The sequence below is a fragment of the Bos javanicus genome, chromosome 26 (genome assembly GCF_032452875.1).
Source record: "Bos javanicus breed banteng chromosome 26, ARS-OSU_banteng_1.0, whole genome shotgun sequence".
Taxonomy (NCBI): Eukaryota; Metazoa; Chordata; class Mammalia; order Artiodactyla; family Bovidae; genus Bos; species Bos javanicus.
In genome coordinates, this window is record NC_083893.1 from 39,186,094 (window position 1) to 39,474,451 (window position 288,358).

At 42.2% G+C, this 288,358-nt stretch overlaps 4 protein-coding genes and 1 pseudogene across 11 annotated transcripts; 4 read left to right on the forward strand and 1 right to left on the reverse strand.

The window, feature by feature from the left end:
- Positions 1-2,636: 2,636 nt before the first annotated feature.
- On the forward strand, positions 2,637-26,250 carry BAG3 (BAG cochaperone 3). The gene is made up of 4 exons (XM_061403650.1): positions 2,637-3,168; positions 19,102-19,425; positions 21,231-21,635; positions 24,854-26,250. Exons 1-4 carry the CDS (start codon positions 2,983-2,985, stop codon positions 25,691-25,693), a joined length of 1,755 nt encoding a protein of 584 aa, XP_061259634.1. The 5' UTR covers positions 2,637-2,982; the 3' UTR covers positions 25,694-26,250.
- A 53,064-nt stretch (positions 26,251-79,314) lies between these two features.
- On the forward strand, positions 79,315-173,461 carry INPP5F (inositol polyphosphate-5-phosphatase F). 3 transcript variants are annotated; one of them, XM_061403651.1, is made up of 20 exons: positions 79,357-79,742; positions 103,934-104,014; positions 127,059-127,195; positions 141,377-141,505; positions 141,730-141,894; positions 142,012-142,068; positions 143,674-143,872; positions 144,996-145,175; positions 146,063-146,130; positions 151,799-151,923; positions 152,943-153,020; positions 153,924-154,044; positions 155,035-155,163; positions 159,224-159,341; positions 161,141-161,339; positions 167,195-167,266; positions 168,257-168,330; positions 168,780-168,908; positions 169,476-169,563; positions 171,217-173,461. In XM_061403651.1, the coding sequence occupies exons 1-20, from the start codon at positions 79,646-79,648 to the stop codon at positions 172,370-172,372; spliced, it is 3,402 nt and encodes a 1,133-aa protein (XP_061259635.1). In that variant the 5' UTR covers positions 79,357-79,645; the 3' UTR covers positions 172,373-173,461. The 3 variants fall into 3 exon arrangements, with proteins under 3 accessions (XP_061259637.1, XP_061259635.1, XP_061259636.1); XM_061403652.1 differs by lacking the exon at positions 79,357-79,742 and adding an exon at positions 103,527-103,551; XM_061403653.1 differs by lacking the exons at positions 144,996-145,175; positions 146,063-146,130; positions 151,799-151,923; ... (8 more) ...; positions 169,476-169,563; positions 171,217-173,461 and having other exon boundaries at positions 79,315-79,742; positions 142,012-142,097; positions 143,674-143,760.
- LOC133239708 (U2 spliceosomal RNA) lies at positions 133,745-133,885 on the forward strand (annotated as a pseudogene).
- A 582-nt stretch (positions 173,462-174,043) lies between the features above and the next one.
- On the reverse strand, positions 174,044-213,457 carry MCMBP (minichromosome maintenance complex binding protein). 3 transcript variants are annotated; one of them, XM_061403659.1, is made up of 16 exons: positions 213,116-213,457; positions 197,452-197,537; positions 196,709-196,849; positions 196,548-196,589; positions 193,606-193,707; positions 193,018-193,162; positions 190,304-190,455; positions 188,796-188,896; positions 187,543-187,721; positions 187,079-187,202; positions 185,766-185,883; positions 181,553-181,718; positions 180,481-180,614; positions 179,443-179,607; positions 176,535-176,623; positions 174,044-175,907 (listed from the first exon to the last, which is right to left on the reverse strand). In XM_061403659.1, the coding sequence occupies exons 1-16, from the start codon at positions 213,171-213,173 to the stop codon at positions 175,781-175,783; spliced, it is 1,929 nt and encodes a 642-aa protein (XP_061259643.1). In that variant the 5' UTR covers positions 213,174-213,457; the 3' UTR covers positions 174,044-175,780. The 3 variants fall into 3 exon arrangements, with proteins under 3 accessions (XP_061259643.1, XP_061259644.1, XP_061259645.1); XM_061403660.1 differs by having other exon boundaries at positions 187,549-187,721; positions 213,116-213,317; XM_061403661.1 differs by having other exon boundaries at positions 174,044-175,892; positions 213,116-213,317.
- A 15,391-nt stretch (positions 213,458-228,848) lies between these two features.
- Positions 228,849-268,347, forward strand: SEC23IP (SEC23 interacting protein). Of its 4 annotated transcripts, none has more exons than XM_061403654.1 (19): positions 228,849-229,089; positions 233,920-234,452; positions 236,600-236,822; positions 237,818-238,011; positions 240,895-240,984; positions 244,158-244,278; positions 244,879-244,968; positions 245,814-245,955; positions 247,358-247,566; positions 247,947-248,065; positions 248,463-248,615; positions 250,339-250,434; positions 255,267-255,464; positions 259,365-259,520; positions 259,903-260,005; positions 261,165-261,350; positions 262,205-262,367; positions 262,853-262,954; positions 266,844-268,347. In XM_061403654.1, the coding sequence occupies exons 1-18, from the start codon at positions 228,927-228,929 to the stop codon at positions 262,932-262,934; spliced, it is 3,021 nt and encodes a 1,006-aa protein (XP_061259638.1). In that variant the 5' UTR covers positions 228,849-228,926; the 3' UTR covers positions 262,935-262,954; positions 266,844-268,347. The 4 variants fall into 4 exon arrangements, with proteins under 4 accessions (XP_061259638.1, XP_061259641.1, XP_061259639.1 ...); XM_061403657.1 differs by having other exon boundaries at positions 262,208-262,367; XM_061403655.1 differs by lacking the exon at positions 266,844-268,347 and adding an exon at positions 265,219-265,804.
- The last annotated feature ends 20,011 nt before the right edge of the window (positions 268,348-288,358 follow it).

Below are 288,358 nucleotides of genomic sequence, written 5' to 3' on the forward strand. Positions count from 1 at the left end.
AGACTAACTCACACCGGGGGGCTTATAAACAATAGAAATGTATTTCTCACAATTCTGGAGGCTGGAAATTCCAAGATCAAGGCACCAGCTGATTCAGTGTCTGGTAGGTGCCGGAGGACAGCCATCTCCTCACTGTGCCTTCACAAGGTGGAAGCAAGCAGGGAGAGAGCTCTCTGGTTTTTTTTTTATAAGGGCATTAAACTCATTCATAAGGGCTCCATCTTCATGACCTAAGCATCTCCGAAAGGACCCACCTCCAAATGGCCTCACACTGGGGAATATGTTTCAATATATGAACTTTGGGGGACACAAATATTCAGTCTATAGCCCCTGGGGAATGAGTGTCATAAGATCTAGAAAAAGAAAAAGCCATCAAGAGTAGACATGTGCCTCATTATTCAGCATGGCTTAAAGGAGCTTCTTCTAGACAGTTCTCCAAGATTTATGACTCCATTGTAGACAAACCCACTTGAAACCCCTGATGGGCTATAACTCTCAGAAGCGGGTATGTTAATCCCAGAGGAAACTGTTTCCTCCCTGCTTCTCTAGCAAATCTAACAAAAAAGCAAACAAACGTTAACACTAGCAAAAAATGTTCCGTCTTTTTTTTGTTTGTTTGTTCCGTCTTTAAATGTAGTTGTAGTGAAATTGAGCAAAGGAAGAAAATACAAATAAACATTCAGTTTGGAATCAACCTTCAATAAACATCCATACTTATTGAATACGGACTCTAGGCCCAACCTTCTGTCAAGGCTTCAAAAATAAGGAAAAATATGAGAGCCACTGGGATTTCCCTGGCAATCCAGTGGTTATGACTCTGTACTTCCAATACAGGGGACACAGGTTTAAGCTCTGGTCAGTGAATTAAGATCCCACATGCCACCCAGTGCAACCAAAAGTAAAAATAAAAAAGAGGCCCACTGACTAGTGCACTTGAGGGCCCAGCTCTTTCAATAATAATACTTCTTACAGTAAATCGGTGCACTAGCATTTGGGTTTATATCTGAGTCTCTTGTGTATTTGGTGGTGACTTGAGTCCATTGTTGTTGTTGTTTGGTCACTAAGGCATGTCTGATTCTTTTGTGACCCCATGGACTGCAGCCTGCCAGGCTCCTCTGTCCATGGGATTTTCCAGGCAAGAAGACTGGAGTGGGTTGCCATTTCCTTCTCCAGGGGGAACTTCCTGACCCAGGGATCAAACCCACATCTTCTTGTTGGGAGGTGGGTTCTTTACCTCTGTGCCACCTGGAAAGCCTGACCTAGTACAGGTGCTTAAACATCCCTGTGTTTTCACAAAGCTGAGTTTTTGTACTTTGAAGCTGATGAGTAGACCTATGTAAGTGAGACCCCCATTTCACTGAAAATGACTGGCAGGTCTCTTCAGCATTTCTTCCAAAAGGAGTAATTTGGGGGTGGGAAGAGACCCAAAAAAAAAGTGTTTCTGAGGGTTCCAGAATATCCTCTGCATTTGAGTTGGAATATTGGGCCCAATATTACTTTAGCCCAAGGCACCTTCTCAAAAATGTTTCTGGGGAAGGGAATGAGCCTGCAGGCCTAAAAATCTAAAATGAGACCTCCCAACATACCACCTCTGGGGGCATACTCTCTCTCTCTCCCAGAGGAATTGAGGTGCTCGGTGGAGGTTACAAGTGTAAACACCATTTCATTAACCACACAAAAATTTTTCATAATTTGAATTCTTTCCTGCTTTCCAAAGGGCTTCCCAGGTGGCTCAGTGGGTAAAGAATCCGCCTGCAATGCAAGAGACATGGGTTTGATCCCTAAGTCGGGAAGATACCCTGGAGAAGGAAATGGCAACCCACTCCTGTATTCTTCCCTGGACGGAGGAGCCTGGCGGGCTCCACAGGGTCGCTAAGAGTCGGAGGTGACTGAGCACGCATGACTTACACTACTTTCCAAATGAAGGTCAGATTAAGATAGCAAGAACCAACTTGCACCATCAACAAGCCCTAAACCCCAAAGAATGTTTTTTCTATAAAGTTCTTCACTGCAACGACAGAGTCTACATTTAAGACATGTGCTTCAGCAACATGCATGCGCTGATGCAATCTTTCTTTAGGATTCGAAAGAAAGGCAGGTGAATTTCTATTTGTACTTCCATTTTTCTCCCTGGCTTGCTTCTGGTGTCGGATCAACATTTCAGAGCCCCTTCCGGACGGCCCTTAAGCCCATGGGAAAAAAGTGATTAACTGAGGAGTATCAGTAATCTAGGGGTGCAAAGGCGAGGTGGGAGAGACTCTAGTTAATCCCCAACGATTTAAAAGGCTAACGATGAGTTTGTTTTTACACGAAGGAGCCAGTCCCGGGAACACCCACGCGGCTCGAAGAAGACCAAGCGAATCCGAAAACCGAAACCGGCCCAGGACACACAGATGACGTCCCCTGGGGTTTGCTCGACCTGCCGCTCGGCGGCACAGGGATCCCTCGGATGCAAGCCCCCCGCCCAGCTCAGGGACAACTCCGCCAGGGATCCCCTGCCCCCCGGGAACCGCGAATGTAGGGGAAGAGGTGGCGGGGTGGAGGAGGGGCGGCCGGCGGATGCTCCGCCCACGCCCCGCCCACGCCCCGCCCCGCCCCGATTATAGCCGATGACTCAGGGCGGAGCTCCGCATCCAACCCGAGCCGCCGCCAACTTCTCTGGATGGGACCAGAAGTTTCTAGCCGGCCAGTTGCTACCTCCCTTTATCTCCTCCTTCCCCTTTGGCAGCGAGGAGGCTATTTCCAGACACTTCCAGCCCTCTCCGGCCACGTCACCCCCTCCTTTAATTCATAAAGGTGCCCGGCGCCGGCTTCCCGGACACGTCGGCGGCGCTCCCGACTCTCCGCTCCGGCCGCGGCCAGCGAGCGACCCTACACCTGGAGGTCCGGCACCCCGCGACCCCGTGACCCAGCACCCCGCGACCGGGCACCCTGCACCCTAGCACCCCGGCGGCCGCCCCTCCGGGCCGACCCCGACCCAGCATGAGCGCAGCCACCCACTCTCCCATGGTGCAGATGGCGTCCGGCAACGGCGCCGGCGACCGCGACCCCCTGCCCCCTGGCTGGGAAATCAAGATCGACCCGCAGACCGGCTGGCCCTTCTTCGTGGACCACAACAACCGCACCACGACGTGGAACGACCCGCGCGTGCCCCCCGAGGGCCCCAAGGTGAGCAAGGCCCGCGCCGCGCCCTGGCCAGCGGCTCCCCCTCCACCTTCCCCCCAAACCCCCATCGACGGCCAGTCTGGGGACAGGGCCGGGCGGGGGCGGCTGGACTGGGCCTGCGGGGACGCGAGGCGCCAGGTGCCCGCCGGCCGCAGCCGGTGCCTCGGAGGTCAGTGAAGGCCGCCTGGAACGCACGGATCCCCTGGAGGACGCCAGCTCCCAGGGGGGTCGGCCTGCTGCGCCCCCCACGAGCCCCCTCTCCAGGCCCGCCCTTGGCCGGCGTCTGGGCCAGTTTGGGGAGGTTCCCAAGAGGACTGCCCTCCCTGGGCCGTGTTTGGTTTCCGGGGGTCAGGCGGGAAGTGGGACCTGCGCTGTGGCACCAGGTCCCGTCCACCGGCTCCATTCGAGGGGCCCTGGGCCAGGAGACGACGGGTGGCCGGCCTGCTCAGCACCAAGGCCCGGGTCAGGCCTGGCCACGGTCTCCACCCGGCTTCCAGGGCTCAGATCCTCGTTTTTCTCTGCTGACCGTGCTTTGGCAGACGCCAGGGGACCGTTGGCAAGTTAATGTGGGGGTCCTTTAGGGTCTCTTAGGAATTTTACCTCCTCAAGTTCCTGAACTTGGGTGAGGGTATCTTGACTTCACTCTCCCACCTCAGGCACAGAGTGACTCAGGAGACTGATGTAAATGCATTCCTTTTCTTGTTTTTTTTTCCCTTCTGTATTTGAAATTAAAACTGTATTATTGTTTGAAAGTTGTCTTCACTACGAATATATTCTAGTATGACTTGTTAAAAATAAGATGCAATCTTCCAGGCAATTTCTAAACTGAAGATGCCAGACTGTCGCCTAGTTGGCTATCGCCTTAGATACTGCCTCACCCTGGTCAGAAAGAGATTTTTTTTTCTTTTTTAATATCAATACATTCCCTTCCTTGTTATGCTACTAAAATATTTAGGATTTGTTTCTTATCCCCAATACACAAATAATTTAGTAGTAATACTTTTGTATTAGAAGTATGCCTTATTTACATATATGCAGGGGTGTATATACTACTTAATCCTTAGAACCATGACAATTTGAAAATATAAACTTGGAATGAGTCCGTTAATTTAAAAAATTATAACTAATTGTATTGCTCTTGTAATTCTCTATAACTTTGAGCTTTTTCAAAACGTAAAGCTTGGCAAAAAGAACTAGACTTGTAGTAGTGTTACATTGTCTGGGCAAAATAAAAGACATGAGCTGGTAAGTTATTTTGAAGATTTAAAAACTCACAGAATTAAAAATGTTTTATAAACCATTGTTTTAGAAGAAAAAAATCTGTGTTAACCACCTTCAGTTTTATGCAGCTTTTTCCTTTAAAATATTTATGAAACTCTGGTGCCCAACAGTGAGATATTGTACAATCAGCAGCTTATACTTATAAGAAATTAATTGTATATTTATTCCTGAAAATTATTTCAAGAGGCTGTAATTAGCTGGGATCGACATAACCATGTATTCCTTTTGTCTGTTCAGCCCATTATTGAGTGAAACTAAAGCTCATTTCAAACCAGCTCTGTTAATGCAGCCTGCAAGGATGTAGATCTTCACTGAGGCCAAAAAAAAAAAAAAAAAACCCTGTCATTTTGAGGCTTCCTTCCTATAGAGACAGGAAGAGTCAGAATCCACTGGCGTTGTTGGTGGTGAGTGTAGATCAAGTATGAACATATCCACTGTGAGTTCAGTGTACATGCCACATCTCTGGCACTTGGTTTTCAACATGAAACTCACCCAGCAGGTTGAGATCTTACGTACGATGGATGGGTTAGGCTGTGGTTTTACAAACTTTTTCAAGGGGGAAAAAAAACAGGTTAAGTTACTATTATTTTTCTCAACAAGTGGAACATAAGAGCTAGTAAATCAGAAGTTTGATGCTGTGAAAGTTGATTTGAAAATTTAACAGAATTTTAAAGTCAAAAGATGGTTAAAGATCTTTTAGCTCAGCCTCTATTTTTTTCTGAGAAAGAAACCCAGAGAGTTCACATGTGTTTCCAAAGGCCATTCAGCCAGTACCAATAGCAAAGAGAGACCTACACTGGAAAGTCCTAATTAAGAGGCAGTTTATTGTTCAGAAGAAGGTAGAAGAGTGTTAAATTTCTGTGAAATTTAAGGGTGAACTGTGCAGGCTGGAGTACTTGATTGTTTTTCTGCCCTTCTGGCTTTTGTGACTACTTGGATGGTGATGGCTGGATGTGATCAACTCAAGAAAAGAGCTGCTTACCAAATTAATTGAGATTTCTCAACGTGGCACTAGAACATAAGGAAAAAACTAACATTCACTTTGTTAGCTCTGTGGGCTTCATGGCTTTCAAGACTGTGCTTTGATGTACACAAAACAACTATGTGACTAATTCACTTTAACTTCTGTGAATGATGGAAAATCTTTCAGTCAGTTCAGTCGCTCGGTCATGTCCGACTCTCTGGGACCCCATGGACTGCAGCACGCCAGGCTTCCCTGTCCATCACCAACTTCTGGAGCTTACTCAAACTCATGTCCATCGAGTCGGTAATACCATCCAACCGTCTCATCCTCTGTCATCCCCTTTCCTCCCGCCTTCAGTCTTTCCCAGAATCAGGGTCTTTTCCAGTGAGTCAGTTCTTCTCATCAGGTGGCCGAAGTATTGGAGTTTCAGTTTCAGCATCAGTCCTTCCAATGAACATTCAAGACTGATTTCCTTTAGGATGGACTGGTTGGATCTCCTTGCAGTCCAAGGGACTCTCAAGAGTGTTCTCCAACACCACAGTTCAAGAGCATCAATTCTTCGGTGCTCAGCTTTCTTTATAGTCCAACTTTCAAATCCATACATGACTATTGGAAAAACCATAGTCTTGACTAGAAGGACATTTGTTGGCAAAGTAATGTCTGTGCTTTTTAATATGCTGTCTAAGTTGATCGTAACTTTTCTTGCAAGGAGCAAGTGTCTTTTAACTTCATGGCTGCAGTCACCATCTGCAGTGATTTGGGAGCCCCCCTAAAACTTTAATATGCTGTCTAAGTTGGTCGTAACTTTTCTTCCAAGGAGCAAGTGTCTTTTAACTTCATGGCTGCAGTCACCATCTGCAGTGATTTGGGAGCCCCCCTAAAACAAAGTCCCTCACTGTTTCCATTTTTCCCCCATCTATTTGCCATGAAGTGAATATCCTTCACTAGCACTTTATATCAGAGATTGGTTTCTTAATGTGGATTGAGAAAATAATTCTGGCAAAAAACAAAGGGTGATTTTAGAGGAACTGAGCTAAGAGGATCCTCTGAGCATCCTTACCTTCCAGGGAAGATGCTGTCAGTCAATCAAGGGCTATTCACTGAACATGAAGAACAGAGAAAGCCCTCTTCAGGGGAAGACAGTTTCTGGGGTGTTTGCAGTTTAGTCATATGGGTAAATGAATGACTTTCTTGGAAAGAAGAAGACTAGAACTTTGTGTATGGTTTAGTTTTATTTGCTGTTGTCTTAGAGTTGATCCTCTCCCATTTCCCTGAGGTGTTTAGAGTGACCTTTCATCCCATTTTTAAAGAGGGGGCAAGTGAAAGTATCTTGCCCTTCACTGCAGAGGCAGGGCAGCTAAAGGCAAAGGCTTTGGGCTTACTCCAGCTCCACTCTGAGAATCTGAACCTTCCCACCTGCAGTCTTCCTGGATATCGATTTTCTGCACACGTGTCTTGGCAAGTTCCTACCAGTCCAGGCCCCTTCTCTGGCAGAGGGCTTGGCATCCTCTTTGAGACGTACAGTTTCTATGCGGGCCGCTCCTCTGGCTCGCCTTGTGAAATAAACAGAGGCCAGATGCTTTGGAGTGTGGTGCTGTGCCGCTCCCTCACAAACCTCCTTGGGCAGAGGAGCAGGGCGGTTCTAGCTTTTCCGGTCCCGGAGGTGCCTGGGCACGGATTCCCGAGCCTGGCAGTCTCCAGGGAAGCCTGAGGAGAACACAGGTTGCCAGCTGTGCGTACTCCCTTGTTGGATCCCGGTAGCTCAGGGTAGGACCCAGAAATCTGTATGTCAGAAAAAGCTGCCCTGTTGGTTCTTGATTCTGGCACCTGGGCACTTGAGAGTCACCAAAGGACAATGATCCCACATCCTAGAGGGGGTGGCGTGGGGGAGCTATGACTTTGTGTGCACCTGTGTGAGCCTTGGCATCCTCAAAGCATCCTGCTTCACATCTAGACCTGCAGAGCCATCTCCCGAGCCTCCCTTCCTTCCTGGTTAAACTCAGCGGGTGCCTGAGTTTCTGGGGATGATGATGGGGATGGTAGGGGGAGGGATGGACCTGGCAGGGTGCCAGTGCCAGGTGTGGGGAGGTGATCCCCAGACCCTTGGGAACCCCAGGAGAAGCAGGCCAGAGGCTTGCCCTGCCAGCTGAATCTCACCGCAGTCGTTTGACAGATTATCCTCAGGCCCTATAGGAAACAGATAGGAGCATCCTTGCAGAGGAACTCAGAGCTGGTTTGAGTTTCAGTTGAAGCAGAGACCCATTTGTTCCCCTTCACGTTCAGGAGAGCTTCCTGAATATTCCGAGAGATGAGATCATCTTGTGGTTTGCAGATCGATCGCAAGCTCTTGTGCCTCTTAGAATCAGAACACAGGAAAGGAGCGGCCATTCTTTCCTTTATATTTCCAGCCAGTTGCAGTGACTCTGGAGCAAATGTCTGTATCACAGATGAATAGCAATTTGCTGAGGGTTTAATAAAAACATGGCCAAACAAATGCCTTTGGAGCCCAGCTCATCCAGGACCTTCGTTTTCCCCTCTGAAGAACAGTCCATGTTTGGCCTATGCAAGACCTGACCAATAACTTGTCGCCTGTGTCGTGGTGTATATTTGCCCTTTACAGGGGGTAGAGACAGCGCGCAGGAACTGTGGCGGCGGTTGACGTTAGCCAGGGCCGGGAAGGCTTAGCTGTTTGATGCTGTTGGGGCTGCCTGTGAGTCAGGAAGCCTCATACCACCCATGAGGCTTGATTAGGTTGTCCTCATTTCTGGAATGACACACAGCTGCCTTATATAAACCACTCTACACGTTGGTTCCTTCCCATTGACATTTAAAAACGACCTGGCATTTTTCGTAAAAATTAGGAAGCCATGCATCAATCCAAACCTACTCTTTCTGCTTCATAGTTCTGCTGTGTTAATGTTGCTCTTAACATGTTTAAGACGCCTTATATAGAGAAACTGGGAGCAGTAGCTGAAGGCTTTGCTTATTGGGAACCTCTGAGGATCCTCCAGTGCTGATGAACCGCAAGGAAACCTCTCTGATACCTGACAGAGTTCTCCAGGCCCTCCCGGCTCCCCATGGCTTGTGAATCAAGTCCGCGTGCCCATGATCCTTTTGTGCCTCAGCTCTCAGACAAAAAGCTGGACTTGTGAAGCGAGGCTCCAAGTCCCCTCCTTTTGCAGATGTGAAAGTTGATCTCCAGCCCTTGTTTGGCATCATGCGGCCTGGTGAGATAGTTGGTGTTCAGTCTTCACATATTTCTAGGACGATTTCTTTGGGGGCCTTGGCAGCTTTTCAGCCAGTCAGGCAGCTCGTAAAAGCTTGATCAGAGAGAATTTCTGTAGGAAGGGAGGAACTGATTTTTTCCGTCTGTCAACACCTTTGTAGACATGTGCCAGACACAGGTGGGTGCTTTTACAAACCTTATCTCTTTAAACCCTCAAAGGCGCTCACGAAGGTGGAAGCTGTCAGATTCACCTTATACACGAGGAGACAGACGTGCAAAGAGGGGAGGTCCCTGGCCTGAAGCCTGTCAGCTGTGACAGAACAGACTGTTGTGAGCAGAGCTTTGCCCCCACCCCAGGTGACAGACTCGATGCTAGCGGGCCTAGCCGCTTCTTTAAACTTAGACCTTTATACTCTGAGCTCGCCAGGCACAGCCCCGATTTTAAACAGCCTTGAGTCCATCTCCTACAGCTCGTCAGACACATTGGCTCCTTTCCTGAGCCTGGGTCTGAGCTGAGAAGACAAGCCCCAGTCTCCGCTCATTCATCTCTGCCGAAATTTTTTGAGTGCCTGCTCTCTGCGAGTCGTGGTGTTAAAATGTCACACAGAGGACAGTTCTGCCTCCTTCAGGGCCATTTTCCACAAAGCGTTTCCCCCATCTCTCCAGTTGGAAGCAGCCCATCCCGGCTCCAGATGCCACATTACTTCAATTTGAAACTTTCCTCTAAAAGGCAGCACGTTCCTGCTTTGCCTCAAGGTCACGTCCCTGTGGGCTGAGCGTCCCAGAGGCAGACTCTGCGTCTCTTTCATCTCTCTGCCTCTTCAGGGCCTGGCAGGGTCCACGGGCTCAATATGTACAATTCTGTGTGGAGAAGAGGAAAACATGGGCCTGGGCTCCGGGCTGTTGAAGACAAGCGTCCCTTCCTGACGTGTGTGTTGCAGGAAGCCTTCTGTCGGTTCCTAAGCGGCGTCAGCCTCGTCCCCAAACGTCTCCCAGTTGCCGGTTCCTTTTTATTGAATTTCTGAGTGGCCTTTTCTCCACAGGGGACTTGGGTATTGATTCCCTAAATTCATCCTTACGTGTTTGGAGGCGGTCTTTTTTTTGTCCCCGCCAGTGACACAGCATCTTAGAGCCGGCCTGCCAGGGAGGTTGGTTGCTGTCAGCAGCCAGATGCCACTAAGCCAGGGCTGTGCGAGGAGTCTGTCTCCAGTTTTTCCGTTTGTGAGGCTGGCAGTAAGGTCAGACACTGCAGAGCGGCAAAGCCTCTTACTCACTGTTGGTTCTGAAGACCAGGATTGCAGATTGTTCGCTGCCTCCATAATGTGTATAGCGTGTGTGTGTACTCAGTCATGCCCGATTTTTTGCAACCCTGTGGACTGTAGCCCACCAGGCTCTTCTGTCCGTGGGATTCTCCAGGCAAGAATACTGGAGTGGGTTGCCATTTCCCACTCCAGGGGATCATCCCGACCCAGGGGTCGAACCCACATCTCTCGTGCCTCCTGCACTGGCAGGCGGATTCTTTACCCCTGTGCCAGCTGCGAAGTCCTATGTACATTAAGTGCCTCCTGGGAGCTCCCCTACCCAGAGCTGCGTCCTGAGTGAGGGAGATGAGACTTAGCCCTGAAAATTCCCTAGCATCCTGTTGAAGAACAGGCATTTCCTATTTTGAAGTAACTTCCTTGGTTTCTTGAAAATTTAAAGTAGAATTGTTGTATTTTTTTCAATTACGTTAAATTCTTTCTTGGACAAAGAATGAATGAATGAATGGTTTAGAAGTGGAAACGGCAGGAAGATAGGAAAGAACATGTGTGTAGCAGGGAAGGCAGCCACATGGCTTTTTTGAATGTTCCAGATTATCCCACGGAGCCCGAGGGTCAGAGTAGGACCCGGCTCTGCTGCTGGGCTGGACCTGGGTTCACTCCCAGCAGAGGCCCTGGGCTGGGCCTGAGGAGTCTCCGGTCTGTGGTGACTCAGAACTGAGTGCCCCACTCTCGCTGCCCTGCCTCAGCCAGGCGGTGACTCAGCATTGAGCCTTGGCTCCCTGGCCCGGAGCACACTTGAACTGAATGTTCCAGGTCTGTGCCTCAGCTCAGCTCCACCGGGCGAAATGAAATGCTTTCCCTCCTGCTGCGATTTCACCCCCGGGAAGACAAAGGGTTTGCAGATGTTCGTTTGTCCTTAGCCATCAACAGTCATTAATCCCACAGTGTACAGGTGTGACAGGAATAGTGAAAGTGTTCACGTGTCCGGTGGTCTCAGGTAAAATCACTCACCTCCCCCCTGCCCAGCCTCAGTCTCCCCTTCTGAGAAATGGGCGTACACCAGTACTCGTCCAGCGGGATTGTGAGGAGCCAGGGCCTGACCTGAGGCGTGTGTGCAATCTGTGGGCCCCAGCCTCCACCAAGAAGTCGGAGGGGATTCTCGGAGAGGCACTTGGCTTCCCCACACAGTAGAGAGTGCTGGCTGGATGTGGGTCTGCGGATTCCCAGATGGGCATGAAGTCTTGTTTCCCGAGGCAAGGCCTCTTATGGCCTCTGAACCACCTCAGCTGACTGTCCTTCCACCAGTGTCTTGACGCCCTCAGCACCCTTCCTTGGGGGTTCCTATGCCCCTCATGGGGGATGCACAGGAGCTGGGCAGGAACTCAGTGCAGACGTCAGCCTTCTGGAGCCTCAGCCAGACCTGTAGCCCACAGCCCCAGCAGCTTGTAGCCTTGGCCCCAGATCCCCTGCCCGAGACAGGCCAGGGCAGTTGTGTGTTCTGTGTTCTTCAGGGAGTGCTGTGTTTACCCTCAACCCTATGATCGAGGGGAGGGTCTCTGCCTGGGCCTGAGGACAGTGCCAGCAGGAACCAGATGCCCAAGGGTGTTGGGGGGTCATCAGCCGTGTGCACAGGTGGTCTGGACGCTACCCTAAGGGGCAGAAGGAGAGGGAGGGGGTTTCTAATTTTCACCACCCTCTTGAGGGAGTGTGGTTGTTGGGAAAGGAGCGCTTTGAGAAGCTGCTTAGGGTGGGGAAGGAGTCCCCCCCCCCGCCCCAGAAATTCCTCCCAGGGCTGCCACCATCTGTCAGTCTCCCCTTGCTTGAGCTGTGGTTGATGAATTGGAGATTTGACTTTTTTTCCTGTTGGGGAATTGTGTTTTGTGCAAAATGCATGTCCAGTAAAGCCAGCACCCTGCTACCAACAGATGCTATGCATGGCTGGCCTCTGAGACAGAACCTTGAGAAACCAATGGGAATGTACCCATGGGGGTAAAGGGGTCTCTTTATCTAAATTCAGACAAGAGTTTGCTTCCAGATACGGAGATTTCAGGTACTTTTCCGTCTGTGGCTTGTGGCTTTAGATTGATTAAAGCAGATCCCTACCTTTTTTTATTTTTTTCCTGAGGAGGAAGTAGGTAGTTTTTTAAATACCCTGAAGCCACTGAGTTCAGGAGCTGAACTCCCAGGATCCAGGGTTTTCTTCTTGGTTTTGCAGCCACTTCCCCTGTGACCTTGGGAACCCTTGAAGGGGGCTCCAGGGAGTGAGGAACTCTGAGTCCCAAGCACTCTCTCCAGCAGGGGACATACTCCGCTGTGGCCCACGACTTACATGCCATGGAGGGACACCCTGGGGATGTTGAAGGGACATTAGCAGACTTTCTACTCCTAGGCGACTCCTTCTGTCCCAGCCTGGCTTGACTCTTCCCCTGGGCCTCAGGGGCACGTGTGCAGGCATTACAGTCACTGCAGACTGGGTGTTGATTGTCTGCAAGGCAGCCCCTCCAGGGTTGGGGGCCTCCTGAAGGCAGAGGAGAGTGTAGGGCTCAGAACTCTGGAGTTGTCTTTGGCTGTGTTTGCTTCCAGTATGAAACATTAGATAACATGTCTTAACAGAGAAAATGGCATCCCTGCTAATTAGTGCTCTTAGGACTCTCAGATAAAAGGGCTTCAAACTTTTATTAGGCTCATTACCAACTTGGGTGAGACCACTGAGGAATTAAACCTGAATTTACAACTTTCTGAACAGTAGGCCCAACCAGCAGTTGCTTGGGAGAAGCTGGGTCCATCAGTAACTATTTGTGGAATGGAAGAGCGCGGTTATACAGGGCACAGGACAGCTCAGAGTTCACGGAGACTTTCTTGTGCCTTATTTCACTTAAATTTGGCAACAGGTCCTGGGAGGCATGGGGATTTTTATAAGCTAGGGGACCTGAGTCTCAGTAGGAAGGAGTCCTGTCCGAGAGCACGCAGTTGGCAAGCAACGGGGCGGGATTGGAGTCCAGGATGGCAGCTTGGAGATGGGGGCTCACGCTGGTTCATTCCCACCTGTTGGGACACAGCTGCAAAGAGAAGCAATGTCATGTTTTTTAAAAAAAGTTTTCCTTAGTAAAAGCGCATAGGGACACCCATCTCAGTAATCCCAGGATCAGGGCCACATACTTCTTTAAAAAAAATTGCTGTTGGAATATAGTTGATTGACAATACTGTGTTAATTTCAGGTGTACAGCCAAATGGATGAGTTATACATTACCTATATCCACTCTTTTTTAGGTCTTTTCCCATGTAGGCCGTTACGGATGTATTGAGAAGAGTCCTTGTGCCATTCAGTAGGTCCTTATTAGTTATCTGCTTTATGTACCATAATGTATATATGTCAATCCCAATCTTTTCAGTTTATCCCCCCTTCCCTGCCGGTGACCATAAGTTTATTTTGTACATCTGTAGCTCTGTTTTGTAGAGAAGTGTACATACTCTAATAACGGGTGTATTAGATAAAACCTTCGATCACCTGGGACTAGATCGCTTAGAGTGTAGACTCTTGTCCCACCAGGAGCGCTGTAAGCAGACTGTGGTGGATGTGGACTTTGCTTATTATTCAGTTTGCCCAGTGTCTCTTATGTGCCCCCAAACAGGGTTGGGAGCAGTGGAAGAGACCCTTTACCACACTCTAGTGGGAGCTTCAAGTTTGGCTGTGGGAATGTAGGTATCTGTTTATATATCACATTGGCAATAATTCCTGCTTCTTTTCTGTGGCCTATAACACCAAACGGAAGGTTTTGTAGGACCTTGAAGCTCAGGTCTCTGTGTGCGCTTTAGAAGGAAGCTTTTCTTTTGTTTTGCTTCCTGCCTGAGAGAGGCAAGCCCAGGCCACTTTATTTTGATCCAGGTCCTCACTAAATGGGGAGTCCCAGGATTCTTATTTCCCTTCATCTTTTTTTCCCCCCTTGTTTTAGAAGTCTTGGAAGTATCATTAGTAAAAGTCACTAGCTGACAGGCATGAGGCTCTTTTGGCCTAAAAACCCAGTTAATAAGAGTGTGTCCTACTTAAGACTCCAGGGCTGTCAAGGCGGTGGTGCTCCGGGTTGCCTTTGTGGCTGTTCCCCTTCATTCAGAGCGTGGTTTGTAGCTGCTCAGCCCGCGTTTTAAAGAACACTGCACTGTGGAGCTGAGGTTGGGGCTCATGGGGGCACGGTTTTCGGGGCTTATGGTCCCAGCCTGCTTTTCATGTCCCGAGTCTACTGTATAGCACAGGGAACTCCTCCTCTTCCTGAAACTTCTGGGCACCTTGAGTTCCAGCGATTACTGATGTGATTTAACTGAGTACAGTTAAGAGTGATCACTTTTAGATTTCTGCAGCATCAATTTTTCCTTGTTTTTGAGCCTTATGTAGGTGTTTACAGCTAGGAGAGATCTTGGGATCAGAGGTCAGGGAGAAGGTCATCTGGAAGGACCCTCGTTTAGAGCTGTGCTCCCAGGGCCGTTGGGGCTAGGTTTCCCCACAGACCTTCTGAGTCAGACTTTGTTAGGACGGAACAGTGAATCTGCATTTTTTTTTTTTTTTTTAATTTCCTGGGTGTTCCAGATGCCCCTAGTCTGAGAACCACCGCTTTATAGCACATCATTTCACAGCTCAGGAAATTGGGGGTGGGAGGGTAGGAGTAAGCTGCTTCCGTAGTGCCTCCTTAGGGGCAGAGCTGACTCTGGGACCACATGCAGTCTCTTTGCAAGTCTGCTAGCTGTCCGTTAGTGCCCACGCTGTTAACTAAAAACCAGTGGTGAAGTGTAGTCATCCTCTCAGAGTCCCTTGGACTGCAGGAGATCCAACCAGTCAATCCTAAAGAAAATCAACCCTGAATATCCACTGGAAGGACTAATACTGAAGCCAAAACTCCAGTACTTTGGCAACCTGATGCAAAGAGCTGACTCACTGGAAAAGACCCTGATGCTGGGAAAGATTGAGGGCCAAAGGAGATAGGGACCGCAGAGGATGAGATGGTCGGATGGCATCACCAACTCAATGGATGTGAGTTTAAGCAGACTCTAGAAATAATGGAGGACGGAGGAGCCTGATGTGCTACAGTCCATGGAGTTGCAAAAGTTGGACACAACTTAGTGGCTGAACAACAACAATGAGTAAATAAGACCTGTTTGTAAGCCACACCCTCGTCCGAGCTCAGAACCTGACCCCAGGCTTATCTAGTAATAATACCTGATATTTGTGAGGGCAAGTTTTGGCTCATCTGAGGCGATTTTTCCCGCTTTTCATCCTGGCCTTCTCATGGAGTTGTTTGGCACCTGCAGAGGATTTTAACGTAATGCCCAAAGAAGAAGAATTGGCCGGTTCATTTTATAAATTAGTTCAGTGAGATAGGCAGTGGAGTCAGGCTCTGATTTCCTAATTGGATTTTGTATGAATGTATTCCTGATGGCTCTGCCCACAGATAAGGATAATGAGCTGAGCTGACTGGAGGGTAATTCTGTGATGCTGTCACCGCTCCTCAGGAAGCGAGGCAGGCGGTGATGGGGAGGCCGGGCCGGCCGTCGTCCGCTTGGTCATCTTGCTGGCACCCTGTCCCTGTCGCCCGGCCTCACAGGAGCGAAACCCCCAGGAGACGGAAGCCCCGTCCCCAGCGAAGTCAGGGCGGGGCAGGTAGTGCGTCTTCTATGAAAGATGCTGGCCAGCAGAACCAAGAGGCTTGGGCTTGAACTTGAGAACACTTCTTACGGGACTAAGGAGACATGTTCTAGATGTTTCCTAGGATAATTATAAACATTTATAATATATATTTATTATATATATTTGTATAGAAAGAAAGTGAAGTCACTCAGTCGTGTTCGACTGTTTGCGATCGCATGGACTGTAGCCCACCAGGCTCCTCCATCCATGGAATTTTCCAGGCAAGAGTGCTGGAGTGGGTTGCCATTTCCTTCTCCAGGGAATCTTCCTGACCCAGGGATTGAACCCAGGTCTCCCGCATTGCAGGCAGACGCTTTACCGTCTGAGCCACCAGGAAAGCCATTTGAATGTATACTTACTTTAAATACATAGTCATATAAATACTTTAATATAAATTAAACATTTTAAAGTCTTCCCCGCCCCCCACCCCGGAAAAAAAGTACATCTTTCCTTTCACTAGACTCTGATGAAACACCACAGAAGGTAAAAAGGGCAGTGTGGCTCTTTTGGGTCCTCAGTTTGGTTCGTAGACCTGAAGCATTTACTGCTGACAGGGCTCTAACGAGAGCAGAGTGGGAGCGGAGGCGGCATCAGCACCCCGTGCGGACCTTGTCGCGGGCGGGTGTTTCACTCGGGTTTAAATTTTTGTTCACATAGAAGTGTTAGTTTTCTAGTCCATAGACGTGAGATGGTTTTTTAAAACTTACCTCAGGCAGTGTTTTCTAAACAAAGCCCGCCACACACCCCCACCACCGCCCACCAGAGCATCAGGGCTGCCTGCCTTCTTTTAGACACGACAGTTGTGAAGAGATGCGTGGGGTTTTTATTAAACGGCATGAATGAGCCATTCGTTCACTCGGAACCGGGAGTACAGACCTCAGAACTATAGGAAAGCAGCCTCCGGGCCTCTCCCAGCCTCCCTTCTTTCCAGCTTGGGCCCCTGACGCCCCCGCCCCAGCCTACAGCGACCACTCGCTTCCCTTCACTGACCCCAGCGCCGCACTGCTCCCAAGACCCAGGCCGGGTATTGGCTGTGCTCTCACAGCCCCGGGGCAGGCAGAGCTGTTCCTCTGCCCTCCTCCCCTTTTTTCTTCCTTTTTCTTCCCTTTCCATTTTCAATTGAGGTACAAAATATATTCAGCAAGATGCATAAAATGTATTGGCAGGCCCGCCCTCAGACCTTCTGGATCCAGGGGCTTCCCCCAGGAGTGGCCAGGCCTTACTCGGCCAGGGCTCTCTAAGGTTTCCAGGCCCCGGAGGGTCTGAGGCGGAGGCACAGCTCACAGCAGGGTGGTGGGGGGTGGCCGCCCTCACGGGTTCAGCCTGGGTGGTGTGGGTGGACTGAGGCAGGAGATGAGCAGCGTGGGGGCTCCTGAGATGAGGAGACTGAGAGAGACTGCTCTTACATATGGGTGTACACATTTATCTCCACCACCCAGAGAGAGAGAGAGCTTTTGCATCTCCTCAGAGGGTCCCTTCCCAGACGATTACCATTTCCTCCAGGTGCGTCCACCTTCCTGACTCCGGTTACCACTGGTTAACTGAGTCCTTCAGATTTGATTCTTTGACCCTTGGGCGTCTTGAGTCGAAGCATCCTGTGCCTGTGTTAGAAGGGACTGCCTTTCAGCCCCCTGGGCAAACCCCTCTCCATGGGCTCTCGTAATAGCTTACTACAGACCTGTGAAGTGGGTGTTGCTAGCTCCACTTTCTAGCAAAGGGGATTAAGGCTCAGAGAGGTGAAGAGACTTACCCCCAATGAAAGAATGATTACTAACAGAGGTAAGAAAGAAGGCGAGCCTTCTTTAGGAAACCCCACCTTACTAGAAAAGCCCAGGTGGGCCCCTGTGCTCTCCAGGTGGTCATCCTGTTTGTTTCACGCAGCCCCCAGCCTGCAGGGATTGGGCCTTGCTGGTGTAAACCACGGTACCCAGTAGCTTGGGAGCAGGGTGTTCACCAGGGGCCAGCCAGCGGACGAGGGCGGCTAACTTGCCCATCTCTGCTCTAGTGTGTGGCCAGGAGGAGGCCAGCAGGGACACCGCCCCCCGCACTTGTCCAGGCTCCGCTCCAGGCTGGAGGGATGGTGCCCCAGGGCGAGGACGAGGTGCCCAGCCGGCCTGTGATGAGTCAGCACTCGGCAGCACAGGCCTCCTTCAGCGCTGCTGCCGCCTCCCTTCTGGTGCCCGTCTCGTGGCAGGAATGCGCTTCTGAATGTGACGCCTGGACCCACTCCCTGCTCTTGGGTGACCCTAAAGTTAAGCAGGCTAAAATAATGCCGCCACCCTGAGCACGTGGGTATTCTAATCTGAGAGTACCGCCTGTCTGCCGGTGTCCCCAAGGACATGGCAACACCCGGGCCTCTCCTGAGTGCTGGGAGGCCCGCTGGGGCGGCGGGCTCAGCAGGAGGGCAGAGAGAGGTTCACGGGTCTGAAAGATCTAAGGTCCAGGGCTTGCCCTCCTTGTGACCAGCTTCGCCTCAGCGGGAATAGACCCTCAAGCCTTCTGGTGTTTGCCGTTCAGGGGGATGCCTCGTAAGGAGGCATAATAGTTTGTCCACTTGGATGCGTGGAAGTAGCACGAATCCTCAGCCCCCTCCTCTGTGAAAGGACCCTCTAGATGGTCAGGACAGGAAGCCACAGGGGTCCCTGGCTTCAGTCACCCAGCCTCTGCTTGGTGAGGAGTGACATTGCCTGGTGAGTGACTGGCCAGCCTTGTTGTCTGAAACAGGATCTTTCTCTGTGGTACATCTGGAACTTGGCCTTCTCAAGGGTCCCAAAATAGCCAGGCCACTGAAGGGAGAACTTCATGAGAGGACATAGGAGGGACCCCAGCCGCTCCTCGCCAAGCAAGCTTTGTTGGCATCACAAGACCAGCACAACTAATCCCCGGGTTTTGTTCTCATCCTGTGCCTCTTCTGCGTTCCTTGGGTATCTCCCTTTCTTGCCTCTTGTTCTGAAAATATTCCTGAGGAAGCTGCCTGCCCGCCGCTGCCCCTTCTCTGCAGATTTCTGGGCTGTGGCCTGTGTCAGGGTCCCACGTGAATCTGCGTTGTCAGGAAATGTGAGGACCGTTTAGGAAGCCGAGATGCTGGCTGTAATCCCCTTAGCAAGTTGGCATTGGACCCTCCTAGCATCTTCTGATCTGGGTCTCTGAAGGTTTGGGAGGCTGTCGGGGACTCTCCTGTATGCAAGGCTGCCTTGTCATCCAGAACAAAAACCTGTCTTACCAGTTCGGGAAACTGGAACTTCTCCTGTGCTCCACAGATACCTTACTTGTCTCTTACTTTCTTTTGATGCTTCTGATTCTTAAACTCCTGGGCCAACAGCAGCTTCAGCAAGGGAGGAGAGGTCTGGAAGAAGTAGGGGATCAGGGGAGGTACCCACAGTTTCTGCGCTCAGCTGTCCTAGCTGGCACTGTGGGGCCCAGAGTCACTCTGGAAGATCGGAGCACATGGCATTATGCTTTCTCCTGCTCAGGGCTGTTTCCTTCCCAGTTTCTAACAGGTCTGTGTGTCTCCTCTCACTTTTAGGAAACCGCATCCTCTGCAAATGGGCCTTCGCGGGAGGGCGCCAGGCTGCTGCCCACTAGAGAAGGTCATGCCGTGTACCCCCAGCTCCGGCCAGGCTACATTCCCATCCCCGTCCTTCATGAAGGCGCCCCGAGCCGGCCGCACCCTGTCTTTGCATACTCCCAGCCCGGGACGCAGCGCTTCCAAACCGAGGCGGCTGCGGCGGCTCCCCCGAGATCCCAGTCGCCTCTTCGGGGTGTGGCGGAAGCCAGCCAGCCAGATAAACCGAGTGCACCGGCGGCAGCTGCTGCAGCGGCCCAGCCTCCAGCCTCCCATGGACCCGAGGTAAGGAGAGGCCTGGCTCACAGGCCTACATGACCGTGACCTGTGCAGGCAGGAGGAGGAGATGGCGGGGAGCTGGGTTTCGTGCTTCCTGGGCTGCCCCAGACCACAGATGACCCCAGACCCTCATGACAACCCCGTGAGATGTGGGGCATCCGGGCCTGGCCAGTGTCACCCAGCAAAGATCGCTTGCTGACAGCCCCATGTCCCCCCAGCATTTCACAGGCTGGTTTTTCAGGTGAGCAGAGATTGTAGTTTGTTTCTGAAGCTCCGGAATTGGGGCTCAAGAAGGGGTAACAGCTTGGTCCAAAAGCATAAAGTCGGAAGTGGCATTGCAGGGCCTGGAAGCCTTGCCTTCTGGCTCCTCCTATGACACCTCTCATTCCCACTGAGCTTTGTGTGTCAGAAACACAGAGAGGCTCTGTGTCATTTCACTCAGTTCAGTGTTCATGGGTGAGTGTTAACTGCTCGGAGCTACGCTGATGTGAAAATGAGACCGCGTGCCTGTCCTCACAGTGTCTGCTGTTTAAAACAAAGCATAAAATTATTTTTTCAGGTTTTAAGCCTGAGGTCAGCACTTCCTTGTACTAACAGTTAAAGCATAGTCCTTAACCTGGTTCTTAGCTGAGACTTGAAGGCCAGTGGACCCCAGCAGGAATCCTGAGCCATAGGCCCTCTGGGTTTTCCTGTTGGGACACCATCCCACTGTGTCCCCCGCGCTGCTCTTGAGCACAAATGCTTACTCCACGTGAAAAACATAGTTAATGGAGGCATCAGGTGGTGCGGTGGTAAAGAACCTGCCTGGCAGTCAGTGCAGGAGAGGCAAGAGACATGAGTCGGATCCCTGGTTTGGAAAGTTCCTCTGGAAAAGGAAATGGCAATCCACTCCAGTATTCTTGCCTGGAAAATTCCATCCACAGAGGAGCCTGATAGGCTACAATCCATGGGGTTGCAAAGAGTCGCACATGACTGAGCACACACTCACACAGGAGGCACTTACCCTTTCTTGGAGAGGCAGTACCTATATTTGTAATGTTTTTGTTGTAAAAATCAAAAGTGATGCGTCAGTCAGAGAAATCTTCACAAATTTAACCTAGCAGGGGCCTTAGAAGCCAGCTGGGGAAACACTCTTCTGCTGTTCCAAAATAGAAAGTAGGCTGTCAGGAAGGGAGAGGGGCCTGGCCTGCCTTGGTCCACATGGGGACGTGGTTCCCGCTGGCCCCTGGGTTCTCTGGGGATAAGCAGGAAAAGAGTTCAGGAAAGAGGAAAGGAAATGACAACAATAATTAAAACTTAGTGAGCACTTCCTGTGGGTGGTGCTGGTGCCAGACACACCCACTGATTCTTTTACAGAATCTTCAAGTTAGGTGAGGAGGGGTTACTCTTTTCTGTACTTTAAACGTAGCTCATTAACAGTAAAGAATCTGCCTGCAATGCAGGAGACTGAGGTTCAGTCCCTGGGTCCGGAACATCCCCTGGATGAGGGCATGGCAACCCACTCCAATATTCTTGCCTGGAAAATCCCATGGACAGAGAAGCCTGGTGGGCTTCAGCCCATGAGGTCACAAAGAGTCGGATGCGACTTTGCGACTGAAACAACAACAAAGCTGTCGGGCTGTTGAGAATTTGAGCCCAGGCCTCTTGACTCCTGAGTTCCCAGTCTTAACAGTACATGTGGACACTGGAAAGGCTTAACAGGTGGGAGGTTGTATTAAGCCTGCCACCCTGAGCAGGCACGTACTGCGGGCAGAGTCAGAGAGCCAGGCAAGGGTTCACAGGGCCATGTGTCTGCATTCTGTGTCTTGCAGCGGTCCCAGTCTCCAGCGGCCTCAGACTGCTCCTCGTCCTCCTCCTCAGCCAGCCTGCCCGCCTCCACTGGCAGGAGCAGCCTGGGTGGTCACCAGCTCCCCCGGGGCTACATTTCCATCCCTGTGATACACGAGCAGAATGTCACCCGGCCGGCAGCCCAGCCATCCTTCCACCAAGCCCAGAAGACACACTACCCAGCTCAGCAGGGCGAGTACCAGACGCACCAGCCCGTGTACCACAAGATCCAGGGGGATGACTGGGAGCCCCGGACCACGTGGACCGCATCCCCCTTCCGGCCTCCTGTCCGGAGTGCGTCCAGCCGGGAGGGCTCTCCAGCCAGAAGCAGCACACCAGTGCCACCCCCGCCATCTGTCCGTGTGCAGACCACGGTCGACAGGCCTCAGGTATGGGAGTCGGTGTCGCAGATGGGCTGGGGTGGCATCTCTCCAGGGCCGGAGGAGCTCTGTGCAGGTGTCCTGGGTCCCCTGCCCTCATCAGCCCTTCCTGGGGAGACCGAGATCCCGGAAAAATGCTGGTTACCAGCAGATGCGGGCGAGGGCTGTGAACCTCTGGTGCCTTCTATAGCTTTTGCTTGTTCTTTGTAGCAGCTGCCTCAGGGGCAGAGTTCCAGCCACTGTGATGGGGAAAGGTGGGCAGAGCATGGCGTCACACATTTGGGGCCCAGGTGTCCTCTGCCCATCATACCCTTTCAGGGCCCTGCCACACCCCACTCCACACTCCAGCTGCAGCCTCCATCTCCTGCCTCACGGATACCCCTTCTGCACCCTGCTGGCCCTTTCGTCTGTTGTCTCCTCTCTTGTTTCTTTGCTCACACTGAACCCACTTCCCGAGATGCCTCCACAATCTAAACTTTTCCCATCCTCCAAGGGACAAGCCAGTCTTGCCGCTTCCGTGCAGCCTGATCTTTTCTCAGGGTGCCTAGTCTCTTACAGTTCAGCATCTGATTGTTCTATGCATTTCAGAAGTGTTCATCTGCTCTCTTCAGCTCTGCTCTGACCTTGACCACAGGCAGCATGCCTTACCCTTTGCAGTAAAGGACTGTGTTGCCCAGCTGATGCCCGACCGGCTGGGTGGCTGGGACACCTTCCTGCCTGTCTGGTGAAAGTCACAGGCAGTGCCCGTTTAACCTTCAGTAGAGGCATGCACTAGCTTTCCAGGTGGCACTAGTGGTAAAGAACCCAGCTGCCAATGCAGGAGATACAAGATGCAGGTTCAATCCCTGGGTCAGGAAGAGTCCCTGGAGGAGGGCATGGCAACCCACTCCAGTATTCTTCCCAGAGAATCTCATGGACAGAGGAGCCTGGTGGGCACAGTACATAGAGTTACAAAGAGTCGGTCGTGACTGAAGCGACTTAGCACAGCACACAGCACAGAGATGTGCAGGCACTGATTCCTGGGGGAAGCAGTCTTCTAGTTTTAGAGCCGCAGAATACCCAGCAGCCAGGGCCCCTCAGCTGCTGAGTGAATTCTTGACCACTGTTCTTGAAAGGAAAGTCCCCTGTAAACAAATGGAGGGCATCTTCTTCCTACAAATGGGGACACTGTCCAGGGCCCTCTAACAGAGTGCTTTCCTGTTACTGGCTTTTGCTTTTGTTTTGTTTTTGGCTTTTCTATTTGGAAATGATTCCAACCTTACAGAATGGAAGTCCAGTATACGTGAAGGTCATGAAAGCAAAGATTCAGCCATATTCACTATTAATGTTTTACTCCACTTGCCTTGTCATTTTTCCTCTCTCCATATATTATCTATATTTTTGTTTGAGATTTAGTTATAAATAACATGCCCCTGTCCCCTAAACATGACAGCAGGTGTTTTCCTAAGAGAGCTACCTTCTCACTGATAACTACATTAGAGTGATCAGCTGTAGGACAGTTAACACCCTTACGACATTTCTGTCTCACACACAGTTCGCTTCCACGTCTCCTGTAGAGCAGTTTCCCCTTTGTTCTAGGATGCAGTCTAGGATCGTGAGCATTGCATGCAGGTGTCATTTGCCTTTAGTCTCCTTTAATCTGGATCAGTTTCTCGGTCTTTTTCTGCTATCATGACCTTGAAAAGTTTTTGAAAAGTACAAGCCAGCGGGCACACCCCCTCTTAAGTGTTTCTAAAGTCACTTATTCAGCTATTGCTTTAAAGCCCAAGGAGAGGCGTGTGGCTAGTTCATGAATGCCAAGGGCCAAAGTTGAGGACTGCTGGTTGGCAGAAGAGATTTGATGGAAAAGGAGGCTAGTGGTGTTCAAACAGCCACGCGTCCATCAGATCCTTAACTTAAACTCAGTAATCCTTTCAAATGGGAAAGAAGTGCTCATTTGCCAAGCTGGCAATGTTTCCTCTCATATCTTTCCTATATATTTTGTGTAATTGGTGAAACAATATTTAATCCTATTTCCACTTAATCTTACTTGTTTGTAGTGGCCTCCCTTTCACAGCTTATTCAGAGATCCCATGTTGGAGGCTTGCAAAGATTTGACCTAATTGAATATTATAGTGGGATATAATGTTTTTAATATGGAGTACTTTACAAGTATTATAGTCTAACTCCTATTTCCCAGTTGATGAAATCAGAGTGTGTGAGATTTTTTTTAGGTATTCACTTGAATGCTGGGTGAACCAAGTTACTTCTGTTGCAGGCATAGTTCATTTGTTAAAACACGCCTCTGGCTTATAGTCACATTAAAGAGCATCTCAGCCTCTGTAGCCATGCGGTCGGTGTGGAGGTGCTGTGCTATGCCAGTATCAGCTCTGGCACAAATGCGTCCAAGCAGAAGTCTTATAGGGTTACCCATTTGGGGCATCTTGCTTATTCTCAAAAAAATACATCAGTCTGGGCAGAAACCACAACGCTGTCATAGGTTTAAAAAAAAAAAAAAAGACGATTATAACTTTGCTGAAACAGGAGATGGGAAGGTCACACCTTGAGCAGAGACTTTCACGCAGAAGGGGGCAAGTGGCAATTATTACTCCACGGCTCCATCCCCTGAAAGTCTGAGTCACCCAGGACTTTGCTTTGAGCTGAAGTAACTCAGGAGTCAGCATGAGTTTGGGGTATTTTCCTTTTTGAAAAATTACGTTGGTTTTCTTTTCATTGCCGTAAGAATTCCATCTTCAGAAAAAGTAAGAGAGAACAGACTGAGAGACCAAGGTAACAAACGGAAGCGTAACCATGGTTTGGTTACATATAATGCATGCGTGCTCGTCCTGCTAAGTGTCTTCAGTCATGTCTGATTCCTGGGGACCCCGTGGACTGTAGCCCGCCAGGCTCCTCTGTCCATGGGATTCTCCAGGCAGGAATACTAAAGTGGGTTGCCGTGCCCTCCTCCAGGGGATCTTCCTGATCCAGGGATCGAACTCAACATCTTTATGTCTCCTGCATTGGCAGCTGGGTTCTTCACCACTAGCCCCACCTGGGAAGCCCCATTATGCATGACGAATACCATATTTTATTCTTGTAACTGGTATCAGTTGACTTTGAAAATCTCTTTTATACTGTTAAACTTTTTAAAAGTCGTTCCCATTTCCTTCTAGTCAGTACTAGCTACAAATGACCACCTGTGACTCTCAGCCATTAAAATTGTCTGTGTCCTTGCCTCTTTCCCACAGCCCATGACCCATCGAGAACCTTCACCTGTTCCCCAACCTGAAAACAAGCCAGAAAGCAGGCCAGGCCCAACTGGACCAGATCTCCCTCCCGGACACATCCCGATCCAAGTGATCCGAAAGGAGGTGGATGCTCAACCTGTTTCGCAGAAGCCCCCGCCTCCCTCTGAGAAGGTGGAAATAAAGGTTCCTTCCGCTCCGGTGCCTTGTCCTCCTAGCCCCGCCCCTCCTACCATCCCCTCTGCCGTTCCCTCTGCCGTCCCTTCTGCCGTCCCCTCTTCCCCCAAGAATGTGGCTGCAGAAGAGAGAGCAGCCCCTAGTCCTGCCCCTGCAGAAGCTGCACCCCCTAAACCAGGAGAAGCTGAAGTGCCCCCAAAGCATCCGGGTGTGCTGAAAGTAGAAGCCATCCTGGAGAAAGTGCAAGGGCTGGAACAGGCTGTGGACAACTTTGAAGGCAAGAAGACGGACAAAAAGTACCTGATGATAGAAGAGTATCTGACCAAAGAGCTACTGGCTCTGGATTCGGTAGACCCAGAAGGACGAGCTGATGTCCGCCAGGCCAGGAGAGATGGGGTCAGGAAGGTTCAGACCATCTTGGAAAAACTTGAACAGAAAGCAATAGATGTCCCGGGTCAAGTCCAGGTTTACGAACTCCAGCCCAGCTCGCTTGAGACCGATCAGCCGCTACAGGAGATCATGGAGATGGCTGCAGACAAGAGCAAGAAGAGTGCTGGAGACGGAGAAGACCCCAAAACCGAAACCCAGCCGCCGGAAGCCAAAGCAGCAGCAACTCCAAACCCCAGCAGCACAACAGACACAACTGCTAACCCGGCAGCACCGTAGTCTCCACGAAGTGAAGAGTCAGCCCCGGAGACTGGGAACTGATTGTGTGCTTTAGGAATTATAAGTTGCATGCATTTCAGGGACTTAAAATCAGTTGGTTTTTACTCTTCATAGCCGCTTGGTACGCAGTAACTTGGGTGGAGGCAAAACACACTAATAAAAGGGCTAAAAAGGAAAATGATGCTTTTCTTGTGTTCGTATTCCGTACAAATAAAGAAGTTGCTTGTTACAAGTTTAATAACCCCATAGCTTGTTTTGGAGCCGTCTCTGTATGGGCCCCATGTGTTAGCCATGGATGTGAACTGTCTTTCTAGCTCTGGATTGAAGGAGTTTTTTTTGGCAGGGGGAGTAGATGGGGAGTCAGTTTCTCATCACTAAATATGAAGCCTGTTTTTTAGAAATGTTGCCATTTTAATGGGATGATTTTTGTCATCTAATAGCTATGATACTTTAGATAGAATAAAATGTGTAAGGAGCCATAGAGATATCTGTATGTGGGATGGCTTTAATGCTATGTGTAAAAAAAAAGGAAAATAAAGTAATAATGTAACTCAAAATGTCTTCTGTGGTTTCTGAATTTTGAAGAGTGGCAGCATCAAGATAGACTTGCACTGGCTTCAGGAAAAATAAACAGCGGATGCATTTACAAGCCTGCTCTGGGATTTGTGACACCCCTACTGGTGTGGCCCATGAGAAAATGAGTCTTGGTCATTTTTCTGTCTCAGGTTGCAGCCGGAAGCTGGGAAGACCCAGGGCTATAAACCCAGGTAATGGGAATGTGCCCATCACACCTCTCTGACTGCCGCAGCTGAGGTGCATCTCTGCCCACCTGGCCCCAGGCCACCTGCAGGTCTCACCAAGCAGCTGCGTGGGTTCAAAAGTGCACAGAGAAACCAGTTTCCAGTATTGCCTGAGGTTGGCCCACGCCTTCCTGGAGTCCAGGTCACTGGGGCTTGGGCACATGTTCTGTGAGTGTCTTGGGGTCATCTTGATCTGACATTTCTCTGAGTCACCAAGCCAAGCTGGGACCAGGTATATCTTCCCAGATTGGGTTCCTCGAAGTCACTGGGGTTAGGGATCAGATGCACTGTGAAGCCACTGGAGGGGAAAGGATCTTTCTGGACTAATGTATTTTAAGAGCTTGGGAAGTATCCCAGCCCCAGAATGTGGAGATATGTTTTGTCACATAAGTGGAAATTGAGAAGAAAGAGAAAGATGGGCCTGAGATCTCAGCTGTGAGGAAGCCTGCTGAATCCCTGAGCTGAATTCCTCATAACTGTATTGAGTTTAATATTGGTGCCTGACAGTGCTGCACAAAAATACATGCTGGTGTGCTTGCCACTCAGCCTGATGAGAAAGGCTGAAGTCATTCGCATGGGAGTCCGCCAACATCTTTACGCGGTGAACTCATTTGAGGAGTATAAGCTGACCGCTAACAACAATGATTCTAGAAACACAAGTGTGTAAATAAAAAGAAGCAAAAAGCCTTCTGGACTGTTTTTCACTAGATGAATCAATGTAAAGAATGCGACCATCTTTTTGATGACTTGGGCATCTATGCTCAGTTCAGTCGCTCAGTTGTGTCTGATTCTATTTGACCCCATGGACTGCAGCACGCCAGGCTTCCCTGTCCATCGCCGACTCCCGGAGCTTACTCAAACTCATGTCCATCAAGTCGGTGATGCCATCCAACCATCTCACCCTCTGTCGTTCACTTCTCCCTCTCCTTCAATCTTTCCCAGCATCAGGGTCTTTTCCAATGAGTCAGTTCTTTGTATCAGATGGCCAAAGTACTGGAGTTTCAGGACTGATGCTGAAGCTGAAACTCCAATACTTTGGCCACCTGATGAGAAGAACTGACTCATTAGAAAAGACCCTGATCCTATGCTCAGTGGATCTCAACGTAAAGGGTTCTTATGTGGTCACTGAATGAGGTGGATATTTTATCACTGAAGATCATCAGCAGGTAGCCCTTTGGTGCAGTTACAATGTTTTCAGCCATCAAAATTAGATGGCACGTGGGTATTGGGCAGGAGTTATCCAGCCTGTGTTGGCGGTCCCTTGGCCTTGCATGGTGGTGACAGGCTGAGTGTAGGGCTGGCTGCAAGGCTCTTGTTAATGTGCCTATCTTGCCTCTGTGGGAGTCAGGGACATAAAGCAACTGTCTTGCTAGTGTCAGAGGGGTTCGGCTTATTTAATTATGCCAATGCTTTTTAAGAGAACGTTTTAGTTCAGAACAGTCTTGATTTAGAACTCCTGGGATCAAATCAAAGCCTCATGGAAAAGCTCTGGAACAGTGGGCAGTTACAGAGCCTTTTCTTTCCTGGTTTCCTCAGCTGTAAAATAGGGGGTGGTTTAGTCACTAAACCACTTGGGAATCTTCCCCACCCAGGGACTGAACCCAGGTCTCCTGCATTGCAGGCGGATAGCTTAGTCCGTAAAGAATCTGCCTGCAATGTAGGAGACCTGGGTTCGATTCCTGGGTTGGGAAGATCCCCTGGAGAAGGAAATGACAATCCACTCCAGTATTGCCTGGAAAATTCCATGGACAGAGGACCCTGGCAGGCTGCAGTCCATGGAGTCGCAAAGAGTTAGACATGACAGCGACTAAACCAGTAAGCCAACACCATCTTTACCAACTGAGCCACCAAGGAAGCCCATAAATGGGAGGTGGGGTGATTAAATCAGACAAGGGAAGCAGTGAAAGTAGTGCGTGGCACATGACAGACGTTAGCTGTAATTGACATCCTTGTGTGACGGGTGAGGGAAAAGGGAGTGACAGGTGCCCGCAGACCTAGGAGCAGGAGAAGGATTGAACCAGGCCCCAGGAGATGTGAAAGTGCACTCCGCTCTCCTCATCTTTAGCACCAAGACAGAAAGGACTCTGTGTAAGTACCACAAAAATTTGAGAATAATCCCTCACCTCTCCCTTGGTCAGAGAGTTGGTTCTTTTTTAAAATGTATTGTGTCAAAATCCTATGAAATTATTCCTGCTTCCCAGATAAAACAAGGGACTTGGAAATTTTATTTTTCCTTTTGGCTGTGCCAGGCATCTTGTCAGATCCTAATTCCCCCTCAGTGGTGAGAGCAAGGAGCCCTGACCACTGGGAATGCCCAACTTGAAACTATTCAGTAATGGTGTCTATGCTAGGGTCACTTGCTGCCCAGTGTTTCGTTTCCAAAGGTTCCTGGAGCTCCTCTCCCCCCTTCACCTTGCATCTGCTCCCCTCCAGGCATTCCCACCTGAGTCGACACCCAGCCTGGGGGCCCACCTCTCTGTGAGACCTTCTCTGCTGGGACAGAACCCTTCTTCTCAGACTTTATTTCCCAAAACTCCCACCAGCCTTCGGCTTGTTTGCCAGGGGTCAGTTGTCGTCCAGCTGTTTTAGCATCTAGTCATTTCCTAAGCAAGACTCTTAAGTCCCCTGAGGGCAGGTCCATTGTGACACCTTATACCCACCTTGTTGTCCAGACCTGGCACGTGGGCACCCTAGCTGACCACGAGGCCCTCAAACTTCCTTGACTTAGCATTCCAAGGCTAAAGGGATGATGACTTAGGAATAAACATCTGTATTAGCTACCAGGATACATTGTAAAACACAAGGAATATAGTCAGTTTTGTTTATAGTAACTGTAAGGGGAGTAAAACCTTTAAAAGTTGTGAATCATTATACTGTACACCTGTAGTAAAAGTGAAAATGTTAGTCGTGTCCAACTCTTTGCGACCCCATGGTGTGTGTAGTCTATCAGGCTGCTCTGTCCATGGGATTCTCCAGGCAAGAATACTGGAGTGGGTTGTTATTCCCTTCTCCAGGGGATCTTCCCAACCCAGGGATTGAACACAGGTCTCCTGCATTGGTGGGCAGATTTTTTACCATCTGAGCCACCAGGGAAGCCTGAACACCCCACTTGTATCATATTGTACAGCAGCTATACTTGAATTTTAAAACAGGAAAGAAAAATAAGTATTATTTGATGAGCAATTAGGGCCAGCTCTTCCAACAGCTTTCTCTTGTAATCCCCAAACTGTAAGTTTGGGTGTACCACTTCCCTCTCTGGGTCTTTTTCTCCCCATCTATGTAAGGTAAGCACTGACCCAGGCCCTGCTCTGTGGGCTGGATGATTCTGGCGAGTCAGCACTTCTCCGTGTTGTGGTCTCTGCGCTTCCTTTTTCTACAGCACGGAGCCTCATCCTGGGCTGTGCATTCCTGCAACACCCATGTGAGTGTGGCCGCTGCCCTGTAACATTATACCAAAGTAATCATATGCCAAGGGACAGGATCCAGGGTTGCAGTTATTTTGGGACGAGCAGAAGCCTGTGGGAAAATGCTGGAACATGTCTGAGTCACCCAGGCAAATACCTTTCTTTCCGTGTTCCAGCGTGTTTTGAACTTTGAAGCTGTGCAAAAAAAAAAGCCCCGGCGAGGGCACACGCCCTCTGTGTCTTTGAGCCCTTCCTGGGCTGCGCCTGTTTCTAGGCTGTGCCACCACATCCTCTGAGCTCTGAGCAGTGTGAGGCAGGGCTGGATCAAGCCCTCGGAGGCCCTAAATGCTGTGATGCCTCCCACAGTGAAATTTAAGATAAAAACTAAGCCACCAAAGAAGAGCAAGAATGATTCGAATCTGCCAGGTTATACGCTGTTACTTTTTAAAAAATCTCTCCATCTGTGTGTGTGTGTGTGTGTGTGTGTGTGTGTGTGAGGTTGGGGCGTCCCTAACTTTCCCGATACTCAAACTGCCTGCTGTCCGACACTGCCCACTGAGAACCAGTGGAGATCAGGGGAGAGTGCAGAGCCGCTCGGCAGTGCAAGGAAGGTCCAGGAGCTGAGGAGAGGGCAGTTGAGGCCAGCACGGTGCCGTCTGCTTGCTGTGAACGGGAGGAGGGGCAGCCACAGGTCATCTGCTGGGGTCCCCACACCTGGGAGCCCAGGACAGCGGTGTGGGGGGAGAGCAGAGTTCCCGAAGCATCTGGAAGGCAGCCTAAAGGAGGTACAAGGAAGTGGGGAGGGCACTGGAAAAAGAATTCCAGGCAGAAGGGACCTTTTTCTGGAACACGCCTGTCCTTCGCTGCCCTAGCCAGCACTTGGTCCTGACTGTCCTGGGCGGCCCATGTGGAGCTGTGCTTTCTTCTCAGCCCTGTTGCTGAGGGACAAGGTCTCCCCTCATTCACAAAGAAATCCCACCACTCTGTTCAATGTTATGTGGCAGTCTGGATGGGAGGGGAGTTCGGGGGAGAATGGATACATGGATACATGTGGCTGAGTCCCTTCGCTGTACATCTGAAACTATCATGGCGTTGTTAATCAGCTATACCCCGATATAAAATTAAAAGTTTAAAAAAAAATAAGACTAAGAGAAATCCGACTACCAGCCTCTCCGTTTCTACCTTTCCATTGCACCTCTCTTCCTCTCCCACCTGTCTCCTTCCTTCTCCTGAGCCTACAAAGTACAAATGAAAAAAACCACTTTCCCTCTGATCCTCAGTTTACCTTATTATTAAATATCTGGGAAGTGCGGATGAACTCACCGCCTGGTCTCCAGGCTCTGCCCCTCCCACAGTGATCCACTCCCCTGCCCGGTCCTTTCCAGGCTGCAGTCCCAGGGTGGCCCTCCCAGCAGAACTACCCAGACTCACCTCAGCCCCCGCCCACTCCTACTCTGAGGTCTCCCAAGCTCCTGTCCTCATCCCACTGCTCCCATCACGGCGTGACAGTTCTGTGTCAGCCAGGCTAGGTGATGGCACCTAGTTATTAAGCAGACGCTAGGCTAGGTGTTGCCGTACAGGTATTCCATACACGTGGAGGAATCACGACCGTCATTCATGTGCATGGACCTTATACAGTTGGTGGAAGGCCTTAACACCACTAACAGATTTCTTGGAAAAGAAGACATCCTACCTCAAGATTGCAGGATCAGCTCCCGCTGAGGAGGTGGTGTATATGATGAGGGAGGTGTCTTTCCCATCAAAATCGCTTCCCATTCCCCTCCTGCCTGCTCTGCTTTTGGTCACTTCCAGAAAGCAAAGCGAGATAAAAAAACCAAAGCACCCATTTATTTCATAACTGCCTACCTGATAAAATCTAAAGCATCGGTATCCTCTCTTTACTAAATAATAGAAATAAATTTAGAAAATATATACACATAAGCACACACACATTTTCTGGAGAAGCCCAACTAATGATACATCCTGTTTACGTTCTCACTGGATACTGACTTCTGCTTCCCAAACCCCATTTACCGCTGGGTGTGTGTTTCTGGTACCTACTTCCTCCTGAACACCAAACTGCTATGCGCAGTTGCCTCCAGGGCACCTGGGAAAGTGAGCATTCACTTCTGCCTTCCAGGAACCCAGAATCCCGATTGCATGGTGCCTTCAGCCCCGTCAGCGCTCTCACACCACAAGCCTTCCAGGGGGCACAATCCCAAATGTTCACAGAGGCCACTGGCTGGAGGGACAGCAGACCCAGGTCCCACAGTGGCGGGTAGGGACATCCCTGCTCAGTCCAGCCCTCGGCTGCCACGGGAGGACGTGGGGCCAGTGTTGTAAGGGCTTTCTAACTTCCAAGAAAGCCATAAATCTGTTTTGTGTGTGTGTGTGTGTGTGTGTGAAATCTCTCAATTTTAAAATATTTTTAAATGTTTAAAAGTACAGGGAAGCCTGGCGTGCTGCAGTCCAGGGGGTCACAAAGAATCGGACGCGACTGAGTGACTGAACAACAAATGTTTAAAAAAAAAAAATTGGATCCAACAAAACCCATCTGCAGGCCAGATTTGGCCTCCAACTGCCCATGTGCGAGGCTCAAATCCTACTGTACTGTGAATACTTAATTCTGTCTCGGCCCCCTTCCTTCCCTGTATGCCTGGGAGTTGAGAGAGCAAAGCCCTGTGGCCTGGATTCTTGGAGCCCTGTGCCTGGGGTGGAATGCGTGACTGGGAGAAATGGCAGCAGAGACAGAGCTCGGCTCCCTGCTCCCCTCTCTGCATCTTGCTGAAATCCTGTTTTATTCCCCACAACGTCCAAGCCTTTCATCCTACCCCTCAAGACCACCAACGGTGCCAGCAGTGTCTACTTCAGAGTTGGCCTGCCTTCAAGGTCCCCAGCCCCTGACCACGCTGTTCCAAAGAAGTCAGCAGGCTGCCTCCAGGTCCCCTTGTGCAAACACACTTTCGAGTCCGGCTCTTTTGCTGGCCCACGTGCTTCACACATGTTTTAGGGTCATCCACTGGGAGTCGGCTCTGGTGTCAGGTAGGCTGAGCCCCAGTCCCAGCTTCCTCACTCAGTAACTCTGCCTCCTTAAGACACGTTCTTGACCTTTATGAGACTGGTGTCTCCCTCAGTTAAAGTGAAAGTTGTCGTTGTTGGTCAGTTGCTCAGTCGAGTCCAACTCTCTGCGTTGGACTGCAAGATGCCAGGCTTCCCTGACCTTCACCGTCTCCCAGAGTTTGTTCAAGCTCATGTCCATTGAGTCAGTGATAAATACCTAATTCTATTTTGTAGTGATGTGGATGGACCTAGAGTCTGTCATACAAAGTGAAGTAAATCAGAAAGAGAAAACAAATATCATATTAACATATTAATGCATATTTATGGAATCTAGACTAATAGAGTTTTGCCAAGAAAAGGCACTGGTCATAGCAAATACCCTCTTCCAACAACACAAGAGAAGACTCTACACATGGACATCACCAGATAGTCAACACTGAAATCAGATTGATTATATTCTTTGCAGCCAAAGATGGAGAAGCTCTATACAGTCAATAAAAACAAGACCAGGAGCTGACTGTGGTTCAGATCATGAACTCCTTATTGCCAAATTCAGACTGAAATTGAAGAAAGTAGGGAAAACCACTAGACCATTCAGGTATGACCTAAATCAAATCCCTTATGATTATACAGTGGAAGTGAGAAATAGATTTAAGGGACTAGATCTGATAGATAGAGTGCCTGATGAACTATGGACTGAGGTTCGTGACATTGTACAGGGGACAGGGATCAAGACCATCCCCGTAGAAAAGAAATGCAAAAAAGCAAAATGGCTGTCTGGGGAGGCCTTACAAATAGCTGTGAAAAGAAGAGAAGTGAAAAGCAAAGGGGAAAAGGAAGGATATAAGCATCTGAATGCAGAGTTCCAAAGAATAGCAAGAAGAGATAAGAAAGCTTTCCTCAGTGATCAATGCAAAGAAATAGAGGAAAACAACAGAATGGGAAAGACTAGGGATCTCTTCAAGAAAATTAGAGATACCAAAGGAACATTTCATGCAAAGAGGGCTCGATAAAGGACAGAAATGGCATGGACCTAACAGAAGCAGAAGATATTAAGAAGAGGTGGCAAGAATACACAGAAGAACTGTACAAAAAAGATCATCATGACCCAGATAATAACGATGGTGTGATCACTCACCTAGAGCCAGACATCCTGGATTGTGAAGTCAAGTGGGCCTTAGAAAGCATCACTACAAACAAAGCTAGTGGAGGTGATGGAATTCCAGTTGAGCTATTTCAAATCCTGAAAGATGATGCTGTGAAAGTGCTGCACTCAATACGCCAGCACATTTGGAAAACTCAGCAGTGGCCACAGGACTGGAAAAGGTCAGTTTTCATTCCAGTACAAAGAAAGGCAATGCCAAAGAATGCTCAAACTACCGCACAATTGCACTCATCTCACACGCTAGTAAAGTAATGCTCAAAATTCTCCAAGCCAGGCTTCAGCAATACGTGAACCGTGAACTTCCAGTTGTTCAAGCTGGTTTTAGAAAAGGCAGAGGAACCAGAGATCAAATTGCCAACATCTGCTGGATCATCGAAAAAGCAAGAGAGTTCCAGAAAAACATCTATTTCTGCTTTATTGACTATGCCAAAGCCTTTGACTGTGTGGATCACAATAAACTGTGGAAAATTCTGAAAGAGATGGGAATACCAGACCACCTGACCTGCCTCTTGAGAAATCTGTATGCAGGTCAGGAAGCAACAGTTAGAACTGGACATGGAACAATAGACTGGTTCCAAATAGGAAAAGGAGTACGTCAAGGCTGTGTATTGTCACCCTGCTTATTTAACTTATATGCAGAGTACATCATGAGAAATTCTGGGCTGGAAGAAGCACAAGCTGGAATCAAGATTGTCAGGAGAGATATCAATAACCTCAGATATGCAGATAACACCATCCTTATGGCAGAAAGTGAAGAGGAACTAAAAAGCCTCTTGATGAAAGTGAAAGAGGAGAGTGACAAAGTTGGCTTAAAGCTCAACATTCAGAAAACGAAGATCATGGCATCTGGTCCCATCACTTCATGGCAAATAGATGGGGAAACAGTGCATATTCAAAAGCAGAGACATTACTTTGCCAAATAAGGTCCGTCTAGTCAGGGCTATGGTTTTTCCTGTGGTCATGTATGGATGTGAGAGTTGGACTGTGAAGAAGGCTGAGCGCCAAAGAATTGATGCTTTTGAACTGTGGTGTTGGAGAAGACTCTTGAGAGTCCCTTGGACTGCAAGGAGATCCAACCAGTCCATTCTGAAGGAGGTCAACCCTGGGTGTTCTTTGGAAGGAATTATGCTAAAGCTGAAACTCCAGTACTTTGGCCACCTCATGTGAAGAGTTGACTCATTGGAAAAGACTCTGATGCTGGGAGGGATTGGGGGCAGGAGGAGAAGGGGACGACAGAGGATGAGATGGCTGGATGGCATCACTGACTCGATGGACGTGAGTTTGAGTGAACTCTGGGAGTTGGTGATGGACAGGGAGGCCTGGCGTGCTGCGATTCATGGGGTCGCAAAGAGTTGGACACGACTGAGCAACTGAACTGAACTGAACTGATGGATCTAGAAAAATAGTACAGATGAACCTATTTGCAGGGCAGGAATAGAGATACATAGAGAACTGACATGTGGGCACAGCCAAGGAAGGGGCATGCATGCTAAGTTGCTTCAACTGTGTCCAACTCTTGGCGACCCTATAGACTGTAGCCCACCAGGTTCCTCTGTCCATGGGATTCTCCAGGCAAGAATACTGGAGTGGGCTGCCATGCCCTTCTCCAAAGGAAGGGGAGGGTGGGACAAACTGGGAGAGTAGCCCTGACATATATACACTACCAGATTAAGAGAGAGAGCTAGCAGGAAGCTGCTGTGCAGCGCAGAGGGCTCGTTTAGTGGTTTGTGATGGGGGTGGAGGGACAGGAGGGAAGCTCAAGAGGGAAGGGATATGTGTATATGTATGTATACTTAGAGCTGATTCACTTTGTTGTACAGTAGAAACCAATACAACATTGTAAAGTGATCATACTCCAATCAAAAATAAATTTTAAAAAATAGAGTACCTAAGTCTACACAAAGTAATACATTTAATCCTGGGGACAACCACTTGCCCAATTGGGAGCATTGTTTCTACCATCCTTCCCTACACATGCCCTGATGGCAAGGAGAAGAGGGCCAAGAACAGGTCCGCAGGTCCTTCTGCTCTGCAACCTCAAGATGGGATCTGGGCAGAGTCCAGGGGAGGAATAATTGCATACGCCTCGGTTTCCTCTCGCCCTGCCATCCCCATCCATCTCTGAAACCCCCTGCCCCCAACCACCACCACTCAGGCCTGGATGGCATCTTTTAAATTTATTTATTTATTATTATTTGGCTGTTTCAGGCCTTAGGTGTAGCACATAGGATCTCCTATCTTTGGTTGAAGTATCCGAACACTTAGTTGCAGCATGTGGGATCTAATTCCCTGACCAGGGATCGAACCCAGGCACCCCGCATTGGGAGTGTGGAGTCTTAACCACTGAACCACTAGGGAAGTCCCCAGATGATGTCTTTTTATAGTAAGTTCCAGGCAAAGATTCCACAGTTCCCAGAAACTAGGAACAGAGACCCCTTCCCCTCATAGGACCTCAAGCAATAGGGTTTACTGCAACGATCTCTGATCCCTGGAACCCGGGAAACACCCAGGTCAGGCCTTGAGGCAATCAGGAGCTGGAGCAAGGCCGGGATCTGGAGAGGCCCAGGGTCTGCCATTGGAGTAGGCTGCCAGCTCTTTCTTAAACTGCTCTGCTGTTCTCTCCCCAACAACGATTAGGACATAAGAATCAGGGCACATGATGCCATCAGGGAAGCACTCAGGCTGGCAACCACTGGCCATTCCAACCTCTGTGAGATGGAACCTTTGCAAAGAGTGACCTTGGCAAGGAGACCAGGAAACAGCATGGTTCCTGGGAGCTGGAATCTGCTGTTGGTAAACACAGGAATATACAAATGGGGGCTGGGCTGTACGAGCACACCCACCCTTAATGCCCCTGACAGTTGGTACCTAACCATGGCAGTCACCGTTCAGGGCCCCTCAACTTCGTGTGTATGGAAGGGGACAGTCCAATTCCAAAACTGAGACACAAAAAGATGCCCCTTTATACTTTTCTAAACAAAATGTAACCAGTCAATCCCAGGTGGTGGCGTGTTGAGCCAGACAGAGCATGCATGAGGGCCAGCTCGTGACCTGGAATCTTCAAGGCATCCGTGCCCAAAACCCACCTGCTTTCCTAGCAGCCTCCCATGGATACAGGAAGGATGTGACAGAGCAGACAAGTTTCCAGCAAAAAAGCCTCGGTCAGGAATCAGCCACCTGGAAATTCACAATGGACAAGCTCCAGGAATACCTATCATGAGACTTCTCGCGACCTATAGATTCTTGGAACTGCTTAGCTTCAAACGACCAAGCCAGTGTGGTAATAATGTGAACATCGGTGTGCATGCGTGCATGCATGCTCAGTCATGTCCAACTCTTTTGTGACTCTATGGACTGTAGCCTGCCAGGCTCCTCCGTCCATGGGACTTTCCCAGCAAGAATACTGGAGTGGGTTGCCATTTCCTCCTCCAAGGGATCTTCCTGGTCCAGGGATGGAACCTGAGTCTTGGAGGATTTTTTACCACTTGAGTTATCAGGGAAGACCATGGACATGAGCATTAACTCTCACATGAGAAGGCTATTCTGGAGGACAAGGATGTACCTCTGCTGGCTCGCAGCCAGGTGAGACAGAGCACTGGAAAGTTGTAGAGGAGTCTTTAGAGATGGTGGCAACCGCACTGGGAGCAGTGAAGACTTAATCACGCACCTCCTCCTTTCACTTCTCCCTAGAGATACAGCTTCTACACACTCACAGCTTCAGTTTACACAGGCTGCTCATGGCCAATTGGTCTTTCATTGTATGTGAGCCTTTTTGCTTCCTCTGCCACTGTTCACTGTTTCATTACCTACATAAGCTTTTTGGGTTTGTTTTATTCGGGAGCTCTGCTGGGTCTTCATTGCTGCGTGTGGGCTTTCTCTCATCCAAGAGAGCAGGGGGCTATTCTCCATTATGGTGAGGATGGTGCACGGGCTTCTCATTGCAGTGACTCCTCTTGTTGTAGAGCACAGGCTCTAGGCATACGGGCTTCAGTAGGTGCAGTGCATGGGCTTAGTTGCTCGTGTAGAGTCTTCCCGAACCAAGAATCGAACCTGTGTCCCCTGCACTGGCAGGTGGATTCTTATTCACTGTACCACCAGAGAAGGCCAAGTTTGTTTTTTTTTTTTTTTAATAGTTACTTTTTTATTTGACTGGGATGGGTCTTAGTTGTGGCATGTGGGATCTAGTTCCCCAGATCAGATCAGATCAGTCGCTCAGTCGTGTCCGACTCTTTTTGACCCCATGAATCCCAGCACGCCAGGCCTTCCTGTCCATCACCAACTCCTGGAGTTCACTCAGACTCACGTCCATCGAGTCAGTGATGCCATCCAGCCATCTCATCCTCTGTCGTCCCCTTCTCCTCCTGCCTCCAATCCCTCCCAGCATCAGAGTCTTTTCCAATGAGTCAACTCTTCGCATGAGGTGGCCAAAGTACTGGAGTTTCAGCTTTAACATCAGTCCTTCCAAAGAAATCCCAGGGCTGACCTCCTTCAGAATGGACTGGTTGGATCTCCTTGCAGTCCAAGGGACTCTCAAGAGTCTTCTCCAACACCACAGTTCAAAAGCATCAATTCTTCGGCACTCAGCCTTCTTCACAGTCCAACTCTCACATCCATACATGACCACAGGAAAAACCATAGCCTTGACTAGACGAACCTTTGTTGGCAAAGTAATGTCTCTGCTTTTGAATATGCTATCTAGGTTGGTCATAACTTTCCTTCCAAGGAGTAAGCATCTTTTAATTTCATGGCTGCAGTCACCATCTGCAGTGATTTTGGACCCCAGAAATAAAGTCTGACACTGTTTCCACTGTTTCCCCATCTATTTCCCATGAAGTGATGGGACCAGATGCCATGATCTTCGTTTTCTGAATGTTGAGCTTTAAGCCAACTTTTTCATTCTCCTTTTTCACTTTCATCAAGAGGCTTTTTAGTTCCTCTTCACTTTCTGCCATAAGGGTGGTGTCATCTGCATATCTGAGGTTATTGATATTTCTCCCAGCAATCTTGATTCCACCTTGTGCTTCTTCCAGCCCAGCATTTCTCATGATATACTCTGCATATAAGTTAAATAAGCAGGGTGGCAATATACAGCCTTGACGTACTCCTTTTCCTATTTGGAACCAGTCTGTTGTTCCATGTCCAGTTCTAACTGTTGCTTCCTGACATGCATATAGGTTTCTCAAGAGGCAGATCAGGTGGTCTGGTATTCCCATCTCTTTCAGAATTTTCCACAGTTTGTTGTGATCCACACAGTCAAAGGCTTTGGCATAGTCAATAAAGCAGAAATAGATGTTTTCCTGGAACTCTCTTGCTTTTTCGATGATCCAGCGGATGTTGGCAATTTGATCTCTGGTTTCTCTGCCTTTTCTAAAACTTTATTCATATATAATTCATGTACCATGTAATTATCTCATTTAAATGTACAATTTAGGTTTTTTAGTATATTCACAGAGTTGTGTGACCATAACCACAGTCAATATTAGAACATTTTCATCACCCCCTAAACGAAACTCCATACCCATTAGTATTACTCCCCATTTCCTCTTAACCCTCTCCCTACACCCAGCCCTTGGAAACCATTAATCTGCTTTCTGTCTCCGTAGATTCATCTCTTCTCAACATTTCATAGAAACGGAATCACTCAATATTTGATCTTTTGACTGGCTTCCTTCACAATGTAATGTTATCAAGATTCATCCATGTTGTAATATGAATCCAGACTTCCTTTTATTGCTGAAAAGCATCTATTGTGTGGATACACCACATTTTATTTATCCATTCCTCAGTTTGAGGACATTTAGGCTGTTTCCACTTTTGGGGCTATCATGAATAATGCTGCTATGAAGATTTGTGTGTAAATTTTTGTGCAGACATATGTTTTCATTTCACTTGAGTGAATATACTTGCTGGGTCACATGGTAATTCTTTAACTTCCTGAGGAACTGCCAGACTGTCTTCCAAAGTGGCTGCACCATTTTTACATTTCCACCAGCAGTGTAGAAAGGTTCCAGTTTCTCTGCATCTCATTCTCTATGTATCTTAGTTGCAATGTTTGAATATAGATTGGACTGACAGGGCATCTCTTACCACCAGGAGATACAGTTCACTGTCTAGTCCATGGAGTCTGCCTTAGGTTGGATACTCAGTGTTGGTCAAGTCACCTAGGGCCAGGGTGATGAAGCAGAGTAACATATTCAAAGTAAAGGTGCAGAGCGCCCATACCTTCAGCACAGCCCACAGGGAAGAAAAGAGGTTTGAACGATGTGATTCCCTAAAGACAGAGGCCTTGAGGATGAAACCAGCTTCATCTCAGGACCATTTGTGCACAGAGGGCAGCTGGCTACAGAAACAAAATGGTATTGCTTTTTCTTGAGACTCTCAACAAGGCAAATTAGGAGGCTTCATAATGAGTTTCATCTGCTTCAACCAATGCTGTGGAGTCTGCATACAGTCAGGTCTCTAATTTTTCCCTTAGTCGCTAAAGCATCTGCATGCCATTGTGGGCAAGAAGCCCAGTGTCTCCATCGCAAGGCCTCTCCTTTCCTCCCTGAGTTGTCCAAGAATCTCAGGGGGCTCTCACTCAGGTCAGGGGGGTCCATCCTGCTGCAGTTGCGGAAGGAGAGAGAGGACAAGGGGTTGGCTTTGTTTACCAGCTAGTGTCTCATAGGCACCTCAGCATCACCACTGAAAGCAGGCCTTCCTTACTGGGTGGACACTTGCTCCTTTTGCAGAGACCTGACCCAGAAGCCTAAGGCCACCACCTGCAGCTGTGTTCCAGGCTCCAAGTTCAAGGCTCTCTTGGATCACACTGATACAACTAGCGGTTGAGTCCAGAGCTTCCTTCTCAGCCATACCTGCTGTGGGAACCAGCATGCGGTCCCCATGAAGATTCATCCCAGGATGAGGCCCAGGGCTTACGGACACGGACCTTTCCAGCTCACTGGATCACAGACTCACACAACTATTAGCATAAGCAGATAAACAGCTTACTTGTTGTTGTTCAGTCACTAAGTCATGTCCAAGTCTTTGTGACCCCATGGACTGCAGCATGCCAGGCTCCTCTGTCTTCCACTGTCTCCCAGAATTTGCTCAGATTCACATTCATTGAGTTGGTAATGCTATCTAACCACCTCATCCTCTGTTTTCCCCTTCTCCTTCTGCTTTCAATCTTTCCCAGCATCAGGGTCCTTTCCAATGAGTCAGTTCTTCGCATCACGTGGCCAAAATATTGGAGCTTCAGCTTCAGCAACAGCTTTCCCAATGAATATTTAGGGTTGATTTCCTTTAGGATTGACAAATTTGATCTCCTTGAAGTCCGAGGGACTCTCAGGACTCTTCTCCAGCACCATAATTCAAAAGCATCAACTCTTCGGCACTCAGCCGTCTTTATGGTCCAGCTCTCACATCTGTGTACTTTGACATAAAGAATATGCCTGCTGAGAAGGGTACTAGGCAGATGTGCAGAACATGCTTCGCTCACAGACGAGAGTGGAAATTCATTACATTTGTCAAATGGCAAAACCAGGAGGGGCCCTGAGATCCCCTCCACTGGGCTGCACGTTGACTGTTTACCTTCCTTCCCAGGTGTGATGCAGAAGAGGTGTTTATCACCGTAAGAGGACTCTTCAAACAAACTCTGGGAGATGGTGAAGGACAGGAAAGCCTAGAGTACTGCAGTCCATGGTTTTGCAGAATCGTACATGACTTAGCGACTGAACACGACTCTTCTCAACACCTTCACCTGAACAAGCCTCTTAGCCAACTTCGACAGAACGCAGCTGAGAATAGTCAACCAGTTTTTTCCTGTGGACCCCCACCTCTGGACTTCCAGGTATGTCTTCCTGTGAATCCTCTCTAAGCTCCTTGCAGTCTTCCAACCATTTCCCCATCCTCACACTCACACCTCTGGTCTCCAGTTCAGAACTCTCTTACACAGTTTCCCTTGGGGCTTTTGGTATTCTTTTCTGTCAGCAACCTTTCATTTATCCCAACAGGTTTTCCTGTCTTTGAATCTCAGAGAGAAAAGGCTGAGATTTGGAGATTTTGCCCTGACAAATCTCCTTTACTGTTGAGTGTGTGCGTGCTCAGTCATGTCTAACTGTTTGCAACCCTGATAGCAGCCCACCAGGCTCCTCTGTCCATGGGATTCTCCAGGCAAGGATACAGGAGTGGGCTGCCATCTCCTACCCTGGGGGACCTTCCTGACCCAGGGATCGAATCTCCTGCATTGGCAGGTGAGCTCTTTACCACTAAGCCTCCTGGGAAGCCAGCCTCCTTTACTGTTGGGCAAGTTTATATTCTTTCTCCTCAGCTACTGGATTTGCTTACTAAGAGGTATTCAGGGAGAAATGGGCTTCATCAACCCTTTAAAAAAGCTTTATCACCTTCCACTAGGGCAATGAGCGCCTACTTGCTCAGAATTTTCATAACTGAAAGAATCTACATGAAGACTCTTGCCTGAAGATTCCATCCTGTGGCATAATCATAATTATGGCATAATTTATAAATTTCTCTCAATAGGTGCCCAGTTGTATTTTTCAAAATTTTTAGATAATTTTGACGAATTATTGTGTCGCAAAGTTCTTTCAGACAAAAAGAGACAAATGATCATTAATCTTCATATATTTTTTAACTCTCAGGATTTAAAAATACTAAAAAATATGGTAACTTCCATTTTGTTCATTATGTTTCACCCTAATGATCAAGACTTTTTTTTCTAATGATCAAGATTTTATAAAATAGTTTAAAAATAAAACATTTCATAATCATATGATGAATGGTTTTAAGGATTAAGTTTCTTAGAATGAAAAACAAGAGAGAGATAAAAAGAGGGGAAGGGAGGAGGTAGGGGGGAAGGAGGAGAAAAAAGGGAGGGGGAGGGAAGGGGTCCCAAGAATAACTTTACTAATTAGTACAAAACGTATGGCTGAGATGGTTTATTTTATTATACATGTGATTTTATTTGTGGTACATTGGAATGCAAACCTTGAAATAGTTCTTTAAAGTAAGGCTTTACTAAAAGCTATTTGAAAGTTACAAATCTCCAGGGGAGTTAATTTACAAGCACAGGCTAAAGCTGGCAGCTACTGGCCTGGGTGGATGGACTGTGACTATTACATTAGGCCCTAGAGTCCTGAGATCTTGGCTCTTCATGCCAGAATCCTCAGTAACTCACTGTGTGTATTAGGGACTCGCTTCCCTTGGGCTCTTGAAATTCTGCTTCAGTTCCATGACTGCTAATACAAGACTCAACGCCACAAATAATCAAAATCTGAGGTCAAGGATTTCACCCCACTGAGCGGTAGGGGGCGACTCATGACTATGCCTTTTGTTTTTACCCCAGCTGGAAGAAAACCTTTCCTGCTTTCACAGGAAGTCATTCCTGAGACTGTGGGCTCCATTTCAGAATGAATTCCTTCTTTCATTATTTTTTATTTCTTATAGCACAATCGATCCACTAACAAAGACCAAAGCCTTATTTGAAGACCAAGTTAAAAAAAAAATAAGTACAGGATGTGGTGCTGATCTAAGATTAGGACACAGCTCTAGGATGGGAGGGCTTCCCTTGTGGTTCAGCTGGTAAAGAATCCGCCCGCAATGCGGGAGACCTGGGTTCGATCCCTGGGTTGGGAAGATCCCCTGGAGAAGGGAACAGCTACCCACTCCAGTATTCCAACCTGGAGAATTCCATGGACTATATAGCCCATCGGGTCACAAAGAGTTGGACGTGACTGAGTGACAGTCATTCATGCTTTCATTCCATGAATCAATGAGACACCCCCATTTTCTAAAATTGGAAAGATTTATGAATCAGAAAAAGTATACAGTCTGATTATAATTCTACTCCAATAATGAGAAGTGACCACTCGCATTTGAGATGATATATGGTATGTTATGGCCCATTCACATCTTGGTTGATTTTCTAGCAATGTAAGCCTGATTTTGAGGGAAAGGCAAGTGGTCTTAGCACTTCTGTTTTTGTCTTTTAGCTGCTAAGTCGTGTCCAACTCTCTTTTTCGACCTCATAGACTATAGCCCTCCAGGCTCCATGGGATTTTCCAGGCCAGAATACTGGAGTGGGTTGCCATTTCCTTAGGCCAGGTTTGTTCTTTCACAAAGAGCAGGGTCAAAATAAAATGTCTTTGTATGAGATGGGGCTATTTTATCCTTGTATGGGAATGGAAAAATTAATGAGTCACATTTATTTCTTAGATAACTAGTAAGAAACCCCATCACCCCACGGCTCTCTCCATAGCTCTTGCTGGTGGCAGCAATTACGGGAAATTGTAGCATCCATCATCATTCTTCTACAGGGACTAGAGCTGTCCCTCTCCAGGCAAATGGACAAGGTTATGAGCAGAGAAGAATCTCAGCATCATGGCAAGGCCTAAAACCTGCATTTGAAAGACTGGAGAAAAATGAGAAGCAACTCCTTCCCCCTGGGGAAAGTGGTGAGTCCATAATGTCAGACGAGTTCTATTAAGAATAGTGAGGATTATTTGGCAAAACTAATACAATTATGTAAAGTTTAAAAAAAAAAAAAAAGAATAGTGAGGAAAGCTGAACAAAACATCGAAGACAAGGGTGTGAAGGTGAATTACCAAGGTGGTGAGGGTTTGAGGGCCAAGGTCCCAGAAAAAAGGGTTAGGGGAGAATTTACTTTTGAGATATTTGCCCATTCTTAAGAGGTAGAGACGTTTCCAGCCTCTTACGCTAAAGGGACAAAAATTGGAGTTCAGAGCCCCCAAGGAGGAGGAGCCCACGTGATCACCTGGGCATTCAGCTGGGGGTTCCAATGCGCTACACCAAGGACTGGGGTGAAAATAGAGAAACTCTCCCAAAGATTGAAACCCAGCTTCCAATCAGCTCAGTTTTTGATTGGGTTAAGGCAAGGTTTCTCAGCCTCAGTGTTATTATCATTTGGGTGCAGCTAATGGGCTTCCCCAATAGCTCAGTGGGTAAAGAATCTGCCTGCAATACAGGAGACGAGGGTTCCAACCCTGGTTGAGAAGATCCCCCGGAGAAGGGCATGGCCACCCACTCCAGTATTCTTGCCTGGAGAATCCCCATGGACAGAGGAGCCTGGCGGGCTGCAGTCCATAGGGTCACAAAGGGTGGGACACGGCTGAAGCGACTTAGCACGCACATACAAATGGGACCAGCCTGTGCCTTGTAGGATGTTGAGCAGCCTCCCCTGGCTTCTACCCACTAGAGGCTAGCGGCACCCTCTGCCAAGTTCTGACAACCAGAGACATCTCCAGGCATTGCCAGTGTCCCTTGGTGAACAGAATCCTTTATGATTTAAAACCAGAGTGTGAGGGTATCTCCCTAGACCTTACTGCCTGCCAGAAACAAAAGTAAATCCTTCCATCATCCAAAGCCTCAAAGTGTATCTGTAATTTTTTTATACATGATATCCAGTACCTAATAAAAATATCACTCTAAAACAGATGATAAAGTTGATAGACATGAAAGGAAATAGACAATCCACAATCATGGTGGGATATTTTAGAACACGTTTTTCAGGAATGGATGGAATAAATAGGAAAAAAAAAATCAACAAGGTTTGGGCAATGGGGTTAATAACCTGTGAAGAAGGGAGAGTTTCTGGAAGAAAAGAGGAAGGCAGTTCCACAAGGGTGAACGCGGGGGTGCTGGAGGAAAAGGAGGCATTAGGGAAGATGAACAGATGGCGAGCAAAGACACATCTTTGTGGCCCACTTATGCTGAAAGCCTAACGCTATAAGACCTCCTCACTGTGGGTGCTACAAGGGAACTGCCCAAGTGAAGAGTTTTTTTGTTCCTTCCTCTAAAGTCTATACTAGCTGCTCTGTGCGATCTCTGTTCATCTCAGTCCACAGCTGTGGCCTCCACTGTGTTCAGTGATGCTTGTGTTAGCAAAGACTGGTAAGGCAGGCAAAGCAGTGGTAAGCGCTTTCTGATCAACTGCAGAGTATGTCTCCAACACACCTGCAGCTGAATTCTCTTTTTCCCAGCCCCCTGCCATGGAGGCGCCACCAGGTATCACCAGACTTGGCATCCTATTGTCTCAGGGCTTTTTCCAAATTAGGGCACAGTAGGACTGACTATCTGATTCCTGTTTCAACCCTCCCCTCAAAGTGTTAGCAAAAAGCCCTCCAGGACACAGAAGAGGGGCCTGTCCCACCTGGGTTACACGGGTATTATTGATACGTGCTATATGGCAGACATTATTCTAATTGCTGCCGAGATGCAGAGAGTATAAGACCGGGACATAGAGATGGGTAAGACCAGCCCAGTGGGAGTGAAGGGGTGAGGGGAGCAAACCAAGTAAACCAATAGCTTGAACACAGTGTGTGGAGGCTGTGCATGGCGGAACATAAATTGCTCATAAAATGCAGGTATAATCGGGACAAGTAGTTCATGGAGACAGAGGACAGTAGATCAGGGGAATCTGGCTTAAGCGTCTTCTGGGGAGCAGGAGTAATATGAACAAAAGTCTGCAGATGGAAAAGTAACAAGTTCATTCAGAGAAAACTTTTTCTTAATATTTATTTTTATTTATGTGGCTACACCAGGTCTTAGTTGCACATGGAGAATCTAGTTCACTGATCAAGGATTGAACCCAGGTCTCCTGCATCAGGAGTGTAGAGTCTTAGCCACTGCGCCACCAGGGAAGTCACCATTCAGGAAAATTTTTACCCAATAGTCATTGAGCACCTACTCTCTACCAGGCATTGTGCTAGGAGGGAGATGGACTTCGGCGAGCAAGACTCAGTCCTCCTCTCCAGGTTGCTTAGGGCTGATCCAGTAATGAAGTTTGAAAAGGAAACAAGAGATTTCCAAGCCTTGATGGGGAGAAGTTCTACAGCGAGCTGTCTGGAGTAGCTAGAGCATGGAATGCAGGCAAAGAAGAGGTGGGAGATAGTGAATCCATCTGTCAGGCCTGGCCTTAGGCTTCCCAGGTGGCACAGTGGTTAAGAATCCGCCTGCAGGAGTTGCAGGTTCCATCCCTGGGTGCAAAAGATCCCCTGGAGGAGGGCATGGCAACTCACTCCAGCATTCTTGCCTGGTAAATCCCATGAACAGAGGAGGCTGGGAGGCTACAGTCCATGGGGTCCCAAAGAGTCCGATACGATTGAGCATGCATGCATATTATGCCTTAAAACTTAAGGTGAAGGAATTCCCTGGTGGTCCAGTGGCTAAGACTCTGTTCCCAATGCAGGGGGCCTGGGCTCAATCTCTGGTCAGCAAGCTAGATCCCACATGCCATAACTAAGAGTTCGCAATGCTGCAACTAAATATCCCACATGCTGCCACGAAGACCTGGTGCAGCCAAATAAATAAATATTTACAAAAAACCCCTTAACTTTGTGTGTGTGTGTGTGTGTCAAATGATTGGTAATAGGGAGCAACTGATGTCTGTTGGACAGAGAATTTGTGCATTACACATGTGAATTCTTTAGGCAAGATGTCATCTTGTCCTTGATTCCTGCCTCCACCAAAGCCAAGTCAGAGGTCAAGGTGGAATGGACAGCAGCATGTGTGTGATTGACAGGGTGGATCTTGAGGCCTGAGTTCAAGCTTGTAGGGCATGGAGATCCCCTGTTAATATCCATCCTATTCCCACTGCCTGAGAAGATAAGATACATGGCTTGACAGAGAGTCGATACTCAGTAGCTGACACTCTCAGTTTTTTTTCTGGAAAAACCTTTTTTTTTAAAGCATGATTGCTCTTTATTGTCCCAACTCATCTGCTAAAACCAGCATTTATAGTACGTATGTGAACTATGTATATAAACTGCCAGAACATAACCAACCCCATCTTTGAAGCTCTGTGTTAGAATCGGGTGCTACTGAAGTCCAACAGGAAGCATTCACATATAGCGGTCAAATGTTACTAGCCAGTGACTCAGCAAGCCTATGAGGCATTTCACATGATATATGATACCTTGAACCCAAGCTGCCAACAGCCTGCTAGAATGGCATGGTGGATTATGACAGAGCAGAGTCCTTGTGACTCCTCTCTTACTGGGAGGCATCGTTAGTGGGGCAGCTGAGAAGAGACTCACTCTGACCTGGGGAGCAGATGCTAGTCAGATGCATCCATGCCGATGACACTGGGCTCATGGGCTCTGTTCGTGGATGATCTCACCACCCACCTCTTCTGAGACCTTTCTTTATCCATTATCTCAACACTCTTGTGTGTCCAGCTTCTGTCTCTCACTTGATTTTCCCATCAGCATTAAAATATCCTCAAGTCATCCTCATCCCTCTATTCAGTTACTGCTCCATCTCTCTCTTCCCTTGCAAAACCAAGTTTCTGGAGGGAAACAGACACCTCTCTGTCTTCACCTCCTGTGTTGTTCAAGTTCCTTTAGAATAGAGACCCATCTGGCTGGCATGAGGGAGCTGCCTCTTGCAAGGGCACACGAGAAACCGTGTGCAAATCTAGAGTTAAGATAATGAAATAAAGCTAGTCCCATAGAAACTGGGAATAAGGATGGCACGTCCATCAGGATCAAATTCTCTTCACCTTTCCTCCCTTCCACTCCACTCCCTTCCCCTTCCCTCCTCTCCTCTCTCTCTCTATTTCTCTCTGACCATCTCTTCTATTCTCCCATCTCTCTACATCTTACCTAGTGCCCTCTCGTAAGGATGTCCTCAGCTCCAGCCAACCTCAGAATCTTTAGCCTGGCTCCTACTGTCAACAGACATATGCCCAAGAGAGATGCAATGTAATTAGCCTGGTAATTTCCTCAATAGAGGAGAGGAGTCAGGTCTCTGACCTCATATTACAGGATGTGACTATTTAGGGCCAAGGGATCGTGCACAGGGCAGCCTCCGACAGAAGGGTCTGTGGAGGAGGAGAGCAGACCATCAGAAGCATCTTTGTTTTGCTCCCATTCACTCTTCAACTCAAGGCAATTGGCTTATGTGCTCAGCAGCCCAGAAGCTGCCCTCACTGAGGTCATAAACAATGCCTTTGTGGTTGAATCCAATGGCTAGTATTCATTTATTTCTGTCCGTGAATGTTCCAGGGCTTTTATACTCTTGACCCTTTTCTACTTCCTTTTCCTACAACTTCTGTGACATTTACACTCCTTAATTCTCCCGTTACTATTCTGGCTGCTCTCCTCCAGCCTGTCTTGTGGGCAGCTCTTTCTCCAGCTCTCCTTTCAATGTCGGCCTCCCTCTGGGCCCAGATTTCCTTTCTTCTCCAGAGTCCTTCCTTCTCCAGGCCACCTGGTCCTCTGACACGGCCTCAATCACCAGCTCTATACTAAGAGCTTCCAGTTTTCTGTACCTGCCTGACCTCCTCCCAGAACTCTTCACCAACTGGACTGCTCTACCTGGATGCCCCCACAGGTACCTCAAAGTCCCTGTGTGTACGTCTGAACTCACCACCTTCTCCCTCAAACTTTTTCCTCCTTGGATGTTTTCAAGTTCACAAGATGGCACCACCCCCTTGCTCAAGCCAGAGACTGGGCCTCATACTTTATGCCTCTCTCTACCTCACTCTCCGCACCCAACCAAATACCAAGCAAAAAAAAAAATTGATAATAACTCCTTAATATAGCAAATACCCAGTATTCCACTTTCTAAGTGTCTCTCTGCTTTTTTTTTTTTTCATTTTCCCTCCTGCCATCACCGTTACTTCTAGGGTCATTCAAACAGCCTTGAACCCAGGCTTTCTACCTTCAGTTTTCCAACCTGTCCAATCTAGTCACCCCACTATGGCCAGGGTGTTCTTTTTCTTTTTCATCTTAAAAAAATATATAGTTTTAGTGCTTTTTAAATACTCAAAGACTCAAACCACTACAAAAATTGGAGGCAGGGGACTTCCCTTGTGGTCAAGTGGTTAAGACTAGGAGCTTCCACTTCAGGTGGCGTGGATTCCATTCCTGGTGCCTGGATGGGGAATGAAAATCCCACATGGTGTTTGCACAGCCAAAAAAAAAAATGGAGGCAGGCCGGCCTTAATATGAATATGTATATGTACTTTTATTACTTTTAAACTTTTTATTATGCAGAATTTTGAACATATATTAAAGAAGACAGAATACTATGATACTATATGTTCCTATCCCCCCACTCCCAACAGTCATCAGCCCAGGACAGGTCTGCTGAATTCCTGTCTCAATCTGCTCCCCACTCACATAATATTTTGAAGCAAACCCCATATAACCTATGATTTTATTCCTAAATGGTTAGTTCAGTTCAGTTCAGTCCCTCAGTCATGTCTGACTCTTTGTGACCCCACGAACTGCAGCACGCCAGGCCTCCCTGTCCATCACCAACTCCCGGAGTCCACCCAAACCCATGTCCATTGAGTCTGTGATGCCATCCAACCATCTCATCCTCTGTCGTCCCCTTCTCCTCCTGCCCTCAATCTTTCCCAGCATCAGGGTCTTTTGAAATGAGTTGGCACTTTGTATCAGGTGGCCAAAGTATTGGAATTTTAGCTTCAACATCAGTCCTTCCAATGAACACCCAGGACTGATCTCCTTTAGGATGGACTGGTTGGATCTCCCTGCAGTCCAAGGGACTCTCAAGAGTCTTCTCCAACACCACAGTTCAAAAGCATCAATTCTTCGGCACTCAGCTTTCTTCACAGTCCAACTCTCACATCTATACATGACCACTGGAAAAACCATAGCCTTGACTAGATGGACTTTTGTTGGCAAAGTAATGTCTCTGCTTTTTAATATGCTGTCTAGGTTGGTCATAACTTTCCTTCCAAGGAGTAAGCATCTTTTAATTTCATGGCTGCAATAACCATCTTCAGTGACTTTGGAGCCTAAAAAAATAAAGTCAGCCACTGTTTTCCCATCTATTTGCCATGAGGTGATGGGACCAGATGCCATAATCTTAGTTTTCTGAATGTTGAGCTATAAGCCAACTTTTTCACTCTCCTCTTTCACTATCATCAAGAAGCTCTTTAGCTCCTCTTCACTTTCTGCCATAAGGGTGATGTCATCTGCATATCTGAGGTTATTGATATCTCTCACGGCAATCTTGATTCCAGCTTGTGCTCCCTGGATTTCTAAAAGATAAAAGATTTTTAAAATACCATTATCAGACTTAAAATAACAATATAATTCTTTAGCATTAAATATCTAAAATATCTAGTGTTCAGATTTCCAATTGCCTCATAAATGTCACAAGTTTTTAAAAACCTAGGATCTAAATGAAGTTTATACATTGTAATTATTGCTGTGTCTTTATCTTTTTAATTTTTTTTGCTTAAAAAATCTTTATTTGCTTGGCTGTGCCTGATCTTAATTCTGGCACGTGGGGTCTTTGATCTTCATTGCAGCATGCAGGATCTTTTAGTTTTGGGATGTGACCTCTCAGTTGCGGCTTGTGGGATCTAGTTCCCTGATCAGGGATTGGACCTGGGCCCCCTGAGTTGGGAGCAAGAAGCCTTAGCCACTGGACTACCAGGGAAATTCTTGCTGTGTCTTTAAATGTCTTTAAATCTGTTTCTTCTTCTCTCTCTTTCTTTTCCTTGCAGTTTATTTACTGAAATTAAGAGAAAAGAGACATATTGTAGTGATTCCCACATTCTGGGTTTTGCACCCCATGGTATTTAACTAGATGCTCAGTCTTTTGTATTTCCTATACATTGGCTATTGGACTTAGAAAATCTTTTAGTCAGTTAGGGCTGTCATAACAAAATACTGTAGGCTGGTTGGCTTCAACAGTAGAAATCTATTCCTCACAGTTCTGGTAGCTGGCAAGTCCGGGATTAGGGTGCCAGCATTGCTGGGTTCTATGAGGACCCTATTCCTGGCTTCTTGCTGTGTCCTCACATGGTGGTGAGAGAGCTCTGATCTCTCCTCCTCTTCTTATTAGGATGCTAATTTCATCATGGGGGCCCCACCCACATGACCTCACTTAAAGGGCCCACCTCCAAATAACATCACACTGGGAGTTAGGGCTTCAGCAAATAAATTTGGTGGGGAGGAAGGAAGGGAGAGAGGAGTACAAACATTCAGTCCATAACAGAGAATATATTTTTTTATTAGCAGCATCATTGCATCAGACTCTTAATATTTAGGATCTTAAGGTTGATTGGCTTTCCTTAGTAGTTTGAATTTCTTGGACAAGTAGACGTGTCTAAATCTTATTACATCCTCCCCTATTTAAAATCCTTGGGCAATGCTCCCCTTTTCCTCAGGTTAAAGGCCACAGGAATGATCTTGTTATTGTTCTCTGGCCACTGCAATTGGTCAAGGAATGATTATGTGACCAAGCCATGCCAATCAGAGCCCTTTATCAGCTTTTTCTTCTGGAGCTGCTAAGACTCTCTTGTGCTGTTTACTGACCCTAGGTGAGGCACAGAGGAATTCTTGTGAAAGTTCTCTTGTTTCCATGAAGAGAATTCTGCACATGTTTCTTAATCCTGGCTGCACAACCAGAGAGATTTTAAAAAATACACTAGCCCATGAAAGAAGCCAGACACTAAAGACCGCATATTATGTGATTCCATTTTATGAAATGTCCAGCAAATCCATAGTGAAAGAAAGTAACTTAGTGCTTACCAGGGGTTAGAGATGAGGAGAAATGGATGGTGACTGTGAATGGATCTGAGGTTTTTTTGGGGGGGATGATGAAAATGTTCTGAAATTAGACAGCAATCATAAATGTATGACTTTGTGAATATATTGCTGCTGCTGCTGCTGCTAAGTCGCTTCAGTTGTGTCTGACTCTGTGCGACCCCAGAGACGGCAGCCCACCAGGCTCCCCCATCCCTGGGACTCTCCAGGCAAGAACACCGGAGTGGGTTGCCATTTCCTTCTGCAACGCATGAAAGTGAAAAGTGAAAAAAGTGAAAAGTGAAAGTGAAGTCACTCAGTATCACTTTTGTGGGGTTTTTGTTTGTTTGTTTGTTTTGTTTTTGGCTGCACCTTGCAGCTTGTGGCTTCTAGTTCTCTGACCAGGGATCGGGTTCAGGTGCTTGGTAAGTGAAAGTTCAGCATCCCAACCACTGGACCACCAGAGAATTCCCTGAGTTGTATACTTTCAAAAGCGCATCTTATAGTAAATGAACTATTTCTCAACAAAACAATTTATAAGCCTAGACTCCCCCCAGGCGTGGATACTTTTGGAAAGCTCCCCAGATCATTCTATTAGTAGCAAGGCTTGAGATCCACTGTTAGAGTAACACACCTACTCCCTCCCTTCCCCACTCTCTTGCCTCCAGGAGAAGTGGAGTAACTAGAGAGAGAGCTTTGAGTCTGTTTGCTTGACTCCCGTCTCTGTACTTTCCTCTCTCAGATCAGTTCTGCAGGAAAGATCTCAAGAAACCCAGTTATGGCTATAGATCTTAGTCTCTCTTATGGGCTGAATTGTATTTCTCCCCATTCACATGTATTCACTTGGTGTGAATGTCTTTGGGCATAGGGTCTTTAAGGGCTTCCCTGGTGGCTCAGTTGGTAAAGAATCCCCCTGCAATGCCGGAGACCTGGGTTCCATCCCTGGAAGATCCCCTGGAGAAGGGAAAGGCTACCCACTGCAGTATTATGGCCTGGAGAATTCCATGGACTGTATAGTCCATGGGGTTGCAAAGAGTCGAACACAACTGAGCAACTTTCACTTTCACTGGTGACTCAGCGGTAAGAAAAGAAATCCCCCTAAAGGAAGGTGGTTTTGATCCCTGGGTTGGAAAATCCCCTGAAGAAGGAAATGGCAATCCATTTTAGTATTCTTGCCCAGGAAATTTCATAGAGGAACCTGGTGAGCTATACAGTCCATGGGGTCCCAAAGAGTCAGACATGACTGAATATGCACACAGGGCCTTTAAAGTGGTAACCTTGGTAGCTCAGTTGGTAAAGAATCTGCCTGTAATGCAGGAGATCCTGTTTTGATTCCTGGGTTGGGAAGATCTCCTAGAGAAGGGATAGGTTACCCACTCCAGTATTCATGGGCTTCCCTGGTGGCTCAGGTGGTAAAGAATCTGCCCACAATGTGGGAGACCTGGGTTCCATCCCTGAGTTGGGAAGATCCCCTGGAGGAGGGCATGGCAGCCCACTCCAATGGAGATTCTTGTCTGGAGAATCCCCATGGACAGAGGTGGCTGTGGTCTACAGTCCATGGGGTCGCAAAGAGTTGGATGGAGTGACTGAGAACACAGCACAAGGTTAAATGAAGTCATCAGGGTGGGGCCTTGTCTTCATCTAAAGAGGAAGACACACAAGGGATAAGTTCAAACAGAGAAAAGACCATATGAAGAAAGAGAGAGGGTGCCATCTGTAAGCCAAGGGGAGAGTCTCAGGAAAAATCAAATGTGCCGACACCAGCCTACAGCAGTCTGTTACTGCAGCCTTAGCAGACTAATACAGTCTCTAATCCAGTTGTTTTGGTAATAGCGCAGGAGGTAGGCAGTCATATCTGTATATAATGATAATTTTGTCTTATCTTTTCTAATTGTTATACCTCCAACTTTAAAAAATTGTGTTATTGTGGTGTCTAAACTTCCAGGAAAAATGCTGAATAATATGAGGAATAACAGACTTCCTTGTCCCGTTCCTTGACTTAATGAGACTGCCTCTAGTGTTTTATGGATAAATATGACATTTGCTTTTCATTTCTAAGTCAGGTTGCTATAACAAAGTACCACAGACTGGGTAGCTTATAATCAACGAATATTTATTTCTCAGAATCCTGGAGGCTGAAAGTCAGGGTGCCAGCATGTTGGGATGATAGCTCTCTGCTGGGTCACAGAGTTCTTATTGTGGCTGAAGGTGTTAGAGATCTCTCTGGACCCTCTCTTAAAAGGGCACTAATCCCATTCATGAGGACTCCATCCTCATGACTTAACCACTTTCCAAAGACCTCACCTACTAATATCATCACTTTTGGAGGTTAAGATTTCAACATAAGAATTTGGGAAGGTCACAAACATTCAGACTGTAGCAGACACTTTTCTTCCAACTAACCCATCTTGACAAACCACCTTCTTCCTGCCGCCCTGTCTAGACACTTCTAAGGTTTCCTCTGCACACTCACCAGGCTATAAACAAAATGAACTATGAGCTATTTTTTGGACTTGCCATGCCCTTTCATGGCTTCATGCCTTTGTACATCCTCTTCTTCATTCCAGGAACACCCTTAACAATATTCAAACATCTGGCAGATGAAGAAGAACCAGATAAAATTTTATTTCCTCTTTAGACCTAGAACATAAGGAAGAGGGGCTTCCCAGGTGGCGCTAGTGGTAAAGAACCCACCCGTCAAGGCAGAAGACTCAAGAGATGTAGGTTCAATCCCTTGGGAAGATTCCCTGGAAATCCCAAGGCAATGGAAACCCACTCCAGCATTCTTTCCTGGAGAATCCCATGGACAGAGAAGCCTGGTGGGCTACAGTCCACAGGATCGAACACAGCTGGCACAACTGAAGCAACTTAGCACAAGAAAGCACATAGGGAGAAAGATTCTTGCTTCTCTTCCCATTTGGGATAATATCAGAGGAAACATTTTCATCACCCTTGCTCTCTCCCGGGGGAGAGGTGGACAGGCTGATGGCACCACTCTCATCAGTGAGTGGGGTGACTGGTCTTTAAGGCAGGGCCCAGGCTCCACCCTGCTTTCACTTCCTGAGTTCACATATGGTGCTGGCCACATGAGTATGGTTAGCACCTCCTGACAGGGCCACCCTCCTCAGGGAGCGGGAAGCAGGGATCTGTCTTTGTCTCTTTTCTAACATCTCCCTGAGACTGGATGGGTAGATCCAGTGACCCTGCTCTGTTCACTCAGCGGAGGGATAGGAGGACTATGTCTCCCTTGGGCCTAGGTTTAAGCATGTTCAAGTTCAGCTTTTACTGGAACTTTGCATGAAGTCTGGTTTTCTATTTCCTGTTTGGCTGGAGATCCTCAGACATACCCTATTCAGTTGGTGTTCAGCCTGGTGTGCGGGGAAGGTGAGAGACTCTCACCCAGTGATCTCATCAAATGCTTGCTGGGTGAATGAGGGAACTGACGGAGGTACCCCAGGCTCTCCCTGCTCTAGTCATAGCTACTATTTACTGAGTAACTTCCATGATCTCACTGCATCCCCTCAACAAGTCTATTGGCTTCCCAGGTGGCTCAGTGGTAAAGAATCTGCCTGACAGTATAGAAGACTCAGGAGGTGCAGGTTCAATCCCTGGCTGGGGAAGATCCCTTGGAGGAGGAAATGGCAACCCACTCCAGTGTTTGTGCTTGGGAAATCCCTGGCAGACTACAGTCCATGGGGTCACAAAGGGTTGGATGCAACTGAGCACGAGCATGCAACAACTCTATCAAATGTGTATTATTGTTTCTATTTTGTAAAAGAGGATATCCTCTATACCACTATCATATTAACTCTCCTAGAGAAATTCTTTTTTTTTTTTTTAGAAGCATCCTCCAATGTGGAGAGAAGGGAACCTTTCCATACTCTTGGTGGGAATGTAAATTGGTACAGCCACTATGGAGAACAGTATGAAGGTTCCCTAAAAAGTTAAAAATAGAGCTACTGTATGACCCTGCAATCCCACTTCTGGGCATATATCTAGAGAAAAACATGATCCAAAAGGATACATGCACCCCAGTGTTCATTGTAGTACTGTTTACAATAGCCAAGACATGAAAGCAACCTAAATGACCTAAATGTCCATTGACATAGGAATGGACAAAGAAGATGTATGTATATATATATGTATGTATATATATATCCACACATACACACACACACACACACAATGGAATATTACTCTGCCATTAAAAAGAATGAAATAATGCCATTTGCAGCAACATGGATGGGACCTAGAAATTTTCATATTGAACAAAGTAAGTCAGACAGAGGAGAAATATCAAATGACATCCATTATATGTGGAAACTAAAAAGAAATTACTCTAATGAACTTACTACAAAATAGAAAAGATACTCACAGACTTAGAGAACAAACTTACAATTGCCGGGAGAAGGGATAGTTTGGGAGTTTGGGATGGACAGGTACACACTGCTATATTAAAAATGCTAACCAACAAGGACCTACTGTATAGCACATGCAACTCTTCTCAATGTTGTGTGGCAGCTTGGATGGGAGGGGAGTTCGGGTGAGTGGGATGACTGGTGTGTACATATAGCTGAATTCTTTTGCTGACAACCTGAAACTATCACAACATTGTAAATTGGCTATATATACCTCAATACAAAAGAAAAGGAGTACGTCAAGGCTGTATATTGTCACTCTACTTATTTAACTTCTATGCAGAGTACAGCATGTGAAATGCCAGGCTGGATGAAGCACAAGCTAGAATCAAGATTGCTGGGAGAAATATCAATAACCTCAGATATGCAGATGACACCACCCTTATGGCAGAAAGTTAAGAAGAACTAAAGAGCCTCTTGATAAAAGTGAAAGAGGAGAGTGAAAAAGTTGGCTTAAAGCTCAACATTCAGAAAACGAAGATCATGGCATCCGGTCCCATCACTTCATGGCAAATAGATGGGGAAACAGTGGAAACAGTGGCTGACTTTATTTTCTGGGGTCCAAAATCACTGCAGATGGTGACTGCAGCCATGAAATTAAAAGATGCGTATTCCTGGGAAGGAAAGTTATGACCAATTTAGACAGCGTATTAAAAAGCAGAGACATTATTTTGCCAACAAAGGTCCATCTAGTCAATGCTTTGGTTTTTCCAGTGGTCATGTATGGATGTGAGAGTTGGACTATAAAGAAAGCTGAGCTCAGAAGAATTGATGCTTTTGAACTGGGGTGTTGGAGAAGACTCTTGCGTTTCCTTTGGACTGAGAGGAGATCCAACCAGTCCATCCTAAAGGAGATCAGTCCTGGGTGTTCATTGGAAGGACTGATGTTGAAGCTGAAACTCCAATACCTTTGGCCACCTGATGAGAAGAACTGACTCATTGGAAAAGGCCCTGATGCTGGGAAAGATTGAAGGTGGGAGAAGGGGACGACAGAGGATGAGATGGTTGGATGGCATCACCGATTCAGTGGACATGAGTTTGAGTGGACTCCGGGAGTTGGTGATGGACAGGGAGGCCTGGCGTGCTGTGGTTCATGGGGTTGCAAAGAGTCGGACATGACTGAGCAACTGAACTGAACTGAACAATACAAAATAAAAAGTTTTTTAAGAAGCAGACCCCATTCCTCACAAAACCCAGCCCTAGAGCCATCAATCTTCATTTTGCCTGCTTTTTGGCAGCTCAGCAACTGCCTCACCTCTATACTGCCCTAGGTGTTACTGATCTTGCTGAAACATGCACTTTTCTGCCTTAGTTCCTGCTTTCATGCATTCACAGATATTTATTGAGCACCTACTATGTGCTTGGTACTCAACCAGGTGCTGAGGACATGGTGGGTCATGAAGAAAAATACAGTCTCTGCCCTCATGGGGCTTTCCTGGACCAGGCCCTCAGATTTGAACAAGCCCAGTGAGTGTTCCAAAGGAGAACTGGGGGCTGAGTGGGTGTGAGACAGAGGGACATACCGTAATTTGGCAAGCCGAGGAAGGCTGTTGTGAAGAAATGATGAGTTTAAGCCTAGTTTTCCATGTGCTTGCTCAGGCCACCCTGAATATCTGGTGAATGGAAGAAGCTCAAAACTGGGGACTCTGCCAACAGCAAGGTCCTACTGTACAGGGAACTATATTCAATATCCTATGATAAACCATAGTAGAAAAGAATATATGAATCACTTTGGTGTACAGCAGAAATTAACACAGCACTGGAAATTAACTATCCTTCAATAAAGTTTTTAAAAATTAAAAAAATAGAAAAACTGGGACTCTACTGTCATTGTTTAATTGCTAAGTCATATTTGATTCTTGCAACCCCATGAACTGTAGCCCTCCAGGCTCCTCTGCCCATGGGATTTTCCAGGCAAGAAAAATAGATCGATTTGCCATTTTCTTCTCCATAGGAGCTTCCCAACCCAAGGATCAAACCTGGGTCTCCTACATTGGCAGGCAGATTCTTTATCCCTGCGCCACCAGAGAAGTCCAGACTATTACTAGCTGGTAATACTGCTTTGGCCAAAAAGTTCATTTGGGTCCCCGAACAATCTTTCTGGCCAACACAGTATTTTTGTGCTGCTTTTCAAAATCAGAATTACAGGTAATTGCTGTTAAAAGAACCCTGAGCCCAGAGTTAAGGTCATCTTCCAGTTTAACTTTCTGTAGGCACATATCCATTTGCCTAGCATTTATTCGATGAAGAGTGTTGAGCACTTATGATGCGTGAAGAACTCTGAGGACTGTGGTGACGCCAGACTGAATAAAATTTGACCCCATCCTACAGAGTGGAAAATATTGTCTTTTCTCTGTTGATTGTAATTACTTGTTTGCTCTATAACCCAAATGTTTTATTGTTAAATTGTGTTCATGAGGGAAATTTATGAGCATACCATGAGTATATTTTTGAGTTGGTATAATTTCACTTCCTTCTTTCTCAAAACGTTTACTATTGATAACACTGCACCAAAATTTCCCCTTTTTTTGAAAGCATGGCAGGGATATGGAAATTTCTTATATGAATGTGGAATTAGGTACAAAGAAGGAATCAGTGATTATGATCAAGACACCTGGATTCTAGTGCCAGATCCACCCACAAATTAGCTGCATCACTTTGAGCAAATTCCTTAAATTCTGTAGACTTTGGCCCTTTTCTGTAAAATAAAGCTGTTAAACTAACCAAAAGTCCCCTCCCCTCTTAAATTTCTATGCTTTCATGATTCTAGAGAGAATCATAAGGAACAGAGAGTGAAACAGCTGGGACAATTAGGAAACTGTTCAGAGGGAATAAAAAAAGAAAATGAGGGGAAAGGAAAATTCCGAGGACAAAGAGCCAATACAAAAAATTTAGAACAGCAGAAAGATAGAGAATCCACCTGCTAATTCAGAAGACTTGGGTTTGATCCCTGGGTCAGGATGATGTCCTGGAGAAAGAAATGGTAACCCACTTCAGTATTCTTGCCTGGAGAATTCCATAGACACAGGAGCCTGGCAGGCTACAGTCCATAGGGTCACAAAGAGTTGGACACACGCACATGCATGAAAAGTAAAACAAGGTAAAAAGGAGGAAATGGAAGCTAAAATGTCTTCAAAGACATTGCAAATATACATCATATGAAACTTCATTTTTAAGCCAAAGAGGAAGAAGAAGTCTGGTTATTTATATTTCTCTTACACTGAGATGAAATCTTTAGAAGTTCCTATGACTTGCCTCTCTAAGCAATTCTAAAGAAAAAAAAAAAAAAGCTGGTATTTTGTAGCTACTTTGAGCTCTCAGCTTGTTAATACTAGTACATAGCTGTTATTGAGTGAATAAATGGTTTTTAAGGAGAAGAGAGACAGAGAATGTTGTGGCTAAAATGAGACAAAGTGGGGTCACACGTGAATGAATCATTCAATTTTACTGGTTCTACTCCAGACTAAGAAAGAACGATTACATTTCCCGACTTCCTTCAGCCTTCCAACAAAGCACAGTACAGAGGAGGGGAGTACGGCTTAGCTCACAGCCACCTGACCCGCATGACAATGGGGCCTGTTGCAGGGTGTTGTGTGAGTGGCTTACTCTGATTCTGTTGGTCCATCAGAGGCAAGACTGCACAAACAGAAACGGCAGTCCCTGAGCAAACCATCACTTGGTACAGAAAGGAGGAAGGAAGCATCTCTTCTGGGCTTTTCCCATCCTCTCTGCTCCTCTCTCGGTCCCAATTATCTTGCTCTTGTGGTCAGAAATAGGGTGTAGCTGTCTGTCTCCTTCATCCTCTTAGGGGCTCAGAGACCTTGACAAGTTCCTTGAGTCCTCTCTCTCTCATTTTCCACATCCCTAAATAGGGGTGCTCGTGTGCATCATCTGAGGGTGCCTACCACAGAGTCTCATGCAGAATGAATGCTCCAAAAGGTTAATCATTCTTAGAATATGTTTTCACTCCATGGACATTCTTTTTCCTTTTCAAAGAATAAGATGAATTGTTTAGAACAGAATACCACATTTTGAAAGAAGATTTCTCTGAAAAGTGCTGATGCTAGCGTTGCTGCTGCTGCTGCTGCTAAGTCGCTTCAGTCATGTCCGACTCTGTGCGACCCCATAGACGGAAGCCCACCAGGCTCCCCGTCCCTGGGATTCTCCAGGCAAGAGCACTGGAGTTGGTTGCCATTTTCTTCTCCAATGCATGAAAGTGAAAAGTGAAAGTGAAGTCATTCAGTCGTTTCCTACCCTCAGCGACCCCATGGACTGCAGCCCACCAGGCTTCTCCGTCCATGGGATTTTCCAGGCAAGAGTACTGGAGTGGGGTGCCATTGCCTTTTCCGGTTATTAGCGTTAGGGACAGGAATATGTAATTTCTGTAATGGAAAAGTCATACAAGATATTACAGATAGATTCCATGGGACAATAAGTGTTAAGTCATAGAATCATGAATTTTGGATATGGGAAGAATAGAGAGCTTATTCAGAAAGGGATTCTAGGCCATTTCACCAGTAAATACATTGTTAATCTCCCTTTTGCTTTGGAGAATCATGGCTGTTGGTGGTTTTGAGTAAATTGACCCACAATAGATGTGATCAAGTTAAGATGGGGTCATACTGGAGCCCTAATCCAATGGCTGATGCCTTTATAAGAAAAGGGACAATTGCATACAGACATACAGATCCACTTGGAAGAACATCACGTGACAATAGAGGCAGAGTTTGGAGTGATGCATCTACAAGGCAAGGGACACCAAGGATTGCCAGCCAACACCAGGAGCTAAAAGGACAGGAAGGATTCTTTTCTAGAGCTTTCAGAGGGAGCATGTCCCTAACAGCACCTTGATTTTAGATTTAGTTTGCAAAACTGCAAGAGGATAAATTTCTGTTGCTTTAAGCCACTCGTTATGCGGTGCTTTGTTGCAACAGCCCCGAGAAACTAACACATTGACCAAATAATATTTGCTTGTCCCCTTTCTTGTCTATCAGTTCAGTTCAGTCGCTCAGTCATGCCCGACTCTTTGCGACCCCGTGGACTGCAGCACGCCAGGCCTCCCTGTCCATCACCAACTCCCGGAGTCCACTCAAACTCATGTCCACTGAATCGGTGATGCCATCCAACCATCTCATCCTCTGTCGTCCCCTTCTCCCACCTTCAATCTTTCCCAGCATCAGGGCCTTTTCCAATGAGTCAGTTCTTCTCATCAGGTGGCCAAAGTATTGAAGTTTCAGCTTCAACATCAGTCCTTCCAATGAATACCCAGGACTGATCTCCTTTAGGATGGACTGGTTGGATCTCCTTGCAGTCCAAGGGACTCTCAAGAGTCTTCTCCAACACCACAGTTCAAAAGCATCAATTCTTCTGAGCTCAGCTTTCTTTATAGTCCAACTCTCACATCCATACATGACTACTGGAAAAACCATAGTCTTGACTAGGTTGGCAAAGTAATGTCTCTGCTTTTTAATATGCTGTCTAGGTTGGTCAAAACTTTCCTTCCAAGGAGTGTCTTTTTGTTTCATGACTACAGTCATCATCTGCAGAGATTTTGGAGCCCCAAAAATAAAGTCTGCCACTATTTCCACTGTTTTTCCATTTATTTGCCATGAAGTGATGAGACCAGATGCCATGATCTTCGTTTTCTGAATGTTGAGCTTTAAGCCAATTTTTTCACTCTCCACTTTCACTTTCATCAAGAGGCTTTTTAGTTCCTCTTCACTTTCTACCATAAGGGTGGTGTCATCTGCATATCTGAGGTTATTGATATTTCTCCCGGCAATCTTGATTCTAGCTTGTGCTTCTTCCAGTCCAGCGTTTCTCATGATGTGCTCTGCATATAAGTTAAAGAAGCAGGGTGACAATATACAGCCTTGACGTACTCCTTTTCCTATTTGGAACCAGTCTGTTGTTCCATGACCAGTTCTAACTGTTGCTTCCTGACTTGCATACAGATTTCTCAAGAGGCAGGTCAGGTGGTCTGGTATTCCCATCTCTTTCAGAATTTTCCACAGTTTATTGTGATCCACACAGTCAAAGGCTTTGACATAGTCGATAAAGCAGAAATAGATATTTGTCTGGAACTCTCTTGCTTTTTCAATGATCCAGCAAATGTTGGCAATTTGATCTCTGGTTCCTCTGCCTTTTTTAAAACCAGCTTGAACATCTGGAAGTTCATGGTTCTCTTGTCTATAGAATAGGACTAATTCTTGTTCTCACTAGATGTGGGGTTTCTGATGGAGATAATTATCAATACTTAGTATTTTATATTAGGATATTATACATTTGGGTTGGGGAACCTTTCAGATGGCTGAGTTGGTAAAAGCCCAGGAGAAAGCGAGACGCTCTCTCTACAAGCCCTCTTTTGTGCCGCTCCATTGAGGGCAGGAAACCCTGCCGGAAGAAGCCAGGCACCACAAAATCATCTGTGAAGGCTGCTGATATTTTCACCCTGCTACCTCAAATAGGAGCTTCCCAGGTGTTGCAGTGCAAAAGAGTCTGCCCGCCAGTGCAGGAGAAGCAGGTTCGATACCTCAGTCAGGAAGATCCCCTGGAGAAGGAAGTGGCAACCCACTCCAGTATTCTTGCCTGGGAAATCCCATGGACATGGAAGAGCCTGGAGGGCTACAGTCCATGGGGTCGCAAAGAGTCCAGCACAACTTAGCAACTAAACAACAACCACCGCAAAATAAAAATACATGTTTATAAGTTGCTTGGAAAATCCCATGGACGGAGGAGCCTGGTAGGCTGCAATCCATGGGGTCGCTAAGAGTCGGACACGACTGAGTGACTTCACTTTCACTTTTCACTTTCATGCATTGGAGGAGGAAATGGCAACCCACTCCAGTGTTCTTGCCTGGAGAATCCCAGGGACGGGGGAGCCTGGTGGGCTGCCGTCTATGGGGTCGCACAGAGTCAGACACGACTGAAGTGACTTAGCATAGCATAACATAGAGACTGCTGTGGAAAATTAAAGGTAACAATATCTTCCTTTGCCTCCTTTTTTTTTTTTTTTAAACTGGATTTCCCCTCTTCGAGTTTGCTATTCATATCTTTCCCTCAAGACATCTTCTCCTTGGTACCTGGTGATAAATAATTCTTGTCCTGATGTCATTGGTGATTCCACAGCTGAGCAAAGGCATTATTTTTCCATTCTGTCAGGAACTCAGCTATTTATTTCCATTCATTCTAGACTTGTGGCTGAGAAGGATATTTTGATTGAATACATTCCCTAACTTGTTAGGTTGTAAAAATGAGTGTTAATGAAACACATCCCTAGTACTGTGGGCTTTTTTTAAAAAATGTGAAACCCTGTTTTACTATGTTAACCCCTGTTGACTTTATGCTTTTTTTTTTTTTTTAAACATCTCTCACCACTTACATTGAGTCATGTAGAACCTGGAACTGATACTAAGCCAATGATCCAAAAAGGATCTGTGGCTTAATTACATTAGTATTAGTGCTTTAACTCTCTGGTCTCACTTTCTAACTCCAAAAAAGGTTTTGTTTTGTCTGTTGAAGGAGGACTCCTCTCTCCTGGTGTTGAGAAAATTTTTCTGTGCTTACTTTCCAGCTTCAATGCTAATCCTCCCCTAGGACATTGCTAGTATTCTTTTTCTTTGAGCCCTAAAGAGAAATATGAATAGCTATTTGGTTTTCTTTTTTTCTCTCCACATGACCCTTTGGCTTTCATTCTTTATCTGAAATGTAGGCTCTTTTTTGGCCCATCATTAACCTTTTCTCATGGGCTTTAAGAAGATGCTTTCTCACATTAGGTGCTAGTTATGCTTGAGGATTTTATTATTTTAAAAAAGTGATATTCACACTCATCTTGTCATTCACACTCTGTGCTATTTTTTAGCAGACAGCAAGCTTTTTGTTTTAGATTTAATTAATAATGGAACTGAATTTCTCAACTCTATTTTTTTCCATTTTCTCAGTGAGATACTTGTAATAGGTCTCTAAAATCATCATTTTCAATAGATACTTTCATTTATCCAATAACCTTAGAGAACTTATCGCTTATGGGTGGAAGTGAAAGTTGCTCAGTTGTATCCGACTCTTTGTGACCCCAGCGACTAAACAGTCCATGGAATTTTCCAGGCCAGAATACTGGATTGGGTAGCCTTTCCCTTCTCCAGGGGATCTTCCAGACCCAGGAATTGAACCAGGGACTCCTGCATTGCAGGTGGATTCTTTACCAACTGAACTATGAGGGAAGCCCCATCACTTATGGGTAAATTGTTATAAGTATCTTGTTTATAAAAAGTGCCTATATTACTTTGTATGTTTCACATTATACTTAGAGAAAAGAGTCCACATCTTTTAGGGTGACTGGATGGACCCCAAGAATGGGAAGGGGGTGATGGGAAGAAGAGAGAAGAGTAGATAAGCTGATGATGAGCTCTTTGGCTGATATTAGTAGCTGAATTGTGTCCCCTGCAAATTCTTATGCTGAAGTCCTCAGATTGTGACTGTATTTAGATACAGGGCCTTTAAAGAAGTAGTCAAGGTAAAAATGAGGTTATGTGGGTGGGCCCTAATCCCAAATGAGTGGTGGCATCCTTATAACAAAAGAAGATTAAGACACATACAGGGACTTCCCTGGTGCTCCAGTGGTTAAGACTTCACCTTTCACTGCAGGGGGTGAGGGTCTGATGCCTTGTCAGGGAGCTAAGATCCTACATACTTCTTGGTCAGCAAACCAAAAACATGAAACAGAAGCAACACTGTAACAAAGTCAATAAAGACTTTTAAAATGGTCCACATCAACATATCTTAAAAAAAAAAAAAAAGACACATACAGCACACAACAGAGAGAGTTGTGTAAGGATACAGCAAGAAGGCAGCCAATTGCAAGCCAAGGAGAGAGACCTCAGAAGAAATGAACCCTGACGACACTTTGAGCTTGGACTTCCAATCTCCGCAGCTGAGGAAATAAATTTCTACTGTTTAAGCCACGCAGTCCGCAGTGCTTTGCTATGACAACCCGAACTGCTCCCGCAGCTGGACACTGACTGCAAGGCCTTCCCTCCAGTGGAGCTCAGCTTGAAGGGCAGTGGGAGGGGCTTGGAGGAAAAGAGCAGTGGGAGGGGCTTGGAGGAGAAGGGCAGTGGGAGGGGCTTGGAGGAGAAGGGCAGTGGGAGGGGCTGAGTTGTCAATTTGGAGATCCGCTTAGAACAACCCTGAAAGCTCAACAAAGAGTGTCATCATGCATAGGCCAGCTTGCAGAAATGGGGCCCTCCTTGAGGGTAGAGAAAGGGAAACAGCGCAGGTAAGAAGAACATATCCTAGTATACAAATACACACTCCTGGGTCTAGGGGAGAGGGGTGGCTGAGGGGTGGCAGCAAATAGCAACCCACTCCAGTATTCTTGCCTGGAAAATCCCACGGACTGAGGAGTCTGGTAGGCTAAAGTCCCTGGGGTCCGCAAAGAGTCGGACAACACTGAGCCACTTCACTTTCACTTTCACTTTCACTTTCCCTGGTGGTTCAGTGGTAAAGAATCTGTCTGACAATGCAGGAGACTCAGGTTCAATCTCCAGGTCGGGAAGATCCCCTGGAGAAGGAAATGGCAGCCCACAATCTCTCTGTCCATAGACAGAGGAGCCTGGCGGGCTGCAGTCCATGGGTTGGCAAAGAGTCGGACACGACTGAGTGACTAAACAACAATAAATTGGTTGCTGTCATACTCGAGTCCCTGATGACCGATGACTTTCCTAAGTAGTAAATAAATCTCGACTTTCTAAAAATAGAAGGAAACAATACAATTAATTTGTACAGGCTTCTGTTACTCTCTGTATAGCTTTCTTAGTGATATGAGGAATCAGTATATTAAAAGGGACAGTAAAAGAAAATCAAGCCGTCCCAAAGAGACCTGTAAACCTTCCTTGGGTAAGTGCATTTGGTTCAACAGCGTCCCTCTCTCCTCCAAATTCACATCCAGGAGGAACCTGTGAACGTGACCTTATTTGGAAACAGAGCTTTTGGCAGATATAACTAGTTGTTAAGATGATGTCATAGTGAGTTACAATGGGCCCTAAATCCCATATGACTGGAGTCCTTATAAGAAGAGAAGAACCGAGAGAGACACAAAGAAGTGGAGCGGGAAAGGCCATGTGACAGCAGGGGCAGAGACTTGGAGTCCTGTAGCTGCAAGCCAAGAAATGTCAAGGATTGCCGGAAGTCACCAGAAGCTTCGAAGGCCCAAGGAAGGATGCACTTCCAAGCCTCTGGACAGCATGTAGACCTGCCAACATCTGGATTTTGGACTCCTAACATCAGGAGAGATGGATTTCTATTGTTTAAAACCTCCTAATTTGTGGGACCTGATTACAGCAGCATCAGGAAACGGATACAGAAGGTGAGTAGGGCAGAGACAAGCATAGCGATTGACAAGTGCTTGATGGCTTGAAAGTATCCTACAGGTCCCAGTGAGAAACTTCACACCTGTAGTGCGTATTGTATATGTGGGAAAGTGTCTAGCACAGACCCTCAGAAATAGCTCTCCCCTTTCTTTCATCACGTAAATATGGTAAAATGAAAACTGCAGATTGATGTTCCGTGAGGACACCTTGAGGGTATCCATTGTTTCAAATAAGATAACACATGTAAAGAATTTTAGGGGCTTCCCCTGGTGACTCAGTGGTAAAGGATCCACCTGCCAATGCAGGGGACATATGTTTGATTCCTGATCCGGGAAGATCCTCCACAGGACAGGACTAAGCCCATGTCCTGACTATTGAGCCTCTGCTCTAGAGCCTGGGAACCACAACAGCTGGGTCCACGTGCCACAAATACTGAAGCCCGCATGTCCTTGAGCCTGTGCTCTGGAACAATAGAAGCCACTGTGGCGAGAAGCCTAAGCAATGAAGAGTAGCCCTCGCTCCCCGCAACTAGAGAGAGCCTGTGCAGCAACAAAGACCCAGCACAGCCAAAACACAAGTAAATTTTTTTTAAAGAATTTTAGAATCAGAATGCTTCACAAACTGGGAGGTGATTATTGCACTTCTAGCATAAAGAATCTTCTATATTCTCATACAGAATAGCTGCTTTGGGATGTAAAATCTGCTAACTTTTGAGAGAAATCTTTCCCTTTATGAGAAGAATTATCATTTAGCAAAAGGTACAGAAATGGAAGTATTTGGGACTGTACTGTTTTCTTACATCTTTCAGATGTAAATTTGAAATATGAAGCCCTGGTTTTAAAGTTTAGTGTACGATATGCTTGTCTTTTCTGCCAAAAGCAATTGTGTAAATATGAGTGAGGTGTATATTTGAAGTTGGTTGTGAATGAAATAGCATCGTCCCTAGGTAGGGAATTAGAGAGAGGCTAGGCGGTGTGGTGGGAATCATGCTGGATTAGAAAATCCAAGGTTGGTTTCTGTGAAGCCTGATGTTGAAATGTGCTGCCTGATCGTATGGCAAACTACTGCAGCTCGCTGAGGCTTCATTCAGTTCAGTTCAGTTCAGTCGCTCAGTTATGTCCAACTCTTTGTGACCCCATGGACTGCAGCACACCAGGCTTCCCTGTCCATCACCAACTCCCAGAGCTTGCTCAAACTCATGTCCATCAAGTTGGTGATGCCATCCAACCATTTCATCCTCTGTCATCCCCTTCTCTTCCTGCCTTCAATCTTTCCCAGCATCAGGGTCTTTTCCAGTGAGTCAGTTCTTTGCATCAGGTGGCCAAAATACTGGAGTTTCAGTTTCAGCATCAGTCCTTCCAATGAATATTGAGGATTGATTTCCTTTAGGATGGACTGGTTGGGTTTCCTTGCAGTCCAAGGGACTCTCAAGAATCTTCTCTAACACCACAGTTCAAAAACACCAACACTTCGGCGCTCAGCTTTCTTTATTAGGCTAGGTGATTGCTAGAGCTCTATGTCATTCCACCACTGAGTGGGGAGGGGTCTGGCCATTGTAATGGATTGAATGTGTGTGTGTGCTCAGTCACTAAGTTGTGTTCGACTCTTTTGCGACCCGTGGACTGTAGCCTGCCAGGCTCCTCTGTCTATGGAATTTCCCAGGCAAGAATACTGGAGTGGGTTGCCATTTCCTTCTCCAGGGGATCTTCCTGACCCAGGGATGGAATCCATGTCCTCTGCATTGTGAAAGTAAAAGCGAAAGTCGCTTAGTTGTCCAGACTCTTTGTGACCCTGTGGACTATACAGACCATGGAATTCTCCAGACCAGAATACTGGAGTGGGTAGCCTTTTCCTTCTCCAGGGGATCTTCCCAACCCAGGGATCAAACCCAAGTCTCCCACATTGCAGGTGGATTCTTTGCCAGCTGAGCCACCAGGGAAGCCCAAGAATACTGGAGTGGGTAGCCTATCCCTTCTCCAGGGGATCTTCCTGACCCAGGAATTGAACCAGGGTCTCCTGCATTACAGGCAGATTCTTTACCATCTGAGCTAGCAGGGAAGCCCATCCTCTGCGTTGGCAGGTGGAAGGCAGGCGACAGACCCTCAAAAATGGGAGCAATGGAAAGGAGGGAACAGGGGGAACAGGTAGTGTCCATTCAGAGTATTCCCTGAAGGCCTAAACTGAGAGGCCTTGCCCTACCCACCCCAACCTTGAGTGGCAGGAGGACTAGACTAAGTTAGATGAAGGCAAGGCTTCCTGCCTTACTGCTGGACTGCTTTAGGTTGCTTATCCGACATTTCTGTAAAAGCTCAGTCTAAACCCCTGTAGCCGGCTATACCACAACAAATGCAATCACATGCATGCTATCAAGAAGGAGGTTGAGGTAGATCTTAAAAGTTCTCATCATGGGACTTCCCTGTTGGGAAGGATACATGTGATTGCATTTGTTGTTATTCAGTCACTAAGTCATGCCCAACCCTTTGCAATCCCATGGACTGCAGTCTGAGAGGCTCCTCTGTCCTCCACTATCTCCCAGAGTTTGCTCAGATTCAGGTGAGTTGAGTCAGTGATGCTACCTAACCACCTAAATGTGACCAGTGTAGGAGCCTTAATTACATCTCAAGATATCCTATCATACTTTCAAAGACACTTTTCTGTATACAGTAACATTTGCAAGTTCCAGGGATTGGGCTCTGACATCTGATATCGGTATAGCTGGCTACAGGGGTTTAGACTGAGCTTTTACAGAAATGTCAGATGAGCAACCTAAAGCGGTCCAGCAGTAAGGCTGGAAGCCTTGCCTTCATCTAACTTAGTCTAGTCCTCCTGCCACTCAAGGTTGGGGTGGGTAGGGCAAGGCCTCTCAGTTTAGGCCTTCAGAGAATACTCTGAATGGACACTACCTGTTCCCTCCTTTCCATCTCTCCCATTTTGGAGAGTCTGTTGCCTGCCTTTCTTTCTTTACTTTTTATATTTATTTGTTTCTTCTGGCTGCACTGAGTCATTGTGGTGGCATGCAGGATCGTTAGTTGCAGGATTTGAACTCTTAGCTACAGCACGTGGGATCTACTTCCCTGAACAGGGATTGAACCAAGGCCCCTTGCGTTGGGAAAATGGAGTCTTAGCCACTGGACCACCAGGGAAGTCCCCTGTCTTCCTTTACTTCCCCTCCTGTCTGATGTCTCCCAGCTCCAGTTTTGAAAATTTCAACCCTTTCAACAGATTAGGACCTACACTACCTCCCCAAATACCCATCACTTCAGGTTTCATCCTGTTGTGACTTAGAATGTTCTTCTCTTGGCTCTGGGTTGTGTTTGGGGGGCTGGTGGGGAGTGAGCCTGGGTGCCTGTGAACCAGGGGAGGACCTGGTGCCTTGCTTGCTTCCAGAGATTTCCTTGACCAGGTGTTGTGTGACCAGGTTCCTTCTGAATTCCACAAAGTGAAGTACACCTGGCACATGGAGTGTTATGTTTCTTCCAAAGACAGTCTAGTCTATTATCACAAGATGAAAACAATTTCTTCCTATTAATAGTACTTCGGGATCCACTCCCGGAACATCTGCAACCCTAGCATTATTGAATGAAAGACTTCTTCCTAGCTCTATTTTCACGATAAGAGCTCCATATTTAACTGGGAATAGCTCTCTTTGAGTCATTTGGGATGAATGGTGCTATCCTTGAACATACTGTTTCTGATCTCTAAATTTATCTCTTGATAGAAGTGTGTGTGTTAACAGCTACACAACTGTTAGTGGATTAGAGAATTAAGGGTTGGACTTTGCTGGACTTGGGGAACTAAGATCCTGCATGCCACATGGCATAGCCAAAAAACAAGAAAAAAAAAAAAAGACAGAGAGAGAGATTTAGGGGTAAGAGAAAGTATATCCAAATTTAGAAAGAGGGGAGGGGCTACAGTGACGCAAGAGAATGACCAAAGAGGGAAAGGCAAATCAAGAGACAAAGAGCAGGCCCCAAATTCTCCTGGCATGTAGAGCATAGAACATTCTTTTATGCTAGTGTTGGGATCATGGTTTGTGGCACCGGAAGCTTTCCAACATATGGAGGTTCCTCTTTATAAAGAAGAATACAAAGTAATGAATACAGAATTATGCAGAGGGCTTTGGATGAAATCCAAAAGTCCTGAAAAGTGAAAATGAAGTCGCTCAGTCATGTCCGACTCTTTGAAACCCCACGGACTGTAGCCTACCAGGCTCCTCTGTCCATGGGATGTTCCAGCAAGGGTACTCGAGTGGGTTGCCATTTCCTTCTCCAGGGGATCTTTTCAACCCAGGGATTGAATCCCGGTTTCCCGAATTGCAGGCAGATGCTTTACCATCTGAGCCACCAGGAAAGCCCCCAAAGTCCTGAAGCTTAATGTAAAATAAGTAAGCTTCCAAGATATATATTATACGGTACAAGAAAACAGAGCCATTATTTTGGAATAACTTAAATGGAATACTAAAACAAACAAAAGTCCTGAAGCTTAAGTTTTATTAGCCCTAGGGCAGATCCTCTGTCTCTGGTGAGGAATTGTACAGTTAGGTCATGACAGATGGCTGTTCTCTTGCTTTCTGTACATGTCCCGCTTGACTAGGTCCTGCTTCTCTCATGTGATTATCCAATCCTCTTAATTTTAGGACTTAATTGGAACTGTCTACACGCTTGCCCCTGCTGCAGCCACTGGTTTGCCTGGTAACTGATAAACCAACCTGACATCAATGCTATATCTATATACTGAATCATACATACTAACATATTTCATCTTTAGTATATATTAATATACGGGCTTCACAGGTGGTGCAGTGGTAAAGAATCTGCCTGCCAAAGCAGGAGACACAGGAGACTCGGGTTCCATCTCTGGGTTGGGAAGATTCCCCTGGGGAAGGAAATGGGAACCCACTCCAGTATTCTTGCCTGTATATTCTCATGGACAGAGGAGCGTGGTAGTAGGGCTACGGTCTGTGGGGTAGCAGTCAGCCATGACTGAGCACAGACACATGTATGTTAATATATACATAGTAGGTATATCATATATGTGTTAAAATATATGTAATATGTTAGAAATCTCTCAGTTGAGGTCTAGAGGGAAAAACTTTACACATAAAGTACATTTTTTGAAAGTTATACAGTAAGAATTCTTTAACACTTTATAGCTTAGGACACTGTTTTAAAGACGAATTCCCTTAATCCTCACAATAAACTTGTGAAGAAAGTTATATATATATATTTTTTTATTAATTTATTTTTAATTTGAGGATAATTGCTTACAATATTCTGTTGGTTTCTGCCATACAGCAATAGGAATCAGCCATAGGTATATATATGTTCCCTCCCTCCTACCTCCTACCCCACCCCACCCCTCTATGTTGTCATAGAGCATCAGATTTGAGCTCCCTGCTTCATACAGCAAATTCCCACTGGCTATCTGTTTACATATGGTAATGTATATGCTTCCATGTTACTCTCAATTTGTCTTATGACAGTTTTATATTTTATCTCTAGTCTACATAAGGGAAATTGACTTGGAGAGCTGGGAGATTTGCCCAAGTACATTAGGCTTCCATTAATAGGGGTAGTGGGCAGGGACCTAGGGCTCTGCTAGCTATCTGTTGGGGCTAGGATGGGGGTGAGGGTAGAGAGAACGAGGCAAAAGAGTTCATCTAAACTGCCTGACTCCTGACACCGATCCTTCCTGTCTGTCTCTCTCCATCCCTTTGGACTTCTCAGTTCCAAGCTGGACAGACAGAACAGTAAGTAATTTGCTCCAAATAGGCCAGGTCAGCAGAAAACAAGGGGCTGGTGTTGCTTTAGGGAATGCCTTCAGATCCAGAGCTTGTCCATCTCTGCAGGCAGAGTTCCCCGAAGCTTGCTCTCCTCCTCTGAGACAGACTTCCAAACATGAAATCACAACAGAAAGAAAATCCAGATATTAGTCAGTGGCCTTTAAATGTAAAAGCCCCAGATAAAATTGCTTATGGGCCATGATTTTTTCCCATCCAAAATAAAAATAGTTTTACAGAATCCCAAGGGAGAAATAGGCCCATGCAGAAGTGATGGCATAGACTTTTTAGTGTCTGAGTGTCCCCAGCCTGTCCCCTTTTTCCCACAGCTGGAGAGCTAGCCAGTTTAGCCTTCTATTTTTCCCCCCTCTCCCACCCTCCAAGGAGGGCCAGACCTCTCTTTGGGAAATAAGCCTGAGTCACCGTGTGAGCATGCTCAGTTGCTCAGTCGTGTCCTACTCTTTGCAAGCCCACGGACTGTGTAGTCCGTCAGGCTCCTCTGCCCATGGAATTCTCCAGGCAAGAAGAGTGGGTTGCCATTCCCTTCTCCAGGGGATTGTCCTGACCCAGGGATCGAACCCAAGTTGCCTGCATTGCAGGAGGATTCTTTACCATCTGAGCATGCGCCTCATTAAAAACATTACCTTGGAGACTCTGCAAATCACATTGTATTATTTGCTGCCCCACTCTCCAACCCTATATACCCCTCACTCCCTACGCTCATCCAGTTGGGAGCAGCCCAAACACCCTTTCCCCCCACATACACCCTTCACTGTGTTTCTGCAGGCTCTTTGAAGAATTGATGTAAAATTCAGGGTAAAGAATGGAGCAGTATTAGGAAAATCCAAACCCTCAATTTCCTTGTCACTAGTGCTACTCTCATGAAAAGGTGCAACACTGTGAGCGGTTATTATTTAACCAGCAGAAGAAACAATGGGTTGAAAATGCACTGGGCAGCTTTTCCAAAGGCGTACCAAATTTCTACAGTCTACAGTCCATGGGGTCGCAAAGAGTCGGACACGACTAAGCACACACACACAATTCCACCTCTACCCCACCCCCAGCCCTGTCGCCATTGTTTTCCCGTGCAGCACAAAGCCTTCTCTGAAAAACCTTTAAAATGACTATCTAACAGAAGGCATTATTGACAGTCGTTACTGATTTACAATGGTAAAGGCCCCAACAGGCCATCAGCTTGAGAATTACAATTGGCAGAGGCTGGACAAGCCACAGCTATTGCTGTGGTTTAAGTAAAGGTGCTAAAGGAAAAACTCTCCCTTATATTCTATTTAAAAGTGGATACAGGGCAGAAAAATGGCTTATATACTTAACCACAGCTCACTTTGACAGCATTTAAGGTGTTAGGAAAACTCAAAAATATTAAGTAGCATGTGTAGAATAAAAAGAGCTATGCCCTGGATTCCTGACTTGTCAAGGCAAAAGGTTCTAAATCCTTAGGTAATAAGTTACCTAAAAATACGTTTTTGTGTGCGGTGGAAGAATATGTTTTAGACACACACATATTTAACTCTGTATTTTAGTTTGAGGCATTAAAAACACATTAAAAAAATCAAAAGAATATACAGAAATATAAAGTGAAAATTAAGTTTCTATTCTCCTTCATGCCATTTCTGAGTGTCCCCCCCCAAGCCCTATTCCCATTCCTCAAAGGTAATCACACTTCCTGTGTTTTGTTTCAGAAATGTTTTGGGCTTATAAAAACATAGTATCTCTCCCACTCTCCCCATTAAAAGCCCAAGTGGGATACATTCAAGTCTCTCTGCAACTTGGACCTTTTCTATTTAACAGTATCCTTTTTTTTTTTAATTAGCTTATTTAGAACTCTCTAATTTTTAAGCTATTTTTAAAATTGAAAAATAAATGCATAACAGAGAGGAAGTGAGAGACAGCTGTTTTTGGACAAATATGAAATTATCACTGTAAAAGGCTAATTTTCTTTCCTCTGGAAGGAGAAAGACGAGATACAGAAAACACATTCCATTCCCTCCCCCCACCCCACCCCACCAACTCCCCCTCCCCTCACACACACACACACACACACACACACACACACACACGCAAAAGCATCATCACTGGTTTAAACAATAATGTGGGTCCTTGACAAGTTTGTCAGACTGTGCAACTAAAAAGCCAGAACTTATTAACCCCCAAAGTATAACAATGGAGGAGAGATGATCTTCTCTTTTAAACAAAAGTATCATTTAGACCAATGTTAACTATTTCCAGAGGGACTTCAGGGACTTTCTTCCGGTGCTTCTCAAATGAACAATATTCAGTTCAGTTCACTTCATTTTAGTCACTCAGTCGTGTCCAACTCTTTGCAACCCCATGAATTGCAGCATGCCAGGCCTCCCTGTCCATCACCAACTCCTGGAGTTCACCCAAACTCATGTCCATAGAGTTAGCGATGCCATCCAGCCATCTCATCCTCTGTCGTCCCCTTTTCCTCCTGCCCCCAATCCCTCCCAGCATCAGTCTTTTCCAATGAGTCAACTCTTCACATGAGGTGGCCAGCGTATTGGAGTTTCAGCTTTAGCATCAGTCCTTCCAATGAATACCCAGGACTGATCTCCTTTAGAATGGACTGGTTGGATCTCCTTGCAGTCTAAGGGACTCTCAAGAGTCTTCTCCAACACCACAGTTCAAAAGCATCAATTCTTTGGCACTCAGCTTTCTTGACAGTCCAATTCTCGCATCCATACATGACCACTGGAAAAACCATAGCCTCGACTAGACGGACCTTTGTTGGCAAAGTAATGTCGCTGCTTTTGAATATGCTATCTAGGTTGGTTGTAACTTTCCTTCCAAGGAGTAAGCGTCTTTTATTATATATGTTAAAGTTCCAAAATGGTTGTTACAATTTCCAGTTGTCCTTCATAAAATTATGGGAGGAGATATGGCAGTCAAATCCAGGAAACATTGGTGATGATTGGTTAAATGTGAAAACTTGGCTTGTGAGTATCTTAGGCTCTTTATGGTCCCAACTGCTGACTGAAGAAATCAGCAGTCTCCTGACAGGCAGAATATACATTTAACAAATATATATCTTCTCTGGAATATTTCTCATGTACAAATAAGACTGAAGAATGTTCTTGTAGACAAATAGCATACAAGACTGTAGACAAGTAGACAGAAGATGATGTTAAAAGCCCAATTTCACCATAGGACACTAGAATCTAATAAGAACCCTCAAATCTCAGAAACAGTAAATGTGAGAATGAAAGACAAATCAATAATCACAGTTGAGTCATTTACCATTATTATTTGTGTAAGTTTAACTATGTGGACACATGTCCTCACATTCACTGATTTTAAGGCTAGAAGAACACTCAGTGATCATCTCTTTTAAAAAAGTAAGGAAACCAACGCTATAATACAGAACAGGCTAGAACCTAACTTCCTAGTGGACATACTTAAATTAGTATAAATGTATGATACATGTAAAGATACATAATACACATGATGGTTATTCATTTTTAAAAAACAGCATCACATGAACCTTCTACCATAAACTGAGTGGCATCCTTCAAGTGCAGGAAGGTCTTGAATTAGGAAGTTGGGGGAGAGTGATGAAGGATGGGGAGACCAGCCAGGTCTGGTAGAGTTGGGAGCACCTGGCAGGTAAGCAGTATCCGAAGTTCAGGAAGTCTCTAGTGGACAAGGCAAGGCATCTGTGACCGGAAACTGAGGGACAACATGAGAGACAGTGTTTACTCTTTCCACTCACTCTGCTTGGCCAGGCCCTGCTACCAGGTCCAGGCTCCAGCTACCCCAAAGTCAAGCATGCTTTCAGAGTGAGAAGAAGAGAGCCATGTGCATCTGCGTCAGATAGATTCCAGGAGCATCTTCAGCTTCTCTCTCGCTCTTAAGAGCTCTGCTTGTTAAACCTGGATTTACATACAGGTCATAAACCCCATTCCTGGGTATTAGTTGATAACTGACAGGTGTGTTCTACTAAGCTGCTGTCAGGCAGATTTTTTCCAATTAATTTCATTTAAAACAGTGGTGCTTAATCCTGGCTACACATCAGAATACTCTGGGGAGCTTAGAGAACGAAAATACTGCTGCCAGAGCCCATCTCAACTAAATTCTGCTTTAATTGTTCTGAGATCCATTGGTAAATTTGAAAAACTCCTTAGGTGATTCTAAAAAGTAGCCAGCGCTGGAATCACTGATTTAAAACATCAGAGAAAGTTTCAATCAACTAATCAGTTGACTCAAAATGGTTACAGTAGCATTATTTTCTTCACATCTGGCAATATGATTAAAAAAATAATGAAGTAATTTGCAGAACATCCTGTCTTCTTAAGACTTTCTCACTATCTATTCCTTGTTGCTAAGCAAAGTCCACACATGACTGAATTCAGTAATAAATCTGACACTGATGGTTCCACCGAATCTTCACCATCTTACTGCCATTATCTTCTTTGTCCAACTCATCTCATTTGCCATAGTAATCACTCCTTTTGACCTGCAGGCTGAACTGTTTGGGCAGTCCAAAAGCCATAGTACTTATCAGAGATTCCAGGAGAGTTTGTCATCCTGGGACTTTCTGTGCTATGAAAATTCAACAGAGAAATCAGTGTGGACTGGAATAATTAGTAATCTGGAACTCCTTCCTACTTTTGGGGCCTCTCACTTTTATCTGCTGCTGCTACTGCTAAGTCGCCTCAGTCGTGTCCAACTCTGTGCGACCCAATGGACAGCAGCTCACCAGGCTTCCCAGTCCCTGGGATTCTCCAGGCAAGAACACTGGAGTGAGTTGCCATTTCCTTCTCCAATGCATGAAAGTGAAAAGTGAAAGTAAAGTCGCTCAGTCGTGTCCGACCCTCAGCCCCCATGGACGGCAGCCTTCCAGGCTCCTCCATCCATGGGACCCTCCAGGCAAGAGCACTGGAGTGGGGTGCCATTGCCCTCTCACTTTTATCTAGCAGAAGGTTAAAAGAATTGCCTTTCTCTTCTACCTTTTGTTTGTTTTACTTGTTTTTTCCTTCTTCCTTTCTAAGGCATTAGAAAAGGCAGGAGATAGGCCTAGAAAGACTCACTGACTCATAAAACTGTCTTTTAGTTCAGCACCATCTGAGACCAAGACATCTTCCCAAGATCACACAGCTAGATCACCCCTAGAGTGGGACATGGAACTGGGGATCTGACTCCCAAGCCCCATTCTGTTCAATAGACCACCTGGCCTTTCAAGAGAGATCAGATATTTGGGAGGGTCTCCATCTTCCACAGGATGTTCTCCAGACATCTCATCCCTGTCAAAATAGACCCCTTTTATTTCCTTGACATTAAGTCTTCTCACATGCATCCTTCTTAATTCGGGACATGATAGCTTATGAACTTTGCTCTCTTCTGCCTCGTTATTAGAGCCCTGTTTAGTATTCTTGCCTGGAGAATCCCAGGGACAGAGGAGCCTGGTAGGCTGCTGTCTATGGGGTCGCACAGAGTCGGACACAACTGAAGCGACTTAGCAGCAGCAGCAGCTGCTAATACTTAATTTCTATTGTTACATGCTTCTTGTTGATTTGCATTTATTGAATGTTTGCTGTTGTCAAATGTCACAAGGTTCTAAGAGGAAATTCCAAAAGAGAAGACGTTCCCGCTCGGAGGAGGAGAGTCTGGTTCTGGATAGACCCCTGCAGCCAGCCCTATGGGTCGCATTTCCCAGCTCTCCTAAGTCTGGGTCTCTGCGGGCAGCTCAGGCCGGGGAACGAGGGGATTTCAGGCTGTATTTGGGGATTCGGCCTGGCTTTTCTCAGAGCTGGTGAAAGTAACAAATAACCTGACGCATAGGAAGGAGAGGAGGTCCCAGGAGGGGGCTTCTGCCCCAAAGGCCGCAGAGCAGCTGCGCTGCCAGACTCAACCAGGCCCGAGGTTCTGACCATATCAGCCAGGGGAGGGAAAGAGGGCCCGCCAGGGGCGGGGCTTGAGAGGAGCTGTAGGAGAAGGGGGCTGCCCGGAGGGGAGAGAAGAGGCAGGAGGAAGAGCCTCGAGGGAGGAACCAGGAGGAGAAAGCCAGAAGAAACCAGTGAAAAAGGCCGCGGGAAAGGGCAGCAAGAGGAACCGAAAGGTGAACTAGGCGAAAGGGGCGGGGAGGAAACGGGGAGGGGGCGGAGCCTGGGGGAAGTCGGGGGAGTGGCCGGGAAGGGGTGGGGCGAGGAGGAGCCAGGGGAGGTGCCGGGGGCGGGGCCGGGAAAGGGGCGGAGCCGGGGAGAGGCCTCCAAGGCCGCCGCCGCCGCCCGGGCGCGTTCTCCACCCGCGGGTCGGGCAGCCGGGGCGCTTCCTCAGCCGCCGCTCCCTGAAGCGCGCGGGCTCAGGCGGCCCCGGCCAACGAAGACTGCCCGTGCGAGCCGCCGCCGCCGAGCCGCGGGCGCACCGGAGCCGCCGCCGCCTCCCTCGGCGTCCGGGGCCGGCATGGAGCTCTTCCAAGCTAAGGACCACTACATCCTGCAGCAGGGCGAGCGCGCGCTGTGGTGCAGCCGCCGCGACGGCGGCCTCCAGCTTCGACCGGGTGAGGCAGGCGGCGGGGGGCGGGGGTCGCCCTGGGCGGGTTGGCGGGGGCCGGTGAGGGGGCGCGGCCGGGCCCCTCAGCCGGAGGCTGCGGATCGGGCGCCGCCGGCGGCCGTGGCGGGCGGGGCGGGCGCGAGCTAGGGCGCGAGATCTGTCATTATTTCCTGAGGGGAGGGAGCGCTCGCCGGGCCCCTGCCCCTCCGCGGGGGACAAAGGGCCGGCGACCCTCGCCCCTCCGAGCGCGCTTCCGCGTCGAGATCCGCTCCGCTGTCCGGAGAGAGGGGAACCTGGGATGAGGCGCCCGCAGTCAGGGTCGGGCCGGCGCCCACCAGAAAGTTCGGGTGAGGTGCGCCTGGCTTTAAAGGCCGCCTCCTCTCTGGAGTGCCCTCTGACCCTCCTTCCGGGCAAGTTCTGGGTTCGAATCCCCGTCGCGCCAGTTTCCGTAGAAAGTCCTGCCGGAGCTTCAGTCCCTGTTGACATCTCTGTGTTTCTGGTCCCTTATCATTATGGGCATGGCTTCATTCTGATTACCTCATAAGCACTCGATTTACAGCACCTTTAAAAATTTTTTAGTATTACAATTAACCTGTAATGTTCAACTTTTAATGTTTGTATGTGACTCAGTATTGTGCGACACAGTCTCGTGGGTCCGTGTTTCGGTGTCGTGTAAGCTGTCATGATATGCCTCACTCTACAACATTAGTTTGCGTTAGGAAAACTAGGTCACAGTGGTGAGTTAAGCAGGACAGTCCCTGCCCTCAGAGAGCTGACAGTCCAGGGGGCGGTCCTCTGGAGGGGCTCAGTAGCCCCTCCCCGTCGAGGGTGCCGGTCCTTTTTCCTAATCACCGCAGAGATCTTTCCTTTTAGGGGATGTGAGAGAATAGAGTTCTTTAAGGAAATCGCGAGAGCATTTCGAGTTTACCTGTAGTTCTTGTGTGTAATCTAGACAAAGAATTACGTGGTATGAATTGGAAAGTATGAAAGGTACAAATCAACCTTTTGTATATATCATAGCAGTTACCGTATATAGGAGGGTTTCCAAGGATTTGATCCCTTATTATTCCCAATCCTCACAACAACCTTACCAGGCAGGTGGTGGTATCCTCATTTTCAAGTGAGGAGACAGGTGTGAAAGGTTGAGTAACTTGCTGGAGGTCACAGAGAGGATAATTGGCCCCCAAGACACTTGCTGACCGGTTCTACTACTTGTCTTGGAAGCTCTGGTGGTTGATTTGCTAGAGCAGTGAAGGAGAACTTAGCTGTTTTCCGCCCCCCCCCCCCCGCCCCTAGTTTTGGGGTGTATTTTCTTGCTATTACATTTTATTTCCTCAATTCAGAATGGAAGAGAAACTACTGCACCCAGATAAGGCTCTTGATAATCTTGAGACAGACGGTGTTGTAGATAGGCTAATTTTGGCCAGTCTCCAGTCATTCTTTTCTGTTTTTCCTGATTTGATCATTTGCCTGGTCTTTCCCCCCATCCCTGCCCCCAATGTTTGGGGAAGGCTTCAAGTGCAAACTGAGGGAAGGTAGATTGCAAAATTCTCTAGGCTGCCAAAGAGCCAGCTCTTTGGATTCTAAGAGCTTAAAATTAACTATTTCAGCTGGATAGAACTTGACATCATCTTTAACTCACTTCTGCACTTCATTTCCTCAGCTATAAAATGAGGGTTTGACTTTTTTGGTCTTTGTACATAATGAAACGTTTTTCAAACAATGCCAGTTTAAGTGTTTGGTATACCTCTTTGAGGACGAGAATTGACGTGTTTCATGGAAAACACTCAGGAAATCTCTAGGTCACTTGTGTATCAGTATAGTGAATTGAGGCAGATATTAGTAGAGGTGGGCGTGGTTGTCTCCATTTCTAGGGCTACTCTCTCCTTTTCTCTCAGCCCCTAAGATTTATAGAGATGAACCAGACTGGTGGAATTACATGAAAGGAGATAAGTCCTCTAAATAGACGACTTTAAGTGGATTATTTGTCATTCTGTTTGGTTTGTGTTCATTTCTTGTACACAGAAACCTGTCCAGTCCTAATAGCTTTAGGGATAAGTTGCTTCCCTCAAGTGAAGTAAGTCAGCCCTCTTCCAGGGTTTCCTTGGTGGTTCAGATGGTAAAGAATCTGCCCCCAGTGTGGGAGACCTGGGTTTGATCCCTGGGTCGGAAAGATCCCACAGAGAAGGAAATGGCTACCCACTCCATTATTCTTGCCTGGAGAATCCTATGGACAGAGGAGCCTGGCGGGCTACAGTCCATGGGATTGCAAAGAGTCGGACATGATTGAGCAATAAATGCTGATACTGATTAGAGATAAGTTGCTCCCCTCAAGTGAAGTAAGTCTACTCTTATAGGGTGCTGGCTAGTAGCTTACCTTTCTAGTGGAAGAATACTTAAACCCATATTTCTGAGCTGAGGAAGCTCAAACGGGCTATAGGCTTAAGACTTTAAGGAAAGTTAAGGGAAACCTGGGCCTAGATTTTGAATTAAGCTATATAATTTGAGTTACCATTTATGTATCCAAAATCCCTATCAGAAGGCAAATTAACTTTTTTTCTGAGTAAATTGGTTGTAGTCTTGGCAATTAGGTTTATCTCACTTCTTAGGATATAGCCAACCACAGACTAAAGTAGACCAAAAATACAGAGGAAGGAAGAGGCCATTATCTTACAGAAAAGCCTGTTTTGATCTTCAGGTGTTCAAGTACATATAGCAAGCAAATAAAGAACCTCATGCTCTTGACTTTAAATAGTTTATCCTATCTAGTACTCAAGAGCCTTTCTAAAGAGTGACCGAAGAATAATGAGCCAGCTCATTGGAAAAGACCCTGATGCTGGGAAAGAGTGAAGGCAAAAGGAGATGGGGTCAGCAGAGGGTGAGATAGTTGGATGGAATCACTGACTCAGTGGAGACGAGTTTGAGCAAACTCTGGGAGATAGTGGAGGACAGAGGAGCCTAGTGTGTTGCAGTCCATGGGGTTGCAAAGAGTTGGACATGACTTAGCAACTGTACAACAACTACAAAATGGAATAATGACTTTTTAATTGTTATCAGATCTCTGTACACTAACTTAAAATTCTCCATTTTATTGGATCATTTCCCTCTGCTTTTACAGCCAGTTTTGCTGCTGTTTGTAATTAAAGCATTTATGATCTTTCATAGTTTCTTATTGATTATTCAACTGAATATATTACTAGCCAGCTCCCTTTTGTTTCTAAAGGGCAGTATCATAAAACCAAAAGAGCCTGTGAACATTGTGATTTTTATGTTTGTGGCTATTGAACAACCTGAAACAGTACTCTTTTCTAGTGGTATCAGACGGATCATTATTGATACTTAAGGTTAAAATGATCATTTTCTTAGCTTCGAATGTTTGTTACTGTTGGTCTCTTTTCCTTATTTTGTAAGATCCAGTTTGGGTGCCACCCCTTCTCTGTGCTCACCACACTCTGCATTCCTGGGGCAGAATTATTGGTCACCTTTTTGTGTTTCCAGGTGTTTTATACACTTGGTACACATTTTGTTTGTAGCTCTTAACTGCTTCATATGAAAATAGTTTTCTTCTTCCCCAGTGGACAGAGCATTCCTCAAGCAAGGACTTTATTCTGCTTATCTTGGTATCTCTGAGCTTGAGTGTTAGGACACAGAAGGCATTTTTGGTTGAGTTGAACTGAGTTAAATTAAGTCCAGGTTTTCTCTCAGTAATATCATTGTCATAAATATAGGATATTGTGTTATACTCAGTCATTTCAGGGACTATTTTGAATATCTTCTAACTGGGGTGGAAAATCTCTGTCCAGCTGAATAAGGACATAAATGTGAGGAAAGATGCATTTCCGCTTGTGATGTTTTTCTGATTTAATGTCACTTAGAAAAATTCTTTGTGATGGTATTCCTTATTTTCTTCTTTAATGTTGTTTACATTTTTTCTTCTAAAGAGTTGAATATTTTTTCTGGTGTTTCCATTCTTTTAAGGATAATGTGTAGTCTGGGATCATACTTAGAACTGCTTTTTGGGTTAGGGGCTTCCCTGGTGGCTCATGCGGAAACCTGAATTCTATTCCTGGGTCAGGAAGATCCCCTAAAGAAGGGAATGGCTACCCACTCCAGTATTCTTGCCTTGAGGATTTCTCGGACAGAGGAGCCTGGCGGCCGACAATCCATGGGGTCATAGAGAGTCGGACACGACTGAACGACTAACCCTTTCACTTTTTCACTATGTCTCTCTCAGGGTAATGGCCACCAGAGGAAAGTATTTAGTTTTATTTTTAACCAGGGAAAATGGTAAAGTACTGTGTAAACATTCAGTAATCTTCTGAGAGTGGAGTTTCACTATCTGAGAATAAGGGCTGTAATTTAAAGACTTAAAAAGCAATGTAATACAGTCCACCGTTGGGGAAGGGTGATATGGTCTTATCTCTTTAATCTTAAAATTGCTTCCACTTGTCCTTGTAGGTTGTTCTGATAGAGAGTGTTATATAATTTACTGCTGTGTATTGCTTCATTCTGAGATGAAGTGACCACAAAAAGATGGTAGAGCATGTCATACATGTAACATTCATAAGCATGTAAACTATTTAGAGATGAAACTCGGATAAATACTGGTGAACGGTTATTGGGGGGGATGCTAGTTATCTGTTAGAATGCACAGAAGCATAAAAATGTGTTCATGTTTTTCCTAGTTATTTTTTGATAATGAAATTATTTTTAATATGTCGTGAAAACTTTTTTGAATGAGAGATTAGCTACAGAACTGACATCTAAATAGAACTTTTATCTCCTTTGCAAAATTATATTTTATGAAACTGTTCAGTTAAGCATTTTGTGTTATTTAGTATTTACTTTGAAAAAAATTTTAACTTTACCTTTAAAAAAAATCATGTTTACTAAAAATTCACAAAGCACCATGACAAAATATAATAGGGCATTTTAATTTAACAATTAGTTGTTAAATATATTGTAAAAATCTTTTAAACCAATTTTGTTGCTGTTGAATAACCAGTTTTTTCTAGTGTCTGTAGTTTTCAGTTTCTTTTAAAGCTTACCAGGTTTATACCTTGAACACTTCTTACCCCATATTTTATATTTCTAACAGGCCAGCAGTTGGATTGAGATCTGTAAACTTATTTTATGAATATTTATTGTTACACATGCAAAGTAGAAAACACATCTTTCCAAAAACTTTCACCCTTTCTTTGGCTTTCAAAAAAAATAGTCTTTGTAAGGTGAATGATGACAGTTTTCAGAATCAAGTTTTACAGATAGAGGGAAGTTTTTGTCAGCTAAGATTAATAGTAGGTAATAACACTCTGTGACAACCTAGAAAGTTGGGAGGTGGGAGGGAGGTTCAAGAGTGAGGGGACGTATATATACCTATGGCTGATTTGTGTTGATGTATGGTAGAAACCATACATGACTTCCCTGGTGGCTTAGAGGTTAAAGCGTCTGCCTGCAATGTGGGAGACCTGGGTTCGATCCCTGGGTCGGGAAGATCCCCTGGAGGAGAAAATGGCAACCCACTCCAGTATTCCTGCCTGGAGAATCCCATGGACGGAGGAGCCTGGTGGGCTACAGTCCATGGGGTCGCAAAGAGTCGAACACAACTGAGCGACTTCACTCACTCACTCAACTCATGGCAGAAACCAACATAATATTGTAAAGCAATTATCCTCCAAGTAAAAATAAATGCATTAAAAATAGTAGCTAATAACAGCAGCTTTTATTTATTATTTTTCTGAACCAGACACTGTTCTAAGCCCTGTATGTGTACTGTTTCATGTCATCCTCACAATAAAATTTAGTTTTTTCTAATTCTTATTTTACAGGGACAGAGAAGTAATTTGCCCAAGTTTAAAGAATAAGAGGGAGAGCCAGACTTCCAACTCCATACTGACTCCAAAGCCAAGTTTTTCTCAATATTGACAAAAATGTTTTATAAACCTTTCTACCTTCTTGACTGCAAAGTTATAGGATTTATATATATATTTAATAATATTTATTTATGGCTGTGCTGGGTTTTCATTACCGCGTGGGCTTTTCTCTAGGTGCACAAGCCTCAGTGGTTGTGGCTCCTGGCCGCAGTCATTGTGTTACCAGGGGCTTAGTTGCTCCGTGGCATGTGGAATCTTCATAGATCAGGGATGGAACCTGTGTCTCCTTCGTTGGCAGGCGAATTCTTTACCACTGAGCCACCAGGGAAGCCCTGGGATTTATATTTTTATGGGGAATATCTGAAACATATCTGTAACAACCATACTCATTATCATGTAGTCTATGTAGAGAATAAAATAGCCTCTCAAATGTCAAAGTATGCTCATTGAGGAAGGATCTATGGATCGATAGAATAAAAGACTGATAATGGGACTACTGGCTCTTGGACATTTCACCTGTCCTGACTCTTTTCTTGTAAAACTAGTTTATATAGTTACAGGGAATATTGTTTTTGTAATAGATTGACTAGTTTTTCCAGTTATGGTCAGTTTATCAGGTTTCTCAAGTTTTTAGAACATTTGGGGGTTGGGGAGGGAATAGATAGAGGGAAGATCTTGAAGCAGAAACACTGATAAGTACTGGATGGGAACTATTTCAGCTGGTGATGAGCAACCTGAAGCCTTCCCAGTCTAGCTTTGCAAGAGTTCCAGATCCAGTTTCACAGACATCCTTTCAGAGCACATAAAGCAGAGAGGGAATGGAGGAGGAGAAGTCTTTAGGGCACCCGCCCCCGAAAAGGGGAGGAACTTTCCTAGCATCACTGACTCCGAGATGCTTATGTTCTGACCAGGCCATGACAGCAGAGACCAGGACTTGCCAAAGGCTGGCTTCAGAGGAGAGGCAATATGCAGGCCTTTAGGGCAGAGCATGAACGTGTCAGGAACCAGGGTGCCCAGAGAGCTTGGTCTTTCCAGAATGTGACTACATTGATGCTGTTCTAGGATGTCCAGCCATATGGCTTCCTTTGTCCCACCTGGCCAGCCTGACTCAGCCCACTCAGGGAGAGGGAGATGGAGATTCATTACTGTGTCCCTCCACGTGGCCCACTGCTGGTCTTCTGTAAAAATGGTAGGAATGAATTGAAGTAAGTCTAGTTTCTGGTTGACCCCACGTATCTTGAGCAGCAAAGAGGTTGTTGTGAGGATTAAATAGAGAACATAAGAACAGAGGACTAAAATGCTACTGTCTTAAGCAGCTTTTTAAAAGATGCCAATTTCTCATCATTTTATTCAGGAAAGGGAGGAATCTGAATTTTAGTTCTGTGGGATTCAACAGATCTTTTTTTGTTTTTAAATGAAAATAAATGAGACCCAAAGACATTTTTTATTTTTCTCTAGCTGGCCTATGTCCAAAAAATTGCTTGTTGCTGATTTTGGTTTTTATGATTTATGACAAAATTAGCTGATATATTTGCAAATAGATTCAAGGCTATTGGAAAATCAAACTAATTTGGGTATAGTATTGATTGAGTGTATTCTCAGAGCCATAGTCTAACCTTGGTGTGGTTTTCTGGGGATTTAAATGTATTAGGTCTTTATATTGGTGGGAATGCAAACTAGTACAGCCACTATGGAGAACAGTGTGGAGATTCCTTAAAAAACTGGAAATAGAACTGCCTTATGGTAGATGGGAGGCTCGGCCGGCGGGGGCAGGGGCTGCGCAGCCAGGGAGTTTCAGGAACTGGAGGAGCGGGGCGGCGGCTGGAGTCGCCCAGAAAAAAAAAAAAAGAACTGCCTTATGATCCAGCAGTCCCACTGCTGGGCATACACACTGAGGAAACCAGAAGGGAAAGAGACACGTGTACCCCAATGTTCATCGCAGCACTGTTTATAATAGCCAGGACATGGAAGCAACCTAGATGTCCATCAGCAGATGAATGGATAAGAAAGCTGTGGTACATATACACAATGGAGTATTACTCAGCCATTAAAAAGAATACATTTGAATCAGTTCTAATGAGGTGGATGAAACTGGAGCCTATTATACAGAGTGAAGTAAGCCAGAAGGAAAAACATAAATACAGTATACTAATGCATATATATGGAATTTAGAAAGATGGTAACAATAACCCGGTGTACAAGACAGCAAAAGAGACACTGATGTATAGAACAGTCTTATGGACTCTGTGGGAGAGGGAGAGGGTGGGAAGATTTGGGAGAATGACATTGAAACATGTAAAATATCATGTAAGAAACGAGATGCCAGTCCAGGTTCGATGCACGATACTGGATGCTTGGGGCTGGTGCAGTGGGACGACCCAGAGGGATGGTATGGGGAGGGAGGAGGGAGGAGGGTTCAGGATGGGGAACACATGTATACCTGTGGTGGATTCATTTTGATATTTGGCAAAACTAATACAATTATGTAAAGTTTAAAAATAAAATAAAATAAAGAAAATGTATTAGGTCTTTATAAGCTGTATTATTATCTCTTTGTGCACCTTTTTGTAAGCTGTATTATTCCTGTTCACATATTTTAAGATATGACCTTTTACAATCTAGCAAACACAAGTCTAAGAAGTAACAGTAGTGTTTTAGAAAGTGAAAATCACTCAGTCGTGTCTGACTCTTTGTGACCCCATGGACTGTAGCCCGCTCCTCTGTCCGTAGAATTCTCCAGGCAAGAACACTGGAGTGGGTTGCCATTTCCTTTTCCAACAATGTCTTAGAATCTCTAACAAATTACTCCTTAGCTGGGTTAAGTCATAATCATATGTGTCAGCTGACGGTAAGTGAGCTGAGAATGTTTGAATTAGATTATGTTTACCAAAAATAGAGAAATAATACATTACTTTATTACCAGTAGCTGTTGATAATACATTAAGTGATATTGAAGTAGTATTTAAAAGGTGAGGGCTAACACTGAACATTCAGCATCATAGTACATCACAACACATAGTGGTAGTATCTTAATTAAATCCCATGCTCTGTTAAGATGGCTCATTTTCTGGTTGCTGCGAGACCCTTAAAGCAACTGCTATCATTCACAAAAAAGCATCCTCTCCTGACAGCTTTCTTTGAGGCTGGTTGAAGGAAGTACAGGTTGATTTTAGGTCAGTATTCCATGTGTTTTCTCTTAAGTTACCTCATTTTAATTGCAGATTCTTTCAAATTTAACCTTGAATTTCTTTAACTTTATAGTGGGATATTTAAAAATACAAAGTGCATTATTTTATCTTTATGAACATTTATGAATCTTATTCTTTGAAACCACATTTTTACTTATACTGAACTTCAAATTCCAGTTTCTGCAATGGTCAACATACATAATTTGAAATAGTCCTAACATCTAACTGAAATGTTGGGGCATTTTAAATATGCTACAGTGCTCTTAATTTTAGCAGTTTGCATGTATAATATTAATGATTCTTCATGGTGTCATTCATACATTGTTTTTATGCCAGATATAAACATTCTTCTCCCCATTTCCAGCATAATGGTCCTCCCCTCCCCCAGGAAACAGTTGTGGTGGGCAGAACAAAGAATTTGGCAGAGTTTCTAATTTGCTACTCTCTCTCTGGGCACTTGTTTTTCTTGACTTCCAGGATTCATCTCTTGTAGCTGTATTTATCCCCCTTTGCCGGAGAAGGCAATGGCACCCCACTCCAGTACTCTTGCCTGGAAAATCCCATGGACGGAGGAGCCTGGTAGGCTGCAGTCCATGGGGTCGCTGAGGGTCGGACACGAATGAGCGACTTCGATTTCACTTTTCACTTTCGTGCATTGGAGAAGGAAATGGCAACCCACTCCAGTGTTCTTGCCTGGAGAATCCAATCCCAGGGACAGGGGAGCCTGGTGGGCTGCCGTCTATGGGGTCGCACAGAGTCGGACACGACTGAAGCGACTTAGCAGCAGCAGCAGCACCTTTCAAAAACTCCCCACCCCAGCAACTAATTTAGTATTCTATTTTGTTCTCCATCCAAATTATATTACGTCTGAAATTCTGTTAAGTCATTTACTTATTATTTCAACAAACCTTTATTGAAGATCTGACTTCTAGGCATTGTGCCTGTATAAAAAGTTGGATAAAATATTCTCTCTGCCCTAGCCCAGGTAGTGGTCCAACAAGAGAAAGCCATACATAGGATTCTAGAGTGACAAAATCCCTTGGACTGCAAGAAGATCAAACCAGTCAATCCTAAAGGAAATCAGTCTTGAATATTAATTGAGAGGACTGATGCTGAAGCTGAAACTCCAATACTTGGGCCACCTGATGCGAAGAACTGACTCTTTGGAAAAGACCCTGATGCTGGGAAAGATTGAAGGCAGGAGGAGAAGGGGACAACAGAGGATGGGATGGTTGGATGTCATCACCGACTTGATGGACATGAGTTTGAGCAAGCTCTGGGAGTTGGTGATGGACAGGGAAGCCTGGTGTGCTGCAGTCCATGGGATCGCTAAGAGTCAGACACCACTGAGCAACTGAATTGAACTGACTCAGAGTGACAGATACTGTGATAGAGCTGAGTTCAGTGGGAGATTTTAACTGGGTCTTGACATTCAAAGCCTCTGCTTTTTTCTAAGATAATGCAAATATATTTTTCTCCCTAATAAAGAAATGGGAAGAAGGGAGTTCTTTGATTCCATGAAGTTCCTTCCAGCTGTAAATAGTCTGTGATTATTTCTTATCTAAGAGTGGAAAGTCTTGAAAGAAACTGTCTATGTGACTAGTGAACTTTAATGGATTTTTTTTTTTTTTGTCTTGCCAGAAATAACTTTGTATGCACAGTGCCTTGGTTCTAACTAAGTACTCAAAAAAAAAAAAAAAAAAAAATTATGGGGATGAATAGTGCCTAACTGGCCAGACTGAAATAGTACAGGTTCTCCCCTGTACTCCCACCCCCACAGAACACTCTGCTGTGGCCCCTGCTTGATCTAGAAGCGGTTCTTGACTTGAGGCCAATTAAAATAGACCTGCTGGTGTGTTTGAAGGTAGAGCTTTTTGGTGGTAAGGACCTATGGTATCAGAATGACTATACAGACAATCCTAGATGGAAGAGAATAAGTTTTGAACAGTTTTTGGGAAAGCTAGGAAGTTATTTAAACACTGACAGAGACAAAGGTTACTTCTGTTTTATGTTCAGAGTGCTAATTTTATGCTATTTTAATCTGTTACCAGCTCTAAAATGAGCTAAGGAAAATACCAATTGTTAGCTCCCCTGTGCTCTTATGTAGCTCTCAAATCCTATTTCTGAAAGTCATATTGTTCTGAAGAACAGTTTTTGGGAGAGCAGAGGTCAGGAGTGCATCACAACACACTGCCGTGTTTCTTGGGTGATGCCTTATGAATTTGTTATCCAAAGGTTTAGCTAAGCCTTCTTTGGACTGGTTATATTTTCAGTTTCCTAAGGTAATGAGTTGGGAAAGTTGTCATTTAAGCTTGTACTTCCCTTCATTTATTTTCAAACTGTGTCTTTTCAATCTCTGTGCCCTATACTGGTATTCTGAATGTACTGTAAAGCCCACATCTTTTATAATCTTATATATATTCATCAGATCCTCTCAGGACCTAAGTCTTTTTCTTTAGTTGTCCTCTGTCCTTTTTTTGAGTTGCACCGGGTCTTTCTTGAGATGTGACAATTAGAACTTTATACTTCAAATAGAGAATCATAACAATTTTTAGTTTGGATAGTATAGAGTTAAAATTTTTTTTTAACTATTTTTACTTATTTATTTGACTGCCCCAGGTCTCAGTTGCAGCATATGGGATCTAGTTCCCTGACCAGGGATCAAACCCTGGGCCCCCTGCATTGGGAGCATGGAGTCTTAGCCACTGGACCACCAGGGAAGTCCCCCTAAAAAAAACAATTTTTATTGAAGTATAGTTGATTTACAATGTTATGTTAATTTCTACGGTGTAGCAAAGTGACTCAGTTATATATTCTTTTTTTATATTCTTTTCCATTATAGTTTATCACAGGATATTGAATATGATTCCTATGCTCTACAGTAGGACCTTGATGTTTATCCATCTTGTATATATCCTAGTTTGATGCAGGGTTGAGAAGATCCCCTGGAGGAGGGCATGGAAACTCTTTCCAGTATTCTTGGCTGGAGAATCCCATGGACAGAGGAGCCTGGCGGGCTACAGTCTATAGGGTCGCACAGAGCCAGACATGACTGAAGCAACTTAGCATGAACGCATGCATGCATATATTAGTTTACATTTGCTAATTCTAAACTCCCAGTGCTTCCTTTTTCCACCCCTCCTCTGACAGCCACAAGTCTTTTCCTCTGTGTTGGAGTCTATTTCTGTTCCGTAGATTTGTTCATTTGTGTTGTATTTTAGATTGCACATATAAGTGACATCAAATGGTATTTGTATTCTCTTTCTCTTTCTGACTTCCTTTGCTTAGTGTGATAATCTCTAGGTCCATCCATGTCGTAGTCCATGGTATTTATATATACACCACATCTTTTTATAACCATTCATCTGTTAACGGGCTTTCAGGTTGTCTCCGTGTCTTGGGTATTGTAAATAGTGCTGCTGTGAGCATAGGGGTGCCTGTGTCCCTTTGGGTTATAGTTTTGTCAGGATGTATGCCCAGGAGTGGCTTACTGGATCATATGGCAACTGTATTTTTAGTTTTTTGAGGAACCTCCATGTTCTTTTCTATAATAGTTGCAGCAATTTACATTCCAATCAGCAGTGTAAGAGGGTTCTCTTTTCTCCATACTCTCTCCAACATTTGTTATTTGTAGACTTTTTAATGATGGCCGTTCTGACCTGTGTGAGGTGGTACACCTTCTTGTAGTTCTCTAATAATTAGTGATGTTAAGGATCTATTCACATGCCTCTTGGTTACCTGTACGTCTTCTTTGGAGATGTGTCTATTTAGAACTTCTGCCCAAAAAAACACTTCCAAATATCCTTCATGATCAAAACTTTAGCCCTGTTGCTGCACTGTAATTATTAATAAATCCCTGTTTTAATGGAGAAGTCTAGAAATTCTTAGGATCCCTTTTCTTGGTATGTATCTCATCTTTTAACTATTCTGAGGTTTTTTTTTTGTTTTTCTATTTTTCCCTTAGGGTTACTTTTTTAAATGTATATTTTTTTTATATTAGCTTAACCAGCTTTTGCCAGTTCATTGTATTATGAGCTCTTTCTGCAGTTTATGGTACTTAATTATATGAAAATAGTTCAAAGCTGTATATGGACAGGCATCATCTTTGAATCAGACTGGTAGGATAAAACTAAGCTACTAATGCAGAGTCCAACTAGTAGCCTATAATCAGTTTGACCTGTAATTCTCAACCTAGCTTACCTTAGAATCATCTGGAAGAAATTTACAAAATACCTATGCCTGGGCCCCACCCTGACCAGCAGAGTCAGACTCTCCAGGTGTGGGGCCCAGGCATCAGTATTTATAAAGCTCCCAGATGACGACAATGATGGCCAGGGTCCAGGGCCACTGAGCTGGAGTTGACACTAGGAAAGCAGCAGCTGCTAGAACTTTTAAATTGGATTAGCTCTTTAGCTTGCTGAATGCTGGAAAATAATTACTGTTAGAGTTGAAAGAAATGTATATCAAATTTTGCATTTATAAGAAGGCAACTGAATCAGATTACTCCTTAACCTTTTCTTCTGGCCTAATTAAATTTTGAGAATTGAAGTATGGATGAGCTAACCACTGGACCTTCTAGTTCCTCATTGTAGAACCCTTTCCCTCATCTGTTTGACTTTGGCGTTGGTAATTGCCTTTTCAGAGCAATAATACCATTTGTCTTTAGCAGGAAATGAAACGAGTCAGATTATGTATGCATACCTTGGACCTTTTTTTTTTTTTTTTGACACGAGAGAAACTTCAGCAGCTGTGCAAAGCCCAGGGCTGTTCTTGGGCTCAGAGAGCAACATCAGTTATGGCTCTTGGAATGAGTGACTCATGCTGTCTGCAAGCACACAGTACTTAATCACTTGTTTTCTGTATACCAGGAGGAGGAGGGCACATGAAAATAGAAGCCATGGACTGCCAAATGGGATCTGAAATAAGAGTGGAAATGTTGACCTAATGGGTCAGACAGTTGAGCTTATGACAAAATACTTATGTTTTGTGTCTATGTTCCTTTAATGATTTCACTTATTAAAATTTGTCATTATTTCCCAAACCCTACGCTTTTGTAATTTGTAAGCAGCTCTACTCTTTGCTAGATAATTTTGATAATCCTAAAATTTAAAACCTATTTACAAACTTCAAATGTTTCTTTTTTGAAATTGTGTGCCACGTTGGAATATGCCTTTCAAAGGAAGGATTAGAAAGCAGTACATTTGTTGGAGCAGATAAATTACCTGGCTATTCTTTGTGGAAGGACAAGCCCACTGGCCATTTTCACTGCCATTCCCATGCCTTCTGCCTCCATGTAACCATTAATAATGGTGACAGGGTGTCCATTAACAAGCATATGCTAAGTTACTGCATGCAATCCATGGGGTCGAAAAGAGTTGGATGCAACTGAACTGAAGCTACTACATATGCTTAGACCAATATGGTTTATACTGATCTCTATGTGAACACCCTGCTAGTGCTTTTATTTTTATTTCCTTAGTAACAAAATAAAAACTACACACATATTTTGAAGTGTCTATTGTGTGTTAGACACTGTACCAGGCATAAAGTCATAGCAGCTCAAAAAGACACACTTAGCTTCCCTTCTTGTGCCAGTTACGTATCCTGCTTCAGACCTTCCTCCACTGGCTTGTCTCTTGTCTCGTTATTGGCTTGAGAAACTGTGAGCACTTCTTAGAGATTTTAAGATAATTTAAAGTTTCCCAAATTTTAGTTGTCTTTCATTGTTAGAAATCACATGAGAAATCATCATTTATTACATTTATTGAAAGAGAAACGCTTTTATTATTAAAAGTACCCACCTAGCAGAGACTTGTGTTTTGGGACTTTTCTTATTTTTTAATATTTATTTTTAATTGGAGGATAATTACTTTACAATGTTGTATTGATTTCTTTTGTACAGCAGTGTGAAGCAGGAGTTGACTCATTGGAAAAGACTCTGATGCTGGGAGGGATTGGGGGCAGGAGGAGAAGGGGACGACAGAGGATGAGATGGCTGGATGGCATCACCGACTCAATGCACATGAGTTTGGGTGAACTCTGGGAGTTGGTGATGGACAGGAAGGCCTGGCGTGCTGCAAGTCATGGGGTCGCAGAGTCAGACACGATTGAGCGACTGAACTGAATTGAACTGAGCCTCCCTCCCCGTCCCCCATCTCACCCTCTGTCGTTACAGAGCATCTTCCCACTGGCTGTCTGTTTTACACGTGGTAATGTATATATTTCAGTGGTACTCTCTTAATTTGTTCCATCTTTTCCTTCCCCTTCTGTGCCCAGAAGTCTGTTCTCTCTATCCACGTCCCTATTCCTGCCCTGCAAATAGGTTCACCAGTAACATTTTTCTAGATTCCGTATATATTTATTTTCTCTCTTTCTGACTTACTTTACTCTGTATAACAGGGGTCTAGGTTCATCCACCTCAGTTTAGCTGACTAAAATTTATTCCTTTTATGGCTGAGTAATACTCCTTTGTGCGATTCATGGGGTCGCAAAGAGTCGGACACGACTGAGGGACTGAACTGAACTGAATACTCCTTTGTATATATGTACCATAACTGCTTTATCCATTCATCTGTCGATGGACACATAGGTTGCTTCCATGTCCTGGCTATTGTAAATACTTATGCAATGAACATTGGGGTACACACATATTTTAGAATTGTGGGCTCTTTTCAGGGTATAGTCTCAGTAGTGGGATTGCTGGGTCGTATGGTAGTTTTATACTTAGTTTAAGGAATGTCCATACTGTTCTCCACAGTGACTGTATCAATTTGCATTCCCACCCACAGTGGTTCCCTTTTCTCCAAATCCTCTCCAGCATTTATTGTTTGTAGACTTTTTGATGATGGCCATTCTGACCAGTGTGAGATGATACTTCATTGTAGTTTTGATTTGCATTTCTCTAATCAAGAACAGTGTCAAGGGACTGTCTTTTAAAACAGCAAAAACTTAGGATGTTAGTCTTATTAAAAGTCAAAGACAATAAGCAATTGGTGGGAGAAGATTTCCAATTCACTTTTCCATGCTTGTTCCTATTTACTTGTTCATCTGGTAAGGTAACCATAAACGGTTCAGTAGCCGTTGAATGAGTCCCTGTTGTGTGTCAAACCCTGTGCTAGGCTGCAGGCATACATCCCATCCTTCCACGAACAACAGCCGTGTAATTGATCTGCTGCAACAAATGTATTGTTTCCTAATCTTCTTTTGAAAAGTATATTCTGTAAACAAAATAGGTCTAGAATTAAATTGATAGAAAAATTGAGATTTGATAGTCTTCTTTTTGAGTCTTTAGGAGTCTTTTAATTGGTAAGTTGAAATTTTACATTTATTATAATTAATAACAACAACACTGCTTCTTACTCATCTTTTCCATTTATTGTGCTTTTCTCAGTTTTTTTTTTTTTTTTTTTTTTTGGTTCTATCACCTTTTACTGTGTTCCACTGGGTAGTATGATTTTTATTTTATTTTGTTTTTGTTTTTTGGATGGTGTGAAATTTTTCAGATGCCTTTCTGTTGCTGATTAGAAGTTACCCATCCTGTTTTTCATTCTTGTGTTTCTCAGAAATTCAGACCAGTACTTATTTTCACATATACAACTGAAGTCTACTGATGTCTGTAGCATATTAAAAAGCAGAGACAGTACTTTGCCAACAAAGGTCTGTCTAGTCAAAGCTATGGTTTTTCCAGTAGTCATGTATGGATGTGAGAGTTGGACTATAAAGAAAGCTGAGCGCTGAAGAATTGATACTTTTGAACTGTGGTGTTGGAAAAGACTCTTGAGAGTCCCTTGGACTGCAAGGAGATCCAACCAGTCCATCCTAAAGGAGATCAGTCCTGAATATTCATTGGAAGGACCGATGCTGAAGCTGAAACTCCAATACTTTGGCTACCTGATGGGAAGAACTAACTCACTGGAAAAGACCCTGATGCTGGGAAAGATTGAAGACAGGAGGAGAAGGGGATGACAGAGGATGAGATGGTTGGATGGCATCACTGACTCAATGGACATGGGTTTGAGTAAACTCCAGGAGTTGGTGATGGACAGGGAGGCCTGGCGTGCTGCAGTCCATAGGGTCACAAAGAATCGAACACGACTGAGGGACTGAACTGAACTGATGTCTGTGTCTTTTCCCAAGCAATATTTCAACCTCCATTTGGACTTTATCTCTTCTAGATTTTTCCTCTCCAGTGTAAGGAACTTCGGGGAGGGGAGGAAGCTGGCAGTCACGCTTGATTTGCCATTTGGACCTGAATTGTGTTGCTAAGACTGAGACTGCATGCCTAATTTTGAGCTGCATCAGAGCCCTGTATCTGTTTCACATTCTGAAGAAACAGAATTTTGGGGGCATACATAAGCATTGAGATATTTCATAAAACCTTTATTACTCTCAGAAAGCCTTTAGGGATTATGGCCTTACCATAAATTTTAATGCAAAAAAACATTATTGAAGTTGTTTTTTTAAATATCCTTTTCTTTAAAAAAGCCATATGTAGACCCTTGATATAAAAATCTATAGAGAGATTTATTGAGTGGTAGGAACCTGGAATTTTAAATGCATATACATTTCCCAACTTGAGGTAAAAGTTATTGAACATTTATGTGCCAGACATTGTGCTGGGTACTTTCACATAATTCTTTCATTTAATCCTCATGAAAATCCTGTAAGTTAGATGGATTCCTGCTTACGAAAGAGGAACCTGAAGTTGAAAGAGGTTCCGAGACTACAGTAGAGCTAGTAGGACTTTCTCTCGGGACGTGGACCGCAGGTTGTGCCTGCATCGTGTAGAATCTCTTGGCTCTCTCCAGCCTTTCATTTCCAGCCGTGGCGCCAGGCCGCCCTTGTGCACACTCCTGTCATTGGATCTCTGGCTTTAGGCTTGCCTCTTTGGGTCCACTCTGTACATAGTGGCCCTAAAGTTCAATCTCACATGCAAATCTGCCCTCTCTGGAGGAGAATTTACTGTCTGTGGTCCTCCTGAGTTGGTCCCTGTTTGGTTTTTCAACCTTATTCTTACAACTTCCTGCCTTTTACCTTAGGGCCTTACTGTACCAAACCATTTAGTCTTCATTGCATTCAGTAAATATGTGAGTGCCTGTTATGTATTAAACAACCTGCTGGCTGTGAGGCTGCCCAGGGCTTTTCTCATGACCCAGGTAGGGGAGGTCCTAATTCCCAACAAGGACAGCAGCAGTGGGGATGGAGAGAAGTGAAACATTAGATATGAGGAGGTGGAGTCAACAGGACTTGGTGAGGAAGGAAAGCATTTTGAATGTCTCCCAGGTTCTGGCTTGTGCAGCTGGAATGATGGTGGTGAGCTGGAAGACTCCATATACTTTTAAAATGAGAGCATCATATCTGAGTAATTACACCTGGTAGGGAAGCTTATGGTGTTAGAGGTATGATAGAGCACTGGACCGAGAGTGAGAAATGGGGTTTCGGTTTTCACAATATGGGTAGTAAGTATCAGACACTTTAACCCCTGCCAGCCATGATTATGTTTGTTTGAAATACTGCAGATAACTTTCACTTTCCCACTTCAGATACTGAACGCTTCTAATGTGATTCAATGCAAATTATCTGACTCCAACCTATTTCTTCATTCTGAGTCATATGTTCAGTCAGTTGTCCATTCAGCATTTTGGAGCCTGCGGTGTATGTATCACGCACCTGAGACATAAAGCTGAATGAGACCAGGTCTCAATGAATTTTCTGTTCTCGATGGGCTTCCTGTTCAGTCAGAGAGACAGGCAAATCAATAATTAGGTGCATTAAACCAAAATGATAAGTCACAAAGGGTATATGAGCAGGGTCCAGGGGGCTCACAAAAGAGAGCCTGATCAGCTCTGCTGGGTGGGTGGAGAGGGGAATGTGTCAGGGAACACCAGTGACCCTTGTTCTGAGTCAGGAATGAAAAGCAGGCTGAAGTGGGTGGGGAGCAGCATTCCAGGCCCAGCCCTCGGACACTTCTGGAAGATGAAGGATGCTGGGGGTGGGGAGGCAGGAAGAGAGTAGACAGGAGCAACCCATGCACAGCCTTGCAAGCTTTTCCAAGGAATTTGGACTTTGTTTCTCAGGCTTGGGATGTAGGAGAAGTAATATGATTAGATTAACAGTGTTCTGTGTTGTATGTACTTATTTTTTTTAATGCCTGATATATTTCTTTTACAATATTAATCTTAGACAAACTAGACTTTAGGGCAAAAGAGCAGTATTTGAAATAAAGGCAGTTATTACATCCTGATGAGCAGAGCAGTTCACCAGGAAGATATGATAATTCTCAATCTGTGTGTGCCTGACAACATAGTTTCAAAAAATATAATGCAAAAATTACAAAGGAAAAATGGGAGGGGGGAATACATAAAGCATGAGATTTAAAAAACAAAGCAAAACAAAAAACCCTCTCAAACTGTCAATATTAGGCTAAGCAGTCAAATAATTAGCAAGTACATAGAGCAGTTGAAGAAAATAACAAAGTTGATAAAGAGCCCTTACCCCAGAGTTTAACAGTGTATTCTGTGTTTGAAGTAAGAAATACTTTAAAAATCCTGACCTGAACAGACACATATGTATGTATGTAGCGGAAACAAAAGTTTTGTGAAATGTTTTTCCTTATGTGGTGCAGTTTTTCTGTTTTCTGTTTCATTAGTGCTGATCTCATTGTACAAAACTGATAAAATGACTCGCTAATGGATTGAATTGATGCCCTTTTTCTTGAAAACACTAAGCAAATATACATGCTTTTCAAGTGCACACAGAACATTTACAAACGGACTTTCTGGATTCTCCTCACCACGCCTAGCATCTGCTGCTACTCTTGTTCTGCCTCTGTCCTTCCCCCTGCATAGAAAAGATGACTTGGACTCCTATTTGTACTGAGTCAAGGCCATTCGATACATGCATCTGCTTCTCAGCTCCATTTCTGTATTTAGCCTTTTCATCTTTTCTTCCAGACTTAGTAAAAAGTAATATCTTCTCCCACTCCCCGGGTTCACTTTTATACCTGTACTTTTGATTTCCTTTTCTTCTGTTTTCTTTTCCTCCTTTAATATCTCCTCTGGTTCTTATACCTAAACATTTCCCCTTGACCATCCCATCATGAACTCAGTCTTAATGAACTTACCTGGTTCTCTCTTTGAATCTCAAAGATTATCAGTGACTATTATTTTTAGTCAATTAGACCACAAAATATAGCTTTTTCTGTTTTTGTTTTTTTTTTTAAAGTGAAATTTAAATTTTCTTCAATGGCTGATATAGTCAAACAGTTCAAAATACCATAGGTGCAAAAGGGTATTATTTGAGTTAAGAGGTTTTCACCCGCCTTTTCTCCCAGCTCCTATATACCCTGCTTTTTGTACCTTGCTCCTTCTTACTCATCTCTGTCCTCAACTTATCCCTCTCTGGAGAGGATAGCTGTTTCACTGTCATTTGTAAGTTTACCCTCTTCCTGTCCTTTGTGTAGCTTCCTTTAAGGTGTTTCATGTTAATCTCCTTCTGTGCTTTCTTCACCTACTGCCCACCCTGCTCCCCAACTACCATATCCTTTCAAGCCAACACTCTTGTAATAAAAACCATCTAGCTCCTTTCCACCTCCTTTCAGTGCTGTCAGCTAATCCCTGGCTGCAGTCTTGTTTTACTTTTGTTATTATTTGCCTGCCAAGGCCTCCAGGAAGTAAGGTTCCTTAATGAGTCTTTTATTCAAGTCTCTCCTTATTGGCCTCAGTGTACTTTTTCTAGTCTTCCCAATGAAGATCTCCACCATACTCACCGTACTCCTTGGTCTTCTGATCTATATTGTTTGCTCCTTTATTTTCTTATCTTCTCAGTACCTGGTTCCTGAAATGTACTTGATAAGTATTTCCCCAGTGAAGGAATGGATTCCAAAACAAACCTTGTACTTTCTTTCTGCCACATCATTCTTCTTTCTGATTTCCTTATGCTTGAAGTTCCACTTCCTCTGTGCAGCTGTTCATGACTGCTTTAGCACTGACTTTTCATCCTCCATATTCCTCAAGCTCATTTGATACCCAAGGGATAGAAACCTGCAACTGTGCTTGTTCATTTGGGGTCAGGGTGAGATTATGAATAGCTGGAGCTCTTTCCTTAGCAGGGGCATCAGTGTTGGCAGAGGTTGAGATGTGGCCTGCCTGATGGGGATTCTGGTTATTTGAAAAGAAATCAGGATACTTCTAGTTTATATACCAACATGAATTCCAGGGTTAGGGTTAGATTTTTATAAATTAACAAAGGGGTAAAATTAATAAATGATTGATAACAGATAAGGAACAACTTAGTGATCTTCCCTGTAGCTCAGATGGTAAAGAATCTGCCTGCAATGCAGAAGACTTGGGTTCGATCCCTGGGTGGGGAAGATCCTCTGGAGAAGGAAATGGCAGCCCACTCCTGTATTCTTGCCTGGAGAATCCCATGGACAGAGGAGCCCGGCAGGCCACAGTCCATGGGGTTGCAAAGAGTCAGACCCGACTGAGCGACTAACACTACTACCCCTAAGGAACAACTTGATAAGATAATAAGGGAAATAATGATGGATAATGAAAGTGATTTGTATAAAAATTTAAAACTGAAAGTATTTACAAACATGTCAGAGTTGATGTCCTTAGTATAAAAACTCATAAATCCATAAGGAACATAAAAAATTCTTAGGAGATCTGAATAAGGAAATCATAGAAGAAGAACCATAAGCAGCCAGTTTTATAATTAAATGTTTAATCTTACAAGCAATGAAAAGAAAGTAAACATCATTTAGGCAATGGATGCCATCAAAATAGCAAAATTTGCAAAGAAATTCTAAATGATAGCAAGCGTAAGAAGCATTTTTATATGCTTCTAGCAGAAATCTAACTTGGTGTATAACCTTTGTTGATAGTATTGAAAGCTTTGTTTTTAAGTTTTCACCTACTGATTTCATCCCTAAGAGTTTGTCCTAAAGCTACTAATTAGCAAATAAAATACTTGCATAATATTCATCATTTATCACAGCATTTTTTATAATAGGGAAAAACTGGAAATGACTTAAATGCCCAAGAGTGAGACAGTGCTTCCTTAAGTGGAAAATTAGACAGCTGTGAAGTTATAATTTTGAAGAATATTTTAAAGATGTGAGAAAATACTCATGAAATATTATAAGAAGTTAGCATATAGTGATATTGCAATATTGCAGTTGGATATGCACACAAATATATGATGTGAAATGTAGCAAAATAATATTCTCTCTGGATGACAGGATGGAAGTGATAAAGTGTTTTTTCCAATCTTACAGTGTATTACTTTTATAAGAATGCATGTTACTTAAAATGTAAATATTGTCTTATTGATTAGTTCCATGTGTGTATAGATTCTGTGTTTGGACGGTTAAGAGCACAGGCCATGTGGTGTAGACATGGCTTTGAATTGCAGCTCTGGCCTTGGCCCATTGTGTGATATGGCCACTTTACTTTTCTAAGGCTGCATTTCCTCATCTGTGATTTGGAACCTGGTACCTAACTCAGAGAAGGCAATGGCAACCCACTCCAGTACTCTTGCCTGGAAAGTCCCATGGATGGAGGAGCCCAGGCTGCAGTCCATGGGGTTGGGAAGAGTCAGACACGACTGAGCGACTTCACTTTCACTTTTCACTTTCATGCGTTGGAGAAGGAAATGGCAACCTACTCCAGTGTTCTTGCCTGGAGAATCCCAGGGACGGGGAGCCTGGTGGGCCGCCGTCTTTGGGGTCGCACGGAGTCGGACACAACTGAAGCGACTTAGCAGCAGCAGTACCTAACTGCTAGAGAGTCATCAGGATTAGAAATGATAGTATGTATAATAGCCTTTAAAAAATTAATTCTCTATTTTACTTTAATTCTTGCAATAAAAACAGAAGTCAACTTTTTTTTTGCCTCCCACTGAATATATCATTAATAACAAAGATGTTCAAGATACAGTAGTCAAAACTCAAATGAATTTGGAGACTATTAAGTCTTTTGTAATTACCCACATGAGTTACAGATTGATTATACATTTCATTAAAATAAAATTTAAATGGTAGTAATTAAAATGTAATTTAAAATTTCTGCTAAGAGAAATAATGTTTTCATTCTTGCTAATCTTTTCCTGCTATTGAACCACCACTAATATTACCTTTATCTGCATGGGTATAACAGCCTTTTGTAGCCTGCGTTCCACAACAGAATTCAGCCCTAACGTCCTCAGGCATCTGTTGTGTGTAATGAATTAGCTTCTCTTCTGTGTGTCTAGAATGGTACAAATGATCTACCATCCTTGGGAGAATTGAGAATACAGTCATCCAAGTCATTGTCTTGTTCTGTGGTTCAGATGAGAAACCCTGACTGGGATGCCTGGCACATAGTAGGCACTCAGTATAGATAGAAGTGATTCCTGTTGTTGTTGCCATAGAAGTCACATGAAAGAGAACTGGCTTTCCGAATTTCTTTGTTTGGTGTTAGCTTCTTTGGGAAAGGATATTTTCCGGAGTGTGATTCAGTAAGTGGACATCTCTGGGGGGGTGGTTCTCAGTTCTTGTCTCTGGATCTGAGACTGGCTCTGGCAGTAGGACCTTGGATAACTCCTCTCTTTGCCCTCTTATATTGTACCAGCCTCCTTCCTCCACTGCAGGGCGCCAAAGTACTGCCTCCCATCCAAGTAGAGTTTTAGAATGTCAGTTATCTTCCCATAACTGTCCTTATGTTAGAGAACTTACTCAGGCCTCGGATTTAATGCCTCTCTACAATGGCTTTTAGTAATGTATTCAGTTCTGGGTGTTGATACCTGCTCTTTTGGGTTGCTGATCATTTTTTAATACATTGCTAAAGACACTTTGTATTTTAAATCATTTTGTGACTTCTCTGTGACATTTATTTAAAAAATTTTTTATTTTTGTACAGTGTTAAAGGTTACTTTCCATTTACAGTTATCAGGAAAGATTGGTTCTGTCCCGTGTGCTGTATTATATGATCCATCCTTGAGCCCTCTTACACCCCGTAGTTTGTGCCTCCCCTTCCCTCACCTTTATCTTGTCCCTTCTCTCCCCACTGGTAACCACTAGTTTGTTCTCTATAAAGATATTGTTTTAATGTTTTCCAATGAATACTTTCTCATGACTGCTTCTTATTTTATTTTAGCTACCGATCTGCTTCTTGCGTGGAATCCCATTTGTTTGGGGTTGGTAGAAGGTGTTATTGGAAAAATTCAGCTTCATTCAGGTATGTTTCTGTAAACTCTTTAAGCTTGTCAAATTTAATGTGGCATTCTGTGACGTTGTCTTCTTTGAGGATAAATGTAGATTCTGTAATGGCCTGGATTCCTTTACCTTAATTTTGGATCTACCCAAAGTGGGTATATTTCCGTGTTGCAGAAGCCAGTACTCGAGAAGCCAAGCACCACACTTGGAGAGTTGAAGAACTCAAGTTTATTATGCCAGCGGGCCCAGAGGAGTTAACACTCCAAGCTCTGAGCCCCGAACAAAAGGATTACAGAGCTTTTATAGACAGACTGTAGTGGGCAACACTAGCTGTTAATAGGCTGGTTTAAACTAAGGAGTTTCGTGAGCACAGGAACAGTGGTCAAGATGGGGAGGGGGATGCCTGACCTGGACAGGCATGATTAAGCAGGTTTGCAGAGGCTGGGAGATTGCAAAGAGCAGGACAAGGGTGAGTGAGATAAACTCCAGTTCCTAGTATTGCAAGTCCCCACTTTTTGAAACTACGTGACCTACGTGATCTAGACTTTGCAAGGGGCAAGCTGAGTTATAGAGGCAGAAGGAAAAGGAGGTTATGTAAAATTTTAACTTTTCCTCTTCATCCATATAAGGGAAACAAAAAAAACAGGCATCCCTCATTTTATTGTCCTTTGCAGATGTTGTGTTTTTTTACAGATTGAAGGTTTATGGCAATTCTGAGTCCAACAAATACATTGGCGCCATTTTTCCAGCAGCATTTGATCATTTCATGTCTCTGTGTTACATTTAGGTAATTCTTACAGTACTTCAAACTTTATATTTGTTATGGTGATCTGTGATCAGTGATCTTTGTTACTGTTATGATTCACTGAAGGCTCAGATGATGGTTAACATTTTTTAGTAAGAAAGTATTTTCTAATTGAAGGATAGTTGATATACAGTGTTAGTTTCTGGTATACGGCAAAGTGATTGTTATGCATATATATACACACACACACACACACTTCCATGTTCTTTTATATTATAGGTTAATATAAGATACTGAATATAGCTCCCTGTGTAATACAGTAGGATCTTGTTGTTTATCTATTTTATATTTATATATAGAAGTTTGTACCTGCTAATCCCAAACTCCTAGTTCATCCCTCCCCTATCCTTCTTCCCTCTGGTAATCGTAAGTTTGTTTTTTAAGTCTATGAGTCTTTCTCTATTTTGTAAATAAGTTCATTTGTGTTATATTTTAGATTCCATGGGTAAGTGATATCATATGGTGTTTGTCTTTCTCTTTCTGGCTTATTTACTTTATGATAATCTCTCGGTCTATCCATGTTGCTGCAAATGGCATTATTTCATTCTTTAGTAAGGCTGAATAGTTTTCTATTGCCTATATACCACATCTTCTTTATCCATTCATCTGTTGATGGACATTTAATTGCTTCCATGTCTTGGCTGTTATATGAATAGTGCTGCTATGAACTTTGGTACATTGCTATGTATCTTTTCAAATTATAGTTTTCTCTGGATATGTCCCCTGGGGTGCGATTACTGGATCATGTGGCAACTGTATTTTTAGTTTTTAAAGAAACCTCCATACTGTTTTCTTTGTGGCTGCACCAATTTACATTCCCACCAACAGTGTTGGAAGGTTTCCTTTTCTCCACACCCTCTCCAACATTTGTTATTTGTGGACTTTTTAATAATGGCCATTCTGACTGGTGTGAGGTGGTCCCTCATTGTTTTGATTTGCATTTCTCTAATAATTAGCATTGCTGAGCATCTCTTTCAACTGCCGATTGGCCATCTGTATGTCGTCTTTGGAGAAATGTTAACTTAAGGTAATTTTTTGCCCATTTTTGATTGAGTTGTTTTTTTGTTACTGAGTTGTATGAGCTGTTTGTGGTATTTTGGAAATTAAGCCCTTGTCAGTGACATGGTTTGCAAATATTTTCTCCTATTCTGTAGATTGTCTTTTCATTTTGTTTATGGCTTTCTTTGTTGTATAAAAGCTTATAAGTTTGGATTAAGTTCCATTTGTTTATTTTTGGTTTTATGTCTATAGCCTGGGGAGACTGACCTTAGAAAACAGTGGTATGATTTATGTCAGAGAATGTTTTGTCTCTGTTCTCTTCTAGGAGTTTTATGGTGTCATCTTATACTTAAACCATTTTGAGTTTATTTTTGTGTAGAGTGTGAGGGTGTGTTTTAACTTCATTGATTTACATGAGCTGTCCAGCTTTTCCAACACCACTTGCTGAAGAACCTGTCTTTTCTCCACTGTAGTCAATATGTTCATTGAAGAAGTACTTTTAATTAAAGTATGTACATTTTTAGACATAATTCATTGCACACTTAGTAGACTACAGTTTGGTGTAAACAACTTTTATAGCCACTGGGAAACCAAAAAAATTTGTGTGACTTGTTTTATTGATGTATTTGCTTCATTGCAGTAGTCTGGAACTGATCTCCAAGGGATGCCTATAAAGCTTTAGAGAAAGGAGGCATAATATTAAAATCCTTTCTTCCTCTTAAACCCAACAACTTATTAAATGCCTACTCTCAGGAATTGCGTTAGTTGGTGGAATACAATAGTGAGCAAAAACTGACCTGTTCCCACTCTCATGGAGCTTTCGGTTTAAGAGGGAAGGCTAGACATTAGTGATTAATCACTGAAATAAATGTATAATTATTTGTTAATTGTGATAGGTGCTCTGACAGATACACCAACTTCAGTGGTTTTGAGGGAGAGAATAGTGGAAATAAGGCTGGAGAGGTAGGCAGGTGGCAGACTAGGACTGATGGGCTTTGGTCAGCTGTCTATTCCTCATATAGTCAACTCTGGCCAGGGAAGAGAAAGAGTCTGTTAGTACACAGTGCGGTGCTCCTGGGAGTCCTGTCCAGGAAAAGCAAATTGACGGAAGGTCTGGTTCATTCACTAGACCCTCCCTTGGCAGGACAGGCACCTGTGCCCTGAGTTCAGAGGGAATTTTGTTAAAAGATAGGTGTAACATAGGCTTCCAAAAGTCATGAAAAGGACTAACTGAAATATTTTAAGCACAAAATTTAAATATATATTTTTTCACTGTTATTGATTTTAATGTGAGTTAAGAGCTATAGGAAGCTTTGCTATTACTGCTATGCAATCAGGAGTGTAGCCACCCTTGTATGTTTTAAAAAATTCTTTTAAGGTAAAATTATTGCACATTTGGAAGCCAGGTTGATTTCTGAATATAAAGCAAAAATTGCCATAGAGAGTCTTAATTTCTTTTTGCTAATTTTTTTTGTTTATTTAAAAAAATTGTTAAATATTTTATTGACACAAAGAGCTATTTGTCACCGATACACAGTATACTTGTTGTAAATTAAACACATTTATCTACCACGTTGATTAAGAAATGAAACCAATGTCTTTGGAACTCTTGCTGCCTTTCTCCAAGAGTCTTGTTCCCTTCAAGAGAACCTGTGATTTTGAATATTGTACTTATTAGCCCATTGATTTTCATTATTGCTTTTGTTACATATATACCCCTAAATAATATATTGCTAAGTTTTATATTTTGGAAATTTGGTATAAATGATGTTAAGCCACTTGTGTTCCTTCACTTGTTGCCCCTACCCACACAACTGGATACTTTTGAGATTTGTCCACTTTGATATATGAAACTTTAGTTCCTATCTTCACTATTGTATTACGATATCATAATTTGTCCTTTTCCCCATCATTGGGTAATTTTTATTTTTGGGGCTTTTTTTGGCCATTAGAAATGAGACCACTGTGAGTGTTCTTGTACATTCTGTCTTTGGTAGTTTTGAATTCTTTCAGTACAAAGGAGAAAAGCATTTAGACATTGTGTAACATGCTAATAAGTATTTTAGTCACACTCTCCTACCTGTCCACATTTACATACTTATATTTTTAATTCATTTATATGCTGACAGGATAATTTCACAGTTGAATGTTCTGAGCTAAAATTCATTTTCTATTGTTTAAGTGAAGCATATGAAACTTTTGAGTTATTTTTCTCCAATTTCAGTTACATCTTGAAACAATGAATAAATCACTGACATGAGTCAAGAGACCTAAATTCAAGCTTTATTTATTAGAGCTTTGAGATATGAGAGAAATTATATAACATCTGTTTCATCTGTTGCTGTGTAATAAACTGCCACAAAAGTTTTAAAGCCTTAAGTAACAGTTTAGAGTATCTCAAGTTCTGTGGGTTGACACATGGCTCTTCTGCCCTTTTTGCCTGTTGGCCAGGGTCATCTGAGTGGCAGCACTCAGCTAGGGGTTTGCCTGGGGCATCTTAGTTTTCCTTCATGTGGCATTTCTTCCATGTAGCTCATCTCACGAGGCCTCTTTTTGGGCCCTCTCTGTCTCCTGGATACCTGGACATCCTTTCAGGGTGCTGAGGTGACAAGTTCCAGTGTAGAAGGGCTTATCAAGCCTCTACTTGCATCACTGACTTGCTAATATCCCATTGGTCAGAGGAGGTCACACAGCCAAATCCAGAACCAACATGGGAAGGGGCTTCGCAGGGGTTTGCATCCCAGGAGGCTAGTTCATTGGGGCCCCCAATGCCCCAGAGCCTCTACTTCCTTGTAAACTATAAAACAAGAATGAAAATAACTGCTCACTTTTTTTTTCCTGAGGGTATTGTGGGTCTCACATGAGGTAGTATACTTAAAGGTGCTTAGTAAATTATCACTATTTTATCAATTCTTTTGGTTGCAAATACAAACCTATCAGTTTATGCAAACAAGTTTTTATTAGAATTCAAGGGAACAAAACCAAAAAGTTGATTTGTTCAGGATCTGAGATTACATTTTTTGGCAGACAGTCTCTGACCATCACTTGTGTCTGTACATCTCTTATACATTCTTGTCTTTTTTTGGGTTTCTCTGTGTTTGTGTATGTGGGATGAAATTTCTGTCCTTATGTGGTACTCAGACCGACCTTAGCCCTCAAGCCAACCAGCATCTGATGTTCCCTATAACTTCTGGAGATTGACGGGCTCTCTAGTTAAGACCCTAGGAAAGAGACCCTTTTTGGCTCAGTCTGAGTCAGGGGCCTCCCCTGGTCACAAAGTTCAAACATGCCCACTACACTAAGCAGGACAGTCGGTCAAAGCAGGAGGGTTTGAACTTGGCAAACAAACCCCAAGTCATTTCCTAAAGCAGTGTACAAATATACTACTGGTTGGTGAGTTTGATGCAGTGAAAGTATGGTCTTTAGGCAGGTGGGGGCATTTCTTATGGTCTTTTGTGGTCAGCCCCTGTTTACATACACCTTCCCTCCTTTTAGGACCTTTCTTTGGACCAAAAAGAAGTTGGTAGGCAGTGTAGATACCTGTCATGTAGGATATTTTGGAAGAGGGAAAAGTGAGGGAATAGAGTGAACTAGAGAAAATAATAAAATAATAAAAAGAAGTAAATGGGGCTGGGAAAGTTTTTCATGCTCCTAATCTCTGTACTTCCCCCCCGCCCCCGCCCTGTCCCCTCTTGCCGCATCACTTCTAAGGTTTGGCTGTTAAGAAAGGATACAGGGGAAAAAAACAAAGGAAAATCTCTTTTCTGGGCCCCCTGCTGCTCTTTCCCTCACCCGGAGAACTGCAGCCCCACCCTGGGTACCACTCCACCCCGGCTCCCATGCTCTGAGCATCCAGCTTGCTCTTCCCGCCTTCTCTTTCTTCATCCTCTGTCCTGGGCATGCCTCATTTCCTTCCCACCCTGTGTTCCACCTAAGCTCTTGCTTTGACCACACTATCAACTTGCCCGCTGGGAGTGTGGTCCTGATATGTGTTAGAACTGAAATAATCACTCCAAGTGCACTTTCCCATGGGAGCATCTTACCTTCTGGGGGTAGAAGATGAGGGGAAGAAAATGTCTGTACTTAAACTCTTTCTCACTCCTCTTTCCCTCCTACTTATTCTCTACATATTAATGCATGAATTTCTGTTCTTGCCTAGTGAGATGGGAACGAAGTTTACTTGAACAGTTGTCATTGACAGTCTAAAAGCGGCGTGGGTGAGCTGTGACTGTCATCAGGCAGTCGTGACTTTGGAACGGCATTAGTTTGCTAGGCTGCCGCAGCAAAGTTCCTCAAACTTGGGGGCTTAAACAAATTTATTTTCTTGTCGTTCTGGAGGCTTAAAGTCTAAGATCTAGTCATCAGGGTTGGTTTCTTCTGAGGCCTCTTTTGTTGGCTTGTAGATGGCTATCTTCTCCTTGTGTCTTCACATTATTTTCACTCTTGTGTGTGTCTCCAGATTTCTTCTTATAAGGACACCGGTCATTAGGGATTAGAGTGCACCCTAATGACCTCATTTAACTTAATTACAGCTTTAAAGATCCCATTCTTTAAAACAGGCTCACATTCTGAGGCTCTGGGGGTTAGGACTCCAACATAATGAATTTTAAGGGGACCTAATTCAATCCATAATAGGAACCTAACATCCTCTGGAATGCTCACTACAAAAGCATGTCCAGGAGAATTCTCACCTTTGCATCTGCCCTTTTCTCTTATAGTGGAATAGGCCATTCCCCAAATAGCACTGGGTAGGCACTGGCCCCAGCACTGGACTGACCTTGAGGTCACATGATTGCCTTGGATCAGGTTATTCATCCAAGCCTCGGTTGCTGGGTGATGATACCACCTAGATAGGGTTATGGTAAGTTTAATAAACTCTCATTAAGTGCTTAGCATGGCTTCTGATAATAGTAGGCATTCAGTAGATGCTGGCTATTATTATTATTTTTTCCTTAGTTTTAAAGGTAAAACATATCACTAGAGAACACTTAAGTTCTGAATGTATAATTTTGCATAAATGTTAAACTTAGACTGTTTTTTCCAGTAACACTAATTTTTACTGAAACTAATGATACTAACATGTCACTAAAAGACGACATGGTGGGGATTATAAAAGCAGTGTTTTTAGAAGTGAAATATTAGTAGCATTAATGAAGGTTATATTTTATAAGTTGTGTGCCCATTTAGAAAAATGTGTGGTAGAAAAGAGTTTAGAAGTATTATTTGGTTGTGGAATCCTTTGCTGATAATTGCCCTTCCTTTTATAGCAAGCTCTGCCCCTCAAATGGTTCTATTAACCCTGGTGCCTAGAAAGCAAACTATTTGGGATAGTTGGCCTTTCTTCAGTTTGGAAGGTCTCTTCCCCCAGACATTTGCAGGCAGGTAGACTTTCAGCCAGGGTCTAATGAGTCTATCTTTGACAGCCTGAAAGTGTCTGACTCTGCTTTGATCGGTTGGGCTTTATTAGGATGAGGAACAGAAAGTCGAAGGAACATGTAATGTGCTAAATAGATGAAGGAAAGGTAAAGCTCCATGAAAAATCATTGTCTTCTATTCCTTGTAGTGTCCAGGAGAAAGTCAGAATGATAGTCAGCTCTTACCACAGTTGTAACGACACATGAATTTTTTGTTTTCTTCTTTTCTGTTTGTCTTCTTCTTCCCTCTCTAGAGGATAAGCTCCAAAACAGGGGCTGTGTTTGTTGTGCTCACTGCTGTATCCCCCTGTCCAGTGGCTTTTCAAAAATATTCAGTACAGAATATTAATATTTAACAGATATTTACAGAGTGCCTGTTGTATGCTGGGGGCTACAGGGTGAACAAAATGCAAAGCTTCCAGGAGCATAGAGTCAAATCCAAGAGCTAGACATTAATTGCCTGATCAGAGTTTTATCATTAAACTTAAGCTTCTGAAGAAGACAAATGTGGGATATTGTGAAGCACGTAGCAGAGGGGCGTGACTGGTGGGGATGGGGTTCCTGGATGGAAGGCATCCCTGAGGAAGTGATGTCTCAGCTGAGGCCTGAAATATGTTTTCTCAGTTACAGGGATCTTTTTGCACACGGCTTACTCTGCCAACAACTGCTCTCCTCTCACTTTCCCCACCCTGACCCTGTCCAAATTACCCTACTGAAATAGTTCTGACTTCAACTCAGACATCACCTCTGTAGGAATGCCCTCCATCCAGGAGATAGTATATCATCACACAGATAACCTTGAAAAGATGGCGTACATGCTAAGTCGCTTCAGTCATGTCCGACTCTGTGTGACTCTATGGAGTGTAGCCTGCCAGACCCCTCTGTCCATGGGATTCTCCAGGCAAGAATACTGGAGTGGGTTTCTATGCCCTTCTCCAAGGGGTTTTCCAAACCCAGAAATCGAACCGGCCTCTCTTATGTATCCTACACAAGCGACACCTGGGAAACCCCCAAGATGGCTGAGGCTGGAGGTTTTAAATGTATTACAAAAGCTCTTTAAAATATACAGTAGTCCTCCCCCTGCCACACCCGAGCCTGTAGTTTCCCTTTCTGAAGTTTCAGTTACCTGTGGTCAGCCATGGTCCAAAAATATTAAATGGGAAATTCCAGAAATAAACAATTCACGAGTTGTAAATTGCATGGTGTTCTGAGTGGTGTGATATCTCTGTGCCCTCTGGCCTGGGATATGAGTCATCCTTTTGTCCAGCGTATCCACACAGTATGTTTCCAGCCCATTTAGTCACATAATTGGTTCAGTTATCAGATTGGCTGTTGGTATCATAGTGCTGTATTCAAGTAACACTTATTTTACTTAGTAATGACCCCAGTGTTCAAGAAAGAATGTGTATATAAGGTTTGGTTCTATCTGCAGTTTCAGGCATCTGCTGAGAATCCTGGAATGTATCCCCTGTGGGTATGTGTCCTGAAGACTGTGCATGCATGGGTGCTAATTTGCTTTAGTCGTGTCTGACTCTTTGTGACCCCATGGACTGGAACCCGCCAGGCTCCTCTGTTCATGGTATTCTCCAGACAAGAATACTGGAGTGGGTTGCCATTTCCTCCTTCAAGGTATCTTCCCGACCTAGGGATCAAACCTGTGTCTCTTAGGTCTCCTGCATTGGCAGGTGGGTTCTTTACCACTAGCTCCACGAGGATAAGCTTGTTAGGGTATGAAATATCTGACTATAAAATGCAAATATATCCACTGTGTATTCAGAACTAGTTTGAAGAGAGAATTGTCAGGAATCCTGATTTATTTAGCAATAGGGGCTCTTCATTTAGTAGTTAGGAGAATTACTACTCCTAGTATTGAATAGCAACAGACACAATTCACTCAAGTCTCTCCCATTCATTAAAATAGTAGCACCATCTGCTTCTCCACTTTTAAAGTGGTGAGGATATCGAGATCCTTAAAATGGCACAATGTATTATGTATATGATTTTAAAAGTGTGATTTTGGTCCCTTGCTGTCTGTGGGGACTTTGCTGGGACACTCAATGATATGAAATATTTTTATACCTACAGTGTGAATGAATGGAATTTCACTAGCATTGCTTTCATACTTTCCTAAAAAGCCATTAGAAAGGCCCACCCCTCAGGGGCACTAGAGAAAAGGGAAGAGAGGCCTGGCAGGGCCCCTGCTTGAGGCCTGCTTCTTGGGCACAGCCTTTAGATAGTACTGGTGTTTAAATATGAGTTTCATAGTCTGTGTACAATTGCATTGTGGGAGAAGATTGTTTTATTGTCTACTGATGACTCATAGAAACATGTAAGGATTGTGATAATGGTTGCACAACTATAAATTCATTAAAATCATTGGCTTGTTTATATTTAAAATGAGTGAATTTTATGGTATATAAATTATATCTCAATAAAGCCACTGAAAATATTTGTCAGAATACTTTTTTGTATCCTTTTGTCACTACTTCTGATTTTATCTTATTTTAATAATCTACCTTTTGATACCTTAAAGGTGACTTTTTTCAAAAGGTCAGTTTTCATTCCAGTCCCAAAGAAAGGCAATGCCAAAGAATGCTCAAACTACTGCACAATTGCACTCATCTCACATGCTAGTAAAGTAATGCTCAAAATTATCCAAGCCAGGCTTCAGGAATACATGAACCGTGAACTTCCAGATGTTCAAGCTGGTTTTAGAAAAGGCAGAGGAACCGGAGATCAAATTGCCAACATCTGCTGGATCATCAAAAAGGCAAGAGAGTTCCAGAAAAACATCTATTTCTGCTTTATTGACTATGCCAAAGCCTTTGACTGTGTGGATCACAATAAACTGTGGAAAATTCTGAAAGAGATGGGAATACCAGACCACCTGACCTGCCTCTTGAGAAATTTGTATGCAGGTCAGGAAGCAACAGTTAGAACTGGACATGGAACAATAGACTGGTTCCAAATAGGAATAGGAGTACGTCAAGTCTGCATATTGTCACCCTGCTTATTTAACTTATATGCAGAGTACATCATGAGAAACGTTGGGCTGGAAGAAGCACAAGGTGGAATCAAGATTGGCGGGAGAAATATCAATAACCTCAGATATGCAGATAACACCACCCTTATGGCAGAAAGTGAAGAGGAACTAAAGAGCCTTTTGATGAAAGTGAAAGAGGAGACTGAAAAAATTGGCTTAAAGCTCAGCATTCAGAAAACGAAGATCATGGCATCCGGTCCCATCACTTCATGGGAAATAGATGGGGAAACAGTGGAAACAGTGTCAGACTTTATTTTTCTGGGCTCCAAAATCACTGCAGATGGTGACTGCAGCCATGAAATTAAAAGATGCTTACTCCTTGGAAGGAAAGTTATGACCAACCTAGATAGCATATTCAAAAGCGGAAACGTTACTTTGCCAACAAAGGTCCGTCTAGTCAAGGCTATGGTTTTTCCAGTGGTCATGTATGGATGTGAGAGTTGGACTGTGAAAAAAGCTGAGTGCCGAAGAATTGATGCTTTTGAACTATGGTGCTGGAGAAGACTCTTGAGAGTCCCTTAGACTGCAAGGAGATCCAACCAGTCCATTCTAAAGGAGACCAGTCCTGGGTGTTCATTGAAAGGACTAGTGCTGAGGCTGAAACTCCAATATGTTGGCCACCTCATGCGAAGGGTTGACTCATTGGAAAAGACCCTGATGCTGGAGGGATTGAGGGCAGGAGGAGAAGGGGACGACAGAGGATGAGATGGCTGGATGGCATCACCGACTCAATGCACATGAGTTTGGGGGAACTCCGGGAGTTTGTGATGGACAGGGAGGCCTGGCGTGCTGCGATTCATGGGGTCGCAAAGAGTCGGGCAACTGAGTAACTGAACTGAACTGAGCAACTGAACTGAACTGAAAGTTGCTTTGAGGGAAGAATCTTAAAGATTAACAGTATTATTTGTCATATAACATTTCTACCAGATAATCTAAAGTGTAATTGAAAAAGTCATTTTATATTCAGTTTTTCATTCATGGCTTCCCTTGTGGCTCAGCTGGTAAAGAATCTGCCTGCAATATGGGAGACCTGGGTTTGATCCCTGGGTTGGAAAGATGCCCTGGAGAAGGGAAAGGCTACCCACTCTAGTATTCTGGCCTGGAGAATCCCATGGACTGTATAGTCCATGGGATCACAAACAGTTGGACACGACTGAGCAACTTTGATTCATGAGGGTCTCAGAACTCATGAATTTTGGAGGTAAGATTCATGTTGGTTACTAGGTTCCTGGTTAACCCTTAAAAGATTCTTTCACTGTAGTTTAGCTGATCTATTCAGTTAATAGCTTTGGGTCTTGGAAGCAGGTGGGCTAAGCGGCGAGGGGCTCCTTTCTTTGGCATCTTTTGGTTACTCTTTTTTGCTTCTGTCTTCCTTTTACTCTCTCCCCAGGTACCTAAGTGCTGAGTGACCCTTCCCTCCTCTCTTTGCTCCCCTCTGTCTGCTCCATTACTTTATGCTTCAGAATTTCCCATCACCTCCCTTGTCCCTGATCTGTGCTCCAGTCTCCTTGGTGTGGATGGTTCCACCTCCCTGGTAGGAGCAGTGCTTGAATGAGACACATGAAGGTGACCCACGGTTCTGAGCTTTCCCAAGGGCATCAGACAAGCATGCTGCTTAGTTCTGAGCATATCTCTAACTGACAGATTTTTATATCCTCAGGCAGAGAGATACGTTAGAGGTAGGCCAGCTTGCCTCTTCTGTTTGTCATTCTGCTGTCCAGTAATAAATGAATTTGTTCTTAAACTCCAGTTGTTTTCTCAGTGATTTCTATGGCAGTGATATTAAAAGTTCCTAACTCCATAAAGAGAAGAATCTTGTAAAGGTAAGAGTGACTGAGTGTATGTATGGGCCACCTATAAAGGTGTTTCCTGTATTTATATTATTTCCTCCTTTATATTCTTATTAAGGTTTTTATCTTACTGAACATTTTATCTTCCTGAACATTTTGAAATGATTACAATCAAATTATTATCAGGTCTAATTGTGTTTTAAAAAGGATATTTTTGATTAAAAAAAAAACCCTCACTTACTTATATCTGGCCAGTATCAGCCATCCAGGGCAGAAAATGAAGGTTATTCATCTAATTGACTTTGACTTGGCTGTCAGGTTTGTTACAGCCTGTGGGCTTGTGTTCCTTCAAGCAGAGAGGCCTGTAACCTCCAGCCTCACAGCATACTTGTGTCACTCCTCAAAACAGTGGTTTATCTTCATGATGATAAACCTTCACCATAAATAACCCCAATTATATTTAGTATGCTGGGGTTTAATAGGTAAGAAAGTATGTAATACATTAACGTTTTAAATATGTAAAGAAACATCTTACTTAGAACTTTAGCAAGAGAAAGACACAGTTATATGGAAAATGTACTCTTGTAATAGAAACTCATTTTGCCCATTGATACTTAGACTTTTGTAGTTTCCTAGGACTGTTATAGATAGAAAAGCTTTTATATATATTTTTTTTGTGTGTAATAAAGTTTTATTAAAGTATAAAGGAGATAGAGAAAGCTTTTGACATAGACATCAGAAGGGGGCAGAAAGAGTACCCCAGCCTTTATATTTTTATAGATTATAATAGATTAATTTTATGGCAGGTCATTATTAGGGATTTTGTTATTAGGCTGAGTTTGAATTCGTAGGTTAAGCTGAGTATGCTTCTGATTGCACCATTTGGTACCTTTGAAAGGGACCCTAATAAATGTACCTCATGTCCCAGACACTCTCCTTATGAGTCACTGTCGGTTTTCTGTATGTGCAGACTTAGGACACTTTAGTAGGCAATAGAGCAATCAATTAAGAAACACTGAGTAGCTACTATGTTTGGAAGATGAACAAATTAATGACTGACTCTGGTCACTGAGAATATTAGAAGCCCAATATGATGTACTTTTAACTACAGATATCTGACAGTGGAAAAAAACAGCATTGTTGTGTGGTAGTATTACTTGTATTTCTACTTACTTGATGTACGATGGTGTATGATGGTCCTTGAAATATAGTCAAAGGAATATACTACTTTATTTCTGTTCCTATTAGGAAAAGTATTTTTCTTGATGTAGTTTTTTAAAAATAGAAAGGGCCTTAAATAGAAAGCAAAAGATTAAACATACCGTGAATCCATATCTTTTAGTAGAAATTTAAATTCATGCGGTTTAGTTGCTCAGTCACGTCCGACTCTTTGTGACCCCATGGATTGTAGCCTGCCAGGCTCCTCTGTCCATAGAATTCTCCGGGCAAGAATAGAGTGGATAGCCATTCCCTTCTCTAAGGGACCTTCCTGGTGCACGGATCGAACCCAGGTCTCCTGCATTGCAGGCAGATTCTTTGCCATCTGAGCATAAACTTACATAAAATCTATAGACTTATGGTTATATTCATTTAAAAGTACTAAATGGCCAATTAATAGCTTATGCAATAGGTATCAATGAAACAGATTTTATGCACACAGTGGACTGAATTTAAATTCCTACCAAAGATTTATTTAAAAAAAAGAAAAGGCAGGATCCTTCAAATTGGAACATAATTTATCTTGAGATAAGCCATGGTGGCTCAGTAGTAAAGAATTGACTTGCCAATGCAGAAGATGCAGGTTCAACCCCTGGGTCAGGAATATCCCCTGCAGAAGAAGACGGCAACCCACTCCTGTTTTCTTGCCTGGGAAATCCCATAGACAGAAGAGCCTGGCAGGCTACAGTCCATGAGGTCACAAAAGAGTCGGAAATGACTTAGTGACTAAACAACAACAACAAAGCCATTAGGATATTACCCAATGATTAGATTCTCTTAGAATGCATAGTGTGTTACTGTGCTATATAACAGATCATTTAAAGATACTTGGTACATTTTAAAAAATGAGATCAAGAGAAACTAGTCAGAGATTGTTTCTTACAGTCACAATATCAAGAAATACTTTGAACTGCAAGAGGAAAAAATATGAAGAAAACCACACTTGAGCATCTCATAGCAAAACTGATAAAAGCTGAAGTCAAAACATCCTAAAGCAGCCAAAGAAAAGCTACACATTAAATTCAATGGTATTCAATAAAGCTTTGGTAGGAACAGTGGAAGCCAGAAGACAGTGGAATGATACCTTCAAAGTGCCTGTCTAGAATTTTATACCTTCAAAAATTAAGGAAAAAAAGACATTTTGAGCCAAACAAACTGAATTTGTCACCACCAGTACCTGCACTAAAATAAATACTAAGGAGTTCTTCAGGTAAAAGGGAAATGATTCCAGATAGGAGTGTGGAAATGTTGGAAGGAACAGAAAATAATGGAAAGAGTAAATGTTGGTAAATTTAAACAAAGTTAGCTTTATATGAGGCTTAAAATTAACACAGAATGAAAACACACAACAATAATAGGTCTTTTCCCTGTCCAGGAACTGGCAAAAGAACTTATTTACATTAGGTTTTTGTAAGTTAGGGCTCATGTTATCAGACCCTGCAATATAACCAGTAATAGAATAATAAAAGATTATAAAAAACTAATAAAGGGAAGAAATGGAATAATAATTTTAACACTCAGTCCAAAAGAAGACAAGGAAAGAAAGTATATAGAACAGGTGAAGAAATGGTAAGACAGTAGAATGATTCTTAAATATTTTAACAATTATATTATATATAAATGGACTCGTTTAGTCACTAAGTCAAGTCTGACTCTGTGATTCCATGGAGTGTTGCCCGCCAAGCTCCTCTGTCCATGAGATTTCCCAGGCAAGATTACACCTGCTTTGGCAGGCAGGTTCTTTACCTCTGAGCCACCAGGGAAGCCCATGAATGGATTTAGTAGTTTAAAAGCAAAGCTTTTCATAATAGAAAAATAAAATTCATCTATAAGCTACTTTTAAGACAAATACCTTAAGTATATGTATAGAGAAAGGCCAAAAGTAAAAGGATAGAAAAAAGAGAAACCAAGCAAATGCTAACCTACTGAAAACTGATGTGCTCATAATAATATCAAAACAGACTTTAAGGCAAGAAGTGTAAACAGATATACATTTCAAAAACAGCCAAAGTTCAAGTCACCAGAAAGATAAAGCAGTGTTAAATTTGTAAACACCTAAGCCTTAAAGTATAAAAGGAGCAGTGAGTCATTTGGCTTAAATTTATTAGTTCGGAGTGTCAACTTGAAATGGCAGAGAAACACATAAGTATTCTTATTGTCAGCTTGACACAGAAGAAGGGAAAAGTGAGCCAACTGTAATTGCCTTTCCTAATTCTCTTTTTCCTTCACAGCAGCACATTTCCATCCTCTGATTCGTCTGGTTCGAATGCAGACTCTAAGCTCTTCAGAGGCATAATCTGCAGAAGCTCTTCAAGAAGTTACATATTGGTTATTGAATATTATGTTAGGACTTTGGAGTATGTAGTAAATAAATGTTAGTAATTTGGCATGTGGATATAATTGTAAATTCTTTTGTGTATAAGCTGGCTTGAAACCCAACATTAAAAAATATTAAGGTCATGGCATCTGGTCCCATCACTTTATAGCAAACTGAAGGGGAAAAATTGGAAGCAGTGACAGATTTTATTTTCTTGGGCTTCACGGTGACTGCAGCCATGAAATTAAAAGGCTCTTGTTCCTTGGAAGGAAAGCTGGACAGCGTATTAAAAAGCAGATACATCACTTTGCCAACAAAGGTCCATATAGACAAAGCTATGGTTTTTTCCAGTAGTTGTGTGTGGCTATGAGCATTGGACCATAAAGAAGGCTGAGTACCGAAGAAATGTTATTTTTGAATTGTCTTAAAAATCCTGCTGAACCGGTCAAATCAGAAACAGTCTTGGAAAAAGGCGAGCCAGAAGGAAAAAAAAAAAAATCAGAAAAATAAAATTATTTTCACACAGATACTTTACTCACTTCAAGTGTCTGGCACAGAGAATATGTATTGTGTATGTATTTCTGTCAGTAGGAGCTCTTTTAATTGAACCTCACTTAAGATTAACCAGCATTCCTCACTGCCTCTGTGGAATATATTGGTAGATGTGTTGGATGCTCTGAAGGCTGGTGGAGACTGGGTAGGAAGCCCTGTCTTCTGGTAGATTATGGGTTGTGTTTATTTCCATACCTGTTCATACTTGTTTTACTTGATACTGTAATTACATAACTAAATAATCCCATCAACTGTAAATACAAAAGGAATGACTTCCTGTTTCTATGAAGACTAAATTGAATGCTTTGAAAAGATTAGATAAAGCTGTGTTGCATTAAAAAAAAAAATGCTAGGGGCTCATTCTCAAAGAACATAGGATTTTATTTCCTGGACTAGGGACTGAACTATGGCCCTTGTAATGGAAGCTCAGAGTTCTAACCACTAGACTGCTGGGAAATTCCCTAAATTATGCATGTTTAAAAAGTCATTGGTGGTACTTTCTCAGTGGTCCAGGGGTTGAGTCCATCTTCCAATGCAGGGGATGTGGGTTTGATCCTTGGTCAGGGAACTAATATCCCACATGCTGAGGAGTGACTGAGCCCTTGAGCTGAGACTACTGAGCCTGCACACTGCAACTAAGATCCAGTGCAACCATAAATAAGTAAATATTTTTTAAAAGTCGTTGTTAAGCTCAAGTAGGATTGGAAGGACTAATGCCAGCAGTGGTAACCAGTTGTTCTTTCTCTGCTAGTCTTCTTATATGAGAGAACTCATAAAATGGGGTTTGGATTAGATTTAAAGAATTTCCATGGAATGGGGAACAGTGGTGAAAGGGAATATTAATTTTATATGTAATGTTTACATTTTTAAACATGTGGAATGTATTCCTTTATTTTCTGTATGATTAACATTAATAAAAATAAAGGATTGCTAGACATGCATTGTTGGATCAAATGCTTTTCTATTGATGCATGTCAGTAGAATGGATAGCCATGTTGAGAAATATTAAATGCAGTACTTAGAGGTGAGGTGGTGAGTAGGGAGAAAAGATTTTCATACGGTGGTGGTTTAGTCACTAAGTTGTGTCTGACTCTTGCAACCCCATGGACTGTAGCCTGCCAGGCTCTTCTGTCCATGGTATTCTCCAGACAAGAATACTGGAGTGGGTTGCCATTTCCTTCTCCAGGGGATCTTCCTGACCCAGAAATCGAACCCAGGTCTCCTGCCTTGCAGGCAGTTGATTTATCGACTGAGCTATGAGGGAAGCCCCTAATTTTAATTTTAGAAAAAAAGGTTTTTTTGGATAAAAATCTTTCTCCTGCGATTGCTTACCCTAATTAACTGAGTCAGTTATTGTATATGGCAAGCAATTGAATCTTTTCCAGGACTATTGTTTTACTTGCCCTAACTGGTCATGCTTTTCAAGATAATCACTTCCTAGTTAGTTTTCTTATCTGGCTGGGAAAGTCACATTTTTTGTCTTTTTTTTTTTTTTTAAGGAGTCAGGGTTGCAAAATTGACCTTTATCCCCATTGTAATATATTTTAAAAGTTGAGGAAATATCTTTATACCAAAAGACCTTGCTAGAATAAATTACCTTTGACCCTTGTTTATACTACATAGCCAGATTTCAGTGTGATGGCTTTAATTAAGCCAAGTTTCTTTTTCTGGTGGGTGATATAAATTAATGCAGTAACCTGCTTTGGTGCCTTTAAAAGCTTCATTTCAAAATTGTGCTTGACTGGATATACAGTGCTAAACAATAGTAATGCTATACTTTTGCATTTTTCTTAGCTTAAAATTCAAACTAGAGAAAATATATTTGGACCATTTAACCCTGTAACTAACACTCACTTTTGCTGGATTTCCAGGCTTCTATGTGTTTACTGTTGTGTTTGTTTCACCTACGGCAAAATAGTTACAGGAATACTCCTTCTCCAGGGGAACTTCCCAACCCAGGGATCAAACCCGGGTCTCCCTCATTGCAGGCAGACGCTTTAACCTCTGAGCCACCAGGAAGCCCCTAACAGGAATACAGATTGCTGTTATTTCCCAAGAGGTTTTTTGTTTTGCTTTGTTTTCTAGAATCAACCTAGAAATATCTTAGTTTCCAATTCAAGTTTTACATTTTCTTTCCATTTTGATAATTTTACTTGTTTCTTTAAACACTATTTCAAGTACCTAAATCTCTGTGTTTGGTAGAAAATATACTTTTTAGTTTATTCACTGTTCTAGTAAGTAAGACTCCTAGCAAGTTTTTTTGTTCTTTAGAAGCTTTTTTTAAATTGAGATAAAATTCACACACCATAAAATTCACTCTTTTAACATTACAATTCACTGGGTTTTAGTATCATCGTAAGGTTGTATTATCCTACCATCACTGCTATGTAACTCCAGTGTATTTTCATCATTCCAAGTTACTTAGATTATAACTAGTATGTATCAGTTTTCTTGTCTATCTTTTAGTTTTTTTGTTTTGATCAGTGTGTGAGACTGAAAACAGTAAGGCAGGAAACTATAGTGAAAGACTTATGAGACATTAACCCAGTTCAATTTGTAGAGCTGGTTCCAAGTCAACTACAAAAAGGTGTTTTTATCCATCATCTCCATATTCCCAGCATCTAAATTATTTCAAAGCAGGTTCCAGGTAGATACATTTGTCTGCAGATACTTCAGTATGTATTTCAACACCAGTTATTGACATACCATACTTTCCCCCTCTTTATCATTGTTAACTTAGATGCCCATTTTCACATGGGCCTCTGTCTGTTTTCTTTTCTAGTACTCATTTGTCCATTCCTATACCAGTACCACATTGTTTTATTTACCATAGCTTTGTAGTATGTTTTGCTGCCTGGTAAACATTAACTCCTATGCAGAGTACATCATGAGAAATGCTGGGCTGGAAGAAGCACAAGCTGGAATCAAGATTGCAGGGAGAAATGTCAATAACCTCAGATATGCAGATGACACCACCCTTATGGCAGAAAGTGAAGAGGAACTAAAAAGCCTCTTGATGAAAATGAAAGAGGAGAGTGAAAAGGTTGGCTTAAAGCTCAACATTCAGAAAACGAAGATCATGGCATCTGGTCCCATCACTTCATGGGAAATAGATGGGGAAACAGTGGAAACAGTGTCAGACTTTATTTTGGGGGCTTCAAAACCACTACAGATGGTGACTGCAGCCATGAAATTAAAAGACACTTACTCCTTGAAAAGAAAGTTATGACCAACCTAGATAGCATATTGAAAAGCAGAGACATTACTTTGCCAACAAAGGTCCATCTAGTTAAGACTTTGGTTTTTCCAGTGATCATCTATGGATGTGAGAGTTGGACTGTGAAGAAGCCTGAGCGCCGAGGAATTGATGCTTTTGAACTCTGGTGTTGGAGAAGACTCTTGAGAGTCCCTTAGACTGCAAGGAGATCCAACCAGTCCATTCTAAAGGAGATCAGCCCTGGGATTTCTTTGGAAGGACTGATGCTAAAGCTGAAACTCCAGTACTTTGGCCACCTCATGCGAAGAGTTGACTCATTGGAAAAGACTCTGATGCTGGGAGGGCTTGGGGGCAGGAGGAGAAGGGGACGACAGAGGATGAGATGGCTGGATGGCATCGCTGACTTGATGGATGTGAGTCTGGGTGAACTCCGGGAGTTGGTGATGGACAGGGAGGCCTGGCGTGCTGCGATTCATGGGGTCGCAAAGAGTTGGACACGACTGAGCGACTGAACTGAACTGACATAGTGGAGCTAAAATTTGAGTCTGAGTTCTGACGTCTAAGTCAGAACACATTGAGGCTTTTCTGAAAAGGGAAACTATTGTTCACAAATTTTGTTCCTTGTTGTTTGAGATCATTTACATTGTATTTTCTCAGTTTTAATCTTCATTATAACCCCTCAGGTATTTTGAACTTAAGTCTGTAATGTTTTAAGTGATTTTAAGTTTGTAAGTTGAATTTCAGTATTGACAATACCAGCATTTTCGTGTAAAAAGCGTGCTTTTTGTTTTCCCAAGTGAGTCTATGTATGGGGTAAAACCTCTGTGTTTGAAATTTGGTATTTTTGGTACTATGCCATTAGATGGCATATGAGAAAGACATTTATCACATTTGATTATGCACATTGTGTTTTTGTCATTGCTGTAATTTTTTAAAATTGCAGTTCATAATGTTAATAAGAAGACAAGAAGGCATAAACTAGGAAGAGGGCTTCCTAATGTTGGCTTGTCTTATCCTCTGCCAACACTCTAAATTGTTCCATGTAAAATAAAAGTTATTCTTGTAAGGTTAAGAGATTTGTGGTAAGGGCTTCCTTTTACTCAGCTGACTGCATTAACATTCAAGTGTTCTGTGCATTATGTGCTTTATTATGTGTTAGGTTTACTGTGTGTTAAATGCTTGGTAACCTTAATCCGTGCCTGACGTACTTCCCAGCACATGGTGGGTCCTTGGTTAAAGTTTAATGATCGTGAATAATGAAATGACTTATAAAAGCCTTGAAACTTTGGAGTGAATTTCCACTCTACTTTATAAAGACTTATGAAACATTTCCAAACTCTTGTATTTATGAAATGTTTAATGCACATCTCCAAAGCACTATGCCTAAAATGAAAGTGGATTAGTATTTGGGAGAAAAATGGAAGAAATTAAAATACTGTATCTTTTTAAAAAATATTTTTTCATAAGCACAATATATATCCACCATGTTGTTTTTCTATAATAAATTTCTGAAACATTGTTTCAATAGTTTTGGGTGTTTTTTTTTTGGTAGTAATTAGGTAGTATTTTTAAAGGGTATAGTCTCAGAATGAAAAATTGCTTTTACATGCTGGCTTTCATAGACTGTTTCTTATTTAAATAAAAACCTTTTGTGAAAAGTAGAAATTCAGATTGAAAAGATAACTGTTGGGCCTCTAGGCATTTTCTTTCCTTTCTTTCTTATATTTATTAAGTATTTCTTTGTTTTATACCCCTCTCCCACTTACATCAATATGTTTACTTATTTGCTCAGTCCTAGTGTGCACATGAAGTAGTTCTGGAATTGCTAACCCATACTTTTCTGACAAATAACTTGCTTCAGTTCAGTTCAGTTCAGTCGATCAGTCGTGTCCGACTCTTTGCGACCCCATGAATCGCAGCACGCCAGGCCTCCCTGTCCATCACCAACTCCCAGAGTTCACTCAGACTCAGGTCCATCGAGTCTGGATTGATGCCATCCAGCCATCTCATCCTCTGTCGTCCCCTTCTCCTCCTGCCCCCAATCCCTCCCAGCATCAGAGTCTTTTCCAATGAGTCAACTCTTCTTATGAGGTGGCCAAAGTACTGGAGTTTCAGCTTTAGCATCATTCCTTCCAAAGAAATCCCAGGGCTGATCTCCTTCAGAATGGACTGGTTGGATCTCCTTGCAGTCCAAGGGATTCTCAAGAGTCTTCTCCAACACCACAGTTCAAAAGCATCAATAATTTGCTTACCAGAGTACAATATTATATACAGTTCTTTTTGTCTTTATCTCTACAAAATACTGTTTTCCAAAGTTACTTAATTTTTTTCTTCCTTGTCTCCTACATAGGTTACATTTTCCATTTGTAACAGAGTTGGGTTACATTTCATCTTGGGTTCATTTCATATTCTGATTAATTTGAACCATTTATTTTTGAGGAGATGTAAAACATTATCGTGGTTCAGAGTCAGAAGTATGTCAAAGGGTGTACTTGGAGAGCTGTCAGTTCCAGTCCCTTTTATCTCATTCCTGTTTTCTCTTCCTTCCATCTCATTTCCACCTACCCCTTGTTAGGTAACCAACCTTGTTAATTTCTAATTTATCTCTCCTCTCTTTTTCTATACAAATGAGCAAATATGTTTTTCTCTCTCTTTTTTTTTTCCCAGAAAGGGTAGTGTACTCTAGCTACTCCATTGTGCTTTGATTTAATACTATATCTTATTATATTAATAATAAAGATATTAATACATGAATAATATATCCAGTTTATCCCCTTATCAGTTTCTAGAATGCTTTGAATTCTTTTTAAGAGCTAATTCTTTATAGTACTCTGTTCCATAGATGTGCCATAGTTTGTTCAACCATTCTTTGTTGAAGAATGGGGCATTCTTTGTTGAAGAATTTGGGCATTCAAGTTGTTTCCAGTAGTTTGCAGTTAGACTGCTGCAGTGAATAGATTTGAGTGTATATATTTTTGTTTAGTTGAGATGTATTTTCAGGGTAAATTCACAAGCGTGGGATTGCTGGGTAAAACAGTAAGTGGGTATGTTTTAATGTTAGTTATAGTAAAATTAACATCTGAAAAAGTTGTATCTCTTTGTGTTCTCACAAGCGCTATGAGGGTGCCTGGTTCCTACAGCCTTGTCAGAATGTGCTGTCCTAACAATACTTTTTTATTTTCCCCAAGCTGATGGGTGAGAATGGTATTAAAACATTTTAATTTACATCTCCATTGAACATCTTTTCATAGGTTTTAGGGCCATTTTTCTGTCTTTGTTGTGCTCTTTACCAAAGGACTGTGGGCTTCCCTGGTGGCTCAGTTGGTAAAGAATCGGCCTGCAATGCAGGAGATCCCGGTTTGACTCCTGGGTTGTGAAGATCCACTGGAGAAGGGATAGGCTACTCACTCCAGTGTTCTTTGGCTTCCCTGGTGGTTCAGCTGGTAAAGAATCCACCTGCAATGCGGGAGACCTGGGTTTGATCCCTGGGTTGGGAAGATGCCCTGGAGAAGGGAAAGGCTACCCACTCCAGTATTGTGGCCTGGAGAATTCCTGCATCTGGAGGATCACAGATGGACACGACTGAGCCACTTGGACTTTCACTTTCACCAAAGGACTGTACTGTTTGCATACTGTGTTACTCAGCTTCAGCTTGCTAGGACAGCAGTACTTTATAGAAACCAGATACTCAATATGCCTTTTCTCTTTCAGATCTTCCGTGGTGGCTTATTTTAATTCGGCAGAAAGCCTTGGTGGGCAAACTTCCAGGAGACCATGAAGTCTGTAAAGTAACCAAAATTGCTGTACTATCACTTTCTGAAATGGAACCTCAGGATCTTGAGCTAGAGGTAAGGTGAAGTTTCAGGAAATTTCATGGCAACTTGATATGGGTGTAATGGCAACCATGAGGATTTGATTTAATAGACCAGAATCATAGAGTTCTAGCGCTGGGTATCTTTAGAGTAATTGAGTCCTGTGTTTTCAGACTTTGGTGTGGAACCTTTGTTTTAAAATCTATGAAAGCCAGTAAGTTAAGATGCATAGAAGCAGAGTTGCACTGGTTGAGGTGGTGATGGGGGAAGAGCTTCTCCTTGGGGCCCTTCCTACTTTGCCTTTGCTGGAAACCCACCTCTGCTTCTGGGGACTCCTGTGTGTGTTAGGCACGCAGTTGTGTCTGACTCTTTGCAACACCATGGACTGAAGCCCACTGGACTCCTCTGTCCATGGGATTCTCCAGTCAAGAATACTGGAGTGGGTTGCCATTTCCTTTTCCAGGGGATCTTCCCGACCCAGGGATCGAACTCAGGTCTCTCGCATTGCAGGCAGATTCTTGACTGTCTGAGTCACTATAGCACAATTTGAAAACTGATTTAGGGTGAGGAGAGTCAGGAGGTTAGATTTAACTTCTACTGTACCTTCTTTTGGAGAAGGCAATGGCACCCCACTCCAGTACTCTTGCTTGGAAAATCCCACGGACGGAGGAGCCTGTTAGGCTGCAGTCCATGGGGTCACTAAGAGTCAGACACGACTGAGTGACTTCACTTTCACTTTTCACTTTCATGCATTGGAGAAGGAAATGGCAGCCCACTCCAGTGTTCTTGCCTGGAGAATCCCAGGGACGGGGGAGCCTGGTGGGCTGCCATCTATGGGTTCGCACAGAGTCAGACACAACTGAAGTGACTTAGCATAGTATCTTCTTTTATCTATATGTCTTGAAATTTTTCTAAAGCTATATTTCTCTTGTAATTTTTTTTCTTAAAGCTGGGTTTTTTTTTTTTTTTTTAAGAAAAAAAAAACAAAAAAAAAACTCTGACCTATTAGACTTTCATTTTCTAAAAGGAAACCAGGCCCACAAGTTGCGTAAGTTAGGGCCAAGATAATGAGATTGCCCGGGGCCAGTGTTTGTCTCCACACTGGCAGAAATAACCCCTGAAAGCACTTGTATCATGCCTACTGTCAGTGTGGGGATGTGGCATCTAGGGGTGTCATCACACTGTCATAGCCCTGGCCTAATTTGATCACTGTGTGGTGTACCAGACAGGCCCTGAGGGTTAAATGGATAATCACATTTCATCCGTTGGGCCATCCTGTGAAGTAGGCATTGTTAGAATCCATGTTGCACAGGTGAAGAGAGAAGGCTTGGCAAGGATTAACCACACAGCTGGCTCGTGGTGCATCCAGACCTGGACTTAGGCCGTCTGTTCTTGGATCCCTCTGCTGGGCTTGCCTCCCTGTTACCTGAACCGCAGGTAACAGGTAGCATAGTGTCCCCTGCCCCACAACTCAGTATGTGTTTTCTAGGCTGAATGTTGGGGAAGGAAATTGAGGCACAGGGTTAAATTATTTAAAAAAATACATACAGGCATATCTTGGAGATACTATGAGTTTGGTTCCAGACCATTGCAATAAAGCAAATAATTATAATAACATGACTTTTTTGGTTTTTCAGTGCATATACGAGATATGTATATATTACACTATAGTCTGTTAAGTGTACAAGAGCATTATGCCTAAAAAAAAAAAATACCTTAATTTAAAAATACTACTGCTAAGATACTAAATGTGTGCTTAGTCACTCAGTCATGTCTGACTGTTTGTGATCCCATGAACTACAGCCTGCCAGGCTCCTCTGTCCATGGGGATTCTCCAGGCAAGAATACTGGAGTGGGTTGCCATGCCCTCCTTCAAGGAATCTTCCCAACCCAGGGATTGAACCCACGTCTCCCACATTGTACACGGATTCTTTACCATCTGAGCTACCAGAGAAGCCCTCACCACCATCTGAGTTTTCAGGGAGTTAGTCTTTTCACAGTAATATCAAAGATCACCATAACAAATATGATGATAATGAGAAAGTTTGAAATCTTGTGGGAAATTACCAAAATGGGAGACGCATGAAGTGACCAAATGCTGCTGGAAAAACAGTACCAGTAAACCTGTTCATTGTGATTGCCACAAACCTCTTTTTTTTTTCTCTTAAAAAGCATCTGTAAAGCACAATAAAACAGGGTATGCGGTAACAATATAGTAATTTTTGTGCTTCAGATCTTTCTGGAAGTTTGACAGTCTAACAGACCAGTATTAAAATGAATTTAGGAGGACACTGATACTCTGTTATAGGAATAAAAAAAAAAGATTCAAGTACTTATTTCCTTTGATTGGTACTAGAGATAGAATACTATTTAGTATTGCTGATCCTCAGACAAGTAACTTTGGTGGCAGTTGGGCCTGTTAAAAACAAGTGTTTTGCAGTTTTTGTTTTCATTTTATTTTAGCAAAGAGCAGACTAAAAAAATTTTATCCATTGATTAAGCCAGTAAACTTGTGTCTTTTGGATGACTGCAGACAAATTGAAAGATCAGCCTGGCTTCTGTCACCAGTCTTGGCCTTGAGTGTGAGCACTCCTTGAGTAGCGTGCTGGTTTGAGCAGTAAGCTGGGGGCCTGGACAGTTAGAGCAGAGACCAGCTCCTCAGCACCTTGGTCACCTGTTAGTCATCAGTTTGCACATCTGGCACCCCCAATTCTGGGGAAATGAACTATCCTCACCCAGAGGCCTGCATAGGATGCCTAGTGGACTTTTCAGGAAGATGCTCTTCGTGGCCATCAGTCTGTATCATTTGAGATTGTTGTTGTTCAGTCACTAAGTCATGTCCGACTCTTTGCAGTCCCATGGACTGCAGCTCACCAGACTTTGCTGTCCTTCACCATCTCCCAGGGTTTGTTCAAACTCATGTCTGTTGAATCAGTGATGCTACCTAACCATCTCATCCTCTGCCACCCCCCCTCTCCTTTTGCTTCCAGTCTTTCCCAGAATCAGGGTTTTTTCCAGTGAATTGGGTCTTCGCATCAGGTGGCCAAAGCATTGGAGCTTCAGCTGACTATTGTATAGATGGTGGGTGGTGGAGGGGGAGGAATCTTTTGGTAATAACATTTAGTGGAATTTTAAAACAACAAAAAAAATGTGACCGTGATGAGAGCTTTTAAAATGTCTTCATTCTGAAGACTTTTCCTTTTTTTTCTTGACACTCTCAAGTGAATGAGATCATCTTCACATGCAGATGAAAATGAGATAGTCCCACATAGCTGAGTGTTTTTACTGTACTGTTGGACAATCTGAGCGATGGCATTTGCCAGGGTACTAAAGGTACAGTCCATGTTAAGAGCTGGAAATATATAATGACCCTTGCTAATTAGGGATAAACGTGATTATAGATAAAGTATTTCCAGATCCCAATTTAGTGATAGTTTGGCATTGGTTTCTCTCAAGAGAATATAATTTCAGGAATTTGCATTTAAGCCTTTTTTCCCCTTCCTTTAATCCTGTTTTCTGTTAATGCAGCTTTATGACAGTGAACAATAGAAGGGCAAAGAACAGCTCTGTTGAAAATCACAAACTGTTTGCTTATTTTCTGACATGTTAATTTAAATTTTTGGTATTCTTATTCTAGTTTCCATATAATGCCAGTTAAAAAGAGCATTTAGAAGCATGATAAATTTTTGTGGGGCTTTTTATTTTTGATTATATAGTAATTGTAACTGAGGAGGAGGAAAAATATTCTCCCACATAGAAATGATCAATGTCAATATTCTGGTTTTTAAAAACAATTTAGTTTTAATTGAAGGATAATAGCTTTACAATATTGTATTGGTTTCTGTCATAGGGATACATATGTTCCCTGCTTTCCATTTGTCTCCAGCTCTTTGGAGGAGCAATATTTCAAATTTTCAGGGTAGTTTTTATATTTTGCATCTTTGTATATTTTTCCTACTTCTATTAGTTAAAAAATTCCTGTTATTTTTCATGACCATATGTATCTTATGCACAGAAGACTTTCTTAAATGAAGCTGACTCTTAGGTCTTCTTGAAAGTGAAAGTTGCTCAGTCATACTCAACCCTTTGGAACCCCATGGACTACACAGTCCATGGAGTTCTCCAGGCCAGAATACTGGAGTGTGTAGCCTTTCCCTTCTCCAGGGGATCTTCCCAATCCAGGGATCAAACCCAAGTCTCCTGCATTGCAGGCAGATTCTTTACCAGCTGAGCCACAGGGGAAGACCAAGAATACTGGAATGGGTAGCCTATCCCTTCTCCAGTGGCTTCCCAACCCAGGAATCAAACTGGGATCTCCTTCATTGCAGGCAGATTCTTTACCAATCCTGCATTACAGGTGGATTCTTTACCAACTGAGCTATCAGGGAAGTCTAGGGCTTCTTAGTATGTCTTTATAATTTGGACATCTGTGTCTGTGTTTGAATACCCACTGCTTTCTACCTTTCCCCTCAGGACCCCTGGGCTCTTTATTGTGGTCACTGTTCTCAGATTTTCAAGGACCTCATCTGTCTTCTGTCATTGGAGCAGAAGCATTTTGTAACAGAGTTGGGAATTACTAGTATTTCTAGTTTTCTACCCCAGTAGACTTTTTACTTTACTTGTATGGCTTATTATGTTTGCCAATTCTTAAAATAATTTTCATACTATACAGTTCATCCATTTAAAGCACATAATTCAGTGGTGTTTAGTATATTCACAGATTTGTAACCATCACTGCAGTTAATTTTAGAACATTTTCATGACTATAAAAATAACCCTGCACTCATTAGCAGTCACTCATTTTCCTCCAAACCCCAGGCAAATCCTAGGCAACCACTAATCTACTTTCTGTATCTATATAAATTTGCCTGTTCTGAACAGTTCTTCTACATGGCATAAAATATGTAGCCTTTTGTGCCCAGTTTCTTTTATTTAGCACCGTGTTTTCAAGGTTCATGCTTGTTGTAGCATGGGTCAGTACTTAATTTCTTCTTATCCCTTTGTATGGATATACCACATTTTATTTATCCTTTCATCAGTTGATGGACGTTGGGGTTGTTTTCACTTTGGAGCTGTTTGTGAATAATATTGCTGTATATTTATATACAAGTTTCTGTACATAACAAAACTTGTACATTTATGTATAAGTTTTGGGTGGACATTGTTTTCATTTCTCTAGTGAGAAAAAGAAATTCTATACCTAGGAATGGAATTGCTGTATTATATAGTAACTCTGGGTTTAACCTTTTGAGGATCTGCCAGACTGTTTTTCAAAGCAGTGTGCCATTTAAAAAAGAAAAAATCTATACAAGGATATGAAGAATCTTTGGAGTTCAAATAGATGAGAACATAGATATTCTTTCTTTTGGAAAAACATCCTTTAAAGTTTTATAGGCTTATGTTCCATGTCTGCATATCTTATTTGCTGTATCTCGTTGCTCTAATAGATAACTGCATCATTTTCCATATTTGGTTTCCCATTAGACATCTGTTTAAAATTTTAGCTCCTGATGGACATAAATAGATATCAACTTATAAAGTAAAATCATTTATTTTCCTTTCCCTATACAGCAGCAGCAGCAACATCAGCCCTTAATCTTGGTTGTGAACTCTAAGTGGTTAGAGCAGTAGAAATACTAGGGGAGCACAGTGGTGCTGTGGTTGTGGTTTTCTTTTTGAGATTGTGTGTATCGATGTTGTGATAAGGGCCTAAGCACATATTATGCAGAACTGGCTGGGCCTCTGGAAAAGGGAAGGTGATCTTACTGTACACGCTGTGTGTTGTAATCCCAAGAGTTCTGTCTAAACAAAGCATTTTAGGACTGGAAGGAATTCCAAGAAGTTATTTTCTATATTCTTATTTCTTGGTAGGACTGAACTTAACCTTTAAAAAAAGATAGTGAACCTGTTTGCAGTGCAGCAACGGAGAGCCAGCCAGAGCACAGATGTGTGGACATGGTGTGGGGGTCGGGGGAGGAGAGGGTGGGATGAAAGGAGAGAGTAGCAAAGAAACACATACGTTACCATACACAAAATAGATAGATGGGAATTTGCTGTATGATTCAGGGAACTCAAACCAGGCTTCTGGGGCAACCTAGAGGGTTAGGGTAGGGTGGGAGGTGGGAGGGAAGTTCAAGAGGGAGGGGACATATGTATACCTGTGGCTGAGTCATGTTGATATATGGCAGAAACAACACGATGTTATAAAGCAATTATCCTTCAATTAAAAATAAATGAATTTATAAAATGAGATAGTGGTCATGCTTTCTTTTCTAACTATATATATATGCTGACTGTCACAAGTGCTCAGTCATGTCCGACTCTTTGCAACCCCATAGACTGTAGCCCACCAGGCTCCTCTGTCCATGGGACTTTTTTCCAGGCAAGAATACTGGAGTGGGTTGGCATTTCCTTCTTCAGGGGATCTTCCTGAACTAGGGATTGAACCTGGGTCTCTTGCATCTCCTGCATTGGCAGGCAGGCAGATTCTTTACCACTATCTATATATACGGGTGATTCTAAAATATTAATTGAAAATTTTTATGTTTAAAGTAATTTTAAATTTCTCTTTAGAAAAATCAACTTATCGCTTCTTGGCCTTTTGGCTAAGATCAAGTGTAGTACAGTAAACTACATTTTTAACTTTTCAAAAAAAAAAAAAGAAAAATCAACTTTAAGAGAGATGGTGTGGTGACTTTATGCTCTGCTGTGCATATCACAATCCTTATCTGAAACCTTTGAGGCTAAATTTAGTTTAGAATTCAGGTTTTGAGGGCTTTCCAAAAGGTTATTCCATGTATTTTATTATATGGGCAGTTAGTCTGGGATGTTACCCTACAAAACTACACATTCATATTTCTTAAAGAATCAGATAAATGTTCATTCTGAGGAAGGTAAATGATGACTATAAATAGCCTCTCTTTTGGGGTTATTTTATCATTAGATGAGCTTGTAGCAAACTTTAAAAATACCCTTTTAAGTTTTAGCATTTTTTGAAGTTGTTGGTAAGGAAGTTAAGGGATATTGAGCCTCTGTCAGCTCTGTTCCAAGCCCAGGAGGAGAGTAGATTAAAAAAAGAGAAAAGAAAAACAAGGAAGACATTGCCAGGCCTAGAGGGAAACTGCATCTTATCTTCATGGACCAAAAATGGAATAGCAGCTTAAATAGAGGCCATAGGCCTCCTAGGTTCTGGGTCCATAAGTAGGCAGTGGTGGGTGGAGATTTGGTCTACACAGTGAAAAAAAGTGAAAGTGTTAGTCACTCAGTCTTGTGACTCTTTGCGACCCTATGGACTGTAGCCCACCAGGCTCCTCTGTCCATGGGATTCTCTACGCAAGAATACTGAAGTGGGTAACCATTCCCTTCTCCAGGTGATCTCTACACAATAAAGGGAACTAAATGGAAGCCTGGAACCCTTTTCAGTACTTGAAGCCTGGAGTGCTTCAAGTGGTGCTGGAATGGACTCCCCAGTTCATGAAAGGAGGCTGTTAGGTTTTGTGCTCTAAGTGGGATGATTGTGCATAAAAGAAGTCTGTTAAGCCAGTAGCACCTCCCTCGAGAAGCAATGGTTTAGGCAAAAGATACGGATCTGAATTAACACAATAGCAATCAACATGAAATAGTTGGGGTTGATAGAAGAAACTTTATCAGGGAGAGTTACGGAAGATGACTCGAAGGTTTCTTGCTTAAGTGGTACAGTTGGTGGTATTGCCTGAGATAGGGCAGAGAAGGAACAAGATTTGTGAAATAGATGTTGGTCAGTTTTGGAGATGCTGAACTTGAGAGACTAGTGTCAATAGTGGGGAAATGTATTTTGGGGTCATGAGCTCAGAGCAAAAGAGTAGAGTTAGAAATGTGGAGTTAAACATCAGTTCAGTTCAGTCACTCAGTTGTATCCGACTCTTTGTGACCCCATGAATTGCAACATGCCAGGCCTCCTTGTCCATCACCAACTCCCGGAGTTCACCCAAACTCATGTCCATCGAGTCGGTGATGCCATCCAGCCATCTCATCCTCTGTCGTCCCCTTCTCCTCCTGCCCCCAATCCCTCCCAGCATCAGAGTCTTTTCCAATGAGTCAACTCTTCTCATGAGGTGGCCAAAGTATTGGAGTTTCAGCTTTAGTGTCAGTCCTTCCAGTGAACACCCAGGACTGATTTCCTTTAGAATGGACTGGTTGGATCTCCTTGCAGTCCAAGGGACTCTCAAGAGTCTTCTCTAACACCACAGTTCAAAAGCATCAATTCTTCATCGCTCAGCTTTCTTGACAGTCCAACTCTCACATCCATACATGACCACTGGAAAAACCATAGACTTGACTAGACAGACCTTTATTGGCAAAGTAATGTCTCTGCTTTTCAATATGCTATCTAGGTTGGTCATAACTTTCCTTCCAAGGAGTGAGCGTCTTTTAATTTCGTGGCTGCAGTCACCATCTGCAGTGATTTTGGAGCCCCCAAAAATAAAGTCTGACACTGTTTCCACTGCTTCCCCATCTATTTGCCGTAAAGTGATGGGACCAGATGCCATGATCTTCATTTTCTGAATGTTGAGCTTTAAGCCAACGTTTTCACTCTCCTCTTTCACCTTTATCAAGAGGCTTTTTAGTTCCTCTTCACTTTCTGCCATAAGGATGGTGTCATCTGCATATCTGAGATTATTGATATTTCTCCCGGCAATCGTGATTCCAGCTTGTGCTTCTTCCAGCCCAGCGTTTCTCATGATGTACTCTGCATATAAGTTAAATAAGTAGGGTGACAATATACAGCCCTGATGTACTCCTTTTCCTATTTGGAACCAGTCTGTTGTTCCATGTCCAGTTCTAACTGTTGCTTCCTGACCTGCATATAGGTTTCTCAAGAGGCAGGTCAGGTGGTCTGGTATTCCCATCTCTTTCAGAATTTTCCACAGTTTATTGTGATCCACGCAGTCAAAGGCTTTGGCATAGTCAATAAAGCAGAAATAGATGTTTTTCTGGAACTCTCTTGCTTTTTGATGATCCAGCGGATGTTGGCAATTTGATCTCTGGTTCCTCTGCCTTTTCTAAAACCAGCTTGAACATCTGGAAGTTCATAGTTCACGTATTGCTGAAGCCTGGCTTGGAGAATTTTGAGCATGACTTTACTAGCGTGTGAGATAAGTGCAGTTGTGCAGTACTTTGAGCATTCTTCGGCATTGCCTTTCTTTGGGATTGGAATGAAAACTGACCTTTTCCAGTCCTGTGGCCACTGCTGAGTTTTCCAAATTTGCTGGCATACTGAGTACAGCACTTTCACAGCATCATCTTTCAGGATTTGAAATAACTCAACTGGAATTCCATCACCTCCACTAGCTTTGTTTGTAGTGATGCTTTCTAAGGCCCACTTGACTTCACATTCCAGGGTGTCTGGCTCTAGGTGAGTGATCACACCATCGTGATTATCTGGGTCGTGAAGCTCTTTTTTGTACAGTTCTTCTTTGTATTCTTACCACCTCTTCTTAATATCTTCTGCTTCTGTTAGGTCCATATCATTTCTGTCCTTTATCGAGCCCATCTTTGGATGAAATGTTCCCTGGGTATCTCTAATTTTCTTGAAGAGATCTCTAGTCTTTCCCATTCTGTTGTTTTCCTCTATTTCTTTTCATTGATCGCTGAGGAAGGCTTTCTTATCTCTCCTTGCTATTCTTTGGAACTCTGCATTCAGATGCTTATATCTTTCCTTTTCTCCTTTGCTTTTCACTTCTCTTCTTTTCACAGCTATTTGTAAGGCCTCCCCAGACAGCCATTTTGCTTTTTTGCATTTCTTTTCCATGGGGATGGTCTTGATCCCTGTCTCCTGTACAGTGTCATGAACCTCAGTCCATAGTTCATCAGGCACTCTTATCTATCAGATCTAGTCCCTTAACTCTATTTCTCACTTCCACTGTATAATCATAAGGGATTTGATTTAGGTCATACCTGAATGGTGTAGTGGTTTTCCCTACTTTCTTCAATTTAAGTCTGAATTTGGCAATAAGGAGTTAAATATAGTAGTAGTTAAAATGAAGATGTGTGTGTTAGTCGCTCAGTCATGTCTGACTCTTTGCGACCCTACGGACTATAGCTCACCAGGCTTCTCTGTCCATGGGATTCTCCATGCAAGAATACTGGAGTGGGTTGCCATTCCCTTCTCCAGAGGATAGAGGATGAAATTTTCTCAGCAGAGCATGAAGGATGGGCAGAGAGCTAAGGATGGAATGTCAGGAACCACCATCATGTTTAGAGGTAGAGATGCTAGACAGAGAAGGAACAGTCAGAGGTCTGGTAAGAGCCCAGAGAGATGGGTTTCATGGGGACCAGAGGAAGAGACAGTAGGAAGTGATCATTACTGCCACATTCTTTGATTTGTCCTTTTCAGTGTTGGGGGGCGCGGGGTCCTTGTTTCACTCTGCCTCAGGAATTTCACTGGGCCATCACTCCTTGATCTACCCCAATTAGACTAGCATCCTCACAGTTCCAAGGACTATGGCATAGAGATTTCAGGGTTGAGGAATGATTAAAAAAAAAAAAGATTCAGTAAACTTCAGTAGTGTTAAAAGGTGGTAGGAAAGGGGCCAGTGGAGGGAGTTTGCAATAGAGTAAAGGGGAATGGATGACGGGACAAGGCCCCAGTCCTTAAGGGGAGACAGTGGGAAGCCAGCCTTGCAGAGAAAAACAACTCCCGTCCTTCTGCAAATGAGGGGAGTGTGGGTGTAGGCTAGGTGTGCTGCTACAAGATTACTTTAGAATAGCTCGATATTTAGAATAATCATCTTTGATGTATTCCTGGGGGAAAATCTTGCTGGCTTGAATGCTCTTAAGGAATAACTGTATCTGACAGATGCATAACATTCTGTTGGAACATTAAAATTGTAATAACTTATACCTAGGTTTGAGGCATGTTTTCAGACTTTTTTAAAAAAGAAAGTGCAGCAGCAGCAGGGGACTAACAGAGCTTCTTGGCTGTCTCAGGAGCTCTGCGCTAACCAACGTCGAGGGGCGTGAGGTGTATTCATGGGAGAAGGGGAGTGATGGTTTCCCAAGACTACTCTTATGACCTGTGTGTGAATCTGGAGGTTACCACTTCACATTTGTAACATCAGAGCCCATTCATTCATTTAACAAAGGTTTTTTTGTGTGACCTCCTGTACCAGGTACTGCTAAGGTCCCTGGAGATGAGTCAATAAAGCAAAGGTGTCTGGGGAACATGGGGCAGGCAGTAAACATTAAGATGATTATGTTATGTCTTATGTTGAAAAGTAATCATTGCTATGGGAAATAAAAATTGAGTGCAGTAAGAGTGGTTGGTGGAGTGCCAGGGGCGGAGATTATGGTGAGATATCTCGGGAGATGTCTGGAGGGCATCACTGACTCAATGTACATGAGTTTGAGCAAACTCTGGGAGATGGTGAAGGACAGGAAACCTGGATTGCTGCCAGTCCACGGGGTCGCAAGGAGTCAGACAAAACTGAGCAACTGAACAACATTTGGGAAGAGGACGAACAGCTAGAACAAAGGCCCCGAGGTGGAAGTAGCCCTGACGTGTGGGGAACAGCAGGTAGCTGATGTGGGTGGATCGGAGTAAGCAAAGGGAAGAGAGCCACAGGAGATGAAGGCAGGGAGGGAAGATGAGGGTCTGGTTTTGGATGTGTTGAGTGTAAGGTGCCTGATGGAAATCCGAGTGGAAATGTTGGCGTTTGTGGTTCTAGAATTTGGGAGGAGAGCAGAGCTAGAAATATACTATTGAGAGAGAAGGATTGGTATGTCGATGGTATTTGAAGCCAGGAGACTGGATGAAATTGCTGAGAAAGTGAATGCAGATAGGACTGAACCTGGAGGTGCCAAGATGTTAGGAAGTGAAATGGTTGGGAAGGAACCAGTAAGAGAGGTAAAGAGTGCCAGTGGAAGTCAGGTGAGACAGTGTATCAGAGAGGACGAGGGACAGAGGAACTGTGTCAGATGCTACTGATCAGTTAAGATGAGGACCAGGAATCCACATTGCATTTAGCCAAGGAGACCACATGGGTCACACTGAAGATAGGTTAAGGTGGAGTGGTGAGGGCCAAAGCCAAGTTGCAGTGGGCTGGGGAGAGAACAGGAGGAGAGGAATTGGAGGCAGTGAGGGTTGTAAAGACATAGGATCCTAGCTGGCACACGAAGGTGTTAGAGGAGAGAAATATCTGTGTTTCTGTGCTGGTTGAGTGATCAGGCAGAAAGAAGGGAACAGGGAGAACTGCTGGAGCAACATCCATATGCTTTTTCTCTCTCCTTCCCCATCATGTCATGATCTGGTTAGTTTTGCTTGTGTGTGTGCTAAGTTGCTTCAGTTGTGTTTGACTCTTTGGAACCCCACAGACTATAGCCCACCAGGCTCCTCTGTCCATGGGATTCTCCAGGCAAGAATACTGGGGTGGGTTGCCATTCCCTCCTCCTCGGGATCTTCCTGACCCAGGGATCAAACCAGAATCTGGTGTGGCGCCTGCGCTGCAGGTGGATTCTTTACCTCTGAGCCACCAAGGAAAGCCTTGGAAGAAAATTTAAGTTAGTTCGAGTTTCAGCAGGATGACTGTAGATCTTTTTTACTTCCCCTTGGGTTCCCTTGTCTTCCCCTGGTAGGCCAGGAGGAATGTAAAGTTGTAGTCATGTTGTGAAACCCATGTAAATTGAGTGTTTGATAGCCAGAGCTTTAAAAAGACATAAACCCCATAAGATTGCATTACATGTAAATTCTTGGTTCAATTATCAGTCTCCATTTCCAATCTGATAAAACAGGAACAGCCTCCTTCCTTTTTTTAAAAAAATAACTTACTATCAGAACTTGAACTAGGACTTCTCTGGTGGTCCAGTGGTTAAGAATTCGCTTTGCAGTGCAGGGGACACAGGTTCAGTCCCTGGTCTGGGATGAGCCTGTGCTCTGCAACAAGAGAAGTGACCACGATGAGAAACCTGTGCACCACAACTAGACAGCAGGCCCAGCTCGCTGCAACTCGAGAAAGCACCCCTCCCCCGCCCCCCCGCCAATACAGCAGTGAAGATGCAGCACAGCCAAAAACAAATAATTAATAATTAAAGGGAAAAAACCCAACTTGGACTAGTTTTTGCTCTCCTTGTTTTTCTCATCCTATTATCTAGTAATAGTTATTTTGTAAGTAAGACACTACTAATAATAAGCATATAGTAAATGTTACCTCCTAACAGGGTTCTGGCACTTAGCACAGCAATAAAACCAGTGTATTGAAAAAATGGCATTAGTCTGCATATGGTTAATAGAATCCATGTGTCCCCTTTAGAATGTTTGGTTTGTGTGTTGAGTCACATGAAATTATATGTAAAATGCTCGACTCTAACCAGATAGTTGTCTCTAGAACCTTTGTGCCTTTCTCTTGTCTAAACCTTTCCATCCTCTTCCTCACCTTTGTGGGCTGCTCATTTCCTGCAGCTCCAACTTTTTGGTTCTTCAAATTTAATCTCTGGACCCAACGAGTGTGTTTTTATGCTGATTTTATCAGTGTGTATGTGAGGATAGAAGGGGAAAGAGTAGTTGAAATGTCCAGATTTTAAGATTCCTAATAGAGCAGACTCTTGGCATCTTCTCACCCAAAACACTCCACTAACTAGCATTAATATTTAGCACGTATTGCTGTAAAGAAATGTTCCTAGAGCATAGAAAATGTGTATATTGCAATAATTTTAATCTTGTGTGCCTGTACATACTCAATTCTCTTCAGTCGTGTTCAACTCTGCAACCCCATGGACTGTAGCCCACCAGCCTCCCCTGTCCATAGGATTTATCCATGGCAAGTATACTCAAGTGGGTTGCCATGCCTTCCTCTAGGGGATCTTCTCCACCCCGGAGCCTCCTGCCATTGGCAGGCAGATTCTTTGCCACTGAGCCACGTGGGAAATCTTAAATGCCAATTTGTAAAGCTTTAATGAACCCCAACCAGAGCATTTTATTCTTCAGTTATATTAGATAAGAGCTTACTATAACCCCCAAGTATGTCCTGCCCTGTATTTTTCGCCTGTGCTCTGCTGTAGCTTTCTAATCCTTGAAACCACAGCTGTGTTTTCTAATATCAGTGGACTGCTTGGTCATTTTACTTGCTCTTGAGGTTTTAACCACAATGCTTGAGCAGTAGCTACACTTGTGCACTCATGCTAGAACATTTAGCAAGCAGATATTAGTAATAATGAATTCTCTTTCTCTTCCTAATTATGTAGCTCTGTAAGAAGCATCATTTTGGAATTAACAAACCAGAGAAGATTATACCATCTCCTGATGACTCAAAGTTTCTACTGAAGACCTTTACGCATATTAAATCCAATGTGTCTGCTCCTAATAAAAAGAAAGTAAGAGTTTGACTGATATGGGCTTAGAATTCATCTTCGATTAGTTTTAAATGGAGGGGCGACTTTCCTGCTGGGAGACTTATTTTCAGACTACTCATCATCTTAAAGCACTGTCCCTGCATGTCCTTGGGATTATTTTTCACTTTTCTCCTAGGGAGTTGTGTGGTATCCACATAATGTCTTGCATTTAATTCCTGCAGTAATAGTGGATACATTTCTTATAGGTTAAGGAAAGTAAAGAAAAGGAGAAGCTGGAGAGAAGATTACTCGAGGAGTTGCTGAAGATGTTCATGGACTCGGAATCCTTTTACTATAGCTTGACCTACGACCTGACCAATTCAGTGCAAAGGCAAAGCGCTGGGGAGGACCCCCGTCCCCTCTGGCAAAAGGTACACCTCACAGCTCAGAGCAGGGTTTGCCCCCAGAGCAATTTATGGACCTGTGTGGCCTCTGTGGGAAAACTGAAGCAACGTGTTTCTGACCTATTTGTTTTCTACCTTTTCCAGGTTGATGACCGATTTTTTTGGAATAAATACATGATACAAGACCTTACTGAGATTGGTGTGAGTAGTTGTTTCTGAAATATTCTAAGGTAGTTATAATTGTTAAGCAAATATTTTTAAGTTGTACTAAAAGAAATTTGAAAACTCACATAATGTTTTACCCTGTAGAATGGGAATCATTTAGCTAGGGAAAACCAAGGTACTGTTTTAAGGCGATTCACAGTTCAGCTATATGGCCACAGACTTATCTTTTTAGCAGGTTCCCATAGGACATTCGTAATTTAAAGATATGGAACTAAATCCATAGAGTTCCTCTAAAAGATATTTTGTTTTTACCCACTGGAAATGTTGAAGCCCAGTTTTCCTTTAATGAGATAGTGAAGTGAAGTCGCTCAGTTATGTCTAACACTTTGTGACCTCATGGGCTGTAGCCTGCCAGGCTCCTCCATCTGTGGAATTTTCCAGGCAAAAATACTGGAGTGGGTTGCCATTTTCTTCTCCAGAGGATCTTCACAGCCCAGGGATCAAACCTAGATCTCCTGCATTGCAGGCAGACTCTTTTACTGTCTGAGCCACTAGGGAATCCCAGTTATTAAATGTTCCTGTTTCCTCATTTGCATTTATTGCTGGAACAAAATTATAAATAATGAGAATGGTAATGAAAATAATGAATGTGGATAGATTCTTCGCCTCACTGTTTTCAACTCTAATCACCTTCCTGAGATCCTGTCTACAGGCTCCATAAAACAGAACTGTGAGGGGACTTGGAAGATACGGTTGTAAAAAAAAAAAAAAAGGGGGTGGATTTGAAGTTGATGCTGAAATCTGTATCAAGGGTAGATACAGATATGGAGGCAGGGGAGAAAGAGGGACAAAGAACAACTTCTCTGGAGCACTTTTCATCCTTTACTGTCCCCGGATACAGTCAGTTGAGAAATTTTCTGAGTATTTTTAGTCTTAAAGACTAAGAGGAGATCTTTGCCTTTAATTAATACTTACCTAATTACATTGGATGACTTTTTAAATATTTATGGAAATGATTTTTTTTTTGGTTCATTGACTGCTTAGATTTTAGCTGGGCACAAAGCAAGACTTTGTCTAAACTAGAAAGTAGAATAGACCTTTGTGTTTCATAACTAAGTGATCAAAGTTGGTTTTACTAAAGGCTTAATACAATTGTGAGTTGAAAAGCAACCTTTAAGCTATATCTTCTTTTATACCAACAGGAATTAGCTACATTTGTTAAATCCTTACTTTAAGCAGGCAGGCATTTTAGATTTTACTCATTTAATCTTCACAGTAACCTTATGAGGTTGTTGTCTTATTTCACAAAGCAGAATGTCTGGAGGCCTGGAAAGGTTAAGTCATTCTCCTGAGTGAGGCAGTAAGTGGTGGAGCCTGCATTTGTACCTAGCCATCCAGCTCCTATGTTCTGGTCCCTCTCAGGCAGCTCTTCTTGAATGACCACCATAAAGGAAATGAAAGGCTCTGCCCCCTCCCTCCCTTCATTCCTCAGTGTTCTCCAGTAAGCAGAAAATATGATTAAAGAGTGGAAAGTTTCGCTTCTAATAAACTAGCAAGTGTGTGATGTCCACTGCTTGGATTTAAGGAAGTATAGCAGTGCTGTACAGAATAGAAATAACATGGTGTTCATATTATTTTCAGACACGAGATGTGGACTTTTGGATCATCCCCATCATCCAAGGTTTTGTGCAGATTGAAGAGCTTGTGGTTAATTATAATGAGTCATCTGACGATGAGAAAAGCAGCCCAGAGACCCCACCTCAGGAGTCCACCTGTGTAGATGACATTTACCCACGATTTCTAGTGGCTCTCATTTCACGCCGAAGTAGACACAGAGCAGGTAAGTGGAGGGCTGTAATAGTGTGCAAATCAGATCCAAGCGAGAATGGAACATTGCAGATGAATTGAAATGCTAATGGCAATAATGGATTTGGAAAAACAGTTTCAAAGTGCTCAGTGACTCTCAGTAGTGTGGTGTAATTGGGGACCAATTTTTTGGAGAGAAGTGAATGGGAGAGTGTTAACAAAAGGGGAAAGAAAAGGAGGTATATTGTGGAAAAGAGCAGTAAGTCACTTGGGATGTGCTTCTAAATACCGTTGTTCCCACTGACAGCTTGTATCACTGTAATAAATCCTTAGTGCTAGCACCTTTGGGAAAACCCTCCTCTTTTAGTTTATAGGCATTATCTCAGCTTCAACTTTTAAAAAACACTAGCGAATACAGGCATAATTTTGGGGTAAGTTGATACTGTGCTGCCAAGCAGTTGCATGTTAGATCCCCAAGGCTATCCTGAAAGACAAATGTTTTTTTTTTTTTTTATTTTATTTTTAAACTTTACATAATTGTATTAGTTTTGCCAAATATCAAAATGAATCCACCACAGGTATACATGTGTTCCCCATCCTGAACCCTCCTCCCTCTTCCCTCCCCATACCATCCCTCCGGGTCGTCCCAGTGCACTAGCCCCAAGCATCCAGTATCGTGCATCGAACCTGGACTGGCAACTCATTTCTTACATGATATTTTACATGTTTCAATGTCATTCTCCCAAATCTTCCCACCCTCTCCCTCTCCCACAGAGTCCATAAGACTGTTCTATACATCAGTGTCTCTTTTGCTGTCTCGTACACCGGGTTATTGTTACCATCTTTCTAAATTCCATATATATGCGTTAGTATACTGTATTGATGTTTTTCCTTCTGGCTTACTTCACTCTGTATAATAGGCTCCAGTTTCATCCACCTCATTAGAACTGATTCAAATGTATTCTTTTTAATGGCTGAGTAATACTCCATTAAATTTTTTAAAAAACTTTTGATTTGGTATCGGGCTGTAGCCAATTAACAGTATTGTGATAGTTTCAGGTGAACAGTGAAGGGGCTTGGTCATGCATGTACATGTATCCATTCTCCCCCAAACCAGACTAATTTTTAAAATTTTTGCTGTTTTAATTTTTTTTTAGGAATGCGTTATAAGCGAAGAGGAGTGGATAAAAATGGAAATGTTGCAAATTATGTGGAGACTGAGCAGTTAATTCATGTGCATAATCACACTCTGTCATTTATTCAGACACGAGGCTCTGTGCCTGTCTTCTGGAGCCAGGTTGGGTATAGATATAATCCAAGACCTCGGCTGGACAGAAGTAAGCCTGTCAGTTATTTGGTTTGCAAATGATGATTTCAGAGGAGATGTTTTTAAAATCCTAGATACTTCATAGGTTTGGATTTATTTTGCCAGATAGTTCATTTAAGATGGTAGCTGGTACACTGAGATTTAATAGTGATACAATAATCTTAAAAGCATTAATAATAGTGGTTGCTGACAATTTAAGTAATTAACAATAAAAAATTGCAAAGTAGAGCATCGCATAGCTTATTTCACAGATTTTAATTTGTTGTTTCTTTGAAGAATACTTTACTACAGTGCTTAATTTTGGAAAAGTGTAAATATAGCCAGTATGTGTAGAAGCAGGAAATACCTTAACGAGACAGTGTCTTCATGGAATAAGTAAAATCTCTTTTCAGATGTTTGCTGTGAAAGGTTTGTTGTTTGAAATATTAAGGATTTAATTTCTTCAAGTATTTTAACCGGAATAGCTAAATCATATTAATATAATTAGATTACTCAAAGGGGCTGATTTTAAAATTGTTTACAGAATATTGTTCACTCGAAACTTAATTCATATTTGTGAGACTTCAGTAAACTTTAATTTTTAATATCCTTGCTTTAAGGGGTTTTTATTAATTTATTATAAACCACATGAAACCTTTTCTGACAAGTTGGTTGAATATATAGATTAAATGCCACAGTTTCATAGTTGACATCTTCAGTATGTTTCAGTTTAGTCTAATTGGGGGAAAAAGAGAAATCAAATCTTTAGCTTAGCACTTCATTTAAAAATACTAGTTTTAGACAATCTTGGTTACATTTGGGCTGTCAGTGTTTAAAGTAAGAGTAAAGATGAAATAGACACTAAACTCTGTCTTAAACATGGGAAGGAAAAATAGATTTTGTATCACTTTTTCATAGGTGAAAAGGACACGGTTCCCTATTTCTGTGCCCATTTCGAAGAACAACTGAAAATTTACAAAAAACAGGTGGGATTTCATCTGTAGTAATGTGTTCCTTCATATTTTTAGAAATGGTTGTGCATCTGTTTAAATTTGAAGATAACGACATACGGCTCATAATTAAGTAAAATGGCATTTGTCATGACGTTAAGAAACACATAAGCTAAGAGTATTCTTTAACAATTATTAAGTCAGCTACTTTAAACTGTTTTAGATGAGATTAGTCTACTATCAGTTATCACAATCTGAGATATGTCTAGAGTAAGATATGAAAGGCATCTTTCAGGTCCACCTCTTTGAGGTAACAATTAGAAATAACCTTCAGTATCTTTTTTTCTTTGCACACCTTTCTTATGTATTCATACAGTCAATATGTAGATATGTGAACATATAAACCAAAATCATTTGAAAACTGTTGGGTGAAATACAATTTCAATAAGATGACCAGATTTCATATAGATTAATATAAAATAATCAGTGACTCTTCTTATCTATTAGCAGTGACCAGTCTGAAGGTATAACGCCATGGGATGCATTTTTATAACCATAGCACAAATAGGAAGAAATAGCGTAAAATCTATTGAACATACAAAAAAGATAGCATATATATGAGGGGAGGGGTTTGTTGGGAAGGAAAGTCTACTGGAGAACATAGAAGAAAACCTGAATAAACAGAGAGACAATACCATGTTCCTGGATGGAAAGACTCAATATTGAATAGACTTCAGTTCTTGCAAAATTAATATATAAATGTTTTGCAGTCCCAAAGATAGTCCCAGCAGGGAAATAAAAAGGAAATCCTCACATTGGAAAAAATTATATAAAGTGTGAAAAGAAGAAATAAAGGCAGGTAACTGGGGAGATGAGAACTGCCACACATTGCTGTGTGGAGATCAAACCAATCAATCCTAAAGGAAATCAGTCCTGAATATTCATTAGAAGGACTACTGGATGCTGAAGCTCCAGTACTTTGGCCAACTGATGTGAAGAGCTGACTCATTGCAAAAGTCCCTGATGCTGGGAAAGATCAAGGGCAAGAGGAGAAGGGGGCAAGAGAGGATGAGATGGTTGGATGACGTCACCATCTCAGTGGACGTGAATTTGAGCAAACTCTGAGAGCTAGAGAAGGACGGGGAAGCCTGGCATGCTGCAGTCCATGGGGTTGCAGAGTTGAATATGATTTAGCAACTGAACAGCAACAACACTTCGCTGGGAGGAGCATAAATTGCTGTGGCCATTTTTGAATGGTATTATCAATCAAAATAAAATACTCTTGTACTGTTAGTATAGTAATTTGGTTTTTGGCCCTTCATGCCATATACAGAAATCAGTTCCAGATAGATATGGATCTAAATATTAAAGGTTAAACAATAAGCCTTTTAAAGGAAAATATTGTTAGACTATCTTTTGACCTTAAATCTTTTAAACAAGGTTTTAAAAGAACTAACAGTAATAAAAAAGTAGACTTTAGTAAATTTTTGATTTTTATTAAAACTTTATTGAGTTATATATTTTCAATATTAAAGCACTACAAGTGGTATATTATTTATTAAAATGAAATAAGACTTTAAAAGTACCAACCATAATGAAAAATTGGTAATTTGACTTTACTAAAATAAAGAAATTCTTGATTATTAAAAAGCACCATTAAGAGAATGGAAAGGCAATTCAGAAAGTTGCAGAAGACATATATATGACAAAGGGCTTATATCTAGAGTACATTAAGAATGCCTTCAAATTCATAAAAGGTGTACAACCCAAAGAAAACTGGACAAAAGACTTGAGCAGATTCTTCCTGACAAAGGATAGTCCAAGTACAATAAACTGGACAAGGTACTCCACTTTCTTAATCATTGGGGAAATGCAAATTAAAACCACTGCTCACACACTAGGATGACTAAAATAAAAAAGATGGAAAATACAAGTTTTGTCAAGGATGTGGAGCAGTGATAACTCTAATACAAATTAAACAAAAAACTTAAATCTCCTTGAGAGAAACGTGTTCAATCAAGGAGGCATGTATAAACCTTCTTTATTGCAGCATTAAAAAAACCCTGATTGTTCATTAGGCGTTCAATGGATAAAGCACAGCATGTCTAAAGTGTTGAATACAAATAGTTAAAAATGCTGAGATGCATCTGTGTGTACTAATGTGAAAATATCTTAAAATAATATAGTAGAGTGAGAGGAAAACTATATAACAGCATATGGCATGTTACCACTTAAAAAATCCCACAAAACAAAACTGCCGTTTATACATATGCAGTTCTCTTCCATATATACGTGTGTTCTCACCTACATATGGCATACACATTTTTTTAGGGACGTGCCTAGGTGGCCTGAAAGGGTATACTTCAAACTTGTAGCAGGAGTTACCTTTAGGGAAAGGTAAGGAAGGATGTGACCTTTATCCACATTTGAATTTTTTACAATCTGAAAAAAATTTCATGTATTTGCAGTATGTGTAGTTAGAAGTAGTATTGTGGGCTTCCCAGGTGGCTCTCAGAGAAGGCAGTGGCACCCCACTCCAGTACTCTTGCCTGGAGAATCCCATGGACAGAGGAGCCTGGTAGGCTGCAGTCCATGGGGTCGCTAAGAGTAGGACACGACTGAGCGACTTCACTTTCACTTTTCACTTTCCTGCATTGGAGAAGGAAATGGCAACCCACTCCAGTGTTCTTGCCTGGAGAATCCTAGGGATGGAGGAGCCTGGTGGGCTGCCATCTATGGGGTCGCACAGAGTCGGACACGACTGAAGCGACTTAGCAGCAGCAGCAGCAGCAGCAGCAGCAGGCTCTAGTGGTAAAGAACCCCCTGCCAATGCAGGAGACACAAGAGATGTGGGTTTGATCTCTGAGTCAAGTTCCAAAAAAATCCCCTGGAGGAGGAAATGGCAACACACTCCAGTATTCTTGCCTGGAAAATTCCATGGACAGGGGAGCTTGGCAGACTACAGTCCATGGGGCTAAGAGTCAGACACGACTAAGCTCAACAGAGCCAATAAGTAGTATCACCTACTTACAGTGGTAACAGCTAATTGTTATAAAAATTGAAGTAATACTGAGGTATGTAAAGAAAGTAGAAGAAATAACCTCTTGACCACCCTTCCTGCTTCCTGCTGACTTTCACGACCTGTTTGTACACATCAAACTTACGGGCATAGGTATTAGCAGTCACCTGTTCCTTTCTAATGGTACCCCAAAGATATGCTTTTATCCAGCCTCATCTCTTGGGTAATTGTCCTGGGAGGTAGTCCTGTGGTTGGTCTGACTCAGTCATGGTGTCAGTACTGTTGCTCTTGCCTGTGGTTGGTATAGGTGTGGGCCAATGTATGTTTTTGGCACTTTGACCAATGAGGTCTGATGTGAAGAGAAGTCTGTTGGGAGGCTCCAGGCAAGATTTCCTGCTCTAATAAAAAGAGATGCAGGAACCCACAGTCCTTCTGTGGTGGTTGTGTCTGGATTTGACTGGTAACTGCTGCAACTTTAACCAGGCTAGTTCATTAGCTTGAGGATTGATCAATATGTGAAAGATGGTAGAACAAAAGAGCTGGTATTGGTAACTACTGAATAAAGCAGTTCCAGAACCATGCAACCTCCAGACTTCTGAGGTTCAAAACAGACTCTGTCCTGAGATTTGAGTCAGGGATTTGTTATTTGCAGCAAAGAAACATCTTGACATATGCATATATATGCATTCAAAATTTAAGTCAAAAGAAGGCTATAAGCTATACCATATACACTGTTCTGCAACTATTTTCACATAGTAGCTGATAGCTGTTATTCAACCACTTCTCCACTGGTGGACCTTTAGGATATAGTTTCTGCTTGCTATTCTAAAATTCCCCAGAGAACACCTTTTACACGTTTTAAAATATGTGTGTGCTGTATAGACTAAATTTCTAGAAGTGATATGGCTGGATCAAACATTCAGTTCAGTCGCTCAGTTGTGTCTGACTCTTTGCGACCCCATAGACTGCAGTATGCCAGGCGTCCCTGTCCATCACCAACTCCCGGAGCTTGCTCAAACTCATGTACATCAAGTTGGTAATGCCATCAAACCATCTCATCCTCTGTCGTCCCCTTCTCCTCCTGTCTTCAGTCTTTCCCAGCATCAGGGTATTTTCCTATGAGTCAGTTCTTTGTATCAGGCAGCCAGAGTATTGGAGCTTCAGCATCAGTCCTTCCAATGAATGTTCAGGACTGATTTCCTTTACGATTGACTGGTTTGATCTCCTTGCAGTCTAAGGGATCACACATTAGATTAACTTTAGGTTGATACCCACCACTCAGTTGCTTCCAAAAAGATCATTCCAGTTTATACTCTTAGCAGCGAGAGCCGGTACCCATTTCTCCACATATTCACCATGCTGTTCATATTTAGTATTCGGTTTTTGCCTATCTATAGATTAAAACTGATTTTCTGTTTTAAAATTTATGTATCATTATTAACAAAGTTGCAAATCTCATGTATATTGGCTATTTGTCTATTTTCTCTTCTGAATATCTTCTGAATCCTTTACCTGTATTTTCTTACTGTATTTATAGCACTCTGTATTTTAATGGTTTTGTGTTGCAGGTATAATTCCCCTAGGTAGTCGTCTGTTTTTCTTAATGTTTGCTTATACTGTCATTTGGTACACAAAGGTTTTAAATGTTCATGTTGTCGCATCTGTCCATCTTTTTCTTTATGCTCTCTGGTTTTTATTATGCTTAGAAAGTCCTGTGACATCCTACAATTAGGGAAAAATCATGCCAACATTCTTCTTGCTTTTTTATAACTTGAAGAAAAAATATTTAGATCATTAATGCATCTAGAATTTCTTTTATATATAATGAAGGGGCTAACTTAAGTCCCCCCATGTAAATAGACAGTTATCCCAATATCATTTATAGTATGCTACTATAGTATATTACAGTATAGTAATATACAGTATCTGCAGTACAGTCTGTGTATAGTATAGTCCATGTTCTCTGAGAATAATATCATTGTAGTTTAGATTCCTCAGTGTTCATAGGTCTATCTTGGCCATCTGTTTTGTTCTGTTGAGTTGTTCATTTTTCTGCACACATACCATAGTTTTAATCACTACATTTAACCTATGTTTTGCTCTTCAGTGGGACAAGTTCTTTATTGTTTTTCACAAATTTCCCCATATTATTCACTTTTCCAGAAAAACTTTAGAATTAACTTGCCAAGTCTGTACAAAGACCCTGTTTGAATTTTGACTGGAATTGTTGAGTGTGTAGATTAACCCGGGGAGCCCTGACATCTTTACAGTATTGAGTCTTGCCATCCAGCACCATGGTGTCTCTCTCCATTTACTCAGGTTTTCCTTTATGTGTTTCAGCAACGTTTCGTAGTGTCTAACATGTAGGTCTTGTATATTTCTTTAAAAATTATTCTAGAGATTTAAAATATCATAAAGGAACTTGTTTTCATTATGTATTCTAATAGGTTATTGCACATGTATAATGTGTAAAATTATTCTTGCCATTGATGTAAATTCTTATAAACCTAAAAAAGTGTAACAAATGAAAATCTAATTTTATAGGGGAAAAAACTGATGCTTGAGTGGATTAATTTCTAAGTCTGGGTACAAAATATTTCTAAAACATAACTCTAAATAGATTCAGTGAAAACATGAGTCTCAGATCTGATTAACTGAACTTTTTCTTTTCCCCCACTCTCACAGGTTATTATTAATTTGGTAGACCAGGCAGGAAGAGAGAAAATAATTGGTGATGCTTACCTGAAACAAGTGTTGCTCTTTAACAACTCACACCTCACCTATGTTTCATTTGATTTCCATGAGCACTGGTAAGATGGCTTCCTGAAAAATTGTATAAATCTTAATTATGTTAAATTGGTTCATAGTGCTTTTCAGGTCAACTGTATCCTTCTACTTTTCTGTCTATTCATTCTATTAATTTTTGAGAGTTTGACATTGAAACTCCAAATATAAATCTTAATTTCTCTACTTAAAAGAATTGTATAGTAGAACTATGTAACTTTGTTCTGTATTTTCCAAGTCTCCTGTAAATGTGTTATCATATTTTCATAATTTAAAAAAAAGAAAGAGAAAAAAAAAAGATGGCTTCCTGAGATGAGTTTTGATCAGGTCCAGTATTAGTAGTAGTTGCTGCCACAGAGACCTTAGTTTTTCTTCTCTTTTCTTATTGGGAAGAAAATCTTGTTCTCATTGTTAGAAAGAAGACTATCATTTCTTAGTTCCATTTCCATATTGGTTTTATTTTGCCTAAAAAAGTTAATTCTTCCTGAAATATTCAGTCTTTTTGTTCCAAAATGACTTCAAGATTTAGAGTTCCTTTTATCCTTCACTTAATTAATGGAGCTTTTTCTTTCTGCTTGAGTTTGAGCCTGGCAGGAGTAATAGCATTCCCTTACTTAAAACTTATCCTGCTGGCTCGTCTTCACACTCTGTTAGTAATAATGCTCTCCCTTGGGATAAGTTCACTAGTTATCTGGAAAACAACGATCATTTTGATGGTAATTTTAACTTGTGTGTATTCTGAAAGCACATTTCTTTTGTCATAAGCCTGGCTCTAGTGTTGGTTCATTTACCTAGGTATTGAAAACTTTGGTGGGGAAAGAAGCTTCCAGCCACTGTGATGTGTTTCAGTGTATTCTTAAGCATATTTTCTTTCATAATGCAGATTACTTGTAAATATTTATATAATTTCCCATATAATTTAAAGTAGTATTAATCTCATATTTACAGTAATAATTTTAATTTTTCCAAGCAATCTTAGATATCATATCTTAAGCTTAAAAAATATTCTTAAAGATGTTTTTCTTTCTTTTGGCATATATTTTAGCCGAGGAATGAAGTTTGAGAATGTCCAAACACTAACAGATGCCATTCATGACATTATTCTTGACATGAAGTGGTGTTGGTAGGTATTTCATAAGAAATCAGTTTGACAAACTCTTGGTCTGTCAGATCATATGTTTTTTGTCTAGTACCAGTAAGCGTTAAAATAATAGCAGGCTGGAAAAGACTTTTTGTTTTTCTTGTTTCAACCCCAGATTCCTATTCTCCTTTTCAAAAGTATTAGTCGTTAGGCATTGTTAGCTTTGAACAGGAAGAAGGTGTCAGATGATTAGCAAAATGGAGCAAAGTGCTCTATGACTGTTCTTTAATTCCTTCTAATACTCTGTCCTCTACATTTCTTCTTGGTCCCTAACATGGGAAGGAACGCTTAGAGGTATTTGGTCTCAGTTTTGAGACATTTAAAAATTGCTGGAGAAGAAAGATAATTCTCAGACTATAGGAGGGAGAAGTAGGAAGGAGAAATTGGCTTAAAGGACAGAAGAGAACATTTGATTAGATTTTAAGGCCACAGGTGGCCAGACGAATTAGATGAGTGAGGCAAGCGTCATGATTCCACCCCGGGTGGTAGAGTGAATTAGTCTGTACAAGCTCATTTAGATGCATTTCTGCTTGAAGTCAAAAAGCAGGGAACAGGATGTTGTTTTAAAATGCCTTCTGGTTTTGAATGTGTAGATAAGCATAGCTGGGGTTGTGTCAGCTCTGCCTAGTAATTGTGTGACTCAGGAAAGTCACTCTGCATCTCAATTGTTTTTTTTTCAAAATGAGGGTAATATTTTCCTTGTCAGGTTGTTGTATAAATTAATAATAATGTTTACAAAGGTCTCAGTAATGCCTGCCACATGATATTCCAAGCAAATAGATAACCAATGTTGCTGTTGTTATCATTATACTGTAAAGAATTGTGGGTTTTGAAAACTTTTTAAGTATTTCCTTTGTAAAGTAATTCTATACTGTTTTTGAAAAGGGTTGATCAAGCTGGAGTAATATGTAAACAAGAAGGGATTTTTCGAGTTAATTGCATGGACTGCCTGGATCGCACCAATGTGGTCCAAGCTGCCATTGCACGAGTGGTCATGGAACAACAGGTAATTTGGAGTCCACTGGATTGTAAATATTCATTTCTAAGAAGACTGTGAGGCTGAAGGAGGAAAAAGGGACAAGTTTGTTCACCTGTGTTATATTCCCATCATCAGTACCCTCTCTGGGGCTCTGGGTCCTTTGGCATCACAGAACCAGCCTCTTCCCTTTGTGCCCCAACCCTCCTGGTGGCACCTGTTTCCTGTAGTTATTACATCTCTTACCTCTGTGTCTCCTTTTAGAGCTTTCATCCTTCCAACACCTGGGTAATGAATTCCTAAGGTTGATATTCCTTGCATGGTGTTTTGTTTTGTTTTCCTGAATCGAGCCTTGTGACTGTCCTTAGAGGAAGTCTTCTACTGTTGCATTGAAGCAGCTAGGCTTTGGTGACAAAGCCCTGGCCCTACCACATACTAGGTGTTTTGACCCCATGCAAAAAACTGAGCCTCTCCAAACTTCTTTCTTTTCATCCATAAATGAGGATACTAAAATGGATAGTCTAGACAGGATAGTCTAGATAGTTTAGACAGGATACTAAAAAGGATACATCCAAAAATGAGCGTACTAAAGAGTATTGATTGCATAGACTTGTTATGAGGAATAAAAGATCATTTATTTTAGAAAGCTCTTAGCATATGGCACCAGACTTAACCTTTACTGAGCACTTACTGCTGTGCTACTATTTATGTTATTGTTGTTTCTATATGATTTTTTTGATAGCTTTACTTCGTAGCCAAATTTAAAAGAAAGATAAAATAGTATGAGTATATATATTAAAAATGACACCAGAACAGTATGAATGTTTTATTCTATTTATTCAGATGTAGCAGTTCATAAAGCTCTCTCTCAAGTGGTACTTAACTTTGAAAAAAGTCTGCAAACATTTCTTGAAGGGTCCTAAATTGTACGTGCATATGCTTCCTTTTCTCTGCAGTATATGTTTTATACTATGGTTTCCTGGCTTATCTGCAGTTAATCTACCAATGCATTCATTTTAGCTGAAAAAATTAGGTGTGATGCCCCCGGAGCAGCCATTACCAGTGAAATGCAATCGGATTTATCAGATAATGTGGGCCAACAATGGTGACTCCATTAGCAGACAGTATGCTGGGACAGCTGCTCTGAAGGTAAGTGTCTATAGCCAGCATCTGGGGGACGCAGGGTGTGGTTTAAAACCAACTTGGTTTTTGAGAAAAAAGCGTGTGGGTTTCAGATGGTAGGTCTACATAGTTGACTCTGGAATGTTTGGGTAAGGCAGGGGTCACACTTCCAAATTCCTGCAGGTACCAAGTCGTGTGACTTGAACTGGCCACTCATTAGCTTAAAGGGAGAGATGGGCGATGTGTACCTGAGAAAGAGCATACGATGACTCAGGAAGGTGCTGCTCTGCTACTTCCTAATGGGGCTAGAGGCCCAGTGTTGCTGGAGCTCCCAGTTTTCAAGGGAGTTTGGAAATCTACAATTTTATATGTAATAGCTTGTTTTTAAAACTTTATATAGACAAAATAAAACGTGTCGGTTGGTGCAATTTGGATCCCTAGTATAATTTGCCTCCTCTAATTTTGAATCCCAACCCTACCTCTTGCTAGCTCTGTGACTGTGGGCAAGTCACTTAAATTCTCTGTGCCTGTCTCTTCTTTTATAAAACAGGAATAATTCTAGGCCCACTTCAAAAAAAGTGGTGTGGGATTATACGAGCTAATACGTTAGAGCTTAGATTGTTCCCTGACACACAGTAAATGGTGAAGAAATATTTTATTATCTTTTTGTGATTGTTTTACATAAAGTCCTTTGAGGATCCTACCAAGCTGATCTTCACAGAATTTAATGTAAATGTAAAATACAGTCACTGGTTACTAGATACTCCGTCTCTTGGCAATAGGAAGTGGTTGAATTAGTTTAAATTAGGTTTATAGTTATTTTCCTTCAAGGTAAATAGTTCACCCCATAATATTTGTTATAACAAATTCTGAATAAAATCCTAAAGACTCCATTAGAAAACTGTTAGAACTAATAAGTTAATTCAGTGAAGTTGCAGGATACAAAATCAACCTATGAAAATCGGTTATTTCTATATACTAATAGAGATTATCTAAAAAAGAAATAAAACAATCCCATTTATAATAGCATCAAAAACAATAAAATACTAAGGAATAAATTTAAACAAGAAGGTAAAAGATCTGTACACTAAAAACTAAGACCTTGATAAAAGAAATTGAAAGCACAAATAAGTGGAAGATAGCCCAGGTCGATGGCTTAGAAAAATTAGTATTAAAATATTACCCAAAGCTGTCTTCAGATTCAGTGTAATCTATCAAAATTCCATTGGCATTTTCTACTAGAATAGAAAAAACAGTACTAAAATTCATTTGGCAACACATAAGACCCCTAACAGCCAAAGCAGTCTTGAGAAAGAACAAAACTGGATGCATCCTACTTCTGATTTCAAACTATATTGCCAAGTTGTAGTAATCAACACAGTATAGTACTGGCGTAAAAACAGGCACAGAGACCAATGGAATAGAACCGAGAGCCCAGAAATAAACCTGCATGTGTACAGTCAACTGGTAATTTGACAAGGGAGCCAAGAATAGTCAATAGGGAAATGATAGTCTCTTCACTAAATGCTGTTGGGAAACTGAAATATTCACATGCACAATAATTAAACTGGACACCATTCACAAAAATTGAATTGAAATAGGTTAAAGACTTAAATGTAAGACCTGAAACTTTACTCCTACAAGAAAACATAGGAAAACATTTCATGACATTGGTCTTAGCAATAATTTTTTTGACTGACACCAAAAGCACAAGAAGAAAAGTGAAAATAAACAAGTGGGACAACATCAAACGAAAAATGTTTTGCATAGCAAAATAAGTAATCAACAGAATGAAAAGACAGCTCATGGAATGGGGGAAAATATTTGCAAACCATATGTCTGAGAAAGGGTTAATATCCAAAATATGTAAAGAAGTAATGCCACTCAATAGCAAAAAAAAAAAAAAAAAACAACTGATTTTAAAATGGGCAAAGGATTTGAACATTTTTCCAAAGAAGATATACAAATGGCCAGCAGGTACATAAAAAGGTGCTCAATGTCAACAGTCCTCAGGGAAATGCAAATCAAAACCACAATGAGCTATCACCTGTTGGGATGGCTGTTATCTAAAAGACACGAGATAACAAGGTTGGCAGAAAAGCTCACCCTTGTGCATTGTTGGTGGGAATGTGAATTGGCAAAGCCATTATGGGAAATGGTAAGGAAGTTCCTCAAAACATTAAAAATGGAACTACCATATGATCCAGCAACCCTATTTTATAAATATGTATCCAGAGAAAATGACATCAATATCTGGAAGAAATACCTGTACTTTTGTGTTCATTGTAGCATTATTCATAGTAGTCAAGATCTGGGAAGAACCTAAGTGTCTGATGCCAAATGAATGGCTAAAGAATATGTTGACAAGGGAAGCAGCCATACAAAGTTTTATTTATATATATATATATAAAAAATGGAATATTCAGTCATAAAAGGAAGAAAGTCCTGGGATTTCTCTGGCGGTCCAGTGGTAGGGAGTCTGCTTGCCAGTGCAAAGCATACAAGTTTGATCCTGGTCCAAGAAGATCCCACCTGCCAAGGAGGAACCAAGCCCATTTGCCACAACTCCAGAACCCACTCGGTAGAGCCTGTGAATCGCATCTACTGAAGCCCAGGTGCCTAGAGCCCATGCTCCACAACAAGAGAACCACTGCAACGGGAAGCCTGCACACAGCAATGTAGACCTAGCGCAGCCAGAAATAAATAAGTAGTTTATTTATTTAAAAGAAGGAAATCCTGACATTTTTAGCAACATGGATGAACCTTGAGGGTATTATGTTAAGTGAAAAAGTGAAATGAGGCAAACAGAGAAAGACAAGTAAGTAATGCATGATCTCTGAACTTCCCTGGTGGTCCAGTGGTTAAGAATCTGCCTGCCAGTCAATGCAAGGGACATGGGTTCAATTCTTGGTCCAGGAAAATCCCATAGGCCATGAAGCATCTAAGCCCGTGTGCCTCAACTACTGACACTGGCCCCTGGAGCCCATGCTCTACAACAAGGGAAGTCTGCACAGAAACTCTAGAAAGCCTGCGTGCAGCAATGAAGACGCAGCATAGCCAAAATAAATAAAAATAATGCATGATCTCACTTGTATGTGGAATTTTAAAAAGTCAGACTCACAGAAACACTGAGACTGATGGTTACCAGAGGATGGGGTAAATGGGGAGAGACTGGTCAGAGTACAAACTTTCACTTCTAAGTTCTGGGGATCTAAAGTACAGCATGGTGACTATAATTAACAATACTATATACACACACAAAATATCATATTGTACACCTTAAACTTATGCAGGGGTACTTTTTAATTATACAAAGCTGGACAAAGAGGAATACTTTTTTCCATTGATATTAAACTTCTTTGGATGCAGCATTCATGTCTCTCTTTTCCATAATAGATTCCTGTTGCTAAATTAATATTTTCTGTGAATGACCTAATTGGCAACATGTTCTTCCTAAATTGTCAATTTTAGGATAGGGCCTATTTCTAAGATTGCCTTGGATGAAAATAGTGGGATTGGGATGGGGGAAAAAAGAGACTGTGCTTTCCCTACCTCTCTAGGGACTTGCTCTGACATCTTTGTTGTGAAAACCAAGAGAAACAAAACAATTAAATCTTCACTGGATCATTCTACAGGGATTGTAATGTGCAGCAAGGTATGGAAACCTCTGCTCTGTCTGTATATACACACAACCACATACACAGGTTAAATACGGTCGTAATAAGCTCTAGGGAACTGTCCACATTTTCCCACATCAGATATTTGTGTGTTTTGAATATCATACCAATTGGAGGCTTGAAAATCTTTTTGTTTTGTTATATATAAGTTTTGACCTATAAGTTCTAGATATTCTACAGACTGCCAAGAATGGCTTTACCTTAAAGCACCATCTAACTGTGAAGGTGGATAACACCAATAGCATGTTTAGTTATTTGACATGCTTGGATCTGGGTCAAATACTAGTAGATATTTTAATTACATTATTTGGAAATTGTAAAAGCCTGTAGAATTCCAGTCTTGAATCAAAAGCCTACTGACTTCAGGAACATTTTTGTGTTTGGTGTCAAAGTGACTTTTTTATTGACAGGGTGACTTTACAAGGACAGGAGAAAGGAAGTTAGCAGGAGTTATGAAAGATGGTGTTAACTCGGCAAATAGGTATTACCTGAATCGATTTAAGGATGCTTACAGGCAAGCTGTTATAGGTAAGGAACACAGATGTCTTTAAAATTTGTTATACTTTCTGTGACTAACATTTTACAGTAACCAACTTCATTAACATAATCCATATGTTTTATAATACACTTGTGTTTCTACATTGAACATCTTACCCGATAAATCAAATTTTTACAAGATTAGAATCTGACAAATTTTTTAGGCTTGGAGCAGCAAAAGAAACTGCTCACTTTCTTACATATTTGTCAGTTTATTATTTATGTAACAGAAGGCAAGGTTGAGGCTCCTGGATTATGGAATATGGTGCCCTAAAACCCCATCAAGTAAAAACTCAATATTCTGTTTTCCTATTACTCAAGCCTGAGAGATAAAACAAAATGATTTTCTTTCTTTGTCTGATGTTTATCATGTGTTCTTGCTGTGGACAAATACACTATCCTTCCTTATAAGCATGATTTAACAGGGTGTTAGGATATCAGACTATCCTAACCAATTCTTATCATTATTTAAGAGAAAAAATGGAGGGTGAATTGCCCAGTCGCATTCATTCCACAGCATATTTTTTTTAAATGTGACTTTAAATTTAATTTCCATGCAAGTATTACCTTTTAGGATTAACGTAAATGTAGAGTATTCTGGATTAGAACCAAACATAACATTGTCATATGGTCTCTAGGAATATTTTTAAAATCCTATTTTCTTAACCTGATTATTTATTATATATGAAATAGTAGGGCCCCCACATAGGCAATTTAGGAATTTGAGAAGTCTGATGTAATTAAGTTTGGTTCATTTGCCACAGATATGGTATGTACTGATAGGAAAATTGGATTTTAGCAGTTTTTTAAAGGAAAAATTGATACATTTTTTTCTGTTGGTTGATCTAGCAATTCAGTTAGGTCACTGAGGACCCAGATTCTGTTCCTTTCTCATTTTGACCATCAAAAATATCAGCTTCATCCTAACCCTGAAGCTAAATCTCTTCCAAGTTTGAGAGAGACGGGCTAGTAGCAGTCTGGGTTCACTGCTTCTCCATAAAAGGCCAGTGGCTGGCAATTCTCTCCCAGAAGTCTCACTGTCCCAAATGCGTGTAAGGAGTGGGATTACAAGGATTTTGTTAGTAAGCCTTGAGCTGCATCCTACACCAGGAAGAAGTTAACTTGTCTGTTCAGTTTCTTTGCTCAATTGAAAATTGGCTTATTTGTCTTTTTATTATTGAGTTGTAGGAATTCTTTTATTATTGATAATAATTAATAATAATTCTTTTATTATTGAGTTGTAGGGCTTTCCTAGTAGCTCAGTTGGTAAAGAATCTGCCTGCAATGTAAGAGACCTGGGTTCAATCCCTGGGTGGGGAAGATCCCCTGGAGAAGGAAATGGCAACCCACTCCAGTTATCTTGCCTGGAGAATCCCATGGACAGAGGAGCCTGATGGGCTACAGTCCCTGGGATCGAAGAGAGTCAGACATGACTGCAACTAACTTTCACTTTCAGGAATTCTTTATATATTCGTGGATACAGGTCCCTTATAGATGATTTTTAAATATTCACTTCTACTCTATGGGTTGCCTTTTAACTTTCATGGCATTTTCCTTTGAAACACAAAAGTTTCTGATTTTGATGGTGTCCAGTTTGTCTTTTTGTTGCTTGTGACTTTAGTTCCATATGGGAAAAAAAAAAAAAACATGCCTAGTCCAAGGTCACAAAGATTTATGCCTGTTTTTAAAAATGAGAGTCTTATTGTTTTAGGCCTTGTATTCTCTTTTGCTTTTAAAAAAATGTATTAGTAAACTAAGAAGATGATAGATATCAATACTTTCTACTCTAGATTTGATGCAAGGCATTCCAGTGACAGAAGATCTTTATTCCATATTTACCAAGGAAAAAGAGCATGAAGCTTTGCATAAGGAAAATCAGAGAAGCCACCAGGAACTAATTAGCCAACTCTTACAGAGTTACATGAAGTTACTACTGCCTGATAACGAAAAGTTCCATGGTGGCTGGGCCCTTATTGACTGCGACCCCAGGTAAGTTGGAGTGATGTCCTGGTGACTAATGTGCTTAAATTTCTGATGTTAAGCTGTCCTAATTATTGCTAGCAGTTGTCCATAAAGCTGTGGGGCATGGATGCAAAGTGCATGGCAGTTCTCAAATACATGGCTGGTACTAAGGCAAGCTGACAAGGCATTCAACTTCGGCTGTAAAATTAGAGGGGCACGAAAAACTCAGTAATGAGGTAAAATATGATAAAACCCAAATTGTGAAACTATAATTCAAAGCTTGTTTCATGGGTCCTCCCCTGCCCCCAGCCCCAACCCATGCCCCAGAAGCTAGGTTTATTGTATTAATGCACAGAACCACGTGCACCAGGAGGTTTAATGATGCTAGTTACCTTGATGGGTTGTTAAGTGGTCCTGGTCTTTCATAAAATAAATAGGCCAACTAATACTCAACATTCTTTTTTAAACAAAAACCATCCACTTTCAAGTGGTTCTTTAAAATATCAGCTGAATGGCAGGATCCAAATTTATCCACCAGATTGCTTGCTTTCAGGCTAAAATCTAAAATTATAATTTTCAATATTATGAATCAGAAACACTTCAGAAAATTCTAAACCAAGCTTTAAGAGTAAAAGGCTCTATTTAGATTTTATCTTCTTTTACATTTCATATGTTTTTTAATAAAAGGGGCATAAAACAAGCTTGCAAGAACAACAGAATGCAAGGGAGTATTTACATATATGATAATGAATAAAAAACGATACTGACCGTAGGTTCATAAGGAGTCCTTCCATGATTTCAAGTTCATGGATTATTTCACTTTGATAGTCAGTACTGTATGTATGGATGCAATTTTGGGATCCATAAGAGATGAGGTTTTCTGCCCATTTGGATTTCCAAAGTTAATTATATGCCTCCATCTTTTTTGTTGTTGTTGTCGGATATTTATCAGGCTGCCTTGGGCCTTAGTTGCCACACATGGGTTCTTCATTGTGTCACATGGGAGCTTTTGTTGTAGCACGTGGACTCTCTAGTTGTAGAGTGAGGGCTTATTTGCCTGACCAGGGATCGAACCTGTATTCTCCACAATGCAAAGCAGATTTGTAACCACTAGACTACCAGGGAAGTCCCTATATTGCCATTTTGATTAGTTCTTTAAGAACTGTCCTTCTTATGAGAGATGCTTTGTGGTTATCATCCTTTCTATTACTGCTAAAATTTCTTTAAATTTGCTACTGGTATTTATCATTTGCAAGGCTTAAAGATTTTCTGGATGGTGGATAGCTTTCCTTTGCTCTTGAAGGGAGATGTTTGGAAACCTGCCGTTGGGCTATCTGAGGTTGCTAGAGAGCCTTTGTACAGTCTGTCTACTGAGCCAGAGGTGTGGACCCAGAACAGGTACCCCCTGGTTGAGGACAGCAAGAGTAGCTCTGGGAGTGGCTTTGCAGGCTCAGATCCTGGACAGCGTGTGATGGCCTCAGTCCCTCAGGCTTGGGGGTGCGGCAGTTGGCACCTGTCTGCCTCCAGCTGCATGTATGGTTTTTAAAAACATGTGTATGTGTGTGAAGTTGCTTCAGTCATGTCTGACTCTGCGACCCCGTGGACTGTAGCCTGCCAGGCTCCTCTGTCCATGGGATTCTCCAGGCAAGAATACTAGGGTGGTTTGCCATGCCCTCCTCCAGGGGATCTTCCTGACCCGGGGATTGAACTTGTGTCTCTTATGTCTCCTGCAGTGGCAGGGGGGTTCTTTACCACGGCTGCCACCCAGAAAGCCCCAAAATATCTTTACTGAGATGTAATTCTTATAGCATACATTTCATCCATTTTAAGTATATAATTGGGTGGGTTTTAGAATATGCTCAGTATTGTAAGACTATCATTTTGGTCAGTTTTAGAACATTTTTATCACCACAAAGAGAATCCTTGTACTCTATCCCCAGCCTCACCCCCTAAACAACCACTAATCTACTTTTCTCTCTCTGGATATGTGCATTCTGGACACTTCATATAAACGTAATCATGTAATATGTGGCCTTTGTGACTGGCTTCATTCACTTAGCATAATGTTTCATGGTTCATGGGTATTGTGCCATGTAGCAGAACTTCACTCCTTTTCATGGCTGAATAGTATTTCATTGTATGTCTAGACCATGTTTTCTTTTTTTAACTCTTCTTTTGGGCATTTATGTTTCCACCTTCTGGCTCTTCTGTTGCAAACAGTGATGCTGTGAATACTTATAAACAAGTTTTTGTTTGAACACCCATTTTTCTTTTGGGTATATACTTAGGAGAGGAGATTGCCAGGCTACTGTGCTTAACTTTCAAAACACCACCGAACTATTTTCTTTGGTGGCTGCACCATTTCACATTTCCACAAGTAATGTGGGAGGGTTCCAGTTTTTCCATGTCCTCACCCACACTTTTTTTCCCCATTTTTTTTATTGTCATCATCCTAGTGGATGTGAAGTACTGTCACATTGCGGTTTTGATTTGCATTTCCCTCATGACAAATGATGTTGAAGATTTTTTCTTGGGTTTGTTGGATATTTATGTCTTCCTCAGAAAAATGTCTATTCAAATCCTTTGCTCATTTAAAAAACTGGGTTGTTTTTTTGTTGTTAAGTTGGGCCACATGTTTTTGTCAATAAAGCTTTATAGGAACGGAGCTGGGATTAGGGTGAGGCAAGTGAGACGGGGTTGGACAGTTTGCAGAGTCGGATCCTATCTTTATTTGACATGTTGGATGTTTTGTTTATCATGGTATGTTTGCATTAATTTTGACTTTTAAAAAATACGGCATTAAAAACTTTCGTTGATGTCAGGCTTTTTTTTTTGGCACCCCCATAAATTTTGCGCCAGAAACCAGTGCCTCACTGACTTCACTGCAGTTATGGTCCTGTTTAATTTTAAACATGGCAGAAAAAGTTACGGCGAGCTGTTTACAAATGCTCAGTATTGCGCAGGCAGCAAGAATGGCTGCCCTTCCCTTTTCCTTGATCTCCCAGGGCTCGAGTTGGAACTGTCCAGCCACCTGGAGCCCACCCTCGGGCCTTTTTATGTTAAACCCCCGAGCACAGCTCAGTTAATTCCCTACAGACAGCCGCTGGCGTACACAGATCACACCTCCTGGTCGTCCCGCGGCCAGAGCTGACTCGAGTGACAGCCCCTAAGCGCCGGGTGGTGCACTTGTGGCTGGGGGAATATTTAATGTGACAGGAAATCGGGGGACCGTCCAGGTGCCCTTCAGCATCTGCACAAAGCCCCCTCTTTATTTGGTCCAACTCGGACTCGCTTTTTCTTACACCGAGAGCAGCTGACTACTGGTACTCGTACTAGCGGACTCACAAGGCACGCGGCAACCTCTCTCAGGCGCGCGGCAGTGCGGGCAGGCGCTTAGTCACGGTGCCGCAGGCCCGCGCCAGTGGCCCTCCGGGCGGGAGGGACGGCTCTTCACCAAGGTGTTTGTGCATGCACTCTCCCCGGACCCGGGCCAGGGCTGAGCCCACCTCAGCATCCCTCCGGGATCGGGGGCCGCACCCTCCTCTTGATGTAGGCGGTGCTGGATGGGCTGCGCCTGCGCACTGGGCGCGCACCGCGGCGAGCGTGGGCGGCGGAAGTGCGCTGTATTTGGGGGCTGGACTTGGCACGGCCGCGGTGCAGTTGCCGCAGTGGCTGCAGGCGTAAGGTTTGGCACAGGTGGCTCTAACTGAGCTTCGACTACTTGACGGACGGACTGACGGACTGACTGACCGACCAGATGCCGCGCTCCCACCGGCCTCCTCCAACTGCTCAGCGGCAGGCGAACGCCACAGGCAATGCCGCCGGCAACGCTGCCGAGCCCAAGCCCGAAGGCGGCAGCCTGGCGACCACTTTCAAGATTTTTCTCCTTTTTGCAGGACTGATGGTTAAAGTTCCTGTGGGGTTGTATTTTTCCTGCAAATTGCTGCTTTTCCAAAGCCTCCTGTTAATGTCCCCCGATGACAGTGGCTTTTACGCAACCATTGTCGCGGTGGTGGGGCTGCATGTGGTGCTGGCGGTGTTTGTGTTCATCGTGTGGAAGGAGGGCATGCCTGACTGGCGGGAAGAGAAAAACGAGTAGCAGCCCTTCCCTCCAAGCTGCAGGCGAGGGGTGGGGGAGCACCAAAAGGGGTTTTCTTTGTCTGTGTTTAAAAAAAAAAAAATGGGGGTTAGGTTTTATTTCTGTTTAAGTGGGGCAGAGGGTGGTGGGGAGGGAAATTAAGTATTCACTGCAGCTTATACTTAAGTAAAAATGCGGGTGGGGGGAGGGCTGACTTCTTTCTTGATTGCCTGTGACGTGCCAAGTGCTTTTTCTTTCTGGACGTAATGCTTTTGACTGAGATCATGTTTGACCAATGTAAATATTCGTGTCAAAATAGAAGCTATGATAAAGTAGCACTACTTAGTAGGTGTAGAAATTTTTTTTCATATTAAACTACGTGTCGTGACGTAATTTTTATGGCTTGGCTCAAGTGACAGTTTTAATAGTGCAGGTAAGCACCAATGCGCAAAACTAAATTGTATGTTACAGTGTTCGTCTACGGTATTCTCGGTGAGGTTGCCGAGATCGTAGAATAGATGGTTTTCTCTTTCCGGTTGGTTGATTGGTTAGTTATTGCTCGTATTTTGGATCAATCTGTGTATTAATTGGGTTCTGACTTCTTCAATCTAATTAGTTGTATTTGGGGGGCATGTTTTTGGTGAAAATTGAGGTCAGTTTGTTATTTTAGATTAAAATTGTTCTAGTTATGGTGCAGCAAGATGCCCCTGATGTAAAATACTGCAATTTAAGATCTTGGTGAAATTTTCTCTGCAGTACCTGTTAAACAGTGACCTCATTCTTAGGCAGATTATGTACGTGACTTTACTTAAATTCCATCTACTAGTCATTTTTCCCCCTATTGTTTTCCATTTGTTTTTCAGTAGCATTTAGTCAGGTTTTTCAAATATCTCTGAAATTCTAAGATTTCTAAGATAGAAATATCTACTCCAGCAGTGGAATTTTGAGAACCAATATAAGTGTGCAGATTAATTTTCATCTTTTGATTGGAAAGCTGTTTTAATAGTAGATGATTTAAAAGGTTGAGTTCAGATTCTGCCCATGTTACCTGTTGAGTATTTGTGGATTTCATACGTTGACCTTTTTAAAAAAAGTAGTATTTGGTTTAATGGTTCATCAGTACTCAGTTTCTAACCCTTACACTGGTATTTGACTTTACAGTGGAGATAAAATACAGCAAAGTGGACTTAGAATAAGGAAATGTTTACTCATTCTCTAAAAGCTGTGTATATTAATCTGTAGTTTAAAAAAAAAAAAGCAAGATAGTTTGGGCTTGGTTCCATTTTTGCACATAAATGTTATATTTACGTAAAAGTCTTTCAAAGGATACTTTCTGCATGAGTATAAACATATGGTAAATGTGCAGTGTAACTTGAAGATTAGGCCATGTGAGATGATCTAGATTTCTCTTTTCTCAGTCTGATATTTTCCTTTCTTTACAATCCTTGCCCCCTCCACCATCATGCAATTCCCCCTCCTCCCCGCATACCATTATCCTATTTTCCCTGAACCCTCCCTTCTCCTTGGCTACTCAACTCCAGTCCTTCCCTCCACCTACCCCACCTTCCTAAACTGTGTTCCTGGTTTGATTTTGTTTTTTTAAATCTCCAAATGGATAGACTGTGTACATTTAACTTCAGAAGTAGGACTCATTGATTACTTGATATTTTTCTCCCCATCCTAGCCCCCACCATAAGGTGATAAAGATCATGATAAAGATCCCCTTTATCATTAAGGGGATCTGCTATAGAAAAACTGTAGATGAAAATGAAAATATTTAATTCCTTGTGTCATGTTTGTTTAGCCTCATTGATGCTACTCACAGAGATGTGGATGTGCTGTTACTGCTTTCTAACTCTGCGTACTACGTGGCCTAGTAAGTTGCTTATTGATTTAAAGCTTTTACTCTTTTAATGCGAGTAAATATCCTTTTTAGATTCTATAACACAAAAAGAATCTAGTTTTGCTATATATTTTAAGAAATTTCACTGCTTTATCTTACATAATTGTTACATCACTTTTATCAATTTGAAAAAGTGATTTTAGAGTTATTTATAATAGTGTTCTTTGAGTTTTTGATAGTATCTCCTATAGATCTCAAGTTCTGATGTATTCTACATATTTTTATTGTAATTGACCATATACCATGATTTTTTATTACGATACCATAGTTAATGTTTCCCCATTGTTAGGTATTAACATACTTTTATCTTTTTTGCTATGAGGAATGAGACAGCTGTGTGCAGATAATTGTGTCTGTGTTCACATGCACTTCTCTGATTATAAGGATATGATGAATTACTGCTTTTTATGCCTTAGAAATGACACCCAGTTAACAGTGCCACTAGCAGAAATGCAAGTACTTCCTCATAGCCTTAACCGGAATAATTTTTCTCAAATACACAGTCACTTCTTTTTGGTCTGGTATGAGCTATCATTTTTCAGCCCTTGGCCCCGGTGCCTGTTGGCACTGATCATTTTTTATTTTGGATATCAGATTTACCTGCCAAATCAGGAATATGTAGCTCAGTATCTGTTTTGCTTTCCTTTTAGGTTAAGTTTTAGGCTTGTTGGTTTTCGTTTTTGTAAGAGCTTTTATAAAACTGAATTTAATTTTCCTTTAGTGTAAGATCTATAAACTGATTTTCATTTAGCTATTGAACTATATATATATGTGTATATATATATATATATATATATATATAAAATTTCATCTAGTTTTTTAAATATTTAACTCTTTACCCCAGAATGTATTGTGTTGTGGAAGACTTTGCCTGCATAATGGTTGTTGCTATTATGCCTCAGCCGACCAGCCAAATATGCTTTTGATTTTAATCCTCTTCTTACTCCCTTTCCCTTTGTCTAGTTATGATGATGAAGTTGACAAAGTAAACCAGTATCAACGACTGAGTCTTGAAGACCTGGAAAAAATAGAAATAGGTAAAATTTTAAGATACTAACCAGGTCCTAGAAAGCAAATACTGTTTCTTCCAAGAGTGGGTTGTTATTTAAGCAACTGGTATAATAACATCTTACTGGAATCGGAAAGGAGTAGTCTAAGTAGTCCATTTCTTAAGATTCCCTTCTATGTTTTAGAGATGAGTGGTGGTATAGTCTAATAATAATTGTTTATTACTTGTCCTGTGAAGATTAAGCCTAGGGTCTAGAAAGTTTAAATATTTGAGACTGAAGAGTTTTTATTTATAGTCTTATTAGACCAAGTCATCATGGTAAACGTGTGTGCTTATTCAGATGAAAAAAAGTGCTAAATTGATGAATCAATCAATATTTTGAAGTATTTGGATAATATCAAAGTATCAGTATTTTGAAGATACAGAAGAAAGTTAATGTTATGTGAAAGATTAACATATATTCTTTTGGGTTCTTAGGTCCTGAACCCACTCTTTTTGGTAAGCCAAAGTTCTCCTGCATGCGACTGCACTACAGATATAAAGAAGCAAGTGGCTATTTCCATACACTGAGAGCTGTAATGCGCAACCCAGAAGAGGATGGGAAGGGTAAGAGAGGTGAAAGTATTCAGTTACAACTTACCTGCTTTTATAAGCCCAAGTGCAGCTGGGGACTGCACATACCATTATACAAGTGAGTGATCAGGGAAAATACCTTTGTGATTTGAGATCTTGAAATAGCAACTTTGTTCCCGGCAGTGCAGGGACACAAATTGATTAGTTTGGGCAAGGAGATCTATTATGGGAATCTTCAGTGTGCTTGGCCATTTGAGTGTGATGGCTTTTCCTACCACATACGCCTCTCATGGAAAAGTCAGGAACAACGCCTGTCTTGTTCGTGCCTATTATCTCAGCGTCTGGCACAGTGTTTGGACAGATGTGAGTTTCCGAATAAACTTTTAATTCCAATTGATTTGGTTCTTTTGTTGTTCATTTAGTTTTCTGTTAACATTTTAGAACATTTTGAATTAGGGGAGTGAAGAACAAGTAGTGTGTTTCTGTAAATTATAACAAGCTTTTATTATAAGATTAAAATCCCATTTTGAGTTCTGAGTTAGAACTGCTAGTTTTTAAATGTTTTTGCTCAAGTGGCAAGCAATTACATTTGGGTTTCAGATACCCTTCAGTGCATTGCGGAGATGCTGCAGATCACCAAGCAAGCCATGGGATTAGATGTACCTATAATAGAGAAAAAGCTTGAGAGGTAAGTATACCACTTTGCACAGAGTGTCTTTATTCTACAGAGAAAATAAAGTTTTACTTCTTTTAAAGTCTCTGCAAAAAGGAGAGAAATCACATTATGATACTGTGTTGATTAATTTAGAGGGGGAAGGATATCTTTGTGGATCAAAAAGTAGTAATTTTATTATTGTTGTTGTTGTTAAAACAAGTGATATGTTTTAAAACTCCTGACAGGGAGCATTCAAATTTAAATAACGTTTTAGAGAAAATAAACAGCCAGTATATTTTAAACACTAGGTTAATTTGGGAAAAGAAAGCCTATAAACAAATTATATTTTAAATTTGTGGTTTTTCCATCTAATGAGCAGGTTTTAAGTTCCAAATTCCACTAGAAAGGAGGACCATCTGGTCATCTAGATAAAAATTTTCAGTCTTCTGTTAGAAATAACTATTTCAGTAGCTTTTTAAAAAAGCAGTACTGTATTTAATAACTCTTTTAACATAATTTTTATGAAATATTCTCATGACCAGTGATCCTGTATGACCAAGTGTTGAACTTGTGTACTGAGATGTGCTGTAAATAGGACTGCCTTTTTTCTCATTTTTAGCAACCAGGAGGGCTGGCTAAGGAGAAAACACAGATTGTTTGTGTTAAATGTCCCAAGTTTTCTCAAATAAATTCAGATAACCCACGGGAAGCATAAGGAAATGGAGCTCTTTCCCCTCTTCTCTGCCTGAATTCAACCTAAGTGCAATGTGTGTAGATCAGCTTTAGTTAAAATGCTATAAATATCCATTTATAGTCAGTGTCTCCTTTGCTGGTGGTTTAGATCATGGATGTAGTAGATCTGTGCTCCCCCAGATTGTAGTGAGTCACCATATATGGCTGTTTTGAAATGTGAATAGTTCGAATTTTGGGGTGTGAGGTTTTTGGGGAAAGATTCTCAGAATAATGCAAAAACAGAGGTTGAGGCTACCATTAGGCTTCCCTGCCTCCTCCCCGGCCTCCCCTCCTCTCTGAATGCCAGGGAGAACAGTTGAAGGAAGCGTGCCATCACAAGTGATGATTTGTAAAGACAAAAGGTCTGGTCCAAGAGAACAGAACTCATCTGATTACTATGAAGAGCTTCAGGAGGTGGGATAGAGACTGGAGGTAGTGTTCCTCCAGGGTAGTTCTTCAGTACCCCGTGTGTCCGGCTTGAGAGAGACCGCTCACTCGGGAGATGTCTGTGGCCTGCTTGCTGGACCTGGGGTTAAAGTCACATAGCGTGCCACCTCTTCCCTCTCAGTGCCTGCAGGTGACTCATCCGTGTCACTTAACAAAGGCTTCTGCCCTTTTACGAAATATATGTATTTTATGAAATATAAAATACTTCATTTGTTGTTTCAAAGACTTTAAGTTTGAGAAAGATGAAGATACCTGATTAATCATCTCTTTAATACTAATTATGTGTTGAAATGACAAATTTTTGTATATAAAATTGTATTTAGCCCACATATTTGTATTGGACATTAATGCTGTAGCATCAAGTCAAAGAAGTTATTCAGATTTGTCATTAAGCAGTATGCTACTTTTAAGGAATTGAGGCCAACTTGAGTTTTCACTTACATTAATAATCGGAACTGTCATATTGGATTCCATGGGAAATTAACTTTTTTCTTTTCTAATCTGTAGGAAGAGCAGTAAACCTCATGAAGACATCATTGGCATCAGATCTCAAAACCAAGGCTCTTTGGCCCAGGGAAAAAAATTTTTAATGAGCAAATTTTCATCTCTAAATCAAAAAGTGAAACAGACCAAATCCAATGTAAACATTGGCAATCTGCGAAAGCTAGGAAACTTCACAAAACCTGAAATGAAAGTTAACTTTCTAAAACCAAACTTAAAAGTAAATCTTTGGAAATCAGATAGTAGTCTTGAAACCATGGAAAACACAAGTGTGATGGATAATAAAGCCCAGGCAGAGTCAGAAGGGGAAATCTCTTCAGATAATGACTCGTATCACTCTGATGAATTTCTTACAAATTCCAAGTCTGATGAAGACAGGCAGCTAACTAACTCTTCAGAGAATGTAGGGCCAATAGACTATGTTCTTCCTAGTTGTGGTATTATTGCTTCGGCACCTCGGTTAGGCAGTCGATCCCAGTCTATTAGCAGCACTGATATCAGCATTCATGTTCCTTCAGAGGTTACTATTGCTCATGACAGTGGGCTTGGAAAAGGCCACGAGTCTTCTTTGAAGAAAAGTCCTTCTGCTGACAACATACACACATTGACTGGATTTGCTAAGCCTGTGGATATTTACTGCCACAGATTTGTTCAGGATGCACAAAACAAAATGACCCAGCCATCAGAAACCAGCTCTGTTTCTCAGCAGGCTAGTGAGGAAGGAAATCAAATGACCAATCAAGTTTCTAGCGAAGAAACTCAGTTTGAATCGACGGAACAGCTACCGTCTCGACCTTCTCAATTAGACGTGTCTTTTTCTGCATCAGGCCCACAGTTTTTGTCAGTTGAACCAGTGCATTCAGTTGTATCTCAAAAGACCCCCGGCTCTGAATCTGGCACGCTTGAACTTGAGAGAGGGCTTCATGTAACTCCTTCTCCTTCAGAGAGCTGTAGCAGCAGAGCAGTCTCTCCTTTTGCAAAGATTCGAAGTTCTATGGTCCAGGTTGCTAACATTACCCAGGCTGGGTTAACCCAGGGGATAAACTTTGCAGTGGCAAAGGTTCAGAAGAGCCCTGCAGATCCTGAAGTAGTTAATGAAGTCCAGCAAAATGAACTTAAAAATATGTTTACACAATGCCAGACACGAATAATTCAGATTTAGTTTTTAGTCACATAGAATCCTGTGGCTTTTATTTAACCCCCTCAAAAAAAGGTGTCACAGAGCGTGTACTATATGTGAATCTAGGGATCACAAATTCTAATTACGTTAATTTGGAAAGGTTTAAAAGACTGAACCTGAGCAGATTTCCAAATTTGAGAGCTAGGACAATGGAAGTGCATCATCCTAGAATAGGACCTAAGTAGCTTATACACTACAGAGCAGTTTGTCTCTTCACAAGTAATTCAGGAATAGATTACTTTGGGACATAATAATATGAAACCTTTTGGAGTGGGGTGGGTGGGTAGAATGTATGAAGTAGACTCAAAGGGTGGACACGATCCTTTTAGATGAGTAGCATTGTTCATAATTGTTACTGTTCTGTCAGCTTATTTCTGTGTGTTAACCTCGACAAGTTAAATTCTTAGTTTAGTGACTCTTAAGTGTTACTAGTATGGAGAAACATTTTAATGTAAAAACTTGGTTTAATTTTTGATGGCTTAACCATTCCCTATAGAGTTAGGGCTAATGGCACTGGAATCAAGGAATGTATGCCCATTTGATCCTAATTTTCCCCACATTCTACTTAAATTTTAAATATTCCTACCCTGTACACCCCAAAGTCTAAGAGCATTAAGACCTGTCTGCCATGAAACCTGAGATATCAGATGTGATTACCAGCACCTATTAATTTTGTTCTCTCTTCAGAAATGTTAAAAATATACACATTGGATACTAGTAAAGCTTGAAAGAAGTTTTCAAGTTGTAACTTTTTGCAAGGTGCAGTCCATAATATCTTGTATAGGCTCTCAAAACTGCTGAAAATTTTAGCCTGAAGCACGACTGTAATGTCGACCACGTGGAACCAGGGCCTCGTCTGTAAGCCCATACAGTAAGAAAGTTGCACATCTTATTCCAAACAAGTATTGGTTTGTCTGGTATCTTTAGAGCCATACTCTGTTGAAGTGATTGTCAGCTAAACATTATGTCTGTTGTAACTTTGATAAGTATTTCCACTTTTGTTATTTATTAGTGGTATTTTTTGAAGTGTCAGATGTGACTATTTAAAATAAAATGTCATTATAATTTAAAGTGATGATGTGTATGAGAATTCCTTGAATAACATTTTGAAGATTAGGATTTAAGTCAGACTGAAGAATTCAGAAGCAGAGGTTAGTATGTTAGCCATAACTGAAACTCTTGGTCGCAGCCTTTCCAAATACTTCATTCTTAAAGTGTTATCATGATTTTAAAAACTAAACATCAGAACTGAACATGTACTCTTACCATCTTTTCTTGAAACGATTAAGGTGTCCTACAACATGAGAGAAAATAAGGTCAGGTGATAAAAATGTATTTTAAGCTCCAAGGAAATTAATTCCACAGAGATTTTCGAAAACTAAAATTAAGGAGGTGATGTTTAAATCCAATGAGGGTAATACAGATGCCTGTTCATTTTCCCAGTGCTTCAAATCGGGTTACTATTGCATTAGATCAACAAATTGCCCCATGGAGAAAAGGACTTATGAAACCCAGAGTACCAATCTCTTACCTGAGTGGGCCCTCAGAGGGGGACACCATGCTGTATCATCTCATACTGAAGTTTCATCTCTGGTAATTTTCCACACAGATCACATGGGGTGAGTCTCATAATTCATGAAAAACAGCCCAAAGTACTAGTAATTTGGTAAGTTTTATTTATTTGAAAGAGGGTTTTCCTTTCAAGGGAACTTTTCTGTAAGACCAGGCAAATTCTGTACTTCTCTTTGGTAAATTACAATCCACATTGGCACAGTAAACGCACAGGAACTAACCTACTCTGTTGAAGTTTATTCTCACAAATCCAGCTGAGCCTTTGTTTTATTTCTAAAAGTTTAAGGAAAGTCTAGTCTACCAGTTATAAAAATGAAAACCAGTTAGAATTCTAAGTATAAACAGATTATTTACATTAGTTTATAAAAATAGATTTGAGTTTAGGAAAAGTTAAAGAACTAATAATTTCCACTTCAGTTCATGAGGCATAGTAGATTGCTCCATTTTCAAGGCTGACCCTGTTTTCTCAGTTCAGGCTCCGGGGCTAGGGGAATGCCAAATTTAACTAATCATTTAACTGATCTCTAATGTTCCTACATTACTGACTAAAGAAACTAATTTTTATATGTAACCAGTGGTAGTGTAACAAAGTAACGTTCTAACCTTTCCAAAGATTCTTGATGCCACAATTATACTACTATGCTGTATCAATTTGCATTCTAGCTATGGATAATATTTTTGTTCCTTTAAAAATTTGTTAAAACTGTAATTTGGTGATAACCTACCTACATACAGTTTTATCAGGGCATTCCTGGACTAGCAGATAATGTTAGCTGAACTAATGGATAAACATATAAGAAGTTCAAAATGCAAGGTAATCATAAAGCAACTAAATGACATTTATTAGGAAAAGAATAAAAACCAATTTTTTTTCTGAAGAAGGCATTTTTTTAAAAGTTGAATTATTTTGTTCTCTTCCTCTTTGGGCAAAACAACTTCACAGGGCAGGCAGCATTCCCTTTAAGTGAGTCCCATAAACAGTGGTTCCCAAATGCACTGGAGTAAAATGAGAAAAATAAGGACAATATAGTGCGTTTTTTTCCTTCCAAAATAGCTACATTTATTCCATTTAAAGGACTCTCTTGTTCTGAGACTGTTCTTTTATGGAAAAAAAAAAGATAATACAGTGACTTCTTTCATTACTTGGCAAAATAAATTGGCAACTCTCAATCCCCCACAATTTTTGGAAATATTACTGGTCCATGAAACCCAAAAGTCTGGGAACCACTGCCATTTAAAGACTTGCTTTTCATGTTGTTAACAACTATTAAATAAATGGAAAAAAGGTGTGGTCCAGTGTCTGGGAAATGATACTACATATGTGAATTAACGGCAAGTATGCTCCATTCCCCAAACTTGGACCACTATGCATATTCAGACCCACTGTTCATTGGAGAGACAAAAATCTGAAGTGAACAATTCCTTTGACTTTGGAATTGCAACAGTTTTCTTCAAATGATGTTCACATTTCTTATTTCAACAGAGTCTGGCCTATGACTTAGCTGAAGCTAAGGAAACTAAGGAAATGGTATATCAGCAACATTATCAATATTAAATTTTTAATATCAAATACATTTTTGTACATTGTTACTAATTTATAGAATTATAAAACAAAATTCAAAAGCTCCATAAAATCAGTAAGGTAAAAGCCCTTACTGAATATTATATAAACTTTAGATGTTACCAGGCGTGATTTCAGGAAAAGTCATCAGTTTCTTTGATACAAATTATCTACAAAACAATGTGATATAAATGATATTTGAATTTTACAATAATGTGGCTAGAATTTGCCCATTACTCTTTATAGATGTCAGACCTTTAAAGTTCATTTCCATTGACACATTTCTGCTGTTGAAGCCTGGCTCTTCTTAAAGACTCCAGCTGCTTGGCTCTTAGCCATCGTTCTCTTGACAGCGTTGTCTGACCAGCACTGAGAGACAGAAACCTGGTTTGAAATACAGAAACAAATTACAGACTCTAGACCTAGAATAAAGCCTTTGGGGGAAAAAAAAAAATTGGTTTAGAAGTTTTTAAAAAAATGTTGTTGTGGGAGACAAGACCATCTGGTAGCTACCCAGCTCAACAGCCAAGTTAAGACTTCTACAGAGGAATCCTTTCAGAGTCAGATTTGGAGGGTGATTCCCTGAGTGGGGCGTCCCTGGTGGCTCACGTGGTAAAGAATCTGCCTGCAGTGTACGAGACTGGGGTTCGATCCGTGGGTCAGGAAGATCCTCTGGAGAAGTGAATGGCTACCCACTCCAGTATTCTTGACTGGAGAATTCCATGGACAGAGGAGCCTGGCAGGCTACAGTCCACAGGGTTGCAGAGAGTCAGATACAAATGTGTGACTAATACTTTCACTTTCTTCCCTTTGAGTGGAGAACAAGGAGCATGCCTTGTCCACTGAAGTGACTCTGGCCAAACGTAATTCCCCCTCCGTGAGCCATTTCACAAGGGGGTTTTCAGAAGCGAACCGTTCATTTCCATTTTGTAAGTCTGCCTCAGTTATCCTAAATAAGGAGAGTTAGCCACAGGTCGCTGAAAAGGCAACGGTGGACGGGGACTGACTCACCGAGCTACGATGAGTAACTGGTGGAGATCGTCGGCAGTGATGCTCTGAGGATCGTTCTTGCGCATCTCCACAAAGTCGTCTTCAACTGCCTTTATCAAAAGAGTAAATCAACTTTAAAGTTATTCCTTATGAGGAAATGATATTTGCATTTTGTAGGGAAAAGGATTCTTCACCAAGCTAAAGTAAGACGGTCCTTGCCCAATGTGAAAATGAGGTCAGCCCTGCACCTTGGACAAATGAGACAGTATGGGTAAAAGGACCCAAACCAAACTTTACACCTAAATTATACCACTGAGGAGAGTGCTGGAAACAGAATAACAAAACTCGACTCATTTGAGGTCAGACAGACAGATGCAAACCAGCAATTCGCATAGCAAAACACGATGCCTTTAAACACAGGGAAGAGAGATGTCAGCAACATTGGCCAAGTCAGGACCTCTGAAAACTCCCCCACCATTAAAGAGAACAAGAACACTGGTAAAAATGATCACAATCAGCTCCTTCAATACTAGAAATTAACCAGACCCCTGAAATAAACTGGGGAGCACTTTCTCCAAGAAAGACAAAAGAACATAGTGCTTTGAGGCATTTAAATTTGCCCTATTCCCTCCCCATCTCGAAGCAGCCGTGAAAACGGTCAGGCAACCACTGGAGGGGCTGGTGGGGCTGGAGTGTCAAAGCACCATGCCCAGAGAACTGTCATTACTTGACTGCCTGGTGGTTCCTCCCAAGAACACATTCGCAAGGCTGGCTTTTTTTTTTTTTTTAATTGAAGAATAATTGCTTTACTGTCTTGCTATCTTTATTTTACCTGACTGGGAGCTTGTTCAATGTGAACAGCTTGTCTCCCCCCACTCCACCCCCCACTGAATGTTTATCAGAAACAATCAGAAGCAAGTATCGACCACCTCAGCTGCCCCAGACCCTGGACAGTAGATGGGGCAAACAGCAGGCTAATCTAAACCATTAAAAAGAAAATCTAGGAATGAAATGTCCATATATTCCCCTGACCACCAGGAATTTACACGGCCACACACAGGCCCAGGGCTGTGCACGTGCTCAGGAGATCTGAGCCTGAGCAGGCAGGCCGCACGCGCTCACTCCTCACAGCCCTGTCAGGAGATCTGAGCCTGAGCAGGCAGGCCGCACGCGCTCACTCCTCACAGCCCTGTCAGGAGATCTGAGTCTGAGCAGGTAGGCCGTATGCGCTCACTCCTCACAGCCCTGAGGCCCTGTGCGAGCAGAAGGCAAAGGCCAGGGCAGCGCTGTCAACTGCATGGCTCAGTGCCCAAGACTGGCCCCACCATGGACATAGGGTCCCCTGGCTTATAGTGGGAGACTACTTGCAAGCATCTAAGGAAATTAAATTTCTCTCCAATCACTGACCACTGAACTGAGGGAGACTTCTGTGCCCACATACAACTAAGAATACAGACTTTTAGAAATCAATTCAGAAAAGTCACTAAACAACAAACCCTAGGGCAGGGGAGAATCTGCCAGAGCAGAGGTGCCAGATTATATTATTTAAAGCACCAGGCTTCCAACACAAAAACTGGAAGATCTACAAAGAAACAAGAATGCCTGGCCCGCTTTGTGGGAAAAGAAGAAGTCCTTGAGGAAACCTAAACATTGGAGTTACTACACAAAGACCTTAACTCAGGTATTTTAAATATATTCAGAGAACTAAAGGGAAACAGTTCTTTAACTGAAAGCATGAGAATGATATCAAATAGAAAATATCAATAAAGAGAAATTACTTAAAACATATTCTGAAGTTGAAAAATACAGCTTAAATTAAAAATTCACTTGAAAGGCTCAACAGCAGAATTTAACTGGCAGAAGATTCAGAAAATCTGTAGACAGGCTGACCAAGATTATTGAACAGAACCTCAAAGACCCGTGGGACCCATCGAGTGTACCACATACACACCTGGGAATGCCAGGGAGGAGGGAGAAAGGGGCAAGAAGAAACTTAAATAATGGTCAGAGATGTACCAAATGTCTTGAAAACCTCCCCAAAGTATGCATTAATCTGCATATCCAAGAAACTCAATAAACTGCAAGCAGGGTAAACTCAGAGATCCACATCTAGACACATCACAGCCCAACTGTCAAGAGCCAGAGAGAATCCTGAAAGGACAAGAGAGAAATGACTCACTAATGTACAAAGAATCCTCTCACTGGAAACTCACTTCTTATCACAAAGTCCAAAAGGCAGCTGGAGGACTTACTCGAAGTGCTGACAGAACAAGCCTATGAACTAAGAATTTCACACCTAGCAAAATTAGTTCACTTTCAAAAATTAAGGAGAAATTAAGACATTCCCAGATAAGCAAAAACACAGAATTTGTCACAAGCAGATCTCCCTTACAGAATAACCCTGAGAAATATGAAAGTTCTCCAGGCTGAAGTGAAAGTAACTTGGATCCATGGGAAGATCACTGGTAAGGGTATCGACACAGGTAAATACAAAAGGCAGTACAAATGTCTTTAAAGACAACTGCATAAAGCAATACTCATAAATGTGTTGACAGACATACAATATAAGATGTAATCTGAATGATAATAAAGCACAAAGGAAGAAATGGAATTATGAAGGAGCAAAGCTTTTGCATACTATTATAAGTAAATCGGCATTAATCCTAAATTAATCCCAGATTATCATAATTAAGATGTTAATATAGCTCCCAAGGCAACTACTAACAAAAAAAAAATTTGTGTCATAGAAGACAAAATTAAAAGTTGTACACTAGTAATATCTATTTCAAACAAAAGACATTAACAGAGGAACAAAAGACATTATGACATAGAAAACAAAAGCAAAATTACCTTATCAGTAATTACAGTAAATGTAAATTGATTATTCCAATTCAACACAGAGAAATCCTTTGTTTTAACCCAAACACACCTTGGTTATTTCATCAGAGATGCTATAATCCAGGAACCTCAAAAGGGTCAGATAGATGCGGAATTTATTCAGCACAGAGGGCAGCACTGCTGAGAGAAGGCTGTTCATGTACTCCTCCATGTTTGGTGGCATTAGCTGTGGCTGTAAGTGGATCTGGCAGTCTGCCTAAAAAGAGAAACAGTACACAGTATTTTCCAAGTTCCTAAATTAATCTAAATTTTTAGGGGATGCTTCAGCTCTATCAGATCCCTGAGGGAAATAGGAAATGTGATTTATTATTAGGGGGAGGTCACTTTTTAATATTAACTTATGTGAACTGTAAATACGCAGTGATAATTACCAAAGCTAGCCTTTTCTTGGTTACTTATGTTTCCCCAGTTATCAGTAAGCATATAGAAAGAGAGTGCATCTCTACAAAGTGGCTAATTAAAACGTTTTAGATGTTTCCTTCGTCATGGAATATACTGGATTTCAGACACCACATAAAGCAAATCACACTTTCACCACAGAAGCTCACCACCGGGCCACCTCGTTCTCATTCACAGGCAGTCCTCAAACATCACGGGTGAGCACATTAGATGCGAGCAACTAGATGTCTTTCAAGCAACTGGGCATATTTCTCATCATTAAAAGACTCAGAAGTAAAGGTGCTCTTCCATGAACCACTCAAGTAACCAGGTTGATTAGAAACATTCTAAAGGGAACTCTCAAATATTTCTCACGAAAGATTCGCAGAAAACAGTGGAACAGAGGCAACAAGAACCAAGGTCTGGATGTTAATCAGGTAATTTACAGACAGCTTCTTCTCCCCACATGTGGGGGTTTCTGCTGCCAACAGCTTTCTTTCCTTGCCTATAATTTTCTAGATACTAGGTGTTCATCCCAGAGAACCAAAATATTCAATTTCCTCATTAATAATCAGCAGCCACAATTTTGAAACAAGCTAAGCTTATTGATAATATGCAGTGCCAAGAAACAAAGCAGAAGTCCCGATCTCTCTCCAGTAACTGCCCTCCATTTCAAAATGACCCCTCGTACCGGCAGGAGCGATCTCCCTTCTGAAGTAATAAAAACATTAATGTTGCAGGGAAATTCCATCTGGTGGTAGCTGAAGTCATAATCCACCTTCTGCCAAGTTATTAGGTTGCTCAGGGCAGTCACATTATGAACACCTACAAAAGCAAGAAAACAATTTTTCAGTCGCTTGATTTTAACTACTTAACCAAGTTAGTTTTGCTGACACTGATAATAAGACATGAGATTTCTACTGCTTTAAAAAAGTATGAGAGGCACTGTCCAATTTTCTAAATGACCATTAACTAAGAGGGTTCACAGAAAGTATTTGTCAAGATAGATAGAACATATTTCTGGAGCCAAGATTCCCCACCTACCCACCCAAAATTTACTATCAAGCATATGGTGTGCAATTAGACAGAAAACAGTTTCCAAAAAAATAAGATTACTTTGTATGTGATGTGTTCACAGGGCTAAAATAATCTGGCAGGACCAAAACGGTTTTTATACAGAGATGAGGTTATTGAATTTTAATGAATTTATACTCATTTTTGCCTTAATTCTACCCCGTCTAACACTGCTTTTTCTACCTTTACCTCTTGAACTGATTACTAGCAAAGTGTCTTCTGCATTCTCATTTGAGCACAGGTAAAGCAATCTGCTTTCTTATAATTTCATAACATGTTCCATAACATTTTAGCTCAAGCCATTTGATCTTCTAAATATTTTGATTCTTTGGGAAAGAAGTTTAATCACATTGGTTGGTAAAAAAAAATGTTTTATTAGGTCTTTTCTACAAGTTTTCTTTTCAGATAATATAGGATTAAAGGCAAAGCCTCCTTCCTTGCAGCCTTTAAAAAGCTATATCACTTACCTGTATCAAGGTACAATTTTCATACCATTATAAAACACAGCTGATGTACACAACTTATTTGTTTACCATATAAGCTTTAACTAAATTCACAGAGCAAGCCTTTATCTTAAATATCTGTTAAGTGTGAATCTGCCCTTGTTCACGGTTATATTTTTAGAAAACCATTACCCAGCCTGGCCTCACTGGGACTTAGAAACGGTGCGGAAACGTCGGTGCACACACCTGGTGTGTCCAGCTGCCCCTGCTCCAGGAGAGTCTCGTCAATTACAAGCGAAGTGTTGCTGGGCAGCTGCAGGAGCCCGCTGACCAAGCGATTGGCTGTATAGTCTTTGTGGGGAATGAACTTCAAGTGGTTCATGTTCTCTATAGTCATCTGTAGACGAAAAGACTGCAAAGAGAAATTTCCTAGTTAGCAAGTTTCGCTCTTTTAAGAAAATATGTATTTGGAGTTAAACACTACCTTTTATATGGAGAGAAAGATCTTATCAATTTTTAAGGGAGTAGGCTCATGGTTTCTGGAGCTCTCAGAAACAAAAATTTCTACATCCTCAGTAAGAATTTCTCTGATTCTATGAGCTGGTTTATTCTCAACTGTCCTGTTCCGTATTCCTGGAGAATAGTTTTTATTTTACTAGTGAACCAGAAACAAATCATAGACCACTGAGATATATATTGGTATAAGTATCTCAAATACACAGAGGCTTAAAAAAAAAGATATCGCCAGAAGCTTGCTAAGACCCGTTTATGGGGTCCCATGAGGTCAAAATCCTGGATAAAGGATCCATTCAGTGTGCAAGAGAGACCAACGAATTTATGACAGCAGAGCGTAAAAAGCTCACTGATGAGATCTCAGATTTCACACTTGCAACTCTTTTTGAAGAAAATACCACATGGACAGTTTTTTGTTCAGTATCAGAACATCCACAAAGAACATCCACAGTTATCTGAAAAGGCTGTTGACACAGTCCTTCCTTCGCCAACTACGTTTTCATCTGTGTGAGGCTAGCTTTCCTTCATATACTTCAGTCAAAACATCATGTTACGATAGACTGAATGCAGAAACAGATATGCCAATCCAGCTGTTTATTAATCCAGACATTACAGAGACTGGCAAAAATTTAAAACAACGTCACTTTTATCACTGATTTTATTTTGTTTGGGAAAAATAGCTATTTTCACAATTTTACTTATGTTCATATATAATTGGTTTGTTTTCAATGACTATCTTAGTACGTTTTAATTTCTAAGATGGTAAATTGAGGATACAAACGACCCACACAAACCATTTCTCTCTGAGGCCTCAGTGATTTTTTAAGAGAGTAAAGTCAGTCATGAAGACCTATAAGACCTTTTAGAACTAACACCCAAAAAAGATGTCCTTTTCATTATAGGCGACTGGAATGCAAAAGTAGTAAGTCAAGAAACACCTGGAGTAACAGGCAAATTTGGCCTTGGAATACGGGATAAAGCAGGGCAAAGACTAATAAGAGTTCTGCCAAGAGAATGCATTGGTCATAACAAACACCCTCTTCCAACAACACAAGAGAAAACTCTACACATGGACATCACCAGATGGTCAACACCGAAATCAGATTGATTATATTCTTTGCAGTCAAAGATGGAGAAGCTCTATACAGTCAGCAAAAACAAGACCAGGAGCTGACTGTGGCTCAGACCATGAACTCCTTATTGCCAAATTCAGACTGAAATTGAAGAAAGTAGGGAAAACCATGAGACCATTCAGGTATGACCTAAATCAAATTCCTTATGATTATACAGTGGAAGTGAGAAATAGATTTAAGGGCCTAGATCTGATAGATAGAGTGCCTGATGAACTATGGACTGAGGTTCTTGACACTGTACAGGAGACAGGGATCAAGACCATCCCCATGGAAAAGAAAAGCAAAAAAGCAAAATCGCTGTCTGGGGAGGACTTACAAATAGCTGTGAAAAGAAGAGAAGCAAAAAACCAAAGGAGAAAAGGAAAGATACAAACATCTGAATGCAGACTTCCAAAGAATAGCAAGAAGAGATAAGAAAGCCTTCTTCAGCAATCAATGCAAATAGAGGAAAACAACAGAATCCAAAGGAACATTTCATGCAAAGATGGGCTCGATAAAGGACACAAATGGTATGGACCTAACAGAAGCAGAAGATATTAAGAAGATATGGCAAGAATACACAGAAGAACTGTACAAAAAGATCTTCACGACCCAGATAATCACGATGGTGTGATCACTCACCTAGAGCCAGACATCCTGGAATGTGAAGTCAAGTGGGCCTTAGAAAGCATCACTGTGAACAAAGCTAGTGGAGGTGATGGAATTCCAGTTGAGCTCTTTCAAATCCTGAAAGATGATGCTGTGAAAGTGCTGCACTCAATATGCCAGCACATTTGGAAAACTCAGCAGTGGCCACAGGACTGGAAAAGGTCAGTTTTCATTCCAATCCCAAAGAAAGGCAATGCCAAAGAATGCTCAAACTACTGCACAATTGCACTCATCTCACACGCTAGTAAAGTAATGCTTAAGATTCTCCAAGCCAGGCTTCAGCAATATGTGAACCGTGAATTTCCTCATGTTCAAGCTGGTTTTAGAAAAGGCAGAGGAACCAGAGATCAAATTGCCAACATCCGCTGGATCATGGAAAAAGCAAGAGAGTTCCAGAAAAACATCTATTTCTGCTTTATTGACTATGCCAAAGCCTTTGACTGTGTGGATCACAATAAACTGTGGAAAATTCTGAAAGAGATGGGAACACCAGACCACCTGATCTGCCTCTTGAGAAATCTGTATGTAGGTCAGGAAGCAACAGTTAGAACTGGACATGGAACAACAGACTGGTTCCAAATAGGAAAAGGAGTATGTCAAGGCTGTGTATTGTCACCCTGCTTATTTAATTTATATGCAGAGTACATCATGAGAAACGCTGGACTGGAAGAAGCACAAGCTGGAATCAAGATTGCCGGGAGAAATATCAATAACCTCAGATATGCAGATGACACCACCCTTATGGCAGAAAGTGAAGAGGAACTAAAAAGCCTCTTGATGAAAGTGAAAGTGGAGAGTGAAAAAGTTGGCTTAAACCTCAACATTCAGAAAATGAAGATCATGGCATGAGGTCCCATCACTTCATGGGAAATAGATGGGGAAACAGTGGAAACAGTGTCAGACTTTATTTTTCTGGGCTCCAAAATCACTGCAGATGGTGACTGCAGCCATGAAATTAAAAGACGCTTACTCCTTGGAAGGAAAGTTATGACCAACCTAGATAGCAGATTCAAAAGCAGAGACATTACTTTGCCAACAAAGGTCCGTCTAGTCAAGGCTATGGTTTTTCCAGTGGTCATGTATGGATATGAGAGTTGGACTGTGAAGAAAGCTGAGTGCCGAAGAATTGAAGCTTTTGAACTGTGGTGTTGGAGAAGACTCTTGAGAGTCCCTTGGTTTGCAAGGAGATCCAACCAGTCCATTCTGAAGGAGATCAGCCCTGGGATTTCTTTGGAAGAAATGATGCTAAAGCTGAAACTCCAGTACTTTGGCCACCTCATGAGAAGAGTTGACTCATTGGAAAAGACTCTGATGCTGGGAGGGATTAGGGGCAAGAGGAGAAGCAGACGACAGAGGATGAGATGGCTGGATGGCATCACTGACTCGATGGACATGAGTCTGAGTGAACTCGGGGAGTTGGTGATGGACAGGGAGGCCTGGCGTGCTGCGATTCATGGGGTCGCAAAGAGTCGGACACGACTGAGTGACTGATCTGATCTGATCTGAAAGTCAAGGACAGTGAGGAATGCTGGTCTACTTGGTCTATTGCTGTTTCTTAAGGGCCCAGAAGACACTGAATAAACTGGGTAAATGAATGATCAGTTAACACTGGATAAATGAATGATCTACTTCAATCTGTTAAATTTCCAAAGTAAGGTGTGATCAGCATTGCCAGGCACACAACTAATCAGAAGCTATTCCCCTAAGATCTTACCACCACACAAACACTTCATTCCAGATGCCCTGGCAAATAAAGGTAGCTTGACTTTCAAACAGGAATTACACTTGGGCAGCAGAGATAAAGTTATTTCCTCAACTAAAAAGAATTATACTCCTACAATTTAGAGTTAATTGACATTTAAAATCTTAAGGCATACAAAGGATACCAAATAGTACAAACGAACTGGCATCAAAGGAGAGTACAATGTTAAAGGAATTACTACAGTTGTATTACTGTTATTCAAAGAAATTCATGCTAAGGCAACAAAGGAAAAGTGAAATGTTTAAAGGTAAGTACATTTTAAATTATGAAACTGGCAGGCTTTGTTTCCCCTTAATGAGATCTATTAAAATCTCAAAGTTAAATATTTGGGTTGAATGAAAGACCATTAGATGGACTTTTAAAGTGTGCTTAGGTTTATAACACGTGTTTATATTGATCTTACTGCTGGAACCAGATGTTGAATAATTCGATATAAGTGTTCCGTGAAGGTACTATTCCGTGGACAACCACTCAAGTTAACCGTAAATTTTCCTAGTGGAAGAACATCTCTTCTTGTGTATCTAAAAAAAAAAAAAAAAGGTTTAAACCAATAAGACACTCAGGTAATTTCCTGATCTCCATCAAAAGGCAAACAAAGAAAAATTAGCTTAATACTGTCATTACAAATAAAGCAGATTGCTCTCATCAGCTTTTTTAAAAAACAGAAACAATAATGAAAATAACAGCCAATACTTAAATGCTGGTGTTGTTCTTCTACCCTGTGCCAGGTACTGTTCTAAGTACTTTATCATTTAATTCCCAAACACTCTGAGGTAGGTAATATTATTTTCATCTTACAGATGAGAGATATGAGGTGTTTAAATCGTACGCTGACACTCATACAGCCATGAAGCGGTAGGGCTGGACCTGAACACAGCCCATTCGGTCCCCGCATCCGCCCATTCCACCATTATGTACTACTGTCCCAACCCTGCCTGAGCAAAGGGTTATTAGCACAAACATGTCTACTACAGAGTTATTTAAACAGAGAAAAACTAGGGAAGCCTAACATTTAGGGGAAAGGTACAACTGTCTATAACGAAAGATACTGTACAGCCATTAAAAGGCTCAAGGAGAATTATGATGGGAGAATGTCTACTATTTATTAATGATAAAAGCAAGCTAATGATCTGTTTAGAGTATAACTGAGACCACGTAGGGAGGTATACACACACAAACAGAAAGAGCTGACATCATCAGCTACCAAGGTCTGTTAACCGACACCATCTCTAAGTGGTGAGATTGCAGGCAATTTCTGCTTTCTTCTTTATGCCCTTGGAGCTTACTGAAGGCACGCACATTACTTTGAAATCGGGAAACAAAGACCTATAGCGAGGTGAGAGGAAGAGGGGCTCACGTCCATGGACAAGTGAGGCCACCCAGCGGCCTCGCGGACTGTAGACACAGAGCCTCAGGAGGTATAAACAGGGGACTTACAGACTGCAAAAATGACAAGACAGCTTATTTTACTCATCAGCTAGGTTCTATGCCTAGTTTTAGCTCTTAAATTTAAGGAGATACAATCAAAATGCTACACGTGACCCTGAGAAAAGCTGAAAAAAGGAATATCTGAGATTAGGTGTAACAGCTGTTGCACTGAACAAATAAAAACCATCTGGGGATGAAGCCTAATGAACAAAACAAATTATCTCAGAAACCTTCCTCTTCTTTGTCCCTCTCAACAAAATACCCAACTCCCAGGAACACAGCACTTACACTGTAGAGATGAGATGTAATATAAGGTACTCAGCGGCCAAGCTGTCTCCCAGAAGGGCATGAGTGAGGAAGCCAAGCAGTTCTGCTCTGACTGGAGACAACTCGGACATGAAACCGGAAACAACTGGAGAGAGAAGGGCGACCAGATTGAGCAGACACGCCAGGCCCTCGCGTGCCTTTGGCTAAAAAGTAACTATGCAACAAAGCAGTGCACACCAGCAGACAACTGGACGGACTTCTAACACTGGCCCGTGAGTGATGCCAACTGTCAAAACAAGACAAGGGTATACCTTTTGGGAGGGGCCTCATTTTAATGAAGAGAATTAACACACAGGAAAACGGGCAAAGTGATGGTGACCGCTGGAGGAACTTTTCCTAACAGCTGAGCACCTGACCGACAGCTCCACAAAACGCAGCTCCCGCACGCCGGGTGAGTCTCTGGGCCACGAGGCGTCAGCACTTACACTTACAGGTCTTGCTCTCCTCTTTGTTAAGGCAAGCAGGCAGTAAGGGGTTGATGTGCTGCAGCTTCTGGGCCAGGACCACGTGGATTCTTGGCACTAAGGAGGCAGGAGGACTGTGCACCCTCTGTTCCTCAGCCATGTCCGTGCACTCCATCGGGTCCAGCAGCGAAGAGGCGTCCCTGCCGAGAGAAGACAGAGCTCGGTTCAGAGGCGGCAGCTGTACACACGAAAAAGTAACATCCATGTCTGAAAATGAGATGGGAACTCAAGCCGAGGACAGTTCCACCTGCACTTCTCCTGAGAGAACAGAAAATGCTCCTCGTCTTCGTAAACTGTTACATGACAGATTTCAGGCTACCTACATATGTCACATTATGATAAAGGTATACGTATGTACACGTGTGTACCAAATATAACAAAGTGATCAAAAAGAACTTCACCAGTAAGAGGACACTGCACCTCCAGAAGTGATGCACTGAGAAGAATATATCACTTTGTAGTTTTCTGCCCCAAATGCATAGCTGGAATCTAATCACAATCTAATCTGATGTGACCTAATCTGTCACATCAGATAAACCCAAACGGACAGACATCCTACAGAGTAACTGGTCTGTACTCTTCAGTGCAGCGAGTCTGCTCTGCCATGTAAGGACACAGCAGGAAGACAGCCATCTACAAGCCAGGAAATGGGCCCTCACTAAATGCTGGTGTCTCAACCTTGGTGTCTCCGTACTATGAGAAATGAATTTTCTCAGTGTCAAGGAAAGTGTCAATACATTGAAGGACAGGGGAAAAAAAAAAAAAGAAAAGAGAAGTATCAAGGCCTTGAAGGACAACTAAGAGCTGGAGACTGCTGCAGGTTAATGCAGAGAGCGATCCTATGGATCCTGGACAGAGAAAAGGACTGCCAGAAAGAACAGCGCTGAGACACTTGGAGAAGTTTGGCGTGGCCTACGGTTACTGCACTGTGTATTCACGCAAATTCCCAAACTGTGTAGCTATACTCTGATTATATATGAAATATGGACACAGCAAGTATTTAGGATATGAATACACAACTTACTCTCAAGTGTTTGCAAAAACTACACATGTATAAAAATGTATGTATATAAAAATAAGCACAAACGAATGACAAAACAGACGGAGCTGAAGTGTTAACAACCTGTAAATCTGAATGAAGCGAAAAGGGAGTTCTTTATATAACCATCCTCCAACTTTTCTCAAAGTTTGAAATTATTTCCAAATAGACTCACCTTTCATCATTATTCAGTATACTTAGCACAGGATCCACAGAGAGTATGCCATATAACTCGAGAACATCGTTTACTTTAAAACAATCCCAGTCTTCATAGACCTAACAAGAGGCCACACAAAATCACAGTTAGGACTCAATTGGCATCAAAAAAGCATTAAGATATTAGCCTTGAAGTAATAATAATCACAAAATGAACCTTACAGCATCTCCTTTATTTGATAAATGGAGACCAAGGGAGGTAAGGCTTTAACCTGAAGCCATTTTGCTGGTTAGCAAATACCAACTAAAACACAGGACTCCTGACCAATGTCTGTTTTCCCACTACTTCAGAGAAAAGCTTTTCCCAAAGGATGAACTAAAACCAGAAACATGAGTTATCTCAAAATCTATTAACTCCATTGAGAGATGGGGGAAACTGAGTATTATTAACTTTGGGCTTATTCACAAGCTATGCAGTATTAGGAGGACTGACACAGACTTCAAATGGCCATGAGGCTTCTCACAATAAAGAGCCAAACCTCCAAAGCCGTCTATCAAGATGGACATTAGAAACTGTCACAGCTGCTTACTGGGGAGACCTAAGAGAAGCACAGAAGGAAAAATGGGCTAATTCTAGTTCCTGTGCTACATAGCTGAAGTGCCATTTAACTTAAAACCATAACAACTAAGAATGGAAATTCTCACTGATCGTTTCTGAAACTTGTATCACTTGTTCTCTGCTCACGATTAAAAAACCAGAATGAGCAAAATAGGGGAACAAACTGTTAACAGATTTTCTTCTACCTTATTTTAAATCTAATTGATAAGAAAAGAAAGAATGGTGAAAATAAAGCAGAAATTAGTAACTTAGAAATGATACAGGAAGAATATAGATATCAATTTAAATTCTGTTTCACCTCTATTTGAAATATTCATTTTTTAAAAAATAAAGACAATGCTGTGGTAGATAAAATGCCCCCTCCCTGCCATACACATATCCACATCTCACTGGAATCCTTGAATATGTTACCTTACATGTAAAAGGGACTTATATAAATTAAAGGACCTTAAGATGGGGAGATTACTCTGGACTGCATGAGTGGGCTCGATCTATAATTACTCATGTCCTTAAAATTAGAGAACCTGTCCTACCTATGGCCAGAGGGAGATAAGACTATGAAAAAATGGTCAGAGGGCTGTATTACTGCTGCCCTGGAAGATGGAGGAAGGGGTCACAACCCTCTGGAAGCTGGAAAAGGCTAGAAGAGAGATTGCCCCCTGGAGTCTTCAGAGAGGAACCAGTCTTGCAGCCACTTTCATTTTATCCCCAGTGAGATTCACATTGGACTTCTGGCCTAAAGCCTCTAAGATGATAAATTTTGTTATTTTAAGCCACCTAAATTTGTAGCAATTTGTTACAGCAGCAAGAGAAAACTCGCTAACACAAATGCTAAGACTTTTCTGTTTTAATTTCTGAGACACTTGGCACATCTTTGTCAGCATCAGACCCGTCAAAGACTTTCTTACCTTCACGAGACATGCAGGACCCTTCTCTCCTGGCAATGGAAAATTCAGATCAAAAGGAGAAGAGAGGTTTAGGGAGCTCAGCTGTTGTCCAGAAGAAGCTTCAGTTTCTAAACGTTTTGGCTCGCCACACCATTGAAGACCACCAACATTCCCTAAATTCAAAGGGACAGCATTGCACATCGTCATTTTAAAGGCTTCCTGGAGATAAAGAACATTCCTAAACAGCCTTTTGCATTTGACTGAAATGATATATTTCTGAGCTTGCAAACTTCAAGTTGTTCCCATTTTAAAGGAAGTAACACACACTAGAAGCCACCTATAAAGGGAACAAAGATTACAAAGATCTGGAAGTGTGATCACCTTCCCCTACAATAAAACAGCAACAGATTCCCGCCCCTCCCCACTATCAAATCTCCTAGATGTAACTTTAAAAGTTAATATTTAATAGGGTTATTTAACATCTTTGACCCAATGAGTATATGGGTCTACAGACAATAAAAACACTTTGGTAGAATATAGTTCTTTCTACTTACTAAGCAGAATAAAACCACATAGCAATAAACTTATTTACTGAACAACTACTAACTTCCACTATGTACCAGGAATTAGACTAATTGTTGGGGCTACAAAGATCATTTAAAGATAGCCTGTACCCCTAAAGTAGTTACAATTTAGGACTGATAACTAGTTAGAATTAAAATATAGCTTGCCATACCACACTACACTGCTCAGCAATCAAAAGAATAAACTACTGATATAAACAATAACTTGGACAGAAAGGAAATTATGCCAAATGACAAAAGCTAATCTATAAGGTCTATATACTGTATCACTCCATTTATGTAACATTCATAAATGACAAAATTTAGGGATGAAGAACAAATTAGTCATTGCCAGAGGGGAGGCAGAGAGGCAGGAGAGGTAGATGTGATTCTAAAAGGGCAACAGAAGAGATCCAGGAAATGAACTGTTCTGTATTCTGACTGTGGTCGTGGTCACATGAATCTACATATGTGATCAAACTGCACAGACTAATGCACAAAAACAAGTGCGTGTAAAAATGTGAATTTTGAGTGACGTCTATGGACCAATCAATATCCGTTTCCTGGTTATGACATTCTACTATAATTATGCAAGATGTTTTAATTATATAAGATGCTGACCCACTTGAAACTGCATCAAGGATATATGGGGATCTCTCTGTATTATTTTTTTTTGGTAAGTGCATGTGAATCTACACTTATCTCCAAAACAGCTTAATATATATATAAACACAACACAGTCTGATAGATTGCCTAGAAACCAACAAACAAGGTTAAATGTTAGTCGCTCAGTTGTGTCCGACTCTTTATGACACCATGAACTATAGCCCTCAAGGCTCCTCTGTCCGTGGAATTCTCCTGGCAATAATACTGGAGTGGGTTGCCATTCCCTTCTCCAGGGGATCTTCCCAACCCAGGCATTGAACCCAGGTCTCCCATATTACAGGCAGATTCTTTACTGTTTGAAACACAAGGGAAGACACAAACAAGGTAAAACTTTACACAACTAATGCACTCAGATGTATGCAAAAGCCCCGAAGTATGACATGCAAACCAAAGGGGCAAGAAACAGAAAGAAGCATCAACAGCTTAAATGTCAAGAAAGAGAATTACCATGTGCCCTGGATTCTAATATGTATTTAGGTTACTGTTATGATGCACCATTAATTTGAATAAACATTTGGGGGTGAGTAGAGAAAAAGAAAGAATACTATTATATTTGCATATATTTGGTGTAAAACATTCCAATTTTAAAAATATGCCTTAGCTTAAAGAAATACAGTAATATGAACTTATAAAGTAGAATAATATACGGTTAAATGAAACTCAGTAATAAATCTTTGTTTACCATTGATTGCTATATTTGCTCTCTTAACCCACTCTTCAGATTAAATTAATTCATTTGTTTTACTTCCTCTGCCTTTAAGAAGTGACAGGACATAAAAGGAGAAATAAAGACAAACTTATTTACCTGCCATATGAAGGAATTCACTGCTCATAAAAACTGTGATTGGCAAATCAATAATGATATATACCAATTTTGAAATTCTCTTAGAAAATTTCAACTTTTGGCTTCCTTGTATAATCAGAATTACTTGCGTTTTAATTATATTTTAATACATAAACTACTACAAACCTACTTTAAATAGAACAAACAGAACTGTGACTATTCTAAGGGTTACTTGCTTTAAAGTTTAGGAATAAGTAATCCAGCGTACCAAAACTTCACGTTTTTCCTCCAATGTGCTTAGTCTTACTAAATTAGAGCATCATTATCCCAAAAAGAAAATAAGAAAGGATGTTTTCAGATATAAATAAGTCATTTTTAGAGTAGAGTACTATGCTTTCGTATTACTTAAAGGCCGAGATGAAAAATAAACATGAAGAAACACAAAAGCCCTTTCCTAGCTTCCCAACTTGAGACCCTTCACACCTGCCAGCAGAGCAGCCCCTTCCGAGTGACGCCTAACCGCTCAGTTACGAAGCGCAGGCTGACCAGAGCACGACTGTTACAACTCTCAGAACTGCCTATGATTCTGGTAAACCTGAAAGCACAGCTGTCCAATCACTGCCAGCCCCTAAATCTACAGCTGCTTAGAGAACTATGAATTCTGAATATGAATCCACTGCAAGAGAGCAGAAGTCTCCAGAACGCGGGATGGCACACGCTACCTGCTTGTCTGGCGCCCATATGCTGGTCTTTCTGTTTATTGGGCTGCAGATCCATATCTTCGTCATCTTCATAGCTTCTCTTGTGACGGCTGGGGGTGTAAGACGTTGAAGGGCTGACTCGAGCTTGGTTGGCATTAACATAGGCGTTAAATGAAGGGTTAAGGAAAGATTTCCATGAACCGGGGAATATCCTAAAATTATGCTACCTCTATGACTAATAAAAGACTACTACTTTGGTAGCTTGGTTAAAATAAAGATTTTTTTTTTAAAAGACGACTGATGTATACAAAAAATAAGCTACAAAGATATATTGCATAGCACAACAAATTAATACGAAGTAAAATCTACCAAAATTTTTGAATCATTATGTTGTACCTGAAATTAATACACTATTGTAAACCAACTACACCTCAATATATTAAAAAAATAAAAAAAGAAACAAGGATAAACAAATTATTTTTTCCAGCTAACTTCATTGATGTAAAAAGACTAAGCTTAAAAAAAAAAATCAATATGAATTGTGGTTTCTTCAATTAAGAAAATTATCAGGAAGCATTCAACACATGAGAAGGTTCAGATAAAGGATATTTCTTTTACCCACATAGATTCTCCAGGCACTGGAACACAATAGAATGTCTGTCTCTCCAAAGTAGTAGTTCGTGGAGAGTTTAAATCAACTTCTTGCTGAGGCTGTGATGTTCACAAAATTTATTAAAAAACTTTAAAAAATTAGCAACTGTGTTTTCAGGTTGTTTATAAAATCACAGTAAATACTTCATACTGAGTTAATTAACAAGCGACTACTAAATCTAAACTATCATTTTTGAAATGAAAACTGACTAAAATCACTTCAGACGCAATCATCAATACAGCATGTACAGCCTGAGACGGTATGTATAAGCACGGTGGGTTTTGTTTCTTTCTTTCTTTCCTTCCAGGGCCAAAGTCCCCTTTTCCTGGTACGGTGCTCTTACGACTCTTCAGCAACACAGCACCACCTCTTGCTCAGTGTGTCCAACTCTGCGACCCCATGGACTGTAGCCTGCCAGGCTCCTCCGTCCATGGGAATTCTCCAGGCAAGAATACTGGAGTGGGTTGCCATGCTCTCCTCCAGGGGATCTTCCCAACCTAAGGATCGAATGCAGGTCTCCTGCACTGCAAGTGGATTCTTTACTGTCTGAGCCACCAGGGAAGCCCAATTAATACTGCACCTTCCTTCAAATCCAAAATACACAATACCCTAGGTTACAAAATTAAATCCCTAAACACACTATTTTGTTAAATTTTTTTCAAAGACAACACTCATGGTAATCCCACTGTCTCTCTCACAGGAATGCTATCAACATTAGCCTATCAAATAGGAATTTAATGATATACTTCTTATGAGGTTGCTCTGAGATGAGATTTAAAAATCAGGTATTGTTCATTACAAAAGGCATATTCTCTGTTTCAAATCTACTTAGAAAGTCTTAAGTATAGATAGGTAGAGGACCCAAGATGTAATATTAAAAAGAAATTATTTCAAGATACTCATATTACTTTTTTTTTATGTGTGCATTTAATTATTTTTTTATTTTTTTTTAAATTTTATTTTATTTTTAAACTTTACATAATTGTTCGTATTACTTTTTTTTCTTTCTTTTTTTTTCTTCATATTACTTTTATAGTACAAAAAAAATTCCCTTACAAGTAAACAAAATCTATATTCTATCTTATAAGAGAAAAACAGAAAAGAAAGAAAGAATTCCAGAGACATCAACTGAATCTGAGATGGTATGTGTAAGCAAAGTGGCTTTTCTTTCTTTCTTTCTTTCCAGGGCCAAAGTCCCCTTTTCCTGGTATGGTGTTCTTACTTATGACTCTTCAGAAACACAGCACAAGCTCTTTGCCTTTGGGAATATTACAGATGGACACCCTCATCTATTTTATTTTCCCATTTCTAGATGTTGAGATTACTGAGTTAGAGAGACACTGCATTATTGTGTCCTAGAAGAAAACTTCTGTATTAATTTATCAGCCTAATATAACTTAGGACTCCATAAACAGGAATGCAGGAAACATTTATAAAGCTGATTCATTAGACTCAGCACAACAATGTATTACTATGTCATGGAAACACCCTTAAAAGAAAAAAAGACACTGGGAGACCTGGAGGTCATCAAAAGATTAAACGAATTCATCTTTCACGAGTCCATTACTCTAAGTAAGTGTAGGAAGTTATATTTCTTTCTCTACAGAAACTTTCCTAATTAGGGCCATTCTTCCATACAGATCAGCCTGCTGAGCTAGAATATTTATTTCAGGATTTTGTCTTCTTTCTTCTTCCCTTTCCCATTATTGATATGTAGGAGAGTTTCTATTACTTCCTTTTATCAAAGAAGGCTTAAATTTACTTTTTTCTTCCCAGGAAAAGAGGGCAGGATTTAATCAAATTTAATTAAGCACATGTAGGGGCTTCCCTGGCAGTTCAGGGGTTAGGTGTGGATTTGCTCCCTGGTCAGGGAACTAAGATCCCACATGCTGTGCAGCATGGCCAAAAGAAAAAAAAAAAAGGTATAAAAAAATTAAGCGCATGCAAAGCCTTTAAAGTAATATTCTTTCATTTTTCTTCTACTTTTCATTTTAAAAGAACTTAGGTAATTTTTAAAAGCAAGTATGTAGACATTAGGAAAAGAAAGGAAGTAACTTGTCATTTACAATATTCCACCTTCTAAGACATTTTTAGAAGATCAAAAAAAAATCATATCAGAGAAACTCAAGTAAAAGGCAAATAAACAAAACATTTCACATGACTTCTTAGAACTTATATACAAGATAAGTAAATTTATGATCCACCAAAGGAAAATAATATTCCCTGCCCAGGAAAAAATGCTCATTAAAAAGTTTTTTATAAGCCCCATGTTCCTCCCCGCGTCCCTCCGGCACCTGGCGCTTCGTAGCGCCCAAAAGCTGAGAGGGGTTAGAGGCGCCTATCACATCCTAGAGGTTGTTTATGTCGAGCTGTGGATGTTACACGCGTTGTTTGGCCAGGACAGCGAGATGCTGGCGGCCTTCTACGGGTGGTTCAGGGTCTCTTTCGTGGTCAGCACGGTCCCAGGATGCGGAGTCCTGGTCTTCATCATCGGATCGCCCCTTTACCAGTATGTGACCAAGTTCCTCATCGTAGCAATGTGTTTCCAGCTTCGGATCCGCCAAAATCAAGCCAGAGGTCGGACCAGACAGCTGCTAAATTCTACGCGGGCCTGGAGGTGCTCGGGTTAAGGCGGGGCCGACCCCGGCCCCCTAATCCAGAGGACAGGGAACGCACGGCTTGTGCGAATGCTGATCTGGAGGTCTGGAGGCTAAGGCTCCACCCAGTTCTGTGAGCACCATGAAAGATGCCGATGAGGGTAGGGGTGGGGCACCTGTTCTTAATTCTGTCCCTTTTGAGTGACTGCAAGCTCAATCTTCTAAGGAAATTTTCTATGGTTTTATAATAAGTGATTTTTGTTGGAAAAAAAAAGTTTTTTATATATTTTAAGTATACATACCCCACACTCTGCTACATCTCTATATTTTCCAAAATGAAGAACCTATGACCAAAACAAAAAATAACAGTATTATATCAACATTATCAGAATCAAAACTGCCATAGACAAAGCTAATCCTACTAATTGTGAACACTAAGTTTAACGAAAAAGGCGATACATACACGTGCTTTTGTGTTTCGGTTAACAGTTTCATACACTCCCATGTAAAATTCAGGGTCAAACATATCCTGAACCATGCAACGAAACTTCACAAAACTGTTAGGTTTCAAATAATGAAGAGGAACTTCATTCAGTGATGGTACCTTAAAGGAAAACAAACAATCAAGTCAAAATAGTCTGTGTATAAGACGTTAAGCACATACACATATATATCCAGACAAACCACTGTCCCCACCTACCCACCGCATATACAAAATCAGGCCCTATCAGGGAGCCAAATGATTTCAACGCTCAACAACACAAATGCTGAACATAAGTCCTTTCCGCGTTCTTGCAAGTTCAGTTCGTATGATGACATTTGATTATAATGTCAAAGGATGCTTTTCCTTCAGAACACTTTCCACTTAGCAGAAAGGTATTGGCTTTGTTGAGCTCATCTCTTAAAACTCGTACAAGTAATTCTTTAAAATGAAGGTAATAAAAAATCATCGAAGCTCGCACAATTACCCTTTTTTTCACGGTCAGTTACTGCCACCTACAGGTGCCAGTACAGAAGCACTTATTTGCTTGAATTTAAATTGCAAGAGAACAAAATCTTTTAATACATATGCACTTAAGGCAGAGGGCGGTACATGTTAATTTATATATTTTTAAGTTATATGTGGATCACTACTGCGAGAAACTGGAAGTCTGCCCAACCCTCGCCCACCCACCCACCTCCAGCAAACAGCATTAATAAGCTTACCCATTTAGGAGCATTATTCTCCTTCAGCTTTTCCTTAAAATATTCTATTACTTTCTTCTCCCAGTCAGGATTAACTCCATTTTGAGCTGAAAGAAAAATATACTTTTCAAAGCTGAAGGTACATTAGTTTAGGGTGCCTTATTGGAAGCGCTGCGCAAGACACCAGAAGCTGCCGGGTAGGGGGCTGGATATTACAGTCGGGGTGAGGTCGAGCCCCTGTGGGCTCTCAGGTGCTAACAGTCTCCCGAGAGCTCTTCCACAGTGAGAGATGAGGCCCCCAGACACAGCAGCACAGGAACCATCGCCTGAAAGGCACTCTGCTGCTTGAAAACATTTTAATACATATTTAAAAAACACTTTTACAATTACCCTGAAATGAAAAGAGAACATGTTCTTCTTCTACTGTTTTTTTAAATTTTTTATTTGGGAATAATTTCAAACTTCCAAAAAGTCACAATGAAAATTACAAAGAACACTTGTACCCTCGCCCCCATTTACTTTATTATTTGCTTGCTCTCTCTCTCTCTCCCACATTTTTCTCACTTGACCTTACATTACACACACATCATTTATTTTTATCTTTAAATAGTACTTGGGCTTCCCTGGTGGCTCAGCTGGTAAAGAATTTGTCTGCAATGCAGGAGACCTGGGTTTGATCCCTGAGTTGCGAAGATCCCCTGGAGAAGGGAAAGGCTACCCAACTCTCCAGTATTCTGGCCTGGAGAATTCCATGGACTGTATAGTCCAAGGGGCTGCAAAGAGTCGGATACAACTGAGCGACTTTCACTTAAATAGTACAGTGTGTTTCCTAAGAATAAGGAGATTATCTTACATAACCACGGTACTTGCTATCAATCTCAGGAAGTTTGAAATCAATACCAAACTTTTTTTTATCAAGTCTACCACGAATATTCCAACTTGTCTCCTGACCTGACACTATTGTTTATTGTACTTTTTCCACTTCAGTACAGATCCAGTTTAGGATCACATGCTGCTTTCTGCTATCTTTTTTTTTTCCTTTTAATCTTTTTTTATTCCGGAACAGTTCCTCAATCTTTATCTTTTATGACACTGATAATGAAGAATACAAACCCATTATAAAAAACAGAATGTTCCTCCCTGGGTCTGTCTGATGTCTCCTTATGCGTAGAGTGCAGTTACACGTTCCCAGTCAGAGTGCTACATAAGCGTGCGGTGTCCTTGAACGGCTGTACGTGCTTCGCTGAGACAGGAGATGTTCATCTTCTCTTCGTGCATGTTAATTTTCACCACCCAGTAAAAGTGACAGCCAAGTTCTCCACAGTAGTCACTTTCCCCCTGTCTCCTCTAGTAAGCAATCTACAGGAGATACCTCAGGACCAAACAAGTAATTTTCATGAAACTTGCCCTGCTCCCAAGATTCAGCACACCTCTTGCAATGATGATTGCAAAATAAGAGAAAGGTGTTTTTAATGTCATATTAAAGATAAGAAACCAGCTTTTAAAAAATTATGCGAACTGGCCAAGACTAAAAAGTGAATCATCAAAAAAAAACAAAAACAAAACCCCAGGAATATATATATATGCATGTTTTCATGAATTAGAACTACCTGAGTGAACTCCGGGAGTTGGTGATGGACAGGGAGGCCTGGGGTGCTGCGATTCATGGGGTCGCAAAGAGTCGGACAAGACTGAGCAACTGATCTGATCTGATCTGAACCAGACCTTTGCCAACAAAGGTCCATTTGGTCAAGGTTATGGTTTTTCCAGTGGTCATGTATGGATGTGAGAGTTGGACTGTGAAGAAAGCTGAGGACTGAAGAATTGACGCTTTTGAACTATGGTGTTGGAGAAGACTCTTAAGTCTCTTGGACTGCAAGGAGATCCAACCAGTCCATTCTAAAGGAGATCAATCCTGGGTGTTCTTTGGAAGGAATGATGCTGAAGCTGAAACTCCAATACTTTGGCCACCTCATGCGAAGAGCTGACTTATTGGAAAAGACCCTGATGCTGGGAGGGATTGGGGGCAGGAGGAGAAGGGGACAACAGAGGATGAGATGGCTGGATGGCATCACTGACTCGATGGACGTGAGTCTGGGTGAACTCTAGGAGTTGGTGATGGACAGGGAGGCCTGGCATGCTGCAATTCATGGGGTCGCAAAGAGTCGGACACGACTGAGCGACTGAACTGAACTGACCCACTGCTGGTCAATACTTCCAACAATGCATGGGTACCATATACATCACACAAGTGATATGGAAATGTGGTGTAAAGGGATTTTGTCTTTATTTGTTATGCAGCTGGTTCTGTTAGAAACACTCATAAGATCCTGCTAACACCTGCTGTAGCAGAGATTCCTAATGCTTTCACTTAACTGAGCAAAAGACAGTTATTAAAAAGCACTCGTGGAGGTGAAAGCGCCCTCAGTGATTCTGATTGCAATGAGGGTTAAATCACTGTGTGTGTATGTCAGTCATCACGTCCACTGCTTTGCAACCCCATGGACTGTAGGCCACCAGGCTCCTCTATCCATGGGATTCCCCAGACAAGAATACTAGAGTGGATTGCTATTTCCTTCTCCAGGGCATCTTCTCAATCCAGGTCTCTTGCACTGTAGATGGATTCTTTACCAACTGAGCTACAGCAATGCCCCCAAGGGTTAAATCCACTACTAGTAAACTGGTCCTCAAAGTGTGGCTTCCCAGACCAGCAGCACTAGCACCACCTGAGCAGTTGTTAGCAAGGCAGTTCTTCAGCCCATCCCAGAACTACTGAATGAGAAACTCTGGAGGTGAGGCCTAGCAATTCATACTTTAAAATACCCTCTAGGGATTCTGATGCACACTGAAATTTGAGAAGCAGTGGTCGACTAAATGCATGCCAATAAAGGATCACTGAATGGGGATGGGGGGTGGGGAGACTAGACTGGGTATTTCTGGTTCTAGTCAAAATGGATGTTTGCTACAAGCAGACATGACCGCCAACACCACTATTCTGACTGCATCTGTGTAAGAAGGTTGAATATACCACATCAGAGGCAATGAAGCTACATCAAAGAGTGACTAGGAAGCAGCAAGTTACTTCGAAGTAACTTACATGTTATGAAACGTTAAACAAAACATCTGGTATTGCTGAACAATTTAAGGACTGCAGTAGAGAATTCCAAAATTCTCAGAAGTATAGTAACTACCCATTATGTATTAAGCCTACTTTATGCCCAGCACTCTGCCAGGTGCTATCAGGATCCTTAGAATTGAAGGAACTTAGTGACTTCACTTTCACTTTTCACTTTCATGCATTGGAGAAGGAAATGGCGACCCACTCCCGTGTTCTTGCCTGGAGAATCCCAGGCACGGGGGAGCCTGGTGGGCTGCCGTCTATGGGGTCGCACAGAGTCAGACACGACTGTAGTGACTTAGCAGCAAGCAGCAGAGCTAAGACAGGGCTTCCCAGGTGGCTCAGTGGTAAAGAATCCTCCTGCCAATGCAGGAGACGTGGGTTTGATCCCTAGGTTGGGAAGATCTCCTGGAGGTGCATGCAAGCACATGACAGCTAAGATAAGCTATGAGCAGAAAAACAGGCAAAAGCAAATAGGAAAAAATAATGAAGGTCAAAATATCTCAGAGAGGGCTTCTGAAAGAGGTGGTGTTTGAGCCAGGCCTGGGAAGAGAGGCAGAATGGAACCATGTTGAGGTATGAGGGGTGGGCATATTGCAGACACAGGGCATTCTAGAGGAGGGAACAGTAATAGTAAGCCAAAGACGAGGACGGACATACCAGAAATTCAAATACGCGAGCACAAAGTGGCTGGAAAAGAACAAAGCTAACGAACAAAAGGAAGATGAGACCAAACAGATCACAGAGTTTTCAATGCCAGGCTACAGATCCACTCTCTGTTCATCAACAATTCACCTTTACATTCCCAGGCTCTAGCAAGCGCCTGGGACACAGCTACTAGAGTCAGAGAAATAAACATTAAATAGACAAAACACTGAGAAAAATAAGCTGTTTTGCAAGACTAGCACCCATTTCCCCTTTTTCTAGCAACAGTGCCTCTTCTGAGGAGGAACCACAGCACCCTCACTCTTAGCCCCGGGGCGGACCTGACGGAGGCCTCACAGAAGTTCTAATGATCAGGTTAGGGGGGCCTCAGTCAAGGACAACCCCGGGTATAAGGCTCAGCAGCTGGGTCCAACAAATCCCAGAGCTGCCTGTGGCCACAATGACAGAGGTCTGTCTGAAAACGAAGCCATCCCAGGGGAAAGTGGAGTAGAGAGCCTGATTTCTGAAGTATTTGGCTGTAGTTGAGCCAGACGTTCGCCCACTCAGGAACTGTTACCTCAAACAATGTGTTCATCTTCCTCGGTTTAAGCAGAATCGACCTGGGCCACGGGCAACCGAGAATCCTGCTGAGCACATATATATCACTATCATCTTTCTCACGAATTCCCCGCCATCTGAATGTGGGCACCCCTGCACTCTCTTGCCCTAGTTTAAGTGGTCAGAGGAACTGAGGAACAAAAGACAGACACACTTTTACGCTCTCACCAACAGCCTATGAGAGGTCCAATGCTCTGCCTCAATACTTCATCTGGTCAATCTTTTCAATACGCATCATATACCAAATTAATGTTTTTGTTTCTAGTGTGACATAGACATCAAGGCTCATTTTTTTCCAGAAAGATATCTATTTGTTCCAGCCTTATTTAAAAGACTTTCTAGCGGTAAACTGCTTTGGCAAACAGAGTAACAATTAACTGTCACACAATTACCAATGAGAAAACGTGCCACAAAACCATGGTCAAAGACGAGGAGCTTCACTCATACACTGTCAATCTTTCCTCCTATAGAATTAGCAAACTTGCATGGGTCCAAGTCCATCACTGATGAGAAACAGATGCTGTAAGTGGGGAAAGTCTTCTCGCTGGCCCTCAGCAGCAACAGATGGGATTTTTTTGCTGTGGTACTACTGTCAAACTCAACTCCTGTTTCTGTTACTGTATTCTGTTAAACTGGTAAGAGTTGTCTATCCTTATGCCAATACCATATTGTCTTAATCACTATAGACTGATATGAGTCTTAAAATTAGGTAGTGATGTTCTTCATCTTTGCTTTCAAGTTTGTCTTGATTATTCTAGATTCTCAACATTTGTAAGTAATTCTGAGGAACACTTGAAAACGACTGCTGAAATTTCTATCAGATTATATTTTGATGTTTAAATTTCAATTTGATTATATACTGCATATATAGATTTGAGGAGAACTAAGATGTAAGTCCCTTGGACTGCAGGGAGATCCAATCAGTCCATCCTAAAGGAGACTAGTCCCGGGTGTTCATTGGAAGGACTGATGCTGGAGCTGAAACTCCAATACTTTGGCCACCTTATGCAAAAGACCCTGATGCTGGGAGGGACTGCGGGCAGGAGGAGAAGGGAACGACAGAGGATGAGATGGCTGGATGGCATCACCGACTCGACGGACATGAGTTTGGGTGAACTCCCGGAGTTTGTGATGGACAGGAAGGCCTGGTATGCTGCGATTCATGGGGTTGCAAAGAGTCAGACACGACTGAGCTACTGAACTGAACTGAACTGAAGATGTAGGAAGAAACCGACCTGCTGTTGCTGACTTTGAAGACCGAAGGGGCCGCAACACAAGAAATCAGCCCAACTCTAGAAGCAGTAAAAAAGGCAAGGAGATAAGAGTATCCCCTAGAGGCTGCAGGAAGGACGGCAGACCTATGGACAACTTGACTTTATCCCAGTGACACCCACATCAGACTTCTGCCCTCCAGAACTGTAAGAGAATACATTTGTGTAACAAACGCTGGAGAGGGTGTGGAGAAAAGGGAGCCCTCTTACACTGTTGGTGGGAATGTTAAGTTGGTGTAGCCACTATGGAAAACAGGAGGTTTTTAAAAAAAAAACTAAAAATTAGAGTTGCCACATAAACCAGCAATCCCACTACTGGGCATATACTGGGACAAACCTACAGTTCAAAAAGATACAGTATCCTGTGACAAATCATATTGGAAAAGAATATTAAAAATATATATATTATGTATATAACTGAATCATTTTCCTATACAGCAGAAATTAACACAACACTGTAAACCAACCATATTACAATAAAAAAATAAATTTATGTTGTTTTAAGCAATTAAATTTGTGGTAATTATTACAGCAGAAATCGGAAATTAATAGTGTATTTTTTAAAGAACTGGTCTATTGCATCCAAGCTGTTGAATTTGTACCTAGAGCTGTTTGTGTCACTCTCTCCCTGTCTGTATTGCCCTTTCACATGTCTCCAATGGTACCTGCTCTTTCAAAACAGTACAGCAACTCTGGAACGCAGTTTGGCAGTTTCATACAGGGGCTTCCCAGGTGGCGCTAGTGATAAAGAACCCGCCTTCCAATGCAGGAGGCACAGAGACACAGGTTCAATCCCTGAGCCAGGAAGATCCTCTGGAGGAGGACATGGCAAAAAAAAAAAAAAGGATTATCTTATTATTCCCATTTTACAGATGGTAAAATCCAGGTAAAGAAAGGTTAATTGACATGCTCACCCTCAAGGTTAGGAAGTGGGAGGGGCCAAGCAGTGACCCACTACAGAAGTGCTAAGAGTGGTCTAGCCTAAGCACTAGCAATAGGAGGTACCTTTGCTGCAGAGAATCTAAAAATAATAAAACCAACTAAAATCCATTCCACTTCTACCATCACTATGAATTAACCATTCTAAACAATGTCAGTGATAAACTATTTTTCCTTTGAAAATCTTCTGCTGGTATAAATCCTAAACAACTGTTGACTACTGCTGAGTTTTAACACAGACTTCCCCAGTGGCTCAGATGGTAAAGAATCTGCCCACAACGCAGGAGACCCAAATTCGATCCCTGGGTCGGGAAGATCCCCTGGGGAAGGGAATGGCTGCCCACTCCAGTATTCTTGCCTGGAGAATTCCACAGACAGAGAAGCCTGGAGAACCTACAGTCCACAGGGCTGCAATTACTACATTTTTACTATTTACCCTTTAATAAATATCTCATTAGACACAGAAGTTTATTTGAAGAACCTCTGTTACATTTTGTGACCCCATGGACGGGCTCCTCTGTCCTTCACTATCTCCCAGAATTTGCTCAAAATTCATGTACACTGAGTTGGTGATGCTATCTAACTACCCCATCCTCTGTTATATACTTAGCTCCCAAAACAGACTCAGCCACATGCATTTGTCTGGACAGTAAATTTCTCAGTGGTACGTGTGTGCATGCCCAGTCATGGCTGACCCTTTGCGACCCCAGGGACTGTAGCCTGCCAGGCTCCTCTGCCTGTGTAAATTTTCCAGACAAGAATACTGGAGTGGGTAGCCATTTCCTTCTCCAGGGGACCTTCCCAACTGAGGGCTTAAACCTGCATCTCCTGTATTGGCAGACGGATTCTGTACCACTGAGCCACCTGGGAAGCCCTCTAAGTGATACAGAATAGTCCAAACTTGGTTAGAGCAGTGAGCATCCCCCAAGCTCTATGGTACTCTAGAGTCCTACAGGTATACGAAAGATTTTAAATAAACAAACAATAACCCAGTGACTGTAAAGATGAAGGAGAACTTGAATTACTTCAATTCTATCTTCCATGGGACAACTTGAACAACTTTTTGTGTTTAACATTTTAAGGAGTGAAACAGTATGAAGTGAGAGGTGCAGTTGGTGCAAATTTTGCTCGTAAGTGAACATTTTACTGAATTTGAATCGTATCTTAATATAGAAATATATACTTCTTAAGGGCTCGCTTCCCTGGTAGCTCACCTGGTAAAGAATCCACCTGCAATGCAGGAGACCCCGGTTGATTCCTGGGTTGCAAAGATACCCTGCAGAAGGGATACCCACTCCACCCTGGTGGCCCAGACCGTAAAGAATCTGCCTGCAATGTGGGAAACCCGGGTTCGATCCCTGGGTCAGGAAGATCCTCTGGAGGAGGGCATGGCAACCCACTCCAGTATTCTTGCTTGGACAATCCCCTCGGACAGAGGAGCCTGGTGGGCTACAGTCCATGGGGTCGCAAAGAGTCAGACATCACTGGGCAATTAAGCATAGCACATTTTCTTAAACAGCTATTTGTTTTATAGTAAAGAATGAATCAATAAAATATCAGTAACATCAGTGGAAAGATTTCTAGTTTGTGTCTTTTGTAGATGTTTCAGTTTTATCAAAATTCATGTATAATTAAACTGTTTATATAAAATATTATTATATTGAATTATAATTAAAAGACCAAAATTCAAACGATTTAGTAGGTATAAACACTATTCAGTAAATAGTTTAGCTTTTTGTCTATAGAAACGTGTTACTCTTAATATGAAAAATTCATTAATTATACAATTAATACAAGATTATTCAAATCTAAAGTGTGGTACCTGTACCAACATGAAACAATGTCGTCATAACAGAACTCACCCACCACAAAAAAATTCTAAAATAAGCAGGGTTGAGGAAGAAGTTGATAGAAGCAATGTCTAGATTGAAATATGTAATTACCTTAAACACTGCACATAGCTTCATTTCATGATTATTTCTGAAAATAATTCTATAGTATAAAGAAACGAAGTATTAAAAAATGATTAGAGCTAAATGCCCTGGGTATGGCCCTGTAGCTAAGAAGCAGTTTGGCTTTAGAATCTGAAATCTTTACTATTCTCTATTACCCAAAGAACTAAATGCACTACAGATTCAATGCAATCCCCACCATAATGCCAACTGCCTTTTTTGCAGCAATGACAGATTCTAAATTCATATGGAAATACAAGGGATTCTGAAGAGTCAAAACAATCTTTAAAAAAAAGAATGAGGACAAAGTTGGAGGACTCATGCTTCATCATTTTAAAACTTGCTACAAAGTTACAGTAATCAAGACAACACAGTACTGGCAGAAGGGTAAGCATACAGAGCAACAGAATGGAACTGAGAGTTCAGAAATAACGCTATACATCAATGGTCAACTGATACACACACAGATACACACACAGTTTAAAAAAAAAAAAGCTGCCAAACTGAATCAGTGGGGAAAGAATAGTCTTTTTTAACAAAAAGTGCTGGGGGAGCTTCCAGGATGGTGGAGGCAAGCACGTGCTCAGAAGGCAGCACAGCGAAGTTCCCTGCAGACAGAAGCTGCCCACAAGCGGCCCTACCAAACCTTGCCCTACGCTCCTTTTCATCTGCCTACTTTATGAGATGCTTCAAAATAAACGGGCAGATGTTCAAACACACATACACAAGGTGCTGTGACAACTAGATGCGCACATGCAAAAGAAGGAATTTGAATCCCGACCTCATACCATCATCCACAAAAATTACTTCAAAATGGATCCAAGACCTAAATGTAAGGAGCTAAACCTACAAAATTCTAAGAAAGAACACAGATATATATCTTTGTGACCTTGCATCAGACGATGGTTTCTTAAATATGGTACCAAAAGCATAAGCAACTAAAGGAAAAAGAAACTGGACATCATCAAAATGAAGAATCTACATCAGAAGGTGTTATCAAGAAAGCGAAAAGGCAATTTATACGACAGGTGAAAATATTTCTAAAACATGTATCTGATAAGGGTCTAATATACAGAATATATAAAGAACCCTTATAATGCAACAATACAAGCAAAACCCCAATTTAAAAATCTGCAAAAGGGAATTCCCTGGAGGTGCAGTGGTTAGGATTCTGGGCTTTCACTGCCAAGGGCATGGGTTCAATCCCTGGTCAGGGAACTAAGATTTGGGAAAAGCTGCATGGTGTGGTCAAAAAATAAAAATCTGCAAAGAATTTGAAAAGTTGTTTCTCCAAATGAGATATACAAAAGGTCTATATGCATGTGAACAGATACAATATACTATTACATTACAGTAATGCAAACTGAAATCATAATGAGGTATCACTTCACCCCCATTAGGATGGCTATTATTAAGACGCTGAAGTGGACTGGAGAAACTGGAACCCTCATACTTTGCTGGTGGAAGCATAAAATGGTGCCAATACTTTGGGGAAAGTTCTAACATGAAATTACCACATGGCCCAGCAATCACACGCAGAGGCATATACCCAAGAGAACTGAAAACATGTATTCACACAAAAACCATGTGTATTCATAGCAGCACTACTCACAACAGCCAAGTGTCCACCTATGGAGAAATGGATAAACCACACATGGCATATTCACGCTATGGAGCACTGTTTGCAGTCGCGGAAAGGAATGTAGTACTGACACACGTTACAACACGGATGAACCTTGACGACATTATGCCAAGTTAAAGAAACCAGACACAAGAGGCCAGAAGTTGCATGATCCCATTTATATGAAATGTCCAGACTGGGTAAACCATGGACAGAAGTCCTCGAGTGGTTTTAAGAGGATGGTGGATGGGGCAATCGGGAGCGACTGCTAACACATACGGGCTTCTTTCTGGGGTAACAGTAACAATGTGCTGATGGCTGCACGTTCACAATGAATAAACTGAAAACCACTGAACTGTACATTTTTAAACGGTGAATTTTATGTTATATCTCAATGCAAAAAAAAAAAAAGAACTATAATCAGAAACAGTTAAAGAAGTGGGACCCTCAGTGGGAGAAAAGCAGCACACGCTTACTCATTTTATACTGTAACACTGTTTTTTTAACCATATGCAAGTTATTATTCAATAATTTAAAAATTCATATACATACACATGTATGTATCTATACATATGCATGTGTGTGTGTGTGTCTGCTGCTGCTGCTGCTAAGTCACTTCAGTGGTGTCCGACTCTATGTGACCCCACAGACGGCAGCCCACCAGGCTCCGCCATCCCTGGGATTCTCCAGCCAAGAACACTGGAGTGGGCTGCCATTTCCTTCCATGTGTGTATATATACATGCCTTTTGCCATGGCTCGCCAATCCATTCCTCCCTGAGAACTTCCCCCAGTGGGGAGGTGTGACCCTCAATAGTTATGACCATCCATTACGTAACACTGCCCTGGCAGTGGCTGACTGGCCCCTGAGTGAACCACTGACTCCATGCTGGGCCAATCAGATCCTCTAACCCTAAAATCTGGGATTAAGATAAAGATGCTGGAACTTCTCTGGTGGTTCATCTGCTAAGACTCTGCCCTCCCCATACAGGGTGCCCAGGTTTGAACCCTGGTCAGGGAACTAGATCCCACATGCCTCAGCTGAAGACTTGCATGCCGAAACAAATACTGAAGGTCCTACATGCTGCAACTGAGAGCAGGCATAGCCAAAAAAATATTTTTTGAAAAAATAAAGATGCTAGGTCAAGCAGGTTGGAACTGACAAGCGAAACTGGGAGCCCTGGACTAGAGAAAGGTAAAGTTTGTGCGCAGAAATGAACATAGCCTAGGGGAGAAAACTGAGATGTGCTGCTTGGTTGGATTTCTGCTAGCTTTCCAATTTCACTCAGTAGTCTCCTGGGTTATCAAACCACTTGCCCTGCCTTTGGGTTCTACAGCCTTAAAATAAATTACTTTTTTTTCAATGGCCTAACAGGGGCCTGAATATTCATTGGAAGGACTGATGCTGAAGCTGAAACTCCAATACTTTGCCCACCTGATGTGAAGAACTGACTCATTTGAAAAGACCCTGATGCTGGGAAAGACTGAAGGTGGGAGGAGAAGGGTATGACAGAGGATGAGATGGCTGGATGGCATCACTGACTCATGGACATGAGTTTGAGTAAGGTTCGGGAGTCGGTGATGGACAGGGAAGCCTGGCGTGCTGCCGTCCACGGGGCTGCAGAGTTGGACACGACTGAGCGACTGAACAAGGGCCAGGTGGCAGGGAGGCTCAAGGTGGGCACAGACAAAGAGGAATGAATCACGGTGACAGCAAAGCATCAGACAGACTTTTAGGTGATTTTACTATTGCTTTAAATTCTCTAAAATGCTAGTGATAAGATACTACTCCCTTCTCTCCTCCACACATCAGTGACCTTTTTCTTCTAAGAGCTAGTCTAATTCTAGTTCTGTTAGATATGACCAAAGTGCCTTGAATATAACTGAAACTAACGATCTTGACCCAACCAACAATCTGAACATAAAGAAATCTGTTGATAAGCATTCCTACTTATTCTGAAATTAAAGCAGTTATTAATTCAAGTGAAAAAAAATTTTTTTTTAATAAAAAACAGATTGAAAGAAAAAAGTATACAAAACTTTTTTTTTTCTCTCTCTCATTTACAACGCCTGCTTCTGTTTAAGGGAAGCAAGTTGTTACAGGTTACTAATGAACAATCACTGCGGGGACCAAGCCATCAGCATTATGCACATACTCAAGCTCAATATGAGCTTCCCCGGTGGCTCAGACGGTAAAGAATGCGCCTGCAATGCAGGAGACTGGGGTTTGATCCCTGGGTTGGGAAGTTGCCCTGGAGAAGGAAACAGCAACCCACTCCAGAATCCCATGAACAGAGGAGCCTGGTGGGCTACAGTCCATGAAGTCGCAGAGTTGGACACGACTGAGCAATTAACACACACACACACACACACAGCTCAATAAAGTATTTCTAAATCTTAAGTCTATGGACCTCAATGTTCTGCATATAAAATCTTTTAGAAACTGGAATAGAAACAGAAAAAGCATTTTATGAAAGCTTACAGGGAAAAATTTACATACAAACAATCGTAATATGGCAGATACAAATTCAAAACACGCACTGGTTCACAAAGATGAATTATGATTCATATAGTTGTGATGGTGGTCACTAACACAATTTCCAAGTTTCTTATTTGAACCAAGAAAAAAGAATTAGGATTTGCATGTGAAAGTAACTCATACCTGGTATGATCATATTCTCTGAACCAATATAATGTCCACCAAGACTGTCTTTAGTTAAGTTTGTGCTGACAGTAACCACCCCAGTTTACACCATTTCTGATTGATTAATCAGTCTTTTCACTGCCTCTGCTCAACAAACATTCACAGAGCACTCTTTTTAAAAAAATCTTATTTTAGTTTTTGGCTGAGGAGCATGTGGGATCTTGGTCCCCTAACCAGGGATTGAACCTGTGCCCTGGACATTGCAACTGCGGAGCTTTAACCACTGGACCACCAGAAAATCCCTCATGGAGCATTTTCGATGTACAGGTATATTCTAGGCAAATAAAACAGATACACATCCTAAAACCCCCAGGATTAAAACATAGCCAAGGAACCCAGGAAACAAGTGATTTCAACAACATGCTTTACAAGTTAATTTTCAGGCTTCATAGGATCCTATAATTACATGCAGCAGAAGTTACCTAACTCAGGTTCCCAAAGAAGAGTAAGATTTAGCCAGGAAAACAGAAGTGGGAGAGGAAGTCGTGACCAGACAAACGGAACAGCCTATGCAGAAAGCCGAGTGGCATGGTTTAGGATCAGAGAACTGGAAGAAGGTTCAGTGTGAGGGGGAATACAGTGATGAGGTCTGAGAGCTGGGCAATGTGCCTGCCCAGTTGTGTCTGACTTTTTGCGACCCTATGGACTGCAGACCGCCAGCCTTCTTGGTCCACGGGATTTTGCCAGGAAGAATACCAGAGTGGGGTTGCCATTTCCTTCTCCAAGGGATCTTCCTGATCCCAGGATCGAACCTTCGTCTCCAGGGTCGCCTGCATCACAGGTGAATTCTTTACCACTGAGACACCAGAGCTTGGCAGGGGCGGGGCCAAAACGCCTCATAAACCACAAAAGATGAGTATTATTTTTCTCTCTGGGGGAAAAATGGATTTAAAACAATTTCCTATTAGACCAAAGAGTCTACAAGTTTAACACCTCACTTCTCACACAAACACACCTGTGATGTTGTTATTATAAAGCTATCCAATGCCATATATTCACAGTGATAGGAAAATATAGCAAAAATATGCATTATACATCAAAGCAGCTTCTACAAAAATATCATGACTATAAGACAGGATTAGTTTCTTCTCTGCAAGACACAACCTGTATGAGAATAAGACATTCTAGAGGAAAAACACATCCACAAGGTCCAGGTCACCAACAATACACAAACTTCACAAAATACTGTACAGCCAGAGTTTTATATCCAAATTACACCTATTATACTATAATGAGTTGTTTGCCTCTTAGGGTCCTACAAGCAGGAGACAAAATCTGACACAAACAGATTCAAATATATACCAAATATAAAACCATCTCATTTATCCAGCCAGACTAGGACACGGATATTTCTCATAAATTTTCTAAACATCAATTAAGCACCGAAACTTACTTACTTTTGAATGATTTTCCCTAAAAAACGTCTCTGTGTCTGCACCCTCTTAAACCTACTGTGCAATTTAATCTTCACTCCACATTTTAAGGCCATTATTTCGGAAAACAATTATGGGTTCTAGTATTCATTATGAGCATCAATTACTAGGATTTAGTAGAGAGACATACGCCCCTTTTTGAAAAGGGCCCTGGATGGATATACAGGGATTAAAAAATTTTTTTAAAACACTATATACGTAGTTTGAAATTTCTCCTTTAATAGGTTGTCAGTGTTCACTAACTACAATCTGGATGCCTACCCAGGGCTTTTCCTAATTTGCTGCCTTTAGTTTCAGCCTGGGAAACCAGAAAACTGAACAAGTTCAAATCACAAGGAAAACGAATCAAGAGTTGCTGAGTGAGCCTTTCCTGCAAGAAATGCATTTTCTGGCATCCGTTTTGGCTGCTGGGGACTACTTAGCTTCTTAATAAGAGTTCACACTAATATTCCACAAGGTCTTAAGTGAGGAAGGCCACTTTACAAGTTCAAGTTACCTCCTGACAAGTCAGGTGTTCTGATCTTACACACTGATTCCTGGTTGGGTTTGCCTCCACCACTCCTAAGTGCAAAAGACATGCGGGGTGGGGCCAAAATGCCTACTGAACGGCAACCAGACCTAAATTTTCCTTACTGTACCCTACCCGAAAAGTGTCATTAACCATGACTGCAAGTGCAATTTCCTGAGCTTGCCTGCCACATGCTAAGCTCTTTCTATGCAGGAACGCATCTGAGTTCGTTCACCATTTCTTGCAAGCTCTGGCCCAAGAGGAGATGGGGAGACGAAACAGGTTTTAAAGGTGTCCTAACGGAAAAAATCTAAGTTATCACACTAAATCTTATCTCGAAAATAGAAGATGTGTGTAATACGGGAGTTACAGCCAACTTCTGCAGCGAGCGAGCAAGCAAGAGAGCACTCCCCCCACACACCGGAAGTTTTGAAATGTCCTGCGGGCTTCCCATAGGCAAAGTGCTTTTCGCTACAGCCCATCTCTGCGGGTCCTCCCGAAAGCTTCGAGGACCCCCAACCTCAGAGTCCGGCCGCACGCGGGGCTCGGGGGCAGCCCGCGGGGCCACGAAAGGGGAAGCGAGGCCGTCAATCACGGCCGGCCGCCGGCTCCTGGCGGCGTAACCTTGGCCGCTCGCGAGTCGCGAATCGGGCAGGTGGGAGGCACCTGCGGCCCGGGCCCGGGCAGCCGCGGCCCGGAGTCTCCGGGCGGGAGGGGGTTGCCGAGCGCCGGCGGCGCAGGCCCGGCTGACCGTCTCGGCCGCTCGAGCCCTCGAGGCGGCCCCGCCTGGGCGCCGCGCGGCAGGGTCCGGGCCCCGGGGGCTCGGTGAACTCGGCGGCCCGCCCGGCCCCCGCCCGCCCCCCGGCGCCGCCACTCACCGAAGAAGCCCTGCACGATGCCCAGCGGGTGGCTGAGCCAATCCTCCCCACAGGGCATCTCGCCGACGGGCCGGAGCCGGCGCGGCCCGGGCGTCCCGCGCGCCTCTGCTCCTCGTCGGGGGCTCGGCCGCTCCTCGCCCGCGCCCTCCCACGCAGGGGAAGCCTCGCGGCACGGGCCGCCCGGCCTCCCCGCGCCTCAGGGAACGGCGGCGGCGGCGGCGGCTGTGAGGCGCTGCCGGCGACTGGCAGGCGGCGCGTGCGGGCCCCCAGCCTCCACTTCGCACAATGGCGGGAAATAGGCGCCGCCGCCGCCGACCGCGCTGCCGGCGACCTGGGTGGAGCTCGTGCGGGGAGGGGCGGCGGGAGCGCGCGGCGCGGCCCCGCGGCGGGGAGGCGGGGCGGCCTTGCTCCGGGGAGGGGGGCGGGGCTCGGCGGGGCGGGGCCGCGGCGGCGACGCGGCGGCAGGGCGGTCGCCATCTTGGAGACGGGCGAGGGGAAGGGCAGGGTTGGCCTCGCGAGTCTGCCGCGTGGTTACTTGAGGGCTGCATTTTGCTAGGGGTCCCTCTGCAGACTCGGAAGGAGAAATTCCCGAAGTCTGGTTTGTCTGTTTATAGTGGCGAGGCCTTGCGCAGGTTGGAGACCTCAACAGTCCAAAAGCACAAGCGCAAAGAGACCTCAAAGTTATCTCTGGGCAAAATTAGAAGGTAACGTTGCCTCTGGTGTCTGCCCACCTCGTCCCGCCTCTTGGTGTTTTTTTTGTTTTGTTTTGTTTGGCCAATGGCAACTCTTTTGTTTGGTTCCGTGCTAGAAACCCTCTGTAGTGATTTTCCTCCCCTGGATCAAGTCTTCCCTCGACTGGATCAAAACAGTGGTATCTGTACACAGAAAAGATCTGGTTAATAGTAACCTTTGATGAGGAAATTTGGAAAATATCCCAGTTCTGTAATGAAACAGCCCCTAGATCTGGAATATATCGGAGAAAAACCTCCCTCTCATAACCTGAAATACAGCGTATTAACAGAAGGATGATCTGAATGCGATCATCTCCACTCCCTAAAAAGTGGGGAGCTGGAGAACTGAACTCAGATCTCAAGCCCTCCTTAGGGCAAAAGGGTTTATTTTGTATCTGTCACTGTGAACTAATTACATTCCTCTGAATCTGGTGGTCAAGGCTGGTTGAATCCCCAGATACGGAAACTGAAGCTATGGAGACCTGATCACGCAGGGCCTTCTGTACTGGCATCCACAGATATCTGTTCCTGGAACCAATTCCCTGCAATTGATACCAGGGAATGACTGTGATTGGTATATTATACTATACATCTGGCTCTTGTGAGTTTGGGTGAGCTGAGAAAATGGTTTCAAATCTTTGGCATTACTACTTCTTTCATTCATTCATTTAGCAGAGAAGGGCTCGAGATTCCTGGTATTGAATAGAGAAATCTCCTATTTAGCTTTGTGGCCAGTAAAATGCAAATTAAATGTATGTCATGGACATCTGCTTTTAAATTATAATTTCAATTTGCTGTATATGAAATTGCAGCTGGACACCAATTCAGCAGTGGCTAAGAACACTTCAGCTTTTGGTTTCTCCCTCTGTAGTCAGTGATTTGTAGACAATTGTTCAGATTTAACTTTAAGAGACACTGTGATCCTACTGAAATGTAATTACTTTATAATGTGAATAATTTCACCCTCTAATTTTCCTGTTTTGACACTACTAATGAGTGGTTATGAAAACTTAAAAGGCCAAGGGAAGGTCCTTAAGAGTACTTCTCTATGGCAAGATTTATTTTCCCACTGCTGTCAATCACACTTCCCCCACTCTCAAGTCTGTATTTTTAAGAAGGGCATTAAAGGACTTCTGTGATGGTCCAATGGTTAAGAATTTGTCTCCCAGTGCAGGGGACCCAGGTTGATCCTTCATGGGGAAACTAAAACTCCACATGCTGAGGGGCAGCTAAGCTGGTGGGCTACAACTACTGAGCCCATGTACTCTAGAGCCTGTGTTCCACAACGAGAGAAGCCCCCATGGACTGCAAAAAAGACCCACTGCCTTCATGTTATGTACAGTTCAGTGAGAGACTTACGACTGAATAATTATCCATTTACAACCATGATAGATACCAGGAAAGAAAAAGTGAAGTTCTGTAAAAGGAATGAATAGCACCATCTAGTCTAGAGAGGGAGGGTTTTGGGGGAAGGATCCTTCAGGGATTTCCTGAAAATGTGACATTTTCCACTAGGACTTGAAAGATAAATAAGAGTTAGCTAGGTGAAAAGCGTGAGGGAAAATTATTCCAAGTCTTAAGGCAAGGAAAACAAAAACTTGAATAGAAAATTAAGAGTCACAATTTATGTCATGACAAAGCTCTCAAGAGTATTTAACAGCATAATAATGTTAAATTAGAATATTTATCTAAGCAACATTATAATTCAACTTTAGGAAGCTAAGGGGATGAGGATGTATAGGATTCATATATGTGATAGGATAAATAAGATTTAAACCTCATCTTAAACCTGGAAAGTCAACACATAATTCAAAGGAGGAAAAAAGGAAAACTCAGAAGTGACAATATAATGTTAATTTGAAAATACAGAAATACTGAAACAATCAGCAGAAAGAATTGAATGTTGTTGCCTCCAGGATGGGGTAAAAGTTTCTTGTAAACATTTGCTTATTTTCTATGTACTTAGCATGAATTCAGCCTCAGCTGCACTGGAATTTCCACTGGATTATGAGATCTTTGAAGCAGTGATTTTGGTATTTTTATGCTGTATTGTTCCCAAGTACCTAGAACAGTGTCTGATGTCATAGATGTGCAATAAATAGTTGCTGAATGGATAATGCATACTTTCCATTAATTGCCTAAATCTCCTTTCTAAATAGACGCATTGAGCATTTTTTAATTAATTAATAAATTATAATTTTGGCTGCTCTGGGTCTTCATTGTGGCGGGCGGGGCCCTTCTCTAGTTGAGGTGTGTGGTCTCATCGTGGTGGCTTCTCTTGTGGTAGAGCACAGGCCCTAGCGTGTGCAGGGTCAGTGACTGTGGCTGCCCAGTGGCACTTGGACTCTTCCTGGAACAGGTTTCAAACCTGTGCCCCTGCATTGGCAAGCGGCTTCTTAACCACTTCCCCAGGGAAGTCACATCAGGTATTTTATATACATTATTTTCCTAAAGTCCTTTGTCGTATTCTGATCTGGTTTGTTGCCCTCTACTTCTGGTGCAAAACTGTCTTCTTAGGGTCTCCCACCACCATTATCCTAAAGATTCTCTTCTTTAGGTTCATCTTTTCATTGAGACTTCAAAAAAATATGTTTTCTCCTTTCAGGGTTGTGGAAAGTTTGTCCTGCGAAGAACTGCATTTCCTAGCTACGAAGTGTAGGGGAAGTTTGTTGCCTGGCTAGGAACTACATTTCCCAGGCTTCTTTGATGCTAGGCAGGGATATATGACTAGGTTTACCAAAGCAGCCAAGGGAAAGTGTATCTGGAACTTCCACTTCAATTTCTTAAGAATTTGGCCTTGGATATGTTCTTTGTTCTTTCCTGATGGATGGGGTGGTGATGTCTAGAATGACCTTGTGCTAAAGCCAGCCTAGATTTTCATATGAACATTGCATTCTGAGATAGCTTTTTTTTTTTTTTTTACAGCTGCTAGCATTACTGTAAATAATACAGAAATTATTTTCAGAAGTGATGTGCTACCGTAACAAAGACAAAATGCATAACGTGGCTCTAGTTTAGTGCTTGGATAGTGGATGACAATAGATGAAAGACAAAATGCCCCCGGGAATGCAGAAGATCATTTATTTGGGCTGTTGGCAATAGAGAGAACACACATTCAGGAGAGGTGTTTTTTTTTGCACTGGGTCTGTGTTGCTGTACATGAAGTTTCTCTAGTTGCAGGGAGTGGGGACTACTCTGTAGTTGTGCTGAGCAGGCTTCTCACTGTGGTGGTGACTTCTTTTGTTACAGAGCACAGGCTCTAGGGTACGTGAGCTCAATAGTTGTGGCGCTCAGGCTTACTTGCCCCAAGGCATGTGGAATCTTCTAGGCCCGGGGATGAACCCACATCCCCTGCAATGGCAGGGAGATTTTTAACCTCTGGACCACCCGTGACCTCCCTCAGGAACATTTTAAAGAGTTAAAATTGGAGATTTTATAAAAGAGTCACTGAGGATGGGGTCAGTCTTATTTTGGTAAGTGCAAGAGCCTCCTTTACAGTTAGCCCTTTCTTAGAAAACAAAAGGGAGGAGTAATTTTCTTTATTTTTTGACCATGCTGTATGGCTTGCAGGATCTTAGTTTCCTGACCAGGGATTGAACCTAGGCCCCTGCAGTGAAAGCACCAAATGCTAACCACTGGACCGCCAGGGAATTTCCAAGGAGGCATTTCTAACCATCCCTATTTTCTGGGGAGTGAGGGAAACAAATAGGAAAGTTGGCACGTACCAATCCATTGCTCTACTGTCAGAGGATATGGGTCAGAGTTCTATTGTTAAATGCAGTCTGGCCATTGTTTGTGTGTTCAGTCTCCCAGATGTATTGTGCAAACCACATATGTAATTTAAAAGTTAAATTTTAAAAAGTAAAAAGAAACAAGTAACACTTTTTTTTTTTTTTAATGAGCTGACTTTCTGGATACATTTAAAAGGATAAATAGTCCTTTCAATCAGAGAAGGCAATGGCACCTCACTCCAGTACTCTTGCCTGGAAAATCCCATGGATGGAGGAGCCTGTTAGGCTGCAGTCCATGGGGTTGCTAGGAATTGGACACGACTGAGCGACTTCACTTTCACTTTTCACTTTCATGCATTGGAGAAGGAAATGGCAACCCACTCCACTATTCTTGCCTGGAAAATCCCAGGGACGGGGGAGCCTGGTGGGCTGCCATCTGTGGGGTCGCACAGAGTCAGACATGACTGAAGCGACTTAGCAGCAGCAGCAGCAGCAGTCCTTTCAATGGAGAGAAAAAGAATAGACATTGCTCTGGCACAGAGTGGTAACACTAATTTTAATAATATATTTAACCCAATATGGATTTCCCTTGTGTCTCAGCTGGTAAAGAATCTGCCTGCAATGTGGGAGACCTGGGTTCGATCCCTAGGTTGAGAAGATCCCCTGGAGAAGGGAAAGGCTACCCACTCCATCGTTCAAGCTGGTTTTAGAAAAGGCAGAGGAACCGGAGATCAAATTGACAACATCCGCTGGATCATTGAAAAAGCAAGAGAGTTTCAGAAAAACATCTATTTCTGCTTTATTGACTATGCCAAAGCCTTTGACTGTGTGGATCACAATAAACTGTGGAAAATTCTGAAAGAGATGGGAATACCAGACCACCTGACCTGCCTCTTGAGAAACCCATATGCAGGTCAGGAAGCAACAGCTAGAACTGGACATGGAACAACAGACTGGTTCCAAATAGGAAAAGGAGTACGTCAAGGCTGTATATTGTCACCCTGCTTATTTAATTTCTATGCAGAGTACATCATGAGAAACGCTGGGCTGGAAGAAGCACAAGATGGAATCAAGATTGCCGGGAGAAATATCAATAACCTCAGATATGCAGATGACACCACCCTTATGGCAGAAAGTGAAGAGGAACTAAAAGGCCTCTTGATGAAAGTGAAAGAGATGAGTGAAAAGTTGGCTTAAAGCTCAACATTCAGAAAACTAAGATCATGGCATCTGGTCCCATCACTTCATGGGAAATAGATGGGGAAACAGTGGAAACAGTGTCAGACTTTATTTTTTGGGCTCCAGAATCACTGCAGATGGTGATTGCAGCCATGAAATTAAAAGACGCTCACTCCTTGGAAGGAAAGTTATGACCAACCTAGATAGCATATTAAAAAGCAGAGATATTACTTTGTCAACAAAGTCCGTCTAGTCAAGGCTATAGTTTTTCCAGTGGTCATGTATGGGTGTGAGAGTTGGACTGTGAAGAAAGCTGAGTGCCGAAAATTGATGCTTTTGAACTGTGGAGTTGGAGAAGACTCTTGAGAGTCCCTTGGACTGCAAAGAGATCTAACCAGTCCAACCTAAAGGAGACCAGTCCTGGGTGTTCATTGGAAGGACTGATGCTGAGGCTGAAACTCCAATACGTTGGCCACCTCATGCGAAGAGTTGACTCATTGGAAAAGACCCTGATGCTGGGAGGGATTGGGGGCAGGAGGAGAAGGGGACAACAGAGGATGAGATGGCTGGATGGCATCACTGACTCGATGGACATGATTTTGAGTGAACTCCAGGAGTTGGTGATGGACAGGGAGGCCTGGTGTGCTGCGATTCATGGGGTTGCAGAGTTGGACACTACTAATTGACTGAACTGAACTGAACCCACTCTATTATTCTGGCCTGGAGAATTCCATGGACTGTATAGTCCATGGAGTCACAAAGAGTCAGACACGACTGAGTGACTTTTACTTTCACTTTAACCCAACATATAAAAATATTGTAATCTGTACAAATAATCCATGTGAAGACTATTATCTTTTTTTAATCTAATTCATCAAAATCCAGAGTGTATTATATACTGATAGCACATCTCAATTCAAATAGCCACATTTCTAATATTTAGTAACCACAGCTGGGCACAGCTACAAAATCAGGAGATCTGTAAGCACAGGAGAAATTGGGGCTTTCCTGGATTGAAAAAAAAAAACAAAAACCAACAACAACGTGGTATTCAAACTCAAGGAGAATTTATTCAAAGGTGTTTTCAAGGATAGGTCCTTTAAGGCTTCTCAGGTAAACTAAAGAATCTAGCTTTGTAGCAAAGATCAGATCAGGATTGTAGCTTGGTTTTAAATGACCTCAAGTTAACCACCACTGAAAGTCACTCAGTCGTGAGCTACTCTTTTTGACCCCCATGGACTATACAGTCTGTAGAATTCTCTAGGCCAGAATACTGGAGTGGGTAGCCTTTCCCTTCGCCAAAGAATCTTCCTAACCCAGGGATCGAACCCAGGTCTCCTGCACTGCAGGCGGATTCTTCACTAGCTGAGCCACAAGGGAAGCCCAAGAATTCTGGAGTGGGTAAGCCTATCCCTTCTCCAGTGGATCTTCCCCAGCCAGGAATTGAACTGGGGTCTCCTGCATTGCAGGCAGATTCTTTACCAACTGAGCTATCAGGGAAGCCACAGTAACCACTGTTACGCTCAGAGAAAAAAGAGCTCAGGTCAGACACGGAAGTTACTTTACTGGAAACAGCAAACCAGGGGCTGGCCTGAAAGAGTCTGTAACTGTTCAAGCCTGAAAGCAAGTTTCAGGCTGCAAACTCATACCAACAGGAAGTAAACTGCCAAAGCTGTACTGCCCCTAACGAGGATGTACTTCCCAGTGCCACTTCACTTACGGCCTTAGATGACCACCATCAAGGAGAAGCCCCCCAGAGGGCAAAGCCAGGGCCAGTAAGGACTGTGGATGGGGGTGGGGGTTATTTACAGAGAACCAAACCAAAGACAGCCAGGACTAACCACAAATACTCTCCACTGTCAGGGCAGGGGTATTTTCAGTTTTTGTCTAGAAGGACTCAATCATTTCTACAAAACAGAGAGTACTGTGCTTTCCATTCCTCTTTGATTCCTAGCGGAAGTCTCCATTGCAGTTACCCTGTTGTTGCTCCACAACCATCTATTGAGTGTCTCGTAGTCATAGCTCCTGAGGAACCACATCCAGAATCACTGGGAAAAGCTGAGCTGCCCAGGATCCTGGACTTTTAAGCTGAAGGCAGCTGGTTGCCACCCTTGGGGCACGAGTATGTTCCATTTGGGAAGAAGGCTTGGTAAATGGTGGCCAGAGGGATAGACTGCCATGGCAATTATCATTTGCCCACCAAAACCTTCTTCCTCCATTGTTATAGGACTGTAGTCACCAGAATTGTGGTTACCCAAGTGTGGAGTGTTATTTCCCAGCTCTACTTGTACCCAAAGGGAGTGCCTTTTGTCGAAGTTCACACTAGTGGAATGTGACCCAAAGTGATGTGTGTTAACTTCTGTCTCATTTCTCTTAAGGGACATTTGGACTCTGTGGCGGTCCAGTGGCTAAGACTCCGTGCTTTCACTGCAGGGGCCATGGGTTGTATCCTGGTTGGGGAACTAAGATCCCACACACCTCACAGTTTGGCCAGAAAAACAACATGGGACATTTGTCTCTGAACTGAGCTCACCTCTTCTTATTGCCTTGGGGGGCAGCCTCAGAAGCGCTATGTTGAAGACAAAAGCTGGTCACCAACATGTACTCTTGTTTGAGTGAGAAAGGAACATCTGTTTGAACCATTGCATTTTTGGGTCTTTTTGTTAGGGAATGTGCTTGAATTCCCCTGTACACCTGTGTTGGATATCCTGTTACTTGCAGCCCATATAGGAAGACTTAGCCTTATTCCTTTATTTTTGGTGGTGCCCCTCCATCATATTCTTAGAAAGTCTGCTTGAGAGATAAATATTTTGGGAGCTGAATTTCTGTGCATCTGACCTGTTTTTATACTTCTGGAATCTGTATGGATCTTTGTCTCCTGTGCTCAGATGTGTTTTTTCAGCTATTGTGCTGAATACTGAAGCCCCCCCCCTACCCCCTACCCCCTTTTTTTTTAAGATTAAAAAAATTTTTTTTTTTTTGGCTGTGCTGGGTCTTCCTTGCTTTGCTCAGGCTTTCTGTAGTTGTGGTGAGTGGGGGCTACTTTTCTTTGCAGAGCACGGGCTTTAGGGGCGTGGCCTTCAGTCGTTGCAGCACAAGGGCTCAGCGGTTGCAGTGTGATGACTTAGTTGTTTCTCGGCTTGTGGAAGCTTCCTGGACCAGAGATTGAACTCTGTCCCAGGTGGTGTTAGTGGTAAAGAATCTGCTTGCCAATGCAGGAGACGAAAGAGACACGAGTTCAATCCCTGGGTCGAGATGATCCCCTGGAGAAGGAAATGGCAACCCACTCCACTATTCTTGCCTGGAGAATCCCTTGGACAGAGGAGCCTGGCTGGCTACAGTCCATGGGGTTGCAATGAGTTGGAGACTACTGAGTAACAGAGCACAGCAGTGTCACCAGGGAAGTCCGAAGATTTATTTTTTAATGGATCATTTTTAAAGTCTTTCCCGGATTTATTACAATATGGCTTCTGTTTTATGTTTTGATTTTTTAGCCATGAGGCATGTGGGATCTCGGCTTCCTGACCAGAGATCAAACCGGCACCCCCTGCATTGAAATGTGAAGTCTGAACCACTGGACTGCCAGGGGAGTCCCACTAAACTCTTTTAATTTGGAAACCGGTATCCTTCATTTCTGGATATAAATTTTTTTCTTGATGATTCCCTCCCCTGCATGTTCTGTCTTTTTTAGCAGAGCTCTTAAAATGCAAATACTGGTTTTTCTTGCCTGGTACTCTTAATTTTCTTAGGTTTCTCGCCTAGCTTCCATCTGTTTCTCTTTTTGTTTTCCTTTTTGAGAAAATTTCTCGTATTTATTTTCCTTATACTTACTTTCTTGTTTGTTCCCTAAATATTTCTTTTCTTTCTCGAACAGCACCCTGATCCTGTTTCTTGGTTGCAGATCCCTCTGAAGATATTACTGATAGATTTTTTAAAAGTCCCTGCCTTCCTGTGTGGGTTATTTCTTCTAAATTGCCATTTCCTGTTCCTTTTGTGGGTTATGTTTGGATCACTGTCTTTCAGGTTAATGACTTTTCTCAATCATGTGGTAAATAAACTTAAAGTGTGGGGACGGCCTCCCACCTGTGCTTCTTCTGATCACACCTGTCAGCCTGAATTAACACCCAGCATGTCACCTTGTATAGAAAGCAACACAAACCCTCCTCCAAAAGAATGGCCATTTCTGATATCGACAGAGCATGAGGCTCTCTGCCCACTACCCCCAACTTCCAAATCAGTCACATGTGAGCTGATGCCTCCTACATCTCGTTTTAAGCCCGGACTTCTTTCTTCAGTTTTAGAGCCATCTAATTGCTGGGTATCTCCATTTTTATGTTCCACTTTGTCCACCTGTTGCTCTGTGTTCCCTGAATCAGAAATTAGCACACTTTCCATCCAGTCTCCTGTGCCTCGTCTCCGTTTACCTGCCTTGCCAGGTGGACGTGAGTGTGGAAGAGAGGGCTGCTGCTCCCCAGGGTATGAACTGTCAGGACTCTGCTGGTCTGGCCATTCTTGTATCCCCCATGTCTGGCACAAGGGCAAGTTCACGTAATAGAATTTGCTGAAGGAATGCCTGAACAAAAAAGTGTGGGGACTAAAAAGGTGTTTGGGAGCTCAGAGCAGGTAAATGGGTCTGGTGGTTATTTTTTGTCTAGATGAGTTTATTTTTATATGAATCAGTTCAGTCGCTCAATCGTGTCTGACTCTTTGTGACCCCATGGACTGCAGCATACCAGGCTTCACTGTCCATTACCAACTCCCAGAGCTTGCTCAAACTCATGTCCATTGAGTCGGTGATGCCATCCAACCATCTCATCCTCTGTCATCCCCTTCTCCTCCTGCCTTCATTCTTTCCCAGCATCAGGGTCTTTTCTAATGAGTCAGTTCTTCACCTTAGGTGGCCAAAGTATTGGAGCTTCGGCTTCAGCATCCATCCTTCCAGTGAATATTCAGAACTGATTTCCTTTAGGATTGACTGGTTTGATCTCCTTGCAGTCCAAGGGACTCTCAAGAGTCTTCTCCAATACCACAGTTCAAAAGCATTAATTTGTATAAAAATATTTATACGAATATTTCATGGAAATGGGAATGTAGCAAGAGGGTCTGGGTAGTAGAATAAAAAATTGTAAGTGGAGATTCGTAGGTGTTTCTCTATTTACATCTGGGATCAGGCTTTCCCAACACTGGGCTCAGCATTGGCCCATTTCTGCTGCCCATATGCAGATGCACCCCTGGGCACACTTGGCGTTGCCCACAGGGCAGCAGGAGCAGTAGCTCTGATTTGCAGGAGGTGCATTTGCAGGAGCAAATACTAAGAGTGGGGGCAGGTGCAGGAACCACCAGAGGCTCACGAGCACTTAGGGTTCATTTTGAGCTGAGTTGAGGCTAGATGTCCAAATCAGTGGCTAAGAAGACATTTGGGCTAGTGGCAGGGGAATTCTGGGCTAGCTGATTGTGAGGTAAATTATGGGGTGATCTGCCTGGGCTTCCCAGTTAGCTCAGTGGTAAAGAACCTGCCTGCCAATGCCAGAGATGCAGGTTTGATCCCTGTGTCTGGAAGATCCTCTGGAGGAGGAAATGACAACCCACTCCAGTATTCTTGCCTGGAAAATTCCATGGACAGAAGAGCTTGGCGGGCTACAGTCCATGGCATTGCAAAGAGCCGGATACGACTGAACAACTGAGCACATCACATGCTGCCTGGGCTGTCTTACTGGGGAACCCTGATTTAATTATCTCTAGATGTTTGGCACCCCACTCCAGTACTCTTGCCTGGAAAATCCCATAGATGGAGGAGCCTGGTGGGCTGAAGTCCATGGGGTTGCGGAGGGTCGGACACGACTGAGTGACTTCACTTTCACTTTTCACTTTCATGCATTGGAGAAGGAAATGGCAACCCACTCCAGTGTTCTTGCCTGGAGAATCCCAGGGACTGCGGAGCCTGGTGGGCTGCCATCTATGGGGTCACACAGAGTCAGACACGACTGAAGTGAGTTAGCAGTAAGCAGATGTTTGTTCACATGACCCCAAGAAGAGTCTGCTAATCTCCTGCCAAGAGGTTGAAGACCTGGCATCTAGTGTTTTCGGAGCTAAGTGGAAAATTGGGCTGGGATTGTGGAAGAGAGTGTTTTATTATTCAGTATGTACATATTTGCTCCATCTTCCTCCTGTTTTGGGCTTCCCTGGTGACTCAGACAGTAAAGAATCTGCCTGCAATGCAGGAGACCCAGGTTTGATCCCTGGGTGGGGAAGATCCCTTGGAGAAGGGAATGGCAGCCAACTCCAATATTCTTGCCTGGGAAATTCATGGACAGAGAAGCCTGGCAGACTACAGTCTAAGGCTGTGGAAGTGTTTTATTACTTACTATGTACACAGTTGCTTAATCTTCCTTCTGTTTTACCCTGTCCAGAAGGAAAACTCAGTCTTTTTCCTTTAAGGGGGATGGTCAGTAGTCTAGAGTGGGGGGGTCAGAGCAGGGGGAGGGGATCTGTTTAAAAAGTTTTCTCCAATCCTAATTCCAGGACCTCTGTTTTCCACTGGACCGCCACTTCCAGAGGTGTCTGAGGTTATCAGGTCCTAAACTTTTTGGTGATCCTATGGTGCAAATAATGCTGCTTTTGAGCTCTCCCCATTACTGGTTTGCTAAATCATCTACTACTTGCCCTTTGTTTTTTTTGGTAAAATCTTGTTGCTGTCAAATCGTCACACATTCTCCTCATCCTTACGGGTGTATGCCTAAAAAAACAACAACAACAAATCAAACAAACCTGTTTGTGCTTTCAACAGAGTTTTAGGAAGAAAATGAAGATCCAGCTGCTCAGTCTGACATCTTTACCCAGAAATCACTCCTATTTCTGTTCACTCCGACTGCAATTGCTCTCCTTTGAGTCACCATCATTGCTCAGCTGGCCACTGCAGCAGGCTGCCAACTGTTTTTTCTATGCTCAGGTTTGCTCTTTCCTTATCTATTTTATTACACTGAAGTCAGAGTGAACTTTCTGCAGAACAAATATTATTTCTCCACCCGCCTTTAATCCTTTCTTTCAGTCCCTTTTGTTCTTAACTTGTAAGGACCGTGTATCAGCTGGCCTTGATCTACTTTTCATTCTTATCTCCAGGCTTTCTCCCACTTGTTCACTGGGCTCTAGCCATGCTGTAACCCAGGTTTCTTTTATTACATTCAAATATGACATCTTAAGGCATCCCTACATACTGTAATTTTATCTGTTAGTTGTCTCTTCCCACATCCTCCAACCCCTCTCCTCCAGCTTTTCTGGTTAACTTCTACTCATTCACTTTCAGGTTTCAACTTAAATATGTTTTCTTCAGGAAAGCCTTTCATGTGGCTCCAGACAAGGTAAGCCCTTTGTTGATGGTCTGATTGTTCTAAATACTTGCTATCCCTCCCCCCCCTAGAAAGGTTACAACTCCCTCTCCTGATGGTGTCAATATTCCACATAAGACACTTTTGGAAATTTCACATTATCACTTTCATCACACTTCATTGTTATTGTGTGTTTAGTTGTCTGTCTTTCTGACCAGACTGTAAGCTGCAAGAAGGAAACGTCCTGTGTCTATCTTATGTACCATGGTATCCCCAGGGTTTAGTATACCACCTTGACCACTCACAGTAATGGCAAAGTCCCCTTGACCAAACTCTACCATGGCTACTAACAGCATAAGGCCATGTCCCCAGGATGAACCCTGTCCCCCTTAAAATGCCTGCATGAGAAAGCTCAACAATGCAGGGAGAAGTGACAGTTCCGACCTAAACCAGGTGATAGGCATAGAGGCCCCTGATCCTCCCTTAAGTAGTTACTTTAGACAGTTAGCTACTATAAATCTTCTTTCTGCCCCTTTGAGATATAAAGCTTTTGTCACACAGAACTGTATTCTCAAGGACTTGACAGCCCCTCCCAGCCTCGTGGGTGCCAGCATGCATGCCATGTCACTTAGTCGTGTCTGACTCTTTGCGACCCCATGGACTGTAACCTGCCAGGCTCCTCTGTCCATGGGATTCTTCAGGCAAGAATATTGGAGTGGGTTGCCATGCCAACCTCCAGGGGATCTTTCCCACCCGGGGACCAAACCCACATCTCTTACGCCTTCTGCATTGGCAGGTGGGTTCTTTACCAGTAGTGCTACCTGGGAAGCCTGGTGGGTACCTTGCTTTAACTTGTACCACTGCCTGTCATGAAGATATGAAAAAGTTAATTCCTCCTCCACATAAGTACAAATTAACAAACCTGGGTGGCCTAGTCACATATACCAGCAACCCATGACACCCTTCAGTGCTTTCCTTAGCTTTTTGTTTTTTTTCTCTTGACAGTAAGCATGCTGCTGCTGCTAAGTTACTTCAGTCGTGTCCGACTCTGTGCGACCCCATAGACAGCAGCCCACCAGGTTCTGCCATCCCTGGGATTCTCCAGGCAAGAACACTGGAGTGGGTTGTCATTTCCTTCTCCAATGCATGAAAGTGAAAAGTTAAAGTGAAGTCACTTGGTCGTGTCCGACCTTCAGCAACCCCATGGACTGCAGCCTTCCTGGCTCCTCCATCCATGGGATTTTCCAGGCAAGAGTACTGGAGTGGGGTGCCATTGCCTTCTTTGACAGTAAGCATACTAAATAGTTATTAGGTAATAAACGGGTACTATGTTAAAAAGCAGACATTACTTTCCCGACAAAGGTCCATCTAGTCAAAGCTATGGTTTTTCCAATAGTCATGTATGGATGTGAGAGTTGGACCATAAAGAAAGCTGAGCGCCAAAGAATTGATGCTTTTGAACTGTGGTATTGGAGAAGACTCTTGAGAGTCCCTTGGACTGCAAGGAGATCCAACAAGTCAATCTAAAGGAAATCAGTCCTAAATATTCATTGGAAAGACTGATGCCGAAGCTCCGATATTTTGGCCACCTCTTTTGAAGAACTGACTCATTGGAAAAGACCCTGATGCTGGGAAAGATTGAAGGTGGGAGGAGAAGGGGAGGACAGAGGATGAGATGGTTGGATGGCATCACGGACTCAATGGACATGAGTTTGAGCAAGCTCTGGGAGTTGGTAATGGACAGGGAAGCCTGGCGTGCTGCAGTCCATGGGGTCGCAAAGAGTTGGACATGACTGAGCGACTGAACAGCTGAGGGACATGATAGTTTCGTTATTTCAAAGCTTTCTTTGGGGTTTCTCCTATAGCCTTCTCCTATCCTCCAATAAGTTATTTTTTTCTTTCATAATCTAACTATATGAAAGATAATCATACCCAAATTATCCACAATAAACTAGTCAGATTATTGTGGATGGGTAGAGGTGGACACGACTTAGCCACTAAACCAGCACCACCACTATAGAAAGCTGTTAAAAAGTCACACACCCAAACATCGATTCTCTCTTTTCGCTTTTTGGTTTAAAATCTTCAAAAGTTTTACCATTTCTTTTTTTTCCCCTTCTGGTGAAAACAAAAACCATCCAAAATTTATTCTCCAACAGACAGTAGCAGCAGGTGAAAACTACAGGGGTTTCTCCGCAGATCATGCATTCAGGAGACATTATTAGCTAACAAATGAGAAATCCTCTGGTGTATTTTCTGTAAGTTTTACCATTTCAGTTTCTGGACCAATGACAAGAATTCAGTTCAGTGCAGAAAGTGTGGATGGGTAAGATGCGGATATCTAGTCAGAGCGGGTGAGCTGGTCTATACCTTGGCCACAAATGGCCCACACACCTCTAGTCCTCCCTTGGTCTGCTGCTAGCAATATGTTTACCTACACGTGCAGGCTTTCGCACTTCCTCAAAATCTTACCTAGTTAAACGCTCCTGTGGGTACTTTATGGAAGCACAGAGCGCCGCCCGCAACCCGAGACTTGCAGTGTCGATTCGTACTTTTATTTACAAACAGCAGCACCCCATCTCCCACGCTCCAGCCCCAGTCTGTCCGGCCCCGCCCGGGCAGTGGCCGACGTTGTCACTTGCTAGGACCCGGGCGCGAGGTCGCCGCCGCCATGTTACTTTCTGGCGGCCCCGTTGGAGAAGGCAAAGGGAAGCTGAGCGGCCGCCCGGAGTTCCGGCCCTTGTGCGCAAGTGCGGAAGTGTGTTGGCCCCGACTGCGCTCAGTTTCCGGCCGGTGTTTCCGCACCGGCCGCCCGTAGACGTGTAACGGACGGTGGGCCGCAGCCATGGCCGAGAGGAAACCTAACGGTGGCGGTGGCGCCGTCTCGGCCTCCTCGTCGGGCACTAACTTACTTTTCTCCTCCTCGGCCACGGAGTTCAGCTTCAACGTGCCCTTTATCCCAGTCACCCAAGCCGCCGCTGCCTCGGCCTCCCTGCTCTTGCCCGGAGGTAGTAAGGAGATGGAGATCCGGGTGGGCAAGTGTGGGCGGGGGGCGTGAGGTGAAGGGTCGGACAAAAGGTTTTCCTTTGCCTGGATCAGACCCTCTGCTACCTTGTCAGGGCAGTTAGTGGCCAGATTTGAGTAGCTTCGGGACTTTGGGGTCTTGGGGGCGGGGGCCAAGCTCTTCGTCAAAGGGACTGTTCAAGTGCTGGCCACTCCTGCACTGGCATTCCTCACGTTTTTGTTAAACATCTCCTGGTGAGCCAGGTGCTTGCAGGGAAGGTAAAATAAATTATTACCGCCTCTCCTCGGATACAGTAGACTATCTCTTAGGGTAGGCTCGTAATACTTGCAAAGCAGAGGTATAGAACACAGTCATCTTTCAAGGCCGTGCCTCATTTTCTGTTAGAAGCTCTTGCTTGTTCTCTTAGGTACCCACTCCTATGTTCATCTTAGCACTTTGTACGTATCTTTATTAGTGTGTGCGGAGCTTGCGTTTTCATGATTATGCGGCATAACCCAGAGCTGGTGTTAGGAGCACCGACTGTATTCCAACCCTAGCCCTGGCAGTAACTTGCTGTGTGATCTCAGGCATGTTACTTCACCCCTCTGTGCATCGTTTTCCATACATGCACAGCCTCCCAGGGCTGTCATGAGAATTGAATTGATTTTTGTGAAGCACTGAGTATAGCGTCTGGCACATTATGTTGCATAAACGTTTGTAAAGTAAGCGTGTCTGCCTGTTTGGACTGTGAGCTGTGTGAAGTTTGCAGCTATGACTTATTTACCTTTTTATTTCTAGGATCTTGTTTAGTGCCCAGCACATAGCTCCTCAGGAAATGGTGAATATTTTTCTCTTGAATAATTTGTTCTTATTTGGAGGACCAAGGAAAGTTTCATGGAGAGGTGAAAAAAGGCGAAGCGGAGCAGTACACGATGGTTCTTCTTCTCTGGTGTCATGTTTCTTCTTGGTGCTTACCTCCTGACGTGTCCACATCTTTTGTTTATCTTGTTGCACTAGCATGTAAGCTCCATGAGAGAGCAGGAGCTTATACCTAGAACACATCTTGATGTGCTGTAGGCACATTTTTATTTCTATAGAAACGTGAATGAATGAAAGGGTGGGAGTTAGGAGTATGTTTGTCTTGTTTTGATAGTGTGGCTGAAAGGTTCCACATTGCCATTTTTGGTGGAGGACCAGCGTGGCTGGAGCAGAATGCTTTTGGAGATTGCAGGATGTAACCAAATAAATACGGCTGTACGTGGGGTTCTCTTACCATCCTCTGCTTCACAAATGTTTGGTTCATGCCTATGTTCCTGTATAATATTTTGTTTGTGTCTGTCACTGTCAATAAATGGTTAACATCTTCATTGTCAAGTATAGGGTAACTTACCTGTCTTGAAAGCTATTGTTTCTTGGAGATGGTTTATTTTTTAATAAGAAAATTAGTTTTAGAACTAAAATTCTTTCACAAGTATTTTTCTACCTTTAACAAAGATTTGATTATTAGAAGTCCATTCAGTGAATTTCCAGAGACAAAAGGAGAACCGATGGCATTGGAAGCAGTGATGAATTAGTGAAAGAGGCATACAGGAAGCAGTTTCATTCACTCAGCAAACCTGGACTGAGCAGCTTGTTTGCCAGGCCCTGTTCCCGGTGTCAGAGAGACAGAGAGGAGCAGATAGCATTGTCCCTGGTGACTGCACACTTTTACACACTGTGCCCAGCTGTGTAAGTGGTTGTGGTCCAGGTTTGTGATGGCTAAAAAGAGGGATTGATGGGCTGCTGTGAGAGCCGTGGCTGTCAGGCTGGCTGACCAGGGAGCAGACATCCCTTAGATCTTTAGAACTTTACAGAGGGGGTGATTCTTAAGCTGAGTGTTGAAGGATACATAGGAATTAGGAAGTCTGGGGAGACAGGCATTTGTAAAAGTCTGGAGGTGTGAGAGAAACCTGCAGATTTGGTGGGATTTTGAGGTACGTGCTCACATTCTCTCGCCCCCTCTTTCCTTCTTGGCCAGTCCTCCTGCCTCCCACCCCGCCACTCCCCCAGGTCCATGTGACTAGAGTGAATGCAGGGGAGTGGCTCAAGTGGTTAGTGGGGGAACCAGGTCATGAAGGGCCTCATACAGCACATTAAGGAGTTCATAGTACATCCTGTGTGGTGTGCGGGTGCCCTTAAAGGGTTCTAAACAGGGCAGTGACATTAGAGATATGTTTAGTCTTTCTGAGATTGCACCAGAGTAAAGCTGACTGTAGCAGAAGTGTCCAGTCTGGACGCCACTGTGAGTCAGGCAGGAGCGAGTGGCACTCTAGCCCTGGTCAGCCAGGTGTAGGTGAAGAGCAGGAAACAGAAGTAAGAGATTTTTACACCGTCAAATTATTGGGACCTTTCATGCATTGGAGAAGGAAATGGCAACCCACTCCAGTATTCTTGCCTAGAGAATCCCAGGGGCGGGGGAGCCTGGTGGGCTGCTGTCTATGGGGTCGAACAGAGTCGGACACGACTGAAGCAACTTAGCAGCAGCAGCAGCAGTGACTCACTGAGGGCCAGACTGTCCAGTGTACAGGCTCTTTATCTGTTCAGTTTCAGCTCCAAGGTACAGCTCCACCTGGCATATAATAGATACTGTGTACTTACTTCTTTAATTGAAGATCTAAATGATTAAATGGAAAAGAGGGAGGAGTCTCAGGAGGTTTCTGGTTTTCATGTCTGGATGGATGTTGGTAGACATCCATTGAGGTAGTGAGATTGTAAAAGGAGCACATGAAGGGGGACCGTTAAGATGATGGTTGAGGTTTACTAAGCTTGAGATGTATGTGTCTGAACCTGCCAAAAGTACTGAGGAGGCAGTTGGGAAATAGGTTCTGGGGCACATACGATCAGTCTCAGTTTGGGACAGAGTTGGGAGTGTCACAAGTATACAGGCGCTTATTAAAGATATGGTCTTGATGCCAAAGGTGTCCACATGTAATTAGAAAGTGCCCCTGTGAGCTTGTTGAGATCAGTATTTTGTTTGTAAAGGATGGTAATCAGAGAAAAGTTTGTTGTATCAGATTGATCCCAAGTTGCTTTATAGGATGAAGGACACAGAGGTTTTCCCCCTGCTTTCAGATGTTGAGAGATGAACTGAAGTCTGAGTCCAGGTGAGGTTCATGGGAATGGAGAGAGAGGATAGGGAATGGAGAGAGAGGATAGGAACCGGAAATGTTATCAGAGAAGTAGAATGATAAAAGAAGAAAGGGAGCCTTGCTCAGGAAATGATATTTTAATTACAAAGAAACAGTTCAGAGGGGTATTTTGAATAGTGGAGTATCTCAGTTAAATTGATGTGTGAAATATAACTGGGAGCAGCCTAACAGCTGAAGGCCACGTTCAGCAGCAGAGGTCAAGAAGGAGCTCTGAGCTTGAAAGGTCACACTTTGGCAGGTTTCAGGGACAGGGACCACAGCCTGCCTGTGTGTTGGGAAGCGGTCCACCATTCTGATCTGCTCTGTGCCTCCAGTGGTGGGAGATTAGAGAGATTTGAAGAAAAGGGGTTGAGATGGGAGAAAGAAAAGATTAGGAAGAGAAAGGTGATGTTCCAAGCTAAGGACTCATAAGTTTCTAAGGAAAACTAGACGACTTTTTAGGCCTTGTAGAAGGAAAATCAGAGAAGGCAATGGCACCCCACTCCAGTACTCTTGCCTGGAAAATCCCATGGATGGAGGAGCCTGGTAGGCTGCAGTCCATGGGGTCGCTAGGAGTTGGACACGACTGAGCAACTTCACTTTCACTTTTCACTTTCATGCATTGGAGAAGGAAATGGCAACCCACTTCAGTATTCTTGGCTGGAGAATCCCAGGGACAGAGGAGCCTAGTGGGCTGCCGTCTGTGGGGTCACACAGAGTCGGACACAACTGAAGCGACGTAGCAGCAGCAGCAGAAGGAAAATATTATTTTACAACTTGGTAGCGAAAGAGAGAATAAAATAATATAGTTTGGTGCCAAAATACCAACAGTGAAGATCATGTTTGGCAAAGGGAAGTGAGGAGACCTTCCCTTTGTTAGAAATGACTTTTTTTTTATACTGATTGTCATTCTCTAATGATGATTACCTGGTTGTGATACTGTGTGGTTTTAGGGATGGTAGTGAATGGTTGACCTACTTTGCCTCTCGAATGCCAGCGCCTCATGTTCACTTGTATAATGAGTGCTTTGTAGGTAAGAGCCCTGACACACCTTTTCTTGTCAACAGAGTTAATATCTGTACTTTAGCTTCTTGTTGTTACTGTATAAATAAAGTTCTGTGTATTTGGGTAGTGGAATAATGTTTGAATTGTTTCTTACTAGGAAAAAAAATCGTTCAAAATAACATCTAAAAGTAGTAGGTACAAATTTTGTTTGCATTTTTTGAAAAATTCTCTTGTATACAAATGTGGGCTTCCCTGGTGGCTCAGATGGTAAAGAATCTGCAGGAATGCAGGAAACCAGGGTTATATACAAATATGTCTACATAATTTATACATATTTACCAAATAAATAGTATGTAACTATATTTATTTTAAAAGTATGGAAAGGTATGTATCAACATATTAACAGCATTAAGAGTGATTGTCTCTGGGAGGTGAGCTTACCAATGAGTGCAAGGTTTCCCTCCTTTTGTTGTTTCTTACTGGTATTTTCTAGTTTTTCATTTCAAAGAAAAAAGAAAAACATGTTTTTCATTATTGTCTTTAAGGCAGAAATGTAAGTTTGAACAACAAAATAAGAGGTGTAATTGCTAGACCTGCCATATAGAATCTTGTCCAGAGTGACAGCATCCCTTTAAGCCATGTGCCCTCCTGTTCCCTTGCAGAGGATTCCACCGATGTGGGTGAGGAGGACAGCTTCCTTGGGCAGACTTCTGCTCACACATCTACCCCACAGACATTTAGTTACTTCTCTCAGGTATCAAGCAGTAGTGATCCTTTTGGGAATATTGGACAGTCCCTGTTAACAACTGCAGCAGCATCAGCTGGACAATCAGCCTACTCCAAGCCCCCAACGTCTCTGCCTTTTACAACTGGATCCCAAGATGTGTCGAATGCATTTTCATCATCCATTTCGAAGGCGCAATATGGTGCTCCACCTGCTTCACAAATCGGAATAAATCCTTACCCGCCTTCTCAGCCTAGTAATCTCCCTCCTTCGAATTTTGGGAGCCCACCACAAGGAACGCCCCAACAAGGATACAATCCGTATCGCCACACGGCTGTAAGCAGCAGGGCTAATCCTTACATTGCACCACCGCAGCTGCAGCAGTGCCAGACACCAGCTCATCCTTCCCATCCTCCGCCCTCCACACCCCCCGTTCAGATGTACCAGGTGCCTCCAGGATCTTTGCCGCCGGTATGAAGACATGCTTTATATCTTTATATCATTCACTGTAATTCTAATCCCTCTCATTTTTACCTGTGCTTTGATGACAAATTATTTTCAGATGGTTTTTTTTTTTTTCCGTAAGCTATATGTTTTGAAGTAAACAATCTTTTAAAAGTAGGTCATTGAATGGTTCATGTTTTAGGTTATATTTTGTATTTATGGAAGTAGTAATTTATTTCAATGCATTAACCGTATGCCAGTATTACCAGATTTAATATAAGATAGCAATAACAAATGTCATCTGCAGATATGTGAGAGTCGAAGGAACTATTATCAGCTTCTCTTTTTTTAATTATACTGCCTGATCAAAACGCTTAATTACTGGGACTAAAATTGATTACTCCAATAATTTATTTACATTTATAAAGTTTGAATCTAGACAGACTATCTCAGACAGATGATGGAATAACTTTTGCCTTGGGTAAATTTTATGAAATTCCTTTATGCTTCCCTCCCATCCCCGCCCCTAATTTTTCAGCTGACTTCCAAAGGGAAGTGAACTGAATCAGAAAAAGGGAAATGATTGAAAAAAAGAGTCAAGAACCCAGTGTGGCAGGGATAATGGTACTGTAGTCAGTGGCAATAGAGAATGGGCTCCATTTTACCAACTAATCTAAATCATACCAGTATACAAATTCTTGGTAACGGTGGATTTCAGCAGATTGGTAGCATGTAATGTAAGTTAGTATACTTGTTTGCTGATGAAACTTTGAAGAGTTCTGATTAAAAATGTTTAAATAATTTTAAGTAAACCGTTGCAAAAATAAAAAATAGGACAAAGAACACCCCAGTGCTCTAACCCAGGTTCCCTGTCATGAACATTTGTTCTCTCCTTCGTGAACATGCACACTGACACGTGTGGGGGCATCCTCTCCTCCCTCGTTCCTTTCTCACGCTGTGTATGTGCAGTTTTGGGGGGAAACATTTGAAGATCAATTACATACATTATAGGGCTTCCCTGGTGGCTCAGCTGGGGAAGAATCCACCTGCAATGCAGGAGACCTGGGTTTGATCCCTGGGTTGGGAAGATCCCCTGGAGAAGGGAGAGGCCACCCACTCCAGTATTCTGGCGTGGAGAATTCCATGGACTGTGTAGTCCATCGGGTCGCAAAGAGTTGTATACAGCTGAGCGACTTTCACTTACATACATTATGATTCTTTACTCCTAGATACTTTAGTGTGTATTAATATTTCCTAAGAATAAGAATATTCTTTTGCTTGACCACAGTAATCAACCTCAGTAAATGGAATATTTTGAAATCATTTTTTAATAAAAAATTGTATTCTGTTTTTAAAAGTATTTTTACTGCACAGAACTTGAGAAATGACTAATAGCCAAATGAGTAAAAATTGCCACGAGAAAACCTTGTTTTTAGTTTTTATGTCTTTCTTATCTTTTTTCTTGATAAATATAATTTTTCCTCGACAAGCATTATGTATGTTTACTTACATAAACTATGTCAAGATAGTTTAGATGTTAAGATTTTTTTCTAAAACATTTTTAATCTTTCTAGAGAATTCTAGTATATGAGTAAAAGATGATTTATTTAATCAGGTTTCTGGTAGGTCTTTGGATTGTATCCAGTGATTGTTATAAATAATCTTTTGGTATTCGTCCTTGTGGGTGAATTTTTACAGTTATGTCTTTAGGATGAATTCTTAGAAATGGAATAGGTAGGTCAAGGAATATGCATTATATTTTATTTTATTTTTGGCCATGCCTCATGGCTTGTGGGATCTTGGTTCCCGAACCAGGGATGACCCCAGACCCTTAGCAGTGAAAGCAGCAAGTTCTAACCACTGGACTGCCACAGAATTCTCGAGCATTATGCGTGTGTTAAAGATGGAATAAATGACAGGAGGTGTACTGCTGGATTGATTCTATAAAGGTATTAGTTTACTTTGCCATCAGTGTGAGAAAGCCCTGTTCACTTTCCAGCTGGCATGGGGTTTTGTTATATTTTTAAAAAAATTTAATTGCTCTGGAGCTTAGTTATTAAATAGCTGTCTAGAGAAATATTAAGAATAATTATTACTAATGTCAGTTTGGGTCTGCATCATACACAGAATTGTTCCTTTGGACTGACTGGTGGTCCTGTCTTTTATACCCCCAGATCCCTCCTCCAGCGCAGGCAGGGTTGCCCCCTCCAATCCAGCAGCAGGCACCTGCCAGACCTGCAGGACCCCCTTTGCAAGCGCCACCTCCTTTTCTACTTCAAAACCAGTATGAACCTGTCCAGCCCCACTGGTTTTACTGCAAGGAGATAGAATACAAACAACTATGGATGCCTTTCAGTGTTTTTGACTCTTTGAATCTTGAAGAAATCTATAATTCAGGTAAGTGTGGGTCCTGCATCATTTGTATCTGATTTGAGGAAGAGTGGAATGAAGAGTAAGTATCCATGGCCTCCTTTTTATGAATGTCATTTTCTTTAATCCTGTAGACCTCACCAGCCTCTGTACCTTAAGGTGATGATACTTTTAATAATACACTTGTATTATTAAGTTCTGGGTTATGTGAGTAAGGTATTTGAAGACATGTTTTAGTAATTTTTTTGTTTAAAGGTATTTTAAATCCAAGAACTAAAGTAGTTCGTATAATCCAGGTGTCAGTTTTCTTATTTCCTTTATTTGTTTGTAGCTAGAGGGCAATGCAGGAGACCTGGGTTCAATCCCTGGGTTGGGAAGATCTCCTGGAGAAGGGAAAGGCTACCTACTCCAGTATTTTTGGCCTGGAGAATTCCATGGACTGTATAGCCCATGGGGTCACAAAGAGCTGGACATGACTGAGTGACTTTCACTTTCACTTCATAGGGCATTTATAAAGCATTTTCTATGGAACTCTTGTTCCTTCAGATAAAAGTTTTAAAAATGCTATAACTACATCCATCTCTCTCTCTCTTTTTTTTTTTCCTGGAGCAAGAACATCCATCTCTTGAGGCGATGTACAGGAGTAAGTTAAGACTCTGAGAAGTTTCACTATAGAAATAGGTTTTTTTGTTTATCCTGAAGGTATTTCATCTTAGGACTTAAAAATAACCTATTCTTTAGAAGTATGTTCATGGAGCATTTTCTGCTTTGATACATAGAGAAAAAGCCTACCAGTTATTGGAATTATTTCATGATGCTTTTATATTTTACTCTGGTTATTTCTTCTCCACTTAAAAGAGTCATCATTTTGAGCAGCACAGATTAATCTTAAAATTCTGTTTTTGAATAGAAATGAGCTTTGTTCTTTGTCTTTAATGTTAGACGAGTCACCATATTCATTATTTATTACTTTTAAGTCTACCTTGTAACTGTTCAGTTAAAATGTGGACTTTGTTTTCCAGTCCAGCCAGACCCTGAGAGTGTGGTCCTTGGCACTGATGGAGGGCGCTACGACGTCTACCTCTATGACCGGATGCGGAAAGCCGTGTACTGGGAAGAGGAGCCAGCCGAAGTGAGACGCTGTACTTGGTTCTACAAAGGTGACACAGACAGCAGATTTATTCCCTATACAGAGGAGTTCAGTGAAAAGCTAGAGGTACGTGGGCTTTATTCTTTTATGCCTTTCTTTAAAACACATAGACTCTGTATACATTGGAGCCTCATGTAACACCTCTCACAGTGGAGCGGACTTTATTTACAGGACACCTCATCTTGATCCTATTCACAAAGAAGACTACTTTTTAAGTAATGTCATCTTTTTTGAAGTGCTAATTGTGGTCTTGGTGTCTGAAGATAGAATGTTGTTCAGGGGAACATTACAGATTTAATATAATAAGATATTGTATCAAACCTTCAAAAGAACTTAGGCTGCTGGGATCTGCTGTACTAATACATGCCAAGCATATGGATGTTTTTCAAATTAATATTCAGTAAAAGGGTTTATGAAAATAAACATAAGAATAGGAATAGATGTTGTCAGACTTTTTAACCATTGTAAAACTGGTGGTTAATGTTGCTTTACATAATAGTGTTAATTTATTGTTGTTAAAATTTTCTTAATAATTGAGTATTTAAATATTTGAAATGTTAATTTATCTGCATACATGGGCATGATAAAGGACAGAAATGAAAAAGCCCTAACAGAAGCAGAAGAGATTATGAAGAGGTGGCAGGAACATAGAGAAGAACTGTACAAGAAAGATCTTAATGACCTGGATAACCACTATGGTGTGTTTACTCACCTAGAGCCAGACATCCTGTAGTGTGAAGTCAAGTGGGCTTCAGGTAGCATTAGAAGTATAATTGACAGGCAAGGAACTATATATATTTATGATACATATATGTTTCAAAAAGTTTGGGCATATCCATACACCTGTGAAACCACCACCACAAACAAGTTAGTAAACCTGTCTGTTGTCCCTTTTTGTCTTTTCATACTGTTCATGGGGATCTCCTGGCAAGAGTACTGGAATGGGTTGCTATTCCCTCCTCCGGTGGGCCATGTTTTGTCAGAACTCTTCACTCTGACTTATCTGTCTTGGGTGACCCTGCATGGCATGCCTCACTGAATTATGCAAGCCCCTTTGCCAGGACAGGGCTGTGATCTGTGAAGGGGGTCTTTTAAGAAGAGGTGGCAAGAATACACAGAAGAACTGTACAAAAAAGGTCTGATGACCTGGATAACCATGATGGTGTGGTCACTTACCTAGAGCCGGACATCCTGGAGTGTGAAGTCACGTGGGCCTTAGGAAGCATTACTATGAACAAGGCTAGTGGAGGTGATGGAATTTCAGCTGAGTTATTTCAAATCCAAAAAGGTAATGCTGTTTAAGTGCTGTATCAAATATGTTAGCAAATTTGGAAAACTGATCAGTGGCCACAAGACTGGAAAATGTCACTCCAATCCCAAAGAAGGACAATGCCAAAGAATGCTCAAACTGCCATACAGTTGCTCTCATTTCACATGCTAGTGAGGTTGTGCTTAAAATCCTTCAAGCCAGGCTTCAGTAGTACGTGAACCGAGAACTTCCAGATGTACAGGCTGGATTTAGAAAAGGCAGAGGAACCAGAGATCAAATTGCCAACATTTGTTGGATCATGGAGAAAGCAAGGGAATTCTAGTAAAACATCTGCTTCTGCTTTGTTGACTCAGCTAAAGCATTTGACTGTGTGGATCACAGCAAACTGGAAAATCTTAAAGAAATGAGAATATCAGACCACCCTACCTGTCTCCTAAGAAACCTGTATTTGGGTTAAGAAGCGATAGTTAGAACCAGATATAGAACAGTGGACTGGTTCAGAATTGAGAAAGGAGTACAACAGGGCTGTGTATTGTCACCCTGCTTATTGAACTTATAAACAGAGTACATTATGCACAATGCTGGGCTAGATGAAGCACAGACTGGAATCAAGATTGCTGGGAGAAACATCAACAACCTCAGATATACAGATGATACCACTTTAATGGCAGCAGAAAGTGAAGAAGAAATAGAGAGTCTCTTGAAGAGGGTGAAAGAGGAGAGTGAAAAACCTGGCTTAAAACTCAGCATTCAACAAACTAAGATCATGGCATCTGGTCCTATCACTTCACAGCAAATAGAAGAGGAAAAAGTGGAAGCAGTGGCAGATTTTATTTTCTTGGGCTCCAAAATCACTGTGGGTGGTGACTGCAGCCGTGAAATTAAAATACTGTTGCTCCTTGGAAGGAAAGCTATGACAAATCTAGGCAGTGTCTTAAAAAGCAGAGACATCACTTTGCCGACAAAGGTCTGTCTGGGCAAAGCTATGGTTTTTCTAGTAGTCATATATGAATGTGAGAGTTGGACCATAAAGAAGGCTGAGCACTGAAGACTTGATGCTTTCAAATTGTGATGCTGGAGAAGACTCTTTTTTTTTTTTTTTTTGGAGAAGACTCTTGAGAGTCCCTTGGACAGCAAGGAGATCAAACCAGTCAATCCTAAAGGAAAACAACCCTGAATATTCATTGGAAAGACTGATTCTGAAGCTTCAGTACTTTGGCCATGTGATATGAAGGGCTGACACATTGGAAACAATCCTGATGCTGGGAAAGATTGAAGGCAGAAGGAGAAGGGGAGGCAGAGGATGGGATGGTTCGATAGCATCACTGACTCATGAGCAAATTCAGGAGATGGTGAAGGACAGGGCATTTTGTTGTGCTGCCGTCTGTAGGGCTGCAAAGAGTCAGATTAGCAACTGAACAACAACAACAAAGAAATTAGACAACTCTAAGCTTTGGTTTTCACCTCTGTGTAATGGGAATAATGTTATTTAGGGCTGATTAAAAGCAGTTGATCAAATGAGGTACCACATGTAAAATGTTAAGTTTGGTAACCACTTAATAAATGAGATCTGCCATTATTGTTATTTTTATTACTATCATTGTTAATCATTTTCTTCCACACTTCTCTTAATGTGACGCAGATTTATCTTACTGGATTGTGTATTGTTTCCATTGTAGGCTGAATATAAGAAAGCTGTAACCACAAATCAGTGGCACCGAAGATTAGAGTTTCCAAGTGGAGAGACGATTGTTATGCACAATCCAAAGGTAGTGATATTGTTTAAGATATTAAAATGTTTAGGTTTTAAAAAATTATTTTGCTGAATGTGTTTGATAAGTGTTCATTTTTATTCTGCAGTAGGGAATATTTATAACAAGTGCATTGCATGGATGATAGAAAAATAAATGAAATTTAAATTTCTCTCACTAAGTTTCTGTTTATGGTAGCACATTAGCTAAAGCTTAGTATGCATCATTGAAATTAAGCTTGACAAGTTTTTGTACTTGACCCAAGGTCAGCAGACTTTTCTGTGAAGGGTCTGAGAGTAAATATTTAAGGCTTTGTAGGCCATGTAGTCCGGAGAAGGCAATGGCATCCCGCTCCAGTACTCTTGCCTGGAAAATCCCATGGATGGAGGAGCCTGGAATGCTGCAGTCCATGGGGTCGCTGAGGGTCGGACATGACTGAGCGACTTCACTTTCACTTTTCACTTTCATGCACTGGAGAAGGAAATGGCTACCCACTCCAGTGTTCTTGCCTGGAGAATCCCAGGGACGGGGGAGCCTGGTGGGCTGCCGTCCATTGGGTTGCATAGAGTCGGACACGACTGAAGCGACTTAGCAGCAGCAGCAGGCAGCCATGTAGTCTCTGAAAGTGTATTGGTATTTAGGCAGTATGTAAACCAACAGGCATGGCTATTTTCAATAAAACAAACAATATTTCAATTAAAACAATATTTCAGTGTTTTCATTTGCTTATAAAAATGAGTGGGAGGCCAGGTTTGACCTGCAGCAATAGTTTGCCTACCTTACCCTTGAGAGTAGTTTGTTTCCACCTTTACAGTAAAAATACATTCTTCCTCTTTTTATTTATATTGTCTCCAGGAACCTTGCTTGTTTCTTTAAAGATACCGGGTGTGGTGTTCAAATTCTTCCATTTACCATCCTTAATCTAAGCTCCAGGTCTCTCACCTGCAACAGTGAGAGGTGTTTTTAGATAGGGTCTATTTTAGGGTCATATTTTAGATGAAGTGAGGTGGTTTGTGCAAGAGCATCTAGCACGGTGCATATGTAGTTTCTCAGGACATAGGCTGTTTATTACAGAAAAATGTAAAAGAAAAAAATAATCTGTGTCTGACCACCTCTATAGTCCTTACTGATCCATTGAAATAAGTAAATAAAAACACCCATAGCCCATCAAAATTTAAAGTGTTGAAGGGTATTAAATGAAAAATAAAAGCCTTTTACTTCTACATTCCCCTAGTTTTGCCTCTTAATGGTAACCATGCTTACTCTCTTTAAATTTTTTTTTTTAACTCTTGTTTTTATGCAACACACAGAACTTTGCATACCGTCTTACATGCATTCATTTTTTTGGGGGGAGTGAGAGACTGATGTTAAACTATCGTTTTACTTTTTTAATTGAAGTATAGTTGATCTATACAATATATTAATTTCAGGTGTACAGCATTGCGACTCAGTAATTGTATAGATTATTATACTCCATTGCAAGTTATTACAAGATAGTGTCTGTAATTCCTTGTGCTGTGCAATATATCCTTATAGCTTATCTATTTTATATACAGTAGATTGTGTCTCTTAATCCCCTACCTCTATCTTGCGTTACTCCTTTCCCTCTCCCTAGTTGTTAAACTGCTTTGCTTTTTTTGTTTTTTTTTAATCTATGAGTCTTTCTGTTTTTCTATATACATGAATTTGTTTTATTTTTTAGAGTCCACAGATAAGTATTTGTCTTGTATTTATCTTTTCTGACTTAATTTCACTACACGTGTTTTCTAGGTCCATCCATGTTGCTGTAGATGGAAGAATTTCATTCTTTTTTTATGGCTAATATTCCATTGTATGTGTGTATTTCTCTATATCTGTGTGTCTGTCCAACATCTTCTTTATCCACTTGTCTGTTGATGGACACTTGGATTGCCTCCATATCTTAGCTGGTGTGATTAGAACTGTTGTGACCTTTTAAGTTTTTTGGTTTAAGTTTATTACTAGGTATTTTATTTTCGAAGAGATTTTAAGCGGAATTTTTTCTTTTACTTCCTCTTTTAGTTCATTATTAGTGTATAGAAAAGCAACAGGGTTCTGTATATTAATTCTTGTATTCTGCCACTTTACTGAATTCATATATCAGTTCTAGTAGTTTTTGGTGGAGACTTTAGGATTTTCTGTATACAGTGTCATGTCATGTGCAAATAGTGACAGTTTTACTTCTTTCTTTTCAGTTTGGACGCCTTTTGTTTCTTTTTCTAATCTGATTGCTGTGGCCAGACTTCCAATACTATGTTCAATAGAGTGGGCATCTTTGTCTTGTTTCTAGTTTGGAGGAAATACTGTCAGCTTTTAACCACTGAGTATGATATTAGTGGTGGGTTTTTTCATAAATGGCCTTTGTTATGTTGAGATACGTTCTGTCTGTACCAACTTTGATGAGAGTTTTGTCAGGAATGGGTGTTGAATTTTGGTTGTTATTTCTCCTTTTTCATTTCTTATTTTGTTTAGTTGTGTCCTCTTCTTGGTAAACCTGCTCAACGGTTCATCAGTTTTGTTCTTTTTTCAAAAAATCAGCTCTTGGTTTCATTGCTCTTTCTTATTGTTTATTTTAGTCTCTGTTTTATTTATTTCCTCTCTCATCTTAATTAGTTCTTTCCTTCTGCTGACTTTGGACTTCATTTTTTCTTCTTTTTCTGATTCCTTTAGATGGTAGATTAGGTTGTTTGAGATTTTTCCATATGACACTGGGCTAAATTTAATACAGTTGATTTAACAGAATAGTGTATGTCTTCCTGAAAAGTGGTAGGTAAGTCCGTTTTTGACATTGAAATTGAATTTGCACTTTGTTATTTAGAGGAGTTTGTGTTTATAAAACAAAGATTCCTCTACTGCAGGTGACTTTTCTTTAATTTCTTACATGTAAACCTGGAAGTTTGTTATATTTTTAAATCAAGACAAACTACTTCTCATTTAGTTGTATTATTTTTCAACACAAGCATTGGAAATAATGGTATTGACTTGCTTAATCTTAATGGTTACTGAACACCAGCAAGACTGCTAGAAAACTGATTTTGGAGGACCAGTGTAAGTACTTGATTTATAAGCTATACTATAAAGTAGTTTACCGTGTACGGAAATAAATCATTTAATTTATAGTGGAAATGGATTTGGTAGTGAGCTCTGTCATAACCCTTCTCTGTATCTTGAAGGTTATTGTTCAGTTCCAGCCTTCCTCAGTGCCTGATGAATGGGGGACCACGCAAGATGGACAGACAAGGCCTAGGGTTGTAAAGCGCGGAATTGATGATAACCTGGATGAAATTCCTGATGGTGTGTATAATTTGTTTAGGATCAAGATCATTTTTAAACTTTTCTACTTTAAAATGATGAGAAAAGCAAACAGCTATTAGGATTACCTGCCATATTTGAATTAAATAATGAATGAAATGAAACAATCTGAATGATTATTCAGATTAAATAATCTGAATCAATCTACAATCTAAATGAAATAATCAGTAAAATAGTGGATTTAGCTTGAAAATGTTCATTATAGTGTGTATAAATTTAACAAAGAGAAGGATTTTGGGAAAAGATTGTAAATTTTATATTGGCAGGTTGCTTCTCCACGTGGGGCTTAGTGCCCTGGGCAGTTCTGGAGAAATGACAAGGTTAATGGAGCCCCTAGAGGTACAAAACCGATGGTTGTCATTGGCTCATAGCTTCTCCAGTGAGCTGCTTTCTCCACTCCTTGGTCTCGTTCACTGATTTATGCCAGGATGGACTTTGAGCTCTGTTCATCTAATTTTGGCAAGTTTGTGATGACAAAAGGGATATTGAATATTGCTACTCGTTTAATAAAACCTAAACCAGTCTCCAGCTTGTGTATGTTTGTATGTATGGATGTGTGCATGTCTTGTCTGTCTTTTGCAGGAGAAATGCCTCAGGTTGACCATTTGGTGTTCATGGTACATGGCATTGGACCTGTGTGTGACTTGCGCTTTAGAAGCATTATTGAATGTGGTAAGTGTTCATGAAATGATTTGAAAACTATTAGAAGAACTTTAAGCCTTTATTTTAAAGTGTTTCCAGCTGTGTACTGTTAGCTGATGTACTGTCAGGAGAGATTGAACTGAACACTGGGCAATACTAATTTGTACTTGTTTTGCTCTTATGACATTTGTAACTCATAAAATCCTAGACTGTGAAGAATGAGCAGGGATCTTGGAAATAATTTAGCCCTTCTGACAGCCTCTGCCTGAACACTTTTCAGCTATTAGGAACACCTACATGTTGAACTGATTTTTGGTGGATTAGTTGTGAGAAGTTGTTTAAAGGAACTATGAATTTGTCTGTTTTACATAAATAAAAAGCTATGAATTTTATTTTTTTATTTGTAGTAATAGTTCATATTTATTGAATCCTTGGTATGTGCCAAGTATCTTACATGTTTTGTATCATTTAACCCTCATAATAACCTTTTGAGGTATAGGTGCTGTTACTGTCATCTTTACTGTTAGGTAAGGAACTGAGGCCCAGAGTGTGAGTTAACCTCTCCTGTGTCTCAGTCTGGGAGGTTCTGGAGCAGGTCAATTTGATCCCTGAGTCTACCCACAGTGCATTTCTGCCTGCCAGTAGTGGTAGTTGAGCTAATATTTTTCAGTCATTTATCTGTTTCTGTAAAATAATGTAAGAACTTCTTAAAGATTGTTTTTTTTTCTTCTCTGAACTAAATTTTGTCATTTTTTTCCTTTGAAAAGTTAGTGTTACAAAAAATACTGGTATAATTGAGGTGATTGCTGACTGCTTACCGAGGTAGCAAAATTTAATCCAGTACATTTGTCTTCCCTGATTTTTTTTTCTTTAAGTGGATGATTTTAGGGTGGTTTCTCTAAAATTGCTGCAGACACACTTCAAGAAATCTTTAGATGATCGGAAAGTAAGCAGAGTGGAGTTCCTTCCAGTTCACTGGCACAGTTCCTTGGGTGGAGATGCCACAGGTGTTGACAGGTTTGTGGATTTTGATAACTTGGTTTTCAGATTAGTCAAACTTAGACTCAGATTTTAAACTGTCATATAAAGTAGTTTATTATGACTTCAACAAGTACACTAAAAAGCTTTGATTATATATTTGCTCTTATATATTATTAAATACTGTTAGGTTTATATGCTACTTTGTATGTGTGCATGCCTGATTGTGTATGTATGTGGTGTGTATATTTCTATTGTAAATATTTAAGAGAATCTAAGAAACTTAAACTGGTTTAAAACTACTTACCTATAGTGGTTTTTTCCTTGTATAGTGGCTCAGACATGGGGCTGTCCTGTACATTGTAGCATGTTGAACGGTACCCTTGGCTTCTATCCTCCAGATAAGAGTAACACAACCTAACCTCTAATTTAACAACCAAAAATGTCTCTAGTCACTGCCAGATGTGCCCTGGTGGCAGAGTTGCCCCTAGTTGAGAACCACTGGTTTAGATGATTGTTTCTCAGTGGAGACTCTTCTGGCAGGACAGTTGTCATGAAAGACTGTTGTGTGTATTGTAGGCCATTTAATATCCTTAGTCTAAATGCCACTAACTGCCAGCAGCACTTACCAGGCACTGTGACAACTAAAAAGGCCTCCACTCAATTTTGATTGCTTCCAGTTGGGAACCACAGATTTAGGAAGTATTTCTTCTAGGGACACAGAGCTGATAACATACTTGGATTTTAGTGAACGTCATGATGTTTCAGGGCACGTGTGTTAATAAAACCAACCTATGAACATTTTATCATGTAAGGCCCTGTACAGAGGATGAGCTGGTTGGACAGTATCACCGACTCCATGGACATGAGTTTGAGTAAACTCGGGGAGTTGGTGATGGACAGGGAGGCCTGGCATGCTGTAGTCCATGAGTCGCAAAGAGCTGGACACGACTGAACTGAGCTGAGGCCCTGTTACAGGGCTGTTTTCTTTCTCTGGGTGTTCCTGAAGTATGCTGTGCTGTGTCCTGAAATATGACCATCTCAAATCAGGAAAGATTTTCATTCTCTTAAACTCCTTTCTTAGTTTCTTGCCACATTCTCTGTTGTCTTTTGCCACCTACAATTTTTGTCAGGTATCCTGATTTCCAGTAAATTGGAAGAAAATGGTAGGCTTTCCTCTTTAAAAACGAAGTAAAGATCTTTGTTTTGGCCTTATTTTATATGATAACTTTAGAGAATCCACAAATTCACAGGATAGTTATAGGCACAAGTTGATAATGTTTTTGGTTTATCTTGATTTATTGACAATAACTGACTGAAATCCACTCATAATTAGTCTGTGAGTTTTTTTTTCTCAGTGTATTTTCAGAATTCAAAATAAAAACTTTTATAAACTCATATTTAAGGTGGTTACTAAGTATACTTTTTTCTTTCCAAACAGGAATATTAAGAAAATCACTTTACCGAGTATTGGTCGGTTTCGTCACTTTACCAACGAGACCTTGCTAGACATTTTATTTTACAACAGCCCCACCTACTGTCAGATGATTGTGGAGAAAGTGGGGTTGGAGATAAACCGTCTGTATGCACTCTTCATGAGTCGGAACCCAGACTTCAAAGGCGGGGTCTCCGTTGCTGGTCACAGCTTAGGTGAACCTTTTAAATTTCCACATTTAAAGTACAATTTTTGTTGAGTCATCACTGTTTTCATTGTGGGTGACATGGTTCGTAAGAGATCTAGAATTATAGATTTTCAATTTTATAAAGGGTAGAAGTGAATGCTTTGAGTTTACATTCTGCCTTTTGCTATTCACCTTTCCTGTTGCCTAGGAATGCTTTATATTTTAATTTATTCTGCTATTTGGTAAAGCAAGAATATTGATTATCACATCTTGATTAGCATCTAACTTTACGTGACTTCCGCTTGGGACTTTGAACAAAAAGAGTAGGAGAATTTAATTAATGTTATAGAAGCACCTAGTACATTATGAAACAAAAAAGCAAAATGCTTCTTCTTTTTTTTTTTAAAGGCTCTTTAATATTGTTTGACATCCTGTCTAATCAAAAAGATTTGAGCTTATCAAAGTCTCCTGTGCCTTTTGCTGTTGCTAATGGAGTTGTGAAGCAACCACATTTTCAGGAAAAGCAGGTATGGCCCACTAACATCTAGATTTAGAGTTTGAGCCAAAGAGCTTTTCAAAATCTGAACTGATTTTATGTAATAAAACTCCTTGAGGTTTACAAGTATGATGGAACCACAGAGCTCGTTTGAGTTTTTCTCACTTGTCTTCCTTATGGATTATACATTTAAATGTGATAGAATGTTTATGGTTTGTTTGAAAAATGTGAAGTAAATTATTGTAGAAAATGAGGGCATACAAATTTAGTAATTTTAGTAATTTTCTGAATATTCAAACTTGGAATAACAAACTGCCCAGAATTAGGATTTATGTATGGGACAGAATTAAGATTTTTCCATAGATCAGAAGATATTTTATGGGAGTTTTTCTGAACTTTGTAATATTCTCCCAACTTTTTTTTAAAAGATACCCGAAGAGCCAAAGCTGACGTTGGATGAGTCTTGTGACCTTGATGTTGAAAATGAAGAAGTCCTGACTTTGCAAGAAACTCTGGAAGCACTTAGTCTCTCTGAATATGTTAGCACTTTTGAAAAGGAAAAGATTGATATGGAATCTCTGGTACTGATGATAGTTTGATTCATTTTTATCTGAAACTGTTTTTCCTTTGTATGAGATGGAAAATTATTAAGGTTTAACCTAACCTTTTACATCACTGGAGAAGGAAATGGCAACCCACTTCGGTATTCTTGCCTGGAGAATCCCATGGATGGAGGAGCTTGGTGGGCTACAGTCCACGGGTCGCAAAGAATCGGACACGACTGAGCGACTTCACTTTACATCACAGTGAAAGCAGAGACTTAAATGTTTAAAAAATTGAAAAAATCAGGAGAACTTTAAAAAAATAATAATCTGGGAAGACTTTTCTAAGTAAAGCAAAACCCACAAGCCATGAGGAAGAAAAAAAATTGTGTAGTAGGGGATGCCATAAACAATATCTAAAGGCCAATGATAGGTTAAGAAGACAATTTGGAGCACACCTTATAGACAAAGCATTTATTTCCTTCTTATTCAAAGTTGCTACAAATTAACTACATGAAAACCATCAACACAATAGGAAAATAGGCAAAGGATATGAACAGATGTATATGGAAAATAAAATAAGCAACTTCTTATCAAGAAACTCAAGAAAAATATGAATTAAAAGTGCAATGAGATTTTTTTTATCCTGTCAGTTTGGCAAGAATATTAAGAGTTTGATGTTCATACACTGTGTGGCCGGGATAACGGGAAATAGGTACTGATACATACTGGAGTAAGAGCATAAATTGGTACAACCTCTGTGGAGGGCAGTCCACCAATATCTTTGATTATTTTTAAAGAATTTATTTATTTGGCTGCACCAGGTTTAGTTGCAGTATGTGGGATCTTGTTCCCTGACCAGGGATCAAACCCGGGCACCCTGCATTGGGAGCATGGAGTTTCAGCCACTAGGCCACCAGGGAAGTCCTGTCTTTTAAAATACAAAGAATGCATGCACTTACCCCAGCAATTTCACTGCGAAGGGTATTTCCTATGAAAAAATACTCACATGGGAGTACTTCCAAGGATACTCACTGTAGCACTATTTGTGATAGCAGCACCTTAGGAACACCTGTGTCCGCTAGTAGGGCGCCAGTGAAATCATTTATGGTGTATGCACACAGTGGTGAACCCAGCTGTTGAGTGAACGAGGCAGTGCCAGAGGGATTGGTGTGGAATGATCTCTAAGGTTTGTTATGTGAAAAGACCAAAATTCAGACCTGTTTGTGTATAGGTTTGTTGTTCAGTCACTAAGTCATGTCCTACTCTTTGTGATTCCTTGGACTGTAGCTCACCAGGCTTCCCTGTCCTACACTATCTCCCAGAGTTGCTCAAATTCATGTCCATTGAGTTGGTGATGCGTAAAAGTCACACACATGGAAAAACACGGGATGCTGTGTATACATAAGAGATCTCTGGACGGAGAGGAAGTTGCCTGCAGTATCTGCTCAGAGGACTGGGTGGTTTGGGTGGGTGGAGGGAGCCGACTTCATTTTACACTTGACATAACTTCTGATACCATACAACCGTGCGTGTATTTTCTGTTAAAAATTAAGAGAATGATTTAGATGTGGAGGCTGAAGAGTTTACCACCTAAATTAGTTCGTAATTAAAAATTACTGAGGGTGGGGGTAAAAAAATTAAATTGACTAGGATATTCAATTACCTTAGATGATATAGTTTCTTTTCATAATTTCCTTTTTTCAATTTCAGTTCATGTATCATTAGATTGACTAATGTGCTTGTCTGTTTTCTTTTAAAGCTTATGTGTACAGTGGATGATCTGAAGGAAATGGGGATACCACTTGGACCCAGAAAGAAAATAGCTAACTTTGTAAAACATAAAGCTGTCAAACTGGTAAGGTTCATTTCTGCTCCTAAAAGAAAACACAGCTTATCTCTGACTGCTGCTGCTAAGTCACCTCAGTCGTGTCCGACTCTGTGTGACCCCAGAGACGTCAGCCCATGAGGCTTCCCCGTCCCTGGGATTCTCCAGGCAAGAACACTGGAGTGGGTTGCCATTTCCTTCTCCAATGCAGGAAAGTGAAAAGTGAGAGTGAAGTCGCTCAGTTGTGTCCGACTCTTAGCGACCCCATGGACTGCAGCCCACCAGGCTTCTTCGTCCATGGGATTTTCCAGGCAAGAGTACTGGAGTGGGTTGCCATTGCCTTCTCCATATCTCTGACTAGCTTGTTTATATTTTGGAAATTTTTTGTTCATACCATTATGGTTAGGCCAGTTACTGTGCTCCCTGCTCAAGGGAACAGTAATGAAGTTGATGGAAGCCCAGACGTGGGAGTCAGCCAGAACTGGGTTTAAATTCTAATTAAATTCCAATTCATGGTTTTCCTGGGGCTGATCAAAGTTCAGGTTAAAAGGACTTTAAGTTTTTAAATTGGTATTTGCATATTCCCAGTGCGACACTGGATAAGTCCTAGACAAATAGATGAGCTGGTGACCCTAATTTCCAGTTCAACTACTCATTAACTATATATTCATGAGCAATTTGCTTAACTTTTCTGGTCCTTGGTTTCCTTCATTTCTACAGTGGGATTGATAATGCCTTCCTTACAGGATTGCAGAGTGGATGAAGCCATGCATGTATAGCTAATCACCCAATAAATATTAGCTCATTTTCTGTCTTTATAATCCTTCTCACCCTCTAAAGGATAAAAAGAACACACACATACATCTCATTAAATAATAACCAAAAAGCAAAAATTGTCAGCAATCCAAAACACAGCAATAACAGCAACAACTAAAAAGCATTTAAGAAGAAGTAAAACAATTGGGAATAAATCACTTGTTTTATTTAATTTTCATTAAGTTAACTATACAGAGATTTTCTGTAAACTTAGAAAAAGTTGGTAGCATTTAGAGTAGGTATTTTGTTTTTATTGTATATTAACATCATCTTCATCGACCCTTCCATCATTTAAACTTCTGTGGTTCTTTACTTTGGAAGGACTTAACATGCCCCTTTATGTGTAATACGGTTATAAAGTCATAGGACAGAGTTGTTGTGATTAGCTAAGCAGTTGAGTTGTTCAGCATTTTCCGAGTGTATCTTTTGGATCAGGCACGTGCTGGATCCTTGGGACCTGGAGATGAACTGTGCAGTCTGTGGTCTAGCTAGAGGGGAGATTTGACCACAGAGAAAGTATTGGTCCCCTGACAGCGCTGTCTCTGCTGTCAGAGCCAGGTGAGGCCTGGCCATGGGAGAAGGGACGGGCTGGTGAGGGAATACTTCCCCCAGCTGTTGGTGAATGAACTTGAATGAGGGGTGGGGTCAGGGGAAATGGCTTTCCAGGAGGGGGCAAGTATTTTTCTGCGGTGGAAACAACAAGGGGACTGAGAATAGGGTAGGGGAGAGTCCCAAAGGCCCGAACGGCAGAAGTGGCAGCTGGTCCTCAAATGTATTCTCATGCCTGGGAAGGGCATGGTGCTTTTTAAACTAACACCATGAAATGCTGACTTGCTTATTAATTTTTGTCACAAATTATGATTTAGCACCAAATCATTTATTTAGTCTAAATTTTAATTTTTTACTTCAAAAATGTTAAAATTTAAAGCTATGTGCTCTAAGCCACATTATCAGGGTCTTCTGCATTGCAGGCAGATTCTTTACCAACTGAGCTATAAGGGAAGTCCCTATAAAATTTCAACCATGAGCAAATGTGCTTATAATAAATAGTAAATGAGTTTTTAGACATTGATTCCTTCCTGGTTTTTCCATTAATATTTGCTGTCTTTTGCTATTGGTTAGGGCCTACTGGCTGATATGCAGTACTAAAGGAAGAAAAAGTTGGAGCAAATCTTAAAGTTGAGACAATTCCATTATCAACCTGAATTTTATGTTAATATGTGTGTGTGTGTGTGAGAGAGAGAGAGAGCGAGAACTGGGCTACATTTTAGCAGCAGTGTAAAGCCACTGGGTCAGTTCTAAGGGACACGATGTGAGAGCCACTGCTGTGGGTCAGTGGAGCAGTCAGGGCACTTCCATGACTGGGCTGGTGTTTTAGAGTTCACTTGGTTACAATGTGGGCATGGAGTTAGAAGGGGGTGAAGCTAGAGGCTGTTGGGAATCTCAGCATTGTCACTGTGATTATGCAGTGACTCAGAAATGGTTGGGGTGTAGTAGAAAATGGAAAAGAAGGTGCAACTCAAAACACATGTTAGGCATAGGATAGTGTTTGTGATGGTTGGTTGAAGGTGATGAAGACTGAGTAGAGAGGCAGCATCTCTGGTGAGCACAGTGGTCACACCAAAACCAGGGCACCACAGGTGTGTCCACGCTGGACACCAGCCTGTGTTCTCCACGTGTAAGCACGTGCGTCTGCATGTGCACGTCAGTGAAGCACAGGCCTGTAGAAACAGAGAAACAAAAAATGAGAAAGAAGCTAGATTTCCAGGCCCTGCATCTGCCCTTGGTTTCATAGTTCAATAAAAGGAAGAAAAGTCTTCTGTTTATAGTTCTTGAAAAGTCTCTAGAAGGAGTTTGGTTTGGCTCCTGTAGTAGCTTGGCTGTATCAGTTATGGCACTTACAAGAATGTTTTGAAAGGGTAAAAACCTATAAAGTCATCTTATTTTTTAAATTCAAAAATAATTGCCTCTGAATGAACTGTGACACTTTCTCAGCCGTGTTACCATTGATCGCTCTGTTTTTCATCATTAACAAGGTGCTGCTGGATCAATAATGAGATAAAATGGTGCATCCTATTGATTTACTGTAACTGAAAAGTTAGCCCATTATTTTTAATAAGGAGATCAGGTATTTGTGACCTGAACTTTTCTTTCCCCTTTGTAAACCATCTTAATCATTTTCCTTTGAAAAGAAATAATTCTTAGTGCTGGGAATGTTGGCTCACTTTGTTTTCCAGTTACTGCCTCTGTCTAAGAGGGAAACAAAACAACAGTTTGCAGTAGGACGGTTTAGGATCTATTTAGACCGTTCTCTTAGCAATTTAGATTGTTAAGTTGTGTGACTGTAATGGGAGGTACCTCGAAGTAAGAAAGCAAATTTAAACTGAAGAACGTTGGTCACATTCTTCAGTTTGTGTTTTGGGTTTAATGCTGTGGTGTCTCCAAAGGGCAGAGATAACAAGGCCAACCCAGACCTTCATGGTGGGATCAGTTCCCAAATGGCTGGTGGAGAGCTTTCTTTTTGCTATATCATCTTTTGAATTAACCAGTTGGACTGGTTTCCAGGTTTCCTAGTATTTGAAATTCACTGATGGACAAGAGCAGTTAGACCAGCTGTTGGGTTTAGGCACTGTCAGTAATGTTCAAACAGAGACTTAGCCAGGCATTCACAGCTTGGGGAGTGAGGACCACTGAGACCTGTGCCCATGGGAAGTCAGCAAATCCACCGTGACGGTCGTTCACATTTCCCTGACATTGTTTCCGCTGTACTGGGGTGCAATCACAAACCAACATGGGCGGATTTTGTCTCATTACTATAGTGATACAGCTGTTCTGTTGATGCTCCCAGAGATTTTCTTTACTGACTTATTTATGAAACGCATAGATCTTGAGCGTTCTGTTCAATAAACTTTGACAATTTTTGCACCTGTGTAATAACCAGCCAAAACCAGAAATAGAATATTTTGTCACTCAGTTCTCTCATGCTTCTTTCTAATCAGCTCCTCCTGCCACACAGCTCCTCTTCTGAATCTGATCACTATCCAATAGTTTTGCCTGTTCTAGAGGTTTATATAAATGGAACCAACACTGAAAATTCTTTTGTATCTTTCTTCTTTTACTCAAAATAGTGTTTTTAAGATCCGTGCAGTTGTAGTTTTATTTGCAGTTTACTTCTTTTTATTTCTGAGTAGTTATCCCACTGTATGAACGTACCACAATGTGTTCTTTACAGAATGCTTTTGAGGAAAACTTGGTGGCTTCATATAGACGTAAGAATGTAAACATGTTGAAGGAATAAATTTCTTAAGTTTACACCTCTTTATGCTATGCTATGCTATGCTAAGTCACTTCAGTCGTGTCCGACTCTGTGCAACCCCATAGACGGCAGCCCACCAGGCTCCCCTGTCCCTGGGGTTCTCCAGGCAAGAACACTGGAGTGGGTTGCCATTTCCTTCTCCAATGCAGGAAAGTGAAAAGTGAAAGTGAAGTCGCTCAGTCGTGTCCGACTCTTCGAGACCCCATGGACTGCAGCCTACCAGGCTCCTCCGTCCATGGGATTTTCCAGGCAAGAGTACTGGAGTGGGGTGCCATTGCCTTCTCCGACACCTCTTTATAGGAAGTATATATTTTACAGTTACATAAGTACTTCTAAAATTATCTGGCTAAAGTTGAGATCATAAAGGAAGAAGTTGGTATTTAAAAAAAAAAACTTCTATTAAAATTTTAAATTACATAAAAAGTGTAGGGCACAGAGTATAATAATAGCTAATATTTAGATTTAATTGTAGCTGTTTCGCCACATTTTTCTTTGTTCTTAATTTTCTTTTTCTTAAGAATTTTAAAGTAGCTTATAGACATCATGGTATTTTTTTCCTTGACTATTTAGTATGTGTCTCTAAAAGGACATTTCTCTAATTGACCACAATGCTTTCATTCTTAGGCCTAAGAAATTACTAATCATTCCTTAATATTGATATGGGTATTTCATAGTGATAGCTGATAACTTTTCCCCCTTAGTTATGTTATGAAATTTTGGTATTTCACAGGAAGAGAAAAAAGCAGCATCGGAAAAGAAGGCAGAGGTGGCCACTTCAGCAAAAGGACAGGAGGAAAGTGCTCAGAAAGCTAAAGACATGGCTTCTCCTCCCTCAGACTCGAACGAGTCCAAGAGGAGACTCCCGCTTGGAGCGTCCGTCTCTTCTGTGCGTGTTGATTATGAGGCCTTTGAAGTTGGCACCGGACAGGCAAGTCAACACACTGACTCAGGCTGTGTGGTTTATGTTGGAATCACTTACCTGGGTTATTTGGGCGACTTTAAATTCTTTAAATATTTATTCAACAATTTTTTCAGGGGAGGATGGAGAAAACTGATTTTCTCTTAATAAAAACAGTATGCTTTCATAATGTTAGAAATAAAGGATTGAATGTGTACTGAACATATCACCTCGCCTTTGAAATTGTCTCTATTTAAATCTTTTCACCTCTCGGTTTTATAGCGTTCAGTGTCTCAGCCACTAGAAATAGAAGTGGTGATAGAAAATTATTTTCAGAGTATGCTTAAGCTTTTTTATTACTCACAGTTCTTCCCTGAGGGAAATAGTTTCTGTAAAAACCTACCAAGTAGTTGATAATGCTGCATTTAATGATAAACTTGTTTCACAGTGGCTTAAAAGTATTAAAATCTTTTTAGAGAAGGTTACTTTCAATTTATTTATAGTTGTATGGTTCTAATCTCTTAAGTGAGTTCATGACTGATTTAAAGAAGGCAGAAAATATTGCTGGATGTTTGATACAACCTATTCAAGCTTTTAAGCCTAATTCATTCATAAAATTTGCATTTAAAAGGATTTTTATTTATTTCTTTAACTTACTTATTGGCTTGCCTACTCCAGAGTGAACGAGCTTGGTAGTTACAACTGGCAGGCTCAGTTGCCCCACGGCATGTGGGATTTTAGTTCCCTGATCAGGGATCAAACCTGCGTTCCCCACATTGCAAGGCTTGCAAGGTGGATCCTTAACCACTGGATCACCAGTGAAGTGAAAGTTGTTCAGGCGTGTCTGACCTCTTGCGGCCCCATGGACTGTTGCCTGCCAGGCTCCTCTGTCTATGGAATTCTCCAGGCCAGAGTCCTAGAGTGGGTAGCTGTTCCCTTCTCCAGGGGATCTTCCCAACCCAGGTCTCTCACATTATAGGTGGGTTCTTTACCATCTGAGCCACCAGGAAAGTCCCCAAAAATGTCTTCTTAAAACATGAGCAAACTTTAACAGACTCTAGGCAATAAGAAAGGGCAGATACTTTCTTAGCTGCATGTAAAGGCTGAAGAGGAGGTTTGTGGAAACAGGGCTTCCCCATCACCAGGACACTCTCACTGCCTGCTTCTCCTTGGAAGTGTTGGCATCTGTGAACATGGAATTGTGGGTGTTGGTGGTCTGTACTCCCCTCTTCATAGCTTCATCACCACAGAGGTAAAGGAATCTACCTAATAGGTCCAGTTAAGAAACTTTAAAGGAAGGATTTTATTTGACCTGACTTGAGTCTTAAGTCCATTCTGGACCAATTCTTATTGCCTGGGGAGTGGGGCATGGTTTGATTGACCCAGTCCAGGTCCCATGCCATCTCCTTTGTTACCCAGAGGGTGGTTGTGGTAATCCACAGTGTGCATCATTCATGCCAGAAGGCCAAAAAGTACTGATTAAGGAAAAGATAAGGGGAAAAAAAAAATCTCATAATCTCCTTAACCATGACTAATTACCATAAGCAGTTTGAACAAGGCCTTCTGGACTCTTGAGCATATATTTACATATCTATTTTAATAAAAATGGAAAATACTAGAACATTATACAGGTCTCCCTTGACTTATGATGGGGTTACGTCCTGATTAACCCATTATAACCTGAAAATACCCAAAGTCAAAAATGGATTTAATACACCTAACCTGCCCAGCATCAGAACATTAAACATTAAATATGCTCAGAACACTTAACATTAGCCTACAGTTGGGCAGAATTATCCAACACAAAGCCCATTTTTTAAATAGGTTCCATAACAAACTATCACAAGCTGGGTGGTCTTAATCACCATAAATTTACTGTCTCACAGTTCTGGAGGCTGGAAGTCCATGACTCAGGTGTCAGCAGGGCCTTGCTCCCCGCTGAAGCCCTGTAGGGGCACCCTTCCCTGCCTCTTTCCCTTCTGATGGTTTGCCAGCACTGGTTAGCATCCTTTGGTATAAGTGTGCTTCAGCCCCCCACCCCATTCTTCCATTTTCACGTGGTCACCTCCCTTTGTGTTCACGTCACTTCCCTGTCTCTGTGTCCAGGTTTCTCCTTTTTATAATGACACCAGTCACTGGATTTAGGGCCCACATTAATGCTGTAATGATTCTGTTTGCAAAGAAAGCCTGAGGTACTGGTACAGTTCTCTTTGGGGGGAACACATTCAATCCATAATATTGGACCTGTAGGCAGTTTTTCACTCTATTAAGCAGTCCAGTGATAAACAGTTTTAAACTAATTTTCTGTGAACATTTTTTATTCTTTCTTGCAGTTATATAACTGGAAATATTTATAGCTGGGCCAAAAGCCGTGAACACAAGAATGTTAATAGTTATTGCTACTTGCCCCTGGAAAGTTTGTACTCCCACTGGCAGCTTATAAGACTGCCTCTCTCTCCTCTCCCTTGCTAGTACTATCATTCTTGTTTAAAAATGTCATATTCTAAAAAAAAAAAAAAAAGTCATATTCTTACTTTTATAACTTCTAAAGAAATAATTTTTTCACATGCAAACAGGAGTTTTTAATTTTTTTTTTAGTATTTTATTTATACCTGTGCTAACTGTATCTCACTGTATTTCTTTGAGCACTAGAGAAGTTAGATGTTTTGTCATCTGTTTTTTATGCTTTTTTTCAATGATGTACTAGTGTTCCTATTTTTCTATTGGGTTGCTTTTCTCTTTACTGGTACTGAAGAATTCTTTATATATTAGGGATGTTGGCCCCTTCATGTAAATATTTTTTCCAATTTATAATTTTTTTAACCTTATTTTTTTTTCTGGAACTGAGGGAAAATGCATAATCTTGAGAGCACCTCCTTTGTGGTCCCCATCAGTAGCATAAACTATTGAATTTGCAAATTAGGAGCAAACCAAGGGATGTGAAGTCTAGACTTTGTTAGAAGGGCAGCCTAGTTAGTAGAAAGAGCTTTGCATTTGGAGTTAGACGTCATTCTGCCACTCACCATGTGCTCCTGGTAAGTGTCGTCACCTACTTGGGCTTCACTGTCTTCGTTTGATACGTGGGCATGAAGGTCCCTGCCATGCCCTCTGCTCTCAGTGGACCTCTGTCATGCCCTTGATTATGCCATTCCTTGTTCTTCATTCTCAGGATACTGAAATGATGGAGACAGAATTTCTGTCACTGAGCAGCAAACGAAAGAGCTTTGTAAAGTACAGAGAGCTGTCCGAATGTGGGTGCTTTCTCTTATACTAACAGTTCTCTGTGAGCTGAAAGGCTACATGTGAGCTTCCCCCACACAGGAGCTCTTTGGGGATAAATCATCTTTTAATGGAGAGAAACATGCCGAATGAATGAGGATGGTAGTTGTAATAGAAGTCATAGTCATTGGATGCTTAAAATATACTAAGCACCTTATGTGGATTTGATTATTAAGTGTGGTTTTTCAACCACATTATGAATTTGGCATTGTTATGATTCCCATTTTATAGATGAGGAAACTGAGGTGGAGGCAAGAGAGATTGAGAAACTTGCCTGAAGACACAGAGTGAGGAGTGGAGTCAGGGCTCAAACCCAGGTAGTTTGATTCTAGAGTCTGCAGCTTTGACCACATTTATAACTAACATAGGGATGATACTTCTGTACACTGTATATTTTATGCTTTATACAATAAGTGAAAGTCTAGTTAGAGGATGTAATTGTGGATAAAGATTTCAGAGGGAAATATTTTGGTCCTTTTGTGCTAGTAGCAGCTGTCCATTACAGTGATCATTAGCATCGTAAGCCACACCTTGCAGAGCATCATCTGTATTGGGGTGCTTTTAATTAAGTGAAGTTTTAGTTGAACCTTTGATATTTGTCTTTCATGACATTGAAATGACTGTCTTTCATTGTTTTCTGATTCTTCCTAGGTTTCTGTTGTTTACAGCTCCTTAGACTTTGAACCAGAGATTTTCTTTGCCTTGGGATCTCCAATTGGTATGTTTCTCACTATTCGAGGAGTGGATAGGATAGATGAAAACTACAGGCTTCCTACCTGCAAAGGATTCTTCAATATTTATCACCCAGTGAGTAACCTGCATTTACTTCCGCTTTGAAGAAGACAAAGCACTAGTCCTCTTTATCCTGATAGAGTCTCAGATTCTTATTTCTTGGGAATTAAAAACTGATTTTGATTTTGTACAACTCAGCCCTCTGACCTAAACAATACAGTCTGATAGTTTGCAATAAACTTTTCTACCAGAAAGCCTTTGTTCAGGGAAATGATTCTTTTGTTTGCAAAGTAATTTTCTCCACAAACTAAAAAGTCGTCTTATAAAATTACCAGTATTTGAATAAGGTGTGAAAAAAAATAAAAATCTCTGGTTTGCCAGTTATCTGTTTTCTCACTTAACTAAGATACATAACTCAAAACAGCTTTTCATAAATTTCTAATTCTTCGGTTTATAGCTTGATCCAGTGGCGTATCGATTAGAACCTATGATTGTACCAGATTTGGACCTGAAGGCAGTTCTCATTCCACATCACAAAGGCAGAAAAAGACTGCATTTAGGTAAAGAGAAAATGCTATAAAAACTCATTTCCTTCCTGTCATTTTGTGACCTGTCATTTAACGATTTGGGTTCTTCCTGTCATTTGCATTTTAACACTAAGCTCTTATTTAAGTGCCTACTATGTTCAGAACCTGTTTACTAAATATTTGGAGGAGCTATAAAGTTACAAAAGAGTTTCTTCTCCTTGATGATTTCTTGATAATATTTGATATTTGTTGATACAATTGATATAATTGTTGATATAATGAGGAATGGGGGAAGTTGGTGATAAAGTGAGATGCATACATTTTGATAAAACTTGGTAAAAGTTTTTGGAATTGGGAAGCAGAGTTAATTTTGAACTAAAGACCAAACCATCAAGAAATAAATTTGATGCTCAGTCAAGTGAGCTGTTTTTTCTTTGGTAACTATAAACAAACTTTTTCTTTTAAATAAATTTTATTGAACAAAACGGATTGATAATAATCCAAGTAGGGTTTAGGTTTCTTTTATGTCTATTAATGGTGTATATTACTTCTTATTCATAGGTTTAAAAGAAGGAAAAGTAATCATGCCCTCTTAAAATTTTTTTTTTCTTTAAGCTTGCATCATGCTTTTCAAACATAACTTTTGAAGTTAAAATGAGAAATTTGATACTTTGATATTCTTAAGATTTTGAATTAAAATGTGATTTATTAGACAAAAGTAGAGAAAGTAAAGGGGCAGTAGTTTCTTCGTTTTTAAATTAGGAGTTTAAATTGTGATTATATCAGAATCTCAAATTCTCAAAACCATTCACCAATACATATTAGAAAAACAGTCATCTTTTTAGTCTTGTGGGCCCATTTTTTGACTTATAAAAAAAGGCCCTTAGATGTGCTTATACATTTTTATGGTATTTGAATTACGTCTTTTTTTTTTTTTTTTGGAGAGAGAAAATATATAGGTTTAGGCTGGATCAAGTTTAGTCATTAAGAAAATGGTAGAGTAAGACTCCACAGAACATTTTAACATGTTGAGCGTTCTTGGCTGAGAAACTCCCATGTATTTATTTGACATTTAAGAGACGAGTAAGAGGTCTTATCCAGTCTGAGGATAGTGTAACTTGTGTTTTAATTTTTGTGGTGCAGAATTTTACCCAGTAACTAATACCTTGTTATGTCGTCTTAATCTCTTTAGAGTTGAAAGAAAGTCTCTCTCGTATGGGATCTGATTTGAAGCAGGGTTTCATTAGTTCTCTGAAAAGTGCTTGGCAGACATTAAACGAATTTGCCCGTGCTCATACCTCTTCAACTCAGTTGCAAGAAGAATTGGAGAAGGTAGCCAATCAGATCAAAGAAGAAGAAGAAAAGCAAGTAGTTGAAGGTAAATTTAACATTTAAGGCATTTTCCAGTGCAAAAATTATTTGTGAACAAAGCACACATGAATTATTTGATGCTGTTTTTCCATTATAGTCCTTTTTGTTGAAATGTAGAGGCTCTTCCTATAAAGGAAAAACTGTTTGTACAAACTGTACTTCAAAACGCATGGCATCCTTTCTTTTTAAACTAGGTTTTGGGCTGATAGTTGGAGGTTTTACTCTACTGCTGTTTAGTTGCAACCCCATGGACTGTAGCCCATCAGGCTCCTGTCCACAGGATTCTCCAGGCAAGAATACTAGGGTGGGTTGCCATTTCCTGATCCAGGGATTGAGCCTGCTTCTCCTGCATCTCCTACACTGGCATGAAGATTCTTTACCACTGAGCCACCTGGGAAGCCCAGGTTTTACTGTACAGGCTTTAAATTTTGTTGAGATTCATAAGGCCAAAATGGAATGTCGGAGTTGAGAACTAAGTTGGTATTCAGGCATCTGAATGGCCCCCTGTGAGGAAAGCTCTTCTGTGTCTGACTGTGTCACTGTAGACTATACGTGCAATGTCAAGTCGTTGTGCCGTGATGTTTTTGATTCTTTCAGGTTCTAATTCTATTTCCTTTCTCTCTGCAATGCTCTCTTACCCCTTTTCTTCAAAACTCCTGTCAGCTGGTTGGCTCTCTCTCCTCTCTCCCGGGCAGCCAGCCCCTCTCCCCCGGGCTCTTTGGAGGAATGGGAAGTGAGCCTGGTAGCTCCCCAGGCTGCTGCGTTTGTCAAGCAATTTTCTCTTGAGCCCAGAAAGTCAGCTAAAGTCAAAGGATAATGATTAAGTGATTGACTTTGATATTGAAATGGTTTGAATTCTAGCAGAAAAGATTGTTGAAAGTCCAGATTTTTCCAAGGATGAGGACTACTTAGGAAAGGTTGGAATGTTGAATGGAGGCCGTCGAATTGACTACGTTCTTCAAGAAAAGCCAATAGAGAGTTTTAATGAATATCTTTTCGCTCTTCAGAGTCACTTATGCTATTGGTAAGTATTTTCACCTTTGAAAGTGTTCATGTGGCCTTTAGGTGCCAGTACATACTGCAGTTCTGTGAGATTCTTGCTGAATTAGCATTTGTTACGGAGTATTAATTTGAACGCCCATATATTCAAAATCAATCTTTTCCCCCGTTAGCTTAGTTATCCACAAGATGGCAGCGTGTCACCTGCGTTTGACCAAAGGCCTTGGTACTTGCACATATTGTTGGGATGCCTTTCAGATCGGGAATGGTGGGGACTTGGAACGCCATCCTTTCATATATCCGGTGTCACCAGGGAGAACGGCAGCACAGCTGTTTTGTTGCTGATCAGTCTTTATCCATTTTTTAAGGACAGCTCTGAGATTATACAACTTTGTTTTCATTTGCCCTCCTTAGGTAGAGATGAATAGAACCAAAGCTGCCTTTCCACCTTTATGCATAGAGGTTAATTTCTCATTATCTCTTAAGTAAATGTGCTTTTCTTTTTAATAGGGAATCAGAAGATACTGCTCTGTTATTACTTAAAGAAATTTATCGAACAATGAACATTAGTCCAGAACAGCCCCAGCATTGATTGGACTTCAGCTTAACTGTGTGAGTTTATTTTGTGTATAAATTCTGAAGGCTTCATTCTGAGGCTTGTTTTTTTTTTTTGGGGTGCACCCTGCAGCATGTAGGATCTTAGTTTCTTGACCATGGATCAAACCTGGGCCCCCTTTGTTGGGAGCAGAGTCTTAACTCCTGGACTACCAGGGGAGTCCCATGTCTTTCTCTTCCTCTCTTAGTCACCTGGCAAAAACCTTAATCCTAGGAGACCCAGTTGTCTCTTACTCTGAACCTCACCCGAGTTGCAGCACATGGCCAGAGAAAAGTCAGGCAATTGTGTTAACCATACTCGCTTCAAATCTATGACCAAAACATCCAGTGGGCAGTAAAGCCTGCAGTATGGTTCTGCCACACTTGTGCTGGTAAATTCCCTTCCCCACACCCTGAGGTGACTGTTATTTTGCTCCTCTCTCTCCTCACGTTTCCGACAGCCCTTGACCATGACCCTACTCTCACACACTTTGGAGAGAAGCCAGAGAACCCCGCTCTGACCACCGCCAACTTTACCCACTCTTCTCAGCTTTGTATCTTTGTGATTTTCCCGCATCCACCCACCCATCCATTCATCCACCCACCCACCCACCCACCCAGCATCTATCCATCATTTGCTGCGCACCTTACTTACCTGCTAAGTGCCTAGGCCCTGAGGGTCACAGCAATGGACTACACAGTGTCTGCCCTCAAGGATCTTCTTTCCTGTAGGGGAGGACAGACAATAAATAAACAATGGAAGTGAGTCAGATGGTTAAAAATAGAGCAGCAGGATAAGGGGGAGAGGGGAATACCTTTGAGATGGGAACAAGTTGCTGTTGTATATAAAATGGCAGGGGACATCCTAAATGATAGAATGTCATTGGAGCAACTGAGCCAGCTGGATATCTGGGGAAAGAAGATCATCTCAGACAGACAGAATATATATCAGAACAAAAGAGCTGCCTCATCCTTTTTAGTGATTGTGTCGTATTTCATTGACTGTTACACCACAGTTTGTTTTAACCATTCCTTACTGTTGGGCATATAGGTTTACTAGTATGAACGGTGCTTCAGAGATACATTATATTTAATAGTTGTATTTCATTCATAGTTCTTTTTATTAAAATCCTTAATTTATCTACCACTGTGGCATGTTTAGGTGATTTTCCAGTTTTTCTCTATTATAAAGAATTCTTAACATGTAGTTGTACGTACTTTTTGTGCATCTCTGTTTGCTTGGCCTAAATTCCTAGAAGAAGCATTGTTAAATCTAAGAGTTGTCACATTTTAAAAAGATTTTTGATCTGTATTTATTGGGAAGTTATATTTCAGAAGGGTTGCAGAAGTTTCATAGCTACTGTCAATATAAGTGCTAGTTTTTCTCTACCCTTGTCCATATTGGTTATTACTATTTTTTAAAGCTAATTTGATAGCTAGAAATTGTTATGCATACATACTAAGTCACTTCATTCATGTCCAACTCTGCAGTCCTATGGACTGTGGCCCTCCAGTCTCCTCTGTTCATGGTATTCTCCAGGCAAAAATACTGGAGTGGGGTGCCATGCCTTCCTCCAGGAGATCTTCCCCACCCACGGGTCTTCTGTCTCCTTCATTGGCAGGCAGGCTCTTTACTACTAGTGCCACCTGGGAAGCCCAGAGGTTGTTAGATCATTGTTTCATTTTGCGTTTCTGTTACTAGTGAAATTAAGTATGTTTAAGTGTTTTTAACTGGCTATTTCTTCTTTTGTCAATTGCCTGTTTTTGACCTTTATGCTTTTTTCTGGAGGTGGGGGTATGATATTTTTGCTTCTTATTGATTTATAGTTTTGATAGTCAAATTAACGTTTTGTCATTACAGTTTTTTTTTGAGTTTGGCATTTGCCTTCTAATAAATAAATACCCCCTTTTATTTTTTGGGGGTAGGATCAGGGAGCATGTTTTAAAAATGTGCAGTCTTTTAATATTATTTAGATAATTACATTTTTTTTTTTTTTAGTTTTTATATGGTTTTGTTTTTTCACCTGACTTTATAGTTTTGAAGGATATGGTATAGAGAAGAATTTAACTTTTTTCTTAAATATTTCATCTTTTGCCTGTGCCATATATTGAATAATGTACCTTTTTGTTGTTGGTTTGATGATTTTATCATGTGCTGTTGACTTTTTTTTATTCATACACCCAGTATTTGTTTTCTAGGTTTTCTGACATCTTTTCTATTGACTTATTTGTCTGTCTGCCATATTTTACTGATTTCAAGTTACATATTTTTTGCATTTCAGCATCTTCACATTTGGAATGCATCTTAAAAAGCAGCTGTTGCCTTAATGAAAGTTGAGTTGTCCCTGAGAGGGTTTGAGTTTTCTTCTACCAGTCACTGGGGGGCACTGTTCGTCTGAGTCTGATGAAACTAACTTCTCTGCTTCCGATTTTCTTGGCCTGTGCTGATAGTGTGCACTCAGGTCATAAAATCTGCAGGCTGGTGGGGGTGGAGGCACCAGGTCAATATCAAGGAATTTCCCCTCCTTCCTGTTGGCAGAGAAGTGGTCTTCAGCGTCTTTGCTTTCTTTCTGGAGGACGCATTATTATTTTTATTATTATATTTTTACCCCTCACTGAGGCTGTTTGGGATTTGATATCCCCACTTTTTGTGAGGGGCTCTGTGCCTTTTAGACTCCCCACCCCAGGCGTCTTTTTTTTGCATGATGCATAAAACAGTGTTGCATATTATAATTGATGCTGTCTTAGATTTAGTGAAAGTTTTTTTTTTTTTTAATTTTTTTTTTCTAATTTTATTTTATTTTTAAACTTTACATAATTGTATTAGTTTTGCCAAATATCAAAATGAATCCGCCACAGGTATACATGTGTTCCCCATCCTGAACCCTCCCCCTCCTCCCTCCCCATACCATCCCTCTGGGTCGTCCCAGTGCACTAGCCCCAAGCATCCAGTATCGTGCATCAAACCTGGACTGGCAACTCGTTTCTTACATGATATTTTACATGTTTCAATGCCATTCTCCCAAATCTTCCCACCCTCCCCCTCTCCCACAGAGTCCATAAGACTGTTCTATACATCAGTGTCTCTTTTGCTGTCTCGTACACCGGGTTATTGTTACCATCTTTCTAAATTCCATATATATGCGTTAGTATACTGTATTTATGTTTTTCCTTCTGGCTTACTTCACTCTGTATAATAGGCTGAAAGTTTTTAATATCTGGTAGTCCAGTTTCTTAGGATACCATAGTCTTGGCTATTATTCCAAATGAATTTTGAAATGATTTAAATTCCCCTGACATTCTTTCTGCACAAAACAAAGCAGAACAAACAAAATCCGAACCATAGCAGTTCTAGGACTGTGACATCATCACCTGCTATGAAAAATTAAGACCCTTTCAGCTTGCACATGATTTGTTCACTGTAATTGTTTTATTTCTTCTTATACATGGTTGTAAAACTTAGGCAAGAGCTTAGTTCCTAACAGTATACTGACACTATAAAATAATTTGAAATCGTAACAGTCCCTCTATACATGGTTCATTCAGGCATCGACAGTTTTGCTGAATTTTTTTTCTGTCCTTTAATTTTAGAATCGCTCTTTAAAAAGCCTCAGATTAACTTGACAGATAATTCACTATGTTTTGTCTTATATTTTTTGTACTCATTTTGTTTTGAAGATTATTAAGCTAGTTAACCTCACTGAACACTCCCTGATGGCCTTCTGTCCCTCCAGAAGGCCTGTCTGAGGACTTTGTGTTCACGGGCCTTGTTCTTCCAGGCAGTTTGCAGTGTTTGCTTGTCGCTTGACAGTGTGTTCTTTTATTTTAGAAAGGAATGACAGTGAGTTTTTGTGTTATGTCTGTAAGTTTGTAAAGTTGACCGAGGACTCTTTTTTTTCTTTTCAAGACTCTTGTCTTTGCAGAAGCTTGCAGTCTAAATTACAGTGCTGAGAAAATCCTCGGAGGACATTCCCAGTCCGCTCCTGGGATGGCTGACAGAAAAGTGATTCATTGACAGTTCCTGTGCTGTCATTCTCAGATGTAGGGGTTCATTTTAAAGAAAATATGCAGGACAAAAAGACAGTGCAAAAAATCAGTACCACATTTGGACTGTGTAGGTGAGAAAAAGAAATGTTTAAAATGACGCAGTTTAAAACTCCTCAGATCAGTTTAATTGTACAGTTGTCAAAGTAATATGTGATATCAATGAAGAATATTTGTTGCATGCAAACGGTTGTTTCTTTTTCCTAAAAAACTACTGTCATTGGTCTATTAAACGTGCATTTTAAAATTAATGTAGTATGTTCTACAGACTTCTCAAGAAACTATAATAATACAGTTTTTAAAAAATTTATGTTCAACTTTTTAAATGTGAATTATAGTTTGGGCTGCTTCAATGCAGGGTTATTTGTATTTGTTAAGCAGAAGTAACCAAAATCACTTCTGTTCCAAGCTCCGCTGTGGTCTTGGAGCCTTCCAGGCTGTTGCTGGGAGGAGAGTGGTGAGAGGAAGTGAGACGCTCTGCACTCACGGAAGTCCTGTGAACGCTCTCCCGGTGTCGCTTCCGCTAGTAGCGGTGAGCAAGCAAGAAGTTTCTCCATTGTGTCACCTTTGGTAGCTGTGCAATCGCCTTATTGCTGAAGTTGCAGTTAATATGAGAACCACAGTAGAATTTTTCTGGGTTTGGGTTTTTTTGCCTTGTATTAATTTCACTTATACCAAAGTATTGGGAAGTATGAACTTCTAGACTGTAGCTGTACTTCATGAAAAGACTGTTCTGTGATATTTCACTTTGTTTTACTGTAGCTTCAGATTATCTGAATATTTTCCTAATAGTCTGTGGGAATGCTGATCTGCTTTTGTTACGCAGTAGGAACGTTTGACACTGTTTACATAGTTCTCATGGAACGTAGAATTTTTGGAAAGCCACATATGATACACATTTTTTGTGTATATATATTAGTGTGAATAAAACAGTAACATCAGTGCATTTTTCTAAAGCAGAAAACTTCTGTAATTTTCTTGTCTTCCTTAAAAGTATTCCTTTGAGTTCAGTGTTCATTTACTTTTCATTGTGAGCATCTGCTCTATGGTTAATGTCTAACTATAGCATTTGCTCCTAATAATAGAATTAGGACAGTAGAGTTTTTGAACTGCAGCTGACCCCAGACAGCATATGTTCCAACCACCTTATTCTGCATCCAAGGACACGACACTAAATGCCTTTCTCAGGCTGCTGGTGGCAGATCTGGGCTGGAGTATGGTTCCACCCACTCCCTTTTGGCCTTCATTTCTCGACACCAGTGCTATTACTTTTCACTTAATTTCCTCCTAACTTCCCCAACTGATGAAATAAAAATAAGAGTTATTTATGTATATTTTAATAAAATCCTGTTCGATTTTTCAACTTACAGCTGGTTTTGTCTGTATTATTCAACCTATGTTTTCTGAACATTGAGCAGAGGAGAAACCCTTGAACCAGTGTCCATAGTAGAAACATACACCAGAGCAGTTTTAGGAGTCTTGTGATTTTAACCCTTCAGAAGATAAAACGTAGAATTTGGGGGCATGTATTTATATCCATCTTCAGTTTCTTAAAAAAAACAAACCTAAAGTCAAAACAGTAAGTAGGTCTGAGGGCAGAGTCTCTTTGTCAGCGTGTTGCTCACTGTTATAACCACCCTGCCTAGCACAATCTCGTCACAAAGTGAGGCACTTGCCAAATATTTGTTGAATAAAACAATTCAGAAAATCAGAAGTAGAATTAAATAAGAGACCTTAGAATGACTGTTCAGACCAAACCCTTTACAAATTACGTATTTTCTTTAATTTTGCTTTCTGTTTAATATATTTATTGTTTGTTGCTGCTCTTGGGCCTTCTCTAGTTGCGGTGCAAGGGCTTCTCGCTGTTGTGACTTCTCTTGTTGCAGAGCATGGACCCTAGGTGCTCAGGCTTCAGTAGTTGGGGCCCACGGGCTTAGTTGCCCTGAGGCATGTGGAATCTTTCCAGACCAGGGATCGAACCTGTGTTCCCTGCACTGCAGAGATGAATTTTTAAGCCCTGTACCACCAGGAAAGCTCCGCATTTAAACATTTTAGATGAGGGTATAGCTGTTGAGTAAAGCTTGACCTCCTTTTCCCCAGCAGCTCGTCCTCTCCAAGGACCCTCCTACCCATTCCTAACCTGGGTTGATGCTCTCATTTTCTTCCAATGAGGGAAGTCAAGTCTCTAGTGATTCTGAAATTGTTTCATATGTAGAGTTCGGGACTAAAGTTAAAAAGCTCCAGTGTCTGAAATTGAAGGTCAAAGGGTTGTTGTAAAACCGGTAAGGACAACCTAGGTCTGGTTTGTTAGGTCTAGGGTGCTTTGAGCTGCAGACACTGAATGCTCTGATTTTACTCCAAGTTAATGGTTCTCATTGTGCCAATGATTTGGCACTGGTTAGTATGAGTTATTAATAGTTCCCCAGGGCAGGTCCTCTAAGGCGAGTTGATAGAATTTAGTTCTGTTACGAGTTATGACAAACCTAGGCAGCATATTAAAAATAAGGGACATTACTTTGCTGACAAAGTGTCTGTCTAGTCAGAGCTATGGTTTTTCCAGTAGTCATGTATGAATGTGAGAGTTGGACCATAAAGAAGGGTGAACACCAAAGAATTGATACTTTTGAGCTGTGGTGTTGGAGAAGACGCTTGAGAGTCCCTTGGACTGCAAGGAGACCAAACCAGTCAGTCCTAAAGGAAATCAGTCCTGAATGTTCATTGGAAGGACTGATGCTGAAGCTGAGGCTTCAGTACTTTGGCCACCTGATGCGAAGAGCCAATTCATTAGAAAAGACTCTGCTGGGAAAGATTGAAGTCGGGAGGAAAAGGGGATGACAGAGGATGAGATGGTTGGATGACATCACCGACTCCGTGAACACGAGTTTGAGCAAGCTCTGGGAGATGGTGAAGGACAGGGAAGCCTGGCGTGCTGCAGTCCGTGGGGTCACAAAGAGTCACATGGCTGAGCGACTGAACAACAAGCTGAGGTGCTGACATGGCATTTCTGCTCTTGTCCGTCTCCCTGCAAAGCACCGGATGGACTGTCAGTTGACTTGACTCCTTGCTATTTCTATAAGACTTCCAACAGGTATCAGTCTTTTTCTGGTATTTCACCTCTAAAGTGAGCTTACCAGAATCTTGACAGTGTGTTAGAGAGCACTGGTGCCCACCTGCCGTTGTGTCCAAGCTCTCTGCCTCTTAGCTGTGGGACCCACGCAAGATCATTTTCGCCTAAGCTCTTGGCACAGTGTTTCTGGTCAGTTTCTTCTTTGATGAAATTCCTCAACCTCACAGTTGTGAAGCTTAAACGAAAATATGAGTAAAGAGAATATAGTGGTTCTGGGCTTTAGTAAGCACTCAGAACAGTAGCTAATTATCACTACTGTTGCTCTTTTTATCATGAACACTCAGATTCAGGGAAGACCCACGTCTTTGTGCCACTTGCAGTCCTCCCTGGGCTGTACCCGGCCAGGTTTCTTGTCTCTGAGGGATGCGGGAGGTCTGAACGTCCTCCAGATGCCAGGTGTCTGCAAGTGTGCAGGCCTAGAGGTGGAGGTGACGGGAGGATGCAGGAGATGTGGAGCCAGTTGGGGTGGGGCTAGCAGCGGGGGTGGTAGTGCTCATGAGTCTGTCTTCATGCAGGTCAGTGGGACTCTGAGAAAGCACCTTTGAAGAACTTCTACGTGCCCTGATTCTCTAAGCTCCTTTTGGTATAAGGATCAAAAAAACACGTTTTCCTTCCTAAATTCTGCCTTCTTTTCTCCCTATTTTATTTTCCTGCTTTAAAACACCAACTATGCTGCAGATTTTCTCAAACCTATTGGCTCCATGGACAGAGGAGCCTGATGGGCTACATCCCATGGGGTTGCAGAGTCAGACATGACAAGTGACTTGGCATGCATGCAGCATTGGCCCCACAGAGCTCTGAGGGTGACTTCCTGTTGTTAACACTAGTGGGCGCTCGTGAGACAGTGCAGCCTCTTCATTTAATGCTTCCTTCTTGCAAGTCTCAAAGCAACTGAAACGCGTTTAGATGGTATTCACACTTCGTGACAGTAAGTGGTCAAGGTATATGTTTAATACAGGAAACCTCAGAGTGACCTGTAGAACAGACCGGGGATTAGCGAGGACGCATCCTGGAGACAGTGGCCAGTGCTGCATATTTGCTAGGGGCTGAGCTGCAGTTCAGGTTCACGGACAGGTGGAGTCGGTGTACCTGGGGTGACCCACTGTGTTTTTCTTTCACTTATCCTGTTAAAGAGCGATGTTTGAAAACTTTTATTGTAGAGATTTTCATATACTCCAAAGTGTGGAGAATGGTGTAATGAATTGCCATGGATGGACCTCTGCCCTCGCCTCTGGTGATGCCAGGGTCTGCCTCTCTGTAACCTAAAAGACAGGTGAGCAGTGGCAGCCAGGGCCAAGCGGGGAAAGAAAGTGCGTTCAAGATGTGGAAAGACCTGAGCGGGAAAACGGCATCACACAGTGGGGCGACTGGAAGAAAGTAAGTTGTGCGTGAAGCACAATAAGAGCTGTTTGAATGTGTTGAGTATGGTTTTCATTAAAATTGTTTTAAAGACAACATTTCTAGTGGTGCTTTTTCTTTTTGTAAGCCACTTGCTGGCATTCACTCTTGCTGAAAGGAACGTGGTTTGGAATATTGGAAAGTGCTCACTACCAACCAAGAGGCATTCTTTTTTTCCTGTGCCTCTCAGAGCGTGTGCCCAGCTGTATCTCCGAGACCTGCCTGCTTCTCTTTCCAAGGAACTGTCTAAATGCGTTTCAGTTGCTTTGAGACTTGCAAGAAGGAAGCATTACATGAAGAGGCTGCACTGTCTCATTAGTAGGTAAAAAACTGTTTTGGAGAGTACTTCCCACTCTTGGAGAAGCTTCTCATGAAGGCGGCTGTAATAGTTCTGAATGTTACTCCTTAGAATAGAACTGGGGAGAGGAATTTGTGTTTTGGGGCATGGACTGTGTTTCAGGCGCTGTGCAAACTCTCTTGTGTCTTTACAGAAACCCCATGGGAGTAGGTTTATTTTTCCATTTTACAGATAAGAGAACCGAGGCTCACAGAAGCTAGCCATCTTGCCAGGGCCACACAGTTAATGGCAGGGAAGTATAGAGTGTACTTAAGACTCAAAAAATAGGAGGAGATCTCTGCTATAGGAAGATACTTGCAAATTGCCTCTTTTTGAAACACCCAGGCAGTCACAACACTACCTCCCCTGCTTGTTTTTTTTTCCTCCCACAAGCAAAAGCATTTTCAAAGGATCCTTTGAAAGAAAAGGGTAAGTTTTAGGAGGTGTGGATTATAATTTGCTTTGTTGTTTGCACCTGGAGTGCTTTTTCTTTTTAACGTAAAGGGTAAAAACCTCTTGTTAGTGGAGATTCCCAAATATTGGTCTGAACAGGACCTAAATGTTTGAATAACTACCCTTTGAACTGAAAAGAGAAATAAAAAGATGGTCCTTTGTCCTTAAAAAAAGAGTGTAGAGGTGTCCTAGCTTGTGTGCCCACCTGAATGTCTCAGTGACCGGTCCCAGGTTTTAGATGTTCCCTTGGGGTTGGTTCTCCATTCTCACTGCCATCACCCTGGCTTTCCTTTAGCCCAGGCCACCGAGACACCGTGCAACCCTCCAGCATCCTCTGCCCTCCCCTCTCCCTTTTGGGGGCTTTCTCTGGTTCAGAATTTTCTGTCCTCCTCTCTCCACTGCCCCAGCCTCTCTGCTGCCTTTCCTGCTGCTCCCGCAGTATGAGCCAAGCTGGCTATTCATTTTCCCAGTTTGCTCTTCCTTCATCATCCCCTCCTGGCCTCTGCAGGAGACCAGAGCCTCGGGCTCCCACCTTCTCCACAAAGCCTCTGCCCTCCAGAAATCCTAAATAGGGCTGCTTCCCCAGTGCTGCTTGGTGATGTTGAATCGACATTTTACTCTGGTTTGGTCGCAGATGTCTTAAAGAGCATCATTCAACAGGGGAGAATGACTAGCACGGGATTCTAGCCTCCACATCAGAGGGAGGCAAAGCCCCTGGGCACAGAAAAGCCGATAAGAATGCCTTTCCTCTCTTCTCTGAGGCCGGCGGCCTCTGCCTCTCTGTCTTCCACCTGCACCCCTCCCCAAACACAGTGGGAACGTGAGTTTCTCATCTCACAGCTACATCTTGACCCTTGTGGGCACCTATCAGGTAAGAGGAAGACTTCATGTGTAGATTTCAGCAAGTGGCTGGCAGGGAAGGAGGTGCATGGTTCTAAACATGCAGTTACCTGGTAAGGTGTCCTTTATAGGCTGGAATTTGATATTAAGGATCTGGATTTAATGCTTTCTGTTCTCACTATTTAATAAAAAAAAAAGCACCCTATTACAAAACTTCCTGTGAAAAGGTACATTATAAAATCCCCTCCCCACTCAATCAGTTCAGTTCAGTCCAGTCACACAGTTGTGTCCAACTCTGCGAGTTGTGCCCGTGGACTGCAGCACGCCAGGCTTCCCTGTCCATCACCAACTCTCAGAGTTTACCCAAACTTATGTCCATCGAGTCAGTGATGCCATCCAACCGTCTCATTCTCTGTCGTCCCCTTTTCCTCCCGCCTTCGATCTTTCCCAGCATCAGGGTCTTTTACAGTGAGTCAGTTCTTTGCATCAGGTGGCCGAAGTATTGGAGTTTCAGCTTCAGCATCAGTCCTTCCAATGAACACCGATCTCCTTTAGGATGGACTGGTTGGATCTCCTTGCAGTCTAAGGGGCTCTCGAGTCTTTTCCAACACCACAGTTCAAAAGCATCAATTCTTCAGTGCTTAGCTTTCTTTATAGTCAAACTCTCACATCCGTACATGACTACTGGAAAAACCATAGCTTTGACTAGATGGACCTTTGTTGGTGAAGTACTGTCTCTGCTTTTTAATATGCTGTCTTGGTTGGTCATAGCTTTTCTTCCAAGGAGCAAGCATCTTTTAATTTCATGGCTGCAGTTACCATCTGCAGTGATTTTGAAGCCCCCAAAATAAAGTCTCACTGTTTCCATTGTTTCCTCATCTATTTGCCACGAAATGATGGGACCAGATGCCATGATCTTAGTTCTCTGAATGTTGAGCTTTAAGCCAACTTTTTCACTCTCCTCTTTCACTTTCATCAAGAGGCTCTTTAGTTCTTCACTTTCTGCCATAAGGGTGGTGTCATCTGCATATCTGAGGTTATTGATATTTCTCCCGGCAATCTTGATTTTAGCTTGTGCTTCATCCAGCCTGGCATTTCACATGCTGTACTCTTTATATAAGTTAAATAAGCTGGGTGAAAACATACAGCTTTGATGTACTCCTTTCCCGATTTGGAACCAGTCTGTTGTTCCATGACCAGTTCTAACTGTTGCTTCTTGACCTGCATACAGATTTCTCAAGAGGCAGGTCAGGTGGTCTGGTATTCCCATGTCTTTAAACTAATTTTTCCCAAAGTATCATCTCAGGTCAAAATACTTAGTTTCTTTAAATAATATCTGTGATACCGTTTATTAGATGGACTTTTCTGGATACATTCAGAAATTCTTGTCTGTTTTGAAGGTTTCTGTCATTTTCATTAGAAATTCTTTAGGTAGGTCATGGGTGTGAGAGGGAGGGAGTTTATTTTATTCAGCATTCGCTAGGCCAACTCTTCAGTCTTATAATTCAAAACATACACTTGTAATAGAAAGTTGTTTATTTTTTGAGGCTGTGTTTCATTTCTTTTAGCTCAAGTACCTTTCACTGAACTTCCATTAAAATTCATTTTCTGATGCCACTTTTCATTTTTCAACAAATTTCAGAATCAAGCCCTCAGTGCCTCCACTTTCTTTCTTCTTTTCCCAGTCAGTTTTGTCAACACCTGAGTCTACTCAGGCTGTGGTCTTTGGATGACTGTGTGTGATTATCTCCCTCTATCATTGCTTCTTATTGCCTGGGGCCTGTGGAGTTTTATTCTCTAGAAAATGACAATATTTTGCCAACTGAAAATTAGAGTTTACTTCTACTGTACACAATGAGCTTTGAATGGGTGAATTTGAGTCTCAGTCCCCTCCAGATGAAATCTGTAAAGAGGAAGGTTTCTGAATCCTTGGGCATCGATAGTTGAACATGTGCTGCTTATCTGCAGAGAATTAAATCCAGTCTGCTGGCTGGATTGTAGAGTCACGTCTGTCATCACTTTCTTTGGAGCTGAAAGAGGAGCATGAAGTCTCCTCTTGGCATATCTTAAAGTTCTGGAAAGAACTTTCTTGAATTGCAAGAGTGAATGTGTGCAGTTAGCTGGAACTAAATTCCCATTTGCCAGGCCCCAAAGGGAAATGAATATTTAAAGAAGTTTTTATTTTATAGCTGTTTAGCTCTGCAAAGTGCAGATCCCAACCAACTTTAAAGTGTTCAGTTTTATTTTTTTTGCTTTTGAATTTTATTTCATTTTAAGAGTGTCACATCTAAAGAAAAGACAGCGTTGTTCATAAGACATATTTAGTATGGTGAAGTAGAGAACAAGATCAGTTTTTCTTAAACCTGCTTTAAGTCAAGAAAACATTTCACAAAAATAAGTATATATGCTTTAATTTCTATAAACAATGGGTGTGTTAACAATATTTGGCTAAAATGTTCATTTCACGTTAATTTCATAGTTTTAACTTTTGTCTGGAATTAACTGTCCCATCCTTTTTAGCTGTGGAAGAAAGTACTCCACAGATTTTTCTTTGATGAATTGTTAGCAAGTTAAAATATCTGAAAAGGTCACGAACAGATAAGTCAGTAAAACAGACTCATACACTTGAAATAAAATTTTCATCTTCATTACTTACCTTAAAAAATACAAATTAAAATGTAAAAGAAGGGACTTGTTTTTTTAACTGCTCATAATGCCAAATTAAAAAAAGATTGGCTTGAAAGCTCATCCATTGCTGGCAGAAATATCAACTGGATACTTCTTTTCCAGAAGACAATTTGGTATAATATGTATCAAGAGCCTTAAAATGGTCTGTACCTTTTAACCCAGTAATTACACTCTGAGAAACAGAGTCTTTGAAAAAATGGACAAAGATTTATATATCCTGGATTGTTCATCCTGGGAGAGTTACAGAGTGAAAGTCTGGAAACAAATGTTCAGGATAGTTTAAACAAAATTACATGGTCAGTTTGGGAAGAAGTTGGAGGAGAAGTGGGAAGAAGACTTGGAAATTCACAAATTTCTAGTTTTGGCCACAAAGAGTCTTATTGGACAATAAGAGCCCATGGACAGTTCGATGTAAGTCTGTATTTCTGTAACTATAACAACAGCCCAGTTGTATTGCTGCCAGGCAGGCTGGCAGCACTACCTGTACAAGGTCAGCTTGTCAGACAGGGTTGCTATCCTAGCTCAGATGACGCTAGCTAGAAATAGCCCAGTCTAGGAGATCAGTGAATGTGCAGAGCTTGAACTGTGGCTGGAGCTGGGGGCACAGGACTCCTCCTAACAAGTCCTTGGCAATCTGAGGATCAGAAAGGGGAGGGAGCCTGGTCAGGGTCGCAGATAGTGACAAAACCAGCGTTGCAATCTCCTGAGCCCAAGTTCATCTGTGTCCATTTTGAATTCCCAAAGAGAATAGCTCCTTTTTATGTAACTCTGGCATTTGTGGCATCAGAATGGCATTGGCCCATTTTATAGATAAGGAAACTGAGATCAGCAACATGGAGTGACTATCCAAGATCACATTATAAGTAACTGGTGGCTTTGTGGTCAGAGTAGAGAAAAGAAAATTTTTTAAAAAATGAGATGAAAATTCAAGCTTTTAGTTTTCCTCCAATGTTTGGACAAAGTCTTGGAGGTTGCTGACCAATATTCTTTAGTGGATTTGGAAGAGAGAGGAGTGTGTTATCATCTGAAAAAAAATCCTCCTATTCTTCACATGTGGCTGGGTCTCCCACAGTATCCTTCCCTTGTCTTTTTCTGCCTCATGTAACTGTTGATAAGGTACCACTGGGGACCTGGGACAGCTGTTTCTTCACTCTAGTGACTTGTGAGAACATTTTGTTTTTTCTCCCTATGGGCGGATACTACCTACCTGTCCACCACTCCTGCTTTGGTGCTTTGTCAGGATCCCACATTTGTCCCACCTGAGGGAACATGTGTGGTGGTGATGATGGATATTTTTTTTTTCCGATGCAAAATACAGTCTTAAAACTTTATAAATTTGAGTCAGATCCATAAAAAAAACTTTACAAGCAGCTTTAATAGTTAGCGTTACTCCTTTTGCTGAACCTCACTTTCCTCTTGGCAGAAGACTTTCATGAACTTTTTGCATTTGATATTTGCACTAATTAAGGGAGGGAGACAAGCTGGGGATGAGCATCTCCATCTTTAATTAGATGAGAGAACCGAAATTCCCAGAGGTGCTGTGACTTGTCTGAAGTGACTCAGAGCAGTGAGCGGTGAAGCTGGGACTTGAACTCAAGTCTTCTCCCTCAAAGTCCAGTCCTCTGACTGTGGCATCATTCTGTTTCTGTGTGGAAATACATTATTTACCAGTACAGGCAATTCTCACGGTCCTTGAAATTTATAAACATGAAATAGCTCTCAGCATTGTGTTGGACTGAAAATTTGGAAAATGCAGAAAAGCATAAATGAGAAAATAACAATCACATATTCTGCTCTCACCATTTTGCATTTTTCCTTAGTAAAATTGGGTCACATTATAATATTTGGAACTTCCTTTTTTCATTTACTGTTTCTTGAATTTTGTCTGTTATGGAAACAATTTTCTATAAAGTCAAATTGATTTTTACTTTCACTTATTTTTTGTTGTTTTCAGTTTTCCATATACATATGCATATGTGTGTGTGTGTGGATAGATGTAGATCTATCTATCCACATACATCTAGATACACCATACATACATCATAGAGGTTGATCAGATCAACTTTTTTTTTTTACTGTTTAAAAAAAGTGAATTATTTATTTTTGGCTATGCTGGGTGTTTGTTACTGCGAGGGCTTTTCTCTAGTGGTGCTTGAGCTTCTTATTACCGTGGCTTCTCTTGTTGCAGAGCGCAGGCTCTAGGGCTCGTGGGCTTCAATAGTGTGGCTCCCAGCTCTAGAGCACAGACTCAGTAGCTGTGGCACGTGGGCTTAGTTGCCCCGAGGCATGTGGGATTTTTCTGGATCAGGGATGGAAGCTGTGTCTCCTGCAATGGCAGGTGGATTCTTTTGGCACTGAGCCACCAGGGAAGCCCCTGGTGATGACCCTTTTGATGAACCTCCTTTCAGAGAAAGCTTCGTGAACATGTGAATTAGATTTTAAATTCAATCACTGAATAGGTTTAAGATTTCTCAGAGGTCAAATGATATAGGAAGTTGCTAAGGAAATAAGACTTTGTTCCCTTGATTTTATTTGAGTCTTTGTACAACCTCTTTTCAACCTTAAAATCACCTTCAAGATTCTGTTTCCTGAATGATAGTTTTGGTATTTCCCAACCTGTATGTTTCAAGTAGATTTAACTCAGTCACTTAGCTACCTAGTAAAGTGGTGGTTCTATTTTTTTCAGGCCAAAAATAATTCTGCTAAAAAACTAAATTAAAAAAAAAATGAGACAATGATGGGAAATATGAATTCTAGAAGACATTCCTCTATTTGAACATACTGACCTTTTTGTTCTTTAACCAAAAGGGGGTAAATTGTTTCTAAACTACAAACTGGTTTTACCAGTGGATGCCATTTAAGTATGGCTTACATGTATGATCGTGTAAGCCTAATGATTCTGTTTCTGACCTTTTAGAATCTTCTGGAAAGGCTTCCTAGTTCAGGAAGTTTTGAGTTGTCTTGTTTATGCTGTATATTTGATGTATATTGCATTCATTTGTTTTCATTTGGGACATACATCTTACTTTAGAACTTGATCTGACTTATGTAGCTAATGTTAGCAATTTTTTAAATCTCTTTTGTAGTATTTGTTAATTTTACTTATTTGCTGCTGCTGCTGCTAAGTCACTTCAGTCGTGTCTGACTCTGTGCGACCCCATAGACGGCAGCCCAACAGGCTCCCCCGTCCCTGGGATTCTCCAGGCAAGAACACTGGAGTGGGTTGCCATTTCCTTCTCTGATGCAGGAAAATGAAAAGTGAAAGTGAAGTCGCTCAGTCACGTCCGACTCTTCGCGACCCCATGGACTGCAGCCTACCAGGCTTCTCCGTCTATGGGGTTTTCCAGGCAAGAGTACTGGAGTGGGGTGCCATCGCCTTCTCCGTTCACTTATTTACTCATTTAAAAATGAAAATTGTTGAATTTGAAAAATAGATAAATGTATGTGGATAACTGAATCAGTTTGGTGTCCACCTGAAACCCACAACATGGTTAATCAACTATGTGCTGTGCTTAGTCATTTAGTCTAGTCCAGCTCTTTGCGACCCCATAGACTGTAGCCTGCCAGACTTCTTTGTCCATGGGATTCTCCAGATAAGAATACTGGAGTGGGTTGCCATGCCCTCCTCCTAACCCAGGGATTGAACCCAGGTCTCCCAAGTTGTAGGTGGATTCTTTACCATCTGAGCCACCAAGGAAGCCCAAGAATACTGCAGTGGGTAGCCCATCCCTTCTCCAGGGGATCTGCCTGACCCAGGAATCGAACCAGGGTCTCCTGCATTGCAGGTGGATTCTTTACCAGTTGAGCTACCAGGGAAGACCCTAATCAACTATACTCCAATATAAAATAAAAAGTTAAAATTTTTAACTTGAAATTTGCCTTTGATCATAAAACTTTAATTTCAGAACATGTAATTATTGGCTTTAGTGTATTGTTTCCTCACAAATCTGTTCAGACTCTCTATTTACATTCTAAAAGCCTTAAATCCAAATTATGTATATAAGAAGGGAAGAAGGGGAGCAGAGTAACCCACCTAATGTTGTCTCTCACCAAGCAATAGTATCTTCCAGAATATTCTTGTTCCTTTTTAGCTTTTTTCCCCACCCAATTTTTATCATCCAACTCATAACGTTTTTCAGTTGTGATGCCATAAGGGAGACTTCCACTTTCAGTGATGGTAGACTAGCTGATTGTATACCAACCCTCCCACTAAAAACAACTAGAAAATATACGGAAAAAGTGTTTGAAGGTAGCAGAGACCTACCAAAGAAGCGAGGTACAAGGGATTCTGAAAAAGACCCCCACCATTTCAACTGGGACTTCTAACAAGCTATTCCTTCAGACGGGGATAAAACAGAAGTAGAGCAGCCTTCACAAGGACTATGGCCCAGATTTACATTGGCTTAATCCTTGATTCGGAGAAGGCGATGGCACCTCACTCCAGTACTCTTGCCTGGAAAATCCCATGGATGGAGGAGCCTGGTAGGCTGCAGTCCATGGGGTCGCTAAGAGTTGGACACGACTAAGCGACTTCACTTTCACTTTTCACTTTCCTGCGTTGGAGAAGGAAATGGCAACCCACTCCAGTGTTCTTGCCTGGAGAATCTCAGGGACTGGGGAGCCTGATGGGCTGCCGTCTATGGGGTCACACAGAGTCGGACATGACTGAAGTGACTTAGCAGCAACAATCCGAGATTGTAAAGTGATCTACCCATCTCCAAACTGCCTGCAAGAGGCAAAACACAGTTTTTGGGGAAGATAACATCATCTAGAGCTTCAAATTTACTGTATAGTTTTGCATACATGATAACTAATCTATATGACTAAAAGCCAAAAAAAAAAAAACAAAAAAAAACAGACCTATAGTACATCCAGAGAAGACAATGGCACCCCACTTCAGTACTCTTGCCTGGAAAATCCCATGGACGGAGGAGTCTGGTGGGCTGCAGTCCATGGGGTTGCCAGGAGTCAGGCACGACTGAGCGACTTCACTTTCACTTTTCACTTTCCTCCATTGGAGAAGGAAATGGCAACCCACTCCAGTGTTCTTGCCTGGAGAATCCCAGGGACGGGGAAGCCTGGTGGGCTGCCATCTCTAGGGTTGCACAGAGTCGGACACGACTGAAGTGACTTAGCAGCAGCAGCAGCAGCATAGTACATCCAGACATTGGAGTTTCTTAGACACAGATTTAAAATAATGGCGATTAATATTGTCAAGAAATAGGATGACAATTTGGAGACTTCTTTCAGAGAACTGGGCTTCCCTTGTGGCTCAGACAGTAAAGGATCCAGGTTCAATCCCAGGGTTGGGCAGATTGCCTGGAGAAAGGAATGGCTAACCACTCCAGTATTCTTGCCTGGAGAATTCCATTGACAGAGGAGCCTGGTGGGCTACAGTCCATGGGGTCGCCAAGAGTTGGACATGACTGAGTGACTAACAATTTTAGAGAACTATATATGTATATAGTTCTAAATATATATATATATAAACTATATACACACACACACACACACACACACATATATATAACTGAATGGAAATTCTAGAACTGAGCACTATAGTAATGAAAGATAAGAATTCGGTAGTGAATTTCATACCAGGTAGGACATAACTGAAGAGATGAATAGTGGATTGGTAAGAAAGTCAGAAAGAAATAGATTGAAACTCACAGAGGAAAAAGATAGAAAGCACAGGAAAGAGTGTAAGAGATATATGGAATATGGTGGAAAATCTAAATATGTGTAATTGGGGTCCACAAAGCAAGGAGGACAGAGAGAGAGCATTATTTGAAGAGATAATGAGGATTTTCCAAAACTGGTGAATGGTTTCAAGAAACACTGTAAACCCTTGTCTGGACACAAAGAAAGCTACACACTGAGGCACATCGTGGTAAAATGCTAGGTGGCTTGAAATCACTCCTTCAGTTGCTATTTGGCAAGAATGTCTTCAGCTCAGTGGGCAGCACTGTGGCTATGAATTCCCACAACTGCTTCCAGAGCTTTGCCTTTAAATTCTTACCACACACGTCTCTCTTTGGGGGTGCAGTTTCTAAGGACCAGCTTTGGTCTTTGGTCTTCGTAAGAGCTCTGTGCACCCAGCGGTGGAGTTCTCCTCTCGATGAGCTTTTGTCTGTGGCCCCAGGGGAGCACACTCAGTGCCTTGTGTGTCCTCGCTGGCCTCCTGCTGAGGGGCTGGAAACACATTGCCATTTTTTTTTTCCTTTGGCTGTGCCTCTCAGCTTGTGGGATCTTAGTTCCCCGACCAGAGATTGAAACTGGTCAGCAGTGAAAGCGTGGAGTCCTAACCACTGGACCACCAGGGAATTACCAGGTTTCCTATCTTTGTTCCACCACTTACTCATCATGTGATCTCACTTCTTGAAGCTTTCAGTCCTAAAATGTACAATTAAGATGATAATGGTTATTTACACTTTTTAGGGGTATTATGAGAATTAGATGAGTTCATGGATGTAAAAGTTTTGACATACAGGAATTAATGGAATTAGTGAATGAGTTTATTTTTAAATCTCCTCAACCCATGTCTTCAGTCTGATTGGCAGCCACATATTCCTTCCTTAATAATAGCTGAGGCTTCTTCAGATTTTTGTGCCTGGCTCATCCCAGTGGGAAGTAACATGAAAGGAGAGGAGGTGGTATACATTTTGTATCAGAGGAGAGAGCTTAAAAATTAATCTCCTTAAGTATGTACAAGAGTTGGTGAACTTCACCTTTCAAAAGAAGTGAACATTCACAAGGAGTTAGAAAAGTTTCTGAAGAACCAGAGAAATCAGATCCTGAAAAGATCAAATAAGCCACCTAGATTGTTAAACATTGCCACTCTTACTACCCTGACCCAATTTAAATTTTGTTCCTGTTTCTGCCTTAAAAAAAAAAAGATGCATAAAATATATACCATTTTCTCTATCAGAAAATTCTTTAATAACAATTCCATTAATTTGGACCCTGTATCCCTGATTCAGCTGCCTTCTGACTACTGTTAACTCCTTGACTGATGCATTTTAATATATGCATGTAAGTCAAGAAACACCAGGAGTAACAGGCAAATTTGGCCTTGGAGTACGGAATGAAGCAGGGCACAGGCTAATAGACTTCTGCCGAGAGAATGCACTGGTCATAGTAAACACCCTCTTCCAACAACACAAGACAAGACTCTACACATGGACATCACCAGATGGTTGACACCAAAATCAGAAAATTATATTCTTTGCAGCCAAAGATGGAGAAGCTCTATACAGTCAGCAAAAACAAGACCAGGAGCTGACTGTGGCTCAGATCATGAACTCCTTATTGCCAAATTCAGACTGAAATTGAAGAAAGTGGAGAAAACCACTAGACCATTCAGGTACGATCTAAATCAAATCCTTTATGACTCTACAGTGGAAGTGAGAAATAGATTTAAGGGACTAGATCTGATAGAGTACCTGATGAACTATGGATGGAGGTTTGTGACATTGTACAGGAGACAGGAATCAAGACCATCCTCAAGAAAAAGAAATGCAAAAAAGCAAAATGGCTTTCTGAGGAAGCATTACAAATAGCTGTGAAAAGAAGGGAAGCAAAAAGCAAAGGAGAAAAGGAAAGATACACCCATTTGAATGCAGAGCTACAAAGAATAGCAAGGAGCAATAAGAAAGCCTTCCTCAGTGATCAATGCAAAGAAAAAGAGGAAAACAATAGAATGGGAAAGACTAGAGATCTCTTCAAGAAAATTAGAGATACCAAGGGAACATTTCATGCAAAGATGGGCTCGATGAAGGACAGAAATGGTATGGACCTAACAGAAGCAGAAAATATTAAGAAGAGGTGGCAAGAATACACAGAAGAACTGTACAGAAAAGATCTTCATGACCCAGATAATCACGACGGTATGATCACTCACCTAGAGCCAGACATTGTAGAATGTGAAGTCAAGTGGGCCTTAGGAAGCATCACTACGAACAAAGCTAGTGGAGGTGGTAGAATTCCAGTTGAGCTATTTCAAATCCTGAAAGATTATGCTGTGAAAGTGCAGCACTCAATATGCTGGCAAATTTGGAAAACTCAGCAGTGGCCACAGGACTGGAAAAGGTCAGTTTTCATTCCAGTACAAAGAAAGACAATGCCAACGAATGCTCAAACTACAATTACACTCATCTCACACACTAGTAAAGTGATGCTTAAAATTCTCCAAGCCAGGCTTCAGCAATACGTGAACTGTGAACTTCCAGATGTTCAAGCTGGTTTTAGAAAAGGCAGAGGAACCAGGGATCAAATTGCTAACATCCACTGGATCATCGAAAAAGCAAGAGAGTTCCAGAAAAACATCTATTTCTGCTTTATTGACTATGCCAAAGCCTTTGACTGTGTGGATCACAATAGACTGTGGAAAATTCTTAAAGAGATGAGAATACCAGACCACCTGACCTGCCTTTTGAGAAACCTGTATGCAGGTTAGGAAGTAACAGTTAGAACTGGACTTGGAACAACTGACTGGTTCCAAAAAGGAAAAGGAGTACGTAAGGCTGTATATTGTCACCCTGCTTATTTAACTTATACGCAGAGTACAGCATGAGAAATGCTGGGCTGGATGAAGCACAAGCTGGAATCAAGATTGCCGGGAGAAATATCAGTAACCTCAGATATGCAAATGACATCACCCTTATGGCAGAAAGTGAAGAAGAACTAAAGAGCCTCTTGATGAAAGTGAAAAAGTTGGCTTAAAGATCAACATTCAGAGAACTAAAATCATGGCATCCGGTCCCATCACGTCATGGCAAAAAGATGGAGAAACAGTGGAAACAGTGGCTGACTTTATTTTTCTGGGCTCCAAAATCACTGCAGATGGTGATTGCAGCCATGAAATTAAAAGACGCTTACTCCTTGGAAGGAAAGTTATGACCAACCTAGATAGCATATCAAAAAGCAGAGACATTACTTTGTCAACAAATGTCCGTCTAGTCAAGGCTATGGTTTTTCCTGTGGTCACGTATGGATGTGAGAGTTGGAGTATAAAGAAAGCTGAGTGCCGAAGAATTGAAGCTTTTGAACTGTGGTGTTGGAGAAAACTCTTGAGAGTCTTTGGACTACAAGGAGATCCAACCAGTCCATCCTAAAGGAGATTAGTCCGGTGTTCATTGGAAGGACTGATGTTGAAGCTGAAACTCCAATACTTTGGCCACCTGATTCGAAGAGCTGACTCATTTGAAAAGACCCTGATTCTGGGAAAGATTGAAGGCAGGAGGAGAAGGGAATGACAGAGGATAAGAAGGTTGGATGGCATCACCGACTCAATGGTCATGGGTTTGGGTGGACTTCGGGAGTTGGTGATGGACAGGGAGGCCTGGCGTGCTGCGGTTCATGGGGTCACAAAGAGTCAGACACGACTGAGTGACTGAACTGAACTGATGAACTCATACACATTTTCTGTAATTATTATACTGCAAAATATTTTATTCTCATTGTGTTCTTTTTATTTAGGTAAATATATAGTTATACAAAAAAATTGTTGCATAAAATTGGAAATTAAAATCTTACTCAAAGAGTATTTCTAACCACTATTAGCATCAACTTGTCTGATATTTGGCTCTCTATTCAGAGAATTAAGAGAAATCTCCATCCACAGAGCACTTATTTTATCAGGCACCAGGAGAAGCCATCACTGTGCTAGATCTCATTTGGTCTTCACAGCAACCTGGAGAGGTCTTTAGGCCCAGGGCATCATTTTTTTTTTTTTTTTCACTAGGCAGAAATTTCATTTTAATACAATATAAAATTACTATTATTTTTGGCTTCACTGCAAAAGATCATGCCCTGTGGGATCTTAGTTCACCAACCAGGGATTGAACCCATATCCCCTACAGAGGAAACATGGAGTCATCACCACTGGACCACCAAGGAAGTCCCATGAATATAAAATTGTACAGAAGTAATATGAGGTATCTTAGTCTGTTGGACTGCTATAGAAACTACCACGGACTGTGTGTATTATAAACAACAGAAATTTATTTCTCACAGTTTTAGAAGCTGAGAAGTCCAAGATGAAGGTATCAGTAGATTCAGTATCTTGTGAGAGCCCACTTTCCTGATTTGTAGACAGCTGTCTTCTCACTGTGTCCTCACATGTCAGAAGGGTGAAGGAGCTCCCTGTGGTCTTTTTCATAAGGGTACTAATCCCTTTTGTGAGGGCTCCACCCTTGTGACCTAATTACCTTCTAAAGGCTCCACCTCCTAATATCATCACATTCAGTTCAGTTCAGTTCAGTCAGTCGTGTCTGACTCTTTGCGACCCCATGAACCACAGCATGCCAGGCGGGAGGCCTGGTGATGGACAGGGAGTGTCCATCACCAACTCTCAGAGCCTACCCAAACTCTTGTCCATTGAGTCAGTGATGCTATCCAACCATCTCATCCTCTGTCGTCCCCTTCTCCTTCTGCCCTCAATCTTTCCCAGCATCAGGGTCTTTTCAAATGAGTCAGCTCTTCGCATCAGGTGGCCAAAGTATTGGAGTTTCAGCTTTAGCATCAGTCCTTCCAATGAACACCCAGGACTGATCTCCTTTAGAATGGACTGGTTGGGTCTCTGCAGTCCAAGGGACTCTCAAGAGTCTTCTCCAACACCACAGTTCAAAAGTGTCAATTCTTTGGTGCTCAGCTTTCTTTACAGTCCAACTCTCACATCCATACATGACCACTGGAAAAACCATAGACTTGACTAGATGGACCTTCATTTGCAAAGTTGGAGGTTATGATTTCAACATTTGGACTTGGGGGAAACATACATGTTCAGTCTGTTGCACCAGGTAAAAAGTGAATTTTTCACTCTATCCCCTTGTCCTAGTCCCTCTCTTATTTATATTTCTTTATAGTGTTTCCTCAGTATTTTGTAATTTTTGTTGCTGTGTATGTGATGATTTTTTAAAAACAATTTCAAGTTGGATATTGTTAGTACATGGGCAAGTATTGATTATTATTCATAATCTTATGTTAGTTGCCTAACTCTTCACTCTTATGAGTACTAATAATTTTCAGTTGTTTTTCTTTCGTATTTACTGAACATCAGTTTTCTCATCTGTGAAATGAAGATAGTGTGACAGAGCTTTAATAAGGACTGAATGAGATAAAGAAGCTGAGCTTAGTGCCCAGCTCAGTGGGGGCTTGATTAATATTAATTTGCAGTCTCACTTGCACCATCCTCACGATAAGATCTTTTCTTCATGATTCCCTTCACTGATTGTGGGAAAAGGATCATGGAGAAATGATTTGATCAGAAAAGGCTCTACTTACAGTTGCTGATACTGAAAGACCGACATCAATCAAGAGGCTACTAATAGTTCTTTTTTTTTTTCACTCTTTACGTGTTTAAAAAATTGTGGCAAAATTCACCTAACATAAAATGTACCATCTTAACCATTTTAAGTGTAGTACTGTCTCATGAAATATTTTCACATTGTTGTGCAACCATCGGCTTCATCCATCTCCAGAACTCTTTTCATCATGCAAAACTGAAACTCCGTACCCATCAGCAGTAACTTGCCACTCCCTTCCAAATGCTGGCAGGCACTGTTCTGCTTTCTGTGTCTATGAATTTGATGACTCTAGGTACCTCATGTAAGCAGAAACATACATTATTTGTCCTTTTGTGTCTGGCTTATTTCATTGAACACAATGTCCAGGCTTCCCTGGTGGCTCAGACGGTAAAGAATCTGCCTGCAATGCAGGAGACCTAGTTTCAATCCCTGGGTGGGGAAGTTCCCCTGGAGAAAGGAATGGCTACCCACTCCAGTATTCTTGCCTGGAGGATTCCATGGACGAGGAGCCTGAAAGGCCGAAGTCCCTGGGGTCATGAAGAATTGAACATAACTGAACAACTAACACTTTAATGTCCTCAAGGTTCATCCATATTGTAGCATTTGTCAGACTACCCTACCTTTTTAAAGCTGAAAAACATCCCAGTGTATTAATATGTACATACTACGTTTTGTTTATCCATTCATCTGTCAGTAAACACTGGGGTTGTCCCACACCTTGGGTATTGTGAATACTTCCGCTTTGATTGTAGGTGAACAAATAGCACTTTGAGTCCTTGCTTTCAATTCTCTGATGTGTATATGCCAGTGGGTTTTTGAAAGCTAGAGCACATTAAGGATAAAATTCGTGTGTGCCTTCTTTGGTTTCTGTAGCCCTTGGAAGAACGGCCTGACCAGCAAACCCTGGGCATCTTAGGCTGCCGAGGCAGAAAGGAGGGGTCTTCAGTTGACTGCCACTGTGTGTTGAGCTTTCAAAACCCCCACCAGCTTGCCGTCTCAGCACTCGTGGCTACAGAAAGCACTGGACAAATGCAAGATTTGCTGCTGCTGTTGCTACTCACAAATGTACATTTTTCTATTTTATTGTGTAATTCCAACCACTAAAATGACCCTGTACAATGTGGAAGCTCCAATCAAGCATTCATATGTGGCTTCCAGGAAAATAAAAATGCAGCAGGAAGCAGCAGCAGCAAGAGAAAGAAATTACTGGGAAAGACTCACAATATGAA

Bases quoted from the DNA above. Each gene is read 5' to 3' on its own strand.
- BAG3 (XM_061403650.1), top strand. From the start codon at position 2,983: ATGAGCGCAGCCACCCACTCTCCCATGGTGCAGATGGCGTCCGGCAAC. The intron at 3,169-19,101 runs GTGAGCAAGGCC...TCTCACTTTTAG, and splicing joins TGCCCCCCGAGGGCCCCAAG to GAAACCGCATCCTCTGCAAA. The intron at 19,426-21,230 runs GTAAGGAGAGGC...TGTGTCTTGCAG, and splicing joins CAGCCTCCCATGGACCCGAG to CGGTCCCAGTCTCCAGCGGC.
- INPP5F (XM_061403651.1), top strand. From the start codon at position 79,646: ATGGAGCTCTTCCAAGCTAAGGACCACTACATCCTGCAGCAGGGCGAG. The intron at 168,331-168,779 runs GTAAAATTTTAA...TTGGGTTCTTAG, and splicing joins CCTGGAAAAAATAGAAATAG to GTCCTGAACCCACTCTTTTT. The intron at 169,564-171,216 runs GTAAGTATACCA...TCTAATCTGTAG, and splicing joins ATAGAGAAAAAGCTTGAGAG to GAAGAGCAGTAAACCTCATG.
- MCMBP (XM_061403659.1), bottom strand. From the start codon at position 213,173: ATGCCCTGTGGGGAGGATTGGCTCAGCCACCCGCTGGGCATCGTGCAG. The intron at 197,538-213,115 runs GTGAGTGGCGGC...TTTTTCTTTCAG, and splicing joins CATCGTGCAGGGCTTCTTCG to CTCAAAATGGAGTTAATCCT. The intron at 193,708-196,547 runs GTATGTATACTT...TGAACATCACAG, and splicing joins GAGATGTAGCAGAGTGTGGG to CCTCAGCAAGAAGTTGATTT.
- SEC23IP (XM_061403654.1), top strand. From the start codon at position 228,927: ATGGCCGAGAGGAAACCTAACGGTGGCGGTGGCGCCGTCTCGGCCTCC. The intron at 255,465-259,364 runs GCAAGTCAACAC...GATTCTTCCTAG, and splicing joins TTGAAGTTGGCACCGGACAG to GTTTCTGTTGTTTACAGCTC. The intron at 262,368-262,852 runs GTAAGTATTTTC...TCTTTTTAATAG, and splicing joins CAGAGTCACTTATGCTATTG to GGAATCAGAAGATACTGCTC.